General features: G+C 41.0%; 1 protein-coding gene and 1 long non-coding RNA gene across 4 annotated transcripts; both read left to right on the forward strand.

The window, feature by feature from the left end:
• Nucleotides 1–10,006: 10,006 nt before the first annotated feature.
• Nucleotides 10,007–14,536, forward strand: LOC140707297 (uncharacterized). The gene is made up of 2 exons (XR_012087239.2): nucleotides 10,007–10,129; nucleotides 13,949–14,536. It is a non-coding gene; the product is annotated as an uncharacterized LOC140707297 (long non-coding RNA).
• A 6,301-nt stretch (nucleotides 14,537–20,837) lies between these two features.
• CHST11 (carbohydrate sulfotransferase 11) lies at nucleotides 20,838–222,867 on the forward strand. Of its 3 annotated transcripts, none has more exons than XM_020804422.3 (3): nucleotides 20,838–21,196; nucleotides 107,282–107,367; nucleotides 221,715–222,867. In XM_020804422.3, the coding sequence occupies exons 1-3, from the start codon at nucleotides 21,079–21,081 to the stop codon at nucleotides 222,567–222,569; spliced, it is 1,059 nt and encodes a 352-aa protein (XP_020660081.2). In that variant the 5' UTR covers nucleotides 20,838–21,078; the 3' UTR covers nucleotides 222,570–222,867. The 3 variants fall into 3 exon arrangements, with proteins under 3 accessions (XP_020660081.2, XP_020660082.2, XP_020660080.3); XM_020804423.3 differs by having other exon boundaries at nucleotides 20,953–21,181; XM_020804421.3 differs by lacking the exon at nucleotides 20,838–21,196 and adding an exon at nucleotides 22,640–22,928.
• Nucleotides 222,868–243,793: the final 20,926 nt, after the last annotated feature.

Raw genomic sequence — 243,793 nt, forward strand, 5'->3', positions numbered from 1 at the left:
ACCCTACTCTAAGAGGCATGGGTGACAATCTTATTCTGTTTTGAGGTGGCATTTCTGGCGTCCCTGGGCCCCCCAAATAAAAAATAAAGTACGAACATGGCCTATACAAGGCATAGGGTAGGTTTTTCAGTTTTTTTAAAAGGGTCAACAAAAGTGGGGTTTGAAGTCATGGGGAATAGTCCTCCAATGTTCAGGACTGGGTCTGTATGACCCTCAGACTTCTGCAGTTTCTCTATCCTCTTGTAGGGAGAGGGGTGGGGTGAACATTCATTGCACCTGCTACACTCAGATTATTCAAATCAAGTCCTAAACTTAGCTGTGTGTTCAAAATCACCCTGTGTTGTTTGTGGGATCCAACTGCAAAATATGTTTCCGTGCGTATATATACAAAGAATTACTGTTAATATTGAGACTGACTTGTTTGCTCCAAATTAAGTCAACAATGCTATTTAGAATCTTTTATTATTATTATACCACATGTTTTTAACAGGGTATTATTATCTCTTTGGTTTTAATTGTTCACTACCTCCCCTTAACGGTACTGACGAATAAGAAAGTATGAGAGCTAATCAGGAAAAATAAGGGGAAAAGATGACAATCTAACAGATTTTTTAATATAGGCCCAGAACAGTTTTAGATGGAGATATATTTAAAGGATGCTTCCCAAAAACCCATTCCCTTCGGATGCGTTGGACTGCAACTTCCATAATCCTTCACCAGTTACAATGGTGGCTGAGAGTGATGGGAGCTGTAATCCAAAACACTGGGCTGGAGCCATGTTAGGGAAGGCTAAGTTAAAGAAAGAGAAAGTAAAAGGGATGTATGTGGATCTTATTAGTATTCCAAATATGAAAAAGAAAATATTATTATTCGTTGTGAAAAATTCTGTTCCTAGGCTGATAACTGTTGACAACTACATATCAAAAACTGGTGCTCTGATATGCTAATTATTATTCCACAGTTGAAACTAGGCTGCCCTTTGTGTTATAATTTTGACTGTAAAAATCCAGAGTGTGTGACATGTTGTCAGTCTGTATTTAATTGCTCAGTGGTTACGTTCTAGAATCATACGTTTTCCACCCAAAGAAAAATTTGCTTTGCAAATGCATCCAATAAGTGAGGCTCTGTGTTCTAGTATTTATTTAATTTTTAAAGCAGCATATATACATTTTCAGATGCAAGGGGCAGACAAGGGTGGAGAGGTAATTCCTTTCAGAATACTGAGTGCTCACCCTGCAGAAGAGGGAGAACTGTGTTTCAAGTCAAGGACACCCAGCCAAGAACACTATGATTGAAGCTGCCTTTCATAATTTTTTTCACTCCGTTTTTTAAAAGCAAGGCTTTAAATTAATTGGACCTTATAAAAGGCACATAGAACACACTTGGAGGTAGACCCTGTTCTTGGCATGCTGCAGATGCATATTTCAGAATATTGAGTGCCCACCCTGCAGAAGTGTGTGTGTGTGTGTGTGTGTGTGTGTGTGTGTGTGTGTGTGTGTGTGTGTGTAAAAGGATCACACTGGATGCTGCACATCCCTATTTTAAGCAAAGAAGTTGTTTGACATATTTTTTTTTTGTACCAAGCACAGTACTGTATTTGCATTTGTTCATTTTGAGTGCCAGACTTGGAGAATATGAAATCTTAATGCAGTAGGAACTGCACTTGAGTTACTTTTCTGCTGTATAGCTCCCAGAAGCTAAACAATGGTCTGAGTGGGTTTGTTGGTTGGATGATTCTGGAAGTTGTAGTCCAAAAAAGGAACTTTCCCTGAAATTTAGGAAAGAACCTGGAACAGTCATGTTCAAACACCATTAAAACTATCTAATCTGGCATTCTGTTTCTCACATGGCCAAGCTGATGCCACTGTGAAGGTACTAAGTTAGATCTGAATGCACAGATTCTGCCCTTCTGTTGTTCCTCAGCGACTGGTATTCAGACATCATAGCTAATAGTCCTTGATAGGTAAAGGTAAAGGTTCCCCTTGACAATTTTTGTCCAGTCATGTCCGACTCTAGGGGGCAGCACTCATCCCGCTCTTCAAGCCATAGAGCCAGCGTTTGTCCGAAGACAATCTTTCCATGGTCACATGGCCAGTGTGATTTAGACCCGGAACGCTGTTTACCTTCCCACCGAGATGGTACCTATTTATCTACTTGCATTTGCATGCTTTCGAACCGCTAGGTTGGCGGGAGCTGGGACAGGCGACGGGAGCTCACTCCGTCACGTGGATTCGATCTTACGACTGCTTGGTCTTCTGACCCTGCAGCACAGGCTTCTGTGGTTTAGCCCACAGCGCCACCACGTCCTTGTAGTCCTTGATAGACACATCCTCTATTAACTTGCCACATAAAAACCATACAAGTTGTATTATTGTGTGGCTATGATTGGACAACTCTAGACTAGATGGTTGGAAGGGCAGTGGTAAATAAGTCTGGAAGCTCATTGTGGCAGTCCATATGCTAGCCTGCTCCTGCAATATAAAATGACCAAAAAGGTAGGTAGGTCAATTTTTCCTTATCAACAAATGAGGAGTGGGTCTTTTATAGAGCTCATGGCTCTTAATTGCTTATTTAGGACCAAACAACTCTCAAACATTTTGCCTTGCAACAAAGATCACTTCCAATAATCTACATCTCCTGAGAAAATTCAGTTCTCTCCCAGCTGCTGTGATGACTGCAACTAAGCTGAAAGGAAACAAGAAAGCCGGGCCAGGTGGATGATGTTGTCATCTCTGCCAATCAAAGATCTGGGGAATTCAGCCCTCTGAACCCTGACTCCCCTACCTAATGGAAGATAGCAGAATGCAGGTTGTGATAGGACTTCAGTTCAGTTACATGACTTGTCTCTTAATTTTTTAACATGTATGAAGAAGGCTTGTTAAATCTACTTTAAAATAAAACAAAAATTACAAGCACAAGGAGCTCAGTGCAAATGGAAATGGGATGTGTGTGTGGTACAGTCAGCTCAATGCCTGGAAATGTTTTTTCTTCAACTACATCTCCCAGCCACTGGAAGTTGTAGTGTAACAATACAGCATTTCTAAGCACAGATCCTGATATGGTTTGCTGGCTCAATTACCTTGGATCCATCTAACCCAGGTGTTCTTGAACTAAAACTCCCAGAAGCTGTCACTACCAGCTGTGCTGGCTGGAGTTTCTGGGAGTTGCAGTCCAAGAACACCTGGGCTACCCAAGATTGGGAAGCACTGATCTAGACCAATATTGTCCCCTCTTGGGAGCAGTGGCAGGAACATCAGGAGCTTCCCTGCAGTTTCAGGCAGCACTGATCTTATTTCTGTGTAGAGCATAGGATTTACCTATGATATGGCAGGTGCACAAAAGCTAGGGTCTCTTCCCATTATAGCAGAGGTTGGCGTTCATCATCCTGGTGGTTTCTGTCCAAATAATAACCAGCTCCAATCCTGCTGAGCTTTCAAATGAGACTGTGGATGTATCCCTCTGAATGATATGGCGCCTCAAGACAGATTCAAGATTCTAGCATCTGCGCTTAGATGAGAAAATCTGGTTTGTGGCTGCCAAGAAAACCTTGCCAATCTAGTTTACGTCATTCTGAGATCTACCGACAGATGCTTATCTCCCTGATCTAGGAGTATTCATGGCAGGGTTAAGGTAAGTCAGGAGTGCTGCCCACCAGCAGCCCTTAGATCTCAATCCTGATGCGATGTTGTGATAGGTCTGCCAGGGTAAAATGTCTTTTTCCTAGCAAACTACACACAGGTTGAAACAAACAGCAGAAGAAGTCATAATCTAAGAGGCTGGATGGATATTGCATTTTGAAACACTGGGACTGGCCACATACTTGGATTTTCATCCCTGTAACACATATTCAACCTGCATATGTGTGAATCAACAGAAAATTACAAAGATGTCAAAGCTGCCAATGCACTTTTCATCATTGCTTCAAAACTTACACTCAGAGAAGGGTACAGTATATTTATACAGGCCTTAAAGAAATTACTTTTTGGATTTCAGCTCCTATAATTTCCTGGCTTGCAGAGGTATTCTTGGAGCTGTCATCCAAAACAATTACTCTCCCAAGGTCTGACTGCAGTGCAGAAAACCAGATAGTCTACATATTCACTTTGCTGAATAGAATGTTAATACTTGGTGATGACAAAGTCTGTTAAATCAACCTTCTTCAGGAAGGTAAAAACAAGTATCAGTAAAAACAAAGTCATGGATCTATTCTACATAGTGTGGGACTGATTACTACCATGGAGAACTAGCTTCAGATTGACATTTTGATTTATTTAAGTTCATATTCTGGGTCACATCCAGATGCAGAGCATGAAATGTGTGAGTTTCTGAAATAGAGATGAGCACAAACCAGTTCGTCCCAGTTTGTCTCAGTTCATAAAGCCATCGGTACAGGTGCTGCTGCTCCCCTCTCCCACCCCTTCTGGCTCAATTAGCCACTCACCAGGCCCAGTGTGGTATCTTACTATGCCTCCTCAACCTGTTTGTCCCAGCAACTGGGACAAACTGAGACGAACCAGTTTGTGCCCATCTCTAGTCTGAAACCATGAATCAAACCATTAGTCTGTCTAGACAAGGGCTGTCAGGTCTCAGGGCATTCGCTGGAGTCACAGACAAATTGCTAAAGTTCTCTAAATCTCCAGGTGAAGATCCAGGTGTGTTTCAGGTGGCTTTAAATTCTTGGATACCCATCTCTACTTAACTCCAGTTGGCACAGAGACGCACTAGCTCAGTGTGTAGAAGCTGGCACTTGCACCATGTGGGCACACTTAAAAAGAGAGGAAGGGACTAGGGAGACAGCTGGCGGATGCATGCAGTTGAGTCTAATGTGTCATTTGGAGTAAGGGAAGGAGTGGAGTGCCAGCACTGTGATTCATGAGCTTTCTTGTTGCACAAGCTCTGGCAGCAGTAGAGCTGGACCTGAAAGAGTTTCCATAATCCCCAATGGTGATGCAGTGCTAAGAAAAAAAATCCCCATGTCTTGTATGTAAGGCCATGTGGGATGCCAGCCCTGGCAAGAATGGCCACTTCTGGGCACAGTTCATTCTCTGCTCCACCCAAATTTCCCAATCCCAGTTCTGAGTTTCCGGAATACCTAGTGAGCTAGATTTTACCCAGATTCTGGGCTCATTTACTTTAATTCCCTTCAAGAGCATTTCCACACCAGAAGTACCTTCAAATCCTTCACTAGGACATCTCAATGGCCTGGATCCTGGTCTGAGACACTGGTCCTGATATGGTGCTGCTGGCCTGGTAATCCCGATCTGGATCAATATTGTCTTGTCTTGGCCCCCTTTAAGGATACTTTTCAGTTCTCTTGCCTGAGATCGAGACCAGAGAGCCCCAGGATCTCACCTGGAGCCTTCTGCTTGCAAAAACACGTGACCTTTTGTATATGAGCTCCTCTCCTCCACCTAATTATGTGCCACCATGTCAATTCTGACTTATGACAACCCTGTTCAGGGGTTTGGTGGCAAAGACAGCAATGTCACTGTGAGCTGCTTTGAAATTCATTATTTTTTCTTCCTGGTTTAAAATAGTTTGGATGCAGATTATTTGACAAATGTATTTCGATATATACAGCAGCAAGTCAGGAAGATGGTGCATAAAACAATTCCTAGCCAAGCCAAATGGGAGCCTATGTTTTTTGCTTGGAAAACCAAAAGACAAATATTTACTCCTTTATGATCTTCTCAAGCTTCTCCAGAAGAACAGAGACAGTTACTTGATGCCTAGCACTGGGCATCGGGAAGATAGATTTATTCATTTTTATGCCCTGCTTTATTTGACAGCACATTATGCAATTATGCTATTCCCTGTTTCCCTGTGCAATATAATCACTTACACAGTATTTATTTAGAAGACTCTCTGGTGGAGGGAATTAACAGGCATGGGAAAATACGTATTTGTGCAATTGCTTTGTCTCTTGTGGGGCAAGGACGAGCTAATGCCTATAGCTTCTTCATAATTGGTTTACAATGTCTGTGCATGGTTCCACATGTGGATATGCTGTGCTAAAAGCACTCAAGATAAAACAGGCATTGGAAGACAGCTGTGCTGCATTCCCAGTTGTTATCTTTTAGCACTAATGAGGTCAGGGAAGACCTCAGAAAAGTTACTTTTTGGACAGAACCGTCCTGCTGAATGCTAATAAGAAATTGTTGGTGGAGCTTTGTGTATAGGGGAAACAGCACAACACAGAGATGTCTTCACTTGTAGCCATTTATGAATATCCACTGGAACAGAGAGTGGTATCGGGCTTTAAAGAAGCATACACTTCAACCGAATGGGACCAGGATTATCTTAGTCTCGGAAAAGGTGAGGCTTTCTCAGTTTGTCCTTTAAGGTGGTGAGACATACCAGCAAAAATAATGTCTACAGAAGGATTACATAACTTTAGTGCTGACAATGAAGTAATCAAGATTGTTAAAGATTTACTATTGGCTCAATCATTAATCCAAATGGCAGCTGCAGCCAAGAAATCAGAAGTGGGTCCAGAGTTGGAATGGCAGCTATAGAAGAACTAGAAAAGATCCTGGAATATAAATGTGTGCAACAGAAGGCCAAGGCCAAGATCATCCATCATCTCGGTTTTCCTGTCTACTAATGCATGGACGTAAAAGCTGGACAACAAAAGAAGCTGTCAGAAGAAAGTCTGACTAACATGAAATGTGGTGCTGGAGGAAAGCTCTACAGATATGATGGATTGCCTGAATGACAAATAGGTGGGTTCTAGATCAAATCAAGCTAGATTTCTCACGTAGAAGTTAAAACATCTGCCAAAGGTCTCTACTGAATGTTGGCCTTGAAGAACAACAAAAAAATCCATGACACACAGACAATTCATCTGCTAAGCTGTCCAGTGCCCAATGGAGATGGTTACTGTGCTTGTTGTATGATTAAACAGACTTTGCTTTGAATTGCTCTCTATGTCCTTGCCATCTTCTTTTAACCTTTTATTCTTAATTTTTAAAATTTAAGTCTGAGACTGTGTGCAAAAAGTTTATTATGAGTAACACTGTTGTGCCAGAAGAACCAGAAGCTGTAGAGGGTGCATGCAGAAGAAAACTCTGGTATGCTAGAGCAAAACAAATGTTTTATAACCAAAAAGTTATGATTTACACATAAAAAGGAAGTACCAGCAAGGGTTGGACAATGACAATATGAATAAAAATGCCTCTTCAAACATTCACAACTCAGTGATGGCTGAGAATGTTACCTAATGCTGGCTGGATAGCTCAGTGGTTTAGGTATCTGGCTGCAGAGCGCCAGGCATTGGGAGTTCGATTCCCCACTGGGCCTTCTGTGAGTAGAGCCAGCCTAAGTGACCTTGGACAAGCTGCCCATTTCCAGGCCATCCTCAGAAGAAAGGAATAGTAAACCACTTCTGAGTATTCTTGACTTGGAAAGGTCGCCATGAGTCAGCATTGTCTTGCTGGCACATTATTATTATTATTATTATTATTATTATTATTATTATTATTATTATTATTATTATTATTATTATTATTATTCAGGCACAATCAATCAAAATTATAAAAACATTGACTGGTATTATATAACAGATACAAGTTTTAACCAAAAACCTAAGTATCTGTTAAATATTGTTGTTCCTAAAATAGCCATCTTCTGTAGCTCTCCTGTTTTTTCTGAGATCCGCAACTGCTTATAACACTCTGTGAAATTTCTTGCTATTGTTCCCAAAGCCCCCATGACTACGGGGGCCACTGAAGTGTGTTTCCTCCACAGGTGAGATGTTTCAATTGCCAAGTCTCTGTACAGTATTTTGTTTGATGATGATGGTGGAGTAGAGCATTCAAGCAGTAGCTGGTTGGAGTAACCTGTTATTTACTGATATAAATCACTCAGTTATTTACTGGTTATACACCAACCAGGAAAAAGCTGTTCTGTCAACTAATCAGTATGAATATGTGGAAAATGTTCAAAATTCCAGTTCAGCTCTGACTAGGCCCTGGCTTGCCAGATTCTGCGCTAGTGCCAGCCTGATATACCGAATTCCATCCCAGTTCCTTGTATTTTGACTAGACATGGACTATTCATATCCGTATCCCTGGGGATACAAACACAAATTGCGGCACCTGACCCATTCCCTCCCCCTAGAACCAGCCAGTCCGGTCACTGGTTGCTGCACAGTTCTGGGGTCCTTCATCATCTTCATGCCAATCTGGGAAGGAGCCCGGCTGTCGCTTCCCCACCTCCCCATGCAGCCGACCACTCATCAGCTGAGCAGGGAAACTCTCCATCCCATTTCCTTACCAGAGTGGTCAGCTGTGGAAGGAGGCAAGTGCTGGCTAGGCCTCTTCCCAGATTGGTGTGATGATGACAACGAAGGACCACAGCGCTGCACTGTGACCAGTGACTGGACCGGGCAACTCTGAGGTGAGGGAATGGGCCTCCGTGGCATCTGTGGTGCCATGAATCATATTTATATCCCCAAGCATACAAATACGAACAGCCCATGTTTAATTTTGATGTAAATACTTCTTGAAACAAATCATTGGCAACACCTGTTGTATCTCTAGACTAGACATTATTTTTGTTGATCCTTTCCTACTGAAGGCTGGACATTATTACTGTGATTCCTACCTTGAATGTGACAGCTCTGAACAACAATTATATTAAAGCCTTGCTAAATCTTTTGCATTAAAAAAATGGAAAAGAAAGAATAATGAAATCTTAAAAAGTGGTGGCTATAATAGCTCAAAGACAGTAACAGAACACTTGTGCTCTTTCAAAAGAGCTAGAGTATATCCATTTCCCCCTATTTTCTAAGGGGATTTTCTTATCTCAGTAAACTCTTACAATATCTAGAGTTAATGCTGAAGAGGAGTTGTAGGTTTGGGGAAAACAAGGACTTTGTTAAGATACTTGTTTGTATTTATAGCAGCCAGGGCCTTTTGACCTAGCCCTAGATAAATTATAACAAGGAGTAAAAGTATTCCAATCCTCTAATTCACATTTTTCCCCTGGGGAGATGGAGAATGTCTGAAAACAATAACACATAGCAACATGTTTGACTCACCTGCTAATCCAAATTTTGCAAGAGAAGACTCAAGCAAAGTTAGGTAATCTGTGCTCCTCCCAGATGTTATTGGACTCCAGTTCCCATCAGCCCTCACTCAATCTGGCTAAGGATGTGGAGGCTAGGAGAAACTGTTCATCAACGTCTGGTGAGCTGAAGACTTCCCCTTCTGTTTTAAATCTTTTATCTAGTTGTCTGCAGTCTTTGGGTCAAAGTAGATACTCTGGAGAATGCACATTCTCTATGATTAACATGGAGTTTCTCCAGCAATGAGATTTCCTCAGAAATACATCCATCACCAATCATACTTTCACATTAAGCCCTGGTTGGCTTTCCAATGACCAATCCCAAAACAAAGCAAATTAGATGCTAAATTTGTGAGAAAAAACATGTGCCATGGCAAAAAGAATCTTCCACCATTTGAGGCTGCATCTCATTTAGAAATATGCCAGGTACTACTGTATATTGTCTAGTCAGATCCTAAGGGCGAAATTATTTGTTACAGATAATTACAGCAGACATAAATTTAATTTATCATTCCAGATGCATGATTTAGGTAGATTTTTGTGTCTGAAAAGGCAGACTTTCAAATGAAGCCTGTGGTTCACTCCCAAACACCAGCCACAAAACAAAACCTTATTCCTAGGTGTAATTTGTCTTGTTCTGAAAGAAAAATTAATTTCCCTCATGATGGTGGCAGCAGGCCCAAAGTGGTCTGAGGGCCACAGAAATAAGCCATGGGCCAGATGCAACTAGTGAGCTTTGTGTTGTCCACCTCTGCTTTAGAGACAACCTCTTTATCTCTCATTTGTTGAAATCAGCAATTGTTCAAGAATTAATTGGTCCCTGTTATCAACAGTCAGTTGATCCTTGCTGGCAATCTGCAGGGATCTCTTAGCAGTCCAGATCATTTTCATGTGTTTATTTGCATTTTCTTCTCCATTTGCAGACTTCTCCTCAATTTCATCAGCAGGGTGTTTCCAATCCTGAGGTTTAGTTTGACTAAAACCAGGATTGATTCTGCGCCAAAGACCTTGCTAGCTCTTTCTATGACTCCTGTTGTCTTTGAATCCAGAAGATTAACAAAGGGTGAGGCAAACCATTCAGGTCTGAGATCTTTCATTTCCTTTCTTTAGACCAGTCTTGCATTTGAATTTCATTTTATTTTGTTTTCCAGGCATGCTCATAGGCACCTTTTGCCTCTGCTTTTATGACTTTGATTGTAAGTGTGCTCTGGAGCATGATCTTCCATCCCCATCTCCCCCAGTTAGAAATTTTACATTTATGGACAGCATTTCCCTTAATTTCCCCAGCTAGCATGTCCAGCTGCAGTCCAAAAGAAGAACTACGTATTCTTCAGTATATTTTATTGGATTCAGCTTTCTTTTGATGTCAGGCAAATTAACCGGGCAGCTACATTACAATTTATTGTGCATCTTGTCCACCTGTTGGGATGGTCTAGTTCAATCCAGTTAATGACAACTATAAACAGCATTGGTCCAAGTTATCTCAAAGACTGTGTCTCCCATTATGAACCTGCTCAGGTGTTAAGATCATCATGAAAGGCCTTTCTCTCAGTCCCACTGCCTTCACAAGTGTGTTTTTTAAGAGACACAGGAGAGGGATTTCCCTGTTGTTGCTTCCAGACTTTGGAACTCCCTCCCACAGGAAGTCAGAATAGACCCATCTCTGTTGTTCTTCCACAAGCAGGAAAGAACCATTCTCTTTAGGCAAGCTGACTCAGTAGGGTTTTTTTTTAATGGATTGTTATGCCTTACTGCTTTGAATGTGTTTTTAGTATTGCTTTTGTCTACCATTTCTCAGAGTGGTACTTGTCTGATCCTTTTTAGTATTTATTTATTTTAGTATTCACTTATTGTTCTTAGCTTTAAATATGGTATTTTAATGATGTAAGCAGCCTCGAATCCTTTTAAAGGAGAAAGGGGGATAAAATATTTTAAATAAATAAATAAATAAATAAATAAATAAATAAATAAATAAATAAATAAATAAATATGTACGTACTTACGTATGTATGTATCAAAAAAACATATACAGAATTACCTGCCTACACATATATGTAGGATGTATGTGTGTTTTTGTCTGTGTGTATATTTGCACATGCTCTGGAGAGGACACTTCTTGATACAGAGGATATTACCATAGTCTCTTGAGACTGAAGGATGCCGATGATGATGATGATGATGATGATGATGATGATGATGATGATGATGATGATGATGATGATGATGATGATATGTGCACAGACACACACACATTGTTTCTGAGTGCTCAGCGGTTCCCCATCTATCTGTCTGTCTGTCTAAGAGAGATACTGGACAATAAATTCAGTGCCCTAATCCGTGCAGTCAAACTGTCTATGATAAACACATTGTTACTGAGAGACCAGGATGGCTCCCCAAGTTATTGTGCATATTGCATGTAGGTTGCAGATCCTTCCATTAGGTGGCGCACTAAATGTATGGTATGCTGTTCAGTGTACCTGAACGCCGAACGGCTCTGGTTGCAAGCAAATGTTCAGTTACCTCAGAGGGAAAATAGTCTGTACTCAGGTGAATCTTCGTTGACTCCCTAGTTAGAAAATAAAGAGGTTCCAAACAACAACAATGGCAACAAACAAAGTATGCCTTGCAAGGACGAACATGCCGTTGTTTGTTTGTTTGTTTGTTTGTTTGTTTAATTTGTACCCCACCCATCTGGTCTTACGACCACTCTAGGTGGCTTCCAATACGACATAAACAGCAAATAAAAAAATGACACAAGAGTATATCATTATTGTTCTGTGCTGTCAAGTTGGAATCGACTTATAACGACCCTAATAAGGCTTTCAAGACAAGTGAGATGTTTAAGGAGTGGCTTTACCAGTTCCACAAACCCAATGAGCTTCTATGGCTGCGTGGGGATTTGCACCCTGTTCTCCAGAATCCTAGTCTGTCACTCTGTCCACCACACCAGACTGGATTACCATTCATACATTGCCATCAACTGGAAAAAGGAAAGGTGAAATCCCTCTCAGCTTGAGGGCCAGAGCTTAGATTTGGACAAGTTGTTGTTGCTGCTGCTGCTGTTTTGTACAGTACTGCAATTCCCAGAATCTCCAAGCTGAAGAACTGTAGTGCAAAATGTCAGTTTTCCAAATTCAACATAGACCATGAGTGCAAACCAGACAAAGCTTGTTGTGTTAAAAGTCACTGAAATAAACAAAATTACTGTGAAATCCTATACATGTCTACTCAGAAGTATGCCCCTGTCAAGTATATATCAGGTTGCTGCCTTTTTTTTCAGCAGGACATACATGCTAGCAACCAACAGTTCCAGTATCAAATAAAGGAAAAAGTATATTAAAAAAATAGGAGTATGAACCAACAGCTGCACAGTTATTTTATAGAACAATGTCAGCATACTGTAGATATCAGTCCAGCATGGGATCTGATCTACAAGATAAGTACACATTTGAGTGAACTGGAAAAGTAACACATTTTTATTTTGCCCCAGACTGAAGGATGCTCCAATAAGCAGTTGGTTTTTGTCCTCTTCCATTTGTTGTATTTTTGAATGCCTTATTGATATTGCATTTTGTCACATATTCTACAGCATCGATTCAGGGTCTGCCAATCTGCTTAATCCTTGTCTTATAAAATGATATATATCCTTGCTTAGATCTAATAACAGTAATTCACATCCATCTTCTTTATTGAATGGCCATTTGTGACACAAATCCTGTCACAGTAAACAAAACAAAAATGTAAATATAAACGTTAACTCTATGCTGGCCACACAGGTTATTCTTGTGAGATCTATATGTGAAGACAAATTGTTTGTACAATTTCTTTTTGCTATTAATAATCAATTTGCTAACCTGTGCCAGCCTGCCCCTTCAAGCTGGCTTCCTCTAAGCCCAGATTTTAGTGACAACTTTTTAGATTTCAGTGGTAATGGTGTGTTTCTGCTCAGGCATAAAAATATATAAATGTATAGCAATACATGTTAACTAAACTATATTTATACAATGAATCAAGCTAGACCATATTTATACAATGAAACAAGCTAATACATAACTGTTATAATGATGGCTATAGGCTCTGAAGATTATCCTCTGCTTCACAGCATCAAAGAAATGAAAACGTATATTAAAAAAAATAGATATAATGGGGAAATGGCCAGTCAAATGGAAGGAAAATGGTCAAACACCCCGACAACCGAATTGTTTGGAAGGCATCACAGCTCTGAGAACCGTCTTTTATAAACAGGCATGTCGGATACAGAGAATGCAGCAGTGGTGACAATAACAATAACAATTACCATCTACACTTCGTCCTAGAGCTATAGCCAGTGCCACAGTTTTGACCACCTGCTGGTGCATGGAACCTGTTATCTGCTTTCACTAGGAAGACAGGTGTGTGTGTGTGTGTGTGTGTGTGTGTGTGTGTGTGTGTGTGTGTGTGTGTGTGTGTGTGTGTGTGTGTGTGTGTGTGTGTTGTGAATTGTCAGATAACTTCTGACAGAAGGATAGCCATGAGCTGAGGAAAATATAAATAAACCACTGCATGATATTTTTAGACACCAGCTCTGAATTCCTCCCTGTGTGGGTCTCAGTACAAATTCCAAGACACATTGTAAGCATCAGAGGCACCCCTGAAGTGAAGTAGATGTGATAGGAAAGCTTCCCATTTGCTTAGGTGTGCCCACCTGCCGTTGCTAAATCCACAGAAAGAGAACCGGATATCAAGAATTTTTCTTCTTCTGGTCAGTATTTTAGCTTAAAAACATAAAATTTCCTGAAACCTGGGAACCATGTCTCCTGGTTTTAAAGATCCAGAGTAAATATATATGTTTCCTGTGATCAATCGAAGTGCTTCTGAAATAATGGTGTTTTCTGACTTTCAGAGATCATCAGGAGATCCGCAAAGCAGAAAGAATAATTTTCTAAGAGGAGAGATGCGTCTGGCAGAGACTTGAGAGAGGGTTGCCCACTGACAGCAGAGAATCCCTAGAGAATGGGTTCACGTCCAGATTGCCAGAGGACAAAACTGCAGTAGAGGGACGCTGATCTTTGCCTTGTCATACCAACACCCTCCTGGAGACCACAGAGACCAGCCAGGCACTCAGGCCCTATCCTGACCCAACAAAGGTGCTATAAGAGGAAGTGCCAAAGGGAACACCTGTGACAGAGGTCAAGTCCTTCGACTTGGGGGGGGGGACATGGGACCCACCCACCGCCGTGAATCCCAGCAATACATGCCCTCCCTAAAAAGGACTAACTGGTTGGAGTCAGTGAGAAAAACTATACTCCAGCCACAGAGTGTGGACAGCACTGGTCCAATTAGTGGAACTTGAGGGAAGATTGGACCGGGCAGGGGTGGTTTTAGTGAAGTTAACTCAGCCCTCCTGCAAGCTATTGGGACGGTTAGGCACCCAACCTTTCCTTGTACCCCATTGTCCTATTTTAATAAAGTCCAGTTCCAGTACTGAGAATCGTGACCTCATGGCTGAGGAAGGCCTCCCGGCACACAGACACAGACACAGACACAGACACAGACACAGACACACACACACACACACACACACACACACACACACACACACACACACACACACTGAGCAAGGGAGGCCATGGTTACCTTATTTCATGCAAATCTGAGGGCTTATCTCAGCATCCAGATGGAATTGGGCCTTCAGTTATGCTAGTGCTTATCAAATGTAAAAGAAATGAAAAGCCAAGGAACAAGTGTAAAATGCATTTCCCTCACAGCTGGGTCAATACAGAATATTTCCCACCCACCCCCATACATTTCAGTGAGAGAGGAAGGAGGAAGAGTTTTCCCTCTCAACTTGAAGCTAGTGCTTTGAAGTGATCTGAGTCCCTGGATGTCTTTGGCAGATTAACTACAAGGCCTGGGTGTTATCAACAGCCAGCGTGTGTGAATGTGCAACCTCCATTGATTTTATCTGAAGAGAAGATTGGTCCCCTGGAGTGCAAGCTGTTTACTTTCTCCCCTCTCTCCCCCTTCCTTTTTCTTCCATTCCTAGAAAGAGCTGCTGGATTATTTATTCATATAGAAATGTATTCAACACCTGCTGTTATCATTTTCACAGCTCAGTGTTTACATTGGAGTTGTAAATCATTGTATCTCAAAGGCACTGCCCTGTCAGGGAAAAGATCGACAGCCTGTTTACCCTCCTTAGCAAGATAACAAGGCCTGGCTCTTCCATCTTGTTCTGCTCCCTTGTCATGTTTTGTTCAAATGCAATCGATTTGGGAAGATGCTTTCCATCAGATCAGGTTTTTGTCTCCCCAGCCCTGTATTGCCAGCACATCCTGAAACGAGTGTGTGGTTTCCTTGTCTTCTACCATGACAATTGGTAGCAGGAAGGATCGGGCTCTCAGCTGAAGGCAGTATCATAGTACAGGCAACTGCAGGCTCCTTTAAACTGGAAACAACAGCAAATACCCAGTTGTTTAATTTTCTTCACATTAATGTTTTAATCTTGTACTTTTAGTGCTAGATGTGTTTGAGGGATCTTTTGACTTCCTGTGCCAAAATAGTTTGACTTGCTTGGGAAAATTTGTTATTTTGGACGATTATTCAACTCCCTCAGGCAGCAGGGTGGCTGTTTTGGGTGTGGGATTCTAGAAATTGTGGTCGGACCCCTCTCACCCTCTTCAAGATTTGTGGGCACCACAACCTGAGAGATAGGACTTGCTCCTCCCTCTCAGGCAGCAAAATATCTCAGGGTTGCTCTGTTTATGATGCAATATGATGATTTAATTTCATTCATAAGGACAGCTGAAAACCAGAATTTCCAGAGCCATCTTGCTGGTTATATAATTCACTACATTTATGAATAATGCTTTGCTATCCTTCTGGCTGGATGCAATGTGTGAAATGAGTCTGAAACTCATTACAGAAATATGGGTTTGTATGATCTCATGGGACCTTCATGTGATTCATCATTACTCTTCCTCTGCTTGAAATATCACCTAGTATGACTTAAAAGTGAAAAGCTCCATATTTTATTCAGCAGATGGGGTAAAGATGGGGAGGAAAGTTGCATATAATTGGGAGTGGAAAATGACTTTGGTACTTGCATTTCTGAATGCCTCTTTCCACCTTCAATGAAATATGACCTTTCATTGGGGGACAATGTCTTTCCATCCCATTCCTGGAAGACAGAACATAATAAAGATTATAAAGGAGTTTGTCAACGGAAGTGCTGTATGAATAATAAATAGTCTCCTTTTAAAAATGTAGTAATTAATGCATGGTAGCTTTTGCATTTAGGGGACGTGGTGGTGCTGCGGGCTAAACCGCAGAAGCCTGTGCTGCAAGGTCAGAAGACCAAGCAGTCATAAGATCGAATCCATGCGACGGAGTGAGTGCCCATTGCTTGTCCCAGCTCCCGCCAACCTAGCGGTTAGAAAGCATGCAAATGCAAGTAGATAAATAGGGACCACTTTGGTGGGAAGGTAACAGCGTTCCGTGTCTAAGTCGCACTGGCCACGTGACCGCGGAAGATTGTCTTCGGACAAACGCTGGCTCTATGGCTTGGAAACGGGGATGAGCACCGCCCCCTAGAGTCGAACACGACTGGACAAAAATTGTCAAGGGGAACCTTTACCTTTACCTTTAGCTTTTGCATTTGGAGGACAAAAGTAGACAGTGGCTGAAATCCAGCAGTAAGTTGCAACTAGAGTAAGCTCATTGAATCAGTAGAACTTACAGAGGAGTTGACTCACCAAGTCTCCACTGATTCAATGTGCCTACTATAGTTGCAACTTACAATTGAATTTCAACCACTATGTCAGAAACATAGCTTTGTCTAGAAAGAACAATCTGTGTCAGCTCTACTTCTTCAGAGCACAGAAAACTTACTTTTTAAGAGTACAAGTAAGGGTTTCACAGACAGGAGTATTTTGTGTGTGTGTGCGTGCGCACCTATGTAACCATCATGGCTGAGAATTACAGATCAAATATATAGCTTTGCCCAGCTCTGCTCTTCATTCCTTCTTCCTGGGAGCACCTATAGAATGCATTATATGACATAAGTGTTTCACTTGTCTTCCCACTCTCCTTTTCTTTTATCTTGTTCTTATGGTTATCATTGTTATTATTAACCTGCTCTTCATCTAGCTTTTCAGGGAAGTTGCAAAGGTTTTTTAAAAAAACAGTACAAATTAAAAACATACAAAATTCAGTATGAGTACCATAAAATAATATCAACTATCTGCCAACATAAAATAGATAAATGATCATTAAAGGGCTTGTGAGAACAGACATATATTTACCTAATGTTGAAATGACTGGTGGAGGTACAAAAGTGCCTCTTGGGGTGAGAATGTTCAAAATTGGGGTGCCAGCTATATTCCCTGATTTAAGCACCCCTTTTCCTCCATTGCTATATGAGGACCTGAGTTTATAGAGAGATAGTTCACTGGCTCCTGTTTCTGGGGAAATCTGCCATTTTGCTTCATTTGACAACCTCTTCCACCTACCGCTTCTGGCGGCAGTTTTGTATTGGCTATAACATCAAGTTCTGGACTGTGAGATGAGAAAAAACAATCTTTGGCTGGAAAAATATGGAAAAATGAAAGAGAGGTTCTGGGTTAATATGTCTTGATTGGAACAGCCTTTCCGCTTGAAGAAAGAATGAAGCCATGAAACGTCTTGCCGTAAGACTGAATTCAGTTAATTGCAAGCAGGTTAGAGAGCTGGCATAATTGCAACAGCATTCAAAGCAGCTGCCATCCCGTCTCCGACTTAGCCTTATTCCAACCAATGTAAAACTATAAAAGGTGTTCTAGACTGGCAAATGACAGTGGAAAAAATAGCAAAAAGAATACTGTGTGAATCTAAGGAGAGAAATGAACTATGTCAGAGGCTGGCAATTAATTTGCTCTAACCCCCGGACCGGTCTGTGTATCTGTGCATACGTCTTGAGTCATCTGGGCTCACACAAGATTTCATATTCTAATGAACTTTCCACATGGAAATATTAATAGACAAGCCTCTGCTCAAATGGGTGTGATGGAGCAATGTCACTCCCTCTCTTCCTTTCATTTTACAACCTTCAACTGCAACACTGTTTGATCCATAGTTATAAAGGCAGTACTCATAGGCATCCTTCAGTCTTGAGAGACCATGGTAACATGCTCTGTATCGAGGAGTGTCCTCTTCAGAGACTGAAGCCAGGGTAAAATAATATGGAGGATAGGCTGTTACCCAAGCAGCAGTCCCCCCTCTCCACGTTGCTGAAACAGTCCAATGGAAAGGCAAGAGCCAAGACAACTGGTTCCATCAACGTCGCAGGAGTTGGCAGAACGACACGAACTGCCTTCGGGACTCCAGCTCCGGATTTTGCTCTAGGTTAACTCCTGAAGCCTTTTCCATGAGTGGATATAGCCACAGGGCAGTGGAGGTTTGAAATCAGAGTTTTCCTTCTCCTAGATGGGCTGCCTTCCATGGCTGACGAGCCCCACCTACCCGGCCTGCTCTCTAATAGTGCAGAAGTATAAAGGCAGGACTACCCACTGTGGAAGTATGCATACTTCACCAGGTCAGTGCATTGCACCTACTGTGTGGAACAGGGTGAGGAGCAAAGGATCTCATTGCATCTGAACATCAAATGGTCTGGATTTTTTCCAAGGATCTGTCACAATAGCGTGGTATTAAGGAAATAGAATGTTCATGTTTCCTGTCTAACCATGAACATGTTGCATCTTGTACCTGCAGAGTCTAATCTCAAAATATTTGAAAGTAATTCTACCCGGAAAGGATTAACTTGTTACAATATGTGTCATCCCTTAGTGAGGGAAGAATTTATCAATCATCTGTACCAATAAAAACAGAAACCCTGATGAGGAAACTAATGGGTCATAGTGCAACCCTTTGCATGTCTGCTCACAAGTTAGTCCATTGAGGTAAATAAGGTTTTCAGCTCATTATGTGTAAAGCTGCAGCAACAGCAGCTTTCTGCTGATCTGATCTTCTTCATCACCATCCTGTGCAGTTTATATACCCATTCCTATAACAAGGGACTTGTTTAGGAAACAGGTTTGTCGAAGCTGTACTTATGAACTGAAGTCTAGCTTCCAAGATTAACCAATCGGCGCTGAGACTTTTGCAAACACTAGCTCAGGAAACGGCAGAAGTGGTGAGGTCAACAATCGGTCTCAAGCGTGTCTTAAAACATCATTGGTAGGGGTAAGAGTTCTTTGGTCTCAGTTTAGATTTTTATTCAGTAATGGTATGCATGACACATCTTTGTCTCCCAATGGATAGAAGCACTTTGTGTCCGCTCTTCTGATCAAAATTAGCCAAAGTCAATTTAAGTAAGCAATCTGAAAAAAAAAAAGAGGATGGGAAGGGGGGAGGAGGCAAAATAGTGTGACACTTTAAAGAGTAATCAATTTATGTCAGTGTGAACTTTAGTGAGCAGTGTTTGCTTGCTTTCTTGTTTTTCAATATTGTTGTTTAGTCGTTAAGCTCTTTGGGCTAGGCCCTCCTGTCTTCCACTGCCTCCCGGAGTTGGGTCAAATTCATGTTGTATGGAAGTGAGAGCTGGACCATAAAGAAAGCAGACCGCCGAAGAACTGATGCTTTTGAATTGTGGTGCTGGAGGAGGCTCTTGAGAGTCCCCTGGACTGCAAGGAGAAAAGACCTATCCATTCTGAAGGAAATCAACCCTGAGTGCTCCCTGGAAGGACAGATCCTGAAGCTGAGGCTCCAGTACTTTGGCCGTCTCATGAAAAGAGAAGACTCCTTGGAAAATACCTTGATTTTGGGAAAATGTGAAGGCAAGAGGAGAAGGGGACGACCGAGGATGAGATGGCTGGATAAAACAAAGCATATATTCTGCTTTATAATCATATGCCATCCCATTAACTTTGACTTCCATTCTCTTAGGTTATCTCCACTCAGCAGCACCCATTCCATCAGGTTACAAAGCAGAGGGAAAGAAGAGAAGCAAGACCATGGCCTCTGCTGAGACACAACCTGTCCTTGGCTTCCCCTTGATTGTCAACTAGTGATACCCATTCCAGCAGATATCTGAATGGTTTGCACTGAACTGGGCACATCAAAGCTGGAACTTTAAGAACCTTCTGTGTTAGTTTTTCCTTCTCCCTCCCCATTCCTTGTTCCTTGTGTGCCATGTCTTTTTCACAGTCTAAAAGAATTCATTTGTGGTATTATAAATCCCACAGTTCTCCAGCCAACCTGACGAGAGCCTCTCATCGGGGGAAACTGGGTGTTGTAGTCCTAAAAGGAACATTAACAAGCTTTGTTGGGTAGAACGAGTTGTAAGTCCTTAAGAGACCTTTTGCAACTAAAGAGCCGAGCAAAGCTGCGTCAAATAACAGAAACTTGGTGCTGGCTAACAAAACACGGAGATCTTGTTCCTTTCAGAAGCAGCCACCGCCGCCGGCTCCCTCTCCGCCGCCCCGCGCACGGGGTGCCGCAGCAAGTAACGGCACGTCGCAATCCGGCGAGTTTAGGACCGCGAAGGAAGCCGCGGAAAGTCCCCGGGGAAACAACTGGACGCCACCACTTTTTTCGTGGCGGCGGCGGAGGTCAGCGTTCCGACGCGGAGGCTCTCTTCGTCTTCCGCCTTCTGCGCAGACGCTGCCTGCCTTCTATCCCCCTGTGAGCGGCGAGTCGAGTGGTAGCTCCCAGGCTGGGTCTTTCTCCCAGCCGAATGAAATAGCTCGCGCGAGCTGCTGCTCGAGGTAGCCTCCAGAGCGGTTGCAAAGGGAGGCGGAGGAGTAGAAGGCGGCAGCAGCTGCCGCCGGCGAAGCGAGCTTCCCTCGGAGCTTGATTGCCGCCGCCGCCGCCGCCGTTACTGCTGCGCTGGCGCCGGTGCTCCCGTGCAGCGCAACTCTTCGGAAAGAGCCGCCGGCGGGGGTTGCTTCGTGCCCTGCCCGGGGAGGCACCCCCTTTCTCTCCGCCTTTCTGCCACTTGCTCTCCCACCCCCTCCTCCCCACCCCCGACTCTTTCTCCGTCCTCGCCGGGACAAAGCCATGAAGCCGGCGCTGCTGGAAGTAATGAGGATGAACCGGATCTGTCGGATGGTGCTGGTCACTTGCTTGGGATCCTTTGCCCTGGTGATCTTCTATTTCCAAAGTATGTTGCATCCAGGTAGGGCGGCTTTTCTCTCTTTCTCTCTCTGCCTCTGGAGCCTTTGGATTTGGCATCTCCGGACTTGGCGGCGGCCGCGATGATGATGATGATGATGCTTGTGGTGGAGGTGACGGGGTGGGGAAGGTGCGTGCGAAGTCGATGCGCGGAGGCCGGCTGAGGAAGCGAGCGATCGAGGCTGGGGTGGGTGGCGACCGGACCCTTGCGTCCCGACCGAGCGGGGCTTTTTTCTAGAGATCCAGGCGGGCGAGGAGGGCGCCTTGGGGGCAGAGACGGCGAACTTCCGAGAGCGAGGATGGGGTGGGGGGGAAGTAGCCAAGGATGCGGACCACCTGGGAATGTGATGTGGGGAAGAGAGGAGTATCGGGATGAAGGTGGCGTCTTAAGTGGGTGGAAGGGGGACCAAGCTCCCGCCAGGGTAGGTGATGCTGGACACGGGGGCGGAGGGCAGGCAGGAGAAATCCTTTTGGGGAGGGCGCGATCCTGACGGAGAGGATCGCGGGAAGAGATGGTCCCCTCTCTCCGTTCCCGCTTGGTCTCCTTTTCGCCGCCTTCGCCCCGCTGTCGTTGCCCATGTGCGTTGGAGGCGATCCCGGCTGCGCCGTTGCTCTTGCTGCAGCGGGGGTGGGGGGGGAGGCCAAGAGGCTCCGGAGAGCCATTCGCTTTCCTCCGGCGCCCGCTCTGGCCAGCGGGGCTCCCGCGCACCGTGGACGCCCCCCCTCCCCTCCCGCACGCCTTCTCCTCGGGGCAGGGAACGAGAGTTGGGAAAGGCGGCGGCGGCGGGGGGGGGGGATCGGGGGTGAGGAGCCCCACCCTCCTCCCCCTTGGTGGCTTACATCTCTGTGGAGCCTTGCCCGGAAAGGCAACGTTCACGTTCCCATCACAAGCGAGTCGGGAGCTGGAAAGCAGGACGCGCCCCCCCCCCCCCAGCTGAAGGGTTTGCAACTTAGTCTCATCCGCATGGAAAGCACGGGTTGGGTTCGGTGTTTCAGGTCGTGGATGCCGGTGGGCTACGCCCAAGGTTTGCCCCCGTTGGGGTAGACGCATAGGGACTTGCTAAACCCTAAGATCCATTAATTCAAGGGGTTTGCTTTAACAGGGACCAGGGGCTGGGCTCAACCCCCCCATGAAACGAACTGCCATCTCTCTTTCGGAAGTGCAGCGCATGGGGGAAATGATTGCATTCTCTACCTCCTGTATCTTGCATGGTTTCTGGTCTTTGCCGCTACTTTTTTTTTTAAAACTCTGCTTTATAATTAACCTAGAGCAACCCTCACTCGCAGCCGGGTTGTGGGAGCACACACCAAACGAGGACTAAAATCCTTTTGATTTAAGCATCCTGCCCACCCCAGACCTGGTGACCAGCTGTGGCAGATCAAGCTGTTTTCAGATGCACTTGAGGGACATTTAAGTATGTTTGATTTTAGATCCGGGTGTGGCGTGGCAGAAAATAAGAGAGAGAGAAGTTGTTTTGAAGGGGTGGGGTGGAGTATAGAGGACTGTTAGATTTGATGTAAGGTGCAGCCTGGGTTTCAGAAGGGGAAATCTTGAAGCAGCCGGACAGAGGGAGGTATGGGTGGGGAGGGGAGTACTTTGGAAGAGAATAGAGTAGACATTTTTAGAACAGAAAATGTTTATACCCGCCTGTTCCAGAAATGGTCCAGGTTTGTTAAAACCAAACGCCTGGAAAACCTGGACCTGCTGCAGGAGATAGTGAACAGCTGTCAGCCAGGTGAGTTAGTCTGGGGCTGAGCACTTAGAGATGCCAGTCAGAGGTTGCTAATTTTGCTCTGGTGTCTTGGCTTGGCTGGATCTCTGAGCCGCCTGGAGGGGGTGTGCAAGGCTGGGGTATGTCTTCCCTGTCTGAGAACTCTGGTGGATTTGTTGAAGATTGGTGGAATGGAGTAATACATCATATGCCAACCTTTTGGGGGGGGGGATCCTCTCACACTTATGGAGGGGTGGGCTTTGCCTGGGGCAGGCTTCAGAAAGTATCCTGCATGTGTTTCTCCACGCTGTCTCTTCTGCAATCCAGGCTGTGGTCCCCCCAAGTTTTGCCATGCCTTCTAGAATAAAAAAAAACCCTTGACAGCAATTGCCTACCCATCACTAAGAGATTATGAGCTGGAATTTGGTAAGATTGTGGTTATGTTAGCCTCCTGTAGCAAAGCCAGTAAAAGAATCTTGTGGCAACTTTAAGTCTCTCGGTTCTGCCTGGTTTAAGGTTTCATGGGTTGCAGCCCATCACTCCAGGTGCACCTGAAGGAGTGGGTTACAATTCCACGCAGGTGTGTGCCTGCTGAAAAGTGTAAGTCTTTAAAGTGCCTCCCACAAGACTCCTCATTGTTTGAGCTGAAACTTCTGATTATGTGTAGTTTTGGAGGGTGGGAGCCTGGGTCAGGGAGTGGAGAACAGTGTCCCTGAATTGCTTTTGAGGGCAAGCACAGCAGTTGGATTGCAGCATTTGGCAGTGATGTCATTCAGACTTGTCAGCTGGAAAACTAAAAACAAAGTCGGTGTCATGCATCTGAAGATCTAGGCTGCTAACCATAAAACTGAACTTTATGGTATTTTCCACCCAGAGTTAAGCCTGTATAATCCTGTTGCTTCCAAGGAGGCAGTGGGGCAGAAGGCTTAGATTGATGCCTAGATCTTTACTATGGAAAACAGTGGACTTATTAAAATTTTATTTTCATCTTCGTCTTTATGGGCTGTTGTCCAGTTCATGATTTATACAAAGGTCCCATTGCTTGCTTAAATGACTCCTGTGTATATTTACTTAAAAATCTTTAATATTCTACAGTATGTTAGTGTATGTTCACACTTTCCAGTACAGTACAGTACATGTATTTGCGGACTGGCTCTTTAGTCTATATTTCTCTTTGGCGTTTGAAAATGAAATTTTAAGAGAGAGAGAGAAAAAAAACAGCTCTTCTATATCCCAGTATTTTCTAGACTTCCTATGTATGTGTTATTTAGGTTTTTTTTTTCTTGACTGTGGATATGTGATGAATTTTGTTAAATCAGCAGTAACAAGAGAGGGTTGTGCAAAAAAAAATCTAACTTTTTCATTTGCTGCTTAAGAGTCGTTAGTCCTGTCTTCTCCCTCAGGGCACTACAAAGAGATTAATAGATTTTTGACACTTGCCAGCCATCTGTCTCACATAGCTGATCAAAAGCCATGTCAGTTTTGTCAGTGACTGTGTGGAATAAATAAACAGTATTTTTACAAGGATATGTCTCTTGCTTCTTGCATGTGAATCTAATCACTGGATGGAAGTGTTTGCAGAACTGCATTGGACAGCTCTATAGGTTCATTTTTTCTCCTAGAGGGAGCAGTTCTAGCTAGAAATAGTTCTCGTAATGCAGACCCTGTTAATGGAATGATCCCCTATGTAAGTGTTGATGCTCTGATTACATTGTTTAACTTGTCTGTGTGAGAAATGTGTGTTGATGTATTTGAAGTGGCAATTGCTTACAGTTATGTTGTTTTTGTTTAGACTTGTATATCAACCCATAGTACTAAAGCACCCTCTGGTCAATTTACAATATAATTGTGCAAAGAACACTTTGCCCCCTCAGTGAGCTGGGTAGTAATTTTATTAACCTCAGAAGGATGGAAGGCTGAGTCTGCCTTGAGCCGGCTGAATTTGTTGAGATCAAATCCAGGTCATGAGCAGAGGCTTGACTGCAGTACTGCAGTTTAATCTCTGCGCTCATTTTTAATAGATGTCTATCTTTGTTTTCCTTATCACTGAAGCTTATATTTATTTATTTATTTTTTATTTATTTGATTTATATGCCGCCCACTCTACCCAAAGGTCTCAGTGTATTGGTGGGCAATACACTGATAAACAATCCAGCTTGAACCGCTTGCCTTGACTTCGAAAGCCTTGTCAAACTCAGCAACCACACCAAATTAGTGCAACCACTCTTTTATGAAGTCTATAGATTTTTATAAAGTCTAGTGGCTGTTAGAGAGCTTGCAAGCCACGAATGAAACTAAGGCTTTAGTCCAAAATGTGACTGAGAAAGAAGCTCTATTGAAGACGGTGTACTTTAGTTGCAAGAAAGTGTGTGGAGGGCTGAACCTGGAATCTTTAGGATCAAAATGTAAACATATTTGGTCAGTATTTTCTTTCTAGTCCTAAAGTGGACACGTCTGCAAATCCCACTGAATCAGTGGATCACCTTTAGTTGGCATTAAATACAGTGCTAATAGAAAATAACTATAGTGAATCTGTGTGGATAATAAAAGCCTAACCCCAAGCTAAAATGAGCATCAGAACAAGTATAAGGTACGTACTCTCCTCCACCATATACATCAACTTAAATATGCTTCTTGGGGCAAGGACTGGTCTCTTTTGCTCACCTTAGTATGTGAGATACCATGTGTATTGACTCAATTATATAAACAATAATAATCTAGTCTCTGTTTGCACTCGCGTGCAATATTGTTCATAGTTTGTTTTGTAAATTGCTTCAACTGTGCAAAGAATATCCAGACCTGCTACTAGGACATCCTTAAGAATGTCTGGAAAACCCCTCTGTAATCAGGAAGATATGTCCATTGTACGTCAAACTGTATCAGGAGTTCCTCTAGATGCTTTAGGCTTCATCCTACAGAATCCCGTACCATTGGCCATGCTGGACAGGGCTGATGGGAATGGGAGTCCAAAATATTCAGGATGGCTCTTCTTGACCTATTCCATAGGAATGATACAAGAGATGGCTGTCATGCAGGAGACTGTAAACTGGTTAATGTACAAGCAGAGTAGCCAGGAAGGTTTTTCCAAACATGCTTTGAAACAAGAAGGAAATCCAGTAGATTTGGACAAAGACCTGAGAAAATTACTGAGTTGATGAAGCTGTTGCTAGGTAATTTGTGACTCTTGTCTGTTCCTTATAGCATTCTGTCTGATTGTGATAACAGCCTTTACCAGCTTGGTGGTTTGGAGATCTAACACACCACAGGATTACAAAAGCAACCATGATAGACCATACATTTGCCAGGAGGGTAATTGTGCCGAAAGCAAAATAGCCCACGGATGGCTTCCCTACTTCATTTCTCAACTCTTCTGTTGCCAGAACCGGCCTTTATTTCCAAACTGTGTGCGCTGCTGTCATTTGAAGATGGGCCTTGGTTGAAAGCATGGGATTTGTGTCCCTGCTGTGACAGGTTACCAGCCTTAAATCAAAACATTTTGGACTGCCCTGTTATGAGGATATATGTCAGCACTGAACCCTTTTGGATGTGAAGCAAACATATTTGCCTGGCGCTTGGATTTGTCAGAGGGCTTCTGAGGTATATTCTGACTGAAGAACTCAATGTTGCGTACTTAAAAATGACAGTGATGACTCAACTGCTGTATTTATCTTGCTTGTTTCCTGCTGGAAGTGTCATCACGGTGGCTTCATAAAATGCAGTACTAATTTGTGTACAAGCATATGTAAGTACAGGTATGTGAATATAGCATGTATATGAATATAGTATATATGTGTGTGTATATGTATAGCTATCAATAAATAGCTATTATAAATATGTACATGTCTAATTTTTAAAGGTGCCCATGGAAACCATATTTCTGACCTATTTTATATTAGCTTTTACTGCCTCCTTATTAGATTTTGTATAATCTCCCATCACCTGTCAGAATTCTTAGGCAGGTATTAAGCTTGGAAATAACTGGAAAAGGCACAGTCTCACCAAAATTAAGAGTGCTTAACCCCATCGATTTAACTGGGAGAGTTAAGCATCCGCTTAAATCTCTCTCCCATGGAGGTCAATGGGAGTCAAGTATTCTTAACTCTCACTGTGTTTTCCTGGTCTGTAATTTGTAGCAAATGTGCAGTGTTTAAATTCTGAAACTCCGTTTCTATTTTAGTTTCTCTAATGCAGCAAAACTTGGCAGCTGTGTCCAGTTTAACATATATTTCTCTTTTAAATACAGACCTCATGGGTTCTAAGGCAAGGACATGAGGGAGTTGTGAGCCTGGCCATGCTGAGGTGGAACTTTCTGTCCCCTCGTAATTGAGGTTGTCATCTCCTCAGTCAAGGTGTTGGCACTGATCAAGGTGTCACCTCGTCAAGTGTGCAGCTTTGCCTGGTCTAATTTAGAAAGAGGCAATAGAGGAAAAGGGCCAGAGGGGTGGTCTTTGAGTGATGTGGCTCAGTCAAGACTCATCTTTGCCCTCCCTGCCCCTTCCTCCGAGGAGGAGCCTTATGTAAAGGAGCGACATGTGGGTGGAAACTCTGCCTCCCATCTCCATTCTCAAGTGTAGGGCCATGTTACAAGAATACAGTGTGGAGAAGCTACTTTTGGGGACTACAAGTCCGGAGCATCCCCAGCTCAGTGAGATCATTAGCCATGCTAATGGAGAGTTCTAGAAATTTGTAGTCCAAACAAATGTAGATGCATTTGCAAACTCTGGTGTAGAAAAGCTCTTAAGCCTGCATTCCTGCACATATTTACTTGGGAATAAGCCCCACTGAATGCAGTGAGACTTTGGATAGCCATGGATTGTGCTGCAGTCGCATACCACATGTGCAGCCGCAACAGTGTGCTAGGTAATAATTTGCCTGCTGTACTAGAATAGGCGACACAACATGTCTCTCTTGATTGCGAGGAGCCCCAGCGGCAGGTTGGTGGTGGTCACTGAATAGAAAGCAAGGGATTTTAACTTGGAAAGGTTACTCTTTTGAAATACAGTGGGGTCTTGACTTAAGAATGGCTTGAGTTAAGAACATTTTGACTTAAGAACCACTCTCATAGGAAAATATTGACTTGACTTAAGTACTTAGATTTGAGTTAAGAACTGAAAAAAACCCACGCGGGAGGCAGGGAAAGTGCAAAATGTGAACTTTCAGTTAACTGTTGGCCAGTGAAAAGGGTGCCTGACTGCTTCCTCACTCCTCCCAGCGTTTAGAGAGTGGATTGGGAGACAGTCTTCGGACTGCCTGGTACTGTACTGCCTGGGCTGTATTTTCCCTGCCTTCCCTGAACCTTTCTTGACCTAAGAAAAAAAGAAACAAAATATCCCCCTCTAGTGGTCGAAGGCGGAATAGCAGCTTCCCATTAGTTTCTATGGACGGAAAAGAGCAGATACGGATCAAATGGTTTTCAATGCATTCCTATGGGAAATGCAGATTTGACCTGAGGACTTTTTGACTTGAGAACCGCCTTCCAATACAGATTAAGTTCTCAAGTCAAGACCCCACTGTACGGTCCTTAGAACACCTCAGCCAGGGAGGCCATTGCTGTCTGTGGTTCCTGGCAGTTGCAATCCAAAAAGAGTAACTTCTCTAAGCCCAGGATATGTGCATGTGCTGGATCTGGATTTAGTAATGCTTGGAACAGACAAATTGAAACCCATTGGGGGCATAGGTTGGTTAACTTATTACCAATTTGTAATTTCAGGGTTTCTCCTTGGAATCTGGATCCTTTTACTAAAGATCTGTGGTGAAGCCTGGATCTAACCTGATAGATACTGTATTTGGAAACCATGTCATGGTTGAAGGCTAGCATTATTAAGGTGTTAATAAGAACAAGGTACTAATTCTCTTGCCGCTTAATTACACTGGCCTTCCACTAAAACTTAAGAACTTGTTGGGAAATTATGCTATGAGCTGGTGGTGTTTTGCTGAGGCAGTTTCTCTAACCTTGCAGTCGGATGGTGGCAGCCCTCACTGGCATGCCTTCTCTTTTGTGTCATCTGTCAGTGTGGCAAAATGCTGTCTAATTTGCCCAATTAATTTTATAGCCTTTCACAGACCATCTGTGCTCAGAGATGTCAGTTCTCCTAAACCAATGCAAAGACAGTTTCCAGCCGTTGTTTAAATATTGCCATTCAGTGTTGAGGATTGCACCAGAACGGTGGTTCCCAACCTTGGGTAACCCAAGTGTTCTTGGACTGTAATTCCCAGAAGCTTTTTGCCACCAGCTGTGTTGGTCAGGGTCTCTGGGAGCTGCAGTCCAAGAACACCTGCATCACCCAAGGTTGGGAACCCCTGCACTAGACAATACAGTTAGCATGTCATTGGAAGCAGAACTCCTTAAGAAATAACAGATGTCTATTTATCCCAACACAGCCTTCCTCCATTTTCCATATTGTGAATTAGCTTGCTTTTGCTTTGTCGTCGTTCATTAGGAGGCGGAGGTGTTTGGTGCTTCTTGAGACTGATGGAGCAGAGGGCATGGCCAAAGTAAGTGGGGTCAAGATAGTCAGAGGAAGCGCTTAGGGGTTCTTTTGTCTCCCACTGTCATTACAATACTCCTTTTGGCAGGGGTTGGATTAGATAACCCCTCTGGTGGCACTTCAGCTTCCATACAGTGGACCCTCGACTTACAGACGGCTTGACTTACAGACTTTTCGAGTTACAGACTTCTCTGGCTGCAAAATTTAGATTCGACTTGCAGCCAGATAATCGACTTACAGACCAGAAAAAAACCAAAATGGAATAAAAATAGAATAAAAACCACTGGTTATGGGATTAATCAGTTTTCAGTGCATTGTAGGTCAATGGAGATTCGACTTACAGACTTTTCGACTTCCAGCCACCATTCCAATACGGATTAATTCCTTAAGTAGAGGGTCCACTGTAGTTCTAGGAGGCACAATATGAGTAAGACATGATCCCCACACAACAGTGTATCCATAAACACTGCTACCTTCCTTTCTGAAATTCCAGTCCTATGAAGGATCATTTTGAAAAGCATGTTTACAATCCTGAATAAGCAACAGTGGAGGGAGTGCTGATCAGTAGAAGGCATTAGAGAAGCCCGCATGAGTTCCAGCACGTTACACACCGAGGATTGTGAATAAATTATAGAAGAAATTATAGAAGGCCAATTTGGCCAATATGAAAATGAAGAAACATCATGGGGAGATCTCCATTTTATTGCCACTAAGAGGATTACATAAACTTTCAATATTTGTACACATAAAACCACAACAAGAAGAAAATAATCTTTCCCCGTTGGGACACATAGGTTTTCAGAAAGTGGGGGGGGGGCGACAACAGATCATATTTGCATTTTGTAAAAATTACTCTGCCTGGAAAATAACGTGGCTTACAACCGCTTGTGTAGTTTTACGGAACTGCATAGACTGAAATGGCTTTAAAGCAGGAGTGGGAGATTAGCGCCCTCTAGGTATTGTTGGCTTACAAGCCTATGTTCTAATATGATGCAATCAATGCTCAAGAGATTTGGACAGGCGCTTGGCCTGGGAGTTCCAGGTTTCTGTGAGCCATGAAACTCATTGGGTGGCCATGGGCCAGTCATTCTCTTCCAGCTAGCCTCACCTAGCTCTCATGGTTGTTTGGAGGATAAAGTATGAAGGAAGAGAGACATGTGTGCTACTTTCAGGAAAGGTGTAATAAAAATGGAATTCCTGTAATATGTAATAAATTCAGTTCTTTAAAAACTCTCCAGTTTATGAATGTGTGATATTGTTCTTCTGTACCCATGATTCAGAAAACCCGGATATGGCCCTTTATTGATGCACAACATTGCCAGCAGGAAAAGGGGTGCTGGGCAAGATTCCCTCTAAGCTGCGAGCATGTCTCTGCCTTTCTCCGCACAACTTTCTTCCTGTTCTGCACAGCAATTGTGTTCAACCCTTTTAGTTCTAGTTGCACAGGGATGAAGTTGTGTATGTGATAGGTGGAGCCCGCCCAGTGGGGCTGAAAATTAGAGGGTACCATTGATGTTGGGGTTTACATAGGAAAGAGCAGCCTGGATGTTAAACAACACCAAAGGTAGCAGTTAAGATACCCTCTTCTTCTCACTAACTACAATTCACAAAGTGACACTATGCAGCGGAAAATCCAAGAAGCTGACCCTTTCCCCCCATCAATTAACCACTTTTCACCCAAACACAAAGCAATTGTCAGGGCTGTTTTCCAACAAGTGCAGTGTAGAGTGTTGGAGACCCACTTAACTATGGAAACTCTTGTGTGCATGTGTGTGGGTAATGGTACAACCATACCTTAATATAGCTCCATCCCTTGAAAACCTTACCATAAATTGGAATTAATTTAACAGTATATAACAAACAAAATAAAGAATTCCTTACCAGTGTGTCGGCTCTGTGTTTAGTAGAGTTGGTGACAGCTGGAAAGCAATAGTTGCTGGCTCCTGATTTAAAAGAGCAGCCAGTCAGATGGAAATCATGTCACATATCAACATGTTGGGATAAGTAGACCTAGGAAAAAGTTTTAAAAGTTGTATATATTGCCTATTCAGGCAGCTTGGAAGATTTCTGTTTAAAAGCAGCAGAGGGGAAGGAAGAAGAAAGAGAAAGGAAGACTTGAGCATTCCAGGTTATAGAGAAGGCATCTGCTTGTGTATGGCCTTCATGGATGGAAGTCTGAACTAAGAAGGCAAATGGTGTCCATCTCTGGTAGGGATTTATGATGTCATGGTGGTAAGGTTGTTTCGGCCAAGGCTTGCTAGAAGTGGGAAAAACAATAAATTTTGATTGTTTTGAATTTTACCCAGGAGATTCCATCTCTATAACTTTCTAGTGAAAATCACCCTGACTGCTAGGCAATTGTTGTTGCTGCTATTGTCACTGTGTGCAGTCAAGTCACCTCCAATTTATGGCAACCTTCTGAATTAGCAATCTCCAAAATGTCCTGTCCCCAACTGCCCTGCTCAGCTCTTGCAAACTTAAGCCTGAGGAATCCTTTAAGGAGTTAGTCCATCTTGTATTTCGTTGTCCTCTTTTCTTCCTGCCTTTCTACTTTCCCAGCATTATTGCCTTTTTCACAGAATCCTGCCTACTTTTCATGGAGCAGGACACCCTCAGTTTCAACATTTTAAAACTTATTGCAATACTTAAAATATTAAAGGCAATTTTTATGTTTCCTTGTCAGAAAGTCTATAGAACCAAACTGGGCAGTATTGCATAGTAATTAGGAGAAAGAGTTCAGCCTAAGAGAATAAACTCTTGAGCCCCACATTTAGTTGATGGGCATTTAGTTAATATTGGGACCAAGGAGAAGTAGTAAAATTGCAAAACTTACGTTGTTTGTTTTTATAGTGACTTTTCAAAAGAGGGGAAAGCAAACTGAAAAAAGGAAATAAAAACATATCGGCTTTTCTTGATGATCCTGAAAGAGGCATTTCCTGGCTGGGCTTAGCCTCTCACCCCCCAGACTCCAGTTTCCTTCATGCATAGACACACACGAGCAATATAATGATGATGGAAAGAGGCGATTAAAAAAATTATAACAAAGAAATTTAACAAAATGCATAATGTTTATTTTTCCTGTTCTGCTTGCTTGAATCCTGCAGTTTTTCAGCTCTTTCCATTCTTGCCTTCCTTCTGTATTTGAGGTTCTGAAATTTCTTGCATTGTTTCTGCAGTCCTTCCCAAAGACGTCAAGCCATCCTGTGAATTCACAGATAGCTTCAGAATTCAGATCTTCTGTTCTAAGCTCCGTTTGCGAGCATGCTAGCTATCTTGAATACTCATTTGGGGAACCTTTTTTGGGCCAGGGACCAAAACCGGGCTGGGAAAAAGTCTTGTTGGCTTTGTTCCCACCGTACGCGACTCCAAAGCAAAGCACGCCTGTTCAGATGAAATTCTTCCCAGTCTGGACACTTTCCTGCCAAGCATCTAAAGCACTGTTCAGTGCTCAGGACTTAGGCTCGGCGCAATAACTATCAGGCATGCAAAGCACAGTTTAGTTCCATGGAACAGATTCCTGGGCTTTATGTACATTCTAAAGGCAATGTGTTATTTGCCATGTTTAATTAAGATTGAGCTGTCCACTCAACAAAGATAATACGTACTATTATTTATATACCGCTTCCAAGAGACTAGGACCTCATGTGCCTTATTCAGATGGTGGGCCCTTCAGATGTTTCAGGTCCTAATTTGCTGATGAGATATGTAGCAGCAACTCTGTAAAGCAAATTGGTTCCATACTGTAAATGAGGCAAAGGGCAAAAGAGGCCACTTTTACTATACTGTACCTGCTAGTGAAGGTTTTTGGAGCTGAAGGGTTTCTGAAAATGTTAGTCTTTTGGTACCTCATTCATATTCAAAACCAGGTTTGACTGCTAGCTGGTAATGTCAAAGTAGTCCAGAGGACTAGAGGAACATAACAAAAATAAGACTAATTCTGGTTAGGATGAATGGAGCTGTTTTTTTAGGTCACTGCTGATGTAATCAGCTTATTGTGCTCTTCTTCTTGCTGGTAAGACACTAATTTGCTTTTTTTGGAAAGAGTATAGGATACTGATTGGTTTGATTCCATGAAATCTAATCTTGCACTTATCTGCTTGCAGTCTGCGTTAGAGTGTAGTAAGGGACATGACTTTCATTTAAAAAGGCAAATTGCATGCAGTGATAGTTATCAGGTGATTAAGCTTAAGCTGTCCCAGCTTGCATCCTGTTGGAAGTGGCTTTTTTTTTTTTGGTGATAGAAGGCACTGTCTTTGATAGCTGAATTATGCAGTCCATTATGCACATTCCAGCCACTAGACTAGAATGATTAATTGTAGTAATTGCAGTGAGAAACGTGATTATGTTGTGCTGCATGGAGCAAAATTGCACCTCTGATCAACTGGATGTCTGCTAGTAGAGAATCTATTATTTGATTGGTTTGGAAGTATACTGTACTTTGAATCCCTGCGTTCCTCCTGAATGGTATCAGCATCTTTTAATCCTTCTAGTCCTCATGGACCAAGTGTCTGCATCTGTATACCCCTTTGTTTGTCTCTCCTTCCAGAAGCTTGGGATAGGAATGTCAACCGGGATGGGTATGTTGTGGCCCTCTAAATACGAGACTTCAACTCCCATAGGAGCTGCTGTTCAAGAGTGGGAGAGGGCCCCGGATGCCCTCCTCTAACCTGAAAGAAGGAAGGCTGGCCATCTCATCCCTGGATTCCACCACAGTGACTGCAACAGTGTTGGAGTAGAAGGCACAGCAGCCCATGGTGACCAGTAAGGATGACCCTTATTGACATACAAGCAGGCAAGCAGACAATCGAACACACATGCAGAAACATGCAGCTATGCATTCCCTCAGACCCTTCATCACCTCTACTCCATTCACTCTCACCATATTTCAGCTCTAAAGTGGAAAAATACAGTCAGACTTCACTTAGAAAGCTTCTGTGCCCAGCTTCCAAGCCGGACGGTTGTCTTACACACTTGTATTCATTCTGTCCTTTTCTCTCTCTACCCACCTCCGCAACACATACACACACAATGCTGTGAGGCTGAGAGTTCAGCAAGAATGCCACGAGGCAGGGCCCTGACCCTCTCTGTCTTAGCTTGAGGATATAAGCAGGAAGGGGCTGGCTGTTGGTAACCTAAACCAGAAGTAAGGCAACACTCTATTTGCTGTAGACTGCTAACGAAGCTCCAAATTTACCCCACAAATTATTCCCTCTGGAATGAAATCTCAAAATGATGTTATCTTAAAATATTAAATTTTGGAAGCAAAAAGGTTCTGTGACAATCTAAACTGGTCTGCTGTGACATGGGCAATAGCTTATTTTATCAGGTGCAGCCAAGAGTAGATTTTTGTATGAAATATCAATCGCCTTTGCTTACGAGCTGATTCACAAGATCATTCTTCTGTTTGTTGCACGTTTAAACAACAGAATATCCCATTTCCATGGTGTAGTGGTTCTGTTTTGAAAAGAGGCTCTCATTGTGAAAAGAGCTCCCACAGCCGAGTCCTATAGGACAGTCTGAAAATGAATGATAGCCACAGCGATCTCATATTAGCAAACCTCTTCTAGTAGTTTTTTTTCTCTCACTGGGAACAAGTCTTTGGTAAAGTTAATGGATCTTAATTGCTCATTCGGTACCGAGGTTCTCCAGAATGCTATGACTGTAGAAGGAATGACATATAATTATGTAGAGTTAATAGAGAAATTCATCCCACTGCCACCTGCTGTGGAGCTTGCAGCTAAGCTCAGAGGGGATAGAGAAGCTGGAAGGGAGTTGCTGATGGTATGAGATCCCCTTGATAATAAAAGTCCTATACACATCAGTCCTTTGAATCCTGGAGCCACTACACTCCCTCTTCTATTTGTAATATGAGTTGTCTAGAATATTTGCCACAAACCTTTTGGTGGACTTGTGCAGGCGTGTGCGAAAGCCTGCCTTTATTCCATTTTCCTGTAATAATCAGATTTGCATCTGAAGAAGTCGGTTGCAGTGCATGGAAACTTATGCCAAATTAAATACATCAGTTTTCAAGGTGTCGCAAAAGTCCCTGTTGTTTTTCCTGCATCAGACTTGCTGCAACTGTTTCTCTGGAAATGCCATTAAACACAGCAGTATTAAGAGTTTCTGCTCTTTGCCTTGCATGTAAAATGTAAAACATTGGAGCCTCGAGGTTGTGGAATCTATAAATAGCCTACAGAAGAACTGGACGAGATTTTGACCCAAGGTTTTTGATCCAACACTAATGTCTTGCAGAATTGTTAGGTGGAAAAGTGAGTTAAGGACTACAAAGGATATGTCACTCCAAGTGGTAAATGAGTAATAAAACCAAATCCAAAATCTGTAGATGGCTAGTGCCTTTATTAGGATCAACTTTAAATGGATAAAATATGCAGGCATTTGAGTTTTGAATTGGAGGTTCTTGATATTTTAGCAATTTCTATATTCTATTCTCTTCCTCCATCCAGCAGTTCCAGTTGTGAGATGGAGGTTTAAACATGTACATGGCAGCTTTATAATTTTGTTTAACATGCAGCAGCAGCAGCAGTAGTATCATGGCTGCTTTTTAATGTATATGAAGAAGTGAAAAATGTGAAGATGTCTGGGGGAGAGAAGGTCCTGAATTTCCATTAATAAAAGTTTTAATCACAGTGGGCAGTTGTGCATGACGATGGAAGAATCCATCATTCACCCATCCCATCCTCTGTATGAATGGTTTACTGTCAGTAAGCTGGCGTGGTTTAAATATGTACACTTGGGATCACAAATTCAAATGCAAGAAGAAACAGTTCAGCCCTTTCTTCACCGAGAAATGGGGGGGGGGATTGTTGGCTTATGTCCTTACGTTGAATATGTCCTTAAAAAGGTCGGGATGGGTTACTTAAGGATAAGTAAATAAATGGTCTGTACTTCTCTGCTAAAGAAAAATACCCCCCCCATCTGTGATTTGGGGTACTTTTATTAGTGCTCCCAAACCAAGGTCTCTGAGGTAATCTATCCATTTATTTTATCCATTTTTTCTTTGGCATTTAGTGGTGAAACAGCAAATAGGCCAGTAGCTGGTATCATCTTGCATAATTCTGCCTGTGTGGTGGGAGTGAGGTCTCTGGCCTTGGCAGATTGGTGCTAATGAAAAAAATTCCTTTTTCAGTTTTGGAGTGCAGTAACTTTTCATCGTTGCACATCAGCTGCATCCACCCCATAACTGAAAAAGGAACTGTTTGGGCCGAATTAATCTGCCATGCCTGGCGATGTCACTCCCATTGTGCAGCTAAGCTAGAGCTACACAACAGGATATTGGCCAATAGAGCCTGAAGTTACAGAATAATAATAGCAGGAGTTAGAGATGGGCACAAATTAGAAAAATGGTGATTCATTTTGATTCGTCAATCATGAATTTATGATTTTTTTTCCTGGTGAATCAACTTGTTGTTTATTTAAAACCCTATAAAATTGCCCTGAAAGTACCTAGAGACACCCAATTCACTGGGAAGGTTCCTCTGGCTCTCCACTACAAGCGCTGCATCTTTTGTGAAGTTTGGGTTTTGGTTGCCTGAGTTATACTCCCACAAGGACCCCCCCCCAGGATGTTCCCCCCAGTCACTTGGAGACACCAAAATCACAGCGAAGCTTCTTCTCACTCTCCTCTGCAATCCCTCCAAGTTTGGTGAAGATTGATTTTCAGACATCCAAGTTATACACCCACAAATTGCCCCCCCTCCGGCAAGTACCCTTTAGCAGCTGGTTTGGGGAAACCCAATCTTCACTAAACTTGGAGGGATTGTAGATAGTCAGTAGAAGCTTCTCTGTGCTTTTGGTCTCTCAAGGTGCCTGGGGGATACTTTCTTGGGGGGGGTGCTCTTTGTGGGTATATAACTCTGACACCCGGAACTCAATCTTTACACCGCCACTGACTTTTCATGGCTGAGTGAGACTTTGAACCCAGGCTTCTTCTTGTCCATCACGCTACCCACTACATGACACAAGGGCGTCTTTCTGCTGTCTAACTTTCTACTATACTACTTTTTAAAAGTGTGAGGCCTGTCTGGTTTCCACATTTCTACTCGAGACTGCTACATCCCCTTCACAGACATTCAGTTTGTGTTTTAGCCAAGGCTGTATCTATTGAATCAGACATTTTATATCTTATGCCATATATACAGTATACTTCAACCTGCTCTCTTAGGATTTACCCACATAAGTCAGGACAAGAGTTTTGATGGTCCTGCTTTCAGATTTTTGAGATGCCTTGAAATTCTCCTAGAAGAAGGACTGCTATATGAATGCAAAATATCATTTTTTCTAATTATTTTAGCGTATTGGAAACTGGCCTATCCTCAAATTATTTCTAAATCCCTGATGAAAATTTCACCACAACCATATGGAGGGGAGGGAGCAAGTGAGCAGGAACATCATTTTCTGAACATTTCTCTGTTTCAGATCAGAGAATCAGATTGTTGAAAGTGTATGTGGGGAATGGCTAGTCCAGCCTGTTTCAGATGGGTTGGACTACAACTCCCATCACCATAGTTGCAGAGCTGTACTTAAGGGTCCTGGATTTGGAGGTCCTGGGAACTCTTGGTGGTAGATCTTTGTAATATATCTTGCCAAACTGTTGGATTTGTCTGTCTGTTTACTTGTAGACAATTTCTTGTGTTTTACTACTGAATGTTTATGGTATTCTGTTTGGCATAAATGTTCACTTAATATGTTTGAAACTAGGGTTGCCATAAAAATGGGGTGGTGTCCAGTTGACGTTAACTACTTTTGAAAGTGCCGCATATTTTAATGGGAAGACGAAGGACCTAACTAAGGAACTGGAGCTGGCTTTCCCTCTCTTTTTTTTGCTCATACTCCTGGTTTTTTGGTACAGTCCACTGTTAGTTTCTAATCACTCTTGAATTGGGATGGATGAAAATGTTGTGGTCATTCATGCTGATTTGTCAGTAAGCTGAGGTAATTCCTCTGCCATGAGAGATTGAGAGAGAAAGAGAGAAGCCTTACACATATGGGCAAATATGTGGTCAATGAATTCTGTGTGATTAAGATTATTTTTGGCTGGTTCATCTGACAAGCTTTTACATAGAACAGGAGTGAGGACCCTTGCACTGTTCATAGGTCTTGGACTTTAGTGCCCAGAAACCAGGGATTGTGGAGTCATAATCCAAACCATGTGGAGGCCAAAAGTTCTTTCCCCCTGCCGTCTTACCTGTAAGTATAGGTGCTGTGCATGAGATTGGATGAACACATGGAGTCTAGGGGTGGTGTCAGTGTTCTTGACAAACATGTCCAGAATTCATATACTGACCACTAATTTGATGAACAATGATGTGGCAGTGAGCGGTAATAATAATGGTATCAGATGAAGATAAAAACAGTTTTTCGAACGCACAGTGGGGTCAGAAAGCACCCAGTTCCACTTCATTGCACCCTGAGACTGCCCTCTGCCTGTCAAAAGTAACACAGAGAAACAGAGTGGTGCCAAAATTAAGCTAATACATGTGCTCAAAGTATGAAGCACTGGGAGGAATGCTCTGTGCTACAGCGCTGTGTTGCTGGTCCCTCTTGTACTCTTTAAGAATTTTCGGAGCTGAAAGAAGAAACGTTCCTGCCTCCACTCTGTTATTTCAGAAAGAAGTGTGCTGTCTCTCTCAGAAATTTGGGAAGTGCTACTAGATGAGTAGTACTTTTCAAATGGAAGGCTAAGATTAATTTAAAAAATTTATAATGTGCCTTGCCACTTTTGGACAGAGGCTTGTTTGTGTGCAGAAACAGAAGTGCAGTTTGTGCTTCCTTTTTTTGCAACAGTTACTTGCTGTTTAATTCATTGAAGAAAGAAAAAGAAAACCTGACCCTCTGATGCTTCTGGAAATGTTACCACTCAGTGTAATTTTCCACTGACTTTTAAACTGGGGGAACACCCATTACTCCGTAATTGCAATTTCCATAAGGCAAAAATATGTAAGCTTCATTTTTTTATTATTGGTAAAAATGCTAGCTCTCATTAGTACAGATATTTTGTTTCATGCTAAAATATGAAACAAAGACCTTATAAATAGCAAGGAAGCTTTGTGCTGACATTAGAAATATTAACGCTAGACATTGTCATGATTTGGCACAAGCTTCCCCCCCGAAACAAAATTTCCGACAGCTTCAAAGATTTTTCTTTCTTTCTTTCTCTACATAGGAATGAGTTAGATTGTGTATTCTATCTGGAAGAACAAAAAGTCTTGACCTTCGCCAAGTGTAATTTCTTATTTCTTTGGATGGGACCCTATTTTCTGAATGCTCAACTGGTTTCCTTGACTCAGCTTAGCAGGGCGACAAAATGGTTTATCTCCTTGGGTGATGCATTTAAATGTTTTGAAGCGGTTCAGAGAAGTGGAAGAAATGGCAATTGGGTTGCATCTCCCAAAGTGTGCTTTGCAGCATGTTGAGGGCTTTTTCCATTCTTCTCCATGATGCTCTCTCTCTCTCTCTCTCTCTCTCTCTCTCCCTCTCTCTGCTTGCTTGCCTGCTGGCAAGGCTGGTTTGTTTTGTCCTTGCACAAATGTCATTCTCGCACAATCAGAGTTTTTCCCCAAGCCGGTGGGGTCTAAACTGTATGTATTATTTATCAGCTCCAAGGTAACTCGTATCTATGTTGAGAGGAAGAATCTATGGTGTTGGGAAAGAATGCAAAGTAGTTGAAAATTAGAATTGGTTTATTTTTGCAGGCATTTGCTTAAGGCTTGTATTTACCTTTTTGAGTAGTGATAAATGTTGTTTCTAATTTGAAACTAGATGCTAATTGGTTTTCCTGTGTCATAGGAAATTACAGTCCCCTGGCAGTATGTTTTCCACATTATGGCTGTAGGTGAAAAGTTGGCTTTTAGACATTGTTATCAAAATAAGGAAGAAAAACATTTCAACTGGAATTTAATTTAAGTTGGCTGTGGCTGAACCCCTCCGAAAAGGATGGGATTTAACTTGTAATCGTGACTTAATTTGTTGTATCAGATTTTTAAAGACTATTAAAGACTTCTGAATGACTTGATGGGACTGGAGTTGTGGTTTTGGTAACTACCCACACTGAAAGATGGTCCATCAGGCAAAAGGGATTCATACAGAGTCCACAACATCCATTTGAAAATCTTTTATTTATGAAAAATAATAATATCCTGCATTTCTTGTTCTTGATGTGTCTTCAAGCTAAGCTGACAGTAAGTGACAATGAATATATAATACAGTAACTTGTTTCGGAGGATCCATTAGGGCAGAGGTTGTCAACCCCTGTTCCACGGCCCACTGCCAGTCCGTGGCTTCAGTCCCACCGGGCCATGAAGACAGACCTCCCCCCTGCATGCATTCCCCTCCCCACAGCTGCTTTGTGCACACGTGTGTGTGCCAGCTCTGGTGTGAGTGTTCCCTCACCCCTTCACGCATGCACCCGTATGCGCAGAGCAGCTGTGGGGAGGGGAGTGCGTGCAGGGGGAGGTCTGTCTTCGTGGCCCGGTCGGGCCCTAATGGATCCTCTGAAACAAGTTATTATATTTTCATGAGGTAATCGTTAAGCGAGGCACCACTGTAACCCTCAGCTGTTCAGAGAGCATGATGTAGTAAAGAAAATATGGAGGAGCTGTTTAGTAAGGCAAATGTGCTTTAGAGTAGCTGTTTTTCCCCTTGGGAATCATATCTCTATTTCTTACAAAGTTTAAAAAGTACAGTAACCACAAAATAATCTTTCAGTTTTAACAAACAATTTTAACAATCATTATACACCAGACTTTGCACCTTGTGGAGAATCCTTCTTCCAAACCACCCAAAATGGCACCTTTGAATTGCTCCTTACAGCATCTCCCTCAGAAACGTATGAAGCAGATGTATGTCAGAGAGAGTATTGTTAGATTCAGAGCAATACTGTGGATTGGAGCTAAGAGGGGATTTCACTGTCTTCTTTGTGAAGCTTCTGCTTGATGATTTTAACTTATTTGTTGAGATTCAAAGGAGAACAGGTTCTCCTTAGCTGCTAATTGAGAATATAATGGCTATACTTCAAACATATTGGGCTACTGCGTTTAAAGAGTCCTGGTGTTTTGTTAATAATTGTTGTTTCCCATAACATCTTGGCTATAAAATATCTGACCAACAAGCCTGGCTAAATTTCATAGCATGGACAGAAAGTTGGGGGCTGACTGACTCCATCTCTAGCTGCATTTTTGCCCATGTTATTTGGCTTTTCAGTGGCAGCTTATTTCTCCCCCCCCCAAAAAAGTCAGAAGCCTGCCTGTGTGCTCCCCCTAATGTTATTTCTATATGTATTTATTTTGTTATTTGGGATGCCTGTAAATGCTCAAAAGGCCCTTTTGGTAAACCTTTTTCAATCTTGGCTTGTAGATTTCCACTCCTCTTCAGTGGCGCCGTCAGGGAGGACTTTGTGGCAACTATTGAGGGTTTTCTTCAGGAGAATTAACAGACAGCTGCTTGAATGCAGCAGAGTTGGCATCCAGGGCTTTCAAGTACTGTCTAAAGATAGGAACGTTTATGCGCAAGACCTTTAATTCCAAAGTCTAAAATTACACAAGTATATTGCTTCTCTCCATGCACTTTCTTTTTCTCTTCAGTTTTGTCACACTGTTCATGATATTATGATACGTATCTGCTTCCTGTTTGTTTTGGGACTCAAATGCCAAGGCTACATTAACAAATGGATGCTAGATCCAATTCTTTTGTGAGATTAACATTTGTTGCCCTTCTGACTTGCTGTGCACACAGTTTATCTCTTGTGAGCAGCCAAAACAAGGCTTCCTATAACAATGCTTTGTAAAAAGTTCTACTTGTTACTGAACTGAGATGTTCCTTCAAGAATGCAAGGATACCAGTTGTACATATTTGAAGCAGAGTGGTTGCCCCTCAGATTATGCAAGCTGTTTCTCACTAGTTTCTGGATTTTAATGAGAAATGATAAACATCCTTTCACATGAAATGATCAAAAATATACAAAATACTAAAAAAACCACAACCAAAATATTTAAAAAATTTCATATGGAATAGTTTACATTTGATGCACGAGTTGATCGTTAGCATTTCCTGCTTGGAATACTGTTAGTTAGAGATGGGCATGAATTAAAAAGGTGTACTCAAACTCATTCAAAGCATCACTAATTCATCAGTTGGTGTTCATACGAATCAATGGCCCTGATGAATACAAATCAATGACTTTTTAGTGCTTTTTGGTTTGTTGATTCATTGGGCAATAAAACAGTCCCCCAGGCACCTAAAGATACCAACATTGCAGAGAAACATCTTCTGACTCTCCTCTACAGGCCCTCCATGTTTGGTGACCATAGGGTGTTGTATGTCTGAGTTAGACACCCACAAAAGGGTCCTCCCAGAAAAGTTCTCCGCGGGCACCTGAAAAGCCAAAATTCCAGAGAAGTGTTGTTGTTTTTTAAATGAAGATTGGGTTTCCCCAACCCAGTTGATAACGGGCACTTTCCGGGGGGGGGGGGCACTTTTTGGTGTATAACTTGGATGTCTGAAATGCAGTCTTGTAGAGGAGAGTCATGGGAAGCGTCTCTTGATTTTGGTTCCTCCAGGTTGGTGGAGGGAAGTTTTGTGGATGTGTAACTCGGAGGTTCACCAAACTTCACCAAACTTCAGGGATTGTAGACGACAGTCAGAGGAAGCTTCTCTGTGAATCTGATGTTTCTAGGTGCTTGTGGGGGGCATTTTACAGGGTTTTAAAGTCAAAAAATGAATTGATGAATCAATCCATCAGGAAAAAAAAATCACAATTTCATGATTCGTCAACCTTGATGAATCACAAATCAAAATGAATCACCATATTTCTAATTCGTGCCTATCTATACTGTAAGTATATCTCAGTGCTTGGTAATTCAAACATATTCAGAGTAACCCTGTCCTTGTGCCAATATGGGTTGGAATTGCAGTCCCCTTTTCTGTCTGTCAGGATATTGTGGCCTGTGTAGATTCTGCTCTTAGGTTTTCTTCTTTATTTGGCCACTGAGCATCACCAGCAGGGTTTGGAGTCCGGTTTAGGCATGGATGCCATAAACAAATTAATACTGTCGTAATAAAGCATTATTTATTACAGATCACCTGCGGTATGTATAATGAAGTGGCTAAGCTGTGTTTTTTTAAGCCACCAAATGATATTGGGAAATTGAAAGTGGAAGGGAAATTTAAAGCTGTAAGGTCCACTTAGGTTTGATTCCAACAATTGCATATGCATATTGCATATCTTAGAAATGAATAAGAACGGAGCGATCCAAACCCCGCCCCCTAATTAAAACCCAGAAACCCCTAATGGGACCCAGAAAGGTGTGGGTTGGAACACTCTAGGAACAGGCATGTTCACTTATAGCAATTATGTTATGTTGTCTGATCACTGACAAAATGAGCGAACCAGTCTGATCCTGCAGCTGACCGAGCGGTGGGGTAAATGTCTGTCTGATTGCACTCTTAGTGAACTATAAACTAGTTATAGATTTGTAGCTGGAACTAAGTCCTTTTCAGGCTTGTCCCAGAACTGATATGGCTTTCAAAGGTGATTACATGGATTCATGGAGGGATAAGCCTGTCAAAAGCTGTTAGTAAAAAACATTTGCTGGGTAGTAACAAAGATGGTGTGCTGTGACCCTCAAATCCTTCTTGTGAGCTGTCTCCAGTGGTGTTTGTGGGAAGTGCCCTGAAGAAAATGTGTTTAGTTCACATGCAAGTTCTGTGCATCAGTGGAATATCTTAAAATAATTAGTGGCAGAGACGGAAGTAAAAAGGAAGACTAAATCTCACGAGGAAGAATGTTCCAGAATCCATAAACTGAAGCAATAACTTAAAGTGCTTTGCTGTTGCCATCCCTCATTTGTGGCCAAGGTACAAACGTTGAAGGAGGAGTTTATGTCCTTTGGTTTTCTCTCATCATTCCGTAGTGACGTGGCTTCAAAGCCAAATGGCAGTATTTAGCTATAAGTATATTTAGGGGAATTAAGAAGCATCCTGAAACATTTGAGAACATAATGCACAATTTTGTTCCCTTTGACAGGAAACAGAAATGTTACCAGGGTCCTGTGAATGATTTATCTGTTATGGTCTGAATGATTTGTGTAAGATGGCATTCACAGTAACACTTAGCGTACAACTTTTAGCTTCAATTATTTTAGTTACTGTCTTCCTCAGTAGTGCTATTTTACTATAAAATTAAGAACAAAGGAACACCATCATCTTCAAGGAATTAATCTCTTTCATTCCATCAGCTGGGAAGAGAAGCTGACTAATGAAGGGGTAATTTGTCATTACTCTCCTGATCAGGAAGCAATAAAACTGACTGGAACTTTGAGGAGGAAGCTTTTAATTAAAGTTGAAGGAAACCTTTCTGTGAATATTACAGAAAAAAAATGGCCATGAAGGAACGACGTTACTCAATTAAAAAAGATATTGGATTCTTTCTAGAATCATTGTTTTATTTCTAATTGTACCCAGTTACAGGGACGTTGTGCCTCAGGAACACTAAAAAACTTTTGCATGAACCCAACCACACTTTGAGACTGAAGGATAGAACATTGCCCTCCCTCATAGCAGAACTTCAGAAGATGCAAGAACGGCCTTTGGATAACAGAAGAAAAACTATCTATGAAAGTTTCTGGTCAATGCAAAGGATTTTTAAAAAATGTCTTGATTTTAGTTTCTCTGTCTCATAAATCTTGGTCTCATGAAAGTGGCACAAGGTCAGTTATGCAGCAGTACATAAATTGACTCTCCACTCTTATTGGCTGAAACCCAGCAGTGGAATTTCAGCTGGATAAGGCTGCTGCTGATGCCATCAGCCATAACAGTTTTTCATAAATTAACATTTCCCTATTCTCCCTCTCTGAACATTCCCAGGTTCCTTTGCGACCCTTTCATCCCGGATAAGCCTTTGAGGATCAGGGGAGTTTAATTTCCAGTAATTACTACCTCGGATAAAGGCATCTTTACCTCAGATAAAGTCATCTTGCTTGGTAATTAAAGATCCCCTCCAAATCCTGCTACTTCCAGTTGTTTCCCCAGGATGAAAGGGCCCACAAGGAATGTTGGGAACTTCAGGTGGTGTGTGGAAATATTTTGAATTGTGAAAAACCACCATAGCTGACGATATCATCAACTTTATGTGGAGTAGATTCCACTGCTGGATTTCACTTTTTGTGTTGAAAGAGTTTTAGGGGTTTAAAACTTTTGATGTTACAACCCTGTATCCACTTAAATGGGAATAATGGTTGTGGCTTTGGTGCAGAAGTGCAGAAAAGGCTATTCTCAACAGTACATTGCTTGTGCTTCCTTAGGGTTCCAAAGAGAACTAGGGTACAGTTGGCATAGTATGAATTCGCATCCATATTCAAATTCCCTGCTACTCGTACTTCTATATATCTCGACTTAAGGATTCTGTGAGTAAGTGGTCCAGCCAAATAATTTTTCCAAGCTCTGATCTGAACTGGTATACATTCCTTTCACATTGTGCCCAGAGGGAGCTTAGCAGAGAAATAGTTTTATCTGACACGATTTAGCTTCCTGATCTTTTAGGTTTTGGCACTTCTCTCTAACTGTAAATCTCACTCAAGGAATTTATGTGGTGTAACTTTATGGTGCTGGATTTCATTAACATTGTTAACACCTGCCCTGAGCATCCCCTTCTGAAATGCTCTTCTCAGAGTGGTAACTGGAAATTTAGGTGCTTCACTATCCTGTTGGTTAAGCTTGAGGAGAACAATAGTGAGCAATGGCTAGACCTGAGTAACTGGCATCCCCACCAGCCTTACTTGTTTTGTATCTCCTTTTGCTTAGGGAGAATATTTATTTATTTGATTTGTATCCTGCCCATCTGGTCTATGCAACCACTCTGAGAAGTGCTGTAAGCAATATACAGACCTGGCCTCACACCTTTTCAGCAGCAAATATCAAGGCGTGGCTTTGTGTCTTTCCAGTGAAAAATGTTTGCGCTCCCTGAATTTTGGTGCCCATGGTTAAAGCCCTGATCCTATAGCTAGGGTTCTGGTTATCCCATCCTCTTGGCATATCAAGCAGGGTGGGACCGTTGAGTTCTTATTTTCATTTCCCACAATCCCCTGGAATAACACCATGTCAGGGGCATTATGGGAAGATTAAAATGGAGTTTAGAACCAGTCACCTCCAGTGTCTGGAGTATTGTTCCTTTTTAAAACCTTCAAGCAAGCCTGGGACCAATGAAAGAATTAAAATAGAGAGGGATTACCAGAGGAACATTTTCCCCCAGAACCCCCTGAAATCTGAAGCTGGCCCTACAACAGCCATTTGTTGCATGGCTAATATTTCACCTTAACAGTGGGATTCTTCATGTGTCTGCTCAAAAGCAGTGGTCAGAGATTGGCCATGTTGGTTGAGATATCCTTGGAGCTGTAGTCTAAAATAACATTTTTTTTCCTGAGGGGTTACTAACATCAGAGTCAGTCCTAAGTAAGTGTATAGGATTGCAGCCTTAACCTCAATAAAAATAGAAAGGAATTTTAAAAAAAACCAGAACAGAACAGCATATTTAAGGCAGGGGAGAAAATTATGACCTCAAAGAAAAAAAAATACTCAAACTTGACAACTCATAAACCATATCATGAATGAATAACCTTGAACCACCCACATGTATTTCTAAAATCTTTAGAATTCACATCTGCCTGTCCCGTCTCCTGTTCACGTACCTGGCTGTGAATTGGGAGCTTTCTTCTTTTCCTCTGTTTATGGGCTTTTTTGGCAAGACTCTGGATGTACGACATTAGCCAGAAGTTGGATGGGCTCACTATTTCATTACTCTTTATGAAAGGAGAACATTGAGGAGGCTGTGTTTGCTGGTTCATGGCCTTGCAAGTGATCCAATTTCTGGTCAATGAAAGACATCTGTTGATTTGCCAGTTGGTGCTAGCTGGGATTGTTGCCCCAGTAGATGTCATTTTATAAATTATTATGCTGAGAAGATAACAAACATATTTCTGAAGGTGGATTGATATAAGCCAGTCTTTAAATCAAGATTTCAAATCAGCAAGTAAGGGAAGGAGGGTGATCAGTCAGTTTGCGGGTTTCCCACTGCTGCTACTTCGTATATTTTCTAACCACTGACATAAATCTAACAATGTGTCTTTCTGTCATCATCTTCGTAGAAAAGTCACATTTTTTGTCATTAGGGAACCCTCGTCCCACTTAAGGGTCACATTCCCATGGGGTTTAGCCCCTCAGAAGCTGTATGCCAGATGTAGAGTTGGCCCTGTTGTTAGGTAAAATGAGGTGGCTGCCTCTTGTAGCAGATTCTGTTTGTCATGGAAGACAGTGACTGATTAATTATTTGTGTTGCCTTAAAAAAAAACTTCTAGGCATGAAGAGATGTGCTTTTGTAGTTTTGCATCCTCACGTGCTAAAATAACTGAGCTGGCTTTAGGCAATTTGGCTACTATCTGGGAAGACAGGTAGACAATGTACTGTGTTACCTCAAGGAGCAAAATGGCTCAAACCTTTTTTAAATAAGGGCTTCACATGACCCTAGAGTAAGGGTGGGCCACTGTGGCCCCTCAGAAGTGGTTGGACTGCAATTCTCATAATCCCTCACCAATCCAAGAGGCACAGTGTGTCAGGGAGTGAGGTTCTACCCTGGCCTTTTCTGTGTTATGTTAGTTTTCTGTTTTCAGAGAATTTTTAATGTCAAAAACATGACTCCTTTCTTGAAACACTGAGGGATGCAGGATGTTCTACTTCCTCATTTTGTGAATCTTATTAAAAGCTGAGGAAAAAGGAAGATTACAGCCAGGTTGGTAAGCTGCAGAAATGAGACTAGTTGTGCTTAATGGACAAGTAAATAAAATCCTGGGATTACCTGAACCTTCCAAGAGAGTAGCTTTCAGATCAGAATAATTACGGAAACACTTCTTCCTTCCTTAAAGAAGTAGGAAAATGTCCTCTGAACACAAGATGCTGGGCCCTTGCTGTTTCATAACTGTTTTGATGCATTGTGAAGTTTCTTGTGGCATGAACTGTATGGCCGTAATGCTTGTATGTAAGGCCGTACAAAGTACAGTGGACCCTCAACTTACAGATGGCTCCACTTACAGACTTTTTGAGTTACAGATTTCTCTGGCCGCAAAATTTAGGTTTGACTTGCAGCCGGAGAATCGACCTACAGACCAGGGAAAAAACCAAAATGTAACACAAACGGCAGGTTACGGATTAATTAGTTTTCAATGCATTGTAGGTTAACGGAGCCTCGACCTACAGACTTATTGACCTGCAGCCACCGTTCCAATATGGATTAATTGCGTAAGTCGAGGGTCCACTGTACCCACAGCTATTTAGGAAGATTCCCCATCACAGGAGCTTTATAAGCATGTTTAGTGGCTATTGAGAAACATTTTCAGATCTTCATGCTAAACTTGCAACAGCCTGTGATAAACTGCAGCCAAGTAGATGCATGGGGATACTGGGTTTGTGCTGACACAGATCTTGTCCAAAGCTTATTGCACTTACTTTTTTTAGATTTTAGAAGACGTATGATACCCGGTGATTCTGGGAGCAGTAGTCCAACAAATAACTTCTCCAAGCTCTGCTAACCACTGTAATACACTGGTTCTGATTTATTCCAGAAAATCTGCCAGCATCCTCTTATCCAGTGATGTTACCCCATTTTGCTCTGAACTCTAGGACTGAATCACATCCTTGCCCTTAGAAATGCATATCCAACATGGGACTGTCCTCTGGAAAGTTCCAGAAACTACCAGCCTCTTTCAAGTCCCATAAGGAAAAAGAAGTTCCCTAAAGAATATAACTATACATCTTAAATGTTGACTAATTAGTGAATGAGTAAGATTTGTTTGTACATTTCAAGGAAAAGTAGCAGCTGTGCATGAATCATGTTTTCTTGGCACATACACTTGCCTAGGAAATGGTTTAAGAATTACCCAGATATGTGTACAAAGTTGGTCTTGTGTTACTCTCAGGCATAATCCAGGTGAAACAGAGTTGGAATCCCTTGAAACGTATGTAACTTTGATTCTTTGAACAATTCTGACTTACAGCAACCATTCTCAGAGTTTTCTAAGTACAGAGTACTGTGAAGTGGCTTGTCATTCCCTTCTTCTGGGAGCATCTTAAGTCTCTACAGCTTGCCCAAGGCCACATAGGCTGGCTCTTCTGGGATGCACAGGGGAAAACTGAGCTCCCAACCTATGGCTCTGCAGCCAAATACCTAACTCACTGAGCTATCCAGCCAGATTTTTTGTGTGTGTTCAAGATAACTATCTTTCTAATAGAGAAACCACCTTCCCCAATGGCTTTCTATGAAAATAGAGACAGATTGTCTTTACTTGCAGTAATTTTCTTGTTCTTTTCATCCAGACAGAATTCTTTTTATAATCAATACCTGATTTATTTAAGGCTTGTAGTGGAGTATTGACTGTTTTGGTAGTTGCCTAACTCCCTGCTTATTATGCGTCTGGGGTGGTCTTGCCAATTTTCCCATGCCCTCCTTCAGTTCTAATATTTTGAATTCTAGTTGTTCACTATTCAGGTCTTGGATTTTTTTTTAAACTCTTATCCCTGCACAGATCAGGTTGCAAGTTTATTTTCTGCCAATAAAAAGACTTAGAAATTATTTACTTTGGCGTGATCTAATTCAGATCCAGAATGTTTATAAGATGTATAGATCCTACAATATGTCTTTCTTTCTTTCTTTCTTTCTTTCTTTCTTTCTTTCTTTCTTTCTTTCTTTCTTTCTTTCTTTCTTTCTTTCTTTCTTTCTTTCTTTCTTTCTTTCTTTCTTTCTTTCTTTCTTTCTTTCTTTCTTTCTTTCTTTCTTCTTGATATATTACAGTTTTAAAAAATGAAAAACTAGCTCCGTACATCTTTAAGTTGTCTTCATTAATTTTGTGGTGATGTTCACAAAAGTTGCATGTCTACAAAAATCTCTGTTAGGCTTTACTGCTAGAGCATATCTGTTAAGCCTCTTCAGCAGGCTAATGATTTAAAAGGAAGGGAAAAAATGTTGCAACAAGCTCTTTTCCAATTTTACAAGTGTTTCCCTCTGTAGTAACCTGGAGGTGCATGGGAGGAGGGATAGGTCCTAGGATTAAGTAAAGGAAAATGCCCACCTTAGCCAGAAGTCATTAATTAATCAACCATCTGGTTAGATTGTTCATTGGTTAACTAACAAAATGGCTACTTAACTCTGTGTTTCTTGCCTGCCCTTAAGCCTGTGTCCTGCCAATGGAGGCTGCTTTCTGTGCATCTGATGAAGTAGGTTGCATGTCACAAAAGCTCATTATTAAACAGTTGGAAGTCAGAAATTCCTGATGATCTATTGCAAGGCATTAAGGGACTCCTGATTCAGTAGATCCTGATCTATATTTTGTACACTCCTGCAGTAGACAGTATTGATGGAGATGGACCTGTAGTTTCACTCAGTATAATGCAGTTTCCTATATATTTATGTATTCAGATCTGTTGCACAAAAACAACCTCTGATTTCTGCCCCACCTTTCTCCCTGTAAATGCCATGGGATTCAAAGAGCTGTACTGCAGAAATTCCTCTACACATGTCTCCTGTCTCTCGCAACCAATATCTAACAGCAGCTATTTCTGACTTGTCTCGAAAACTAAGGCTAGGGATGGAAATTGTGCAGAATGGTTAATCTGCCCTTTGCACATTTATCCCTTTTAAATTGGTTCTTTGCCCAGCGGGTAACTGAAGTGTGCAGATGCTGTGTAGCATCTTTGCTCGCAGTGCAGAAGGCATGAAAGATCATTTTGTAATGGACAATAGTAACAAGACTCAAGACACCAACTCATCTCTGTCATTCGACATGGCCTACTCTAGGGGCTGAAAGGTTTCCTGTTCTATTTCCCTTCAAAAAGACTGTGTTGTATGAATGAAAATACCTTTGATACTTCTCCAAATAATGTAAGAATGTATTCTCGAATGTAAGAATGTCTGTGTTTCTGTGGCACATACACATGTATCTATATTAAAAGATGTCACACTTTGTAGTTCAAGGAGATTGTTTGACCGCAGCTCTCATGTTGCTTTACTATTGGCTAATGGTAGTTTCAATCCAGCAACATCTGGAGGGTGACATGGTCCCTATCCTTGTTTGCACTTGGTTGAAACATGCTTCCTTATGAAAGGTACATATCAAGCTGTCAAGCCACCACTTCTCATTGAAGCATTTTAGACCTTTGTGGCTCTCTTTAACTATATGACATGGCTTACAAGGGGGCTTAGAAAAGTTGTGGGTAGATTATTAATTGTGGTATTTAGCCACAAATCATCTTCACTGCTTTTCCCATGAATATACTTATTCATTGTGACATTTAGATTGTGCCTTTCCTCCAGTGAGCTGGAGGGGCAGGGTTACATGAGGCTCCTTCTCTGAGGCTGATTCTCACAACAGTCCAGGTAGATCATATTGAAGAAGAATGATTGGCACAAGGTCATCTGGTGAATTTTAAGTTTCATTGTGGACAAGAACCTTCCTAATGCCTGCAGTGATCAGTGCACCCTCTCTGTTCAGTCTTCTCTGGTGAAATTAGCCTAGCACAACCAAGACTTTGCTCATTTAGCATGTGGTCCCAGGTGGCGGCAAAAGACAGTCTGGAAACAAAGAAGGCACTAAAACCAGGAGTTGAACCGATGTACAATATGCTGGATAGATCAATGGTTTAGGCATCTGCCTGTGGATTCAGAGATTGGGGGGTTTATTTTCACTGTGCCTTCTTGATAGGGACTGAACTCCATCTATATGATCCCTGTCAGCTCTGCAGTTCTAAGATGATGGTGATGATGATGCTATTCTCATACATACACCAGGCAAATTTTTTCTTTCTTTCTTTCTTTCTTTCTTTCTTTCTTTCTTTCTTTCTTTCTTTCTTTCTTTCTTTCTTTCTTTCTTTCTTTCTTTCTTTCTCTCTTTCTCTCTTTCTTTCTCTCTCTCTCTCTCTCTCTCTCTTTCTTTTCTTTTTCTTTCTTTCTCTCTTTTTCTTTCTTTTTCTTTCTCTCTTTCTCTCTTTCTCTCTTTCTTTCTTTCTTTCTTTCTTTCTTTCTTTCTTTCTTTCTTTCTTTCTCTTTCTTTCTCTCTTTCTCTCTCTCTCTCTTCCTTCCCCCTCTCTCCCTCCCTCCCACTATAAACTATCACATTCTTTTCCTTGAGAGGGGCGCTCATGACCATACCCATGCATCAGGGCAGAGTGGGAGAAGCTATTGATTATATTGGGTGCCAGAATTTTGGGTTATGGTTCTGCTCCCCCCCTTGTTGAGGAGCACAGAGCTTCAAGGGCAGGTCTCTGGCTTAGGATCTGGCAGCCGGTCAAGTCTCTATGAGAGAGTTGCTGGGTCTCAGGGTGCTGACTTTCCATCTCATGTCCCCAACAACTAATTTTTGAACCCATACTGTATCTGATGTTGGGTTTAATATATGGCCAGTTCAAGCCTCTGGAGGCAAAAATGTTGGAACTCAGACTGTCATACTGGATGCACTGGGGAAAAATAATGCTGAGAAACATTGAGGGTAGTAGGAAAAGGGAAAACCAAATATGAGATGGATTGACACTTTCAAGGAAGCCACAGGCTTGAGTTTACAAGAGCAGAGCAGAGCAGTTGAGGACAGAACATTTAGGAAATCCCTCATTCGTAGAGTTGCCATAAGTTGAAGATGACTTGACAATACATAATAGTAACATTGTGACTAATAGTCATTAATAGCCCCTTGCTCCCTAAATTTGTTCCATCCTTCTTCAAGACATCCAGGTTGGCTCCCATCACTATATAAAAACCAGAGAATTGCAGATTCCAATTCGTTGCCAGTAGAATAATTCACACCCAAAGCTTCCCTGAGAGACAGCTCTCCAACTCTGTTTAAAATCTCCAACAAAGGAGAGTCCATCATCTTTCCAAGACAGTCTGTGGTGTTGCACAGCTCTGGATGTCAGGAAGCTTGTCATAATATTGAACTGAAATCTCCTCATAATTTGAATCCATTGGTTTAGGTCTTGCGTTCGGGAGAGGCAGAAAACGAGCTTGCTACATCTTCCATCAGATAACCTTTTGGATATTTAGAGATCACAACTACATATCCTCTCAATCTTTTCTTTTCTAGACTAGGCATACCCAACTCCTTGAACAGTTCATAGAGCTTGTGGCCCACAATGTGACTATAACACTCTTCCAATTTAAGTATTTACATTATGATAGAAATGCATTATTTTATCTGTCCTGGATCTGCCACTCTTCACCTCTTTTCGATGTGGCCAGTTTCTAGTATTCTTCACATCCTTCCTAATTGTGTGCCCTACTGCAATATTTCCTCTTACTTGTCTCCTCCTCCCAAATGGAGGATACCTCAAACGTAGTATCCTTTCCTTATACAGACCTGGGCAAAGTGCGGCCAGAGGGCCACATATGGCCCACGAGCCACTCTTGTCCAGCCCACAGACAGTTTTGAACATCAAAACCATTTATAGCTTTTTGTCTGAAGTTGATCAATTGCTTATCTTTAACATACTGCAAAAAATCTCTTTAGTATTTGTGAAGATTAACAAGTTTAAAACAAAAACAACCATAACATGGAAAGGCACACCAGGCTCAAAACTACAAATTCATTTTATTTTTAAGTAAAGTTGGTTCAGCCCCTGAACATAGTTCAGATTTTTCATGTGCCCCCCCTATAGAAATTAATTGCCCACCCCTGCCTTATACAGTGATTGTTCCATCCTCTTCTCCTCCCCATTGCTCTGCAGAGGCCTTGGGTTTTGGGTGTTGACACAGCAGGCGAAATCCTCTTGCTTAGTGGTGTAAGCATAACAACATTACACCCACAGCCACAGCTACAATAGTACTAAGGTGGAAACATCTCCATGAAGCACATCTTACCAGTGCATTGAGCAGTGGTTGCAATGGATGTTGCACTACTGATTGCCCAATCGAATTGTGCAATTCCCTGTTGCAGAGCATCTTGAACTGGATTTTGCTCAATATGTGGACTAATGTGGAACTAGACTTTTGTGTAGCTGCTTTCCCATGAGCAATCTGCCATTCCCACCTCTTTTTTTTTTTGACATCCTTCAGCCTAACCTATGCAGAACACACACACATTTACATTGTTACCTCCAAGAGAAATTATAATATCTGGCCACATCAGTCCAAGACTGACAACTACAACACATGATACAAGCATGAAAAGTAAGACTCTACAAAGTGTGTGTGTGTGTGTGTGTGTGTGTGTGTGTGTGTGAGTGTGAGTGTGTGTGTGAGAGAGAGAGATTTGTGAGGGCATTTGTAGCTTCACTTGTTGCAATTAAAAATCAATGACACTACTTAAAGCAAAATAACATCTGTTATCTGAGTAGTTCTAAAGGCAGCGAACAGTTGGTCTGCTATTTGCCAGCTTTCCTGAAAGGCAATGTATAGGAATAACATATGGGGACCACCTTGCTTTGCATTTTCTTGGTATTTTGGTTCGTGAAAACAGATGCACTTCTCAGGGTTTCTCTGTTCCCCTTCTTATCCACCTGCCCTTATTCACTGTGAGTGGCATCTAAAGAGCAGCTTAATTAACATATAAATTAATAGAATTTCTTCATGCTTTTCTCTATGCTCTTGGCTTATTTGTATAGGATTGTTCCTCTTGGATGGAGATCCTCCATCTTCCCTCTCTGTCCCCAGAGGCTGCCTCCCTCATTATATTTAGTGCGAGTAGCTATGAGAGGGAGTCAAGAAAGCCCCTTAAGTTCTTCCTCAACAGAATATGTCACTGGAGACCAAGGCCAAGATCATCCACACTGTTGTATTCCTGATTGCTATGTATGGGCGTGAAAGCTGAACAATGAAGAAAGCTGACAGGAAAGAATTTATGGTGCTGGAGAAGGGCTTTGTGAATACCCTGGACTGCCAGAAAGACAAACAAGTGGGTCTTAAAGCAAATCAAGTCTGAACTTTCTCTGGAGACAAAAATGATGAAACTGAGGCTGCCTTACCTTGGGCACACCATGAGAAGGTAATATATTCTGGAAAAGACAGCAATTCTCGGGAAGGTTGAAAGTTGCAGGAAAAAAAGGAAGACCAAATACGAGATTGATTGACTTCCTAAAGGGAGCCACAGTCTTGAGGAGCTGAGCAGGAATAGGTCATTTTGAAGATTGCTTATTCATAGTCGCTACAGCTTGGAGGCAACCTGATGGTACATAACAACAACAGGACCAGCGGATACAGATCTTATAGCAATTAACTTCTTAGTAGATGCTTCTGCTTCTAATTTAGTTTCCCGTGGTGATGTAGGCCACTGGTTCTTAACCTTGGGTTACTCAGGAGTTTTGGACTGCAACTCCCAGAAGCCTTCACCACCAACTGTGCTGGCTGGGGTTTCTGGGAGTTGCAGTTCAAAAACATCCGAGTAACAAAGGTTAGGAACCACTGATGTAGGCCACTGAAAATTAGTCACAAAACAAAATTATTACCCAAAGCAAAAACAAACACATACACCAAAAAAAGAACAAGAACTAACAACAACAACAAAAGGATTTTGACACTCTTAAGGTTAACACACAAATGGTTCACAGTGACCTTTTGTGGATTACAGCCCACCTTTTTGGACACATGGAGTGCAATACGTGGCCCTTCAGTTTATACAAATACTGTACGTGATGTGTGGGGATAAGAGTGGTATATATTTTTGTCTTTTTTGTCTAAAAGACACTGACACAGCTATCTCTCTGAAAGCAAAGTAGGTGGTGGTGGTGGTGCTGGCGGCTGCTCCTCCTGCTTTCTTGTCCTACCAGAGGCTGGACTTCACTGTAGTTGTTTTGACTTCGGATGTGGCAATTCCAACCACTGATATTATGTTGTATCCAAGTTCCTTCTGCTAGTGAATTTTTTGCTCTTATTTTCCCATCTCTTTTATCGTGAATGATCATCAGCAACCATCTCATGTCACCAAAGTAATTTAGCTTTCTTGCATGTTATTTGTAACTTTATGGTTTCTTGATCTTTACCCTTTCTCCTTCTTCCTTGGTCACCGTCTTGATCTAAAGCACACTAACTTGCAGATTACAAGCGAGGAGAAAAGCTGTTGCTGTTAGACTGCTTCAAACGATCTGTTGTTTCCTATTGATTAACCATCAGCATTAACATCTTGGAATCTATGGTGGGTCAGCAAGGCCTTCTTGCGATTATTTTTCTGCAGTGAGGTGCTGTCATAAGCTAATCTTTATCCAAAGTTCAGTGTTCACTATTTCTTTTGAGCTGGGAGTAAATTTGTGGGAACATACCTGTGTATGAGAGACAGAGTGCTTGGTTTTATTTCCAGCAGGTAGCAGTAACAGAGGGAGCATGGCCCCTTTGTTCAATATTTTGTAAGTGAGAACTGCTTCTACATTCATGTCTTTGATTCCTTTCAAAAATGTTCTCAAGGCTTCTTGCATGGGTCATAGTTTGAGGCTCAAGGAACTGTGTGTTCGTTATGCGTTTTTGGTTGTGCTAGTGCTTCCATATGAATAAGCAGTGAAGATTGTTCTGCTTTGTCGTATCTCACGTAGGCATGGAAAGAGGAAGAGAATAGTGTTAAGTAGTTCACTTAACATATGTTTCAGACATGAATAGGATGTGTTTTGCCTTTGAATAACCTGTGTTTACCTCCCTTGGCAGGTTCTTCTCAGCTATTTGACTTGAAAATGAGGTTGATGGCATCAATTTTGGGACAGGGCACTGCCTGGTGCACCTGTCTATGTACAGTACTTGAAAAGTAGCATGCATTTAGGATCTTGGGGTAGAGCTTGCACATCTGTGCTTTTAAATACAGGGCATAGTTATTTTCCAGTATCCAGTCATGAAAGTATGCTATAGGCAAGATATGCAGATGAGGAAAATCACATGCTAAAACAAACAAATGCCTTTTATCCTTCAGGGGAGCACCTCAGAAAGAAAGAAAAGAAAAAGAAAAAGAAATCACTCCTAACCCTAGAAATAAGAAATGTCTTAGTCCTGCAGTATTCAAGGAACAGGTTGTGAGATAATAACTGAATGCAGAATAGCCTTGTTGGGTGCTTACAGATTACATGCTTGTCAGTCAGAAAGCAGGGCAGATCTGAAGAAAGCTCTGCTATTTCATACTGTGACTTTATTTCCCCAATTAATCTCTCTTTGTGTGCTTTTAATTGTGGAAGAAACGGCTGTAACTTCCACAGGATGAAAGGACAAGCTTGACAACAACAACAAAAAAAATCAATTTAATCTGTGGAACTGCCTTTGCTAAACTGTTAACTCTTTTTTGTTGGTTTGTTCTGCTTCCTCTGTACTGTTCTATTCACACAGTTTTTTTCAAAATTCTCTGGTATCTCTGAAGATTTCAACCCATTTTTGTTGTTGTTCATATAGTAAATGTTGTACAATGCTTGGATCTTAGGGTTCACGAACATGAACTGTTTGTTTAAATAATTAATTGCACATTTTCCTTCCAGGGAGTGATTCTTTCAAAGTGTATTTCCACCAACCACGAATTCCTGTGCCTGAGCAATCAAAGTTGCAAATGAGGACATGTGTTTACTTCCTAGTAACCAATCACGAAACAGAAGCAGGCTAATTTGCAACATGCAGAACTGAGGAAAGCTTGTGCTAGGATAAATTGATGTCAGTTACTTAAGGGAGCTCTGTTTTTGATGGCACTTAACTGTACCATTTCATTTAACCCATATGTTCCTATATTCTTCATCTGTGGGGTGATCAGCTTGTGCATAGCCTATTTACATGAGGAATCCATCTTGAAGAATGGATGCCTCTTTTAATGTCCCCCAAACATGTCAGTGCTAGACACAGTGACTTGTATTGTGGTTTGTTGGAGTTGGGGAGGGTTTTGTTTGTTTGTTTGTTTTTCCTTGGTGGGCCATTGAGAAGCTAATGGGATGATGTTTCATGTTTTAATGCAGGTAGGAAGAGTGAACAGCCTGAGGAACATGATTGCATAAACTTTAAAAAAAATGGGTTGGATCCAGCCTAAACTAATTTAGTCAATCTTTTATTTAGGTATGTTTAAAGGAATGGGCCAGCTGCTTATATAAATTGGGCCATGACTCTGAGCTCAGTCGGGCTTTCTTCCTGAGTAAACATTTATAAGATTGCACTATTATTCTGAGTCCGATCCAATATATGTAAAAACAATTTATTATGTAATATGGTGCAGTGTTATCAACAGACCCTTTTAAGATCAGAGATGTTTGCTTTTAGACATGCATGCCTACCTACTACATGGTATTTGAGAAAAACCTACCCGTATAGTTCCATTCCTTCACTGATCATTTTAATCAGGAGGTTAAATCCCTGATTTTAGAAAGGCTATTGTTCGATGATCATGGTTGGCCTTAGTTTTAATGTTCCACTCTTATTGTGAAAAGATTATTAGATTTTATGGTGTTGATTGGTTTGGGTGCTGCCATTTTGTCATGTTGGTTTCATTATTGTAAGTGTTTGCTTTTTTTAATATACAGCTCCTTAGATACTTTTGATAGAAAGGTAACTAAAATATATGGTCAGTGTGAAGACCCAGTTGTGATCAGTTGGTTAGAAATCTTTGTGATGGTAAGAATTAATAACCAGAATCCTGTTCCTTTATGCAAACATTTAAGGGTAATTCTGAAAAGCCTTCCCCGTCAGATTCTCATTTGCACACCCAAAGTCACATTGGTTGTGTATAAGTCACGTGACTGCTTGCACACTCCTTCGTATTAAGGAGAATGGAAAGAAACACTGTGTGATTGCTCTTTGGTCCATGGTTTTTCTTGAGTTGGATGTTTTGGTCTTTGTGCCCCAAAATATCATTATGGCTGTAGCTATTATGATTTTTCCTAGATAGTTCTACTCATGGAAATCTTTCATGTATTTGGCTGAGAATCTTGTTAAAGACAAATATAACTGTGCTGATTTGCGAGGGGGGAAAAACCTGCAGCTAAGCCATACCTTTTCATGGACCGACAAAAATGCCACAGAAGTGTGCAAGCTTTCGAGTTCTTCAGTTGAACTGTCCAGGAGAACACTGAAGCTTGCTCACATTGATGTCATGTTGATACGACAAAGGTATTGCCTACTGAATTTCAACAGTTTCCTAAATTTCCAACTTTGAAATGTCTTTTATTTCCCTTTCCATTCAGTTGTTTGACTTTTCTCACTTTCAGGGTCAGCAAGTCAGATAAAGATGATATAATTCAGTTGAACCCCATGAGGAAGCTGTAATAAACACATGGAAGAAGATTGTGATATCAAAAGCACTTGGATACTCTAATAGAGCATAAAAAGAAATGTGTGTTCAATAATAAATGGAGGGGGAGGAATGGGAACACACATCTCACAATTGATTGATTGATTGATTGATTGATTGATTGATTGATTTGATTTGATTTGATTTGATTTGATTTGATTTATATCCCACCCATCAGGTATATTTATACCACTCTGGCCGGCTAACAACAACATATATACATTAATCGATAAACATCAGCTATTAACAAAACATACCAAAAAATAATGAATGATAGGTAAAGAAGGGAGAAAAATTAAATTAAATTAAATGAATTTTGTTTCCATCTGTGGACAAAGTTTAGATTATCGCATGGGTAAGCAGGCAAACACTGGCTGGATAGCTCAGTGAGTTAGCTGTCTGGCTGTCGAGCCAGAGGTTGGGAGTTCAATTCCTCACCGTGCCTCCTGCAACAAGAGCCAGCCTACGTGGCCTTGGGCAAGCTGTACAGTCCCATGACGCTGCAGGAAGAAGGGAATGGTAAATCACTTCTGAGCGCTGTCTACCTAGAAAGCCCTGAAAAGGATTGTCGTAAGTCCAAATTTACTTGACGGCACACAACTAAGAAGGCAAAACACCCTAATAATTAAACCAGCATATTGTGTGTGAGAAACAAAATTCTGTAGGCAGTTCTGGCTGAAGTCTTATAGTTGTTAAACTGAGAGTAGAGTTAAGGTATCGGATTCAATGGGACGTAGTGCTGAATGGTCGGGAGAACACACTGTCAAGCATAATTTTTTTGCAACTTCAGAAGATGTTCTGTAATTTGGACCCCATGTAGGCTACTTGGTTTTGGAATTGCCAGTAAACTGTCTGCAGCATCCCATACATGAAGCAAAGCACAGTTGAATCCTTGTGTGGTAGGAAACTATAATTTCACTCACGCCAGACCTATACATCCACAAATCCTTGGGACCAAGTGCTTACATGGGTCAGTTAAGGCTATACAGAGACTAATGTTCTAGATATCCAGGGGGCCTCTTTTGTATCTGTGCAAGAAAACATATACATTCATTCAGAATCGATAAGAAACTACTGTGAGCTCTCTTTTCATGTGTTTGCTGATGAGAACGAGGAAGAAGTATAACTATGAGAGCACAATTGAGAGAGTAAAGTAGACTTAAGGAAATGTTAATATAATTTTTAAAAAAACTTGTAAAAGGCTAACTCCATGCACATCCGCTTTTAGATTATTCTTTTCCCTTTGCTTATAGTTAGTGAGAAACCCAGCTTATGGCTAGTTAGTGAATCATTAAACAGGAAACTGTTAAGATAAACTATAAAAAAATACAGTTGCACAGAAGTTTGGATTTGGTCCTAAACCTGTGTTTCTGCTCTAGGAATGTTTTCCGTATAGCAGTTATACATTTCTTTTGACCAGCCCTTGAGACGTCAGAAGGTGTGTCTGAGCCGAATGTTGGCAGAGCAGAGCCAGAGCTGGAAAAGGGACAATCCAGAACCAAAGGTGCATGAAACGTGTATAGTTTTCTCCTCTCTTTTGCACCCCATGCCTTTTCTACTGTGGATATACCTAAACAATAGGAAGTGCATGCACATATACGAAACTGAAACATCTGGTATTCCATCTTTTATGGAAAGTTCCTATATGTTCTTATTTTGCATGGGTGGGTGAGTGGGCGTGACTTCCTGGATTCTTTCCAAATCCAGCTTCAAAAACAAATCCTTTCAAAAACAGCAAGGAGAAGACAGTCACGGAAATTTCAAAAGCATGGAAAAGCCATTCTTTGAAAATGCAGTTAGTACCATTCCCCCTGGCAGATTAAGTCAATTTTAGTTTGGAGCGCCAATTAATATTTATGGAGCACTGTGTTGGCAGACTCACCTCCAAGGGTTGGCAGATGCAGCGTGTAAACCCATTTTGATTAGAACTTTACTAACTTTGTAAATGTCATATATACACTGGTACTATACATGTTAACAATGCTTCTCAAGGAACGAAATTTACCAATAGGCTTCTTACTTGTATAGCATTTGTCAGTCCTGGCATTGGCTTTCACAGTAAACAATCCTAATTAGGGTCCTGCAAAGATTTATGTGGTTGTAGATCTGGCCCTGGTTCGGAATAATGTACAAAGCATTTCCATGATGCTGTATGACTAGAAGATGGACACTAACTGATGGATACTTTCCATGGTGTTTGCAAGAGAGATGAGTAGATGGCCTTCTCTCAGCCTCTATATTCCTAACACTAGAGTTATTTTGTTTTTGTTTCTGCATTTTTTAAGAAGCTTGGGTTGTGGAAGGGGTAAATAGGAATAAGTACCAGGCAACACGGCCGTCAAAAATGAACCTATACAATCCCAGATATTGCGATTGTACAGGGTGCTGTGGCCTAGTGCTTAGCTCATGACTATTAAACAGCAACAACCAGTCTGGAGACAAAGATTTTGGTTGTGTATATCTTATTGTTTATTAAGATAGTGGAGGCACCTTAGAGGATGATGCACAGAAGGCCAGGAATATCAATTTGCATGTAGATCTAGAAAATGCAAATCATAGAAACATTTGGGCTGTCTCTGCCTGTTACCGTCCTCACTCAAATCACTTGCCACAATGCTGTATTGCAGCATTTGGTGTGTGAATGTGTTAAGCAGTTTGGGAGGGAGAAACCACCTGCCTCAGTTCTGACTAGTTAAGAAATGGAGAATTGGATCATTAGAGTGAGATTAGTTGAAGAGACTCAACAGTGGCTCAACAGTTGTTCAGCTCAGTACTTGGATTTTTTATTTTAAACAAGAGTTGGCTGGTCATACTACCTTGGGGAATTCTGGGAGTTGTAGACTATAAGGTAGCTTTTCTAATGGATAGTTAAGGAGCCTCATGGCACAGTGGTTAAACTGCAGTACTTCATTTGAGACTCTGTTCACAGACCAATGGGCTCAGGTAGCTGGCTCAAAGTTGGCTCAACCTTCCAAGGTCAGTAATTTGAGTACCCAGCTTGCTGGAGGAAGGGGGGCAACATATAGCCTGCATAATTAAATTGTAAACCACCCAGAGAATGCTTTAAATGCATTTTCCCATTCACCCTTAGATTATTGAACATTATGAGAAGCCTCTTTTCTTCCCAATAGTTTTATGCAATTCAATGAGACCCTATGGAAAGCTGATTCTTATGCCAGGAGGTGATGAGCCACGATGTTATCCTGGACAAGATTGACCGCTCTACCATGTTAAGTCCTTCTGCCTTCATTGTAGTAGAAGGGTTCTGCAAAAATGCTTGCAGAGAGCCTCCCAAGTGTTCAAACATACACGTACAGTATACACCCAGACATGTTCAGAACTTCAAAAAGTTATTAGCAGGAACTCCCAGGAGGCATCGTCGCCCCGTGGGTGAGACATTCCTGCTGCTGTCATTGCAAAAACAACTTTCCCAAGCGTTGACTGATTCACATGTGATTATTTTCCTTGGTAATTATGGTCTATTAGTTTCCCTCTGTCTCTGGTACCTCCTGACCATCTGGATTCTTCAGTCACTACACATTTTCAAAAGCTGAAATATACGCTGCGGATAATTAACTCTGTATCATCAAGTCTGTTCCAGCATATGGTGACTTTCTAGGGTTTTCTAGGTATCAGGTATTCAGAAGTAGGTTGCCAGGCTTTCCTTCTGATGGCACTGTGGGACTCTGCAGCTTGTCCATGACCATGCAGACCATAGAACTCCATCAGCCATATAAGCCCTGGGAGATCTCAGATGGTCCCTCTCCAAGGAGGCACAATAAGGATTCATGCTACTGGTCCCAAGCTCAGGATTATATTGATACTGTGCAATGTTGCATTTGAATTAACGTATTCTCTACTTTCGTGAGGAATGAACCTTTTATATCGTATGGTACTAATAACACACCAAGAGAAGGAAATTTCATATAATATTTCCACAGCTGGGACATTCAAATTCCCTTCAGTGGGTATTGTCAGTGTGAAAATAATGTCTTAATTTGTTACTATTGTGGGCAGAATGTAACAGAGCTGCAAGTAAAGACTTTGGTTTAGCTCTGTCTGTCACTTTTGATTGTGTGAGTGTGTGTCAGTTCAGACACCCCTAACCAAAATCTGGAGCTCATACTCTAGGCTGGCCTTCAAACTGTCCAGGCTTTGGAGATACTTCTCCATCTTCATTTTCTGCCTGTTTAGAATCTCTTGTTGAAATTATTATTATGAATGTCCAAAAGAATAACTCAGACACATTCAACCAGTTAATGTAAACCATGGTTTGCAAAAACACCTCAATCCATGGTTTCAGATTCTGATTTGTCCACCATAAAGCATAGTTTGCCAGTTCAGACCTGATATAAAATTATGGTTAAGGAAGCTTAGCTATAATGATAAGTGAGCTAAGATCTCTCTCTCTCTCTCTCTCTCTCTCTCTCTCTGTATGTTCATATTTGTATGTATCCCCTAAGCTGCAAGTCTGTAATTTTTGTTTCGCTGGCCTCTTCAGCATTATTTTTACAGTCTACAGATCCAGGTGTTAAAAATAGGACTACTGATTTTACATTTAGGTACCTAAATAAGCAATCTTAGTTTCAGCATTTCTGTTGATCATCACTCAGCTCTTGCTTAACCATAGCCATCCCAACGTATTGGGGAAAAAAATTCTTTTGTCACCGTACATCAGAGAACATCCTTTTCAAAATACACTTACCGGATGATTTTTTACTTCAAAGGATTGTTTCTTCCCCGCAGCTGTCTAGAAAATAATGGTCTTGTTTCTAAGATCAACTCCAAAGTATCCTGCAGTTTGGTTTGGTTTTAGAGGCATATTTGATCTAACAACCTTGTTAAAAGAACATTGTGAAGAAAGGATTTCTAAAATACAAGGGTGCAGTCTCAGCACAGCGGTTGGTAGACGTGTTGCTGATCTGATATTGAATCAAAATGAACATGTTTCGTAGGAAATGAGTCCACCTCTTCTCACTGTCTCTTTCTGTGCTTTCCTCTCTCTCACCTCACCCCCATTGCTAGTCTTCTCTCTGCAACCCATTGCCTCTTTCTGTATCTCTGCCACCCCTTCCAACCCTTCACGGATGTAAAAAGATCTTTGTTGGTTCAGAGAAAGAATTACCAAGTGAGCTGCCAATTACTTATTTTTCGGGATGCAAATCTTTGCTCATTTCATTCTCTCACACTAGATTGGAAATTTTAAAAGTTTTCTCTCCAGGGAGTGAATTTATGAGGATTTTTGTGGATTTTCTCCATTGTAGAACTTCTGTAGAAAATATTCAGAAGCATTTCTTTTAAAAATGCAAGCTTGAATCTTTGTGCAAGGGGGGGGACCTGTCACCTTGCTCCTCTGTGGCTTCATAACATGATCACTGACTCTGAACATGACACATATGGAGAACTGAACCTCATCTGTCTTCCTGACCCCATGTTTTCAGAACAGGGGCATTGTCTTTATTTTTGCAAAGTATTGTGCAACCAAAATTAAGTGCGGAAGATAATATATAGTAGCTATATATTCGTGTATGTGTGTGCGTGTGTGGGTGCGTGTCTGCGTGTGTGTGTGTTTGTGTACAGAATGTTTCTGGAGAAATAGGATTTCTTCTGGAAATTGCAGTTTTAGGGATAGAATTCTGGGATTCCTTTCTATTGAATGGAAAAGATACCCGAAAGCCAGTTCATCACGGCTGGAATACCCTAACCTCCTGTCAAAAAAAGAGAGATTTTTCCAAGCTCTGAATCTGATACAGAAATTTGTATAAAATATGGCACTGTGCCATTCTACAGTTTTTTTCTCTTGTTGAGTTAACACTTGGTAGTAGATGTGTTGACTTTAGAGGACATAATTATATGAGAAATAATATTTAAGTGTTCAGTATGTGGGAACAGTGTAAGATTACGCTTGTTTTCAAAACATGGGCATTGTCTTTATGTCCGCAAAGTAATACACTGCTTTTATGGTGCTATATAAATAAGGACAGCCAAGACTTCCATCCTGAGATAATGAGTTTGTTTCCTGTGGTAATAAATTGGGTAACTGTCACTGGGGGAAAAGAGAAATGTTTTGTGTCGCCTCGTAATGCTTCATAAATTCTCTCCTGAGTGAAAAATTAATTGTCCCTGTCTGATTGAATATAGGTAGTATAGCTGAAATACGCCATTATCACCCTATAGGAGTGCATATTTGGAAACAAACACTGCTCAGTGTTTTGCTTTCCTTCTGCCCAAGAAATTCAGCTGTGGAGATTAAACAACTCATTTTGGAAGGAGAGAAGTTGACATAGAAAACCAACCTAATGCTGAGAGATCCACAGGTTTCCATGAAACGTCTGAGAGAGAAAGCAACAAGATTAGTCTGTATAATGGACATAATAGAGGCTTAGTTCTTATAAACAAAAAATAAGACGCAAACCTGAGTCTGGGCAGTGCCAGTGCAGGTGAAGTTCTTAGGTTGGGCACCTAGGCACCTACGTTTGCTGCTTACTTGGAATGTAAAAGCAAAAGGGGTATACTTGTCAATTATCCAGCAGGCCAAAAATATGCATGGTGGTGGTTTTCATTCAGTCTTCTTGGGTCATGTGCTATATTTCTGTTTTAAAATGGCTTCTATAATTGCCTGGCTACACTAATATAAAAAAAATCCAGCAACGACCTATATATAAGGACAAATATCTCTTATTGTGAATATTTGATGTCTTCATGAGAAAGTTCATGGCAGTGACACTCATAATTCTGTACATACCATTTTGGTTGATGCCCACAATGTTCTTTGTAGAGCATAACAGTTTTTGTTTGTTTGTGTTTTGATGGTTTGAATTTAGCTCTGTGTTTCATTACTGAATTCTACTTTGTATTCTTAGCAGATATAAGCAGCTGTCTGATCTGTCTTGGTGTCAGAGGGCCATACATTAGGCTTGGAACACTTGCCGAAGGGATTTCCCACTGCTGCTAGTTGAGATCATGCAGCTGGAGATAAGTTAATGAAACATAGGGGAGATTTCCAAGAAATAAAATGTTCCTTACTTATTTAAATGATGGCTCTGCAGGTATATTGGAGGTTGGGTAGCTTACGTTAATCAGAGTAATTCTGATGCAACCTTTCTTTTTATCAGAGATTTTAGTGTTTGGTGACTATTGAAGTTTCATCTTATTATACCAAATTGATCTCTCACTTGATGTAATGCCCACATGTTTAGTGTGTCATACAAATAACAAAATCGTTTGACCAGATAGGCGGGATATTAAATAAATAAATAAATAAATAAATAAATAAATAAATAAATAAATAAATAAATAAATAAATAAATAAATAAATAAAATAAAATAAAATAAAATAAAATAAAATAAACAGGAGTGCTGTATAATGGCTCTTCAGGATTTTTTTAAAATTTCAAATGGCTTAATAATATTTTTAAAAAACTGAGATGGTTCCAGCTACAGATATATCTTGTCTTCAGACAAATCAAGCCTGAACTATCTAACATTTCAAAAATGTTGAAACTGAGGCTGTCCTACTTTGGCCACATCATGAGAAGAGAAGATGCTCTGGAAAAGACAATCATGCTGGGAAAGGTGAAAGGCCACAGGAAAAGGGGAAGACCAAATATGAAATAGTCTGACTCCCTAAAGAACCTACTGGCTTGAGTCTGCAATTGCTGAGCAGCTTGGCTAAGAACATGACATTTTTGAGAGTGCTCATTTATACTGTCGCCATGAGTCGGAGGTGACTTGACAGCACATAATGACAACAGCGGATAAATATGGAGAAACAAACCTAATGAGGACTACTTGTACACTTCTAGGCAAACTGTGGGGCAGAGCAAATAATATTATGGTCATGGACTGAGAGTGGGCAGAAGTGTCACCAAAAGAGCACGGTTAAAAAAGAAAGAAGAAGAAGAAATTAAAGTGTGCTGGTTGTTGTGGGGTTTTTGGGTTCTTTGGCTGTGTTCTGAAGGTTGTTCTTCCTGACGTTTCGCCAGTCTCCATGGCCGACATCTTCAGAGGACTGGAGTAGGAACTCTGACTATGCTCTGAGTTCCTACTCCAGTCCTCTGAAGATGCCGGCCACAGAGACTGGCAAAACATTAGGAAGAACAACCTTCAGAACACAGCCAAAGAGCCCGAAAAACCCACAACAACCATCAGATCCCGGCTGTGAAAGCCTTTGAGAATACATTAAAGTGTGCTGCTTATAAACCATCCCATAGCACTTAAAGCATTCTCTGGGCAGTTTACGATTTAATTATAAAGACTACACATTGTCCTCTCCCCAGCAACCTAGGCACTCAATTTACCTACCTCATAAGGATGGAAGGCTGAGTGAACCTCAGGCTGTCTATCTGGGACTGCACCTGGGTCATGAACAGAGAAAATTCAGGACCCAAGTGAAGCACAGATTCCTTTTGAAATATGGAGAGGTATAATATATAACATGTATTTTATAGTTGTAAGATGCTATCATTTTAGATCTGGAACACTGAGTCAATTGAATCGTACCTATAATTATAAGCTTTAGAGTGCTGTAAAGTTACAGATCTGGTAACATTAGACCATCTTACAGCTATAATATACAGAGCACTGTATATGATAATATAATTTTACACACTCAGAAGATACAGCTTGTCCTTGGAACATTATCTTTATTGGCTTCACAAAGCTTTCCCAAGTGCTTGTATCTTGTCAGGGGAGCTGCATGGCTTGGGGTTGAGTTTAAATGAAAAGATAAAAATATGGTTTGGATTTAAAGGAATAGTACATTGCAAAAAACGAGGAAGCCTTGTTCCTTCCATGCGGGGAAAAAAAAGAACATTGTTATGGGTCATTACTGCCAAAGGGGATTAGATATCTTTAAACTTGTTAATCTGAACATTTTTGCAGCCTACTGAGCCTTCAATTTGCCCTATGTGAATCATGCTGTAGTATTAATGAGATTACTAGTTATGAAAGTAATCAAGGTGTTAATTGGCAGATGAAGTGATTCACTGGATGTCAGTTAAAATCCAATAGAAAAGGTTGATTTTTGATTACATGAAAGGGAGTTTAGATTCTCCCACATGAATCTGTGCATTGAAATAAGAACCTCAGGAGAAGAACTCTGTCATGAGTGTGCTGAAGGTAGATCAGGACCTAAAGGGTAATTTGGAGGAATTCTTTATCAGTAGGAGCAAAAAAACTATTCTACACTGTGAAACAGCATGCTGGAGCTTTGGCTGATTCCCTGGTAAAATCTCTCTTTTGAGATCTATACATACCGCATCTGAAGGTCAAACTGTATGTTAAGACAGGAATGTGTCTTTCCTTCCAATTAAGCCAACCCATTTTCCCTTTCACAACAGGCGTTCCTCAGAGAGACTTGCCTCAGTAAGCAGACTTGTAAATAAAAGTGAGGAAAACATGTGCTATGACACAGAGAGGTGTTTCATGACTTAAGAGAGCAGCTTTTCCTTAAAAAGCTCTATACATTTTACTTAACTTGGCTCTGAATTAACCAAGGTTGTAACTACAGGGAAATAGTACTGGATTTGCTGCAGAAGTAAAACAGGTGCATTAATTTTTTTTAAAATTCATCATATGACACACAAACCAATTCAAATCAGCCTAGCAAAGCAAAGTTTTCCCCCCTGCCATGGGGGCCTTCTATTTTTTTTCAAGCTGGAGTGATTTGAATGGTGTTTTCCTCATCCGATCAGTTACTTTGGTCTCCAAAAAGAGGGGAGGAGTGATTGGATTCTGGTGGCATACTATAAAAATAGAGATGAAAATGGATGTGAAATAGAAAAAGTTTCGACAAACTACAGTACACTACTATGTTTCTGTGGTACACGTGTATATGTGTATTTGCACATTATGGGGAACTTTGGCAAACTGTCTCTTTTCTAGAATGCCATGCAACAGCTTAAGCATCCTACTGTTTTTTTTTTAACAAAGAATCATGAAAGGAGAGCTGGGGATCATCAGAGGGTGAGATCAAAGGGAGAGGGGCTGTGGGCTATGGAGCAGATCAAACCACATTGGATGGAGAGTCCAGTGTGGACACTGACACTGAAACAATCCACGTTCTCTGTGTGATCTCCTAATCTGAACAGAAGTGGAAAATAGGCTGCAAATCAAGCTAAGGCAAAGCAGAATTATTCTGATTTAGCTTGCCAATATAGTTGCAGCCTAACTGTTCTTGCAAACACTAAAATAGTGAAAGACATTTTCTCCAGTTATGTTGAACCCGTGGACCTGGGAATTAGTTAATTTTTAGTTATCCCTTCGGATTGAGAAGAATGGGGTTTCCTGCTTATTTGTTAATTAATTATATACAGTATATATGCTGCTTTTCTCCCAGTTATGGAATCCAAGGTGACTCACAAATGTGTCCACCGAAATCTGTAATCTCTGTCTCAGGGACAAATCAAGCAATTTTGTTTCCAGAAAGGAGGTAAGATGGTGCCTCTCACTTTTTACTTATACAAAAATGGATAAGGCTAGCAGTTGAATTCTGAGTTTAGGGGAGAATTTAGTACAGAGACCATGTTGGTTAGCATTTAGAGTCCAAAAAAGTAACTTTTTCCAGGTTCCGATTATTTGTACAACACAGAGAAAGCAATAACATTCTTCACATCCTCCATTGAGGCCAACAGGCCAACAAAGGGCAGAGTCCAAGGCACAAACAGGACTTTCAGCTCTCCACCCTTTCTGAGCGGCTTCTCCACTTTCCCTCATGATAGGGCTGGCCCTGCTCTACTTATTTTGTGTGAGTTGAAAGTCAGTTTGTCTTCTCTCAGAAAGCAATTTCTGAAGAGCTTTGTTGCAAATTTCCCTGTTTACAGTCCATTACCCCAGTAGAGTTTTTTCATCAGTCCTTTCCTCATGGAGTTAATAATGAAGCCATTTGAGCTGTTAGCTGTCTGTTCTTTGGACTTTCTCTTATATATATTTTTGAAACTGCATTATCGGTAGGAGTAAATGCCAGAGAATTGATTGTAATTAGCTGATGTCTGTTTTTTCTGATGGTCTGGCGGGTCATAGATGTGCTAAGATCTAATTTGATGTTCCCACTGAAGGCAGATTGAGAGGTTCACTTTAGTTAGGAATTGTAGGTGCTGTGGAGTATAGATGACACTGTAGGATGTTCACATATCCACTTACTGTATTCTTCTTTATCCTGGACACCTATATTCAAAGTCCTTATGGCTCTTTTCATTTGTTCTGCAGCATTTGAAACAGAGTTGTTTGAAAGCATCTTCTCAAGCCTGTGGATCACTTCTGTGCAAAACTTTGAAAAAATAGTTTTTTGAACATCAGCTCCCAGAATGCCCTAGCCATAATAATTTTTAGTGGGATTATAGATGATTTAACCTCAAAAAGTAGCTTTTATAAATTATCCTTCTGTGTTTAACGTCTGATATGGAAATGGCAAGCAACAGTGCACCATTTCAGTTTATGGACATCTAGCTAAGAATGTGTCTGTCAGATTCCACTTTTCCTGTCATGGCTCCATCTTATGGAATCCTGGGATCTGTAGTTTCATGAAATACTTAGGATTCTTTGTTAGAGGTCTTTACTGCCCTCCTCCCAAGTACAACAAAGAATTTGAAGCAAATAACCAAATCGCAAATCCCAGGATCCTTAGGCTGGAGCCATGATAGTTAAAGGGGCATTAAATAGCTGTGGTCATGTCATTTAGATATACATTTAGGTTAGAAGTGGCCACATGTAATCCACAGGCATCCAAGCAGCTACGGTCGCTTCTGCAGGTATTTCCCCTTTTCCCTCCTGTATTGTGCATATCTCTGATTACTGATCAGAGATAAGAACTACCATTTCCTTGGTCTGTGGTGAAGAAAGACATCCTGATGGTTATCTCTGATCAGTGAACATGGCAAGAGGGGATTTAGAGACATGTAATGTTTAAATATTGTATTCTGCTCTTCTAAACAGCAGGGCATTTAAACTTTAAATACATAACTTCTGGGTAAACATACATAACATTGAACTGTACTTAGTGTGTCTGAAACCTCTTGCTTTGAGATGTGCTTCTCAGTAGATATGCCTAGAATATATCTACATTTAAAGAAGGGTATTCATAGATTTGAGAGTGTATGAGTGTCGGTAGAGGAGACCAGGGCAAACACTCCCTTCCCAGATTCCAAGTTTGTTTATTAATTTATTGTACACAAACAGATGTATTGTATTGTTGTGGCACATGCTATGTGTGTGACTTAAATTTAACATATCACTATGCCGCTTTTGCCCCCTGATCCCAGAAAAATCCCTGCAGACATCCTTGAGAGCACATATGAGGAAGAATGGCCACTGTACTTTATCTTAGGCTAAAGGCAAAACAAAGAATTACCAGGATGAGGGAGGTTCTGGAAATCGAGTCCAGTGTGGAACAACTGGCGAATGGGGTGTGCTTAGCCTAGAAAAGAGAACATTAAGGGGAGATGTTCCCTTTATCATTCAGAACGTGTCCTCTTTTTCTGAAGGGGCCCTCTATACTTTGTGTGTGCATGTTGCCCTAGAAAAATGAAACAAAATCTACAGACGTTCCTTTGAGTTGTCCAGCGATTTCTGCAGGTGTTCATGTGAAGTGGAAGCATGAGAACTGCCATCGAACCTATGTTTTCTAGTTCTTTGTAGACATTTGTGTGACCTTCAGTGCACGGACATTAATGCACGTAGCAGTGGTGGTTGTCCTCTGCTGCTGGTTCTTTGGAAGTGGCCCCTCTCTTTTGGCCGAACAAGAAATTAAAGCAGAACCACTGCATTGTAGCTGGTAGAACAGAAATGGTTTGCTGCGGGACTTCTGGGGCTGACCTAAGACATTTGCTGTTGGAGGCAAAGAATAAGATGGCAGCCCTTTCACTTCTGTGAGCCAAGGCTAGCTGGAATTACAGCTGAAGTCTTTTCTTTTTTTTAAGCACTGGCAATGGAAAGGATCCCCCATACTACCTGGAAGGAGCAGGTTGCCTTACACAATAAAAGAAAAGCCACATGGCACATAACTTTCTCTTCCAACATCTAGCTGCTGCTGCTGCTTAAAATCTCCTAGCAGGGCAACTGCACCACTATGCCTAATGGTAGGGCCATCCCTGGGGACTGGCTCCAAGTAGAATCTACACTTAAACCAGTGTTATAACCAAGGACCTCTTCTTATCTTGGTGTGAGCAACTTTGGGCCCTCGCCCATGGTCACTTCCAATTTTGAAGGAAGACTCTTATAGGCCTAAATAAGGCATGGGTCTCCAAAGCAGCCCCAAATGTGGCATTTTATTTAAAAGGGGTGGTGGTGGTAATAGAGCTATATGTTGCATGCAGACCACATTTTTGCTCAACCCTAATTTATGCATTTTCGAGGGAAAACCACTTAATCAATCAGAACTGTGCAGCAGGAAAGCTTGTCTAATCAGGGATGCCTTGTGATTTGTAGTCTTACCAAACTGCTATGAAATATGTGTTTTGAAAATGCTTGCTAGTATAGTAAATGTTTGGATGATTTGAGCGCATGCTAAATATATCATCTGGAAGCGGATTTGTCAGCGAGGAAATGAGTGAAGTTAGAGGATGTGATGAAGAATCTAATTCATCTTGCAGCTGGAGAAGGTTAGGCCAAGGAATAATATATGAACCTGTCCCAAAGTGAAAGCCAGTGTGATGCTAGGATTTTTGTGAATGAAGCACAAGCCTTTTGAAAGAGGGCCCTGGAAAAATGTTTGGAGACTGGTTTGGGTGCCACTCAGCAACCTTGTTCAGAGCTGTCACATCTAATGTCAGAATATGTATTATTTATTTAATTAATGTATATCCTCCCTTTTCTCCCTTGCTTGTTTTTTTAAAAAAACATGCAAGTTAAAAGGCTTAATAGATTACAGAACAATATTAAATGGATAATCCCATTAAAATATTAAATTAGTGCAATTTTAAAATAGCAGAAAGAATAGAATTGATGATGTACGGCCACTGGTAGGAAAGGAACAAGAAGATGCACTGACTTGTGGGGGAGGGGGGAAACAGTGATTCTCTTGTTCAGTGATTGCTTTTCCCTCTAGAATGAAGAAAGTTATATATATAAAAAAGCATTTTTCAAACTTTCAGGAATGAGCCTGAGGTTAGTTAGAGAGGAGGGATGGGTAAAAACAAAATCTGTTGGTTGATCCCCAGGTAATTGTCTCTAGCTCAGAGTTTCTGAGGTCTAGTGATGTACCCTAGCTGTTACATGCTGCCACGTTGCTCCCAACATGTGACAATCTGAATTGAGTTTTTTAAGGCCTCTTGATTTTGAATTTATCTACCGCAGTGGTTCTTAACGTGGGCGATAATGCCCCCCAGGGGGCGATTTCATTTTTCAGGGGGGCAGTAGAACGAAAAGGGGCGGTGTGGTGGCGCTGGAGCAGAAGGGGGCGGTAGGGGGGCGCCGGAGCAAGCCAAACCTGTGAAGATGGCTGCAGCCTTTTTACAATGTGCATGAGTATATATTTTCCTCCAATCTTAATTTAGTTTCAGAGTTTTTGTCTTGAAATTTTTAGTTCCTGCATTGCGATTTGTTTTTATGCCCTTTTTATATTTCTTTTTGCGTCTTAAAATTTGCTTGCAACTAAATCATTAAGGGCATTTCATTTTCTTGGAATTGAATTTTTTTTCCCAGGGGTCATTGGATTTAAGTGTAATAAATAAATAAATAAATAAATAAATAAATAAATAAATAAATAAATAAATAAATACATACATACATACATACATACATACATAAACAAACAAACAAACAAACAAACAAACAAACAAATAAATAAATAAATAAATAAATAAATAAATAAATAAATAAATAAATAAATAAATAAATAAATAAATAAATAAATAAATAAGATATAATCACCATGGCAAGGGGGGGGGCGATGATAACTTCCTCAATGGCTCAAGGGGGTGTTTCTTTCAAAAAGGTTAAGAACCACTGATCTACCACACCACATTGGCTCTCCCAGTTTACTCTTAGAAACAACAGTAACAAAAACCTTTTGTCCCCTAAATCAGGCTATTGAAACTAAGAAAGCTTGGCAGGGGAGAGGAGAGAATGGCAGGAGATTTTTGTACGAAAGGATTTGGTGTATGTGAGCTGTATTCCTGATACCAAGAATAAATTCAAAAGCTGAAGAAGTATTCAGAGACAGTCCTTATTCTACAGTTCAGTGTCCACCTTCCTGAGCTACATTTTTTTTTTATTTGGCTCTAGTTGGTGGGATTTAGAGTTCTAGTGAGAAGCAAAGTTGATCCTGCAGGCCTAAAAAATTGTCCATGACTTGAGCTTGAGGAGGATTCTGAAAGTGTGGAGATTTTTGTGGCTTTGAAAGTACAGAAATGACAGGGATAGGCAATGCTGACAGTGACTACAAACCAGGTCAGTTTAGCTGGGCCTAATGTTTGTAGCTCCTAGTGATCAGTGTGAATCAGCCTTCTTCAACTTGTCACCCTCCAGATATGTTAGACTACAGCTCAGATCAGTCCCAGCCATTAATACTTGCGTTAGCTGGGAATGATGGGAGTTGTAGTCTGATGTATCTGGAGGATGTCCTCTTGGAAAAGCTGTTGCAAACGGAGCTGTTAGAAAATGATTCAGATTGGTTTGTAATGGGGGCTTAGATTATAGTGTATGAATAAACCCTTATTCATGATGTACTCTTACTGTAGGCAAAAGGTAGCAAAGACTGATCCATGTATGCCAGCGTGTACAAGCCGTTCTGTTCTGCTTAATATAATATTGTTCAGGAAATCAAGTTTTTTTCATGTTCAAATATTTGCCCCTATAAAGTGTTACACATAGTTCTCTGAAACGGTTAAGAGACTTTTATGGGAAATAGATGGCACCCAATATTTCGTATGATTTTTCAGTACTTTGAGGATTTTATAATATAATCAAGAGGAATTGTTGGGAATTAACCTTTTTTTTAGTAGCAACTGTATTTATCAAAAAGATGTGTATTGTCAGCATAATGATACAGCAGTGTTGAGAATATTTTAAAACATTATCAAGCAATCTGTTTAATTCTTCTGAACCTTTAAGAAATGTTGGTTCTGTTTTAACAGCCAGTTTTATTATTGCAGATTTATTTATTACCGTTAATTTAAGAGCATGGTAAGGTTATCCTTACCACCATAAAAGCAGCCGTAAAACCATCTCATGAAATGTCATGAGGTTTTAATGCCTGCAAGGGCTTTCTCATTCAAGAGAAAGGCAGAAGACTTGCCTAGTTTTCAGTGTGATAATTTATCCCAGATTTTTTTACCTGAACACAATGTGACTAAAAAATCTACAGAGATACACACACACCGCATGGGGTAGGGCGCTTGTGTAGAGGAGCAAACCTTCAGGGGAAAATGTGTGTTAAGTGGGGCAAAATTGCTTCCAAACATGGTTCCTGGTACCAGCAGTTGAAAGATATTACACCGTGAATTTTCTGTGAATTGCTATAGTTAATATATCATTTGTCGTCATTGTCTTCACTTCAACTTTTATCCCAACTATCTCTCTTCCTTCTGAGATCCTGGGACACCTGTATGTTCAGGTTAAGAATTCACATGTTAAGATCACAAATATCTAAAGTCACAAATTACAGCTATCTAAAACCACATGTCTAATATGACAATATAACTCTTCAGAATTACAATTGCCTAACATCATAGATTGCTGTGGATTTTCTATGATGGTTCAAAAAAAAAGAGGGAAGAATTGGATGGAAAACACTGACAGATTAAATCCTACTCTGTTCTATCTTCCCTCTTTCCTAGCAGGGGAAACTTTAGTGTCTTCTTTAACTGCATGGTGAGGCTAGATTTTATTTTTCCTCAGTTGATCTGTAATGATTTTTCACAAGCTTTGTCTAGAAAGAAAGACAGACTCATGCTTGTTGATTATGTAGCGGTGTTCTGTTTGCAATGGCTTTGATGATCATTGCTGAATGTATTGCATTTGGGCTCCACCAGAGGTCATATTGGGATGTAACCACATGGGAGGATGTCTTGGGTCAATGGTCCCCAAGCCTTGGATCCCCAGATGTTCTTGGACCACAACTCCCAGAAATCCTGGCCAGCACAGCCGGTGGTGAAGTCTTCTGGGAGTTTCAGACCTAAGGTTTGGAACCACTGTCCTGGGTTGATGTTAACTTCTCTCTCTGCTACATCATGGCACCTAAACATGTTTGTTATTCACGTACAACTGTTCAATTTTCCTGGGAAGATGAGTTTCAAGTGTCCACTTGTCACCCAGCCCCTTCTCTGCTATTGCCACTGCCCTCTATCCTTCCCCCTTTCACTGCCCTGCTGGCAGTGGTCATGGCAGAAAATTAATCTTCCAGTGCTTCATCAAATACAGTGGTGCCTCGCTTAACGAGTGCACCGTTTAACGAAAAATCCGTATAGCGATCCCTTTTTGGGGATCGCTATACGGATCAGCCCCAATCGCCGCACTCGCGTTGCGACGATTGGGGCTCCGGCGGCCATTTTGGAGCCGCCGAACAGCTGATCGGCGGCTCCAAAATGGCCGCCGCATGACCCGAAATGGCCCCTTATCAGCGTTTTCGCGCCCTCCCCTTGCTTACGGAGGTCGCGAAAACGCTGCGGGGGGGCATTTCGGGCCATTAAAATGGCCGCGGATGGCCCGAAATGCCCCCCCGCAGCGTTTTCGCGACCTCCGTAAGCAAGGGGAGGGCGCGAAAACGCTGATAGGGGCCATTTCGGGTCATCTGGCGGCCATTTTGGAGCCGCCGATCAGCTGATCGGCGGCTCCAAAATGGCCGCGGGACGCGAAAACATCGCTGGAGGGGTAAGTTTGCACACTTATTGGAACGCATTAAACTAAGTTTAATGCGTTCCAATAGGTTTTACTTACCCGCACAGCGATGTTTTCGTATAGCGAAGGTTAATCCGGAACGGATTAACCTCGCTATACGGGGCACCACTGTATAAATGTTGTGTATGCAAATAGACACAGCGCATACAAAGGTCTTGTCCATTTAGCCTATAACTAGGCTATCCTGTCCTTCTTTTTAATTTTTTTAAAGAAGTATATTAAATAGAGCTGAAATGGCAACACATGGCAAGCATTTGAATCAGGACTACATCAGTTAAGCACTAGATCACTAGGCAATTTGTAAAATTACAGTTTACAAATTGCATTTGGGTTGTAGTCTTTACCAGTGCAAGTGGAAGGCAGGCAACAAGAGTAAGGTTCTTGCTCACACTGTGTCTCACTCTGCACATAACCCATAATGCCATCTGAACATGTCCAGAAGGATCGAAACAGGAAATTACACAGGCCAAAAGCAAAATAATGTAATACAAATGGAAAGGCTACAAAGAACCTCCAAGAATCCCTGCCAGATGAACCAAATATTCTGCATACACCGAAAGATTTAAGCTTCTCATGATTTAGTGCTGACATGTTATAGTTGACAGAATAAATACAGTATAGAAAGGACCAATTAGGAACATGGCACAAGCAGGGGGTGCAAATTCCCGTCTAGTTGCTTCCTCAAGGGGTATGGCTGTCAGCTTTTTGAAAATATCTCAACTATAAAACCATTGGTGTCTTGAAACCAGAAATTCCTCTGGGAAACCTTCTAAATGTCCCTGTGGCTTCTTTCTCTGAGGAGCAGACATGGCTTGGGTGTGTTGTGAAATGACCCAGCTATGCGGATGAAAGGTGATGATGTGAATCTCCAAAAGAATGGATATGCACTCCTAGCAAGCTGCCAGATTTATGCTCTGATTCAGATCCTACAGGATCAGGCATCACTCGTTCATTTTAAATATTATTCCTGTGTCCCACTGAGAAGGAACTAGGATAATGACAAATCCTATCAATTATCAGCATTGGGTTAAATGGTCAAATGTTGAGAAATTGGTGAAACTGAAACACTTTGCTTAAATTGGGCAAAGTCTACCTCAGAAGTGTTCTCCTTTAAAAACTACCCATGGCTTTGTTCGCTGGATGCAATTGGATTAAACATTAATTGTAGCTTTGGAACACAATGGCTTTGAATTCTTGGCTATATGTCTGTGTGCATGTAGGGATCGTGCATGAATCCTTTGTTGCCTTTTCTTAGATGGTTTAACTGTGGCCAGCTCAGTACCCATCAAGTTGCATTTGTCTATTTTCCTACTTTGAGAACCAAAGGTGATGTTTTGTTCTGTTGTATCTGGTTTGGCACAGCTGGCTTGGTAGCTAATTGGGTACCACTTGTTCTTTCTGGTGCTCTCTTGCGGCATTAACCACTGACGGATGTAGAAAAACTGGTCACTTCTCATACGTGGCTTATGTAGCTGGTCTAGTCCCCAGCTCCTAAGGGATCAGTAAAAGCCTTGCCTTTCGCCTCCAAAAACTGATATTAGGAAGCCGATGACCTTTTTGCATCCGCAAAGTTCTGATTGTCTCCCTTTCTGCACAACATTAGCTACTCTGGACCTTTTGAGTTTTTTGAGCTAGTTCATGGTGCTTTTTCTGCCCCGTCTCCTGCTAGTCCCCTTTTCATCAGTATGTTGAGCTTGGTCGCCTTGAGGTTGCTTTGCCCTCATGTTGTGAAATTCCAAAATAATGAAAGCAGGTCCTATTCCTGTGGTGTGTATTCCTCTGTGAATTGTTAGCTTTGTTCCTCTATGATCCAGACAGTCTCGAAAGCATTCAGTCTCTTTTTAATCTCTCTGCTTGCTGAGCAGAGTGCTAACTCTATCTTTTTTTTAAAAAGTGCTATCTCCAGTGGTATTTATTCTCTCGGCTGCTTAACTTTCTTCACCTACCTGAGGAAACGCTTGCTAGTGTTTTATACACCAGAATGCGTTCTCTGTAATTAGTCTGTTTCATCTTTTCTCTTTTCATTTTCTCTTGATTTCCTCTTACCTTCTTTATTCATATCAGAGTATTACACTATTTAAAATTGTGAGCATACTGTATATGAAATGTAGGTAAAATTAAAAACAAAATGTTGAGATAATTAGAGTATTTTTGACCAGAAGCAGGCTTTAGTCTTTAATACTTCAATATTTCCTGTTATGCTCTAGGACAGTGGTTGGGAAAACCAGATGTTCTTGGACTTCAGTTCCCAGAAGCCTTCACTACCGGCTGTGCTGGTTGGGGTTTCTAAAAGTTGAAGTCCAAGAACACCTCAGCTACGCCAGGTTGGGAAACACTGCTTTAGGTCATATTTGAACAGCCCTGTTTGAGAAACCCCATAACTGCGAATAGTTTTGAGACAGCACAGGCAGAGTCTGGAAAGAAGTAGTTATTGTAATATAATTCCCTGTAACTGATTATGTTTAAAGAACAGTTTCAAACATTTTTAAAGATATTTTGACAAATATTTTCAGATCTTATGCCCTCCTCTGGTCAGTCCAGACTGGCAAGGGTTGTGGTTTTGTCTTTTTATATTTACAAGGTGCAGTATCAGAACTAGCCACTAGAGGGAATCAGAGAGCATTTGAAAATATTTTTCTGGCCTATTTGTAAAAACAATGCAATGTGCTAACAACATGAAGCACAAAGAAATACATGTGCAGTCTGAGTGATGATAATGACAATTTGAGAAACAATAAGTAACATGGTGAATTCTGACATGAGCAATATTTAAAGACAGTTATTCCTCTCTGGTTTTTTTTTAATCTTTCCTTCCTTTTCCAACAGGGTTGTTTATTGTTGGCTTTTTGTTTTAGACATTCCTACTTTGTACGAACCCTTTGTCTAGTTCTAGAACAAAATAGTTATAATTTATATATCCAATGTGCCTTTGGACCATGGAAGTGTGTTTATAGCACAGTAACAAATTACAGCTTTCTGAGAAGTCTTTGTTGTGATTGGCCGTGTCAGTTTCGGGCAATGATTCAGCACTGTCTGATAGAACTCCCGAAACACAGAATGGGAAGGCATCTCATAGGCCATCAGGTCAATCTGTCTACAAGTACAGGAAATCTCCTGCTGCCATGTCCATCATAGGGGATTGTCCAGTCTCTGCTAATCAAAGTGGACCTTCCACAGCAGTCCGTACCATTGTTAAACAGCTCGTATCAACAGCAGATTCTTTTTAAAAGTTTAGTCAGGACTCCCTTTGAAAACAGGTTGATCTGGAGCAAGAAAGAACACATTTGCTTCTTTATCCGTGAGACATCTCTGTTTCAAGATGGCCCATGTATTGTCTCTTAATTGTCTTAGTATAATCTTGTGGTGTCAGATATGTTGCAACTTCCACCATCACCAGCAAACATAGCTTCTCACTGATGGGAATTATAGGTCAACTAGAACAGAGGAAATTACTTCTGAAAAGTGATTAGTTACATTCAAACCCCCACGTAATTAGTTGCAGTTACAGATTTCTGAAAATAACTGTTGGCTTCCCAGAGGTTTCTCAGAAGTAGCTGAAAGTAGTTACTTTTAATTACCTTTAAAAATTAATCTCAATGCTAGATGTGGCTGGTCTGAGATATAAAGCACTCACCATCTCCCACCTACAACAGAATATGAAAACAGAATATTGGGCAGCACACAAACCATGTGATATTCCTTGTCCACCTTTCAGTGAAGCCACACTGCTTACTTTAAATAGAAAAGTAAGAGAGGCCAAAAGCAATGAGGTTATCCCTTATCAAGTTAGAGTTATAGTGCAACATATTATGTGAAGTAACTTATATTTACAATTAGATTTACATTAATTTAATGTAATTCAACTCACACCTTAATTATGGCAAAAAAGAATTAATTGCAAGTAACTGGTTAATTTGTAATTAGCAGCTGTGAGGACTGATATGCAGCCAAGGTTGATTGGGTAGAAGGGGACCCATCAGAATTAAAGGAGATGAATACAAAGCTCAGGGCATCATTCCTGTTCTTTCTCTGTCAGTGTCTGGAATACAGAACCTTTACTGATTTCCACTGCTCTGCAGGAATGCAAGGCAAGTCCGTTAGAGAAGGAATCTAGATTTATAAGTGAAAAACAGCCAAGCAAATAACTGATGTCTTTTGTTTACCTGCTCTTCTCATCAAAAGAGTTTAAACACATATTTTTAAAAAATGCACAGCAATGCACAGGTTGATTTAAATTTGTAGACCCCGGCTTTATGCAGGGGCTGGTGGATTATGTGGTCTGTGGTCCATTGAAGTGATTAGTCCAACTTCTGCCTTGGGAATTCGCATTAAGGGGGAGTTGCAGAGAGTGGAGCAAACATAGTGAGAGGAATGTTGGATCAGACCAAAAGGCCCATCAGTCCCAACATTTGGTCTTTACAATGCCCATTCAGCTGCCTGTGGGGAACCAGGAGCCATGGTGTTGCATTCTCCCTCTCATGTTGTTGTTGTTGTTTAGTTGTTAAGTCATGTCCAACTCTTCGTGACCCCATGGACAAGAGCACGCCAGGCCCTCCTGTCTTCCATTGCCTCCCAGATTTTGGTCAAATTCATGTTGGTAGCTTCAATGACACTGTCCAACCATCTTGTCCTCCATTGTCCCCTTCTCTTGCCTTCACACTTTCCTAACATCAGGGTCTTTTCATGAGATGGCCTATTGGAGCCTCGGCTTCAGGATCTGTCCTTCCAGTGAGCACTCAGGGTTGATTTCCTTCAGAATGAATAGGTTTGTTCTCCTTGCAGTCCAGGGGACTCTCAAGAGTCTCCTCCAGCACCACAATTCAAAAGCATCAATTCTTTGGCTGTCAGCCTTCTTTATGGTCCAGCTCTCACTTCCATACATCGCTACTGGAAAAACCATTGTTTTGATTATGCGGACCTTTGTCGGCAAGGTGAGATCTTTGCTTTTTAAGATGCTGCCTAAGTTTGTCATCTTGCTTTCCTCCCAAGAAGCAGGTGTCTTTTAATTTCGTGGCTGCTGTTCCCATCTGCAGTGATCATGGAGCCCAAGAAAGTAAAGTTTGTCCCTCCCTCTCATGCTCCCTGACAACTGCTATAAAGAGGCATATGTGATATGGAGTATACTGTGTGAGTATATGAAGCATGATGCATGTTCATTCAGCTTCTGGGGGAAAACGTGACTGTTTAGATGCTAAATCTTTAAAGATCTTGGCTTTACAGTTGGATTCCCTCAGAGGATGACTAGCAGCAAGAATACAGCACAATACACAGCTTAGTCCCCTCCACTAGCATCCTTGCTTTTTGTCCTCTATGAGAAATGTATGGCACAAGCTGTAGCCTTCACTCTTTGCTATCTATGGCAATTGTGAGTTGGCAGTTTGTCTGGTATTATTTAGCAGTTACCCGTAGGAAGGATGTGTGCTTTAAATGGAGTGAACAAACACCAGCCAACAAAAAAGGAAACTTCAGAGCACAGGATTTCTCCGTGGATGAAAATAGGAGGCGGTTTGCTTTAGGATAATAAGCAAAGCATTATAAGGAGAGGATTTTCCTTCCCCTCCTGTCCTTGCCAAGTGGGCGGGAGCGGGTAGCAGGAGAGCCGTTTTCTCCCATTCAGGAGGAAATTGCTGCCAGATTGCCCTTCATCCTTCATACCAAGACGCTGAGCAAGGGGAGAGGATGCTGGGAGTTCTCTTGTGACGTTCCGAGTGAAGAATTTGGTAGGGCAAAGTGGAAAAGCTTCGGTATGGCTTGGTTTCCGAAGCATGCCCTGCACTTTGTCGCCAGCACCAAATCACAGTGGCTGCTGCTTCAGAGTACCTGATCCCTCTCTTTCCAATGCATGGAGAAAGAATTGTCTGTACCTGGGGGAAATAATTAATGGGAGGGCCTGTGGTGTTACTCTGTGAAAGAAAGAAAAAAAGAATGAAGAATTCTGTGACTTCTTAAAGATGAATGGGTTTTATTATGGCATAGACTTTTATGAACCGTAGCCCACTTCATTGGATGTGTGGGAGGTCTGGCATTTATATAGAGGTGTGCTGTTCAAGGATCAGTGACTTGGGTCCAAAGATAAATTCATTTAATATAAGGAAGTTCACGGAGAAGAAATTGTGTGGTTTTTTTTGTTTGTTTTTTGATCCTACAGGGAGGCTATTCAGGGATCTGCAGGAGGAAGGAGGGAAGAGGAGTGTTCTTAAGTTACCTCACCTTTGGATCCACAGCAGGATTGCTGTGGGTCCTAATTTACAGACAATCGTCAAGGGATCCTTTGTTTGCAAGGCTGTCTAGTCCAGGTCCCTTGTTCTGTTTGCCTGTTCGCATGAGGCTTTTCCGCTGAGAAGTCGTGTTTTTCAGTTATGCTGCATACTGTTAATATGTTATTAAAGAAGCTGTTCCGAAACTGTTATGAGTCTGTCAAGCACAGAATTTTTCCAAGTAAAAATGTTCAAGGAATTTTAACTTATTTTTCGACATGTTCTACAGTAGATATTCTTAAAGTTTTTTCCCCCCATGACTAAGGGAATATTATTTCAACTGCTGGTACACACACGTTTATATACATATACCAAAGGAGATTCTATTTGTGATCTTTGTGACTTTTTTATACTCAATCCACTGTGTGTGTAAACTCTCAGAAATTTCAAAACCAGGAGGGGGCACTGAAAGGAATTTTTTGTTTGCTTTTCTTAATTGGAATAGAGTGATCCTACTCACTCACTCACTCACTCACTCACTCACTCACTCACTCTCTCTCTCTCTCTCTCTCTCTCTCTCTCTCTCTCTCTCTCTCACACACACACACACACACACACACACACACACACACACACACACACACACACACACACACACACACACACACACACACACAGAGAGAGAGAGAGAGAGAGAGAGAGAGAGAGAGTAGAAGTCTTTGAAAGGGACCAGGCAGGTGTGGTGGGGCGCTCTGAGGACAAGCTGCTTTGCTTCAGCAAAGGTGTCAAATTGGCAGATTTTAGAAGTAGAAGATCAAGAACAACCTGAGCCTGAAAGGTGTTATTGCTTCAAGCATTTTGAAACAAGCAGCTTTATCCAGCTACCTGTCTAAGAGGATCCAGCACCAAGCCTAGGTGATTGCCTTACGTTTACTGGTGCAGCCCTCACAATGGCAGGCTACAGATCCCTAGAGCTTCTAAGATACAGGAGCAGACGTTTTGTGCTTATATGTGTTTTCTGTACCTGTGAAATGCCATTTGGAGTTCAGTGCTGGAATCTGGTTGGCAGAGCTGCACAGCCATAAAGCATCATCATCATCATCATCATCATCATCATCATCATCATCATCATCATCATCATCATCATCATCATCATCATCTTAGAACTGCAGAGTTGGAAGAGACCTATGGATCATCATGTCCAACCCCTGTCAAAAAGACACAGTGGGGAACCGAAGTCCTAACATCTGGTTCCATAGCCAGATACGTAAACTGCTGGTGATGCCAACATCAGCTGTGTACATTAATCTTTGATTTAAAGTTTCTCATTCCTCCCCCAAAAAGTTCTGAGGCTCCCTAGGGATCCCTTTGATCTGGGAATCCTTAGGAAAGTAGGGGAGGTGCCATTAATATGCATTTTAAAAGAATCACTGCTTGTGGTCTTGATCTTACCAGCAGCCATTTTCTGATATAAAAGGATCCCCCACCGTCTTGAGACTTCTAAAGTCCTCTCCAGCTCACAAGAAATCCCTAGGAAACCTTGGAGGGAGTGGGGAGATAAGAAGCTTCGAATTAAATCAAATCGGCTACCTGCAGCTGATGACATCATCATTTACAACTGCAGAAGTGTGCAACAGGATTTCAGCCACTAGATCACTTTTTGAAGCCCACTCAGTATGGTTGTACAGTGGATCCATGACTGGTAATAGAAAGTAATGCAAAAGTTGAGGTGAGATGTCACATTTATCTTTAGTAAGGTTACTGCAATGTGTTTGAAGTGAGGCTGGCCCTTTGGAGAGGGCATCTGTGGTGAAATGCACTGGTCAGAATGCTTTTGGGTGTCTGTTCCTATTACAACAATCCTACAGTTATCTGCAACAACTTCATACTCATTTCTGGGTCCAGTTTGAGTTTGGGGTTGTTATATATACACTAGAATCCTACTGGAGATTTATAGTTCCATGGGGAAACCCGTATATTTCTGAGTGGCAAATTGCCATGCTTTAACATGATGCTGGTTGTTTTCCTGGGTGTGTCATCAATCTGATGCCTGCCTAGGAATACAACCAGCATCTTGTTAATGAGCAATTTGTGCCAAAATTTATGCAGTCTCCCTTAGGCAAGTGTAAATCTCCTATAGGATTCTGCCCATAAAGGTCTAAATGGCTTGAGACTAAGCAATAGCATTTGTAACATTGTGTCATACTGTTAATACAGTTAAACATTACATTTTTTAAAAATAGTCAATCTGATTCATTTTTGAACCTAAGTCTCCTGAGTTCTAATCTGATATCTGTTACCATAGTGCCTCTCTCCTTGGAATTATATATTTTAAAATAATTTCTTTTGCATTATTTGTATGCAGACTAAAACACGCACAAGAAAGAAGCCTTTGAGATGTTGGTTTATCACAGGATGCCAACAATTTCCTGGATTGAGAGGCAAACCAGTGTAGCCAAGATATCATAAAACATATAAGATACTTAAAATGAGAACAGTTTTAGTTTCATAATGAGAAATGAAAAGTACAGATGATTACAGATGATTGTTCAAGGTGAAATAAATAGGAAAGGCAGGAAGGAGATAGGACTTAGTTGCTGAAGAACCAGAGGGGACTAGTTTGGATACGACACATTACTTTATAGAGCTAGGATCTGGTTTTTGGACACTTGACACTATAGCAGGAACATGTGTATTTCATGTGTGTAGTACCTCTAGAGTAGAGTGATTCTTCACCCTAAATTTAAATGAGTTACAGAAAAGGGAGGGAACACAATGAGGCCCTCTCAAAGCAGCGATTTCTCTTTTTTGATTACGACTATATAGTGTTTTGAATACTACTCATAAATGTGTATTATCAACCCGTCTATCCATCAATGTAGGGGATAAAGAATACCCAGTCTGCAGCAGGTTTGCATTTTGCATTTGTGTAAAGTAGCACAGGTTGACAAATTCCATAGTAAGGACTTCCTACTCCCCACTTGAGAAATTTTCAGGATGGAAGCTGAGCTGTGTGTTCTTCCAACAAGCTACAGCCTCCCCCAACTAAATTTTTTTCAGACAACTTTTAGCATGTAGGCAACACACCCTATAGAAATATATGATCATATGGTGAAACTCATTCCTCATTTCTAACCCAACATATAGTAAATCCATGTGGTATAATGTGGCAGAGAATTTTTTTCACATGGATACTTTTCTTGTAGGGCAAGTCTTTCAGCCTTTATGCCCGCTGTGCAGCAGCGTTGGACAATCATGACCAATGCCATATATGCAGAATAGGAATGAATCATAAGGAACAGCGAATGAATGCATCTTTGGGAAAATGTCTCGTTTGAAGGCTGGCTGCCTTCCAGCCAACTCATAATTGCTTTGCCAGGAGAAATTGCTACAAAGACAGGCACAGCTAGAGAAAAGGAAGAATGTCCCCAAGAAAAATACAGAAGTTGATGATGTAACGGGGATTTGATCCATAGCTGACCGCTGTTCTCAAGAGTCACCTTCAAGCAACTGACTGTGCCTCTCCACCCCTACCCCCTCTGGCAGATGATTTACGGCATGACAGGTAGCTCACCGAATGACTGGAATGAGATGGTTTGTCTTATCCTAGCAGAAGCATATCTATTTTTTGTATCCATGCTCACGAGAGAGCAAAATAAGGCTGACTGAGCGCTGTACGTTTAACAAATGCTTTGTCAGGCTACAGCAGTTCCGGTATTAAAAATTTATTTTCACCAAGGCTGAAGCTGATTTTTTTTTTAAAAAAAGAGAAGGAAATAAGTGATTTATGGGCTGGGAATTGCTCCATGCTCCCTACAGCGGAACATTTTCCTTGAGTACATCAAGTACTACGTGTGAAAATAAGCGATTGGTGCTTCCTAAGAGCCAGGGCTCATCCTCCCAGGAAAAGAGTCAAACTTCCTGGAAAAGAGGCAAATTCATGTGGCAGAAATCCATGGGATGTCAGATAGCGCGTATGCGTGCCTGCCTGTGCACCCACCCACACCCATATGTCAGTGCCCTGAGGAACCTTAGCTCAGGAAACAGGCGGTATCTTTGCTTGGAACAACCATTTCTCTAGCACATGACATTGGGAGGGCACTGTCACCACACTGAAGCATCTTGTTGCTGTGTGGAAGCAAAGTGACCAGTCCAGTTCTCACGAACAGAGCATTGACAGGCTCTCCAAAAAGCCAAGCAATTATTTGTGGAGAAACAAACTAGTCTGTGGCTCTCCAGAGCCAAATAGGCCCCCAGTGGTTTACTCTGTGGGGTCCTCTGAACAAGGCATTTGGGGCAAGCTGCTCACAGAGATTGTCTGTGCTGTGTCTGCCCAGGTGGTCTCCCTGCCCACAGTGCCTTACTTTGAGGAGGCACCTGGAGCAAGGCATTGGGGCTGAAGTGAGCCATGGAGGGAAGAGGTGGAGGAGAGGATGGAGGAAGTTGAGGTTGGGGAGCTCTGCATTAGAGGAAAAGCCAGGGAAGGGAGGAGAGAACAGGAGTAAGGGATTGGTGCTGGGGGCCACTATGTATTTTGTCTGCCCATGGTCTAGAGTAGCAAGGTAAGGGGATTACATATTTTATTACTGCTAGCCAAGATCAATTGAAGGGAATTCTTATCCGGTTTGGGAAGGGACAAAACCATTTGCATGAAAACATGACATATTTGAAGTGGAAACTCTTTTTCAGTACACACTGGGGTTGCCACTTCTGTCTAGAGATGGTCTTCTCTTGAAATCCAAAAGATGGTGCTTCAAAACTTCCTGTCTCCTGCCTTCGTCATTTCTTTTCTTCATTTCCACCACCAGCATCACCACTAGAACATTCCTGTACACAGCACACCAGGATAGAGAATGGGTGGGTAGAAGATACCAATGGGGGAACTTTCTTCTTGTGTTGAAGAGCCTTTAAAGGGATGACTCAAATGTACAAACCTTATTTATGTCTGAGGAAGTGGGCTTGTCCACAAAAGTTCACATTAACATGTAGCAGTTAGTCTTTAAGGTGCTACAATGTTTTTCAGTCTTTTTTTTAATTTTGTTTTTGCCTTATTTATGGATTACACCAAAGCAAAGCCAAAGATTGCTTACCTTTGTAGATGGATCAGGGAGAAGGAATTCTGTTTTTCAAATAGACTGGAATCTCAGTCCAGTTTTGTTACTGCTTTGCAGTTAAGATATCTGGAAGTACACCAAACTGAATTGGAAAATCTGACAGCAGGTAGCTGTTGGAATACAGGCAGGCAGATAGGTAGGTGGTCTGAATCAGGCCAAAGGTAAGATCCAGAGGAGCACAGTGAAATCAGAAGGGCTAAAGTCAGTCCCAGGAAATGTGGTCTCTCTCAAATACGCTAAATTAGCATAACACAATTCTATTGGTCTTTGTTTTGCTTTTTCTCACAGAGGTGATGAAGATGCTTCCCCTCTTGCATCAGGCAGCAGGAAAACTTTGGCTGGCATTCACTGCAGTGGCTGTAAGGGAAATGTGGAGCATGTTTTCTCTGTGATTTAATCATGATACAGCAAGTGTATTTAAAGAGGGTGGAACTGACCCTCAGGCTATAAATAAAGCAATTGTTCTTGCTTGTACTTTGCCTTCTAATTAACATGTTATACAAGGACCTTTCAAGCTCCTCTTTTACCTTCACCTACATGTCTCTGTGTCTTTTCCTCCAATTTGGAAACCGCTTAAAACATGAGTCAGCCATAAAATTATGCACTGTCATGAGTTTCTTTATAGATAAGCTATGTTTGTGATCCAGGACATGCTTCCTTCAAAGGGCAGGCAGAGAGGGAATATCACTGTTAACCATATGTTAGAGCAAAATATGGTGATGTGTCATTTTAAACATTCCCCTCATTCACCATCGAATCAAAAGACATACTGTATAGCGTACGAGCACACTCTCTCTTCCTGTCTTCCTTCCATTATTCAGTTCCACAGTGCTACATGCCATTTTTTGCCCAAGTACAATTATTTTTTTTAAAATTAAAGTGCATTTTCTAAGGTCACAGCAGCTGTATGGAAACAGTTCAAGTAGTCATTTGGAGTGGTTGCTCCTGGTGAGTGTTGTTGTTATTGTTTAGTCGTTAAGTCGTGTCCGACTCTTCATGACCCCATGGACCAGAGCACACCAGGCCCTCCTGTCTTCCACTGCCTCCTGGAGTTGGGTCAAATTCAATGACACTGTCCAAACATCTCATCCTCTGTTGTCCCCTTCTCCTCTCGCCTTCACTCTTTCCCAACATCAGGGTCTTTGCCAGGGAGTCTTCTCTTCTCATGAGATGGCCAAAATATTGATTGGAGCCTCAGCTTCAGGATCAGTCCTTCCAGTGAGCACTCAAGGTTGATTTCCTTCAAAATGGATAGGTTTGTTCTCCTTGCAGTCCAGGGGATTCTCAAGGGTCTCCTCCAGCACCACAATTCAAAAACATCAATTCTTCGGCAGTCAGCTTTCTTTATGGTCCATCTCTCACTTCCATATATCACTACTGGAAAAACCATAGCTTTAACTGTGAGTGTTGAGAAACAGGCAAAGACAGCTGGTCTCTTAGGACAGTGGTTCTCGACGTTGGGTCCCCAGATGTTCGTGGACTACAACTCCCAGAAATCCTGGTCAGCAACCTAATGATGAAGGTTTTGTGAGTTTTAGAACAAGAACATCTGAGGATGGATAGTATCTTAGGAGATGCGATGCCATAACTTCGCACATGTAAGACAGGCAATAGGACTGATATGAATTGATGGCTGAGAGAGGATCCAAAAAACAGTCTTCCACCAAAAGTGGTGGAATAATCCTCACCAATACTCTCTTTGATGCTCTTGTCTTACATTTTTAACAAACTTCCTTATTTCTAAAGAAAAAAGAATGATACAGCTTTCTGTAACAGTTCCTGAAAAGCAAAAGGATATGTCGTCCATTTCTTACCTTCTCATTCCAATACGTACTAAATATTGCCAATTGTTCATAAGATTTATCTGTCCCTTGCAAAAAATTTCTTTGCATCCTCTGATATGTCAGTTTTATTAACAAGACCTTGATTCAGATTTTGTTAAACCAGTCATTCACAAAAGAGGGCTTTTCCCCACTGCTAGTTTGTTGATATAGCCATCTTAGTAGCAAGAAGTACATGTGAGGCCAGTATAGTATCTGATTCACTAACAAGTCCTTTTATACATTTTTGTTTTTTGTTTTTTTATAGTAGTGGTTGTGATGGTAATGATATTGATGGTATTTATAATAGCTATGATAATGTATTAGAAGGAGTAATCTTCACTTTGATGATAATGTCTGGAGAGATGAATCTCAAGATGTAATAGAACCGAGTAGGAAGGGACCCCATCCTCCTTCTTGTTCTAGAAACTAAAGCATGATTAAAGCATCCAGAATCCAATTTCTGTAAAACAAAACAAAGCAAAAACTCTCCCATAAGGAGACAGCTCACCATATACCATACAACCCATTCCACTGCTGAATAACTCTGTCTTCTTACCATGTTTCATTAGACTCTCCTTTCTTGCAGTTTGGTCATATCTGAATGCAGAAATTACCTGGGGAAGAACCTTTAGAAAAGATTTTTTTTCACCAGGATCTTTACTTATAGATTAATTTGTTTATTTTACTTATTATTTAGGTTTTTTATATCGTGCATTTTCCTTGAGTGAGCTCAAGGTGGCTAATATGGTTCTCCTGCTCCAATTCACTTCCATGGTCACCCTGCATAAGCTAGGTCAGGATAGCAGGGAGTGGCTTGCCCAGTTTGTTTCATGGCTTGTTGGAAGTTGAATCTCACAGTGGCTCTACAGGACAATTCTATATTTGGAGTCTTTAAAAAGAGATGATTTGTTGGAGCTAATTTTCAAAAACCTCATAGACACAGTATACCTTTCTACAAGAGAAGGAGAGCAGAATAATGGGCAAAGGGCCTTCACGATACCTGTGTGGGGGAATAAATGTGCATCTCAGTGCCAATTAGGGTGTGAGAGCGGCTGCCTCCAGGCAGGTAAGCAGAAAACCTAGTACAGACATATGGTGCTCTGTTTTTCCGGAATCGCAATGGTAATATAAATGGTGAAAAATCAGAGCTCTCCCTTTCTCTGGGAGTGTTCCCTAACTTAATTACTAGTCATCAAAGCTCCTTGAAATTTTTTAAAGGAAGGTGTTAGATGAGTAGACAGGACTGTTAATGCTGTTTGTAAACCCACTGATGTTTTGCTAATGAGATTCTCTTTCATGTATTAGAAGGTGGATGAGATGATGGTGATTGTGCTGCTCAGAATGCTAATCAGTTGGACTGGAAAGGTGTCTGTCGAAGTAAATATGATGAGACAACAAACTCTGAGATCATTTGCATCTCATTCGAGAAGAGCACTTCTCCTAAGCTGTGACCTCTCAGGCTCCAGTATTTATGAATGGTCCATGCAGGCGTGTGCATACATATTTTGGCAGAAGGTTTTGTTGTAGCCAATAGAGGTGTAGCCCTTGCTTTGTGTAGCGGTTCCAGGCTCTCAGGTTCCATCTTACTGACATTTAGGATTCTGCTGCAGGCGATGCAAAAGATCTCTCGAGAGTTGCCTCGGAGCTTGGAGAAGTTACAGTACCTTGTGGGGCTACAGGTCCACAAAAGCCCAGTCAGCACGGTCCTGCCGGTGACATTTTAGAAGTTGCAATCAAATTATCCTTGGAGTTGCGGCAGAGTCTGAGCAGTCCATGTTGGGCTAGATAGCTGAATAATCTGATCTAATAAAAACCAGCTTCCTAAGAGATTAGACTCTTCCAACCTAGCAGCCGAGTGTCCTCCTATTGGTAGCAAAGCCAAGGCAAGTCTTTGGCAATTAAGCTGGTTTTCAGTAAAAACAGCTTTTAATTTACCTGATTATTGGTTTTATTGGCTTGTTTTCCTTTGGGGTGTGCTTTTAATTCCTTTTGAAATAGTCTCATGTTTTATTTAATCCGTGTAATGTTTCCAATTGTGCTTCTTCTGTTATATTTTATTATCAAAGTATTTCATTACATTGCTAATTACACGTGGTGTCCCATTATTGTGGGAAGAAAAATGGGGGTACTAATTTAATTAAGAGAGAGAATGCAGGGGGGCAAAGATTCAGGGAAGTCCGGGGACTCCTCTCCAAGCTTTCCAGCCTTGTCTGGCCATTGTCTGCATTTGGAACCACCTGCCCTTTTTGAGTTACTTTCTCAGGTATCTTCTTAAAAACACACCACAAAATGGCTATCAACCCATTTCATCCTGTCCTTATCTTCCTGCTTGGGCATGCCCAGAGGTTGGAACTGTCCCCTTTCTTTTTTCTTTTTGCAGAAGAACAACTTGAATCCATCTGCCAAGATGTTCAGTGGTGTACTGTTGGAGGATTCTGAGATTTGTAGTGCCCAAAGTAGCAGTTCTAAGGCCTGAACATCATAAGTGGAGCAACTTGTTGCACTATGCATCAGCAGGAGTATTCCATGCTTAGCCACCCATATTTGTCCATTTTACAGTACAGTGATGCCTCGCATTACGGCGTTAATTCGTTCCAGCGAAATCGCTGTAGAACGAAAACGCCATAATGCAAAAATAAAAAGCCAATTGAAACGCATTGGAAACCCCTTCAATGCGTTCCAATGGGCTGGAAACTCACCGTCCAGCAAAGATCCTCCATAGGGCAGCCATTTTCGGTGGCTGTCTTGTGAGGAATCCATCCCTAAACACAGCAGGGAGCCATTTTATTTACCCGGTGGCCATTTTGAAACCGCCGATCAGCTGGAGGAAAATCGTCGTTTTGCAAAGAATCGGTTCCCGAAGCAGGGAACCAATCATCACAAAGTGAAAAACCCCCATTCATACCATCGTTTTGCGATCGCAAAAAGATTGTCATAATGCGATTTCATCGTAATGCAGGGCAATCATAAAGCGGGGCACCACTGTATTGCTTTCCCTTTGTCCATTTCTGACCTTGAGTCTCTCTGGCCTTCTAAACCACCCCATTGGTTTTTAGCCTTAGATAGTAGATGTGCCTTGTCTGGCCTTCCCAACTGCTTATCTCAGCATCATCCTGGCAAGGTCTTTCTCTCCTTCTCTCTCTCTCTGTCTCTTCCTAGTGATCTTCCCAGGGCTCTCAAAAGAAGAAGGAAATCAATTTCAAGGAGGTTTTTGGCTGCATGCCGTCCTGAGTCTACAATTTTCTTACTATGGATGGCTGCCCAAGCCAATGGGAGGAACAGGGACTTGGAGGTGCATTTTTCATGTGCCTGACCTTGTTGAAGACCAAATTAAGTGCTGGGTTTTGTTCCCTCCTTCCATGACGCTGAGCCAAGAACTGAGCTGCATACTGGCTAGTTTTTATAATGGTACATAATATGCAGACCGTCTTGGGACTTCTATTCCCTACTGGTTGGAGGGGGTGGGGTCTGGCAATTGCAAACACCCCCCCCTTAAAAATGTCTTCCAGTTTTGAAGCCATGATGCTGTGAAGAGGTTGTCAGCAAACAGACCCCATTGTATGTGGGGGAAGCATTGGAAAAGGCAGTCACTGGGATTCTAAGCGGACTTAAGAAATGCAACATCTGCTAACCCTCATCCCATTCCTAACTTTCTGCTGCTCTTCAGTACATTGGAATTCCCATGGGTTTGCTAACATTCGACCACATGGTATTTAGAGGTGATTTGGGACATTCCCCCCCAAAGTGCCTGTGGTCCACAGGTGATCTGATTGCAGGTGGAAACCTGCGTAGCATATATGTGGGGGCTGGCAATTGTTTTTCAGCATCTCAGGCACACATTTTTCTCAGACTTATTCTAATAGGAAATCCTTGTGACCTCTGTGTCAAAAGATTTGCTTCTTCACAAACAAATGGTCTATTTCCATATAGGTGGTGGCCATAGCATGCAGATGACTTTGCAAATATAACCACTTTCAGCACAAGGTCTATCAAAATTAAATGTTCTCCTTGTATACCAAAGCCCACTAACACTATGTTGTACATTGAAATCTCAAGTATGTGCAGGAGACTCATGGCATAGCGGTTAAACTGCAGTACTGTAGTTGAGCCTCTGCTCCCAACATGAGTTCAATCACAATGGATACAGGTAGCCAGCTTGTGGTTGACTCAGCCTTCCATTCTCTGAAAGCCAGTAAAAGGGGGACAATCTATAACCTACACAATTAAATTGTAAACTGCCCAGAGAATGTTCGCAGTGCTATGGGGCAGCACATTTTGCTTTGTTTGTTTGTTTGTTTTTTGTGACAGCTAGTATGGTGTAGTGGTTACAGTGCTGGAGAAGAATTTAAGGGATTTTGGTTCAGCTCTTCCCTGAGGTATGACACTTGACTGGGTGATTCTGTCCAGTCACTCATTTATAACATGAGCTATCACATTCAGTTTTTTTTTTAATTGTGAAGGCAAAATTGGGCGGAAAAGAGCCCTGTGTAGACTTTAACCTCATGGGAGGGAAGGCAGGATGTAAATGTAACACATGAATAAAATGTAACAAGTGAGGTTCCTTCTGCATTTACCATAAGATTAATGAGAACCGGGTGGGTGGGTAGAAAGGCAGAAGCAGTATGTCTCTGTGGTCTTTGACATACACCACTGGTGTACTTGATTTTAAGAGTCTTTGAGTATGAATTTTTCAATTATTTAATAAAATGTACTGGATCAAGTAAGGATAACAGACAGCTTTTGCTGGCTGAGCATCATTTTCTTGAACTCCTTCAGATGAACTCTTCATTATTATTCTGTTTTTTTTCTACTAAGACTCCTACTGAAGATTTACTCCAATAAATTTGCTAATCTAAGATTTATGTAAGCTTCTTTGTTATATTTTACTACCCACTGCTTTGACTGTAATTATATAGAGTATAGCTATTCTTTCTGATATCTTAAGAGGTGAATTGAATGGAATGCATAATTTGCCCTTTTATCCAACTAATTTCATATAAAAAAGAGACCACTTTTATTCTAGGATCATATAAAGATTGCCCCCTATCAATGTGTAGGCTGTAAATTTTATTGGAGTCAACTGATAGAGTCGTTAAGTAATTTTTAGTGAATTGCTTGGAGAAGACACATTAATTAATTTGGTTTGTTGGAAGGTTGTTTATGCCCTCAGAAAGGATGCTTGTCTGGCAACCAACTTGGACTCCAGATTACACAATGATTATTAGCTGATTAGACACTTCTAAGATATTTACAGTATTCAGTTATACCAGTTTGATACTTTAATTGCTATTTAATTGAGTGCTCCAACATTGGAGGCATTCAAGAAAAAAATTAGATAATCACCTGGCAGATATTCTTTTATTGTATTCCTGTGTTGAGCAGGGGGTTGGACTTGATGGCCTTGTAGGCCCCTAGCAACGTCACTTTTCCATGATTCTGTGATTCTCCAACTGTATGGAGTGATGGGATTTGTAGTTTGGAGAATGTCTATATTTTCTGTCCTACAGCAAAAAATTCTGAGTACAGTGGTGCCCCGCTAGACGCTTACCCTGCATGACGTCGAAATCGCTTGACGATGACATTTTTGCAATCGGTATTGAGGTATCTCCCCCACTGAGGTATTTCCCTCATTGGAATATATTGACTGGTTTTCAGTGCATTGCAATGGGGATTCCCCACTTTACAGCGATTTTGAGGCACCACTGTACCTCATCAAAACTACACATTGCAAGGTTTGATAAGACGGGGCCATGGCAATTACAGTGGTATTAAGCACCAATATTTAACCATGGTCAAAGTGGCACCCCAATTATCTGAATGTTTGTGGGCCTGTATGCTTCCTCCTATGAACTAACATGTGTCCCTGATGTGCTGAAGAGGGAAAGGAAAAAGTGTCATGCTACTTCCCATATTCAGAATCTTTTTGATTAGGTGGCAAGGTCTCCAAATATTTGCTTTGTGAATGGGTGTATGATGGTTTTCTAGTTATGGTCCTTTTCCTGTTGATCTGCATTCTAACTTGAGCCAGGAAAACAGGGCCTTTCTTTCATCTGTCCCTGTTGCTTCTCCTGCCAAGATGCTCTTATAATCCCCTTTGACGTAACAAACAGTTGTTCTAAAATTGGTCAGTATACGGCTTAATGTTTGATTTCCCTGTGGAATGGCTTGAGGTTCTGCTAAGGAAGTTAATGAGTGGCTTGTATATCTCCCTTCCCATTTCCATGCAGGAGCACACAGGTTTCGTTGTTTGCTCATGATCCAAGTGACACACACACACCAAGCTGATATAGGATCTGTGAGATCCCAGGGTTAAGATGATTTTTTTTCTTTCCAGACCTTAAGTGACAAGAAAAGATACAGCTAATTCTTTGGCTCAGTTTCCTGGATTTGAATACCCTCTGCCAGCATTCATCCCATTACGGGGGAATGATTGGGTGGGCTATGCATTGCAAAAAGAACAGACCTATAGGTTTGATGTTTCTTTGCTTTTTGTTTTTATTTTTTCCTGGTGGAAAAGGCATGTTTTCCTTGATCAACTGTTGTTTCTTCAGCTTTGCCATAAGAAACATTTTTGCAGCTTATACCAGCTGGGAACCAAGTGCTCTCCAGAGATGGACTATCGCTCCCATCATCCCTGGACTGCATGGGCAGATTACAGTCCCACACATCTAGCTTGCATACACAAAACAATCCAGACCGCTCCCTCCTTATAAGACATTTTAAAAAAACATTTGTAGGTTGAGAGTCATCATCATAGGCATCCTTCAGTCTCGAAAGACTATGGTAGCTCTGTATGGAGGACTTGGAACAGCGTCTAGTGTTTTGACGCTGTACACGAAGCTGGAGTGTCCTCTCCAGGGCACAAAGCCTGGGTAAAATAATCTGGAGGATAGGCTGTTACCCAACCAGCAAATCCCCCCTCTCCACGTCAATGAAATAGTCCAATGGAAAGGAAAGAGCCAATAAAACTAGTTCCAGCGACGTCGCAGGAGTTGCCAGAATGACACGAACTGCCTCCGGGACTCCAGCTCAGGATTTTGCCTCTAGGTTAACTCCTGAAGCCTTTTCCATCAGTGGATATAGCCACAAGGCAGTGGAGGTTTGAAATCAGAGTTTTCCTTCTCTTAGATCATCCTCCATGCCGTGAGGGAACAGGCCGGGCAGGTGGGACTCGTTCAGCCCTGGAAGTGTAGTCAATAATAACCAGAATATGTGTATGCCCTCCTGCAGAACGTATCAAGGGGCCTACGATGTCTATGCCTACCCGCTGAAAGGGGTGGTCCACTAAAGGCATTGGAATTAGCTCAGCTCCCGGTCTCGGTTTCACTTTTTTTTTTTTTTTGGCATTCAGGGCACGTGGCACAGTGCGGGCTTTTGAAAAATCCACCACTGACCATTTCCCCTTTCCTGCCCACCTGATTTCTAAGAAGTCCCGGTGCTTTGCTGCTGCTTTTGTTTCAGTTTCTGTTTTTAGCTGAATCATGACTTGCTTTCTTATTTTGGGTACACATCTGTTGAAAGAGAGTGAAGTGCAGCAACTCTATACTGTAGAGTGCAGCTGCAGCCAACCACATTTTGCATTCTAACCACATGTTGGAATTGATGTGTTTAAAATTATAGGTCACAAAGGCAGGTCTTCTCTTTAAAACCCTCCTTGCCTTTCTTTCCCTGAATTAGCTCCATGTGTTGCGTTTCAATTGCCGTTTAGCAGGGCCATTAAATATATTTAAATAAAATAAAAAGAAATAAAGACTTATTACAGCAAAGGACCGACAGCCCATCCAGTTTAGGGTACTGGCATGGGAAACCTGAAGAAGTGGGTGAAATCCAAGGGATTCAGCCATTTTCTTAAAAAAAAAGTGCCTTATAACTCAAAGTCTTCTTGTTTAACCTTTCATATTGTAAGCCTGTCAGTAGCACCCCTCCCTTTTAAAAAATTTCTGTGCAGCGCCCTACTGTTGTAGGCAATTTATCGCTAGGCCATTTATCAATAACATCAGGCCATTAAAATGAATACAACCCTCCGGCTAGGAATTGTATTCTGCCACAGTAACCTCCCTATTTATGGAGGCCCAGAATGCATGTGCTGGACTTAATTCTCAAGTCCAGTCTCAAAGATTTGTGTTTAGGAATCACTGACCAGCTACATCCGCCAATCTTCCAAATGGTAGGCTGTGTTGGAAGGAGCAACTTTGATGGGCCTAGGGGACAAACGTTTGCCTCCTATTCCTGACATGGGCCTCACTTTGCTTAGAAATGACCAAGAATTGTTCCAAAATGCAAAACAGCTCTTTTCTGGAGGTGGCTGGTGCCCCCCTCAGTGTCCTTCTGCCAACAGGCAAAGTTATTTTATTTTATTTTATTGCATTGCTGTGCCCCTTTCTGTGGGAAGTGTTTGAACAGGCCTTTAGCCATTGATCAGGAGAATGGATTTGTGTGTGTTTTAATATTGCAATTTATTGTCTGTGTGTGTTTGTGTCTGAGCTGTACCTATTTTCTGAATGTATGTTGTAAGCCTCCTTAGGTCCCACAAAGAAGAAACGTGGGACAAGGAAATGAAGCCACATTATCTTCTCACACGATTCATTAGCCTGCTATTTGGAGGGATTGGACAGGCACTGAGGGTGGAATTTTTTAATGAAACGTTTTATTTATTTTGTGTCTGGAAAGTATTAATGATGGTAATATATTATTAAATGTCTTCCTAGCAGGTTTCATTTTTTTGTTTTTATTTAAGAAGTCCTCAAATAATTGTAATTGCTTTTGAAAGAACCTCATTTATTGAAAAACTAAAACTGTTCTTCATATTGCAGTTTTTCTACAGGTGATTTTCTTGGCTTGCTTCTGCTATGTTAAATATATTTTTTTAGTCTTTTTGAGGGGCAAGGGGAGAGCTTTTCAATTAGTTATACTTCCCTGTAATGCAAAACGGCATCCATCAGCGTTCTGAAGCAACTGCACAACTGGTCAATTGAAACTCACTAGACAGATATTTAATAATAAATTCCTAGATGCATACTTTCCAGACAGAGAATAAACATAATGTGGAAGAAAAAACACACACCACAGAGCCTACAAAGCAGTAGGGCTAAAGAATCGTGTGGGAAGATGATGTTCCTTTGTGGGTGAAAGATGGTGAGGATGCAAACCTTGAGCAAAGAAGGGACACTCATAAGAGATTCTGTCAGTGCCAAATATTGAAAATAAGTTGTTACCTATAACTATTACATTAGAGTTGTAGCTTAATTTTATGTATGTATGTATGTATGTATGTATGTATGTATGTATGTATGTATGTATGTATGTATGTATGTATGTATGTATGTATGTTATTTTATTTATTTATTTATTTATTTATTTATTTATTTATTTATTTATTTATTTATTTATTTATTTATACCCTGCCCATGTAGACCAAAATCTACTCTGAGCAGCTAACAATAATAGATCAAATAAAAACAATATAATAAAATAAAAAAACAACAGTAATAATATAGTTCGAGATGGGAAAAATAATTAGGTGATGACAGGAAGGAAAGCCTGCCTAAATAGCCAGGTCTTAAGTTTGCTCTTAAAAACACCCAGCGAGGGAGCCAGACAGATTTCTGGGGGCAGACTGTTCCAAAGGCAAGGGGCCACTGCTGAGAAGGCCCAGTTTCTTGTTCTTTCTCTCCAGGCCTCCCTCGATGTTAGGCCTCTCAGCCGCCCTTCCTGGCTAGAAGGAGTGATTCTGGTAGATCTAGGTGGGAGAAGGCGTTCCACTAGATATCGAGGTCCTAAACCGTTTAGGGCTTTATATGTCATCATTAACACTTTGAAATAAATGCGGAAATGAACAGGCAGCCAATGCAAGGCAGCCAAAGTGGAGAAAATATGCTGATATTTTCTCACCCCAGTGAGAAGTCTGGCCACTGCATTCTGCACCATTTGAAGCTTTCACATCAATCTCAAAGATAGCCCCACATAGAGCGTGTTACAGTAGTCTAATCTCAAGATTACAAACGCATGGACTAGAGTGGTGAGCACCCCAACATCAAGATAGGGACGCAGCTGGGCCAGAGACGGAAATAGGCGGAGTGGACCACTGATGCTACCTCAGTTTCCATTGTGAGTGCCGGATCTAGATGGACCCCCAAGCTGCGATCCTCAGTCTTCGTGGTGAGCGCCACTCCCCCAAAAGTGAGGGAGTTTCCCAGTCCACCAATGGAGGGGCCACCCACCCTCAGGACCTCATCTTGTCTGGGTTCAGCCTCAGTCCATTCTCCTGCATCCATTGCAGTACAGCCTCCAGGCAGTGCTTGAAGGGATGGAACGGCACCCACTGTGGTTGGAGAAAAGGGTATGTAGCGCTGGGTGTCATCAGCATTAATGAGTAATTTCTTTTTGTGATGTAACTGTAACATTTCAGTTACTTTTTATAGTTACAGAGATGTAGCCTCAGTAAATGGGGTATAAAATACCATTTGATTCATATGTTGGCTGTTGCAGTGTCTTGTGTTCTCTTGTGTAAACAAACAAACAAAAAAGGATAACACTCCTGATCTGTTTTCTCCTCAAAACAGGATAGAAAGGGGGATTTGCGGGGCAAATGCAATCAGCAAATTAATTATGTACATCAGTTTTAAGCAATGAGATATTAGAGAATTATGTCCCTGTTCTGTATTGTCACTATAACGGAAATTAAATATTAATATTTTATTTTGGAAGGTACAAGGAGCAGCATAGTTAATTTAAGCAAATTCTCATCATTTGCTTACATTTATAGGACAAGCACAGAGTAATGAGGACAATATAAACAATGCAAATAAAATGTTACTGAGGAGAGTGAAAAGCCAGTTGTTAGAAAATGCAATTTTTAAAGGCCAGACTGTGGTTTCTTCTCGGCCTTCTGCTGATAAAAGCAGCAGGGCTGAGTTTTACGCAGGGCTCTTTCCATTGTATCTTTCTGTTGTCTGATATGTAAAACTCTGCTTCAAATGTGCCTGTCCCCTTGATATTCTCATACGGTGGAAAACTACAGCGTCCTTTCTTGTATTTTGGAGCTTGGAGGACTTGTTAGCTAAATCTTGCCCTATAGGAGAGGTGTTGAGGCTTGCATGCCAGTCCTGAGTGCATGAGCCCACTCCAGCTCCTACACATCATTGTAAATATGTTCATGCAGGTCAGCAAAGGTGGGTTTTATTTTTCATCCTCCTTTCTCAGTCCTGATTCAGCAGAGATCTTGTCTTTCACTGGTGGTTGAGTGGAGAGAGGAACTTTTCTCTGCTTGGCACTGGAAGAATAGCTTTTGCTTTTTCAACATTGAAAACAGGGATATGAGACTTACATTGAGTCAACTCTTGAGTCCATGAAGCCCAGTATTTGGAAGTTGTTCTTCACAGGTTCAAGCTGCATCCTTTCCTAGGCCTGTTTGGAGATCCTTGGTAATCTGCCCAAATGCTAACTAGCCCTGATCCAAAATTAGTCAGAACCAGTGTGCACAGTGTGTTTTGGTGAAAGGGGCATTTCTCATTGCCAAGGAAGGAAGAATATCAACTATATCACAAACGGCACCAGAGCGCAGACAGAGTTCTGACTCTTGTCCTCTGAAGATGCTGGCCACAGAGACTGGCGAAACCTTAGGAAGAAAAACCTTCGGAATATGGCTGAACAGCCCAGAAAACCCACAACAACCATTGGAGGAAGAATTCTTACCTCCAATTAGCAATTCCTGCTTGGAGATCAAAGCTTTTCTGAGTTTAGGGAGAGGGATCTGGAAAAGAAGCTGGCAGACCAGATAGGCCCTCACCCAAGTAACAGACATTCCACATGCCTACTCTTTGGTATATGTGTGCATCTATGGGTCCCGGCCTCAACAGCAATCAACCCTGCTCTACTTTTTTGGATTTAAAATTATCTCCCTTGAATGGAGTTGGAAAGATGAGCAGGCATTCCTATACAATGGCAAAGTATGGAGTGATGGTAGAGTTTGGGCAGATGGTATGATGGTATGATATCATAGTGGTTAGAAGCTTCTAAGGGACAGTTTGGAGAGGCACAAGTTCAAATTTGCATCAGACCTTAAGCTGAGGAATGGGGGGGAGCCGGAATCTTTAATTACTGACAATCACTGCTGCTGGGATGGCTTTACTTCGGACACGACTAAATGACTAAACAACAGCAGTAATTAAGGACCTTCCTCCACCATTCTAGGTTCTTAGTGATGAAACAGATTACAAAAGAGCCATGGAACTTTGCAACAGAAGTAGGAAATGTTTTCTTTCCAAAATATTTCTCCTACTGATGACATTACGTGGCATAACTGACAAGAATTGTATTTCAGCCAATTGTTTTTTACTTTGATACCTATCTAGTAGATACCACACGAAGATAATACTAGCAAGTCAAAAGAGGGTGTCAGTCTTTATAATAGAAGTCCTAGCAATACATTGCAGCAGTGTATTGGATTCTCAGTGCGGAACAGTGGATAGAATGATGGACTAGGATGCTGGAGAACAGGGTTCAAATCCCCACTTAGCCATGGAAACTTACTGGGGAATTGGAACTGGTAAAATCACTGTTTAAGTATCTCACTTACCTTGAAAGCCCTATTTGGGTTGCTATAAGTCGATTCTGACTTGACAGGAAAGAACATACACACAGTAATAAGTAGGCTTCTTCCCAGTGGATAAAAGGAGTAAGAACCCACTATTCTATTGTAACAAAACCACTGTAAAGCCTTTATCTGAAAAAAGAGAGCAAATTTTAAACAATATTATGCTATATAACGTGTAGACAGGTTCCTGTATAAAAAATGTTGCAGTTGCTAAGGTGTGCATTTCTTGGTATCCAAGCATCCGGCCTTGTCTGATGCACAAATAGCATGTTCGTCACTATATTTGCTCAATGTGAAACATTTTCCCATATTGTCAGAGGGGCTTTTTCCACTGAGTGAGAAATGTGAATTGGCATGTGGGTGACCATTTAGCAGGGCTGGAGGGTGCTAAATTATAGAATAACAAGGAAAAGAATTAATATTTCTCCTCAGATCAGGTCTTAGGGAATAAAAGCTTTGTGTTACAGAAAGAAGTTAATCAAAAGCGAATGCTCTTGGCAGGTTCAGGCTCTGTTGAAGTTCCCATACACTTTCCGATGTACTGGGGGGGCAGGGGGGGGCACAGAAGTGAGTCTAACTCTTTTATGCTGCTGACACTTTCATTTATTTTTTAAATTTGTCTACCTTATTTAGAAAGCTTGGAAAACATGGAAGTATAAACAGGCAAATAATAATCTAAAAAGTGCAACTGCCAGAAGCTGCCTATATGTTAATTTCAAAACATGATCAGGTCTCTCTATATATGTCCCTGTCGTCAATGTCTTCATACCTTCAAATGTTGAAAGAATTATGAGATGCTCTATTCACTGAGTGATGGAGAGTGAACATTCATCTTCCTTGTGTTCATGTTATCAGCCTTTAAGCCACCACAAGGACTCAGAGAACCGATTTCCTCTAACCAGAAGTAAACTTGCAGATGAAGGCAATTTAAATGAAATAATCATTACATACCATTTAGGGTGGTTCTTTCCAGAGTTTCGTAGGTATAGACTATTCAGAATCCTTTCTTCTTTGGGAATGGGGCACTTCTGGGGCCATGTAGCTTTTCCAAGGCCACATAGGTTGTCTCTTCCCTCACGAGTCACAGGAGGGAATTGAACTCCGACCAGTCACTTTCATTCACTGATCTGTTCAGCCAGCTAACAACTCAAAGATCGTTCCAAAGCAAAAATTAGCTAAACAGTGACTTCTCCCCTAAAGGAAACTGCCAGTGAGCACAGCCAAATCATAAGAATCAGTTACTTATCTTTCGGAAAAGAAAGAAATTCCCAGAGCAACATACTATGAAACAGTGAATTAAAGCAATGTATGTTAAAAACTAAACATGCAAAGTGGGTGGATTCTAGGTACTTAATTGGCTTCTTCATGAAGGCAGTTTAGAATGAGGACAGTGTTTGGTGATACGTTAGCAGCAAATTTTGTCTCTTTTCATGATGCTGCCTGAAATACTTCCATCAAAACTCACCAGTTTTTACTTGTATGTTTCCAGCTACTATAGCCTATATGAAGTATATGTTGCCCTAAACACCAAATTGTGAGTGGTAATATGGTATCAGTGGGCATGGTTCACTGGCTGTTTAGCTGAGAATATTTTCATTTTGTCTCTCCAAAGGTTGAGGATTTAATAGAAACATGAGGAACGTGTGGCCCTCCAGGCAGTAGAGGGTGGTAATTCTAATTTTGTCAAGGTGTTCTATCCACATCAAAATTCAGTGTAGAGTTTACGAGAGCTGTCCAGGGTGCTGAATAGCACACTCTAAAATAGATCCATCATTTTGGATTGCTCCTTCAAAGTGCAGATTAAAATCTGGAGCAGATTTTCAAGTCACTAGTCTCCGCTGACTCCAGGTCTTGTTGAACTACCTCACCCATCATTCTGCATCATTTTCTATGCTAGCCAATGCAAATGGAATTTGCAGTCCAGAAATATTTCATAGGTAACATGTTCCCCTCACTTGATTTAATGATTGCTATGTAACATGTGGTTTATAGAATTTTAAATAATTGGTCTGTTGAACTAAAAATTCTCAGACACTAATTAGAATCACAGTCAACAGTTATCTGTCCAATAGATTAAATGGTGAAGAAAAATCAGAACATTGAGTGGGATTGTTTGCTGTAGACATTCAAGATACCACCAAGCTAGGTTGTCTTTCTTTGCTTAGAGGGGAAAGCAGCATGTTCTTTCAGTAGATAATTAACCTTTTTAATGTTTCAGTTTACATTCAGAAAGCGACATTTATTTTTGTTTCAGAAGAAAACAAGGGAACATCCTATCTCACTTCTCCAGAGTTGTTTTGCAATTTTCATACAGATTTTTAATGTGATAAGCATTAAATATGACCTAGTTTAAATGGAATGTTGCTCAGTTTGTAAGCAGAATTCAGAGTGCTGGTTCTAACCTTTAAAGCTCTTAAACAGCTTGGGGTCTGATTCCCCCCCCCCGTCCCGAATATCCAGCTGTTACAATTGTAATCAGGGCCAACCCAAGATATTTTGCTGCCTAAGGCAGAAAAATAAATGTTTCATCTGTCAATAAAAATGCAAAGTACTAAAGGCCTGGCTAGTTATTTTGGCATCTGAAGCAAAAAATACATCCTATACCCACCCTGGCAGGAATGCTACAATAATGACACATTAAGTAATGAAAACTTTCCTGTCCTAGGGATGGCCTTACTGTTAAGCAAAACGAGGTAGCTGATAACATGGCTGTTCACATGGGATGGAGGGCAACAGTGAAGTGCTGGAGAGCAAACCTGTTAATGTTTTGTGCCCCCTTAAGGTTGTGTTTTGTGGAACTTCACTCTGTGCCTAATAAATTGGACCAGTAGTAATTGATGTTAGATGAGTGGTAACTAGTGTGATGGTTGCTCCAATGTTACATCTCAAAGGTGTTGAGCTTGGCAAAGTTACCTTTTGGGGAGGACACAAGGAGTCCCAGAAACCTCCAATCAGTGTCCCTCCTGGCCATGTTGACTGGTCATGCTGGGTGGGATTGCAGGAGTAGCTATTTTTAAAAAGTAACTCTTCCAATGTCTGCAAATCATCTTCTCAGGAAGGCATGTTTGCCACCAAATCTGATGCTGTCTTGGTTTGAAGCAGTAGTTCCCAAGCTTGGTTCCCAAAATTTTCTTGGACTACAGCTTCCAGAAATCCTGGCCAGAATAGCTAGTGGTGAAGGCTTCTGGGAGTTTTTGTCCAATAACAACTGAGGACTGAAAGTTAGGAACCACTGGTTTAAAGACCAGATCTTGTTTCTTATGCAGGACATCTATCTCATCATTCAGTGCCTGCAGGAGAACAACCTGCAGAACTGAACATCCCTGTCCTCCATATCTACATGTAAATCTACATACTACACTGAACCACTAAGGTCAACTTCTGCTTGCTCTTATCTGCAGAAGGAGAAGGTGTGCAATAACCCATGGCCCCTGAGATATCCTCATGACATTGGCTAACTCAACACATTTCGTTACTATGATCAGCACAAAACTTCTTTAGTCACTCAAGGTGCTACTCAAAAGAACTCCACATTTTGGAATATGGAGGTAGAATATCCTATATAGTGGCAAAAATACAGTAAGTAGCATCAATAACTAAGAATTTGTTTAGAATTTCCTGAATGACACACAAGATCTGCTATCTGCTCTTAATGATGGGGCTAGGCCAGGATTAGTTTTGCACAAGTAAGAGTTCTAAGCTCATAAAATTCAATTTGTGCTGGTTTTAAGGCAAAGAAAGGTACAAAACCAGCTGTTGTTGTATTTGATATGTCATTTAGTTTTCATGCCATGGTATGTGTGTGCAACTAGTAACATGTATAAGTGGGTTTTAGCAACATATGTATAAATAGTATAGTAATGCTGAGTTTTGGTTGACTGAACCTCATCCTTTCTTATTTCACATTTGATGTTTCTTTTCTCAAGTCAAGTATATATTTCTGGAATCCAGTGTTATTTTATAAATATATATATATATATATTTAATAGTTTGAGGCTTTGAGAATACTTTAGTATTTTGACTTCACTCATTTCCCGTTTTATTTCTTCTCAGTAATACGTAGAAATCCATTTGGGATGGACATCTGTTGCCGGAAGGGATCAAGAAGCCCGTTGCAGGAACTCTACAATCCAACCCAGGTGAGCTTCTCAGTGCTACAATCACAAGCCAACACACATCTCTCAAATGTGTTGCTCCAACATTTTTCTGGATGCATTTTTTTTATTTCATAAAGAAGTGCATTTAAACAACAAAAAAAGCTGTCTGATTTCTTTTCTAAATGTTGTTACTTCCCTGGGAGCTTTTGTGGGTAGGGAAGAGAATAGTGTGCACGCACGCACGCATACACACACACACACAATTGTCTTAACTTTCAGTGAAATGTTTCTTTCAAGATATTATTTGGAAGGAACTGCTGTTAGCTGAAATGTTGCAGATATGTATAATTGCAAAGGTATGTAATAGCAATAATGACCAACTAAAACACGAGGTTGGAAAGATTACAATTTTTTGTAGCTGATCAGACTCTGAATTATAGCTCTGATTTTAGTTGGTTTCTATTATAATTCAAGTTCCAGTTTAGCATGTATATTCTTCTTTATATATGTTCTTAAACACCACTTCCTGTAGCACAGCCAGTGATGAGGCATGATGGGAGATTTAGTTCCTCAACATCTAGAAGACCAAAGGTTCCGCCACGTCTGGGTTAGACTGAAGCACCTGGGGAAAAATATGCATCATGAGAAATGTATAGAAATGGTTCAGCTTATTAGTTAGTTGGTTTTCGTTTGTTTTGGTGGTGATCCTCAATTAGCTTTAATTAGCTTGTCACAGCTATCATGTGACTAGTGGTACTTTGACCAATGTTAAATTTACCACTTCTCACCTTTTGCTTGCATTGTTGGCAAATAATAAAATTGAGACTCGGTACTGATTTGTGAGGATATAATGGCTAACATCCCATTGCTTAGTATCATAAATCACATTAGAGCAGGTGGATTTGGTGAGTAAGTTACTTTGTAAGTTCCATTGATCTGAATGAGCCTACTGTAGTTGCAACTTGTTGACTCATCAAGTCACCACTAGTTTCATAGGTCTACTCTAGTGTGATTTATTGTGCTAAGCAACAGGATGTCAGCCCCTGTTTGATAATCAAGTGCAGGTCATGATTGTTTATGTATCTGAGTCCTCCTAGGTGTGTCTGATGAGGAAATGCTAGAGAGCCTTTTTTGTTTCTGTTCCCATTTATGGAACTCCTAGTTAGGCTAATCTAGCCCTCTCTTTGCTGTCCTCCAGTCAGCAGGCAAAGGTGTTTCTCCTCAGAAATAATGTGTTAGAATTAACACAACTAATGGCAAAAGGGGAATTTCCTCAAACAGCAGAGCTTCCAATAGTTTTATGCTAGAGACGTTCAGTTAGGAGTGACCATTTTGGTCTTTATAGAGCAAAGGTTCTTAATCTTAGATCTCTTTATGGTCTTGGACAATAATTCACAGAAGCCCTAAGAAATACCATAAGCTAGACATTTATGAATTATCATCCAAATGTATTTATGGCATCATGATCAGAGTATTCTGTACTAATTTAGTTTTGGAAGAAAGGCATAATTCCCTTTCCCTTGCATGGATACATGTTCTTTGGTGGAGGGCTGAGGAGGTCAGTTAATGTTTCCATTAATATTTTAATAATGTTAATTTTTACGAGTTAAATGTTTTCCATTCATGCTCTGTTTCTGTTTGGATAGGACTTTAGCAAATGATTAGCTAGTGATGAAGGGTCTTTTTATGTTGAGTAAACTCTCTCTCTCTCTCTCTCTCTCTCTCTCTCTCTGTGTGTGTGTGTGTGTGTGTGTGTGTGTGTGTGTGTGTGTTGTGTGAGAGTGTATGTGTGAATGTGTCTATGTGACTCTGTTTTTTTGTTTGGTTATAAATTGATAGCTTATTTAATAGTGTTTTTTAATATTGTAATGTATTATGATTTTTAACTTTCTTTTTTTTTAAATTGAGTTGTATGCTCTCTCAGGCCCTGCAAGCGTGAAATGCAAGACATAAATAAAATAATATAAAATAAAACTTTTATTTTAAGTATAAAGAAGCAACCAAAACACAAGTCCTTTGAATGATTTTACCTCAATGTGTGAAACCATATATTTTCATTACATTCTGAAATATTTATGTCTGAATCCCTTTTTCATGGATTCCAGAAAGTTTCTATATTTAGGCATAAATCTCTTAGCTGGCAAGCTCTGGACAGAGTGGGACTTCCTGTTAGCGATGGAGAGGAAGTACTACTGCCATTGAGAGCCAACTGTTAAATATATATATTAAAGTTTAACAGCTGCCTGTTGTATACTTATTCCATAATGAATAACCTTTTCTGAAATGTGGCCAGCTATTAAGGAAAGTAACTCATAATAAATCTTGCTCATTAGATTTAACAGGTAACTAAATGATTCAAATCTTACTTCATTATGGAAATAATCACTTGTGAAATTTGTCTCCTCAGCGCCCCCCCTCCGGGCCCGGCAATCGGTGTGGTTAACATTTTTTGAGTGGACTTGTGACAGCTAAGAGATGCGTGTTAGCCATGATGTGAGAATGTCAAAACTCTAGTTGTTCAATCATACCTTTGTAACACATTCCAATATTCATGTTAACTGGCCAAATGAGTCACTATTTTCCTTGACTCTGAGGAAATTAAGAGAAGCTTCCTCAAGAATGGCATGAGTGTGCTGGGGCCTATATTGCTAAGTGGAAACTGTGCATAAAACTCTGGACAGGGAAACAACGGAGCTTGCCAAAAGGAGAAATAGTGAAATCTCAAAGCACCTTTAGGAGATGACTGGTGAGGAAAGCAAGCTCATACTCCCCTGACATATTATCTCTGGGCTTTGCTGGGAAACATTCAATACCTGCTTGCTACTTTTCTGTTTTGGTTGCCAAAAGTCACTGAAGTAAGATAAGAACATGCAAAAGCATCAGAGAGGCCTTAATTCCAGCATCTTTTCAGGCTAGTGAGCATAACTATGTCCTGTCCTTCTCTCTGTGTGAACTCAGCTCACTGCTATATAGTCTTCTCCGTCTCCTACTCCTTTTTTTCCTTTCTAGGTATGTCTTGACCAAGTATTATGCATTTAAATTCCTTCGGCATCCTCTTCTTTGAGGGAGCCAAGTAGGATCAATGTTTGAATAAAGCCAGAGTTTCTCACAGCCACTGTTGAGCGAAGCAGATGACATTTTTCACACATAAAGAATTTCCATCAGTACACAGGCATCTTCTGTTCATACTGCATTAAAGGAAGGCCTAGAGATGGGGAGTGGGTGGAAAAGGAAAAGAGAGAGAGAGAGAGACTCAACCAAACATTCAGCTGCCTTTTTGGACAGCATAGGAATGGCATGGCACAGCAGCATGCCTGTAGACGCTGTACTATTGACATTCACAGCCCATTTCAGAGGAGTGAAAATAGCATGGAAACATTGGGCAGGGAGAGGTGAACTGAGGTAATCGCAGGCCATCTTCTTGAATGTCCCTGTTGTTGCCTCTTAAATCAATGGTTTAGTCTCAATAGTCTAGACTTGTAAAGAAGGCAGACAACATAGCAGCAGTAATGCTTTGTTGTGAAGTGGCTAGATCTAGGCATTTTGCTGCTTAGGCAAAGGACAAGATGGCTCTCCTCCTCTGTTTTACCTGTAGGTGCCAACTGAGGTAGCAGCTGAAACACTGCTGGTAGGACGGGACATCATATTCCACCTCACCTGAAGGAACCACATGAGCTTCAGGGAAGTAAAAAAAGAACAGCTTTAGGGGAATCAAGAGAAACAATAGGGACATTTCAAAGAAGTAACTATGTTGGCAAAGGAAAAGGAATCAAAATGCAAATATAGTGTGGCACTTTAAAGCTTATTTTGTTTTATTTTGGTGTGTGCTTTAGTGGTTCCAAACCCTCAGACACAATGAGTGCAAATACTGTGTACTTTATAGTAATGGAGATAGGTATAAATAGAAATAACATCATATTTGGATCTCTGCGTCTGAGGAAGTTGGTTTAGATCCACAAAAGCTTGCACTAAAATAAACTCTTAAAAGAAACATCTCTGTGCCCATGTCTCTGTCATCTGAGGTAATCATCACACTCAGCCCATCAGAAGGACCAGCTTTGTTAAATGGTGTGTACTGTGTAGTGCTGGGCAGAGACACACATCAGGGCTACTGAGCAGATCTCAGATCTTAGCACTTAGCAGGCTTTTCGCTAAATTCACTCCTCCTCTCTACCTCTGCCTCCTGCTTTTCACAGTCTGTAGCTGAGAGGATGAAATGAAGAACCTTCAGGAATGGGATGTAGAGCTTGAGAGACATCAGCATATTGAACCTGCTTGGGTGACTTCTCCCATTCTTGTGATCTCAGATTGCATTGCGATGCTAGCTTTGGTGAAGCCAAAGAGATACATTTAAGAGTTGGAGAACATCAAGCACATTAAATATCATATATGTGTGTGTGTGTGTTGTGGGTGGAGCGAGAGGAATAGCTGTTATATAAATAAGCTTTGTTAAGAACTGCGTCTTTAATTCATGAAAGATATTTGGGGAGTCTCTCATTTCTAAAGCCCAGTTTATATAGCTGACACGGGATCAAAGGCAATCACTGTCTTCCTATCTGTTCATTTGCTATTCCATCTCTACTGTTTTCATTAATAATGTCTAGTGTTTGGCTGAGTATCACAGCATGGAAAAATTGATTTCCTTGGACTGCAACTCCCACAATGCTCCAGGAAGTACATGGCCTGTGGCTATGCTAGCTGGAGGATTCTGGGAATTTTAGTCCAAAGAACTAACAGTGCCACATAGTGGTGCCTCGCTTAACGATGTTAATTGGTTCCATTAAAAAATCGTTATGTGAAAACATCGTTAAGTGAAACACCATTTCCCATAGGAATGCATTGAAAACTGGTTAATCCGTTCCAATTGGAACAGATTAATGCTTGTAATCATTAGCCACCCCCTGAAACCTATGCAAACTTAATTTGGTGTTGTGAGTCGTCGTTAATTTTTGGTGATTTTTTTCTCTCTCATTGAAAAGCATTGGACCGTCCATCCAATGCTTTTCAATGAGAGAGAGAAAAAATCACCAAAAATTAACGAAGACTCAGAACAACACCAAATTAAGTTTGCATAGGTTTCAGGAGGTGGGCTAATGATTGCAATCATTTAAAACAGGCTTCAAACAGTTTAAGATACTTTTACAGGAGCGAAAAGGGAGATCGGAAAGAGCTTTAAAAGGGATACGGAGATCAAAGAGCCCTTTCCGATCTCCCTTTTCGCTCCTGTAAAAGTGTCTTAAACTGTTTGAAGCCTGTTTTAAATGCTTGCAATCGTTAGCCCACCTCCTGAAACCTATGCAAACTTAATTTGGTGTTGTTCTGAGTCTTCGTTAATTTTTGGTGATTTTTTCTTTTTCCCTCATTGAACTCTATTGAACTGTCCGTCCAATGCATTTCAGTGAGAGAGAAAACAAAAAACCAAATTAAGTTTGCATAGGGTTCAGGAGGTGGGCTAACGATTGCAACCATTTAAAACATGTTCCAAACATTGTAAGACACTTAAAAATGAGCGAAAACGGAAGAGCTTCAAAAGCACTGAAGCCGGCTTCAGTGCTTTTGAAGTCCTTTCCGATGTCTGTTTTCGCTCATTTTTAAGTGTCTTACAATGTTTGGAACCTGTTTTAAATGCTTGCAATCGTTATGCAACCTTAATTTGGTGTTGTTCTGAGTTGTCGTTAATTTTTGGTGATTTTTTGTTTTCTCCATTGAAAGCCTTTGAACGGACCATTCAAAGGCTTTCAATGGAGAATTTAAAAAATCACCAAAAATTAACGACGACTCAGAACAACACCAAATTAAGTTTGCATAGGGTTCAGGAGGTGGGCTAACGATTGCAGCCATTTAAAACATGTTCCAAACATTGTAAGACACCTAAAAATGAGTGAAAAAGGGACATCGTTAAGTGAAATTCCCCCATAGAGAACATCGTTAAACGATGGGGGAAATTCCTCAAAGAAACCCATCGCTGTGTGAATTCATCGTTGTATGAAGCAATTGTTGTGCGAGGCACCACTGTACTTCTCAATGTGGTCTGTTTTGTTCTACAATGTTGTCTGTTTGGTTGTACAACTTAAACAATATAGCCTACCTCCTGACATGCTGTATTTAGAAGTGTGTTTTTAAAAATGTTTATATAGACAACACATGTCCTTGCTTCCCACTGTATATGGGAAAACTTACTAAGCACTCTGAAAATGTAAGCAACATTAAGGCAAGACTCATATGCTGTCGTGGACAGTAGAAAGCTTCATGTATGTAAGAGTTAAAAGAGAAGTGAAGATGAAATGGATGAAAGAGACCAAACCTCTGTTTTTTTCTTGTTGTTTGTATTTTCGGACCATGGAATTTAAATAGGCAGACCTGTGTTTGCGAAGTGTATTTTTAGCCAAGTGACACAGTGCCACATCTTGTAATTTGTGTGGCCTTGTAGGGACACTCTGGTCTAAAAATAAGTTAATTACTGACCAGGCCGCAGAACGCAAGTCAACTAAGGTTCAAAATTTGCCAACAACATATTTAAGGCTTGAGTGCATCTGTGGGTGTCACTGATCCTTTCAATCCAGTTGAAAACAAAACCAAATCAAAAGCAATTAGCAATGAGATTTGGCCGTGGAATGGGAAAGCAAATTACTACCCTTCCTCAAGGAAAGGTCTTGATCCTGTTATTGTATGCAAGAAACATCCTAACCGGATATTAAGGGCACTTCCTTTGAATATTAATTTTTAAAGTCTATTTTAAGTTCATTGGGGTTTTGAAATGATTTTTTTTTTAAAAGGAACCTAGGATTCTCTTTTAACTTGTTCAGTTCCACCAACTGAGGGGGTGGCAAATCTTTACATTCTATGTGAATTGAATGTAATGTATATATTTGTCAAATACTATATCAGGACACATAGAAGCAGACACAAGAGCATACCTGTTTATTACTTACACGTATAACCTGCTTTTACATCAGTGGGCTCACTGGTGTGTGCATATCTCCATTTCTGCCCAATTTATCCTCCCAACACACCTAAGAGCTATGCTGAGCAGAAAAAGAGAGGAGAGCGTGAATATCAGCTTAGGAGAGGCCCTGTTCATGGGTGAGCAAGAATTTTGTAAAAATCAGGGTTCTTGCTTACATGAAGACTCTCTGCATGTAATTATCCATGGTTCCTCTTGCTAGGCACTCTTCTGCCTGTGTTGAAGAAACTGAGCAATAAGTTGAAGAAACTGAGCAATAACACCTGAACTGGGTGAGAGGTGTTAGAGAACAGACAGAGAGTGTAACATGCTCCTGCCAATCTCTGAAACTGAGAATCAGAACCAGGAACTGTCTAAACAGAATACAAGACAAGGGACATGTAATCAGTTCATGCACATTTATCTATACCTCACTCTGGGATTTGAATCACTGCCACGGTTCACACTGAAATGTTGAATTATCTCGGAAAGATGTGTTTCAAGTGCCCACATGTCATATAGTCTCTCTTCAGCCTCACCTTTTTCTGTCATTATCTCCAGCCTCTTCACTGGCCTTCAAATTACGTATTTTTTAATGTTTAGCAAATGAATGGGCAAGACATGTAACGGTAAGCATTTTCATTAGTGCTGAAAATACAGTATTAAAAATGCCATTCAGGAATTAAATTGCAGTTGTAATCCTTACCAGTACAAGCAGAAGGCAGGCAAACAGAGTAGGGTTCATTCCCACACCATTTGTACATCAGTTTAGTTCAGGATTCCTGGTTTACAAACCACAAGAAGCATAAGAGAAGAAAAATGCAAAAGCTGTACTATCTTTATGAAGCTACTTTTATTCTTGAAATGGCACAAGAATCTGTAAAATTTGTATGGATGAAATGCAAGATAGTGCACACAGCTAGCTTGCTCTCTCTTGTTTCTGTACGCCAGTGAGCAAACCTGAAAAGGAAGAACATTGGGTTATGTATGAAGCTGAGATCACGCTTCATTGTGCCAAAAGAAGCCAGGACCTGAAGTCAGCTTTGAACCAGGATTTGATGTTTGCCCACAATCCTGTCTTGTTGAAATGTAATAAACTATCATGCTAAATTTATATATAATATGGAATTCTGTCCTTCCTGGGTTTTGTTTGTTTGCTGTTTTTGCTTGTTTGCTTGTTTGTTACATTGGCTTGCATGAAGTAGGACCTCCTTCCATATGAGCCTACCCGGCAGTTAAGATCTAGCCAGGGGGCCCTATTGAAAGAGCTGTCCCTCAAAGAGGTAAGAGGAATGACTTGTAGACAAAGGTCCTTTTTGGCAGCTGCCCCCAGACTATGGAATGCCCTCCCGACTGAAATTCATCTGGCACCGACATTGATGACATTTCAGCGCCAGGTCAAAACCTTCCTGTTCCAGAAGGCTTTTAATTGAAATAACATCAACTGTGGGTCCTGATGGCAATTTTAATTGTATTTTAATCATTTTATCTTTTATTGTATTTCAGTTGAATTTTAATTGTTGTAAGCTGCCCAGAGACCTTTGGGTAGAGCGGGTGGCATATAAACAAACAAACAAACAAACAAAAACAAATAAATAGTTTGTATTGACCAAGGATTCCTTACTTTAAGGGACATTTGAATGCAGCGGATGATGCTCATTGTTTCCATACTCATTCCACTTTTTTAAACCTCTTCCTTTTGGTATACCCTTGAGGAGGGCGTGTCTTGCCTAAAGGCCAATGAGATTACCACTCCCAGGAAGAACAATGGCATCTTCCTTTTTCCATATATTACCAATAGGATGCAAGAATGAAGCTTGGTCACGGCTCTTCTCTTGGGCAGCACAATGGGGAATTCCTGACCCAGGTACTCCAGCCCACCAATCTATCCAGCTGGTGAAATGGAATAACATGAAAAGTAATAGAATGTAGATTAGATTCCATTCACTTACCACTGTTAACTTTCTCTTGAGCCGTTTGGTCACTCTCTGATGCTCTGCAGTGATGATGATCATGATTGCTATTAATGAGTGTTTAATCAGAACATTTAGTAGGGCCACACTGGATCTGAGCAAAGGGCCATGTAGTCTACCATTTTATTCTCACTGAGACCAACCACCTTCTCACAAAAACCAATAGGCAAGACATGAAGGCAGCAGCACCCTTTTGCTTGTGCTTCTTAGCAGCTGACATATAGAGGCATACTGTGTCTGATACAGGAGGTGATATATAGGTGTTATGATGAACAGCAATCATGAGTAATAAGAGCTGTTGCCCACAGTCATATATATATACTGGATGGAGCAGCTTCTGTACTCTTGTGAATAATAAATGTGTGATAACTTGCTTTTAAAAAGTGTAGACTCTTCTCATCCTATTGATTAAAGTGAAATTGCCACTTGTTACCAAATGAAAAACCAAGAAACAAGCCATAGTCTTTCCTCTGTACCCATCTCTAAAGCCTGATGGAATTACCAGCTGTAAACATAGGCAACTTAATCAGTATGGTAGAAGGCATTGATTGCTCATGTGCTCATCAAGCGCATCATCTGCTCATCAAGCACAGGGTAACAGAACAGAGAGTTAATAGAAACAGTCTAATATACAACATCAACCCCTAGTTATTTCTTCCTGCTTCAGAGGCAATCTGTAAAATTGTAGCAGTTTGTCTAATTACTGCCTGTCAGAGCAGCAGGAGTCCAACAGGAGAGGAATTAATTGATATTACTCTAAGGGGTTTTCCCAGACAATGTTTTTATTGTGCAGTAAATGCACAGTTGCTGAGTTGTGGGGAACCCAGATGTCTTTTCTGTGTTAGAAATGGTACCTACTGAGCAGAATATTGTATGCAATGTCAGCCACATCTCTCCATCAAGCGTATCTGCCACACTGAGATGGTGCCCATGAATTTGCATGCTGAAGGGCCAGAGTATGGAAAGTTAGTTTCTAAAAGTAATTTGACATAACTTGGGATTACAGTTCCTGAAGAGCCTCACTCTGCAAGTGCAACAAAGAAGGAATTCAACTTTTCTGTAGCTGTTACGGTGTTATAGTTTCTCTTTATCTCCTGGTTGGAGGGCCCCCTTCAAGGTTTTTAGAGCGATGTCGCAAATGCATCTAGTTAAAAATAGATTTGATGAAATTAAATGGAAAGAATCCAAATTGCCGTTGACTCGTGGTGGCAAGTGGACACTTCTCGTAAGCCAAACACTTTCAGGCATCCCATTCACTCCCACAACGAGCCGCCATCTGCTCCTCATTGCAAGGAATCCAGGCCATTAGATTATCAATACTGCTAATACAGTGCTTTAAAAATCCCTTTCTCCCTATAGGGAACAACAAGGCCCCTCATGCACCTTCAGTGCATTGTTGCCTATAATGCATACCAGTCTGAAATGAGGGGATGGGGTTTTGAGCCTCAATCCTGTGTTGAAACGTTACCTTCGTCACAGCACAAAAACATTTGTTATTTTATGCATGAAATGGGATACAGTATTCCTTTTTGCTCAAGAAAGCAGCTGTGTTAGTCTGTTGCCACAAAACCAACAGAGTCTTGTGCACCTTCAGGACTAACAATCTTGTTTTGACATAAAATTTCATCACTAGTATCCCACTTGTTAGAGGTATTGTTTTCCTTCACAGGTTTTGAAATAATATAGTGTGTTTTCGGCTATATATACTAAGGTAAGGTAAAGTAGTCCGATATGTTTGATCTATAAATGTCAGCATTAAAGACCAGCTGCTCCTTGGTCAAAATGCATTGAATAATGTAATAATTATAATTGTCATGTGTTGATTCTAACTTGCAATGACCTTTCTCTGTTTTCAGCGTTCATGTTTGAAGTGCCTCTGCTTCCGTGGCCAACATGGACACAAGAGGGAGGTAGCAACAAGACTGGGGAAAATCTTCCCTTTTCAGAAGTACTCACTCTCCCCCCCCTTTAGGAAGAAAAACAAAATACTATACAGATCAGCCTAGTCAAGTCTTGGCATGCTCAGTAGCTATGTAATGCTGAGTGGCTGTTAGAGAAGAGGAAAATAAGGAAAATAAGGGAACAGAGAAGGTGGAATACTAAGCAGCTCAGCTCTGCAACAATTTGTTGCAACTTCCACTTGTTGTTATTTTTCAGTCTTCCCGTAAACATAAAATGCTCCTGTGGACAGTTATCTGGGGATCAGTAAAAGGAAGTAATTATGAGTTCAATTAGAGGATGAAGGGTAAAATATAGAGGCCACCATGGGGAATTGACAGCAGTTGCCGTGAAACCAGGGTAGACTTACAGAATTGGACGAAGCTTTCTTGCCTCTTTGGTCCTCAGCCTTTGCCATAAATCTGCCTTCCTTGTGAAACACCACTTTGTGGTTTCCATTGAGATGGAAGTATATATACATTTCCTGTCATGTTTCGAGAACAAAGCCTTGATGCCAGTTGGAGGGGAAGGAGGGTAGATTGCCAGAGCAGCTGCACGGTGGTAGATTTGGGTTCGTTTGACTACATTAAAGATTCATAATCAGCAGAGCAGCTGGAGAGAAGAAATGTTGCATCAAAAGAGTATGTTGGGATTGAAAGTCTTTGGAGCATCTCCAAAGTGTAGCATCTTACTGCACTATCAGTGAAAGCATGGTCCCCACAGTGAAGCTGACATGTTCCCTTAACTTCCCCTTACAGCTACTGATCCCAATGCCTTGAGTATTGCTTTTAAGAGATACGAATTATTGATGGGCTAAGTCACTCCTTGTTATTGTTTAATGTTATTTTATGTAGACTTCAGTGGCAGACAGTTCCATCATAAACATATTGAAGAGTCAAACACCAGCGTATATAAATGGTCCTTTGTCAGTTTAGTACATAGATAAACAAACCTGGGAGAGGATTCAAGCTGTGAACATTAACAATGGTTGTTGTAAGTTTTCCAGGCTCTTTGGCCATGTTCTGAAGGTTTTTCTTCCTAACGTTTCGCCAGTCTCTGTGGCCGGCATCTTCAGAGGACAGGAGTCAAAACTCTGTTCTCAATGCTTCACTCTTTTCAATAGTCTAAATGTCTGTCTGTCAAATACTTAATCACAATCTTCTATACAGAATTAAAAAACAAAGCATTCAGACCATTCAGGTTTGAACATGGTACACATGTTCAATTGATCAATTTTACTTTTGTCAGAGAGCCATATACTTTGCATCTAATGTTTTACATCTTTCATATTGGCCAAAATCCTATTGCTCGATGTAATAATTTGCACTAGAGTAGTCCCATGGAATCAGTGAGAATTTAGTGAGTCAGCTCTTCTGAAAGTTCCTTTGATTTAATGGGCCTACTCTAGTGGTCATTTGCTACACTAAAGGTGTAACTACACTGGAAATCTGAAGCAGAATGGTTCGACTTTGTTGAGATTTGATTTGCAACCTGCATTATGTCTGTGAAGATTCTCAGTCATTCAGATGTGGTTATCTGGAAGTTGAGTCATGGCACCCCTGTTGAGTAAGAACACCCAGAAGCCACTGGTAATGGTGCGTCTAAAAAATTCTGTAAATAAATAAATAATAAATAAATAAGGCCATACATGTACATATTGAAAATCCCTCACTCATCAGTGGCAGATCCCATGGGTATAATCTGTCTTCTATTTATCATGTTGCCCTTACATCCATCCCCAGAAAGATTAGAACCACACACACCAGAAAAAATACTGTTAACGACCGTTAACAACCCATGACAATGGGTGGAGAAGGACTGCAGAAGTGGGATTATCCCTCAACCCCAGTCCTTTGTCCTTCTAATGAGCCTATTCAGACCAGGAGGAAGTGAAACCAACCTGGAGGATATGTCAGGGATCTCCTACTAACTCTCCTCAGACCGAAGAACCTACTTGGCTGAGTAGCGAAAAGTTTCAACCTAACAAGGAAGAAGTCCAGTTGCCATGACTCAACTTCCAGGTAACCTGCATTATGACCATTACATCTGAAATTGTGATCAGTGTTAATCTGTGAACTATGGATTGATTGGCAAGTTTATTGTTCATACTGGATGTGATGCAAACTGCATTCCAGCTCACAGCTTCTTTTCTTTCCTTCCTTCTTCTGTTTCCACCTCTGCTGATCCTTTTTTATTTAAAGTACTGGTTCTTAACCTTGGGTTACTCAGGAGTTTTGGACTGCAACTCCCAGAAGCCTTCACCACCGGCTGTCCTGACTGGGGTTTCTGGGAGTTGCAGTTCAAAAGCATCCAAGTAACAAAGGTTAAGAACCATTGATTTAAAGCTTTAGCCTAAAACTCCCAGAAATCCTGGCCGGCACAGGTAGTGGCAAAGTCTTCTGGGAGTTTTAGTCCAAGAACATCTGGGAACACAAAATTGAGAACCAGTGTTCTAGAAGGCGAATGGTGGCAATGAGCTTCTGGGGAAAGCAATATTGGCAGTGGCCATTGCTCTTTCTTTTCCTTTGGCAGAGATATTCATTGACTCAAAACTGTTAGTTTTAGCCCTGTCCCTGGTTTGTGCCTCTAACAAGAGTATGCCTCCCTTTCTTAACTGTTATCAGGTGGTGCCCTCCCCCCCCCCAATTGTGTGCCTCTCCCTGTATTTAATGATCTCCAGGTTTCCTTTATTCACATTGCCTGGTCAGCTTTCCTTTGGCCAACTTCAGTAGGATGTAATACGTCACGGCTTTAAAGAAAAGAAACGGCAAGCCTTGCTCAGTGTAAATGATCTTGAAACAAAATACATGAGCCAAAAGAATGGAACTTTAATCTGCTTCAATGAATAATTGATTCTTACTCTTCCTAGTGTTATCGGTGTAATTAAATCTGTGTACTGAGGCATCTCTCCTTGGGATATTGAATGGTATAGCTCAGATATTTCCATCTACCATTTAAGGTTTAGCTATCTTCATTTGCGATAAAATGCATGTGATGAGTTGAACTGCCTGAATCATTATGCATTCTTCAGGCAAAATTCAAACGTAACTCATGGAATACTTGCCCTCTTCTTGCAGTGATCAGAATGGGCTACCATAGTGGACAGAAATAAGATTCAGAAGACCTGGGTTCAAATCCTCACTCAGCCTTGGGAACTCCATGGAGCATGGCACTGATAAAACTAGTGCTTGAGCACCTCACATACCTAGAAAACACAGTAAGGGTTGCCATCAGGCAGAATTGTGTTGGTAACACATAGGAACCACATTCCATATATTATATAACAATGTATATTCTGGATATCACTGTCTTGCTTTAATGCAGGCTTGCAGTGAAGCCTCCAATTGTGCTCAACTACAGATTCCCTCCATCATCATCATCACTACCACCATAGGAATTGTAAGGCAGTGTAGCTGGACGATGCCTACTTGTGGAAGACTATGTCGTGTCCAATATGGAGTACAGTTTCATAATTATGCCAGTATTCAAGCAAAAATAAATAAAGGCCTGTGGCGTCTCCAAGGGATTAATGACTGCCTTATAAATTGTTCGGTACCATTAACCCAGGGAAGTCATTTATCCCCAGAATACAGTCTGTGACTCTGTTGTCATGACTGCTATTTTAATAGGGGTTTTATAGAATCATATACTAATTGAGTTGGAAGGGGACTGTAAGGCCATTGAGTCCAACCCCCCCCCCCCCCGCTCGGTGCAGGAATCCCAATCAAAGTAGTGGGCCCTCTACTTACGAACGGCCCTAGTTAAGAACGTTTCAAGTTACGAACCCAATCTCATAGAAAACAGCAGGCCCTACTTACAAACATTGTCCAAGTTATGAACCCGATCCATAGAAACAGTGGGCCCTACTTATGAACCTGTGGTTCGAGTTACAAACAAAAAAAAATGGTGAGGGAGGCGGGGAAAGAGCGAAATTTGAACTTTCAGTTAACCGTTGGCTAATAGTCTTCTCTGTGAGTCTCTGTCGTACTACATAGCAAAAAGAAAATTTTAGCAGAAATTCAAAACTCTGCAACAGTTTAGGTAAAGGTTCCCCTTGACATTTAGTCCAGTCGTGTCCGACTCTAGGGGGCAGTGCTCATCCCCGTTTTCAAGCCATAGAGCCATTGTTTGTCCGAAGACAGTTTCCATGGTCACGTGGCCAGTGTGACTAGACATGGAACACCATTACCTTCTCACTGAGGTGGTATCTATTTATCTACTCACATTTGCATGCTTTCAAACTGCTAGGTTGGCAGGAGCAGGGGCAAGCGACGGGAGCTCACTCTGTCACATGGATTCCATCTTACGACTGCTGGTCTTTTGACCTTGCAGCACAGAGGCTTCTGTGGAGTAACCCGCAGTGCCACCACGCCCCATCTGCAACAGTTCAGGCCCATTGAAAAGGCAGGAGTAAGAAAACTAGACTTGAGAGAGAAACAGTGGGTGCAGAAACACAGGCTCATTCTGCTGTCTGGAGCAGGGCAGACTGTGCTGCACAGTGTTGTCATTTGTGGAACTACTTATTGCACAAGTCCTGCTGGCAATGTGGCAGGCCCTGCAATGCTCCTCATAGGCTGATAATGAAGGGAACATGTGTCTTATGCCTTGAATACTTCCCATTTGAATTGCTGCAGTGTGCTCTACATGGGGCTGCCTTTGCAGATGGTTCAGAATAAACTTCAATGGGTGCAAAATGTGACAGGGCCTGTCACATTCAACGGGTGCAAAATCCTACAGCCAGACTGTTGACTGGGGCTGTGATTGTGTGACACCTCCCTTCTTACAACATTTCATTGGCTGCTAGTCCATTTCCTGGCCTTCTTCAAAGTGTTGGTTGTTACCTTTAAAGCTCTTTACAGCTTAGGTCTAAGATTTTGTCTCCCTGTACGAGTCTCCATGTGTATTAAGATCCTTCGGAGTGCCTTCTCTCGGTCCCACCACTCTCACAAGCACACGTGAAGAGGACCCGAGAGAGTGCTTTTTCTATGGCTGCTACTACATTATAGACCCCCCCTCCCTTGAGATGTTGAGTTGGCCCCTTCCCTCCTGCCAACAGCTGAAAATGTACCTCTTTAAGGAGGCTTTTGGGAAGTCAGGAGGCAACTGAGATGAGCAGGTATTTTTAAAACTTTTTTAAAAAATTATTTTTTAAAAATTATACCTCTAAAGTAACATTCTAAATATGTTTGATTTTAAATCTTACTGGATATGTTTTAATTAATTGTTGGTTTTAAATTTTTTTGTATTCTGCCTTGTGTCTCCACTGAGTGAGAAAGGCAGGATAGAATAAAATAAGTGTACAGTTGGTAAGGCCACACAAGATGCAAGCTCCAACAGGAATAGTAGTGACAGCTGCAGCTGCTGGGCACATTTGGCTATCTGCCCAGCCCCCAAAAAACGGGGTCCCTGGTTTGCCATATGAATTGGGCTTATTTAGCCAGGTTCCATTCATGCCTGTTTCCACAATCTCCTGGCCCAGAAGCAGTTCTAGACATCCTCTCAGCCCATGCCTCTTCTGCCTCATGACCTTACATGGCCCATCTTCTGGTCTCAAATTTTTGCCTTGACATATTCAGGGAATGGAACAGTGCTAAACCAGCAACCCTATGCCAGGGATACAGCCCTGACAGGGGAATGCGATAGGACTGGATTTTATGTATCAAGTGCGGTGTTGGACTTAATACCAGAGATGGAGACTTGAGTTGTGGGACTCACTGTCAAGTTGGACTGGTGACTCAACTTGAACTTGACTTGTGACTCGGAACTTATTCACCCTCCCTTTTTCCTGGGGGGAAACCCTTTTTTTAATATAGGGACTTGGGACTTGGACTTGGGGCTTGGGACTCAGGACTTGGTGCCAAAGACTTGTACTCATACTGGGACTTGGTACTAAGGACTTGGACTTGGGACTCGGACTCAAAGACTTGCTTTGCCATGCCGTACTGTTTCTATAAATCCTTGTGGGATTTGGGGTATTATTCCTCAGAATATTTGGGCTGTGGATGAATTATGCTTTGACTCAGAGCACTGGTTACGTGAAAATAGTATGCCTGGAAGCACCCTAGGGTTACCAAGTATAGGAAGCACACAAGAGATGTGGGTGCAGAGATACGAAGGGTCAAGGAAGAAATGCTGCGATAGGAATAGCCTTCTTTGCAATGGTTTCTGCTGCCTACGTTTGTTCATTTCTGGAGTGACATCTGGAAACACTGTAGCCTCCTCACATTTTACAATCCTGCTCTTTGTTTTTCTTTTAATTGACAGCAAATACTGAGACTATAAATAGCTGTTTGCTTACTTCCAGACTTCAGAAAATCTGCTGTGTATGGAATGATGATGTAACACTAGCCAAAGTTATTCCAAGTAAGATGAAGTGCATCAACAGAAGGGCTTGTCTTGCCTGAAAAGTTTCTTACAGTCATCACCAAGAGAACGAATAGGGCAGGAAATGTGTTGAATGCCCTCCACCCATGATTCTGACTGTCTCTCTGTCTGTGTCCTGTGGTATGAATAAGTCAGACACTCCTCAAGATGAGTGGTCATCTCTGTTAGAAATTATCAAAACCTCCAGACAGTTAAAATAATATATGGCAGCTTGCAACAATAAACGTTTTGAAAGCATTGGCAGATTCTCCTGCTCTGAAAGCGACATAGATTTGCTTCAGGGACTGGGGAGTAACAGGATGCAGTATCTGCAAATATTCATGTCAGTATGGTATGATAGAGAGTACAAGAAAATGTTTTCTGTATTATAAGAGCAAGCAAGCACTGCACTCTAGAGAGGAATGAGAGATTAAAAGGGGCTAGTGTGACGCCTTGTGGTGCAGTGGTTAAACTGCAGTATAGCAGTTGAGACTCTACTCAGGACATACTCATACTTCAATCCCAGGCTCCATTAGCTGGCTCGAAGTTAAAAAAACCCTTCCATCCTTCTGAGATTGGCAAACTTGCTGGTGTGTGTGTGTGTGTGAACAATTCTGCAATGTTTTGGGGGGTCCTCCAACACCATTTGCCTCCACATCTCAATTTTTTTTTTAAAAAAAATGAAAAGTTAAAATTGGCCAGTAGAGAGTGCAAGGGGACTTTTCCAATATTCCCATGTTTGCTTTTAAAACCATGATAGTGTTGTCGTGAGAGTGATGGGCATGTGTGGTCCTTGGCTTCTGGAGATATAGTGCGGCTTAGATGTTCAAATTTGGAGTGCTCTGATAGGTCTCCATGGGCTGGCATGCTTATAGACATAGTTTTTGAAACTGGAACTCCAACTGGCACGGAGTACCTTTCCAAAGCTGCAAATCTTCCTGGACAAGGGATGACATGGTAAACTGTAGGCTAGACAGCAGCCATGCATTCTGTGCAAGTTGCCTTTGATGATTGAAAACTACAGATAGTACAGGTATTAAATTACTCCTTTGGGTCTGTTCCTTACTTGAACAGCTAAACTGATTCCTTATCAGTTGTAAATCACACCCTCAAAACACCCGTGTAGCTGCTTTATCAGGGCAAGGAACACAGCTGCACCTTAGGCTCAGCTGGTTATCCCCACCCAGTGCTTTATCAGAGGTCAAGGATCAAGGTCTCCAACCGTGTTCTCTTCCTACCGTGTGTGCATGTTTGGCCCCGTGCTTGCGAGGGAGGTGCAGGAAGCCACAACAACTAGTACCCACATTTCTGGGGGAAAGGTGTGTTTTGATGCTCCTTCTCTGAGTTGTAGAGGAAATAAATAGGGCCAGACAGTGTCTGACTGAATAGCAACCTCTCTCAATCTCTTTCTCTCTCTTTCTCTCTCATTCTCATGAGTGCTTGCCTGCCTGCTTGTCTATGCATATGTGAATGTCCACTTTTTTGCCCCAACTCTGCCCACCCTTGGCTGCTGTTTCTTGCACTGTGCACTGAAATCATTTTCCAATGCCCTCTTCTTGGGGGTTCCTGGGTGATGATGACTTGAGATCCTGTGGCTTAGCTGTCTTTAGCAATTCCTTTTGCTCCTTTTCACATCTAAGTATCAACATTCGTGGCACCAGCAAAACTATACTAATAAAATTCAGCAGTGGCACAAAGCTAGTATTTTTACTTTTATACAGTACTTGATCCAGGGAAGGAGAAACTGTCCTGTGGGTTCTACTAGGCTTTGTGTTGTGGGCGGATGCCCTGGCATCTTCCTGCAACGCAGCGAGCCAGCACAGTTGCCATTAGATTTCATTGGCAAAGTGCGATAGTGATGAGAACCTCAGCAGTGCTGAAGTTGGGTTGATAGTACAAACCTCTGTTGTGATTCTACAAATCTGCACATTTCTTCCCTAACTGCAGAAAATTTTTCACATGTTTTCACAGAACTGCAAATTCCGCGTAGAGTAAAAAGGTCAGACTTTCCAGTATAATCGTATCCAGATTCATATGATTCGTATCCAGTCAAAATAGATACGAATGTCAAGGAAGTCCTGGGGTTTTGGATACAGATTCAATACATATCATCAAATCATTTTTTGCACTAACACCCCTTCCCTCAGATATTCTCACAGTTCTTTGAGTGGAGGCAGAGTACAGTGGTGCCTCGCTAGATGACGATAATCTGTTCCACTGAAATCGCTGTTTTGCGAAATCATCATCTAGCGAAAAGCATTTTCCCATTGGAATGCATTGAAACCTGTTTAATGCGTTCCAATGGGGAAGAATCGTTGTTGTCTAGCGAAGAGCGGCAAGCCACTTTGCGAACCACCGGTCAGCTGTTTAAATAGCTGTTTTGTGAAGCTTAGGTCCCCAAAACACCCATTTTGCGAGCACGGAGGGAGCTGTCAAAATCGTCTAGCGAAAATTGGTTTGCGAAGCAGGGACCAAACATTGTCCAGCAAAATTCCCCCGTAGGAATCACTGTTTTGCGAATCGCTATAGCAATCGCAAAAAGTCAATGTCTAGCGAAAAAACTGTCATGCGGGGTAACTATCTAGCGAGGCACCACTGTATATTTGGGAGACCCACAGGCCCACTGAATCACGTTGAGCCATTCCTCCTGGCGCATGGCAGCAGACAGTATAAAGTCTGGACAGCTGGCTAGTGAAGCAGTCCTGCTCTGACCTTGGAAAGTACATCGCTCTGAAAGGAGAATGGCTGTCTCCACTTAAGCTGAAGTGGCCAATCATTTATTCAGTGGGTACCAAGTGCCAGGTCATTAATCGAGATGAACTAAAATGACGCTAATGAGCATGTAATGGGACTCTTCGTACAGCATTTTCTAATTAATTTATGCTGTGCCATTTGAAGGGGGACAAGGCTACTTTTAGTATACCCTCTGGTATGCTATGAAACAAAACAAAACGAAAAAGAGGGGGTGAGATGACGTTTATTTAAAAAGCCTATACTGTAGAAGCCTTTCCTGGCAACTCCTCTTATACCCAGCCAACATGACAGGGCTGTTATTTACACATCTGAAAAGGTCCCAAGTTGAAGAAAGCTGATCCAAAGGATAGTGACAGTAATCATGCACCGTCAAGTCAATTCTTGTTGGTATATCTAATTGTACAACCCAGTATGTCTATATCTATAAACTGTATGTGTGTTAATGTGTTTGCAATGGGAAGGACTGAAATGTCATATGTGAATAGTGAAACATTTTGACCAATCAAAAATGTGTCTGGCATCAGACAAACAGATATATCAAGTAGGTTCCAGTTGGTAGATTCTCTGATAGGGTCCAGTATGTGATAGTGTTCAGATAGGGACAGATTGGGCTAAATGGATAATAGTATTAGTATGTGAAAGATAGTTTTAGCTGAAGAGCAGGGTAAAAATCTGGTGAAGGTAAAGGTAGGTAAATATATCACTTAATTGTAAGAATCCTAAGTGATCCCAAACAAGACAATCCTGAGTTTGGTTCACACAAAACATGAGCTAACATAAATATTCATTCTTTCTGTGCTCCAATCATAGTCAGCACTGGTTTTTGTTTTTTGGTGTTTTTTTAAGAAAAAGGAAAAAGGGGGACTATTTTCTGTCTAATTTTTATAAGTGAGTGGTCCCTGTTGATTCATAGGTCTGTCCTGTGAAATAAGGGAGTTTGGCAATAATTTGAAGCTGAGAGCCTCTTTTTTTCCCAACTAGGCTATTTTATCATACAAGCAAGTGCAACAGTTTCTGCATCTTTTAGGTAATATTTATAATTTTATAGTTCCATTGTTTTATCTTCCCTCCCTGCTTCTGTATTTCTAACTTTGCAGTCTCAGTGCTTTATTTCTACTCTACCCCAAGAGGTTTTGAATACAGTTTCCAAGCTGAGGAAATTTAAAAAGCAGGGTGAAAAGAGTCATAGTGAGATTTTTGGTGCTCATTCGATGAACTGTGCAACTACATCAGACACATACGCTGTTCTGTTTTAGATTTTCAAATATTTTCTTCTGTCTTTCTTCCATTCATTTTTCACAGGGGTCTTCATACTCTCTTCAGGTTCTCTCCAAAAAGTCTTTTGTTGCTGGCGGCAGAACGCCAGATGCTCTCTGTCCAGGTCTGGGCGCAGAGTACCCAAGGCCAGGGAAGTTATTTTGGCACTGGAGTTAAAGCGCCTTTCCCCCTTTTGCCCTTAAAAATACTGCAGTAACATTGTAGTTCTGACTCAGAGATGTGTGGACTCTACAGGAGGGGTGGCAGAAATCCTCTTAAGCTGGCAGAGCCGAGTCTTCTTCTGCTGGCTCATTTCAGCAGTCCGTCGGCAGAGGAAACTGCCAGCAAAAGAACTCTGTCACCTAAGAGCTGCCGGCTGAAGAGCATAAACGGGGCAGAGTAAAGGGGAAAACCAGGTTATACCAGATCCAAACACCCTCCAGGCCACGGGCATAGACACTATGGCAAAGCAAATTTAGTCTAAGGTACAACATCCCTAACCTGGGAGGGATTTCAAGCCGTACTGCTTCAGGTAGCTTCATGTTGGTTCAGCTGCTCTTTGAACATCTCAGTGAATTAAGACTGTGCAGTAGTAATAAATTAATTGTTTCCAGATCCAAATCTTTTCCAGCCCTGGTACATAGACGCTACGGTGAAGCACATTTAGTCTAAGGTATGAGTAAGTGCTACGTAATTTCCAGCATCCCTAAATTGAGATGTATTTGAATCGGCACCAATTCAGGTAGCTTCATGTTGGCTCAGCTGCAGCTTTGACATCTCAGCTAATGAGGTTTGTGCAAGAGTATTTTTATTTATTTTTATTTATTTATTTATTTATTTATTTATTTATTTATTTATTTATTTATTTATTTATTTATTTATACCCCGCCTATCTGGTCAATTGCAACCACTCTGGGCAGCTTACAACACAAATACAGTGGGGTCTTGACTTGAGAACTTAATCCGTATTGGAAGGCGGTTCTCAAGTCAAAAAGTCTGTAAGTCAAGTCTCCATTGACCTACAGTGCATTGAAAACCGATTAATCCCGTAACAGGCCATTTTTGTTCCATTTTGGTTTTTTTCTGGTCTGTAAGTCAATTCTCAGGCTGCAAGTCAAACCTAAATTTTGCGGCCAGAGAAGTCTGTAACTCAAAAAGCCTGTAAGTCAAGCCGTCTGTAAGTCAAGGGTCCACTGTACAAAAACAGATATATATAAAAAAGTAGTTTTACACAATTAGAAAAATTCTACAAGATGGAAAGAAAAACAGAATAAATCATAATAGAGAAGAGGGGGAAGAAAATCAGGAATTAACTGGGGGGGGGGAGGAGGCCTGCCTAAACATCCATGTTTGCAGTTGGTTTTTAAAAATACCCAGCGAGGGAGCTGTGCAAATCTCCGGAGGCAGATTGTTCCAGAGGCGAGGAGCCACCGCCGAGAAGGCCCAGTTTCTTGTTTTTTTCTTTCCGGGCCTCCCTTGGCATCAGGCTCCTCAGCCTCACCTCCTGACTCTCACGAGTGACACGGGTAGAACTGGGTGGGAAAAATGCAGCAACAAATAAACAAATCTAGCTGATCTTTGCCACACCCACTGGCTTACTGTCAAAACAACCACCCAGATTCTTCTAAAATTATTGTGCTGTTGTTTTTCTGCTTTCTAGGAATAAAACGGCCATTTTGTTTCTGATGCTGTTGGAAGTTACTGCTGTTGTATTAGTCACCATTTTAAACTCCTAAATTTGAGGAGACTAGAGTAAAACCACGTCTCCTAAATCACTTCAAACTGAACTTACAGGGATGAGTTACTTGCCCATTATGTGTAGGAGCAGAAAACAATTATATATATATATTTTAAAAAATGCATATCAAACTGACAAAGTGGGAGAAAAATTGGTGGTTGTAGCAGCTGGTGCTATAAATAAGGTTTATAGTTATGTTTTTAAACTGAATGTCAGGACAGCTCAGATCATTTTCTGACTTTCTTCGTCTTACAGAGATCAGACTAAATATGCAGCAGGTGGTGTGTTGCAGCCAGCTTCTTGCACATTTTTTTTTTTAAAATTGACCTCTCTCTTGATGCGATGATTGCTTGTAGGGCAACTAGTAATTACAGTTCTTTCAAAAGCCTGTGTGCATATTAACAGATTAGAAGGCCTGGGGATAGGATCGTATATTATTAGTTGAACAAATACTACAGAACTTTTGTGAGCAGTTGTTTTGCAGTATATGTGTATTATATTATTTAAGTACAGTACTAGGCACATCATTTTTGGTGGTGTCTTTGCAAAATGATCCCTCTATGTGCTCTGTATGCATATTACACTTCCAGTATAATTCTTTGATCCCATTTTATCCTTAAATTGTGTATATTAAAGTGTAACCGAGATTATCTGGACTTGGGTTTATTCAGAAGGAGAGTGAAAAAGAAATACATTGGGTTCTTATTTCCATACCAAAATATCCAAATTTTTATCTTCTAAAATTTCCAGTGGAATGAGGAAAGACATCTCACCTCAGAAATCCACAAATTCCCAAAGTCTGTGATGTGTTTTGGTGAAGAAGGAACACTCACAAAACTATGCATACATTTGAAATGTGCTCAACTAAAAATGGATATATTTGAAAAATATGCACAAGGGTGTTTTAGAGCTGGGGTGGTATCCTATGGTCTCCCTGAACATCCCTCAAAACTATGCAATTTTAGTGACAACTTGGAAAAACCTCATTTGAATCAAACACTTTGCTTCTTGGACAGGCTTGTTGGAGTTTCCTGCAAAAATTCAGTGACATATGGGTAAGCCCATTGAAAGCAAGCAAATGCTTGCTTGAAACGGCTTGTGGCAGTTTGCTTCTGAATTTCAGCAGAAATTCATTGTAATCCATTTAAAGCAATTGAAAACTAGCTTCAAATGTTTTCTCTCTGTTGGCACTGAATTTCAGTGGCATGAGGCTTGTGGTACACAGCGTGGCCGGAAAAGGAAGGTAAAGTTCATTCATAGATCCATTAAGGTTCTCCGCTCAGCTCATTTAGCAGAGGGAGATGCTAAAAGCACTTACGTTAGGAAATATGTGTACGAAAATGTGTTAGGACAAATGCACACTAAAAAGGACCTTAATTCAGTGTGGGGAAAGACAAAGTATTGCAACCTGGTACAGAAGTGGGACAGTATGGGAATAATAATCTTAGAACTGAAGAACTGATGGGGACCCTCTGGATCATTGAGTCCAGCCCGTGTTAAGGAGGCACAATGAGGAACTGAACTCCCAATCTCTCTCTGCACACCCAGATACCTAAACCACTGAGCTATCCAACTGTTCTGTTGGTGGGATTTTAAGAAATGCAATGAAAAAATGGAAGTGGCATATTTTCACAACCATGTTCAGAAGTCATTTCAATGTATCTGTGTTGGACTCACAGTACTTGATTAATTTTATAGGGGTAGATTCAGTTTTAAAAATAATGTACAGATCCATTGACTTCCATGCTTCCTTGACATTCTGGAAACAATTCTCCAATCAGAAGGCACTCCAGAACATGCTTTTAAATGTGTGTTTAAGGGGGTGGGGGTGGGGATACATTTCAATATAGTTGAATATACATGCATTGCCTACATTGTGATATGCATAGTGAAGTGTAGATATTTCAGATGATTACATGTCATTGTCAGAATACCTTTGAGGAAACGTAGAGCAAATGTTCGTGAGACCAAAGAATTGGGGGCATGACGAGTCATTCAGAGGACATCCCACTCGTGGAGGGATTCACTGCTTTATCTATCGCACTGGTTCTTAACCTTTGTTACTCAGATGTTTTTGGACTGCAACTCCCAGAAACCTTCACCATCTGCTCTACTGGCTGGGGTTTCTGGGAGTTGTAGTTCAAAAACACCTGAGTAACAAAGGTTAAGAACCACTGATCTATCGCACATGGTTATTCTGAACATGATTCTGGCCCAGGGGAATTAAAACAAATTGCAGATTAGCATTAGAAATGAGAAAGAAGTAAGAGTGAAAGTTAGACAGTCTGGTTCACCCATCCGTCAATATTTCCTGAAGGTTCAGATCTAGGAAGAGTCATAGTATTCCCACTGTGGTTTCCTACTAACATATAATTTGATATGAACCGCAGACTCCTATGCCACTTTCCCGCTCTCGTCTTGTGCATCTATGATTTAAAAATCTCATCACCCATCAATTAGTTGAAACCGACGGCTTTCCTCCTGAATACATATGAAATTAGTGTTTCAATGTATTCTAAAAAAAAAGCAGCATGCATAAGCATGTGTCTGCACGGAGCAAGGGATGTAACTGTGATTTCACATTAAAGGTGGTGACATGAAAGCCTCCTTCAAGGAATACTGAGCTGTGCATAAGTGGCTGGGACTTCTCCAACCTCAGCATTCAACAAGCAGTTGCCACAAGTCAATGCCAAAAGGGACAAGCAGAGGCAGGAGAGTCTTGTATTGTGTATATATATATTTATACTACCATATAATTCTTGTGTATATATTCTTGTATATATATATATATACAAGAATCTCCTGCCTCCTACTTGTCCCTTTTGGCACTGATGAAACTATATATATCCTGGGCCCATAGTTTAATCATTGTAGCTCCTGCCCTCCCACCCACCATATGTCCACTTTCTTGTGTCCAGCCTGACTGGCTTGCAGTAAGATATGTGACTCAAAATAGCTGAAACAATTCCAACAATTTAATAATCCCTGCTTTTCTACTGATAAAAGTTTATATATGCTGCAATCTGTTACCATTCACGTGATGAGATCTGAAATGGATGAGATGCTTAATTCAGCCCTGAAAATCTGAATTTGAGATGGGAAGAATCAATCCACCGAAGGGACTTACTTAAAATAAGGGTTTTAGCTTTTTATAGCTATGAAAAGATTTAGAATATAGTTTGATTGGTATATATCCATCATGCAACAAGAGGTGGAATCTAAATGAAAGAAAACTCCTTCCTTCCTTCCTTCCTTCCTTCCTTCCTTCCTTCCTTCCTTCCTTCCTTCCTTCCTTCCTTCCTTCCTTCCTTCCTTTGTGATCTGCATGACAGATATTGGCCATTGCAATACTACCATATGTATAGAAAGTTGTATAGGAACTACTTTCATGTTATGTGATGAGCCTCTACAGCCATCCATTACACATAAAGAAACAAACTGGATGGGCAACTGAATCTTCACCATTAATGGAAGGGTAGAATTCTCCGCCACATCTCAAGGTGTCTGGCTAGTTTAGGAGGTGCCTGACTGGCTGTGAGGCCCTTCAAGAGAGGGGTTGTCAAAGATATTAAGGAAAAACAGCTGGGAGACTGTTGTTGTTGCTTCCCAGCATCTGCCATCTGAGACAGTTGCCTAATATAAGGGCTGGCCCAATGGCTACATTCTACATGCAAATGATGTAGCTCTCTGAATTGGGCCAAGCATATGAGGAATCCTGTGACTGGCTCTGCTCCTGTTGGTGTGTCCTTGACATTAAAAACACACCGCAGGGAAAGAGCTTGTTGTCTGTTTTGGTTCCTCACTTCTGTGACGTCAAGAGGCTTTTAGAATGTACCCTTTGGGGAAGTATTTTCTTGGGTATCCATCACAGTTCTTTTGGAATACCATAGTGATAGTGCTTTGGCAGGCCAGCAATGCCATCGAACTTCTTTGTGGTATGGTAGTAATAGTGGGTTTATTTCCATTTCCATTTATTGATTTGGCAACATCCTGATAGGATTTGAACCTAGAGGTCCCTTATTCTCAGTTGTCTCACTGTTTTAGTTGTTCTGAGTTGTTTATAATATTTAGTTCAAGCTTGGTTTTTTTTTTTATTGTGCTGTGCTCTAATGCTTTCTGTCCACTTGATGGACTCATCTGACATTTGCCCTTCCCAAGCGTGTGATTTATTTGTGATTACTTTGCTGCCTTTTTCTTCTTGCCTCGTTGTGTGCCATCCATTTTTGTATTGCCCTGTTGGGACAAGACATTACACTCCTCACTTCCGCAAATCAACTGTTCAGTGAAATAACATTATAGATCTTTCATGTCTTGCAGCGAGAGACATGAAGTTGCCGAGCTGGATATTGACCACAGTCAATCTGTGAGATGATGCATTGCAATGAAAAATTGACAACTCAATCAGGTATGACAGAAATGTCAGCAACCTTATATTTCTCAGTATTGGTCTGGCAGTGAAACAGTGTTTGTCTTGAAACTTGCTGGCTTCTGTCATGAAATGCATAATTAAAGAATTAGAATAGTTGTAGCATAGCAGCCCATATCTTCATAGAGTTGAAAAGCCATATTGCCTGCCCCATCACCTTTTAGAAACCACAACTTTTCACTTATTATGTCAAAGTTTGGCTTCATGTAAAATCCACATATTAGGCAAATTAGGTTGCACACATTTGGAGGAATGGGTTATGGCGACCCTCGTCTTAGAGGTTTTAGGATAAAAGGAAATCAGAGCTTTAGTCTGAATAGTCAGTGCAAATGGGCCGGTTTCTCATCCTCAGCTTCTGAAAACAACCCAGCAATGAACAACAATATTTATGAAAAACACCCAATCAATTTTATTTTTGTCATTTAAGTCTGGATCAATGTACATCTGACAAAAGCAGCCCCAGATAAACACAGGACTAATGTATGACTAAAACTCTGAGACACTTTCAATGAAAACAAGCAGTTTGTTGGTACTGTATTTCTTTCATATGTGTGACAGTTCCTTTTGGATACCATCATAACGATTGTAGTCCTGTGATCTGTTTTTAGAACTGTGTGGATAAAATTCCCCTTTGGAAAGACTTGTAAAAGATGCAGAAGTCACACAAGAGGAGTGAGAAATCTGCTCACTGATTGAGGGGTCTGGATAAGGAAATCTACTGTGAAAAACTCAAAGTAAATTACAGAGGTTGAACTCTGAGCGCTTACTTAGATAAACTGTGAAAAGAGGTAAAGTACATCCTTTTCCTGAGTCTTTCACCAATGAACTTCACTGGATGACCCAATTATGAAAGGGGAAGAAAAGTCTTCTCTCAGATAATTCCCACCACCACCATGTGTAATTTTATACAACTTCATCATATTTTGCCTTGTTATGTGTTGCCAAGTCACTTCCAACATAGGGCAACTCTGGTAGACTTTTCAAAGAATGTGAGATGTTCAGGGAGGGGTTTATTATAGCCACACACACCTATCTGCTTGAGTTTCCATGGTCAAGCAAGGACTAAAACCCAGGTCTCTTGCATCCCACTAGTCCACTCTAGCCATTATACAATATTGGTTCTCTGTTTCCCCCTTACTAACTTTTTTTAGACTAAATTTACACACATTATAACCTAAGGCAGTTGTTGTTTCCACTTCTCTTTGTTGTGCGGTGCAGTGCACAAGAGCCCCATGTGGTTAAACTGCAGTCCTGCAGTCAAGCCTCTGCTCATGCTCAGAGATCGATTCCAACAGATCCAGGTAGCCAGTTCAAGGTTGATTCAGCTTTCTATCCTTCCAAAGTGGGTAAAATTAATACCTGGCTCATTGGGAGGGTGGGGCAAGTTGTTGTTTGTATAATTATGTCGTAAACCTGACAGAAACAACTACAACAATGTTGTAAAGCTGCCAAAAATAACAAGAACGACAGTATGAGGAGACACAAAGTACAATTATGGCCCTGGGGCTCCAGCGAGGCAAACATGGGAGCCGTGAAGGTGATTGCTTACATGAAATGAGAGCCAGTCTGGCCTTCCTGTTAGGCAGAGTGAGGTGGTGCTTGATGTGAAGTGCCATGAAAAGGCAGCAACTAATTGTTTATTTAATTTAATGATGTTTTTAATTGATGGAATCTTGGTTTATGTCTTAGTTGCATGCCTGACTGTACAACGCAGAGGTGTCCCGTCACCTCATTAATTGGCTGTGGATAGACTGCAAATTCCACAGACCGCACACAAAGACCAGTAGGGTTCTGGCCAATATTCCTGTAAATGTACTGTCAGGAAGACAGCGAAGGTGGTACTGTGATACAGTACTGCACCATGTCAGGCTCAGGTTTACACCTACCTGGCTTCTTAAAAGAGGGAGAAGGTCAGTTCTTTCCTTTGTTTTTAGCCTCATTCTACTTTGTTTGTGTGACACAGAAGCAGGAGAGAAGAAGAGGAAGAATGAAGGCATGTATGTGAGTGAATAAGTCAATTCTCCACTTTGAAACCAGCTGCAGAGGAAAGTAGCAGTAGGAGGCAAAGACATTTTAAATTCAAAGTCCAGTTTCTGTTCTTCAGTTGAGTTATGGAATGATTGAATGGAGTAGGAGGGAGACAGTATCTAATCAAATGCCTGCCTGCCTCTGTCTGTATGTCTGTCTGTGAATGCCTATTTTTGCCTCCATTTCTTTCTATCACCCCAGGCTGTACCCACTATTGGTTCTTCTGCCTTCGACTCACCCAACTATAATGTACACCAGCTGTCATGGCAGGGAACAATTGCAATATATCACTGCCTTTCCAATTTCTGCATCAGGTGTTAAACATAACTTGGGTGGCCTTAAACACTGTGCCCCGTGAGTGGTGGGATATCACGTGTTTCTAAGGCCGCAAAAAAATCTTGAAATGGCTTTGGATTGGAGACATGACACAGTAGCTAGGAGAGTTAGTGATCCCATATGAATGGCTCTTTTGACTCAACCAGCAAGCGGTTCTCTGAGATTAACCAGAAGAAGAACTAATTCTGCCAGTAGAGGCTTTCACCCAGTTCTAACCCTCCACAGCCGTGCATCTCTGACTTAAGAATGCACGCAAAACCCTAAGATGTAAAGACCAATTCATGCAGTGCAACCATTTCCTGAATGACTTAGTCCGAAACATTTTTGGAAATAAGGAGGGTGAAAATTAAAATTCTGATTTGGTGAACACTACCATGTGGTTTCACTCCTAATTTAGCAAAGAATAGTTTGTTTTTAGAAAATCAGCCAGTGAGACTGATGTACGGGTTGGTGCTTCAGAGAGAGTGAAGGCAGTAGCAGATGCTCCGCTTAAAATTCCATTCATGTGGGCAAAAGGATAGGCAGGTGTATATGTGGTTACCCATTTCAAGTGACTGGTTCCCCCCCCCCCAAAATATTCTAGAAAAAAAATTATGTTGCATGGGAACCATTCCAAACACATGCTCAGTCTTGCATGGAAACAGCAATAATTTATAGCAGGCAGTTTGAAGTCTTAACCCTGGCTTTAAGGAACATAACAATGAGAGGGAGATGGCAGCTCAACAGTTTAGTACAGTCTTACCAGACTGAACAGCCTCTGGGTGTTTTAAACTACAGCTCCCATCATTCCTAGTTGGTAAGAAGTGTGGTCTAACATATCTGGAGACTGCCATGTTCAAGGGAAAGGATCAGGATGGAAAGATTACAGTTATGGCTGAAGTGAACTGAGGATCTGCCTACTGCATACAGACACCTTCTTTTGACACTTTTTAGAGGAGTTTGCCAGATAGCTCAGTATTTTAGATATCTGACTGCAGAGCCAGAGGTTGAGAGTTCAATTCTCCACAGTGCCTCCTGTGAGTAGAGCCAGCCTCTGTGGCCTTGGGCAAGCTGCACAGTCCCAGGGCATCCCCAGAAGAAGGGAATGGCAAACCACTCCTGAGTACACTACCAAGAAGACCCTGAAAAGGGTTGCCATAAGTCAGAATTGACTAGGCGGCACATGATGATGATGATGATGATGATGAAGAAGAAGAAGAAGAAGAAGAAGAAGAAGAAGAAGAAGAAGAAGTGAGTGAAGATGTTTGCTTGTCATCTGTGGACGAAACAGAAGAAACAGAAAGGCAAACTTTTCCACCTATAGTTGCAAACACTCTGAAATTGGGAGGGAGGGAATCTCAGGCATGGGTGTGTTTCTTTCCCCTGACAATATGGGGAAAATTTCCCTCTAAATTGACTTTGTTCTCTTCTCTGGGGTGACGTAACTAAATCCCTCCATAAACGCATTTTCAAGTAATTATACAACGCTAGTGGTTTCAATTTAACAGACTGCCTGCTGTATTACAGTCTTAACGTCATATTTAATCTGGCCCCCATCAAGCATCCGAGGGTTAAGGAAAGTCCCTGATTCAGACAACACCTTCCTGATGGTTTTGTGCTAAATGACAGTCTGTGAGCAGTACATACAGATGTCATGGCTCCTGTGTGTGTGTTTTTATTTTTTGCTATACATCTTGAAACAGACTAACATGGTCACTTTGTTGAAAACTCCAGTAAGGTTATGGGTTACAGGCCAAGGATGTTTAAAATTGATGTTGCCTGTAAGATTTGCCTGTGTGAGTTGCAAAGCCTGTCCACCATTGCAGCTCTTTGTGAACCCATCTCTAATAAGGTTTTGAAGGATGCTCACTGTAAGGGGATTACCCTTTGTTCTTGATGGAGAATATGCATAATTGCTTGGCTGTGCATACATGGTGATAAAAAGCTTTCTAAAACTCCTATTCATTGCAGTGAAATGAGGAATGAGGAAGGGGTGTGTTTGCTGTAACTGGACAAGGCAAATTGGGTAATTTCTCCAAAAATACCGGAGAAATCTGAGCATGGCAAGTAAGATATAAATCTGAAGCATGGTTCATGTATATGCATGAGGCACTGAACACAAAACAGACAATGGTGAACAAAATTAAAAACTATAAATAAAGCTGGAAATTAAAATTCCTAATAGCATGGAGACAAAAAGCAATCAGCATAGGTAACCAGGAGTGCCAACTATTAATGATAGCACATCAGGCAAGGAAAGAGGGAAATGCAAAAAAGAAACAAAGGAGTCTGAGCTTGATTTTACTGGTGGCAGTTTAGAAGTGTAATCATCAGGAAGAATTATGCCCTATACAATTTTGAGTTTTCTCACTCATGTCATATGGGGAACATTGGTGAATGCATTATTTTTCATTCTTATAATAGCTATAATTTATTAAAGTGCCATGCAAATGGCGACTTTTCCTTTTCCTTGATGTAAGGAACATCTAAAAGGGCTTCCCTAACCTTGGCATGCTCCATATGTGTGAGGCTACAATCGTGCTGGTTGGGGAGGATGGGGGTTGTAGTCCGATCCTTATGGTAAACACCATGTTGGAAAAGAATGCTCTAGAAAGACTGACTCCGTGCAGGATTATTGTCATGTTGCACATTTTTCAATCTCTGCCCTTGATTGAGTCCAGGAATGGGGGAAATTCAAACTATGTTGACTCTGCATCAGGTTTTAGCCTTTCTTTCAAGTAATCAGGAAACACTGTCAAGAGGTATTTTATTGGTCTGTTAGATCCACATAAACACTAACCATTCTAGCTTGTGCCACTGAACTGAATTAATTTTGTGTGGGCAAAATTTTTGATGCTTGTAGGTACTTTTGTACTTTTAAATTGTATTCCTGTAGTGATCAGAGTGGGTACAGAGTTGGTACAGTCTGTGTGCCATAGGGCTTAGCAGAAGGACATGAAATCCACAGTTGAGGAAAGACTCTCACTATCAGTCATTCAGTGGTCAAAAGATGTTATTGTTTATCTGTACATGAATGTATGATCTAGCACAGCTAATTTCAGTTAGACTTGGAGGAGAGGGCATATAACTAGCTTATATTAATGAATATGCCTAACCTATGACTATATCCATTGTGCCCCTTTCCCCTAAGCTCTCAGCCCTGCTGCAGCCTCCCAGGCTCTGAAGCCTACCGATATTGGTGTCTTTATCAGAGACAAAGTTTGCTTCCACATGTGCATTTTGCTTGGTGTTGGTGGAAAGCACCCGTCTCTTCGCATTCCAAACCACAGGTCTAAACTGTTGCCTTTAATTATTTCCTAGAAACATTCAGTTGCTTCTCATACTGTGGATTGGCTATTACCAACAATACAAAGGATTTCTCTTCCCCCCACCCCCCCGTTGTACAAAGTGCAAGTGAAGACTTCTTTGCAGAAGAAACAAGTGCTGGGCAAAGCATTAACATTAAGTAGAAGATTATCCTCATTCTAGAACTGCAGAGCTGGAAGGGACCTTATAGATCATTAAGTCCAACCCCTCATCAAGGAGGCACAGTGGGGAATCAGAATTCCCAACCTCTGCTCCGCAGTCAGGTACCTAAATCACTGAACTATCCAGAGAATAAAGGGAAAGCAAAGAGGAACAATTTGTGGGATGCTCAGATAACTGCTTCCAACCTGCACATCCATTGTAGAACAGGACAGCACCCACTACTGCCCCCAGACCTAACGTGGTAAACTCTGTTTCCTGACAACCATGCAAGAGGTGCAGTTTTTAAAGGTGAGCCTCCATATGTGTAGTTGCATGCACATAGGCTTTCCTTTGCATTTTGCTGCTGAATGTCTGAGTATAAGGGGTAGCGTCCATAAGTGACATCCCACTTTATCCTTCACGTGTTGTGTATGCACAGGAGATTGTTGAAGTGGCTTTCATAGAACAAGCAGGGCTGGCCCTGCCATTAAGCAGAGTAAGGCAGTCACCTGAGGCAATGGAAGCTAGCAGGAGAGGGTGCTGGGGAAATGTATTATGCTTATTCAGCATGCTTTGCATCTGATGTTCTCAGATGGGGGGCATTGCTCTGTCACCACAGCTGACAAAAACCCTACTTTCAGTCCAACTAGCTTTGTATGTGAAAGGGACAGGGGCGCCATTTTCTTCTTTGCCTCAGACAGCAGCAGAGCATCATAGACCAACCAAAGATCAGAAGAGTAAATGCCACCAATAGGTTTCAGCCAAACATATTGAGAGCCCAGAAAATCAGGTTTCGGCACCACAGCTCTGAGAAGCTCCCCAGCCTGCATGGCCTGTTGACTGAGTCACTCAAATCCATATACTCCTGGTTTATTCCAAGGTAGGAAACAACACAAGTGTCCTTTCCATTTCTGCCACAATTAGACGCTTGGATAAAGTGGGACTCTGTAGGAATTTGTTCTTTTCCCCATAACCCTTTGTCTTTGTCCTTGCTGAATTGCCTTTCATTTTCATGTCTCCCATTTTCTAGTTTCCTAAGACAAATTTCATTTTTTTAAAAATTCTGCCATATAATCCCTCAGGTTTACATTAGCTGTAATTGAACAAGTGTAATGTCCTCTCCTTTCTTCGGTTTATTAATAGAAATCTTGAGGAGCACGACCTCTGCATAACACTGCTGGGCATCTCTTTCTAATTTAGAATCAAATTATGATTCCCAATTACCCTTTGAATCTGCTTTCTTAACCTTTTGACAGTATTTTCTGACATGGGTAGGGTATAGATCGGCATTGCCACAATTCAAAAAGTTGTACACAGGGTCCAGAGACGCACTAGTTTTAAGGTCAGGTGGGATTTAGGGTGCTTTTTAAAAAGGATGTAAAGCCCCCCACCAATAAAGTGAATTTTTATAGGCCCATGCAAAACCAGGGCAAGAAGTATTCCTCAGGGAGACTGTTTTTAGTGTCTTGCAGCAGTGAAGCTACCAGGACACGCCCCAGTGAAACATGGGTCTCGTTTTGCTAGATCATTGGGTGTAGTGACCTGTGCCATGGAAAGATGTCTTCCCTCTGCCACTGCCTGGCCACTCAGCAGGACAAACAAAGCAGATGGCTTTGTTTACCTCTGCAGATAGTGGGAATATGCACACAAAATGTCTGGGAGCTTTCAGATCAGGAATAGTTGTATGTATGACAGTTTAATGTTCTCTTACCTAACCATGGGGTCTCCAGTTATATGAGTCTATCCCTCCTATCCTCACCACTAAACCTCAGTAGCTTTTCCACTAAAGTTTGAATTCAGGAATTTTCCAGTTTCTTGAATAGAGCGTGGTTCTGTTTGGCACAGCTCTTCAGTTTAGGAGCTCTTCCAGACAGAACTCAGTCACACATATTTCCCAGGGATATTTACATGAGAAACATTAATCCCATAACAGAGAGCCACTAATATGGGTTCTGAGTTACATCTTGACAAAGGATTTACAAATCATTTATCATTAGAAGAAAGACTTGCTTAACTTCTGAAAGCATCTCAATGCACAGCAGGAACTTTTGTCACCTCACATAATTTGCAGATTAGACTCCTTTGAGGTCTAGTTTCTCAAGTAAAAAAATTCTGCCCATCACATGAGTTGTCTTCAGACATTGTAGAGCACAGTTTCTTCAGTAACCTTGGAGTGGGGTGGCTCACTCTGCTTCCATCAGACTTTGGGGTTTTTTCCCACATTAGATGAAGAATCTGAAGATGAAAGGTTCTTGCTTCGGTTTAGGATGTAGCTGTGTAGTGCAGGTACACTTAAGTCTCCCTGTGTTCAGTGGGGTTTGTCGTTTGTAAGTACGTTCAAGACTGTAACTTAATCCTAGTGGTAGCAGCAGCGGGGAGCAAACTAAACTCTAATCTGATACTGTTAACATGCACATATGGTATATTAACGGGGTTTGTGCGTCACTTCTATTTCCACAAGGAATGGACAGAGATGCCTCAATATGCGGGCATTTAATAAAAATTGTAAGTCACATCTGTGACACAGATTAACAACTTTATTAGTAGGCTAGTGGGTATGTTTTAACAGTTTAATCTTCTCCGTAGCCCTACCACTAGCACTGCCGAGAAGGGAGATTTGCTGATTATACTACAAGAAGGCAAATAAAAAGGTAGTTAATGTGGCTGTAATAAAATGTAATCATTTATAATGTCTGCTGCTAATAGAATAAAACCATTCTCTCCACTGGGCTGCTCCTTTGTTAGGACCGCAGATATGTTTGACTAGTACCTTTCTTATTAGGCACTAGGGGTAAAAGATGCTGATTTAAGGGTGGCATTGGTGGCACTGCAGGTTAAACCACAGAAGCCTCTGTGCTGCAAGGTCAGAAGACCAGCAGTCGTAAAATTGAATCTACTCAATGGAGTGAGCTCCCGTCGCTTGTCCCAGCTCCTGCCAACCTAGCAGTTCGAAAACATGTAAAAATGCGAGTAGATAAATAGGTACCACCACGGTGGGAAGGTAACGGTGTTCCATGTGCGCTGGCCACATGACCACGGAAACTGTCTACAGATAAACACTGGCTCTATGGCTTGGAGACGGGGATGAGCACCACGCTCTAGAGTCGGACACGACTGGACTAAATGTCAAGGGGAACCTTTACCTTGCCCTAGTGGTATTCTGTTTTCTCACAAGATAAAAATAATTTCTCAGCTGGGACCAATGAGGGTTAGTATTCCAACTTCTCCAGTTCCTCTGTATATCAATCCTTCACTCCCAAAGATAAAGTAAAAGGCCTATGCTCAGTGCCTACCAACTGGAACCTATAAAGCTACATTATGCAGAAACAGGCCATTAGTCATTATTGCTCAGTATTGTCAAATATGACTGTCTGCAGCTCTCTAGGGAGAGGTGTGATTTTTTAAAATGCATTTAAATGCCATTTTTCCTCCAGCTCAAGGCTTCCTCCTCCCTTATCTTCAAAACCAACCCTATGAGGTAGATAAGGCTGAGGGAGGGAGGGAGGGAGGCTCAAGGTCAATAGGTGAATTTCATGGCTCTGTGGGACTATATCATGTCCCAGTCTTAGTCCAGTAATCTAACCAGTATAGCACACTGGATTCTGAGATCCTTCCTGGAGGTGTCAGGGGCTGAAACTGGGAGCTTCTGTACACCAACTGTGTGTTCTTCCACTGAGTTTCAGCTCTTCCTCGTTTGAAAGACTTGGGTTACACTAGCTGGGGTGATTCTTAGAGTTTTCTCTAGAAAGTAACTTTCCCAAGATCTGTTTATTCTTTTGGTGTCAGCCCAAAGTTTGATAATATATCTGAATATCCTAATTCTCAAGCTACCTTTTAAAAAGTGTTTAGAAACATCCCATACTTTAAGCTTGGCAACAAGTAATCTTTGTAAAAGTAAAGTAACTGTTACTCCCTTGAAATGGCTTCATCCCAGTTTCACAGCTCCATTCTCAGACTTTGAAAAAGGGAAAACATTTTGAATTTTTTAAATGGAAACAGGGAAACAGACAGTTTTAGGGGGAGTATGGCATTCCTCTGTATATTTTATTTCCTTCAGTACCTCAGAAGTAATGAGAAGGCAATGATGCTACTATGTTTTTATGTAGCATCCTTGTCAGGGGAATTGTGTGACAAAATGATGGCTGCCGCAGGCCTTTTCTCTCCAGAGTCTCTTGGGAATGCTGCTAAATGATAGCATAGTATTATTTTTCCAGGACCCACAGGAAGGAAAATGGCAACTGGAAACTGCACTGAGGATCATCACTTAACACTTAATGTTACCCTCCATTCTAGCCCATTTTTCTTCAGAGAGAATGTTGAGCTCAGCCTTTTCAATATTCCACTAGCTTACCGTAAACCAGCTTCATTCAGTTTATTATGAAAGTAAGACACTTTTCCTCCAGTATATAGCCAAACAATATGGTAAACTACGCTGTGTTAGGCTGAGACTACAGATGGGGGTATTCGTATTTGTACATGAATGCGAATATTCCCACACAGCTGGAGTTAACAAGGTTAACCGTCCACTTATGCATCTGCCTCTGGTGCCAGCCGCACTCTTCCTTCCAATCGCTCTGGAGCACCCAGTCGGCTAGAGCAGTGGTTCTTAACGTGGGCGATAATGCCCCCCAGGGGGCGATTTCATTTTTCAGGGGGGCAGTAGAACGAAAAGGGGCGGCGTGGGGGCACTGGAGCAGAAGGGGGGCGGTAGGGGGGCGCTGGAGCAAGCCAAACCTGTGAAGATGGCTGCAGCCTTTTTACAGTGTGCATGAATATATATTTTCCTCCAATCTTAATTTAGTTTCAGAGTTTTTGTCTTGAAATTTTTAGTTCCTGCATTGCGGTTTGTTTTTATGCCCTTTTTGCATCTTAAAATTCGCTTGCAACTAAATCATTAAATGTTACTTTTTGGAGGCATTTCATTTTCTTGGAATTGAATTTTTTTCCAGGGGTCATTCGATTTAAGTGTAATAAATAAACAAACAAACAAACAAACAAACAAACAAATAAGCAAGCTATCATCACCATGGCGAGGGGGGGCAATGATAACTTCCTTAATGGCTCAAGGGGGCGTTTCTTTCAAAAAGGTTAAGAACCACTGGGCTAGACAATCCTGGCAGAAGGAGGGAGGATGAGTCTCCCTGCAGGGTTGATGAGTGGTTAGCTGATCGGGTGCTCCGGAGTGATTGGAAGAAAGAATGGGACCGCCACTGTCAGACACGTGAGTGGACAGTCCGGCTCCAGGTTTGCCAAACTCTTGTGAATTTCTTTTCAAATTCAACTTCTGAGGAGCAAAAGTGAAATCTCAAGGGCTCAGCATAGAAGGTGTCTTTGTTTCTCTCTTAGGCTCTTGTAGAGCCCTAGCGAAAGAGCTTCTTGTAGAGAAACGTGGCTTATAAAATGATTTTGTGCTATTCTTTCACCGTAACTATTTTTGTGAATATTTCACCAGGGACAGTTCAGCAAGCAAAGAAAGGTGAGAGCTTTACACAGAAAGAAGGAGTTACATTTTGACTGCTGCCTTCTTTTTCTTGATTCTAAGTTACAGAATTTACCTGCCCTCGTCCAGCTCTCATAAATCATTCATCTGATGGCATTTAAAAACAATAACAAGAAGCTCACCAATAATGTTTAGCAGAGTATTGACTGCATATCTAAATGTATAGTATAGTTAATGGATGGAGAACCATTAATTCTCAAACTATATTGAATTACCATAATCCTGCATCATGCTCCCTCAGACTTTGTGAGCAACCCAGGTTTACAAATAGCTGTAAGAAAGAACAAAATGTATAATGTTTAACTTTTGGTGTGTCTTATCTTGTAATAGAAGAGAGGTTTGACGGGAACAGAGTGATGAGAGTAGGAGGTATGCTTGTGAATGTGTTTGTGTGTGTGTGTGCGTTCATAAGAAAGAAAAAGAGAAAATGGGGAACCTAGAATAGATTTTGTTTTTTAGAGGGAAAGGAGGCATTCTGGGTTCAATCCTGAGCATGTAAGGATGCCATTTCTGAAGAGCATTCCACTGTAATGTAGCCCCCAATGAAGGAAAAAAATGGAGATCCTAAAATGTTGTTAACAAAGAAAAGGTCAGGGAGAGATACAACTGTTGTGAGGAGGGATTAGAGAGAAGAGCGGATAAATGTAAAAAAGGACTGATTTATCCATCTGCACATATGTTTTGGTTCTGGCACCACCCCTCCCATAGCATTTAGGTTCTATAAGGTGTCCTATGAGGGCATGAAACCTCTAGGCCAGGGAAAAAAGCATACAACCCCACCCCAATGAATGCCTGGATCTTTACCTAGTGGGGCAATAATTACAGAATAGTTTATTCGATGGGAAGGAATATGTGCTTTACATATGCTTGTAGAAACATCTCACATTTTCTGGCATTGAGCCCTGGCGATGGAACATTTGTTGTTGTTGTTGTTGTTGTTGTTGTTGTTGTTGTTGTTGTTGTTGTTGTTGTTGTTGTTGTTTTTCTATTATTATTATTATTATTATTATTATTATTATTATTATTATTATTATTATTATTATTATTATTATTATTATTATTATTATTTTTATTTTTATTTTTATTTTTATTTTTATTTTTATTTTATTTTATTTTATTTTATTTATATCCCACCTATCTGGTCGTGTCAGGACCACTCTAGGCGGCTAACAACATTAAAAGATAATACAAAAAATATACGTATAAAGACAATTTTACATAAGAGAAATACTGAACAGAATGGGAAAACTGAAGGAGAGGGGGGGAAAAAGGGCGTCAGGAATTATCTGATGGGAAGGCCTGCCTAAACGTCCATGTTTTAAATTGATTCTTAAAGATACCCAGCGAGGAAGCCACGCGAATCTCAGGAGGTAAGTTGTTCCAGAGGCAAGGAGCCACCGCCGAGAAGGCCCAATTTCTTGTCTTCTCCTTCCGGGCCTCCCTCGGCGTTAGGCTCCTCAGCCTCACCTCCTGGCTAGCACAAGTGACACGGGTAGATCTTGGCGGGAGAAGGTGTTCCGCCAAGTATCGAGGTCCTAAACCGTTTAGGGCTTTATATGTGAGCATCAACACTTTGAAGTCGATGCGGAATCGGATGGGCAGCCAATGCAATGTGGCCAGAGTGGGTGAGATATGTTGGTATTTTCTCACTCCACTGAGTAATCTGACCGCTGCATTCTGCACCACCTGCAGTTTCCGCAGCAGCCTCAAAGGTAGCCCCACGTAGAGCGCATTACAGTAGTCTAATCTTGAGATTACGAGCGCATGCACCAAGGTGGTGAGCACCCCAACATCAAGGTAGGACCGCAGCTGGGCTATCCGCCTAAGATGAAAAAAGGCGGTACGGACCACAGACGCCACCTGGGATTCCATAGTGAGCGCTGGGTCCAGATGCTCTGAGCCTGAATGCTAGAATTCAGCCATTCTCAATGGAGGTCATATGGCCCCCTGGGGCCCCTGACACCCTTGAAGGGGGCCACAGACTAAAAAAATGTGAGAAGGGGAATCTCCGTTTATCTGTTTGTGTTGTATCCTTGTCTGACAGGGGCCCCGGAATCTGAGAAAAGTTCCTAAAAGGGCTGTGGCCGAAAAAAGAATAACCCTCATTACATGTGTGTGCCTTTAGAAGCAGAGATTCCCAGACACAAACATTAGAAGTGTCACGATTCCCATGTGGCCCCTGATTGTTTCACCAAACTAGGAGCTCATGCTACGTGCCCCCCAGCTGCCACCAGTTGATTACATCCACATATTGTTAATAATCAAGGTCCAGGACATATGTCATTTTAAAAGAACCAAATAGAAATTGTTTATTGTTACAGATGTAGATAATTCAAGCAATGTTGTTAACTCTTAACAAACATCCTCCTTCATCCCCTCTCAACCACCACTTTCCTGCCCAGACTCTCAAAACCACACCAAAATCTTGAACTTCTTCTGACTAACTCGCTATCTAACTCCCCCTCCTCCTGCTGAGTCCCTTATGTCTCATGACTCCGCCCCTCCAGCACTCCCATTGGTCTATGCAGATATCATATGAATATTCATGACCTGGGTGGACACCACAAGAAGCTCTCAGACTATAACTCCCAGAAGCTCTGAGTACTGGCTGCACTAAGTAGGGCTTCTGGGAGTTGTAATCCAAGAGCGCCTGAGGCCCCAGGTATGGAGAGAATGTGGCATGGAAGAAAAAGAATACAGTATGCCACACATGCTGCATGGGAGCAGGATGAGAGCTGGCCTGAGCAGGTTGGGGTAGAAGCCCAAACCCAAGTTTGAAGGATTAGAAGTGGGGGCTGAATTAGGTAGACCATATTGTAATGCATAGTATTTATTTTGTTCATTAAATTTATGTATTGCCAAACTGGCAAAAGGCTTCAGTGTGGTTCGGTATCATTATACTGTAATCCAAAAGGGGCAACAGTACCTCAAAAAAATAGGAACACAGTTCTGTTCTTAAGCTTACTACAATATTTAGGTGCTCAAAAGTCAAAATGTATGTTAAATTTTCTCGTGACTCATTAGAACAAAAGGGCACGAGCGATGCTACTCAGCTGCTTAGAGGAAATTAGATTTGAAAAAAGATATACAGTAGTTGTGCATCAATGAACAAGCAAAATGTATGTGAACAACTGCAAAAGTCTGAGCTCTTAATATGTGTACAGTGGTGCCCCGCACAGCGAGGTTAATCCGTTCCGGATTAACCTTCGCTGTGGGAAACATCGCACTACGGAACACAAAAAGGCATTGGAATGCATTAAACAGCGTTTAATGCGTTCCAATGCCATAGAATACTCACCGTTGTGCAATGTTTCCCAGGGGCCGGCAGCCATTCTCGTGCCCTCCCCTCGCACAATGAGGGTGCCAAAATGGCTGCCATCAGCTGTCCGGCAGGTCCAAAATGGCCGCCAGAACAGCCAAAAGGGGCGGGGGCGCAGCGTTTTCGCGCCCTTGGTAAGCAAGGGGAGCGCGCGAAAACGCTGCCAGAAGCCCCGAAATGGTTGGGCGCAGCCATTTCGGGGCTTCCGCAGCGTTTTCGCGCGCTCCCCTTGCTTACCAAGGGCGCAAAAACGCTGCGCCCTGACCCCTTTCGGCTGTTCCGGCGGCCATTTTGGACCCGCCGGACAGCTGATCGGCGGGTTGCAAAGCGAAGGTCGGTAAGCGAGCAGCTTACCGACCTTCGCTCTGTGAATTACCGCCTATACGGGCACTGTTTTGCGATCGCAAATGCGATCGCAAAAACGGCCTCGTAGAGCGAATTCATCGCTCTACGAGGCGCCCGTTGTGCAAGGCACCACTGTATTTCCTTTTCATCGGAAGGACAGTGTGTACATAAACTAATGTGAATCTATACATTTTTTATAACAAGGCATCAAGGAGAAATCATACAAACATAAGTTAAGGAGATGGGACAAAAGTTAGTGTAAATAAATACAACACAACTACAAATTTTGGAGGTGTTCTTACCTCTAGATTAGACTAGGATAAACCAATATCCTTCAGTTGAGTTCCCATATTTGCACATAAGCATGAAACATACACATTTGGCAGCATGAAGCGGTGTATGCGTACAGTATATGCATGTGTGCATTTTTCTGCAACCTTCAGTGAACCACATTTTTAAAGCTATTTGTAGAAAATGAAATCTGAAAACCTTATGTAAAATCTGATTAATCCCACCAGCTCCAGCTATTTAAGATGAATTGAGAAATCTGTATCCCACAGGAGTCATGGATAGCCTGTCTATTGAATCTTAACAGTGGTGAATCTCTTCTGAACTACCTTTCATGTTGTTCAGAACTTCCTTTTTGAACTTTTAATTGCCTTCTGCTGTATGGGCACAGTTATGATACCAGAATAAAAAGTGCCGGTTTTGATCTGTCTATTTTCTAAATGTCAACACTTAATTCTGTGTAAATTGGGTGCAGTTTTCCCATTCCTGCTTTGTAGATTAAGATTACCATCCTGGAGGGGGGTGGAAGCAAAGCAAAAGGCTAGTTTTAGCCTAAAGTTACTACAAAGGATTTATGAAAAATACAAGGGCTGCATACTTCACAATGATCTTAGGGTTTTTACTTTCTGAATAAGAAATCTCAGTCAGTCCTGTCTCTCTAACCAGTGTACTGCTGCGTGATACCTATTTTAAGACCCTCTGTGACTATCAGCCAAATTGGATGCATAAAAACTCTGTACTGTATAGCAATATATTCTCGAAGGCTTTATGGTGGTTGTCGGTTTTTCGGGCTCTTTGGCTGTGTTCTGAAGGTTGTTCTTCCTAATGTTTCGCCAGTCTCTGTGGCCAGCATCTTCAGAGGACAGGAGTCAGAACTTTGACTGTGCTGTGGTGCAGTTTGTTTGGATAGTTGAATATTTATAGCTGTGGGATCAGTTTTTGTCCTTTTCAGGAGATGGGTGATCAGCATGTTTTTTGTTGTGGGTGTATTGTTGTGATAAGAGGGAGTGATTATCTGTCACTGTGATTGATGAGTGTCGTTAGGTGGTCTTTTGTGTGCAGTGATCACTAGTCCTTGTAGCTGGGTAGAGTTCATTGACCTTTTGCAGGCTGTATTTTTCAGTGCTGGGAGCCAGGATTTGTTGAATTTTAAACTTTCTTCTTTTTTGTTGAAGCTCTGCTGGTGTTTGTGGATTTCAGTGGCTTCCCTGTGCAGTCTAACATAATGATTGCTGCTGTTGTCCAAGTACTTCAGTATTTTGAAACAGAATTTCATGTCCAGCTTGTTTTAGGGCGTGTTCAGCTACTGCTGATTTTTCCGGTTGTTTTAATCTGCAGTGCCTCTCATGTTCTTTGATTCTGGTGTGAATGCTGCTTTTGTGGTCCCGATATATACCTAGCCACAACTGCAAGTTATCTGATATACTCCTGCAGTGGTGAGGGGGTCCCTTTTGTCCTTTGCTGACTGTAACATTTATTGTATTTTTGTGGTGGGCTTGAATACTGTTTGTTGATTGTGTTTTTTCAAAAGTTTCCTCATGCAGTCCATGACCCCTTTGATGTATGGCAGAAATACTTTATTTGTGGGTGGCTGTTTTTCCTCGTCAGTTTGGTGTTGTTTTCTTGGTTTGATGGCTCTTGTGATTTCATTTTTGGAGTAGCCATTTGCCTGTAGGGCCCAATTCAGATGGTTGAGTTTGGTGCTGAGAAACTGAGCTTCACAGTTCCAATTTGCACGGTCTACCAGTGTTTTGATTATGCCTCTTTTTTGCTGTGGGTGGTGGTTAGAGTTTTTGTGTAGGTACCGGTCTGTGTGGATGCGTTTTCTATAGAACTTGTGTCCCAATAGGAGGTCAGTTTTATGTATGACCATGACATCTAAAAAAGGGAGTTGGCCCTCTATTTCTTTTTCCATGGTGAATTGTATATTTAGGTGGATGCTGTTGAGATGGTTTAGAAATTCTTCCACTTTTATTTTTCCACCGTGGTTCCAAATTGCGAAGGTGTCATCCACATATCGGAACTCATCCAGCAGATCTTTCCAGAAGACATCAAGGCCCTTTTCCAACACTGCCTAACGACCAGGTATTTTCAGTGGGATAATGAGTTCTATGAACAGACAAATGGAGTGGCCATGGGGAGGCCCCTCAGCCCAGTTATAGCAAACTTCAACATGTAACATTTTGAAAAACAGGCCCTGTCTTCAGCAACCACAGTCTAGTTCCAATATGTGGATGACACCTTCACAATTTGGAACCACAGTGAAGAAAAACTGGAAGAATGAGGGCCAGCTTTAAACTGTCATGACTCTGTCTGGCAGAACTCAGGGATTTGTGGTTTGGTGAGAAACTTAGAATTCTTAGCTACAACATTCCAGTGGCACTCTGTTGAACCTAGAGCAGAGGTTTCTAGGTAACATGTCTGTGTATTATGTACCCTCAAGTCACATCTTACGTTTGCCAATTGAACAAGGTTTTAAAGATATGTGAGATATTCAAGGAATGGTTTTACCATTCCATGTCTGAGGAATATTTCAATTCATTTTTCCTCACTCCTAGTCCATTACTCTATCCAATACAACTCTCTGGCTATCCTAAGTAGCTTGCCAAACTACAAATTAGAGGATCACATAAGATGGGGCTAAGGCAGTTTAAATGGTATCAAACTGCTGCTGGATAGCTCAATGGTTTAGGTCTCTGGCTGCACAGCCAGAGGTTGGAAGTTTGATTTCCAACTACGCCTCCTTGACAAGGGCTTGAGTCGATGATCCATAGGGTCCCTTCCAACTCTCCAGTTCTAAGTTGATGAAGAAACTGATATAATTGTGTAGTTTAGTTACACTTTATGTCATACTGAGCACACTGAAACTTGCTTCTGAGTAGACATGATCTGGATTGTTCTGATTTTCTGCTGCAATATGAATTATTATTCATATCATCACTTCTTTGTCATAAACTGCATTGCCTCATGTAATCTGATATCTGCAACTCCTACAATTGAGCCTGTTAATCTCCATTCAGTCTAAACTACTGTATACAAATAAATTTTCAGGACTATATCTACCTGGACAGACAGACAGACAGACAGACAGACAGACAGACAGACAGACAGACAGACAGACGTGCTCTGTATGGAGGTCTTGGAACAGCGTCTAGTTTGGCTGAGAAGGCCAATTCGAGAGTGACAATCTCTTCCACATTGAAGACAAATACAATCTGCCCCCTGTCCAGCTCCCTGGTTTTGCTTGTTTCGGGACTGCCTCTTTGTCTCGGCCTGCTGTACAAGTGTCTCTTCAAATTGGGGGAGGCCATGATGCACCACCTGCCTATAAATGAACTTTTCAGTACAAGTAAATGGAGGAAAGTGTGTGCTTTTATTATTACCTCCTAAGAGAGCACATCTTCAGAAATGTCATGTTGACTATTTCCATTCAAGCTCTTGTTAGCCAAGGCAGCAGGACCTCTCTTAAACCCACCGGAACAAAAATAAAAGCCACAAACAGCACAGCCAAGCTGGACTGCTGTGTTGTTATTCTTTCAAATGTCAACAATTTACTGTTTTCCTTCCGCCATACATTTGTTGCAAAAAACAGCAGTTCATACCCTTGGTATATTTTTAACCACATCTGCGGGAAATACTTTGTTGTTGAATGCTTCAGCCTTCCTGGAACAAGATTTATCAGGAAGATGACAGACCAACACAATGTGGAAAACCTTGAGTAAACTGCATCTTCGATGTCTCCTTGTCTTTCTCTCCCTGTTCCCGCGCCTTTGCTAATTTAAGGAAATCATGGGATGTATACAGTTTGAGGACATATCAGATTTCACATAGATCTTGTGACTGCCAAACAATATAAGGTCAGCCTCCATTCTCATTTATATTCCTGGCCCAAGACCCTTTATCACCTAAATCTGGGGACTAAGATTGCACATTCCCCCCTCCTCCATTTTATGCATAAAAGTGAACTAAGCAGGCAGTTTCACTGGTGGTGAGCCTCCTCCAGTGTATCTGAAAGGAGCAAACCAGTTGAGGCATACAGTGCCACGCTGTGTAGCACACAGAACTCTGGACCTCAAGAGAAAGGTCCCAGAAAGATTGGATGGAGAGACTTCACTGCTCCTCCCAGCATCTGACTGAGATTGTTGCTTCCCTCTGCCTAAAGGAAGAGCTGTATTCATTTGTGAAATCCAATGAGATAAATGCTAAGTGTGTTTATCTCTTTGTTTTGTTCGTGTGACATTTTTGCCCTATCTTTCCTACCAAGAACTCAGATCTAGGTCATGAACGAGCAAAATTGTGGCTCCAGTGCTACTACTGATGTGGGCATTCGTGCTGGTGTAGGAACACCTATTGGTGAATGTTTTTGGGAGTTTTAGTCTCAGAATATTTGGAGACTCAAGGTTAGGAACCATTGCCATAGGCTCTTGGTTGTGTTAGCTAAAGCTTCTGTATGTTCTAGTTTGGGTGCATTTATGGGGTGAAGGTTGGGCCACCAATACCAAGTATAAATCTGTTTTTTGAAAGGGAATTATAGCTGCTTCTCTTTTTAAGGAGAAGTCTAGAGGACATACCAAAACAAACATTTTTAATAAATAGAACTCTTGTTTGGATTTTTTTTAAAAAGTATTACATAGGCTTTTCTTGTTGTTTGCTTTTCTTGTTGTTTGCTCCAGGACGTAACAAATTAAACATAAACTTGTTGACCGGAATCATTTTGGTGTTTATATAAAGTTTGCCTAACTTGCTGCAGCCAGCTGACAAAGTGCTGGGGCATATACCTGTTGCACAGTCATGCATATGACCAAGACATGCCCCAGCACCTTCATCAGTTAGCCACAGTCAGCTTCAGATGGTTACACAAGCTTTACAGAAACATCAGTAGGATTCTGGGCATTAATTCTAATATATTGTTTCCAAGCTCTGATGAAATAGCCTACAATCCAGGGTAGCACACACGGTGGGGAACCTGTTAGTGCCATGTGATACCTTGATTTTGTTGTAACAAATGGACACTGCTCACCCTTTAGAAAGTACAGTAAATGGTGGTGAGCTAAATATAAGTCTTCAGCTCACCATCTTTGACGCAGACTCACTTCTTCTGTCTCTTTCATTCCCATGAGTGAAAACTGAGCTACTATGCCACTTCATGGACAGCGTCTTCTCTTTCACCTGGTTTACATTTCTGGTTTCTCTTTCATTGTTTATTTGAAGAAGTAAACCTTTCCGGAAAGGAGAGAAAATACATACAGGAGGTGCAGTGATTTAGAACTTATGCATTGTTAAAGAGGCTTTTAGCTAATTTTTCCCAGTGTGAATGATGAGACTGACTGGGGATGTAAAGAACATTTTAAAAAGTGAAAGCAAAGAGAGTCACTTGTGTGAGCTTTCCTATGTTCCCAACAGTTGACTTGTTTTAGACATTTAACTGTGAAAGAAGTTGTGGATCTATTTGATATTAAGATCCTGGCTTGGGTAACCAGTGCAGTGTCAGAGGACAATAACCTGTGCAATATTAAATGAGTTTTAACCCACTACTGAGACTTAACAGGGTGTGATGTTTGTTAGCATGTGAGGTTCAATAGATATTAAATTTTACCACCTCTTAAATTAAGGATAACTGTCTCCAAAGTTTAGATCTTTACAAAAGGAGACAACTAAATAGAATTTCAACTGCACACTGTTAATCAGAGCACGGTGTAACTCAACAAGCCTATTATATTTCAGCAGCTGTTTTAGACTCCCCCCCCCACCTTGGCATTCATTCCTCTTAGATGTTTTTGGAGGGTTCTTACTGCACTGTACAAGACGTGAGCAAAAGAACCTTGTTGAATAAGCTATCTATAGCTGTTTAGGCTTGGCGTGATGAGGGTGAAAAAAAATGTTTAGCATCCAAGTGAGCACAGAGTAGAATAAGAACATTCATTCTTCTCCCCTTGAGTGTTTTAGTGTCTAAGCTGGGAAGGTAGTGGCATGGGGGCAGATGGGGAACAAAGTCAACAGTGTTCCTTGACACTAAACTACCTTTTTTGGGTAGTTTTCCATCGTAGCAGAAATAGGAGGGTTTAAGGTTCTTTTCCAGAAATAATTAAAGTGTGAGGCTGAAGAAAATAAGCAATGGCTGTCACACTGATATTGTGATGTGATCTTTCTTGACTGACAAACGAGCGAAACAGTGAGAACTACAGCCAAGAATAGCTGCTTTTCTGGACTGTGACTCTCAGATCGCCGTAGCAATGCTGCTTGGGCATTGGTGTGTATGTGTGTTGTCATCAAAAGAAGGAACTCTATCACACAATGGTAGGAGCACCTGGCCACACAAGACTGGGGTTTGGTGTGCTTTATCTTCAGTATAAATTGCCTTCCACTTGACAGATTTACACCTACCTTTCTGATGTAATCTTCTTTGACTATTGAGTGAGGCTTTGCAAGTTGTATTGGGCTCCTAGTGTTTTCCTGGCAAACCAACCAGCTGATTTAAAACACTGATCTCTGTCAGTTTCAGGGATGAAAAATGCTGCTCACGTTGCTGAGTTCTCTCTTGCGCAGCCTGCAAGGTCTTGTTAGAAAATGGAGTGTTTTCATTTTCCTCTTTAACAAAATAAGATTCTGACGGGGAACCAAAAAATGAGGGGTGTTTCTCTGGTCCATATCAGTTTCATATGCATACATTGTCAAATCTCCTCCATCCTGCTTCCATAATAATTGCAATTAAAACAAAAGCAAGAAATCCATATATTAACAAAATACTTGAAAACTTACTATGAATGTATCTTCCAGGAAATATACACTTCAATACATATATATCAAACTTGACATTTTTAAATGTGCTTTGGTATATTTTAAAGCTGAGTATTTAAAACAGAATTATATCCTATACCATCCATTAATCTGGGAGGATCAGTCTGCTTGCATAGCCTATGAAAACATTTTTTTAAAAAATCTGGCATTTTTTTCAGTTAATTTCCTGACTTCTAGCATTATCCGTTATATGTAGTTTTAATTTAATTTTTTTGGACGATTTTATTATTTTAAGCTACTAGTTTTAGGTATTTGATTTCATTGTATATTGCTTTGATATTATTGAAATTGAAAGTGGTATAGAAAAGCTCTAAAATAAAAACAAAAAATACAAAAAATAAAATAAATTAAAAAAATAAAAACAAAAACAAAGAGCACGGAGTGCTGTCCTCTGAAGATGCCGGCCACAGAGACTGGTGAAACGTTAGAAAGAACAACCTTCAGAACACGGCCAAAGAGCTCGAAAAACCCACAACAGCCAAAAACAAATACGTGCACACCTCTATCAGTGGGGCTTCAGAAGGAGGTGGTCCACACATATCTTCTGCTTGCCCGCTAGATAACTTGGGGGCCCTGTTTCTTGGTAATATTAGCACTCCCTCCATTTGGCACAGGTGAGCGCTTTGCTGAATGGATGCTCTTGATGAGCCTTCTGATGCCGCAAACAGCGTAGCTTGGCCGTTGTGCTGTTAGGAAAACACACTGCAGTGGTTTCTTCTATTTTAGGTATATCAATGAAGTCTAACAGAACACTTTTTGAGCAAGAGAGGAAACTACCTGGCCATGTAACAGCAAACAAGGGGAAGGAAATTTCCATGGATTCACTGGCTCATGTTTTTTTCCTTTTAAAAAAACAGCAATTCTGCAAATAATAGCAATTTTAGTAGTGTTAAAAATTGCTGCAGCAGGAACCTCCTCTTGGCTGGTTATTCAGTTTTATTTAAGGCAATATCCTTCCCAAGCCTGGGAAGATAAAGGTGGGCAGAAGCTAAACCTCTTTGGACTGCTAGTTGTTTCACTGTAGCAAAACTCCTCTTCAGCCCTAAACTCCAGTGCATGGCATGAAGGAAGGTTTGGGCAACAAGGAGTTGATCTTTATGTTGAAGGAGAACTCTGAGCTCCATTCAGTTCTGTCACTCAAACCCACTTCCTGAACACATGATTCTTCTAACTTTTTTGCACCAGGATTTGACTGGTGAATATCATGTGATCTAGACAGAAGTGAGCATGTTTGTATTTACTGTCCTGGAAATTCTTAGCGTTGTAGTCCAAAATGGCCCTATTTCCACACATTTCCTATTTCGTAAAGGTGTCCTGTTCTCACACGACCCATGCATGCAGGTGTTGGAAGGCCATCTACACCTTTATAATATCCTCATCCAGCCTCACTGATCTATCCATGTTGGCCCCAAGCTTTGGACAAGACCTCCATAGTAAGAATCTCCTTCACCCACTCTTTCTGCTCCCTTACAAGCACTGTGAACAATGGCTTTAACCACTGCTGATTGCCCTCATCAGCTCTACTTGCATGCCAAGTAGACAGCCAGGCAGAGACATCCACCATTGCCCCTTTTCTTTCTTGTTTGCTCATTCTCTCTGGGAGAGAACAGGAAATGGGTGAAGAAACAGGTTGCGGTGCTGAAGAGAGAAAGAACAGGTCTTGTTGATGGTCTCCCTGATGATGATGATGATGATGATGATGATGATGATGATGATGATGATGATGATGATGATGATGATGATGATGATGATGATGATGATGTTGTTGTTGTTGTTGTTGTTGTTGTCAGGTTCTGGATCATGACAAACCTTCACCAACACTACTACAAGCTATTCCCTATATTAGTTATATGCAAGGCCTGCCCATAAACTGTGGCAAAGCAAGGGAACCCATCTAGTGAGCAAAGTTCTGTGAATGGGCACAGCAGCTACTTGGGGTGGAACCATTGCCTTCTATTTATTTTCGTCTGTGTTCCACTCCAGCCAAAAATGATACTGTGAATTTCACAGTAAATCTAAAAGAAGAAGTAAAGGTGCAGCAACACAAAGGGAGTATTAACTTATACTTTGAAGCAGAGTCTCTTCCATCTGTTGTTCTATTGTTCCCCACTGGCTTTGCTGGCTGGGGATGATGGGAGCTATAGTTCAATAAATCTAGAGGGCCACAGGATGGAGAAGGCTGTTGGGACGGCTCTGTCCCTCCATAATGTGGCCAATAACACACTGTCAGAAAGAAAGAAAGAAAGAAAGAAAGAAAGAAAGAAAGAAAGAAAGAAAGAAAGAAAGAAGAGACCCCTGTGATCTCCATACCTGCATAGTTTTCCACCCAGGTTCCATTTGTGGCCATTTTCACATCTCCTCCTCTGCCTCCTGGAGCAAATCAAGCCTCCACTTTCTTTGGAGGCAAAATGACAAAACTGAGGCTGTCCTACTTTGGGCACATCGTGAGAAAGCAAAATTTACTAAAACAGACAATAATGCTGGGTAAAGTTGAAGGGAGCAGGAAAAGAAGAAGACCATATATGTGATGCATTGACTCCATAAAGGAAGCCACAGCCTTGCACTACAGCAGGGCTATTGAGAACAGGACATTTTAGAAATCACTTTTTCACAGGGTCACCATAAGTCAGAGACAACTTGATGACATTTAACAAAAACAACAACATCTGCCTCCTTCTTTATAAACTATTCTCAGAATGGACAGTCCTTCAAAGGGTAGAGAACTATCTTGTGTAAATCACGACACGTAGGTTTTCTAGAACAGGTTCTATATTTGAGGGCCACGATCCAGAACAATAAGTTTCTGCTCTAAGGAAACCTGTCCATAATGTAGATAGATACCCAACACACATGCTCTGGGATGCACCTGGTTAGGGAATACTGGGAGTTGTAATCTCCTCCGTCAAGAAAACACTTTCTCATCCTCTGGTCTTGCAAATGTTTTTCTGTTCTGCTGCCCCAGCAAGAGGCTAGTCCTGATGAAGTCAGGGTCTGAGAATGTCACACTTTTCAGGAAGGCAGTGTTCATTTCTGTATTATCTTTTGCTTAATTTTCCACATGAATGCATGGCAGCTACTGCAGGCTAATGTATTCTGAATGTGCAGGAACTGGGGATTAGATCATATCGGCCTGCAGAGCTAGTCTTAATTTTTTTTTACCTTCAGTCACTTTGCTGAAACATTGTTCCTACCACATATTGCCTTCAGCAATAATTGGTGTACTGATTCCTTCCGTAATCTGAAGGGAAAGGGTTTAAACTTTTCCCATGTATTCTCTATTTGTGCTGCTGTACCACTTCTGAGTACTCTCTGCGTCTGTTTTAATGGGAAGCATTTGCCAGTCATTGAATAATATCGTAAATCGTCAGAAGGGGTGAAAAGGAATCTAAATTTAAATCTCAGTCTGTTGCCCTCCATCTTCGTAGTGTGTTCCTTTTACTCTGAACCATCTATGAAAAAAAATGGTTAGAATTATTATTTTTTTATTTTTGCACAGGATAGTACCTGTTGGAAACTCTGAAAGCTCTTTTCACATTTTTGCTCCTCAGTGTTTATTTAATTTCAGGAGAGCTTGCTAAATGTATGCCACAAGTTGGGTTTATTGCTCCTTCCCTCTTTAATTGCTGCACTAATTTTTTTAAAAACAGCTTCTTATTTTTATATTTAAGGGTCCCCAGGTGCAGCGATTTATTGGTTCTGGGGAATGATTGATAAATGATTTGAGTTAAAAAGAAAAACAGGGGCCATTGTGCAAAACACAAACGGTGCCGGAACGGCTACACAGGAGCCACGAGCCTATTTAATGTGATGCTTATTGTACAGCTGCTCCTGGCCACAGTCAAAGGAGCCACAAATGCCAACTGTTTGAAGGGGGAGGATTTTTTTCCCCGTCTCTCCCTAAAAATTAACAATAAAAGACTTCAGCTGCTCAGACAGCCAGGTTTCCATTTCATTATCTGATACAGAGGGCATAAGATCAAAATACGAGGACCATGCATTTATTCAGTGCATGCTAAGAACTCTAGTTCAAATACCAAGGATTATTCGTGTGACACAATAAATTTTGCTGGACACCCATTGCTGGACAGTAGCAAGATACTGAAAGGCAGACTTAAGTATCCCTCCTCTACATCCTCTAAAGTCGCCTGTTGCCTTCAGCTTCAGGGGAAGATGCTGTCCCTTCACACAGATTTGAGTGCCAAGCTGAATGTTCACCTGGGTCTCCTGTCAGGGGCAGCTGCCTCACTTTGCTTAATGGTAGGGCCAACCCTGCTGCAAGTAGAACACTGTGCAATGGGGAACCCAGTAAAATGGGAGAACCTCCTTTACAGTGTAACAATACACTTTTAAAGTTATATTTATTGGGGATTCGTTGAAATAGGGACGTGACGTGGTTCAAGTAGTGGTGCGTGCACTGTTGTTGGTGTTGAGATGATGATGAGGTTGATGGAAGGAGAATGTGCTTTGTACCACAGACTTAGAGCTTCTGGGGAGGGGGGCTGCAAAGTTAGTCTTTTAGTTAATTCTAAGAAACAGGGACGTGGTGGCGCTGCGGGCTAAACCGCAGAAGCCTGTGCTGCAGGGTCAGAAGACAAGCAGTCGTAAGATCGAATCCATGCGACGGAGTGAGCGCCCGTCACTTGTCCCAGCTCCCGCCAACCTAGCGGTTTGAAAACATGTAAATGCGAGTAGATCAATAGGGACCACCTCGGTGGGAAGGTAACAGTGTTCTGTGTCTAAGTCGCACTGGCCACGTGACCACGGAAGATTGTCGTTGGACAAAAATGCTGGTTCTATGGCTTGGAAACGGGGATGAGCACCGCCCCCTAGAGTCGAACACGACTGGACAAAAATTGTCAAGGGGAACCTTTACCTTTACCTAAGAAACAAGGGGGGCATGTGTAACTGTAAGGACAACTAACTACTGTTTGGGGGTGTTGACTTATAATTTAAACTAGTTATTTTGAAAAAGAAGCAACTTTTTGAACCCTGGGACCTTCCATTGCCCACCAATCATAGGGTTTAATTTTGCACTTTATGCCTTCCAATTTTTGAAGAGAACTCTTAGGCCCTGGGAAAAACTCTCTGAGTAATGAAAGTTCTAGCAATGTCCCATGGAATTCTGGGTCTGACTCCAAAAAATACCTGGGGGGAAAAACTCCCTGCACCCATGCGGTCAAGTTCAAGTGCTAGGAAATGGCTGGGGATGACTGTGGTCCTCTCCTGACATAGTATCCCATGGGAAGTGTAGATTGACAACCACAAGAAAGCAGCAGGACTGTTCCTTACCATTCACACCCACAATAGTCTTTGTGCTGGTCCAGCTTTATTAGCCTTATTGGCTAATTTATTTAAAACCTGAACTTTGATCTGTGTGTTCTGTCAGATGGCTGAGGCATTCAGTTATCTGATAGTTCTGCTATTTGTGTCAAAAGCTTTTATGTTTTTTAAAGGAGGAACATAGACCATTCTTTTTTAAAAAAAATCTGAACACAACAATTGCACTCATAAAGAAAGACTCAAATCACAAGTATGGTCTGCAATAAAATGTTGCAGTATGGAGGGCTCACATTTACTTTTCCAGGCAATCAATTCTGCCCTTGTCCTATATGGTAGTTCCATTTGATTCTCCTCCCAGTCAGACTTCTGCAACCAATGAACCCTCACAAGCTTGCATTGGGCTCTTTTGTGATTTTCCCCCAGCTCCTGCTTAGGGTATTTTTCTAAAGAATTTTTTTTGTACCTCTGCATATTTGGAGATCCCCCGAGGCTACTAATCGCTCAGTTTTGTGGATGGGTGGTGCCACTTTGGCTGTGTAAGCGACAGCACTAATACTCAAACATCACAAATAGAAGGGGATGATAAATGGGTCCTATGAATCAGACTGGATCTTAGGCAGAAAGGGAAAGAATTCATAGCAGGAAATGTTACAAGCCTTCCTTTGGTATTGTATGTCTATTAGTTGCTTGTTTGTTTTCTCATGCTGAGTTGTGCAGTTTGAAGTATATTCTTCCAGGCTTAGCTGACAGAGCCACATCCTTACAGATGTTTATTTTATCCAAGGTATTTTATGCAGAGGAACACTCAGTAGCTAAATGGCTTTCTTTGTAGCTGGGGTGATGATGTGCTATACAGAAATGTGTTGGTTTCAGTTTTGCTTTTTAAAAATCACTTAGGACCTGTAATATGCCTGTCAGGTTTCTGTTGATTCAAGAGAAAAATAGATTGATGACTGTAACCTGCCCAAAAACTTTAAGCCCAAGTCTGTTTGGTCCAAAAGTCTGACTTATGGATGTGGCCCCCTTACGTGATGCTTTGGCTGGAAGTGTAAGGAACTATAAGCGAAAAGTAAGAGTGACCGCAGAATTGTGAGCTGGGGGTTGCAAATAAGTGACCTGATAAACATTGCCAGTAGAAATGTGAGCTGTCCTGAATTGCAAGCAACTGTTCCATAGGGTTTACTGCTCCTCTATCAATATTTATAGACTTTCAGCCTTATTTGCCCTTTCTGGCTAAAGGGATTCAAACAATGTATACCAAGTTGAAACAAAACCAATACATCCATGGAAGATTATCAGTACAGTAAAAATACTCAAGTAATACCTTATGTTGATGAATTCTGAGAGACTGTGGAAGACGTTTTGGTGGGTCTTAGAGTCATAGAATCGATGAACCATAAGGCCATCAAGTCCAGCCCCCTGCTCAATGTAGGAATCCAAATCAAAGCATATCTGGCAAGTGGTTGTCTAAGTTTCTCTTTAATGCCTCCAGTGTTAGAGCACTCACTGGTATTATATCAGGGGTTTGAAGATTATTTATGCATTTCCTTCTAATTATAAGTGGCGCCTCGACTTACGACTGTCCCGGCTTACAACCATTTCGAGTTACGACCAGGTCCGGCCGCAAAATTTTGCTTGTACCTATACTTGTGACCGGAGCTTCGAGTTACAAGCAGAAAAAAAGTCAGGGAAAAAGGCGGGTAATTCAAATTGCTAACCGCTGGTGGCAAAGAGGCTGCTTCTTTGTAGCTCTTTCGCCCCAGCGGTTAGAGTGTGTGCGATTGGAGGAGGCTTTGGACTGCCTGATAAGGGGCTGCTTTCTCCTTTTTAAAAACTGACTGTACTGGGTGGGTTTTGCAACGTGTGCCTTTTTGTTTTTGTTTTTTTGGTGATATTTTCCTTCGGCCAGAATGGATTAATTGTATTTCAGTGCATTCCTATGGGAAATGGTGATTCGATTTACGACCATTTCGAGTTACTACGACCCATCTTCTGGAACTGATTAAATTTGCAAGTCGAGGCATCACTGTATAAGAATATTTTGATGCTTTTTATGCTTTTCATTTTAAAAGTACAGTACTAGAGAGGTTTATCATTAAAACAGATATACAACTGGATCAATAGGTAAAATTATAAAACGGCTGGAATCCTGCAGTTACATAGTGTACATTTTAGAAGCAAATTGGCTTAAGTTAAGAAACCCTTGTAGATCTTGTCTGTTGCACACGAAATCATGCAGCTCAGTACACAATAGATAGTGTCTATAGAGATTTCTCAGGGTAGAGCAGTTTACATGAAATTACATCATTTACATTATCTATACAATAGGATTTCAGCCCATAAAAACAATAAACTCTGCTAAAAGCATTTCAGTAAAAATCAGGGATACCCAGGGATAATGTTAGCAATCAGGAAAACTCTTGGGAAAAGCAAGCATAGTAGAAACACTCAGTGATCTCAGTAGAGGATATGTATGGTGTCTTTATGCAAGGTTTGCCTCTGCACTGCAATAATCAGTTCAGCCTCACTTAATTGATTAAAGTATCATCCATATATTGATGACATCTCACTCCAGATTGCTTAATGACCATTATGATGGATTTGTATAGATTTTAAAATAACTGGAAAAGTTGTGCCCTGCATTGTCTGTAACAGCAATTGACGAAGAAACAGAGATACAGTTTTTCCTGTGCCCATGTTTATTTCTACATTATGGAATGAAACTACTGCCAAACGAGGCAAAATATTCCATGATGGATCCACCTAAAATATTTGTATTTTGCTCTTCCACCTCTGTATTAGAAGAGTCCCATCCTCACCCCAGCTCCTTGTTTTAATGTTGTTGTTTTCTGACATTTCAATCTCTCTCTCTCTCTCTCTCTCTCTCTCTCTCTCTCTCTCTCACTCACTCACTCACACACACACACACACACACACACACACGCACTCACACTCACACACACACACAAACGTATAGCTACACATTTATTTAAGTGTGTGTTATGTGCTATCAACTTGCTTCCAATTTATGGCAGTCATTATAGTGTTTTTGAGGTGTGAGATGTTCGAGAGCAGTGCTTCCCAACCTTGGGGATCACAGGTGTTCTTAGGCTGCAACTCCCAGAAATCCTGGCCAGTACAGCTGATGGTGAAGGCTTCTGGGAATTGCAGTCCAAGAACACTTGGGTTACATATTGGGAACCACTGTTCCAGCCCATTACAACAGCAGGTTTCCATGGCTAAGGGAGGATTTGAAGTCAGATCTCCTGCATCCTAATAAAGCACGTTGTCTGCTATATTATTGCCCCAGAAACCTTGTGGTTTGTTCAGATGCAACTTTGCAAACCTAAGCCATGCGGCCATGTTTTTTTCAAACCATACCTGTTCATTTTTTTCTAATAATACTACCATGAACATTGACATTTGCTAACTGAAGCCTGTAGAGTCTGAGATGCAACTCTTAGATTCTTTGCAATTCCTCAGAGCATTGCACAGTCTGGCCTTGGGGTGAATTTGCTTGGACATCTACTCCTGGGAAGAGCGGCAACTGCCTTGAATGTTCTCCACTTGTGAATAATCTTCCTCACCCTAGAGTGATGAGCTTTAAATTGTTTTGAAATTGCCTTATCACTCTTCCCAGATGGATGGGCAGCAACAATTGCTTCTCTACAATCATTGCTGGCGTGTTTCCTCCTCAGTATTGTGTTAACACACACCTAAATGCTCCAGACCAAAAAACAGCTTTTTAGAGGTGGTCACCCTGATAATCCATTCATTGCTCAAGGGCATTTGGTTAGCAGCACCTGGCTGCTACTTAGCCTCTTAATTCCTATGGAAGCAGTAAGGGTGTAGTTAGTTTTTTACACATGGCTTCTTTGTTTGGGTTTTATTTTTGTTAAATAAATCATGACAGCGTGTAATATGTCATGTGTTATTATTCATCTGAAGTTGTATTTACCTGATTTTCAGACCTGCTAAGGACCAGATGGTTTTTATTACGTCCTGATACGTAAAACCATAGAATTCAAAGAGGGTGTACTTTCTTGTTCACATGACTGCATATGTAGATGCTGTGTTTTGGCAGATGTGATACTTATCAACTTTTCAGCCTCCTTTCTGAAGGCACTGGTAACAGTAAATTGGAATAAAGAAAGGACTGTAATGAAGAGGAAATGGGCTGTTAAGAGCTCCGTTCAAATTTTTCATTATGGAAGGTGGCAGGAGAAAAAAACCCGAATCCTTCCAAACTTTAAACTTTTCTGGCAAGCAAAAAATCATTAAGCCTCTGAGCTTTTGTTCCAAGAGGGGGGGGGGAGGGTTGAATGAGGAGAAATAGAAATATCTTCGATGAAACAGGAAGACATAAAGGCATAATTTTGTTAATCTCACACAAACATATCCATTGTACATAAAGCCTGACTTTATGCTTCAGTGGTACTAGCACATTTTAAGGGTGTTTCTTTTACATTCTCTGGTGATAAAACACTAAAACTTCTTTGTTTTATTGAAGCATCTGCTTTCTTTGAAACAATCATGAAAGTTTCTGTCAATGGAAAAATTAATGCCGGAAATTTTGAATTATTCCAGTATCTGTTTCTGATTTTTACAGTTTACCTAGTTGCTGAATTACAAAGCTGTCATAGCTACAGGTCCTGCAGTATCACAGGCAAGCAATATGAAGAGGACAGCATGTTGGTCTCGCCATGCTTTCTAATGGAAAATTTTAATTTTTCTAGGCTCTGGGTTTGCTGGGTCCAAAAGAGGCCATGACTGACATTTGCCCTCAGAAGAAAAACATTTCAGCGTTCCGACTCTCAGGGACTTGAATGCAACTTAAATGTTGTGTTTACATAATGGCAATGCTGAGCTTCATGCCAGTTACACACTCCAAACTTGTTACTCTAATCAAATCACAAAAAACTTCCTCACAAAAAAAAAATCAGGAAAGAGAAAGACTCATTGGTACCACGACATGGACGTGCACCATTAAAAATAATTAAATGTTTGTAATTAATTTCATATCTCAATAAGAAAGGTATAAGCTCATTGATATTACAGTTATACCATGGCAAGAGATAACTGCACTTTGTTTCTGTTATCATTGTGGTTTTTATAATTACTTTTTAAAGTAACGGGATCTCAGTAAACAGTGAGGGAGGAATATTATATAATTCAAGCATAGCTTCATTGTGTCTTGTATTCTCTTGTGGGTGTTGAGTTGATAATGAGGTAGACAAGGAGACAGTTTGTTTTGAAGCACAGAGGAATGGCTTGTAACATTCAGATGAAGTTTTATTAAAAGTACTGTAACCAAAAGTAACTTTGTAAGTTATTTTAGACACTGGAAAATTACTCCCGAATTTGTAATTAAAAGGTTGACTCCCTACTGGGGGTGGAGGATGGTGGTGTTAAAACTATAATTACTTTTTTAATGTCTCTTCCCAAACTCTGATCAAGACTTGACATTACATATGGAGACACCCTAAGATAAGAAATTGTACCAGTTTTACATCTGGCCAACTGCAAGTTACCAAGGGTAACCATTATGTATGCTAACTTGCTTCTTTTAGCTTGGAGCAAATAGTAGTGATCTTTAGCAAATGCCAGAATGAAATAAAGACAGGCATTAGTATGTGTGCTTGTGTTAACCTTCTGCTTCCAGAAGCCCAGCTGAAATATTAGTGTACATTACAAATGAAAGTGAGTGACGGGTTCTATGCTTTGTCACCATTTTGCATGCATGGGTAGGTTTGGCTTGGGTGGCTGTTTTCTGTTCCAGGAACCCTCTCTTCAGGGATGCAACACAACATGTGTGTAATAATCCAGTATTTTGGCAAACTACCAAAGCCACATGCTTCTACCATGGTGCCTGGATCTTTGCCATCATACTCTTTTTTTAAAAAAAAGCACACACAGACATATTGTTCTTTATTAATGTACTGGGACTTTTTATTTTTTTATTTATTTTTAATTTTTTGGTTGCTTGTACCAGCATGAATCTTCCTTTTTGGTTGGGAAAAATGTAGTTCTCCCTGATCTTTTTTACAGCGAAGTTAGGGAATTGCTTTGGGATATTTCCAAATCCAGCTTTGTAGCATTGTAAATGAGCCCAATTGTGTCCTAATAATAAACACATTATATTGATGCTTGAAAAACCGTGATAACTGAAGTCTGTATGTAAAATCTATCTATTATGAAAATCTTTGCTTCTAATCTCCTTCATGGATTGCTGCCTTGTCGTGGCGAAGGGGCTTGAGTAACTCAGAGAAGGTATGGGCTATGCCGTGCAGGGACACCCAAGACGGACAGGACATAGTGGAGAGTTCCGACTAAACGCAATCCACCTGGAGTAGGAAATGGCAAGCCACTCCAGTATCTTTGCCAAGAACGCCCCATGATCAGAAACAAAAGGCTAAAAGATATGACGCTGGAAGATGGGCCCCTCAGGTCGGAAGGCGTCCAACATGCTACTGGGGAAGAGTGGAGGACAAGTACAAGTAGCTCCAGAGCTAATGAAGTGGTTGGGCCAAAGCCGAAAGGACGCTCAGCTGTGGACGTGCCTGGAAGTGAAAGGAAAGTCCAATGCTGTAAAGAAAAATACTGCATAGGAACCTGGAATGTAAGATCTATGAACCTTGGGAAGCTGGAGGTGGTCAGACAGGAGATGGCAAGAATAAACATTGACATCCTGGGCATCAGTGAACTAAAATGGACAGGAATGGGCGAATTCAGCTCAGATGATTATCATATCTACTACTGTGGGCAAGAATCCCGTAGAAGGAATGGAGTAGCCCTCATAGTCAACAAAAGAGTGGGAAAAGCTGTAATGGGATACAATCTCAAAAATGATAGAATGATGTCAATACGAATCCAAGGCAGACCATTCAACATCACAATAATCCAAGTTTATGCACCAACCAGCATTGCTGAGGAGACTGAAACTGAACAATTCTATGAAGATTTACAACACCTTCTAGAACTGACACCAAAGAAAGATGTTCTTCTCATTCTAGGGGACTGGAATGCTAAAGTAGGGAGCCAAGAGATAAAAGGAACAACAGGGAAGTTTGGCCTTGGAGTTCAGAACGAAGCAGGACAAAGGCTAATAGAGTTTTGTCAAGAGAATAAGCTGGTCATCACAAACACTCTTTTCCAACAACACAAGAGGCGACTCTATACATGGAAATCACCAGATGGGCAATATCGAAATCAGATTGATTATATTCTCTGCAGCCAAAGATGGAGAAGCTCTATACAGTCAGCAAAAACAAGACCTGGAGCTGACTGCGGCTCTGATCATCAGCTTCTCATAGCAAAATTCAAGCTTAGACTGAAGAGAGTAGGAAAAACCACTGGGCCACTCAGGTATAATCTAAACCAAATCCCTTATAAATACACAGTGGAAGTAAAGAACAGATTTAAGGAACTAGATTTGGTGGACAGAATGCCTGAAGAACTTTGGATAGAGGCTCGTAACATTGTCCAGGAGGCAGCAACGAAAACCATCCCAAAGAAAAGGAAATGCAAGAAAGCAAAGTGGCTGTCCAACGAGGCCTTAGAAATAGCAGAGAGGAGAAGGGAAGCAAAATGCAAGGGAGATAGGGAAAGTTACAGAAACTTGAATGCAGACTTCCAAAGAATAGCAAGGAGAGACAAGAGGGCCTTCTTAAATGAACAATGCAAAGAAATAGAGGAAGATAACAGAAAAGGAAAGACCAGAGATCTGTTCAGGAAAATTGGACATATTAGAGGAACATTTTGCGCAAAGATGAACATGATAAAAGACAAAAATGGGAGGGACCTAACAGAAGCAGAAGACGTCAAGAAGAGGTGGCAAGAATACACAGAGGAATTATATCAGAAAGATTTGGATATCCCGGACAACCCAGACAATGTAGTTGCTGACCTTGAGCCAGACATCCTGGAGAGCGAAGTCAAGTGGGCCTTAGAAAGCCTGGCTAACAACAAGGCCAGTGGAGGTGATGGCATTCCAATTGAACTATTTAAAATCTTGAAAGATGATGCTGTTAAGGTGCTACATTCAATATGCCAGCAAGTTTGGAAAACTCAACAGTGGCCAGAGGATTGGAAAAGATCAGTCTACATCCCAATCCCAAAGAAAGGCAGTGCCAAAGAATGCTCCAACTACCGCACAGTTGCACTCATTTCACACGCTAGCAAGGTTATGCTCAAAATCCTCCAAGGTAGGCTTCAGCAGTATGTGGACCGAGAACTCCCAGAAGTACAAGCTGGATTCCGAAGAGGCAGAGGAACTCGAGACCAAATTGCTAACTTGCGCTGGATTATGGAGAAAGCCAGAGAGTTCCAGAAAAATATCTACTTCTGCTTCATTGACTATGCGAAAGCCTTTGACTGTGTGGACCACAGCAAACTATGGCAAGTTCTTAAAGAAATGGGAGTGCCTGACCACTTTATCTGTCTCCTGAGAAACCTATATGTGGGACAGGAAGCAACAGTCAGAACTGGTCATGGAACAACTGAGTGGTTCAAAATTGGGAAAGGAGTACGGCAAGGCTGTATACTGTCCCCCAGCTTATTTAACTTGTATGCAGAATACATCATGCGGAAGGCTGGACTGGAAGAGGCCCAAGCCGGAATTAAGATTGCCGGAAGAAATATCAACAACCTCCGATATGCAGATGATACCACTCTGATGGCAGAAAGTGAGGAGGAATTGAAGAACCTTGTAATGAGAGTGAAAGAGGAGAGTGCAAAAAACGGTCTGAAACTCAACATCAAAAAAACTAAGATCATGGCCACTGGTCCCATCACCTCCTGGGAAATAGAAGGGGAAGATATGGAGGCAGTGTCAAATTTTATTTTCCTGGGCTCCATGATCACTGCAGATGGAGACAGCAGTCCCGAAATTAAAAGACACCTTCTTCTTGGGAGGAAAGCGATGACAAATCTTGACAGCATCTTGAAAAGCAGAGACATCACCTTGCCAACAAAAGTCCGAATAGTCAAAGCTATGGTTTTTCCTGTCGTGATGTATGGAAGTGAGAGCTGGACCATAAAGAAAGCAGACCGCCGACGAATTGATGCCTTTGAATTATGGTGCTGGAGGAGGCTCTTGAGAATCCCCTGGACTGCAAGGAGAACAAACCTATCAGTTCTAAAGGAAATCAACCCTGAGTGCTCACTGGAAGGACAGATCCTGAAGCTGAGGCTCCAGTACTTTGGCCATCTCATGAGAAGAAAAGAGTCCTTGGAAAAAACCCTGATGTTAGGAAGGTGTGACGGCAAGAGGAGAAGGGGACGACCGAGGATGAGATGGCTGGACAGTGTCTGCGAAGCAACCAACATGAACCTGACACAACTCCGGGAGGCAGTAGAAGACAGGAGGGCCTGGCGTGCTCTGGTCCATGGGGTCACGAAGAGTCTGACACGACTAAACGACTAAACACATTGCTTCTAATCCAAGAGAGTTCTGGTTGTACTTAATCAGAAAAGCAAAGCATTCTGTGCAGTTTAAGGTCACCTTTTCCTTTACATGCTTTATGAATGAGCTGTTTATCGATCTAAGGATTGTGTCCCTGCAAGTGTTGCTGAATCAAGAGGGATTATTTCTAGGTAACCCCATTAGATTTAGATTGTTCAGTCTTTCTCTCCTATTGTTTACAGATTTTTCTCCTAGAAGATAAGACAGAAGCATTACAGCTGCCTTGACAATCTGCTTTTATATGTTATTAAAATATTGTTTACAATTTTTCACCCTAAATTTTACTGTTGCAGATTTTTGGAGGCAGGTTTCCTCATTCCCCTGTTTGTAATATGACTTCAGGATTTATAATGATCATAAATTTCTTGATGGAGGGATATGTCATAGCATTCCTGAAAGCTTCGGAAGCATGCAGCGCATGGATATAACACAACCTGCTCAGACTACAGCCAAGAGCATGGCAAGCTGCCAGATTTTCTTTGGCAAGCTTATTGAGGTATTAAAGAGCAAAGTTGCCAAGCTTGGGAAATGAGACATGGAGCATCACCAGATGACAACTAGAAACTGTTTTACTAGCACCATAATGGAGCTGGCTCTGCTTGGTAAGTGCTGAGGAAACTCCACAAGACTTTTTAAATCCAAACTCCAAAGCCAAGCAAAAACATTTTGGCAGAAATTCTGTTGCTTACCATAGTAAACAGAATTAAAGTAGGCCCATTGAACCAAAGGGGATTTGGCAAATTGACTCCTCTATAAATTCTGTAGTAAGTTATACCAATTTGAATCTATAGAACTTATCAAAGAGTTGCTTCACCAAATCCCCATTGATTCAGCAAGCCTACTAGTGTGATTTACTATGCTAAGCAACAGGATTCAAGCCTTTGTTGCCTGAAGCAATGAATAAAATGACACCTTCTCCCTTTCCACACAGAGAAGAGAATTACATTGGCGGCCAAATTTTAGTCCTGCACTGATGAAGAGATACTGTTCTTCCTTGTACCTAGGGGAGCAGACTAGCTTTGAGGGTGCAAGATAACCCTGGGGCTCAAAAGTGAGGAGAGACCAACGAGTTCAGAAAGAAACAGGAAACAGGCTGCAACAGCTGCTCCCACTACTCCGCTTCCAAAGCGTCTGCCAGATGTGGTGGCCATTGTCCTGCTTTATCTATTTCCCTGTCCCTCAGCTTACTTGCCTAAGTAATGCTTTGCCCAACTCTATAATTGCTCTCCCCCCCCCCATCCCTCAACTTACTTGCCGAACTAATGGTAGGGCTGGCCTTACCTAGCTCTATAACTCTATAATAAATTACAAACTCCATATTGAGGTGGCAAATTTATAGGCCAATTAAAAAAAATATATGCACAGACATGAAAATACTCAAGCTTTCTGGAATATTTTCCTTTCATCTGGGGAGATGTTAAAAAGAAGCAGAGGGTTGTGTGACTGGAAGTGTGTGGGAAGGCTGATCCTAAGTCCTCCTCATTTGCACTTTGTCTAAGGTATGATGGAAGAGAGATGGAGTAGACAAAGGAGTAGGTCTCTTGCGGTGATGCAGTGGTGCTAGGTTTCAGCCAGGAGAGCCACAGACACATTGAGGGGTGTGAAGTTATAAAAAATAAAATCCTTCATTTTAGGCAATACAAGTCTTCTTTGGAGCACTCTGTGGTCTGAGCACTCAGGCTTCTTAGTTTGGTGGTAACAACCTACTAGGTGTTTGTTAGGTTGCCTGTGATGGAGTGGTGGATTAGGTGGAGTCCATATAGCCAAATTATGTAGTTTTGCTCAGTGATGTCCAGCTGTGGCAGTATAAACTCCTTTTATGGGTCCCTGCAGCTAGATGGCTAAATTAAGCATCCAGACAGTCACAAACAACGGCAACAGTAAGTAGCCACATTGATACAAAAATAATTTCTAAATTTCATATTGAAGTGATGCCTCTTGGGGTCTTTTTGGCTGGGCCTGTAAAGGTGTCATCTCAATACGGCGTATGGAACACAAGTACTGAAAGTGGTCTCCAGCAGTGCAGCAAAGTTACTCATTTAATAACGGAGAGCAAGCAACCTTGAGTTGTGGGGCTTTGTTAGAGACCCACTTCTCACATTACTTTGAGAAAGCACCACTGCAAGGTCTGAGATGAACTAACTGACTGACTTGGGTAAGAGGAAGGCGTGATATTTTCTTATCCTTGTAGCGCTGCTTATGCCAATTTAGGTATAATTTTGTCACATACAACATGCAGACAGGCCTTTCTTTGTAGAATCCTAGGTTTGCAAAGGAGGGTGAAAAAGACATTCCTTTTAAAACCGGTGCAAGCAGGGGGTACGCAGTTTGATGGAGGGTCTTTATAATTGCTGAAGGTCCGGTAATCCCAGCGCTTTGCTGGAGGCTAGAGAGGGATCATGTAGCAATTTAGAAGGAAGGTAACAGGCATATTTTTAGAGTAGGGGCATAATTTCATGAAGGAAGCTGTTTCTCAAAGGGTAGGTTGTGTGTTGGAAAGGGAGGGGAAAGTAGCAGGTTGTCTCCACAGCGATTCCCTTCAGTCCTCAGGTTTTTCTGTAATTGGCTACTGGTCAATTAGATGGATTAGCTGATCTGGCAGCACATATTTGAGGATTTGTTTCCTTTCCTCTGCCCTGCCGTGCTTCAACAAACTTTCTTCTGAGAAATGCCTTTTTAATCACAATTTGTTTAGCCTTGGACCTTGGACAGGTTTAGGATTTCACAGCCCTTCAAGACTGTAATGAAAAGCGATGAAAAGGGGGGAGTTTTCAGTCATTCCCTATAGTTGTGTCTAACTCTTCTAGAAAGACGTAACTTAAAATTTCACAAGGCTTTCACTTGGTATTTAACAGATTGGATTTACTCGGAGGTTTGCCATTCAGGAGGCAAGACTGTGTCACAAAGCTAGACAAAGTGGAATGTCGTTGGCACACTCTGTATTCAGCCATGGGCTCTGTCAAAGGCAGGATGGGTTTACGCCATCTCACAAGCTTTTCTCCCATACTTTTGCACCATCCAAATCTTCTGGATTGGAATTCATCTGGGGGTAAAAGATTTTGCCATTCACTCTTCAAAAGGAGGTCAGGTGCAAAGTGCAAGAGTGCAACTACACTGGAAAATACTTCATATTTTGCTCCAGAATTGGCACTGTGAATTTAAAGTATTTTTCAATGATCATACGATGTGAAGGTCAATGTGAATCAACCTGTCCTTTTTCCTTACCATCCAGACATCTCCCTCCCCCGCCCCCCGCTGCTGAGGCTTCAACTTTTTTTTTCCTAACCATAATGATTTGAATGATGTTAGAGATCATTTGGTTCATTCTACAAAAGAACCAGGTAATATGACTGAGTGGTTTTCTGGTGACGTAAGTTAGAGTGTGGTATTTTGGGACTGTAGGGACACCCACCCATGTGATCTTTCCCTCTAGTCACCCCAAAGTATTTTTGTTTGTTATTTAAAACAAATTGTTGGCTCTTAAATAAATGAATGAATGAATGAATGAATGAATGAATGAATGAATGAATGAATAAATAAATAAATAAATAAATAAATAAATAAATAAATAAATAAATAAATAAAAACAATCCCAACAAATTCCAGCAGGGAGTTCCACGGTATGTGTGTTTGTACATGTATGCGTAACTTTGGAAAACCATCCCTTTTTCCTTTAAAAATCTCGGCAGCTTGACAACAGACCATAAAAGGAATGCCAGGGAGCAGCAGGAGGGGCGTATCAATGGAAGAGGGCAGTGGGTGTGGATCAAACCATATTGGATCGAGGACATTGGCTCCGAAACAACCTGAGGTCTTCACATGGCCCCCGCAAACCGAATGCAGTCACAAAAGAGACTGAATCAAACCAATGCAAAGCCACAGATAGCCTTTTCATTGGTGTTCCGACCAGTCTTGTGCATAATCAGATGTGTGGGCTGGTAATTCTGTATGAGATCATTCATCAGGGAGCAGAATTTTTGTGCGGTAAAATTTGGATTTGGGTATGTACTCCATTTATGCCATAGACTCAATGTGTGATGTGTGTTATCATCAGTTGGCCTCTGTAAAATAGGAAGAATACCGAGTAATTCACATCATTGTTTTGTGTCCAAACTACAGTGACAGTTGTGAGGCATGTGGAGATGAAAATGCAGTAGAAATGAATTGTAGCAACATAAACGTCCTGAGAGCTAGAATGATGCTGCTGAATTCCACAATATCTTCTTACATTTTTATAGGTTGATAAGTATGTGAAAATGAAAGATTGGAACTGTTCCATATTTAATCACAGTCTCTTATAGCTTTAGTGCCTTAGAATATACTCTCCTTCTGGAATTCTAGAATAGTTTTTTTAACAGCCGCTTAATTTGTTCCACTTACTGTAATATTTCATAGCTAACTTCCTGAAGCGTAAATTTTACACACATGCAAATAAAACCATGAAAATTTAGTAGTCACCCCAGGAAGAGCTGTACTAATGTTTTGCTTTTGCTACAGCATTATGGGCTAGAGAGTACCGCCAAAATGTCTATTTTTAACATGCCCTTTTACAATGCTATTAAAGGGAGGATTATTTTTGTTTAAATTATGTGAGGTGAATTAATGTTACATTTTATAAGTGCTTCTCTTACTGCTTCAGTAATATACCTTGTCATATCTGATTCACTGTCAGCTGAAGTCAGAGCTGGGAAGTGATTCCTTAAAACTATCATATTGCTATTAAATTCGTTATGATTTTTTTGGACCAAAAATGGCCCTGCCATTCACACTTGTTGAAAAACAGCCTCGACAATTGCTTTTTGTTTGGGTAAGAAGTGGTTAACTGATGAATAAAAGGAATCCGCTTCTTTGATTTTCCATTTTTGGTATCACTTCGTAAATAGCAGTAAGCAAAAGAGGGTCTCCTGTAGGCCGTCTTGACTGCTCCCATCGGTGTTGTCAACATTCAGGCTGCCCTTTGTTATGTAAAGTTCAGCATTCTTTTTTCCTATTGGCAACGCGGGCACAATATTGTGCAGCAGTATGGAGCCATTTCCTGGCTTTTTGAATCATGGATACAGAACATTTTACGTAGATTGTTAACTGTTTTAACTGAGGCTTCTAGGTGTTCCTAAGGTTAAACTGTCTCTTGTAAACCTAGATTTGGGGAGGGAAGAGCCTTTTTCCTGTTTGGGAGGGAGAGCAGGAGTACCAAATACACTCTATGGAAAATGCATTATAAACTAATATTTAAACGAATTGATTAATAATACCAATTTTAAAAGTTAAAAATGTTTCACTGTAGAACATAACACCAACAGGCTAGTTTTCCCATTTCTAATATTTAGCTGTAACCAACTAATGTTTACACCTAGTGTCCCAAACCCTATCTCAATTTCGCCCTGTGGATTTCATCTGTGGATAGGGACAAACCCAACGACTCTTTTCTGAAGTAAATTCTGGAGTTTGGAGTGGCATTTTGGGTGAAAAAAAATAATGGAGGGGACTGTGCTTGACTCTTTACCATCAGATAGCACTCCACCTCATCCTTCCAAACCTACATTTCTTCTTCCTACTAACTTAAAGCTAGTGAGGATCTGTTTGTGACAGAGGAAACATGGGCGGGGAAAGGGTTCCATCAACTCCTCTTGCTGCTTCTCCACTCCAAATTCCCCTACTAATCTGCATATTTGCCTGGGAGATTTCATATTCTATAAGGATTTGCTATGTCATTTAATCAATTCAGTCTCTGCTTTGCTGAATGCAACATGTTAACTGCTTGTCGAGGAATCAAGAGATGCTTAGCAGTATTTTAATAAACCCATTGTCTTTCTTGGCTTTTGATCATTGATAGAAGCATCCTTAAAGTTTATTTTCCTGCTCTGCCTGTCTTCTTTTTTATTTTGAGAACTCTGAAATCTGCCACAAGGTTCCTGTTTAAATTAAAATCCTCAAAGAAGAAACTGTCAAAACCGAACATAGAATCTGTATATCAATGAGCCAAGGGAATTCATGACACTTACCAATTATGAAAGCAGTGACAACATGTGGTGGTATTATTATTATTATTATTATTATTATTATTATTATTATTATTATTATTATTATTATTATTATTATTATTATTATTATTAAGGGATGGTTGAAGGAAAGATCCATAGTATCAATATACTGATGCCCAGTCTACACCAACACAAAGAACTGAAATAGAACAAACAAACAAACAAGCCCCATTGACCCATGTGAATGGGGTTTGCTTGTTCATTTGTTCATTTTTAATATTCTGCTTTGGAAAGACATAACAGGTAAAGCAGTGACAAAGAACTTACAAACTTTCATGTGCACTTTTCCCCTGCTTCAAGTCTTTCCTTACCCTGTGAGATAAATGAAAAGAGTGGAGAAAGAGAGAGCAAGAGGTGGGTTAAATGCTCTTTTTCCAATAGAGATTGTATGTTTTTTTTAAATGCATTTCAAAGTAAATGAGAAAAGAAGCTGAAGTTATATGGCTTTGAATATTCCAAAGGCCACAGAAGTTAAGGTTTGGTCCTCAAGCAACAAGGCCTTGATAAAAGAGTAGGAAAAATGGAAAGTGAGAAGAGGGAAAAGAGGAAAAGAAGGGCCTACTCGGTTGGTTGGCTTTTGAACCCATGTTTAAGGAGAAGAGGATGGTGGTACTAAGATGGAGGAAGTAGAGAAAGGAGGGATGAACCGACGGAGAGGCTAGGGGCAGACATGATCACCCGATATCTGTGGAATGGGAATACCTACACAGGGATGCTGATATGGTCTTTGTAGGCACTGTTTTGCTGCCAGACATTTTCATGGAATCATAAACTAATGGTTTTAGAAGGGAGCTATAAGATCATTGAATCCAAACATCTATTCAGTGCAGGAATCCAAATCAAAACAGATCTGACAGACGGTTGCCTAATTTTCTTTTGAATGCCTCCATATCGGAGCGCTCACCACCTGCTGAGATCGTTGGTTCCATTGTTGTACTGCTCTCAGAATTAGGAAATGTTCTTTGACATTTAAACAAAGTCTGGCTTTCTGTAACTGTAGTCTTAATGGATGCATATTTGGGATGATTGAGAACACATCCTGCCCTCCTCTGTATAACATTTTTTCAAGTATCTGAAGGATTATTCCCAGAAGTTGAAGTCAATATTTTCAGTAGTTAAAAATTACAGGAGCTTTCACACAAAATATTTAGAAGCTGTTGGGCACCAAAAAAAATCTATTTTTTTTTTTAAAAATCCAGCAAGTTTGAATTTGCTTGCAAAAAGGCAGTTATATGCTTCTAACTCAAAACTTTTCTCTTTTGACATGACCAATTTGTTATGTGTTTTCAAGTCAGAACCAATTTATAGTGATGTTAATAAAATTTTCAAGATAAACAAGATATTTAAGTGTTTTTGCCACTGATACCCCCTGCAGTAAGTTTCCATGGCCAAGCAGAAATTCAAACCCATTTGTTCTGAGTCCTGCTCTGCCACTCTATCTAGGAGTATGGCCAATTTGAATTTAGGAGTATGGCCACTTTGCACATTCCTAAATTTAGGAATTTTAGAGAAAGTCATAGCATAAAAGTGTTGAATTTAACAAACTGGAATTTCAATATTATTGCCTTTCAAAATAGCTAAAAAGAATACAAGGTTAATGTTTACAGTGTACCTTTTTTCTCTGTGCCTAGGTGTATATATAGCAGTTAAGGTATGATTTTATGTGTCTGTTGAAGTGGAATCTAGTCCTTACAAGCGCCTGCCACAATAAATTTCATTAATGTTTAAGGGACCACATAACCCTTGTTGATTTTGTCTTGGAACTGAGTTTCACAGATCCTCTTTATTCCCAGTTCTTTCCAATTGCATTCCCACAGAGGGTAGGAAGGGGGATTTATGGATGGGTTATTTGGAGTTACTGGTGGAATTACCTGGAAACTCTCCAGCTACAGGAAACTCTGTGGCGTTTCCTTGGCTATCTAACACTGTGGGGGTTCCAAAGTGAAGAACATGCTGGAAAAGGACATATTCTGCTAAACCCTAATGAAAGCTTTTGCACATAAACAAATGCACCATCCCAACAGGAAGGATTTAGCCTGCCTTTGCTTTTGTTTACAGAGAGCATTTTAGCACTCATGAAAGGAAGCTTTGGGGAGCAGGGTATTAGAGCAAGACCCAAGATTGACAAGCTCTGTGCAAATTTCCTTTCCTTTCTCAGACTCTTTACCAAAGGACCGTCAGGTTTTTCCTTGAAATATTACTCCAGTTCCAAAAGTAAGACTCTCCTGGGCAAAACCTTGGTGTTCCAGATATTTCTCCTCACAGCTCCCAACCCTTGTTTTATGAATAAAGCATAAAGGCATGCACTGGAGTTGCCAGCAGCCCCTAATCACAGCATTTTGTTCAAATACACCCTGAAGAATGAAGTGTTGTGCTCAGGGAGAGTTGGGTTTTAATAACAATGCATGTCTTTAACTGAAGGAGTAAAAAGTGTGCCCATGTGTGTTCTGTGCCGTCAAGTAAAAACTGACTTATATCAACCCAAATAGGGCTTTCAAGGTAGGTGAGGTATTTTAAAGAGTGGTTTTGCCAGTTCTACTTCTCCAGTGAGTTTCCATGGCCAAGTGGGGATTTGAACCCTGTTCTCTAGGGTTCTAGTCCATCACTCTATCCACTGCACCACACTGGGAAAGCAAACCAGGGAATAGAATGAATTTCCTTTAGAGAATGGTGCAGGCCTGAAAATACAAAAGGTTATTCTGTGACCTATTGGTTACGATAGTTGAGGGGCATGTGGTGGAAGTTCGGCTGTCAACTAGTATTTCATTTTGAATACTTTGGATTAAAACATATTTATTGGATGGGGGAAAGTTTATGTATGTGTGTCTGCGTTTTTCTGTGTGACTGTGTGTAAGTATTCTCAGAAGGCAAGATATATCAATGCACCTTTTAGCAGTGTCAGGACAATAAGGTACAGCAGCAATTGATCAATCTTCTGCTGGTAAGTTGATATTTCCACAAGGATTTGACCATCCATCTTTTCTATTTCATAAAGCAGGTTTATTGTGAATTGTAACAAAAAGTTATTCAATTAGCAGTAAATTTGAAGACTGTAATCCATTCAGAGGTCAGTGCTGAAAACTAACTAGTAGGAATATAATCTTCTTTTCTTGAAGCTAAACATGCCCAGTTCTTTCCATTTTTCCTCACAGAGTTTGTTGCCCTATTTTGAAATTGTTCCAGTTTGCCAGCATCCTTCTTAAAGTGTGCAGTGTCCAGAACTTGACATAGTATTTATTTATTTATTTATTTATTTATTTATTTATTTATTTATTTATTTATTTATTTATTTATTTATACCCCGCCTATCTGGCCCACCGGACCACTCTAGGCGGCTCAATATGAGTACAAAAATAGTACTCAATATGAGGCCTAATAGTGCCAAATAGCGGGGAATTAGTACTTCACAGTCTTTGGAGATTATGCTTCTGTTAATACAGCCTAAAACAGTGTTAGACTTTTTTGCAGCCACATCACACTGCTGGCTTATATTCAGCTTGTGATCAACAATTCCAACAATATGTTGCAGTAGTTCCTTTGCTTGAAGGTGCTTCCTTTTGTTGGTATGAGAGGACCGGGATCAAAAATATCTCCCAGTTTGTGGGCTTAGAATGATCAGTGCCTAGAGGGAAGATCTGCCCAGAGCAGCAGAAGAATGGTGTTATTTTGTGAAAAGTTTGAACTTTAATATGTGATTTTAGGGAGTCACAGGAGAATGGAGGGCAGCTTAAGCAAAAAAAAAGGGGGGGGAGAGAGACATGACTCCAGGCCCAAAAGCAGGCTGAAGCTGTGGACAATAATATTATTCAGTAACCTGAATAGGAGATTGTTTCCCTCATTTATACAGGTCAGTGCCCCTCAGTAACACTTTTCAGGGCATGACAGAATGAATGATATTTGGTCAGGTAGTTTTTAAAGCCTGACCTTTCATGGCATGGTTAAGGTTTTGTAACAAGCTCCTCTATTGCAGGAGAAATATTATGATTTGAGGCTTGAGGTGTGCCAGAATATCTACTGTGTGGTCCCTTTAGCACATACCTTCAAGTAATCTATGTGAACTTAATAAGACCTGAAGTATATTTTCTCCTACACGTTCATCTTCCTTTTATATCGTCCTAGTTCCAAACTAGAGTGATGGGGCATGTTACCAATGTTTTGCAGGGGAAGGATTTCTATGACATTTCACATTTTCTCTGCAACCTACATTTGAACCCATAAGCAAGTTCAAACATGTTTATGAGCAATCTGGGCTTTTGCCCAGAGAAAATGTGAAATGTCATAGAAACCCTCCCCCTATTTATCAGAGTATTTCCTACGAAACTGTTTTTTTCCTTGAATTGTATACATTATGTTTAATGTGTGGTTTCCCTTCATATTTATCCATCTTTGAGGCATCATGTGACCCTTTGTTATTTTTCGTTCAAATTAGAATCTTATCTAACTCAGCAGTGTTGCAGGCAAACTAACAAAAGGATGGCATAGTATCACAACTGTCTCCATTTACCCTAGTTTCATATACAAGTATATATATTATTTTTTCGCAACTCATCTATCTCTAGTGTGTGAATGTAGCAGCAGCAGCAGCATCTTAGAATCCTACTTTTTAGAACACTGGCCCCTTAAGCCATATCTCCAAGCCGATGAATGATCTCATCCCACCTCTAGCTTCTGGCCTTGTAGCATTAGTGCTCAGCCACTAGGTCAAGTCACATCCTTGTGCTCTCTCACTCAGTTTTTTTTTTAACCTGAGGTGACAATTCTGTGGTCCTCCAGATACTGTTGAACTTCAACTCCCATCAGCCCCAGCCATAGCCAATAATAAGCAGTAGCAATATCTGGAGGACCATAATGGGGCCCTCTTCCCTGGTCTGCATGGACCGTGCAGGAGTCTCTCCTGGCCCGACTTCAGCCCTACTGGGGACCTTTTTCATGTGTCCTTATTGGGGGGGAGGGTGTTGTCTGTTTCATTTTATTTTTATTACTAGCAAATCTGTTAAAGGTAACTAAGACCAGTTGCTTCCGATTTTCTAAAACATAAAAGATACATTTTGAAGTTAACAACCTGAAAGATTAAGTCTGAAATAATAAACGCAACACTATGAAGTTTACCCCTAAACAAAAGAACAACCCCAGTAAATTAAATCCCAAGAGATAATTGCTTTGTCGAATATAATGTAATCTAAAGATAGTACTTAAAAAAAAAAAAAAAAAACGAGAGAGAGAAAGAGGACAGAGCACCATTATAGTGTTGCTACAGTGATGCTAAAACCAGGTGCTTGTTGATTCTTGGCACTCTGTGGAATTGCCCTTCTGTATTCTGTGGGGACAAATCAATTTTTATCATTTCAGTTTTTTGTAATCCTCTTACCCCTGCTTTTGCTTTTTTCCTCTCATTTCCTGTATCCCTCCTCACTTTTCTGCCACAGGGAGGACAAATAGAGCTGCAAGACTGTAAAGTGAATTGATCACTTCTTTGCTGTTAACTCCTATCTACAAGACATTCGTTTTGCTACCATTTTCTCAGGCTATTTTAAGTCTGAGAGCTGCGAGGCTTTGGCTGGAAGAAGGCTGATAGATAATAGCAAGGGAGACCTCTCGAGACCTTCACCAATGTTTCCTACAGCGAAATCACCTTCAGAATGCATTGGTCAAATTGCAACAATTTTATTTCAGCTTTCAACTTCACGGAGTTGAGAGCTGCTCGCCACCCCACTCCACCCCCCCTCCAAAAAAGGAGAAATGTTTGTCTGGAAGTATGTGATAAATCAAAGCATAGGAGATGTCCATTTTAAGTGATTGGCCCTATATTGTAAATATGCTTTGCAGATATCTGCGGGGGGGTGGTGGTTACGGTTGCCAGGAGTTAAGGCACGCCAAGTTGCTGGTCTCCTCCCCTCTGCCAAATGACATCAGAACCCATTGTCTCACCACAAAGGTGTTAGATTTAAGAGGAAAGACGGGGAAGCCACATGATCCATCTCACTCTGTCTCATGAGTGCATGTACGTACTGTTTTGAAACTACTGTATGCCTATGTCCTGTGATGTCACAAGGAACCAAGAAGGATAGGACTCTTCTAGGACTCCAACTCCCAGAATCCTCCAAGAATTCCCCAGACAGAAACTGGGGATTTCCAGCCCACAGAACCATACCTTCAGACACCTATAGTTCACTCACGTGTAGCCAGGCCAAGTCCAAGGTTGTATCACATTCTAAACTTCATTTCTGGCTGCAGTGCTTCCTGTACATGACAGTTCTTCAGGAGGCATGCTCTATATAGCTACAGATCAGCAACACTACCAGACCCAGGAGGAACTGCAGCAGCTTCTTCCCAGAAAGCATTGCAGCAGGAAATGAGATGTAGAATGCTATACAGACTTTGAGGACTAGGCCCAGCTACAGGTGAGTAAAATGATGGCATATGGTTAGGACTCACTTCCTTTAAAATTACAAGGGCCTCCTCTTGTTCTCATCAGTTTTGGGCCCAAGAATCTTAGGGGATGGGAACCTACACATGTGCCGTTTTGCTACAGGTTTAAGAGAGGAAGAAGCTGGGAAATGTTTATTAGGTTTCCAACCCTCCTACTATGTTACCTCTACCTGTTTTGTCATTCCATTAACAATTATTTGTTTATTGTGAGATTTCTGAACTGGTACTTAAAGCCCCCACAAAGTGCTGTGAATATCTTCAGTTTAGTTTTGACAGCTCTGTACCACTGTGTAATACCATTCTCCCTGGACTCAAGAAATGGTGTTTGAAGACTGGTGTACGTAAGTTCCCCATCAGTTCTCTTGCCACTTACAGATCATTCACACTCTCCCCCCCCCCCCCGGTAGGCATATGATGCCCCTTGAATCGACCTTGAGTCATCTGTCTCCAGTGCTTTTAGGACGTAGCTTAATGTGTGTGCATGTGTTTTAATGTAACAGCAAAAAAGCAAGCATGTTAATGCTTTTGGCAACCAACCAGTTGCTTGCTGTTTATTTAACTTAAGAGAAGGGAAGTTAACACTGTGAAACAGTCTGTTCCTAATCCTGCTGACATCATGAGTGAATTCCTAGGAGCCCTAGCAAGATCTTCCAGATGTCACTCGATGTCATACAATGTCATGTTATGCCAATGTTTCAGAAGGATTGAAAAAAAGTAAGAACAAAAGAATTGCTGTGCTGAACCAGGCCAAGTGCCATGTAGTTCATCATTTGTTTTTGACAGTGCATTCCCTTGGAAGATCAGAAACATAAAGGGTCTGGTTATCTCCTGCCTGCAGTCAGCATCTTGCAGTTTGAGATGATAGTCATTCTATAGATGGAGGTCTATATACCTATTATGTTTGATAGCACTGATTCTACATTAGTTGAGTTCTCTTTTTGAAATAGCAATTAGGCTGAAATGGCAATTATTACATATTGTGGTAGTGAATTCCATAAGTTAATGAAATCTAGTGTGAAGACCTTCTTTTTGTAAGTCCATGGCTCATGCTATTCCTGGTAGGTTCAGTACCGGTGTGGATGAACCATCTGTGGTTTAGGCAACCAAAAAAAGTTTTCCTCTCTTATCAAACTACAGTTTCATTCTCAGTTTGGGTCTAGTACAAGATCTTTTGCTACCTCAGGTAGAGCAACAAATGGCACCCAGCTCCTGAAATCACAGTGTCCAGTATCCAAATTTGTGTTTTTTTCCCCTTCCACCTGAATCCAATCACTAATGGTAGGATCAGACTTGTCTGAACGTCAACCTCTTAAAGTCAACATACAAAGCTTGTGAATAGTTTCAACAATGATTTGTTCAAGTTATAATTCCCACCAGCTCCCAGCTAGTTAATTAGCAATTCAGTTTTTTAAGAGCAGTGCTTTTTCTATTTCTTAAATGCACAGGCAGCTTGTGATCAGAGGGTCCAAAACACCATCTCCTCCTATCTGCCTCTGTTGTATCAGTTCAACACCCACAACAGAGCACAATGCAACAGCACAAGGTAGCACCTGAATCTTGTGATAGACCACCTTCACCATTTAATGAGTCTGCGCCTTCATAATGATATAAATAACTGATACTTTATAGTTATCCCACAACAGAAATGGCATTATCCTTGTTACAGTAGGGTAACATAATGCTATATGTTCTTCATTGGGGAAGAGAATCAACTAATGGTTTGCAAATAGTTGCTTCCATGCTCTGGATGATACATAGACCTTTAAAGCATGTCTAATTTGGGGGTTGCCTTCCTTGTAACATAGAAGTTCAGCAAGTTACAAGCAACATATTACACAATGTGATTTTGTTCTGAAAAGGGGAGGGTTTGGGCAGAGTTTAGGCAAAGGTAAAAAGAGGGAAAATACATATCCTTAAACTTAGCATCAGTTTATAACTGGATATAGAGTCCTTGTCTTTCATTCCTTCATGTTGGTTTTGGACGAGAGCCATTTCGAGTGCAACAAGTCAGCCCCTATATGCTTATCCAAGCTTTCTAAGAAGATCCTCTGTTTGAAACACAAGTCCTTTGGCTCTCAAGCCTTGAGAAGTGATGGGCTTTGACATACTGCCATTTCTCAGGATAGCTCTGGATTATAGAAAGAGTTATTTAAGGCTGTGATGGACAATCTGCGAGACACATGTAAGAGCAATGAGAACCGGCTTTTGTAGAGGTAGCCAAAATTTTGCCTTCCAGTTTGCCACGCTCATGAGGGGAGGTTGAAGCTACAGGCACAGCCCTGATAGGATGTGATGGCTCAGAGCTTGGAAAAATTGGCGCTTTTTTTGTAAGGGGCAGCTGTGTTAGTTTTTACAGAATCTCTAACAAGTTTTATGCAAACTTTTCTTCAGATACTTGAAGAATTGAGCTAAAGTCTGCAAGAGCTTATGCAACATAAACTTTGTTAATTTATAGGATGCTACAAACCTTGACAGCATCCTAAAAAGCAGAGACATCACCTTGCCAACAAAAGTCCGCATAGTCAAAGCTATGGTTTTCCCTGTAGTGATGTATGGAAGAGAGAGATGGACCATAAAGAAAGCAGACCGCCGAAGAATTGATGCTTTTGAATTGTGGTGCTGGAGGAGGCTTTTGAGAGTCCCCTGGACTGCAAGGAGAACAAACCTATCAATTCTAATGGAAATCAACCCTGAGTGCTCACTGGAAGGACAGATCCTGAAGCTGAGGCTCCAGTACTTTGGCCATCTCATGAGAAGAGAAGATTCCTTGGAAAAGACTTTGATGTTAGGAAAGTGTGAAAGCAAGAGGAGAAGGGGATGACAGAGGACAAGATGGTTGGACAGTGCTGCGAAGCTACCAGAATGAATTTGACCCAACTCCAAGAGGCAGTGGAAGACAGGAGGGCCTAGCATGCTTTGGTCCATGGGGTCACGAAGAGTCAGACACGACTAAACGATGACGACAGGACTGTTGGTTGTTATTACTTATCTGGATTTCTATCTTTAGCATCGCCCTTGCCAGCAGTGCCCTCTGAAAAAGCCCATGGGGGCTGCATTCCACCCACCCACCCCATACATAGTTACAGAGTTAACTATATGCATCAATGTATCTTAGTAAAATAAATACTGTAGGGGTTAAAAGTGATAATCTTTTCTGGAAGTGCCTAAACTTAACCGTTGCAGTGGAAAAACTTTAAAATATGGTAATCGTCATCTCAGAACCTCAGGGCTGGAAGGGAATTGAACTCCTAACTCAGCTAAACCACTGAGCTAGCCAGCAACATCTTCTTGTGAGTAACATGACTTGGTAACAAGATCATAGCTTCTCTTAGGATAATGAGCCAGCTATGTTATTATGTGCAGATCCTGTTTCTTTTTCTTTTTTCTTTAACTTATCACTAGTGTGTCCCCTTACCTTTCTTTCCCGACTGCTTTCAGGTTTTTGCAAAAATACTCTCAAAATGCTAAAACCCAACATTGTCATAGTCAGAATGTGGCCAATATCCTATTTATTAGTTAAACCAGTATAAATACAATTGCATACATTGCAACCATAAATAGTTCTTAGTTGCCACTTGTATCCCTTGTTGGGCAACAGTCAAGCAATTTATAGATGCTGATTAATGAATAAAACTAATAAAAAATCAATTGGAGCTTAATTTGGAGAATGTAGTAAAAATTGTATATATTCCATGAATCAACAAACTTGACATGCAGAACATCTTCCTTTGACAGGAAATACTAGTTCAGAGCTTGAATTACATGGTTCTAGTCCTGCTGATGCACTGAAAACTGGAGTGTTAATGAGCAGTGCTTGCAATGTTTTAAGCTGACCATCAGGAAGAAGGCTTTCATGCATAACATCAAGAGAGGTGTCAGTGAGAATATGCCTGTAGTGAACCAGGAGATAGTTTAGGAAACTAAACAAAGAAAACTGAGTACTATTTTTGTTGTCAGTTTATAAAAGCCCCTCATTTAATTAAATAGATACGGTCTGGGATAATATTGTTAAAAGACTATGTTGATAACATATGGAATGGTCATATGTTTAGGCTAATGGAAGTCAAAGATTCTCAAGAAGGGTATCCAGTATGGTCTCCAGTCAACCCTGACCTGGATAAGCATGTTCAAAATGATTAGCAATTTTGCATTTCCAGTGCAGCTCTCTCTGAATCTAAACATGGAGAAGTTGGCCTTATTTATTTTATTTCACTGAGCCATGTCAAGGACCAGGGGAAAATATGGTTTGGGACGGATGGAAACGTGTCTAAATCAGTCTTCAAAAAAGTGCATGGCAAACAACTCTCAACTGACTTGGTCATGTTTCGGTGGCAGACTTAACATCTGGAGTGATTACATATGCAGGGTCAATTGCCTTGAGGGAAAGAATCCACACTTCTCTGTGGCAGATTTGACCAAAAGGTGGATGTCATCCATGCCCTAAGTTTCTGTTACACAGTCAAGGTTTCAGATGTACCATCCTTTTTGTCACCCTTTTTACCACCTTCATTGCCATCTGTTTTAATTTATCCTGTTGGCTATGCATTATTATTTTTTGTCATGTTTTAATATTGCTGTTTATATTGTTAGCCACCCAGAGTGGCCTGGTTGCCAGATGGTGTGGGGTACAAACCAAACTAACCAACTAACCAACTAACCAAATAACCAACCAACCAACCAACCAACCAACTAACTAACTAACTAACTAACTAACTAACTAACTAACTAACTAACTAACTAACTAACTAACTAACTAACTAACTAACTAACTAACTAACTAACTAACTAACTAACTAACTAACTAACTAACTAACTAACTAACTAACTAACTAACTAACTAACTAACTAACTAACTAACTAGTTCCGTATTCACAAATTATTTTGTTCAGAGAGCAGTGTCAGCCAGGCAAGCGATCTGATCCCTATGGACCTTCCATCCTATGCATTTGGAAAAGTTACTTTTTCTCTACAACAGTGGCCATGCTGGCTGGAGGACTCCGGGAATTGTAACCCAAAGAGGACTTTTCCCAAACTCTGGCCAAATGGCAGACCCTGGAGTTTTGCTGTCAGTCAGAATAGACAAGAAGGCTGGGCAACTAGTCTGGTCTGGGACAAGAAAGTGTCTTATGGGTAAAAACTGGAACTGGGAAAAACAATTGATGCTTAAACTGAAGCCTTACTCCAGTCACATTCACACTGCAGACAGAATAACAGTAGCATAACAGGCCTGGGCTGGGACATGGAAGATCCAAGTTCCAATCCCCAGTAAGCCATGAAAATGTACTAGGGAGACTTGGGCCAGTCACCCTCTCTTAGCCTGATTTACCTTACTGGATTATTGTAAAGATAAAGTAGGGTGGATGGGAGCCACAAAACCCCTTTGAGCTTACTGGCAGGAAGGCAAGAAAGAAATGTAATAAACATATTGACAACATTCTGCTTATTCTTTAGCTAAGCCCTTTGCTAGTAGCTCTTATTGTGGAGTTCTGCAAATGACACCCTCTATGTCTTGCACCAAGTTAAAAAAATTACAGTAATCAAGGCATTCAACAACTGAAGATGGACACTATTTTAGTCCCACTTAAGTGCTAAGTGGCCCATTAAATGGTTGCCGCTCTCCCCCAACAACAACCGGTTTCATTCAGGATCGGTTTGGGCTGCACTTAGTTGGGAGAAGGAACACACTGGAGAGCTTGTTGGTGTTAATATTCTATTAAAATTTTTAAAGACTTTGGCCTTCGGTATGAACTCCAGGCATGCTGTGTCTTACACAGAGTCGCATGGACCCCAAAAATAGTCACTGTGGTCAAAATTCATTTAAATGGTCTTTTTGGAGCCACCTTGGCCTCCCATTATAGCTCTTGTAGCAAAATAACCTCTTGTGTGTGCCCGATTGTCCCATATGCTTGTGCAGAACATTTTTGTATTCACCGCAGTATAGTACTCAAAATGTGTCAGAGGAAAGATTCTTTATGATGGGTAAAAGTAGTTTCTAAGATACATATCTAGCCCCAGGAAGACTGTGTAGGAAGCGACAGCTTTCCAAAAACCTTCACTGTAATTTTCCCTTAAAAATGGCAACATCTCATTCTGCAGCACTTCCTTAGTAACAGTGAAAATGATGCTGCCCACTATCAAGCTTAAATTTTTAAAGTTACAGCTATCTTAGGAATTGGCTTTTGCCTAAAGCTAGAATAATACATAGAAATTCCAGGTGTTCTTTTGTCCCAGTGATAGAGGGTTCTGTACTTTCTTCAAAGTAGTGATTCCACCCATTGCACTCCAGCTATTCAGTTTCAAACATATAATGTGCTGTGCTGATATGGAATTTTCCGTACAGACTTGTCACCAGAAGTGGGGTTTCAGGGTCACCAAATGGAAAGGATTTATGCAAAGCACTGAGCCCATGCAGTGAAATAGTTATAACCAAAGTGACAAGAGCAAGCTACATCCCACAGCCAGATTAAAGAAGTCTTCTCCAAGCAGATAGTTAGAATTCGGACACAGAGCATAGAAGGTGTCTGTCACCCAAGTGTTGATGGTATCTGTAAGATGTTTAAAACTAACATTTTTCATATGTTTTATTTTAATTCTAAAATGTAGCACATGTTTATGTTTGAGGAGTTGGGAGGCCATTTTTGTATTTATTTTTTAAGGTTTCAAAAATTGAAGGTTTGACTCGAGAAGGAAGTAGGAGATCATCCCAAAATTTCAGGCATCCACTCTTGCTTGATCCACTCTTGAGCATCCTAAGCTTAAACCATTTCCAGTTAGTAACACATTCTAGTCTGTTGTAGTAAAAACAACAAGGATAGACGGCTTAAAGATTAATGTTTTCTTTGACCAAAGCTTTTTTGGGGCTACAGCTTACTTCTTGAATCTGATGAAACAGAAAGTTGTCCCAAATAAAATGTGTTGATCTTTTAGGTGCCACACAAGACCCTTGGCTTTACTCATAAAACAATGAGCAGTGTTCCTGCCAATATATGACATGAGTTTAAAAGCAACAAGTAATGCTTGATGTGCGTTTTTTTTTTTTAAGTAATAGTATTTAAAGATCTGTGCTAGCAAGAGTGTTCCAATACTCCCCCTCACCCAGTAGCCTGAAATGTGGAAGAAAAGGAAGAGTAGGAGGAAGAACATGACGGCAGAGTGGGAAAGAGGGAGAAAGCAGTAGCATAAAGTGTGTGAGAGAGTGAGTGTGTGTGTGAAGGAGAGGGAGAAGTAGTCATTTCATCCACTTATGCATTCCTGCCCATTGCTGGCATGCAGTCTGTGGAAGACTGTACTGTATCTGAGAGAATTCAGCCTTGTGCAGAAAAAAATGGTTGCTGACACCTAGGCTAGAGTGTTGGATCACGTTCAACAGAATCTAGTTTCTAATCCTGATACAATCCTAAAGCTTCCTTGGGCCAGCTTCTATCTCTCAACGTAATGCCTTCATGGAATCCTTGTAGGGATGAAATGGGATAAGAGAACCATGCATTGTGGCCTCTTGAAGGAGCAGCAGAATAATAACATAATAATACAAATTAAGATACCAACCTCCTTGAATTTTTTTTTAGATGCAGGAAAACTGTTACTGGTGTAAATTCTAAAGGATCTTCTTTTTTCCAAGGGTTTATGTCCACCGTGTTAAGTCAAAGGCCTCTGGAAGTTCACAAATATATCAGAAGGGCAGTCACTATTTCTCTTTCTTTGTCCCCCAGTACTGGAGGCATTTGTCTCCTCCTAAAGTTATTTATTTATTTATTTATTTATTTATTTATTTATTTATTTATTTATTCATTCATTCATTCATTCATTCATTTATTCATTTATTCATTCATTCATTCATTCATTCATTCATTCATTTATTTATTTATTTATTTATTTATTTATTTATTTATTTATTTATTTATTTATTTATTTATTTATGAATGACAGAAATGGAGAACCTGTGGCCATTCCTCTGTTACTCCTGACTGTTGACCATGCTAGCCAATAGGAACTAGAGTCCTTCTGAGGCTAAAATGTGTGCTAGAACTCAGTTATCCTTCAGTGTTTGTATTTCTCAGAATTTTTCTATACCAAAATGCACCCAAAAACTTATGTTTTAAACTAACATGCTTACAAAATGGATATTCCAGGTCAAAATACATGAATAGGGTGGCACCAGCACATAAACAAATACATGCAAAACTTAACACAGATCGCAAACAGAGCGTTTATTCCAACCCCTTCCCTTACAGAACTTACAATCTGGAAAGTACCTTCTAGGAGAGATTAGCTCAGTGATGTTTCCACCTGGTTAGAAGAGAAGGGGGCAATGAAGCATTCAGACGAGGACAGAATGAGGCAGAGTGGAGCGCTTTTGCACAGCTTGTGCTCTGTCAGCAAGTGTTATGTCACTGTCACCGACTGATAAAGTTCCACTAGAAAGGTTTGTGACAGCTTTGAAACTAAAACAAGGACTGAAGGGCAGCACATGGGGAGGAGGAGATGTGTGGGTGATTATATCATGTGTAGAACCCTCGGGCTGTGCAGTTAGACATCAAGTAGTGATTTTCACTTGCTTCTCATGGATGGCTCCTCCGGCCTCGGTAACAGGATGGGAGGGAGTACATGACACATCCCTTGCAAGTATGTGAGAGAGCAAGCTAATACTGGTGTGAAAACTTTCCAGCAGCCAGATTGGCAAAGTCATGTACAAGATGAGGTTTCGCTGGTAAATAGTGGAATGAGAAAGCCTCTCCCTAATGACTGAGCTGAGAGGAATTAAAAGAATTAAGGACTTGGAAACGTTACTTTTTTGGTCTGCGAATCACACAATCCCTCAGCCAGTGTGCTCTGTGTCTTACGGTCCGATTGCATGTGATCTTGAAGTGGGGGAGGGGTTCATGGACTAGGATCCTTTCCAAGTACTGGAAGCATCCTTTGCTGTCACGTCAAGGTTTAAGTTGTGGTAGGAACTCTAGTAGCTAATAGGTAAGAACAAGTATCATGAAATACGTAAACAGTTATGTAACATTTATAAAAAAATGTATAGCTATTGAAAAATCAAGAATGAATTTTTAAAAAAGTTTTTTTTAAAAAATCAGAGAGCCCCATGAGAAGCAAAACATGCAAAGCATCCTGGAATAAAGTGCACTTGTGTTCAGGTTTCAAGCCCCTATCTCAAAAAGGAGATCTTTGCCTGCCACCTAGATCACTGGTTCTTAACCTTGGGTTACTCAAGAGTTTTGGACTGCCACTCCCAGAAGCCTTCACCACCAACTGTGCTGGCTGGGGTTTCTGGGAGTTGCAGTTCAAAAGCATCCGAGTAACAAAGGTTAAGAACCTAGGACCTAGATGACAGTAGGGAGGGACTACCTGGCCTCCCGAATGGAGTGCATTTCACAACGTGCGAGCAGCCACAGAAAAGGTCCTGTCTTGTGTCTTCACCAGAGACCTTTTGGCCCAAACAGCTTAAGGCTTTATAGGTTATATCCAGCACTTTGAGCTAAGGTATTTGTTTTTGTAGCCAGAACAGACACCTCAAGGAACAGCACAACAATTCCTGTTGTGGTTCACAGTCTTGAATGCCTTTCTTTGGTAGAAAATTGTGATGTAACTGATCTGGTAAATATAGGAACATGCATCCGTTTCATGATAGACTATAAGCTCGGTTGAGAAGCTTTCACTGAAAGCTGCAACAGGTATAGAACTTCAAGATACACAAGAGGAAAGGTGTAGTAGTCCTGATTACCTCTCCTCTTGTGTAGTCATCCTGATGACCTCTCTTTCCAATGTTCTCCCTCTCTCAAACATATACACACTATTAATTTCACATTAAAATGTTGGTTGTTACTAAAGGTTCTTTTATTATTTATTGTTTGTTACATTTATATCCTACTATTCCTCCAGTGATTTTGAATGTAGCATTCCAAGCGCTTGTCTTCCCCAGTTTATGCTCAGGCTGAGAGGGTGTGATGGGCCCAAGGTCACCTAGTGAGTTCTATGGTCACACAGGAATTTAAAGCTCAGATCTAGCAAGCCAGAATCCATCGTTCTGACCACTGCTCCACACTAGTTGTATAGAATCATGTTTAGTTTGGCCCTAACAGCAACTAGCTTGGAACTTAGTTGTAATGTTTTTTCTAGTGTCTGGAGCTTGAAAACTACCAGGAACTGTCACTTTATTTTGCCGTTGATAACCACCACCTAACTGCAGAGGTCATTTTCTCTCAAATGGCCTCATGAAAATTGCTAACCAATTGCCGGAGCAAGTGATTTGCACTGCCAAAGGCTGAAATGGCTCCGTGAGCAGCATAATCAGCAAAGTCCAACCAGGTTCATACTGTTTATGACCAGACTTTTCAGGTTCCCATGCACTTTGTTGAGAAATATGCTAACAAGGATAGATAAGTACAGATTGTGTAGTATTTTGGAAAATGGAAGCCAAACCTAGTTGATATAAAAGAAGCAAAAAGATCTTTGCTGTGTTATCTCTAAATGGATAGTGCAAAGGTTAAGGACTAAAAGCAAAGCAGGAGTAACTGACATTATCTCTTTTTCAGTTTATATCATCATTGAGTCTTTTTGGCTCTAAGGAGTTACAAAAGAAACACCGACGTTTCCTGTTTTTAAAAAGTTGAGCTGGAAGCTTTCGGTCTAGATAAATTAATCCTTTACAATGTAAGCACAGGGAATAATGCCACATTTCCTGTCTAACGTGACCTAACCTCCGAGTTTTCTTTTCCTGAGAGCTTCATTATTGCTACTATTTATTCATATACTTAATTGCTAAATATTCATTCAGCAGATTGAGGCCTTGACTGCAGAGATATTTGGTTTAGCTCAAAGACTTCATAATTAGTGTTTCAAAATGCAAAGGGGTGGAGGAAGAAATGTACAGAAACTCTTTCCATGCTGAGGGGTTAAGTGACTTGCTGAGCTGCGTGAATGTCAGCATTTGGTGAAGTGAATGAAAAGGATGAATTGCTGTGTGTCAATTTCATTGTTATGGCAACAGAGCAATTACAGAATTGGTGTTGTATCTACCTAGTTCTTAGGGATGTGGTGGCGCTGTGGGCTAAACCGCAGAAGCCTGTGCTGCAGGGTCAGAAGACCAAGCAGTCGTAAGATCGAATCCACATGAAGGAGTGAGCTCCCGTCGCTTGTCCCAGCTCCCGCCAACCTAGCGGTTCAAAAGCATGCAAATGCAAGTAGATAAATAGGGACAACTATTTGGGAAGGTAACAGAATTCCGTGTCTAAGTCGCATTGGCCATGTGACCACGGAAGATTGTCTTCGGACAAAACGCTGGCTCTATGGCTTGGAAACGGGGATGAGCACCGCCCCCTAGAGTCGAACACGACTGGACAAAAATTGTCAAGGGGAACCTTTACCTTTACCTACCTAGTTTTTACTTACAAGACTTACAAGTTGTACAGTGGCAGTGAAGCCAACCATTCTGGAACCATAGGGAAAGCTCTTTTACTACTTTGGATAGGCAGTCGGACATAGATTCGATGTACCCCCTTTCTTTCTTGTTTTGCTTCCAGTTGGGCAGGTAATACAGATACATATGTCTGAAAGAAAGAAGAATGCTTTGTCTCCATCAAAGTTGGCAACTGCTACCTCTGTCTGAGAACCAAAAAGCATTTTCCCATTATTTCATTTTCCCTGGACTTCATTTATAGTATTTTCTCAGCTGATTCTTGGGTGAGGCAACACATCTTCTAGCCCATCGGCCACCCAAATAGGCAGCCCATGGCCACAGATTGCACAGGAAGCGTCGCACAGCAAACAACAAGAAAACACACACACACCATCTAATTGTTTTGAAAGATATCAGTGGTGCCATGTTGGGATTTCTGGGCCCTCCCATTAGACAAAGTGAAGCAGTCACCTGGTTTGATAGAACCGGAGTTGTGGACATTTGATGTTATTATGTGCCATCAAGTCATCTCTAACTTATGGCAACCTTTTAACTAGTGACCTCCAAAATGTCCTGTCCTCCATAGCCCTGCTCAAGTCCTGAAAGCTCAAGGCTGTTCATAGCCACTCTTTTTCTCCTGGTGCCAATGTGTCTGTGTGTGCATGTGTGTGTGTTCTGTACCATCAAGTCAGAACTGATTTATAGTGACCTAATAGGACTTTCAACATAAATTAGGTATTTAAGGAGTGGTGTCGCCAGTTCTACTCCCCCAGCGAGTTTCCATCACCAAGTGGGGATTCAAACCTTGTTCTCCAGAGACCTACTCTGTCCATTAATGGTGTGGTGTAATAGATAGAGGAATGCCAGTGTGGTGTAGTAGATAGAGTGCCAACAGTACCATGCAAATACTGTAAAGATAATTGGGGTGGGGGAGATTGCCTTCCCTTGGACCACTGAATAAAGAATCCCCATGCAAGGAATAGCTAGAAGTAACAATTCTGGAAAATTAAGTATACTCAGGTACCAGTCCATAAAATCTGGATAAAACATGCCATCTGTCTGGTGATCCACACAGGCTGTTTTCCTTACCTCTCCTTGCAGATGAGTGGGCTGAAGTAGCATCTCAGATAATCGGTGGAGAATAACTCAACACGTCAATGCTCCATTGGATGTTCTGCCAGGAACAACCCAAATGTTCTTCTGTTATTTCAAAGAATTCTTCTTCCAATGTGGCTGCTACATATGTGGAAAAGATGGGCATCACTGGAGAGAACTTGGATGGTGTTGTTGATGAGTGTTTTTGATTGTGATAGGCAATATGACATAAAGAACTAGTTCCCACTTCTGCTTGGCTAGTAGTAACTAGTATTTTAAGTGTTCTGGGGGAAAAGGTATTGCTTTCAGTGACGAGCTGGGCTCTCGGAAGTCATTGTGTTAATGCAGGAAAGCCCTTCTTATGTAAACACAAGAAACAAGAAGACAGAATTCAGGAACCCTCATGGGCAGATTAATTATGCCTTCCAACAATAAAAGGTCTAATTTGTAAAAGTTTGTGGGCCTTGTTATATATAGTTATATTGAGCAGAATTTTTGCATTAGGGCCAGGAACAGCTCTGTGGCTTGAGTTGTTTGTGAAGTCTTAAGGGAAGGGGATACTGCTAGCATTGTGCTAATTAATCCTAATTGCATTGCTTAGTTGGATAGTGACATTTCATTAAATGTTTCATGACATCAGGGGTCTTAGACTCTGTTTAGGATATGTGAAATCTGTGCATAGATCTATGACGGAGAGAAGGCAATAAAGGACATGAGGGGTGGGGATCTTGTTTTTAATAAGACATTACAAAATGGCCACCAACCACAACACATTTCCTCAGACTAGATTGCTTAGTGAATGATTCTAGTTTCAGCTCGAGGAAAATTGCAAACAATTTAATTTCTTAGAGCACTTACACAAAATGTTTTGAGCTTCTTTTCTTTTGCAGTCTCTGTACAACCCCCTTGTCTGTCCTTAGCTGCCAAGTTTTTAAAAGCCTCCATAAAACCCGAACATTATTGATCCATCTGAATTCTGACAGGTTTATACATCCTTCTGCGTTTGTGTGTTTGCAGAGTGTTTAGGTATTTTATGATTGTGTTTTATGCTGAGATTGGAGGGGAGCCTTCTTCCTACCAAGCTAGCTTCTGCTAGTCATCTGCAGCAATAATTTCTTCTTTCCTGGAAGCTGGAGAGGACCAAATGCCACCAGAAGACAGCCCAGCAGTAGATGTTGGTCAGTCTGATGCCAAAGGAGTGGTGAATCTACTGTCCAAGGTGCTGAACCTATTTGGGAGATGGATTTTAGTAACTTGGATAGCTTATGCAAAGCTTAGTCAGAAACCAGGAGTAGAGGCTACACAGGTTGTCTTATCGCATGGAGGAAAGGATTGATGACCATCTTATAAAGCAATAAAGCCAAGAACAGAAAAGGGATGAGAAACTCCAGCCCAGTATCTAGAAGAAAGAAATAATCTTGTCCCATTTTGCTTATTGAAAAAACATAATCTTCCTTAGACAGATATTTGGAGTCTCTTTCTATGATTTATAAAAGATCTTAGCACAAATATTCCTTCACATATCCTTAAGCAGTGGAAGAATCTGGAATAGCACCTTTGAGGAAGTTCTTAACAAATGGGTAGGAACATGTGGGAGAAGTAGGCTTTCAGGCTTGCTAAGTCCACAGTAGATAGGATTTTAGTGGTCATTGCCTGGACTATGAGTTGAACCCAGATACCATCTGAGAGCCAACAGGGTTGTTCTAGAACGGCTGGCCTGTTCTGTTTGACCCAACCCTGTCAATAACCTGGTGACTGTATTTGGTTGCCAATTGAAGGTGTTTTCCACCTGCAGTCAAATACAGTATGTATCCAACAAACTTGTCTGCTGTGTGTGAGAATTGGGTTATTGGTCTTGTGAAAGAAAAAGAGCTCAGACTTTCCAGGATCTGTAGACAGTGGGCAACTGTGACTATCAAGGCATTTGGGTCCTCCAACTTCCATCAGTCTTGTCTACACAGCCAGTGGATAATAACAGTCATAGTCCAAAAGCATCTGAAAGGCCACTGTTCCTGATCTCTTGTGTGCAGGAAGAAACCTCATATCTTAGCTCTAAGGGACTCCTGCTATTTATTTCCACAAGTGAATTTCCACAAGATTATGGACTGGGGTTTTGCATCTTCTCCACTCTGTTGTTTAACAGTGTTTAGAAAAGAAATTACTTAGAAGAGAACTAGATCCTTGCTAAAACTACCTTTATATGTGTCATCTACCCTTATATGTTTGTATTATCTCTTCCTTTGCCCTTGTTTGCCTCTAATAAATTTTAATTTACTGGAATATTCCTCCCTGTCTCTCAATGGCTCATGTTTTTCTTAGGCTTTTCAGCTTTCCTTTGTGTCTTTCCCACTGCTTGTGCCAGATGTTGCTCTGTGCCTTTGGAAGCTGACACATTGGCTCTGGGATGCTCCTGTGATATCTGATGCTGTTTTTCTGTACTATATCTTTCAGCCTTTCAGTGATCCTTGTCTTTCATTTTATCATGCCCAGCCTTCCTTGAAGGTCCTTTGTTCACTTGCTGGTATAGAGACCACTCTTGAGGCTTCATTATTAGCTAAGCTAGCCTTTTAATGTTGGTTCCATGCATCAATGAGTTCTTTTTTTTTTTTAAGGAGAAGAAAGAACAAACATATGTTCAAGTGTCAGAATGCAGTGTAGGACACTCACTTTCTGGGAACTACTCTCTCTCTCTCTCTCTCTCTCTCTCTCTCTCTCTCTTTTTTTTTTTTTTTACATTTCCCTATAACTGAAGACTTGCCACTTCAATTCAGAGCCATCTTTAATGCATAAGGTGCATAAGATGTTTTGTACTGTAATATTCTGTTCTTGGCTGAGATGTCTCTCTTTAGTTTAAGTGCATGTTTAAACATGCCGTGGAGCAACTGGCTGATGTTGCAGCAGCAATGAGTGCTAAAGAAATTCTGAAATTATAATTTAGGGAAGCCAAATAAGTAAAATGCCTCACTGAACCACTACAAGCTCAGTACATTTTATCACTCAGGACAAATATAATGTCGAGATTAAAGGAAGTAAAGGTGCCATTCTGTTTTGTTTTAGTTAGACCTCATTCGGAGAATTGTGTCCAGTTCTGGGCACCACAGTTTAAGGAAGAGATAGAGAAGCCGGAATGTGTTCTGAAGAGGGCAACCAAGATATTTAAAGGACAAGATGGCAAGCCTTATGTGGAGGTGTAAGAAACTGGGCATATTTAGCTTGTAGAAGACATGATTGAGAGGTGCCATGGTAGCTCTCTTTGAATATGTGAAGGGCTATCACATGCCAGATTTTACATACTTGTTTTCTGCTTCCATTGTTGAAAGCTGGACTAATGAATTCTACTTACAAGAAGGGAAGTGCTGATGAACACTGGGAAGAACTTCCCAACATGTAGAGCTGTTCGGCAGTGGACTGGACCACCTCCTAAGGGCGTGGAATTCTAAGTAGAGATTGGATAACCATCTATTGTAGTAGCTGGAGATTTCTGCCATTTTATGATTCTGTGATGCATCCTAAGGCAAAAATGCCCCTCCCAATTCAAGCTGCATAGCACCTAGTGCCACGTACGTTATTTAGGCAATTAGTTGGAAAAGTCACCAAAACAGCTCTGCTCATCCTCTGTCAGTAAACATGCCACAACAGTAAATCAAATCTAACTGTTGTATTCTTTCATTGCATCCAGATTCTAAGGAAGATGACTCACTGCCTACAGACAGGATGTGACTTCTTTGATCTGTTGTTGGGTTACTTTTTGTCCAGATGTATGTATGTATGTATGTATGTATGTATGTATGTATGTATGTATGTATGTATGTATGTATGTATGTATGTATGTATGTATGTATGTATGTATGTATGTATGTATGTATGTATGTATGTATGTATGTATGTATGTATGTATAAAATATTTTTACTCAAGGTGACTTACATCATTAAAAGACAGCATTAAAGCTAACAAGGGTGAACATTTAAATACTAAAAAGGATCAAATGCCATACAAAAAACATAAGTAATACCAAAACACATTTAATGCAGTAAGGTTCAAAAAATCAATTAAAAAAAAATCCACTTGGCAGCCAGTCACTAAGGGTAAGCTTGTCTGAAGGGAAAGTTATTTGCCTGTTTGCAGAAGGACAGTAAAGATGGGGCCAGACTGTGATGGTAGAAAATTTTTAAAAAATCAGAAATGTTCAATTTTCTAATCCTCAAGCTCATGGTCGTTCACTCCATCAATCTTTAATTTTCAAAATGTGGCTTAGAGTTTCCACATGGAGGTAACATTTATTGAACTGTTGCAACATGATTATATCTGCTGTTGTAATAGAAACTATATGCAAATTACATTGTTTCACATGGACAGAGAATATCCAAATTAATTAGAGCTCACTAGTTCTAGGGAAAAAAAAGTAGAACTGGCTGAACGTGTTGTCAAATTCTGCATTAACAAAAAGAAGTGTATATAATAAATAAGTGGAAAGACTGCTGTGTACCTTGTGGGCTAATATGTCCAGTTCATGCCACTGCATTTTAAGAATGCTGCAGACAAATTGGAGAAGAATAGAAGGAATGATACCTTTAAGATGAAGTGCAATTCTTTGGAGAAAATGTAATTTATAACAATATCTATTCATGCATTTATTTTATATCCATCTTTTCTCCCAAGAGTTGGATTCACATGGCTTAAAACATAATTTAAAAGGCAGATACAGCTACCCCCTCAGAAAGTTATAATATTAAAACATAGCTGAATAGATTACCATAGTAAAACAACCGTATTCAATGTGATAGGAAAGCACATTGGGGGAGGGGTGGACAACTCCCTCCCATTAAAAGATCTTTGCTCAGCGGCTAGTCAGTTACTAGAAGCTGAATCAACTATACATTTCTTTGCTTGCTTGACCACAACATGGGGTTTAGGCCCCCTCACTTCCCTTGAAATCAGAGCAACGACAAAGAAAACTTTTTCACACGCCCTCTTCAAGCATATCTGTGAAAGGGAGGGACTGAAGGAAGGGCCTTCCTTGGAGATCCTAAACTCTTCAAAGCACATGTGTGGAAATATGGTCCTAGATGCAAGTCATATCGGGGTCTGTATTTCATAACTGGCTCTTAATTGATCCCGGAAAGAGACTTGTAGGCAGTGAAGCTGTTACAAGAAACTTATGCAGATCTAGACAGCTGTTTGACTGCAATATTTAGGACTTGATGAAGTATCTAAGCAACATGTCGGGGATATGTTCTGCTCAAATAAGTTGGTAGCAAGTAGGAATGAGTTGTTCTTCCAGTTTTACTGATTCCTATATTTTCTTTTTTAAAAAAAAACAAAACTGAAGTAGATCTATTGTTTGGAAATGTTGGTAGGTTCTTCACAAAAATGAACCAGCCAATATTATCAGGCATCCACAATGGCCGAATTCTGTCGTACACATTTCTTTAATGTAAAGAGGACTATATTGTACCATCCTGCCATGTAGCTGTTAAAAATGAAAAGCTGGGCATGGTTTTAAAAAAGGGGGCAACACCAATTTCACACAATAAGCCTGGTTGATTCCAAGGTACAATTTTTATATCTGTGTTCAAACCCCTCTCCTTGAATGAGTGAATCAATCCAGTTCATTGTCTTCTACATGGGATGTTTATCAAGGAAACTGTCAATTTTGAAAAGATCTTTTTAAAAATGAACCAAACAAAATCTATTTGTCTATCCCTAATAATATAAGCAGTGTTACACTGCTGATTTCATCTAGCCCTGAGGTGATCTGTCTGTTTATTACAGCTTGGCTCACATCATCCTAGAGATGATTTCTAAGTGATCAAATCTTAGAGGAAATTGAACACTGTTGAGTAATAAAGCTCTGTTCTGTAGTAGTCAGTACTGGTGGGATGATGTTTTTGTATATTGAGGTGTATAGCAGTGAAAACCCAAGACAGTGCCCTGCCCTGAAATGCTGGCTAGGCAGGCTTCTTGATTTGATTCTGTACGGAAGTTATACTCTGTTCTCAAATACCCACCAAGGGGCAGCTGTTTGTATGGGCGAAAATGTCCATAGGAATTTAAATAGTTAATCCTTCATGCCTCAGTCAGCCATTAGAACACTATGTTTCCGCAATTAATCCTAATTCTTCTTTAGGTATGTTAGAGCACAGTTGTGTAACACTTGTCTCTCTTCCGGTTGTATTTTTCCAGAGCTATAACACAGCAGTTTTTGCAGTAACTGTTCATTGAGGGCCAGAACTTGGGAACAGTTAGTTAAAAATTAATTTGTTATCACTAATTCAAGCTTTAAAAATTAACAACGATCTTGAGAGTTCTTCTATTAATTGTTAAATGACAACAATGTTAACTGAGTAATGATGTTTCATATTATTTTATTATGTTACTTTGGGAGGTAATGTGGGTGGCTTTGGTCATTTTTGATCATTTTAAAGAGTGCTTTAAAAATGTATAAGCAATGCTGACTACTACTATAACATGTTCAATAAACTGTATAGTTTTTATTTCAAATAATTAACCTGAACAAGTCAATTTTCTGTTTAGCACTCTGGGTAATTTTCCAACTACTGTGATCAGTGCTTAGGATGTTGACTCCCTCCGCAGCCCCTGGAATTCTGCTTACTTTCACTGTACTTAACAATCTACACATCAAAATAAGCAACCATGACACTTACTTGTCTGGAAATTAAATCAAGATAAGACAGAGATCCTATTGTTGGGAGGATTATTGGACAGTTAGAGGGATACTTACCAGGCCTCAGTGGAGTTACATTCCCCCTGAAGGATTGGGTTTGCAGCCTGGGGTTACTCTTGGACCCAATCCTCTCTATGGAGGGTCAAAGGTCTGTTATGGCCAAGAGGACCTTCTATCAGCTTCAGTTGATTGCCCAATTTGCTCTCCTAGCTGGATAGAAAAAGCATAGCAACGGTGTTTCATGTGTTGGCAATCTCCAAAATAGATTTCTATCATGCTCTCTATGTAGGGTGATCCTTGAAGGTCAGTATGGAAACTTCAGCAGGTCCAAAATGTGGCCAGACTGATTACAGGAACCAGCAGATTTGAACATGTGTATTCCTGATCTTGCCACACTTTCATTGGCTCCCTGTGAGTTTCTGTGCTCAATTTAAGGAAACCAATACAGCCCCTAATGGTTTGGGACCTCAATATTTGGCAGAATTTCTCTCCCCCCCAAAAATCTACCCATCCCACATGCTCCTTGCAGTCCTTGATGTTAAGAATTGTGGCACCTAGGAAGCTCAACAAAGCCAACATCAGAAACCAAGCTTTCTTGGTTGCGGCCCTTTTCCTCTGGAATATGCTTCCTCCAGAGGTTCACCAGGCACCATCCCTCTCTGTTTTTAAGATGTTAATTAAAACTGAATTATACATATCTGCCTTCTGCTACTGTAAATTTGTCCTGAGATTTTCAAATGAGATTTAATTTGTGTATTTGTATTTATTTAGTTTCATCTAGTGACAGGATTGATCGTCCTTTATTGTATTTTTTTAAAATTTGTTACATAGTGTGTGTTATATTTTTATTGCATACTGTAAATTGCCTAGAGTGGCAACACTTAATGAGGCAGTATAGAAATGGAAATGTACACACACACACACACACACACACACACACACACACACACACACACACACACACACACACACACACACACACACACACACACACACACACGCATGCATGCATGCAAAAAAATGATTTTTTGAACCTTACTGCATTAAATGTGTTTTGGTATTATTTATGTTTTTTGTATGGCATTTGATCCTTTTTAGTATTTAAATGTTCACCCTTGTTAGCTTTAGTGCTGTCTTTTAATGGCGTAAGTCACCTTGAGTAAAAATATTTTATACATACATACATACATACATACATACATACATACATACATACATACATACATACATACATACATACATACATACATACATACATACTTTTATCTTGTCTGCCAAGAGATTTGTATTTCTTCCACACAGAAGACACAAGTCCACTGAATTGTTTATAACCATAGATATTTGTTGTACTGAGCTGGCGCGTTGGCTGCAGATATGGGTGTTCCTGGATAAATAAGATGGTTAAAATGTGAATGGTCACTAGCCCCTCCCTCTGCCCTTCAACTTGCCTGAATAGTGTCCTAGATCTGGATCTGTTGTTGAGCTCCATTTCCTATCAAGGCTAGCCCGTCTGGTCCCTGGTGGGACATGATAAGAGGAGAAATTTCTTAACATCTGGTCTAGATGAGGATTTCAAAATGAAATTAAACAGATGTGCAACGGTATGGCTCTTTACAAACATTGATTTGAGTGACATGAACATGTGGGGTTGTGATGGTAGAGTGACATAGTGTCAGCACTAGTCTACCAAGATTTTCAATCTTGCAAAGAGATCCCTAATTCCTGCTTGTAAGCTCCCTTCTGAGATTTAAATGAATTTACTGGTTCTGGCAGAGTTTGAAAATGTTACTTTGTTTTGCTCTGGATTGGGGAGGGGGCAGTCTCTGCATTCGCATTCTGGCTTCTAGAGGAAATCTCTGTAATGTGCCATAGGGTGAAAATATTTAAAGGACTGCTGAAAAAGTAAGGTGATCACCTCAGGCAACAGACCCTGGGGTCAAGGATGGCTGCCTCAGGCAAGAAATACTGTTGGCAGCATCAAAGGGCACCCACCCCAATTCCTTGTGATCCCCTCCCTACTTCCTCTGTTAGACGGTGCCCCGACCAGTACAGTAGTATACAAACCACCGAGGACACGCAGAAGACACCTAGGCAACTCAGGCAGCATAATATCTTGGACTGAACTTGTTGACAAATTCAGTCCAATAACTTCTCCTGTTTTAGACAAGTTTTGGAAGGCACATAACTGATATCTGCTTGTTTCTCCTGCCATGCTTTCTCCCTGGGAAGTTGATCATAGAGAAGGTGATTCTACCATCATGTAAGAAGAGGAGTTAATTGTGCCTCTTATGATACAGCTCCAGAGAAAAGGGTTAATACAGAGTGAGAAAACTGCATCTCAGTGTTCTTCACTTGAACTTGGAGTCTGCTGGCTCTCTTTCCAAATGTTCAGCTGAGCATGGCAGGAATTCTTTGCTCCCAGCAAAGGGACAATCCAGCCAGCCATTTACATCCCACTCAGGCCTCCCCACCCCCCACTCCTGCCTCTCAATTGCAGATTCAGGCAAGAGAAGAGAAATGATTAAAACCTAAACAGGAACAGATGTTTTGTATCAGGTTTAAAGCCAGACTGCAGTAGCTACACTATCTTAATCCTCCAAGTAGGATGTGTGCTGTAGGGCAAATTTTTATTATTTGTGTTTAAGTTTTCGATGTTATTCTTCCTCCCCCTGTTATTTTCCCGTTCTCTCTCTCTCTCTCTCTCTCTTTCTTAACTTGAAACCTCAGAGGGAAGTAAAATTATGTGAAGAAGTTCATGCTGACCCTGGGGGGAGAATTCAGCAGGAGCTTAAAAGGAAAGCAAAACTATGGCTCATGTACATGGAAATTAGTTTGCTGTTATAAATCCTTGTTGAGCATTTTTGTTCACATGCAAAATGTTCTTGGACTTTGGTATGGCCAGAATGTGTCCAGAAGCCTGTGGCTTTGTGGGAACACAGTTGTGCAACTTTGAGATGTCTGAGGATTGCACATGCCCACTTCAGACCATGGGGGGTTGCACCTGAATCTTGACCACCCCAAAAACATTTATCTTTTTGAAAGCCTCTGTAGAAAGAAGGAGGAGCACGAGGAGGAGGAGGAGAGAGAGAGAGAGAGAGAAAGAGAAGCACTGTCACAACCTAGAAGGAAGTAGGGGCCCAAAATATGACCAAAAATCCCTCCCTCCCTCCCTCCGTCCGTCCGTCCGTCCGTCCGTCCGTCCGTCCGTCCATCTTTATTTGTATACCACTACACTAGTGCAAAACCTTCTTCTGGGCAGTTTATAACAAAATAATAAAACACAGTAACAATGGAATTGTCAGGGACATGGTGGCACTGCGGGGTAAACCGCAGAAGCCTCTGTGCTGCATGGTCAGAAGACCAGCAATCGTAAGATCGAATCTGCACGACGGAGTGCGCTCCCGTCACTTGTCCCAGCTCCTGCCAACCTAGCAGTTCGAAAGCATGTAAATGCGAGTAGATAAATAGGTGCGAAGGTAACGGTGTTCCATGTCTAGTCGCGCTGGCCATGTGACCACGAAATCTGTCTTTGGACTTGGAAATGTGGATGAGCACCACGCCCTAGAGTCAGACATGACTGGACTAAATGTCAAGGGGAACCTTTACCTAACAATGAAATTACAACAAAATCAATCAATGAATAAAATCAGACGCAACAAGAGGCATAACAAGTCCCCACAAACAAAAGATGACTTCCTGGTCAACCTAAATATGGGTATGTGTGGATGGTGAAAATCCTTATTAGTTCTGGGGAACACATTTGGGCTCCAAAAGCTGCCGTATGTGGTCCCTGAGTCACATTTTGCCCACCACTGACATAATGTAGGAAGAGCTATTCCAGATGAAACCCAAGGCCCATTTAATCCAATATTCCTGTCCCCACAATAGCCTTGTGGCAACAGATCTTGGAGGGGAGTTGTATAGAAGGGAAACCCACACAAGCTGGACAGAAGTACAGTTGCAGAAGTCCTGCTTAGGTTCCCCAGCAGCTGTTCTACAAAGGCATGCTAGCTTTGGCATCGCAGAGAATACACCTATATTCTGACTAGTAGCCACTGATAGCCCTGTCCATGGACTGCTTGTCCAGTCCCTTTTTCAAAGCCACGCATATTGGCAGCCATCACCATCTCCACACCATGTAAAGAAGTGTATTTTATCTGACATGAATCTCCCACGAGTCACAAATGCACTGGATGATCTAGGGCAGTGGTCCCCAGCCTTGGGTCACCCAGGTGTTCTTGGACCACAATTCCCAGAAACCTTCACCACCAGCTGTGCTAGCTGGGGTTTCTGGGAGTTTCATTCTAAGAACACCTGGGTTACCCAAGATTGGGTTCTACCTGTACAGTATGTGAGAAAATGAAAACATCTCCTCTAGGCTATAGAGAAAGGCTACAACCTTCTAGGCTGTGGCTTTTCCAGGAGAATCCCTCCAGAAGGCCTTAGTCATTTTGCCTACCCTCTTTTGTTTGTTTTCCAGGTCTGAAATTTCCAGTTTGAGATAACATGATAAGAAGTATCCCCACTATTCCAGATATATAGACATAATGCTTTATTTTGAATTTCTTTGCCTCTGGTAAATCAGTTGTGATAACTCTAGAGTAGAATATATGACTGCAGCACAACTGCCTCTTTAAATATGATAGCCCCACTTTGAGCTAGTTACCCTCTCTTTCAAGTAGGGGTGAACTCACACAGCTGCCATGTCCTCCACCATCTTTTATCTTTTAGGCCTTCCCTGCATTAAGTTACCTGCAGAGCATCATTCACTGCTGGGAATTATGGGGTTTGCATCCAAGCTTTGAGCTTTTTTCACTGCCACTGTCTAAGACCTAGTGGATTTTTTATTCTCTCTTTCTCTCTCCCCCCCTCCTTTTTTCTTGTTTGCTAGTATTCTCTCTTTTTGTAATCATTTTGGAGGTTTTTAGTCATCATATAGAATGCTTGAAAAGTCCCCTTTATATTGAGGGTGGTCACAGTCACTCTGTTACTTACTGTACAGGTAGTTTGAAATCTAGGCAGTCACACAACAGCATCAGTATATGCCAGAATGTTCAAGAAACTACTCGGCTTATGTTCATAATACATCAACGACAACAGCATACATTTCAAACCATAAGGCAGGGGAAAGCCACTGGAGGAGCTTGCAGTCTGGAGCAGGGAAATGGTTTTCTGGGCAAGGGTGAGGGTAGGCATCGTATTTCTCCCCTGCTGCTTCTCTGCTCTAATTCTCTCCCTGCCTTTTTTTAAAAGGATAATTTGTAATTTGCCCTGAGTGGCCAGCAGTTCCTCTAGATATTAGCCTGCCATCTGCAGAGGAGGCTACATGAAATGGAGGACCATAGTCTTGAAGCTTTCTCTTTGCATAGCTACTAAAGGTACAGGAGCCCTGTCTTCCGTTGTAGACTGTGATTGTCGCTACCTGGCTAGGTCACACAATACTTGACATTTGCCTACTTGGCCCTTGAGAATCCCAGAAGTCTAGTTTTGTTTTTAATATTTAATGTTCGAGAAAAGTTGGTTTGTAGCAAGACTACCATAGATTCAGTGTAAAATAAACCACTTAAATGACAACCACAACAATAATAATTGGAAGATGAAAAATATTTCCCCAATGTTGTCACCAGAAAAGACTCAAACACCTGTTTACAAAGATCAGAAAAGCTGGTGGCACTTCAGTGCAAAGTAATCCTAATCAGCTTCATCAAAATTGTAAAGAGCGGTATTAAAGAGTGCCTGAAAATGGTTGCAATTCAAGAGTGATTTGAAATTTTAACGTTTCATTTCAACATATGTCATTTTCAGCCAAGTTAGAGTATGGGGTGAGGTGGAGTAACACTTTAATTATGAGAAACTGCACTGACAGTTGTTGTTGTTTTTTAAAAATGGAAAACCTTGTGCATGAATACAAGCAAATGTCTCTAATCAGAAGATCGCTGACTGTCCATTTTCCCCTTTCATGCCTTTTGAAAGATGGCTTCCTGAGAGCTGAAGGCTCATACATTACCTATTATGCACACATGGCTTTCATTGTACTTTTCGGTTTCATATTATCTGCACAGAGAGTTGAATGGAGAAAATGAGCACCTTCTTACGACGAGAAACAAAGCAATGTGAGAAAGGTAGAAATAAAGATGAAAATACAGAATGGAAACCTGTTCCAGATCTATGTACAGTAATTATAGGCAAGCTGAACAATTTCCGAAGTAATGGGTTTTGGAGGTCAAAAAAGTTGAAAAGGAATACAGGGGAGGTTTCAATATCAGGATCTTAATATTCCCTGTATAGATAAGGCAGCTGCAGATACTATTGTTTCATGTTGTGTGTGAGGTGCTATCAAGCCCCATCTGACTTGCAGCCACCTTAATAGGATTTTCAAGATAAGTGAGATATTTAAGGAGTGGTTTATCCATTGCCACTCCCACCCATGAATTTCCATGGCTGTGCGGGGATTTGAACCCATGTTTCGTGAGTCCTAGTCCGTTACCCTCCTGCTGCACCACATGGGGTACCATTACTGTTTCATACCAAAATGCAGTTATGTCTACGAGGGTTAAATAAGAAAATAACACAGGCAAAACATCTTCAGGAGAAGCAATCATTTACTGTTGCACCGACACAAAGACACAACCGAAAGGGCCTTCTTGGTGGCTGCTCCTAGTTTCTGGGACTCTCTGGTGAAGGAGGCTAGGCTTGTTCCTACTCTGTTGTTTTTCTGCCACAATGTAAATTCATTGTTCCTGCTTGGCTCTTTCTGCTATTGTTGTGTCATTAATTTATTTATTCCATTGTTATTTTTTAATCAATATTTTGTTTTAAATCTCAATTTGAGTACTGTTGGCTGCCTTAAACAGCTTCTAGTGCTAAGGTAGCCTATAAAAAAATAAAGCTGATTAAAATAAAATAAACCAGCACTACTTTCCTGTTTTTCTTCTCACTCCATAAATGTGACTGAAGGCTCAGAGGCATTTATTTTCCCCCTCTGTTTTAGTCCTCATTGTTCTTACACAAGCTTAAGAAGGTGACAGGAGCTCACTGCTCTGAAACCACAATGTTTTGCAATAGTTCAGGAAGAAATAGAACGTTTTAAAAGACTGGACGTCTTGTGTATTCATCACCCACAGTGAGAGCCAGGTTTCGCAACTGAACGGACAGAGGAGCATCCCATGGGGCTGGACGCTGGTTAAACCTTCAAGTCTTCCCCGTGGTATAACTTCATTCTTTCTCCTGTGCTTGCTGCTCACTGCCATCTGAGGAGAATTAACAAAATGCCTTGCATCCAAGTGCCTGAGATAAGAAGTAGCTGAATGTTTCATTGGCCTTTCACTCAAATAATGGAGATAGAAGTAGTCACATGCAAGGCTGGCATGCTCATGGTTTGTTCAGTGGTGAAGCGGAGAAGAACGCATTCTGAATGCTATGGAAAAAGAAGGTCTGTGCTTTCCAAAGCTAGCCATGCAATGCCTAGGTAAGCTACGCATTTGCCTGAAGCCAAAATGAATGGGAGTGCTAACTTAAGCTTGGTGGCTTGCAGCTGATGTTATTATCTACAGTGAGCTAATGCAACTAGACAAAGAAGAGGGAAGGAATGGTCACTGTCTTTAACCTATCTCTCCTCCCTCCCTGCTCCTTGGCAAGTGTTTTGCTGCTAACTACAAAGACGAACCTCCTACAAAATTAATTTATTTTCATTGGCTAAATTGAAAGTATGTTTCTGCTTGAATTATGTTTGTTAAAATGGGTAGATAACAGCTTTAACTTGAGACAACAGTACTCTGTAGTATAAGTGCAACTGCCCATCACGGATCGCTGCCTTGTCATGGCGAAGGGGCTTGAGTAATTCAGAGAAACTATGGGCTATGCCGTGCGGGGACACCCAAGACAGACAGGTCACAGTGGAGAGTTCTGACTAAATGGATTCCACCAGGAGCAGGAACTGGTAAGCCACGGAAGTATCTTTGCCAAGAAAACTCCATGGACAGAAACAAAAGGCTAAAAGATATGACTCTAGAAGATGAGCTCCTCAAAACTCAAGCTTAAACTAAAGAAAGTAGGAAAAACCACTGGGCTAGTCGGGTATAATCTAAACCAAATCCCTTATGAATACACAGTGGAAGTGAAGAACAGAGTTAAGGAACTAGATTTGATGGACAGAGTGCCTGAAGAACTGTGGATGGAGGCTCGTAACATTGTATAGGAGGTAGCAACAAAAACCATCCCAAAGAAAAGGAAATGCTAGAAAGCATAGTGGCTGTCCAACAAGGCCTTAGAAATAGCAGAGAAGAGAAGGGAAACCAAATGCAAGGGAGATAGGGAAAGTTACAGAAAATTGAGTGCAGACTTCCAAAGAATAGCAAGGAGAGATAAGAGGGTCTTCTTAAACAGTGCAAAGAAATACAGGGAAATAATAGAAAGGGGAAAACCAGAGATCTGTTCAAGAAAATTGGAGATATTAAAGGAACATTTTGTGCAAAGATTGACATGATAAAGGACAAAAATGGGAGGGAGCTCACAGAAGCAGAAGAGATCAAGAAGAGGTGGCAAGAATACACAGAGGAATTATACCAGAAAGATTTGGATGTCCTGGACAACCCAGAGAGTGTGGTTGCTGACCTTGAGCTAGACATCCTGGAGAGCGAAGTCAAGTGGGCCTTAGAAAGCATGGCGAACAACAAGGCCAGTGGAGGTGATGGCATTCCAGTTGAACTATTTAAAATCTTAAAAGATGGTGCTGTTAAGGTGCTATACTACATATGACAGCAAGTTTGGAAAACTCAGCAGTGGCCAGAGGATTGGAAAAGATCAGTCTACATCCCAATCCCAAAGAAGGACAGTGCCAAAGAGTGCTCCAACTACCGTACAATTGCACTCATTTCACACACTAGCAAGGTTATGCTCAAAATCCTCCAAGGTAGGCTTCAGCAGTATGTGGACCGAGAACTCCCAGAACTACAAGCTGGATTCTGAAGGGGCAGAGGAACTAGAGACCAAATTGCACTAGATTATGGAGAAAGCCAGAGAATTCCAGAAAAACATCTACTTCTGCTTCATTGACCACACAAAAGCCTTTGACTGTGTGGACCACAGCAAACTATGGCAAGTTCTTAAAGAAATGGGAGTGCCTGACCACCATATCTATCTCCTGAGAAATATATACGTGGGACAGGAAGCAACAGTTAGAACTGGATATGGAACAACTGATTGGTTCAAAATTGGGAAAGGAGTATGACAAGGCTGTATATTGTCTCCCTGCTTATTTCTATGCATCATGTGAAAGGCAGGACTGGATGAATCCCAAGCCAGAATTAAGATTGCAGGAAAAAATATCAACAACCTCCGATATGCAGATGATACCACTCTGATGGCAGAAATTGAGGCGCAATTAAAGAAACTCTTAATGAGGGTGAAAGAGGAGAGCGCTAAAAATGGTCTGAAGCTCATAATTTAAAAAAACCCAAGACCATGGCCACTGGTCCCATCACCTCCTGGCAAATAGAAGGAGAAGATATGGACGCAATGACAGATTTTACTTTCTTGGACTCCATGATCACTGCAGATGGTGACAGCTGTCACGAAATTAAAAGACGCCTGCTTCTTGGGAGGAAAGCGATGACAACCCTAGATAGCATCTTCAGAAGCAGAGACAGCACCTTGCCGACAAAAGTCTGCATAGTCAAAGCTATGTTTTTTCCTGTCGTGATGTATGGAAGTGAGAGCTGGACCATAAAGAAGTCTGACAACCAAAGAATTGATGCTTTTGAATTGTGGTGCTGGAGGAGACTCTTGAGAGTCCCTTGGACTGCAAAGAAAACAAACCTATCCATTTTGAAGGAAATCAACCCTGAATGTTCACTGGAAGGACAGATCCTGAAGCTGAGGCTCCAGTACTTTGGCCATCTCATGAGAAGAGAAGTCTGTCTGGAAAAGATGCTGATGTTGGGAAAGTGTGAAGGCAAGAGGAGAAGGGGACGACAGAGGATGAGATGGTTGGACAGTGTCATCAAAGCGACCAAACTCCGGGAGGCAGTGGAAGACAGGAGGGCTTGGCGTGCTCTGGTCCATGGGGTCACGAAGAGTCAGACATGTCTTAAAGACTAAACAAACAATAAGTGCCACTGTTGTAAACATCACGAGTACCACCTACCAAATGTGCTGAGGAGTGCCTGAAAGTGCATTTCATCTGTACTACTAATTACCTAAGCCTGGTCCTGGTCTTCCCCCTAAAACATAACTGGGGAACCTTTGGCCTTCCAGAGGTTGTTGCACTCTAGTTTCCATCAGTCCCTGCTAAAATGGCTAGTAATGAAAGATGATGGGACTGTTGGTCTTTCAACATCTGCTTGTCCACCAACATCTGGAAGGTCACAGATTGCACTGCTCTGTGCTGTTCTAAGATAGGATTCTGACAAAGAGAAAAACCAACCAAGTTGGGTGAATACAGAAGTCAGTGCCAGGTGTATTGGCAGTTCCCTAACACCTCTGATTTGGTGTAAATAAATTACTGATGAAAGACAAAGAAGATTAGAACACAGCATCCTATTTGTCAAAAGGAGCCCAGGGGATCCATCTTGTTCACAAACCCTTTCCAGTAGACTTTTTCCTCTTCCCTTCCCATTGCTACTGTGTCTCCTTCGCTGATCTCTTTGGACAGTTTCTTATTTTACTTTGGATGGGTATATCACAGCCCAGTAGTGCTAGATTCCCTGGAAGATTATAGATTGAGCAGGGCAGGCTTCTTGTCATGAAATAGGGGGTGGGGTGTGTTGTCTTCTTCATTCCATGACCTGTCCATGGTTTTAAAAAGCATGGTAAACAGTAACTCTATATACAGTAATTGGGTTGGCCTTTTAGATTGCAGCTGTATGAACCCCTTTATCTGTTCCACAATATATTCTCTCATAGTAATGGCAAGATTGTGTTGAGATCTACATGTTGAGGAGGCTGAAATGATGGATATTTGCTGGTAGATACCTGTCAGAAGACAGCTTGGAGCTGTTTCCTTGCTTTCCCAGTTGGAAGTCTTTATGCACCAGGTGAGACAGGAAATCTGACAAGTGTGCAGAAGCAACAAGAAATGGAGCTGGCATCTTCAGGCAGATTAACGGAGTGAAACAATTAGGACCTGGCAAGGGTTCAGAATTGATGAAAGGGTTATAATGCAAGGCAGACAGTGACTGTCTGCAACTGGAAAGGGAATAATGAGCAAATGCAAATGGGATGGGGGGGTGAGCAAGAAGCTTTCTGAAGAGAATGAACACTTAAAAGAGATGCAGCAACAGCTCCATGAAAGGATTTCTCTTCCATTCAAAGAAAGGGCTGAGGTGCGGCCATCTCTTGCAGTTAATATAGATATAGGGTATGTGCACAGGATGTATCTTTCCGAAGGGCCTTTAAGGCACAATTTCATTTGACATTAAGTGTGTTGTCTATAGCATTGTGTCAAGGTTTTGTGCACCCTGCGTTGTCAAGGAGTGAACTGAAAAAGATGTTCTGATTCAAGGCCACAGTGCGCAGGAGGATGTTTTAGCCTAGCAAGCTGTCTTTCCCAGACTCAGACTCTGGGTCCATTTTGTCAAGTATTCTTGACACTGACCGTCCGTTACTTTCCAGGATTTTCACGCAAGTGTTTCACCAGCACTGTCTGAAGTTGCCAGGGATTGAAACCTGGAAGCTTTTGCATGTAAATGGTATCCTTTTCATGCAGTGGCTTTGCTCCGTGTCCTTGTGAATCAGAGGTCTCAGTCAGGGACTCTTTTTTTTAGATCCCCAAACCAGCTTGTTTTAGCAACTTTAGCACTGGTGCAGCCTTTGATGACTCTGAGGATGATGCTGATGTCATTTTAACATGAAAAAGCAATACGCTGCTTTGTCTTTATCTCATTGTGTCATTGGTGCTGGTATATTGCAAGATATATATCATTCTACCCACATTGGGTTAATATCCTTAAAGACCTCACCTGTCCCTTATAATCAGTTAGGCTCTATAAAGCTTTGTCTCTCTCCCTCACCGACTTACCTTCGATGGTGCTGAGAGACTGTGTGTGCTTGCCTAAATTTGTGGGTGTTGCGTGAGCTGCCGCCACCTTTAAGTCACTTTACTGTTTGGTATGTTTTGTAATGTATTTTAGTATCTTTCTTGTTTTCTTAGGATGTCCCATTTACCCTTTTTCCTAAGAGAACTAGATAAAGATTATTAATTATATTTTGTCTCAGTGTCTCGAAGCCCTTTTTTCCCAACAGCTTTCAGGGACTTATGGGTTGTCCTGGAAATGTGCTGAGCAGTGGCAGAGGGCCGTAGCTTTTGTGGATGCGCTGACTCTCTGGAGAAGTATAACACTGATGAAGTCTGCTCATTCATTAATCAAATGTGTCGGCATTATTGCCCTAATGTTTTAATCTAAAAGTGTTTGCTTGCCAGTAATATTTTAAATAATGTTTTTTGATGATGACCAGTGTTAAACGTAAGATTTAAGGCTAGCTTTTCCTTTTCCTTTTTTCTAAATGTGAGAATCACTGTGTACAGCAGTGAGGAATATGTAAAAAGCAAATATGCAGCAGCTGCTCTTTCTAGCCAGCCAGCCTGCCTATTTGCTGTTATTAAGCCTGTGAATAAAGAGCATCCTAGGTCAATTACCTCCAATGTGCATTAGTGAATGGCAGTTACAAATGGGAATAGAAAGATCAAATGGGGATTGAAAAGACCTTGGTCCATTGATCAATGTTAATTTGAAACCCCTGGTAAAAATACATCTTTCAGAGGGACGCTGCAGAGTACAGAAGGCAGATAAGGCAGGGTAGATGTTACATATGAATGCTGAGAGCAGCCGCTTTGAAGGACATCCCAGCCAGACAAAGACAAAGAAAGGAATCAACTAGCCTTCTTTTCAAATATGGAGAAGAAATGAATGAGCACTTGCAGATTTCTTGAACATTTTCATCATTGTGGCAGACCTCCAAAAATAACTACTTTTTTACACAGTGTTGCAGCACAGAGAGGAAGAAAAGACCAAAAGCTACAGAGAATTTCTGATCTCACCTTTTGTTGTCTGAAATAGTTGAAGGATAATTTTAGAAGAAGTAGCCGTATTAGTCTGTATAAGCATATCAGGCAAAAGCAGATAATTGTCACACATTACACATCCAGAGTCCATGTTGTCCTGGCAAGGAAAGAAATGTGGGAAATCTCTCTCTCTCTCTCTCTCTCTCTCTCTATCCTGCCTTTAGTTTCACAGTCTTCTTGTTCCTTGGAGGCTTATGTAAATATCAAATACTTTGTGACTCCTTAAAATACAATGTGAAAGGCAAAAGATTTACATGATCTGAGGAGAAATGGGATTAAAGATACGATGTGATGTCTCTCCGTTTATTAAATCAGGAAGAATTTGATGATTCATCAGGTACCTCTATCCTTTTGAGTCATAGGGAGGAGTCCTTGCTTTGAGAACACAGTCCTTGCTTCATTTAATTAGAACAGCCCATTTTTACTAATACAGGTGTCCAGACACTGGACTTCCTCTTGATTGAAAGTGTGCTCTGAAACTAGAAGACACAGAACTTACTAGGCAGAGTGAAGCAATTACCTAAGATATAAGATGGTGGAAGATGGTTCAAAGGCATTAACAGGAGACCTGTATTGCCCTAAGTTAGCCTGCTTCATTTAAGTGTGTCAGAGAATTCTGACCCATCACCAATCTTGAAGAAAGATTCAACTACTAGCCCGCTTGGCTTTTATACATGGAATCGTTAAAGCTCCACCTTTGTCTTGTGAAATACTTTGGACAACATCTGAAAGGTTGAAATTACAGAGGTAGCATCAAAATATCACCTACAGAGAAATTTAAAGTGAATTTGGGGGGAATTCCTAAGGAATTCTGAATTATGAAGGGTTTTGAACACAGTAGCAAAGTTGCTCAAAAATGGAGTCAATGGTGGTGGCCATGCCCGGCCCCAGCTTTGTCATTTCTGTGTGAGAAAATTTTAAAGCTGCTTCTACAAAGAAAACTATCTCACTATGCAATTTCACAGTCCTTCATATCCCTCAGTGGTTTTCAAGAAATCACTTTGTAACAGGAAGTGAGTTAGAACAAAGTGACCCCAAGCTTGTTTGTAAGGGTCCTTTCTTACTTTATATTTGAGTAAGGTATGCCACCAAACTGAAGAGGGCAGGACCTAATCGTTTCTCACCACAAGAAGTCTTTGTAGCCTTCTAGATGTTGCTGAACTGCAGTTATCATTGTCCCAGCAGTCTAGCCAATGGTACAAGATGGTGGAAGTAGTAGTTCATCAACATCTGAAGAACAAAGTTGCCTTACATAACCAATTTATAGAACCTTCTTCCAACAGCTGAGGTAATTTAGGGACCTTCCACCTTTTAGTAAGTTACATGTATCGGGAACTGTTCAGCTTTCAGCAGAACTGGCCTCTCTCAAGTATTTTGACTGCCTAAGTTTGTTGGCAAATTTAAATAAACGTTTTCTTGATTTTAAGATATTTTAAAATGTTACCTTTTCTTTTTATTTTGGTACATGTTTGTGACACTAGAGAGGATTCAAATGGTAGAAGGATGACTTGAGAGAGAGGGAGAGAGCAGGCAACTCAGCCTTTAGACAGAGTGAGACATTTGCCTCAGGAAGCAAACGCTGAGAGACAGCAGGAAGGTGCTGGTGGAGAAAGCAGTATGTTCCTTGCCGTGCTTGTGCTCCTAAGATAGTCTGATGTCTTCACATATGGTCGATGCTCAAGGAAATTTGAACTGATAGTTTAGTCAGTGTTTGTGCTTGGAACAGAAGCAGGCCACCATTTTGTACTCTATCTCAGGGAGCAGAATGTCTTCGGTGAACCCTAGGTATTCCTCTGTGTATGTGTGCATTCTTGTGTCTGTATGATAAGTTTAATAGACCAGAATCTCTGACTTCCTCAGAGACTTTGGACTATTAAACCAGCTTTCAGCAAGTGTCTAGGTGGCTATTTGCACCAAAACTGTGTTGAACCAGGTGATTCTGTGATTTTGTTGTGTTTTTAGAAGGTTTTATCAGTCCCCTATTGGCATCAGCTTGTAGGACCTGGCCACATTAATGAGCCCCTTCCAATTTAGGTCAGCCAAAGCATGTCTCCCTGCTGTGAATATGTATTTCTTTGCTAGCTGAATCCTGTTCTGTTGCTTCTTGAGTCCATCAGTCATCACCTGCTCCTTTTTTCAAACTTAAGAAACGACATTCATGAACTGTATCACATCTAGAGAAAGGTGAACAGGCTAGCAAAGGGAATGGAAACAAAATTCTGTAGGGAACGTTTTAAAAAATAAAACAACGTTCATATTTCCCGAATAAGCATTTTAAGCAGTGACCTGGTAGCTGTCTTTCAAGATGTTAAAACCTGTCATGCAGGAAAGGGTTCAGCATGATTGGCAGGACTAGCAACAATGGCTGAAATCCATTTGCAACTAAGATGCAACTAGGGTCAGCCAATTGAATCTGGGGCGATTTTCGGAATCAGCTCCTGCATATGGCCAGTTGATTCAATGGGCCTATTCTACTTACAACTTACTATGCTAAGTGAAGGATTTCAGCCAATAAATGGGAACTGCAGGAATGGAGGTGTCAGGTGGGCACTAGGAAAAACTTCCTCCTGCTTAGAGCTGTTTGACAGTGAGACAGACTGCCTCAGGGGGTGGTAGACTGTCTATCAGTGGACATAATTAACCAGAAGCCAGCTCACCATCTGTCATAGCTGCTGTAGATACATCCTGTGTTATAGATCCTGCACTGAGTAACGGGTGGTCTAGATGGTCTCCTAAGATCTACTTCTTGATAATGTAGAAAAACCATAATTTTTATAAGTTTATAATAAGGGGGAAGTCAGGGAAGAGAGTCACATTTTTTTTCTTTTTCACACAGAATGCCAATAAACCTTGAAGCATTCAGATAACTCTCTTCAATTATCTTTTGACGATGAATTTTTCCTTGTTGTCCCCCCCCCTTAATGGAGCATCTGATTTGTATTCAGCATACAGCCGATGACTTAAAATTTAAAAAATACATTAAATTAATTTACTTTTTGCACTTTATCCCGAATGTCTAGAATAAGAGCTGTGTGATTACAAGTTTATTGACTTAAATGTCAGAAATTTTGTTAGCCTCTGCTTCCCCTGCAGGCTGTAGAAATAACAAGGCATATTTTGCCTTTAAGCAGCAACATTCAGTGGTCAATGCCAGCATGAGTTGAACCTTATCAGTTCCACATATCAAGGCAATCTCCAGACTCTTTATTCCTGGCCTTCCCTTGGCCTAGAACAGGGTGGGCAAGGTGTGGCCCTACAGATATTTTTAGAGCACCGCTCCCATCATTCCACACTGTGACAGTGCTGCCTAAGACTGAAGGGAGTTGTGTTCCAATGTGATCTGAAGGACAGTCCTCTCTCCAGCCTGTGTTAGATGTCCTCCTGTGGAGATGCATGAAATCTTGTTAAAAAGCCTTTTGATTAACCAACACTTGAATTCCATAGTAAAGGATCAACACAAACTAGGATCCCTTCTCAGCTGAGTTTGATAAGTTTAAGGCAACTAAGAGCAGACAGAGGTGTATTCCTAAGGCCTAAACTCTGGCCCTACCATTAGACAGAGTGAGGCAGCCATATTTAGCAGCTGAGTTTGAGTGTTTTAAAAAGGTAGCACTTTTGCTCTTATTGTAGTTTTACTGGCATGAAAAGAAAGGGGGAACCTTCCGTAATGATGGGGCCACTGCCAAGAAGTCAAGACCATAAAATGGACTGATTGTCTAGTAGTCATTGTTATGTCGTGGGACAGAATTTGTTATATGTTGTGCCGCTAGAATAGGGTGGAAAGCAGAGGATGGGGAAGCACTTGAATGAGCTGTGCTTCTACTAGTTCTGTAAAAGAAGGCACTTCCACAAAATTGTCCTGTGAAATCCCTAAGAAATGGGTCCACTGTTATGTGCCATGAAGTCGCTTCTGACTAGACAAGATACAGAAGATGTTCCAGGAATGGTTCAGCATTGCCAGCCTCTGGGATTCGAACCCAGGTCTCCTGAGTCCTATTCCAACATTGTTACTGCACTACATTGGTTCTCCTAAGAAATGTGTAATAAACATATGCATCTAGCAATAAATGGTAGCAATAGAAGTAAGGATTTTATTGTATGTTATGTGACCCAAAACTGCCTGTTCAAAGGTTGCATGCCCGTGACCTCTTATTGATTCAGGTGGCATCAAAAGCCGGTGAGTCAAGAGCTAAAAATCCCTTCAAGGCAGCACTTTGGAGTGCCTTCCTTCCTTTGAGAATAGCGGAAAATGTCCACACATTTTATTTCCCTTGCCAAGGTCATCGCCAATAAGGAAGACACGACAATTAATCCTAGAGCGAGACAGACATCAGCAGCAAGAGCACATACTGTGTTCATTTGCGACGCCTTTTGAAACTTGTGCTCTCCTGCTGTGTCTCAGCAGCGAAGGTCAGCCTGAGTTCTGTGCTTCCTTAGAAATGAGCTTGACAGTGGGAGCAGGGAGATGCTTCCTCTATATACAACTAAGAGGGTTAATGGTCTTTCAGACAAGGTTTGTTGAAAATAAATGGAGTTCCAGGATATCAACGTAGTGTTGTAAAATGGTTTACTAGAATAAGTACAGGTAAGATACTTCTGCTAACATCTGATCCCTTTGACCTTAGAGATTGTGACAACTGTTTCTGCAGATGAGCCTGTGCCTATGAGAACAGCCTTGACTATGATAGCTGAAAATAAAACCTCCAGGCTCAGAGGCAAGATACCTGTGATTATGGGATTCTGGGGCAAATATCAGGGTTGGTTCTCTCTATTCATGAGCTGTTTGTGAGCTTTTTCAAAAGCAACTGGTTTGCCTTTTTTTTGGAATGCTGGACAACAATGACTTTTGGACTCATTCAAGAAGGCAGTTCTTATACACAGAATGTCTCAACGCTTGTTAATCCCTCCTGATTCACATTACTGTTGTTATTGTTGTTTTGACTTCTATACTGCCTCATAGTGCTAGAGTGCTCTCTGGACAGTTTACAACATAATTATCCAAGCAACAACTTTGCTTTGTTGGTACTCCTCTTACCAACATCAGAATGATGGAAGGCTGAGTGAGCCTTGAGTTGGCTACCTGAACCCATTGGGATCAAACTCAGATCATGAGCAGAGGCTTGACAGTAATACTACAGTTTAACAAAGAGTAGCAAATGTCTTCTCTGCAGGGCTGTTACTGGGCCAGTTTGGAGATCTAGATTTCTGCTTATCCCTGAGCAGGTAAAAACATTTTGGAGAGCACTCATTTATAGGGTTGTCTATGAGTTGGAGGTGAATTGACGGCACATAACACTCATTTCCCAGTAAAATGAAATGTGCACTTTTGAAGTAATGTTTCCATTCCACAATGCTAGAGAATAGTTATGAGTTTATAATACAGTAGATGTGTGTAGAGAACTAGAAAAAGTATTAAGGTTCTGTCTTGTCAGAGTTTCTAAGCTATCCTGAGTTATCCACGTTTATGCTTTGTTTACACAGTTGGAACTATCCAGCACGGCAGTCCTTCATCAGATTCGGAGGGATCAAGTCACAGATACGTGCCGAGCCAATAGCATGTCTAGCAGAAAGCGTCGTGTGCTGACCCCCAATGACCTCAAACATTTGGTGGTTGATGAAGATCACGAATTAATATATTGCTATGTTCCCAAAGTGGCTTGTACCAACTGGAAGAGAGTAATGATGGTACTGACTGGGAGGGGTAAATACAGTGACCCCATGGAGATACCAGCTAATGAAGCCCACATCTCGTCAAACCTGAAGACCCTCAACCAGTACAGCATTCCAGAAATCAACCACCGCTTGAAAAACTACATGAAGTTCCTATTTGTCCGTGAACCTTTTGAGAGACTGGTGTCAGCCTATAGAAACAAGTTCACCCAGAAATACAACACTTCTTTTCACAAGAGATATGGTACCAAAATTGTGAAACGCCAAAGGAAGAATGCAACCCAGGAGGCACTGCACAAAGGGGATGATGTGAAATTTGAAGAGTTTGTGGCTTATCTCATAGACCCCCATACCCAAAGGGAGGAGCCATTCAATGAACACTGGCAAACTGTCTACTCTCTGTGCCATCCTTGCCACATCCATTATGACCTCATAGGGAAATATGAGACACTCGAAGAGGATTCTAACTATGTCCTTCAACTTGCAGGTGTCGGGAATTATCTCAAGTTCCCCACCTATGCAAAGTCCACAAGAACTACTGATGAAATGACCACAGAGTTCTTCCAGAACATCAGCTCGGAGCACCAAACACAGCTGTATGAAGTCTACAAACTTGATTTTTTAATGTTCAATTACTCAGTCCCGAGCTACCTGAAATTGGAATGAGGTGTGAAGAGCCAGAGAGAGATTTAAAAAAAAAATGGAAAGGAAAAGAAACCTGATTTATTTAAGATTTTTGTCACAATTACTTATGAAGAAGGGGTTATTTTGTAAGTTAATATTTTCTTTTTTTGAATGATGCTGCGAGCAGCATAGTTGGAAATGTATTATTTAAATTGTTGGTAAGAAAAGACAACTCTGTTTGCAGGGTAAGAAAATTGCAGTGACTAGTTAAGGCTACACTGTTTGGAGAAAAAAATGTTCTTACTGTCCTAATGAATTTCTTTTTTGCATTTTTCATCAACCCTAGCCTTTATGTTATTTATGCTTATTTAAGAACACAATAGATTCTTCATTAGAAGCTAAAATATGACACTGTGTGGACAAAAAAAAAGTTTCCTGTGCTCTCCTTCTTAGAGTTTGCCTTTGTTCTGGATGTCCATTCATGGTGGAATGTCTCACAAGTGCTGAATATGCACATATAAGTGAAAGTACTGACACAGCGCTGGGTGGCTCTAAACAGGAATGTATTTTTATCATGATTCTCTGACACAGTCTTCTGCTGATGATCATGTGCAAACCCAAGCCTAGAATGTATGCATTGGGGGTCAAGGGGCAGGATCCCTTTGGGGCATCATGTTTGTGCAATCCTCAACTGCACAAGCAAATTTTATCTTTTTGGTGGTTATGGGAGAAGGCGTCCTATACTCTCTTGTGTAAGCAGTTCCCTCTTCTTCAGCCATAGCTCCACCCCCAAAGCTAAAATGGCTACTGATTGGCCCAAGGAGAATCGGAGACTTCCAGTTGGCTTCGTTGAAGCTAAACCAGCCCAATCCTAGATTTTCCATTGACATAGTCCAATAAGTACATTGGCAGAAATTTCTGCTCCACCAGCATTGTGTAGGATTCTAGCCAAAGTCACTTAAAAACTTCACCCATATGTAAATTCAGAATTCCCGAGAAAGGGAAGAAGGAAAATACATAGATGGGACTGCCTGGTTCAAGCCCCTCCTCCCTCAAATGAGCTAGCTCCATCCAAGATAGGGTCTCCAAAGCGTGAAAGCCACCTTCAAATAGGAAACCACGATGAACAGAGTATACCCAGTGAAATGAACATATTTACGGCCTTCTGACCTCTTCTGATGGCCTTGTCTTATCATGATCCATCAGAGAATGACACTGGGAGCCAACAGGCAGTCATGGGTTGGCCAAACAGACTTGTTGACCCTCATGTTGCTGAGAGCTTTATTTGTTTTTTCCTGGGGGGACCTGGGATATATGGTGCTTCACAACCTCTTTGTCCCCTTCCTTGGTTCTGAGCAAGAGAAATCAAACTATACAAAGACAGGGTTCCTCTGATTTGTATGATTGGCTTTGGCATCTTTGTCCAGCCCAGCAAGTCCTTCAAAGATGGTGACTAACAATGGGATGCCCCGGGGAAAGAATGCATCCCTGCTTGAAAACCTCAGGACATCCTTGAGATTTGCTCTTTGCTCTGGTGCAAAGAGCAGTTTGTAGCTGGGAATTGCTTTCCTGCGAGGCAACAGGAAAATGAACAACCATATTCTGAGCTGTAGAGAATTCTAAACAAGCCCATTGGCAAGAGGTGATGATATCAAATGAAGGCAGAACCTCTTGTTTAGGTGGGTCCCTGTTCCCTGGAAAAGCACCACAAAATATAATACCCTGCAATGAAGCAATTTCATCCCAAATAATATGTGTTTTCCTCACTGGTACAAATCACTTTGGAAAGAAACATATTATTGTATTGTTATCTTTTCAGACTGGGAAAGGAAGAGCTAATGTTCTCTGTCTGTCTGTCTGTCTGTCTGTCTGTCTGTCTGTCTGTCTGTCTCTCTCTCTCTCTCTCTCACACACACACACACACACACACACACACACACACACACACACACACACACACACACACACACACACACACACACACACACACACACACACACACACACACACACACACCACTCTGTGGTGGAAAGAAATGTGAATGTAACTTGTTGGGACAAACATCTTTAAAAATTTGCCAACATGTTGTTCACAAAAAATTATCTTTGTATTGAGAGTTCCTTCATTTGACATCTCAATGAATGGATAGGCTGCCATTATACATGGTGGCAGCAGTGCTAATATTTCAGACCACAGTGTTTACTTTAATAATGAGTAAGACTGGGTCCAAAGTCTGCTAATTTAAAATGTGCCCCTAATTAATTGGGCAACAGATTTTGGAAGGCTTCTTAATAATTTTAAATGAAGATACTTGGGTCAACTGTAGGGAGCAATCGTAGGATAGAAGTTTTCTCTCAAATAGAAGTTTTCTAGGGGTCAAACTACATCCTTCATTAAAGAGACAATCCTGCAGCTACAAGTGCCTCTTTCTTTTTATGCTAAAACAAGCATGTGCCACTCTGATTGGCATCAGGACCATCATGAGGGAGGAGTTTGAACTTACTCACCAACGTGTTTTTTATCTAAAGGGGGAGTCACATGGGCATTCAAGAGAGAAAAATCCCCAATCCCCACTGGTTTTGTTGCTGTTAAATTCTCACAACCTGGCTGAGATTATTTTTAAAGATGAAAACTAGAGAAACATGAAATTTTAAATTGTTCTTAATCTAACTTTAACTTAAAAGTAAGTCTTACTTTAAAAGAAAGCACAGCTCTTTAGCTGCACACCTTGGTATAGCATGCAATTTGACCCAGAGATTCTGCCTGTTTGAAAGAACATGCATCTCTCAGAGTGATGTGGTTTTAGTAATGGAGTTACCAAATAGTCTGCTTTTTAGATGATGATGTGCAGAATTTGGAAGTGTGACTTGTTTAGACCACTGGTTCTTAACCTTTGTTACTCAGATGTTTTTGGACTGCAACTCCCAGAAGCCTTCACCATCAGCTCTGCTGGCTGGGGTTTCTGGGAGTTGCAGTTCAAAAACACCTGAGTAACAAAGGTTAAGAACCACTGGTTTAGACCATAGCTCCCACACTTCTCCAGCCAGTTGTTGTCGGTAGTGGCCTGGGGGACTGGGGCAGTTATAGTCCTCCAAGTTCTGGTAAATGTCCCTTGCTCCACTTACTTCAGAAGACAATAAACTGCTTGTATTGTGCTGGGGGGTCCCTTCTCCTCTGTTGAGCTTTGCTTTTCTGCCCCAGTGTCCTGACCTGACAACAGCATTGCTGGAGAACGTTTGGAGAATGTGTTTGTCTTCAGAACAGTTGTTATATTCATACTCAAATACATGCATATTTAATGGACTGTTAAGTTAAAATAATATGGTTCATGAGGTAATCTAAACTTAATTGAGCAATAACCCTCATGTTGTTGTTATTATCATATCATGCAGGCCGACATGTTGAAAGTGATTAGTGGGTTTGAGTTTCCAGTTAAGGACCCTGGGCCTGAACATGGAGAAGTCTTTTTCCACCCAGTAAGCTGCACTGAGGATCAGAATAGCAGATAAACAGAAAATATAAATAGACTTCAGAAATCTGCACAGCAACCAACTCTAATTTCGTTAAGATATGCTTTGGTGGTAGACTTAACATCTGTGGCAAATACACATAAGGCATCAATTACCATAGGAAGGAGTGTCGAGATTTCTCTGCAGAATTGTCTTAATTTGTGGGCTGACCCTTTCTCTGCAATTTATGTTATCCCATCTTGGGTTTGAAATCAGTCCTACTTTCACAGGTGGCTTTATTCAGAGAGGAGCACTGTCCAGATGAACCATTTGAAATGGCTAAAGTTACATTCTGTGTCCTCTGATCAGTTAATTGTATGGACTACAGCTCCCAGAATCCCTGGACTGGCCAACATAGTGATTCTGAAAATTTTAATTCACCGCCCCCAAATTCAAAGTCGAAGCGAACATGTCCCAAAACCCTCTGCACAGTCAGTGAAGCCTTTAGTAGGATGTCCCATGAGTGTAGTTCCTCGGTCAAAAACAGTGTCACATCTAGCTGACATCATGGCCAAAAGGAACATTCAGTACTAAAACAGTGTGTTCGGTGACAGCCTGACTGCAAAAATTGGCCAAATCTTCTGTATTGAAAGCCAAAGTTCTAGAACGTGTATATTTATGGCTGTGCTTCTCACAGCCAACACAGACAAAATCTTGATGTGATATTCTTCATTAAAGTGCTCACAACTGTTCACACCTGTTCTCTCTCCAAAAAAATCTACAACAAGATTACAAGAGGCAGGCGAGTACTTTCAGCATTCCAAGCAACCGCATGGGGCAATATAATTTTAAAGAAGGGTAAGGACTAATGTTCCCTCTAATCTCCAAGGATAACAGCTACCATGCATTCTGGAGAAGTTAAATTGGTGATATACCTTGCAATGTAATAGGCTGTTGTATTCTGATGTTCAGTTCAAGTTGCTCAATTAAATTACACGTGGGCCACACTTTTATTTAGGGCCAACTGTAATTCTACAGGAGTGTACAATAGTTTCTCCAGACCTCTTCATTAGGACGAGAAGCTAAAACACAGTGAGAAGGCTGACAAAAAGGTCTAGAGAACTTTAAAGTTTCTACACTACTGTGAGCTTGTGTAGTTGCTATGCACCATCAGGTCACTTCCAAATTGTGGCCGCTCTTACAAGGTTCTCAAGTTGTCTGAGATGTTCACGGTTTGTCACTTTCACACACATGTACACACCAATGAGTTTCCATGATTAAGAAAGACTTGAACTCAGGTCTGCCACATCGTAGTCTAATACTCAATTCACCACATCACACTGACACTCACTGTGGACTTCTAATAAAGTTATAGGTTAGCTACAGATTTTGGGTTTTATTTTTTTCTCATGGTTCAACATAGCTACCTTTGTTTTTGTATTTGCTGTGGAATTCTATTTAATTATCAAAAGGCTATGCCTCCAACTGTATCTACCAAGTAGCCCAGGACTCCAGGGCATGGTCCATTTGTTGTTATAGTCCCCTCAGGACACAAAAGTACAGTGGGGTCTTGACTTAAGAACGGCTTGAGTTAAGAACATTTTGACTTAAGAACCACTCTCATAGGAAAATATTGACTTGACTTAAGTACTTAGATTTGAGTTAAGAACTGAAAAAAAAACCATGTGGGAGGCAGGGAAAGTGCAAAATTTGAACTTTCAGTTAACTGTTGGCCAGTGAAAAGGGTGCCTGTCTGCTTCCTCACTCCTCCCAGCGTTTAGAGAGTGGATTGGGAGACAGTCTTCGGACTGCCTGGTACTGTACTGCCTGGACTGTATTCTCCCTGCCTTCCCTGAACCTTTCTTGACCTAAGAAAAAAAGAAAAAATATCCCCCTCTAGTGGTCAAAGGCGGAATAGCAGCTTCCCATTAGTTTCTATGGACGGAAAAGAGCAGATACGGATCAAATGGTTTTCAATGCATTCCTATGGGAAATGCAGATTTGACTTGAGAACATTTTGACTTGAGAACCACCTTCCAATACGGATTAAGTTCTCAAGTCAAGACCCCACTGTATTTCAGGTCAACTCCAATGTTTGCTATTTTTGAAGAGAACTTTCAAAAACAGATTGTAGTAATACAGGGGGTGTTGATGCTAGTCTCCATTTTTTTGGGGGGGTCATTCTTTTCTGGTTGCCACTGTTAGTGATATAGACTAGCTTGAATCCTGTTTGAGCCCAATATGAACCACCTTTCAGATAGTGCATGTGCGCTTGGCCTGCTCAAGATTAAGATGCCCATAGGTTACTCCTCATTGTTGTTGCTGTTTGCCCCCTTTGAGAGGGTGAGAATTGGCAAAGACAGTGCCAAACAGAAGAAACAGGCACAGCATGGCCTTTTTAAAATTTATTTTTATTTATTTAATTTTTTGAGAATGGGCTTCTATTTCAGCATCTCTCATTACCCCCAGCACAGTCTATGGGTCTATGCATAGTCACATGCATGCTGTGTTTGAATCCAAGTTTGATTTAACGATGATAGTGCCAGAATACGTTCTTGTTCAACAGGTGACCCTCAGACAAAAGACTGAGCAGAAACAAATTCACTTGGTTACTTGGTCTTGCTCCTGACGGTGAGATGAGTTTCCATTTAAACTGAAGGAGCCATTTCTAAATTAGCATCTACATGTATAAGTTATCACATGCAAATCTGCCTCACATTCATCCACATTTTTGCTCCTGCACAAATGACCATTCTCAAGAGACTGTCAGCAGGGTGTGGGTTGTGTAATGTTGACCTTGAATTTCATGTTCAGAAAAAAAAAACAAATTAAGGCATGCCCAAAATAGCGCTGCAGACTCATGCCCAAGTTGCCATGAGATATGAAACAGCCAAGTTATAAAACAACAACAACACACACAAACACGTTTAAATTTAAAAGTCGCAGTTTAAACATTGTGCAGGCAAATTCAAAAAAGTAAAAGATTAACATACTGGTCATAAACATTTTTATTTTGTGCAGCACAAGCAGATAGTTCTGCAAGCAAGCCTACCTGTGTGGCTGGCTGGTCATCATGCTCCTCCACTCCCTGGGTCATAGAAGTTGTCACGTAACAGGGGAGAAGCAAAGGGGGGGGGACACTGCATGACGGCCTTTACAGACATATTTTTTCCAAACAGGATACTGGTCACTGTTAACTGATTTAAAGTTAACCTTTTCTGCAGGAACTATGTTACTTCTAAGTGCTGATTTCAACATTATCTGGAAGGAGCCTTTCTTCGGCACTGCCTCTTTAGCACTTTAAAATCATGGATGACTTTGGGAATACGGAATACCAGCTGAACATTTCAGGCACTAAAACGTAAGAACATAAAGCTCTGGTGACTCAGACGACAGATTTTGCTCATCCAGCACTCTGTTTCCAACAGTGGCTAGTGAGAACCCTGTAGATAGAACATCTTCAAACAGGTCAATAACTTGATCCCATGATTGTTCCTCACATGGCCCATAAGAGTAACTTCAGAAAGACATATATCCAGCAAGACTAGGAGCCATGAGCAGCCCTCTTCTCCATAATCTTCTTTCATTCCCACCCATGTTGTCAGCAATCCAAGCTGCCAGCTACTGACATAGACTGTGGTAACAAATGGCAAAATTTCACTCTGTGCTTCTTAAGGTACTTCTTTTTGTTTGTCCTGAAACATTTTCATAACGAGTTGTTTTCCCAGGGGATTGTTACTTCCTATTTATGACCCAGCCTGTTAAAACCTGTTTATTAATGAGGGTTTCTTTAATTCCCCCCCCAAAAAATCACATTAATAATGTATTTAAGCATTAAATTTTACAGAAGAATATAAGTCCTCTGGTAAGGAAAGTCCCTAGTAGCAGTTGTTCTGTGTACTTTGTTTGTCTAAGATGGCAAATTGTGATAGAATGAGTAGCTTATTGCCTAGAAATTGTTTTAAGCTGATAAGTATGAATAAGTTATTCAGTATAAATGAGGAGGAAAATATTGTATTCTGGCATAGCAGCCTTGGCAAGTTCAAAGAGCAAGCACTGCAAACTTCCAAGTTATGACAGTTTATCCTTATTTTGTTTGTTTTTCTTAGGGGATGAGTGCTATTTATGATGCAATACACTGATTTTTATCTATAAAGCTGTTTCAGTGGAGGGGAGGAGAATATACCACAGGAAGAATAAATTGAATTTTTTTTCTTTATAGTTCTCATCTGTCTTATTTACTGTGACTGGAAAGGGGAATAGAATTCCATTTCTGAGCAAGAGGGTGTTAATCAAACCCTTTTCACTTGTCAGTGGAGCGCTAGATTGTTACTAGAACGGGGTGGAGGAGGGAGGAATAGATGGTTTGAATGAAAGGTTGGTTTTTGTTCTTTAAACAATGCTGTATTATCTGAGGACTTGAGGGGGCTCCCTTCCCCTAAAATACTTGTTTACCACTTTAAATTGCCCGAATCCAATCTAGCAAGTTCTATGGGGTGGGTGGAGCAATAGGTAGCATACATTTAACCCTATAAGCTGCTGAAACTAGCAGTGTATGAAATGGGGGAAATTTCATTCAGTTTAGAAGTTGATAAAAATTTCTTCAATTCGCATGTCCCAAAATCATTGTGCAAACTAAAATATAGTGTTTTTTTTTTAAATTTGGTACTTGCCCTTCTCTATATTTTGCAGTGCAGTTCTCTGGATCAAAAATGCATATGTTCAGAGAAAGTGCACATGAACATACTGTATATGTATATTGGGGAAATGTGCACAAAGTAAATCTTGAAGAAAAAATATAGGCAGCTGTATTATGTGGGGGAAACTACTTAAAAATGCAATGATGGGACAAAGGCTGAAATCTAGTAGTAAATCACAACTAAAGTAGGCCTGTCAAATCAGTGGTACTTACAGAGAGGTTGACACACCAAATCCCCACTGATTCAATGGGCCTGCTCTAGTTGTGACTTACTGCTGGATTTCAACCAAAGTGAGTACAAAGATATGTTGGGCATAAGTATATACAAAATCAATCCTTACAAATTTATTTGCAGGGCTTTAAAAATAATTAGTCACAGATACAGCAATAAGATGGAAGTAATTAATTGCAAAAATAAGAAATGAAGGGCTTGTCCAGATGGAGTATTTTTGTAGTTTTATGCACTAATGATGATGATGTCCTTCCTGTCATCTATTTGGTGCAAGACTGAAGCCAGTATCAACTGTGATAAAGTATGACAAAACATCCTCTTTTTCCCATCCTTTACAAAACCACCTCCAGGAGAAGAGATTTTCTCCACACAGCCACCCTCTTTCTATCCACAGAAAAGTTCAGACAGCAGAATCTCTCTGTTCAAATTAGCACTATGCCACTAAATTCCACTCTTAAACTAAAAACAACCACAAAAACCCAGCAAACCCTGTAAGGAAAGACTGGAAGAATTGGACATGTTTACCCTTGAGAAAAGGAGAGTGGGGGGAGATAGGATATCACTTTTCAAATACTTGAAAATTCGTGATACAGATGAGAGGCAGGATCTGTTCTTAATCATCCACAAGTACATTTGTGAAGGCAACAGATTTCCAAGGTGGGTTATCATAAGATGTTCACTGCCATCTGAACCTTTCAATTTAATTCTAATCTGCCTAAGCAAAGGAGAGAGAGCGCCAGGAGACAATATTGTTTTAAAGGGTTGTAAGGGATTTCTTCAATGGTTTTATCATGACTTTTTTTAAAAGGGGTCTCATCCCTTTTTTAAGGGGACACTGATTTCTTAGGACAGAAGAGAAGTGGGGCAGTGTGGATGGAAACTATGGTAAGATCAGGGCTTAAGCAGCATTACATGGTACCAGCCAGCACAAAGGGGGGAGAAATTAATGCTCCATCTGAATAAGCCTGGAGAAACTAAAAGTGACTGTTTGTATGTCTGTTTGTGTACATGTGCATGTGTGCATGCATGCAGGGACATGCGTACATAAGTATGCTGGAGCATGTGCATACAAATTCAAATACGCATACAGACCAGCATGTAATCCTATTCTACTGCGGAATGTGCTCTGACTCAAATGCTGATGTATGTGTCTTCAGCTGCACAGGTCAAGAGACAGAATATTTGGTCAAGTGGAGAAGAGGATTGTTGCTGCTCAAGAGCTCTGTCTCTTCATCGTCTCTAATCACTATTAAGTGTGAACACTCACTGCGCCAGTTCTTTCACTTGTTTTCGCTTGCTGACTCCTTTTTTAAAAAAAACAGGAGAGGAATAAAACTGAGTCAGAACCCAGGGAGTGAGCTAACAAAGGGAGCTAACCAGAATTTGATGTGAGAGAGCTAGTAAGGAAAGGTAGTAAGAAAAGAGTCCACTGGAGAAAGAGACAAAAGAAAAGGGGACACCAAAGAGACAAAGACAGAAAGTAATACATTTTTGGAATTTCTCAGCATTCTGCAAGGCAGACAAGAAGAAAGGAAAGGGCATCATAGGCAAGCAGAAGAAAATTAAAAGGCAACAGGGATTATGGAAAGAAGAGACATTTCAGTGGTGGAAGAACTGGAGCCCACATATAAGAGTAAAAGAAAAGCTGAAGAGTACATAGAGCACTTGAGCAGCAGCAGTCAAGGGATGCTCTGGTGATGGAAGAACAGCAAGGCAAAGCGTGCGGGGGGGGGGGGGAATTAGGAGAGAATAAACATAAAGGAGGAAGCACCAGAGGAAAGAGTCACTGTTTGGACCCAAAGAAGGAGATTACGCTCTTCACCAGTGCAACTGCAAAACTACGTTCAGATTCTTGAAGAAGAGTCTGGCAGACAGAATGCAGAGGAAGACATACGGGAGACTCTGCAAGAGGACATGGGAGAGGCCGAAGCCAAGCCAAGCAGAGTTACGGAACCCACACCCTACAAAAAGAAGAAAAGAGCAGTTGTAGTAGTAGGCTCCCTGCTGTGTGGGATTGAAACTGAAATATGCCAGGAAAATCCATGGGCCCACCAGGTATGCTGTCTCCCTGGGGGATGGATCAGGGATGTGATGGAAAGATTGCCATTACTCATAAAAACCTATGGATGCATATCCCTTTCTTCTTGTTTATGTGGGGGGGGGAACACAAGAGGAGCTACAAGAAAATCACATCAGACTTTGCAGCTATGGGAAGGAAACTCAAAGATTTGGATTTGGGGGTCATTGGGCTGTGCTTCCTGGAAGACGGTCTGCTGGCAAGTGATGGATTGCACCTCCCAAGAATGTGTTTAGCAACAGCATGAAGAACTTCATCAGGTGGTCTTTAAAGTGAACTGGAAGGGGGAGGGAGACACAAGCTCAGATATAAAGATAAATAAAGGCTTATGTACAATAAGATGAGCATACCATGCAGCTCTAATGGGGCACCATTATAATCTTCATAAAAATGTATGAAGGAAAGCAGGTCATAAATCATACAATCTCTGGTGTGTATATACAAATCCCAGGTATATGGGAAATAAAAAGAAGAACTTGAAGTCTTAATTCAAGAGGGTAAATATGACAAGATAGGGATAACTAAAACTTGGATGGAATTACTCCAGTGACTGAAGTACAGCACTTGAAAGATATAAAATGTTCAAAACAACTGAAAGAATAGAAAGGAAAGTAGAGTTGCAGGATATGTCGAAAATGCGTATTCCTGCACAAAAATACAGGAGGATGAGCTCACTAGTCACATTGCATTAATATAATGGTGGCAAAAAACAAAAGGAATATGATAGCTGGAGTTGGCCACCCAATTAAGAAGATACAGAGGAAAGTTCTAAAAAACAATTTGCAAGCATATCAAAGAGACACAATGTAGTAGTAACGGGAGATTTCAATTACAGTATCCTGATATCTGTTGGGAGGCAAACTCTGCCAAATATGGCCTTTCCAAGAAATTCCTGGCTTGTGTGGCTGATCATTTTCTCCTACAAAAAATGGAGGAAGAAACTAGAGGATTGCCCATCTTAGATTTGATTCTAACCAATAGAGATGACTTGATAGAAGAAGTGGCAGCAAGAGGAACTCTGGGGGAAAGTGACTGAGTTCTGGATTTCAAGGGAAACAAAGTCAGAGTGTAGCTGCACATGTGTGCTCAATTTCAGGAAAGCCAATTTTAATAGACTCAGAATTATGATAAGTAAGGTGCCATGGCAGGAGATCCTAACAGGAAAAAGTGTCCAAGATGGGGTGAGAGTTTCTTTAAAAGGGAATTCTAAATGCAGAACTACAAACAATTCCAACAAGAAAAGAAGATGGAACATGGAGTGAGGAGGATTAACGTGGCTTCACAAAAAAACCTCAGAGAGATCTGAAAAATAAAAAAGGACACATATAGGAAGTGGAAGTTGCAAGATGGTGTTAGGAAGGCTAAATGTGAGAATGAGCAGAGGTTAGCAATAAAACAGCATTTTTCAGGTATCTGCGTAGCAAAAGACAGAGAAAATAAGTAGTGGCTCGGCCACTCAATGGGGATGGGAAAATGATAACAGATGGGAAATTCTGTAGAGCACTATTTTCTCTCTATCCAGCACTGGTTAAGTCTCATCTTGAGTGTATAACTGGACACTGAACTTTAAGGAGGATGCTGACAAACTGTAATGAGGTTCAGGGGACTGGAAACCAAGCCCTATAAGAAAAGACTGAAAGAACTTGGCATGTTTAGCCTTGAGAAAAGAAGACCGAGGGAAAAATATCACTTTTCAAATACTTGAAATTGTTATACTGATGAGAGTTAGGATCTGCTCTTGGTGATCCCAGAGTGCCGGACACATAATAATGGGCTCAAAATTATAAAAAGCCAGATTTTGGTTGAATATCATGGGAAATCTTCTACCTTTTAGAACAGTACAACAGTGGAACCAAATACCTCACGTAGTGGTTAGCACTCCAATGTGGAGGCATTCAAGAAAAAAAAATAGACAAACATTTTTCAGATCTACTTTGATTTGGATTCTTGCTTTGAGCAGAGGATTGAACTCAATGGCCTTTTATATGATTCTGAGAGTCAGAAAAGGTCCTCATGTGATTATTACATTTACATTTATCCCCCAGTGTTGTGAGGCTGCACCATGGCAAAGTTAATTTGCACTGTGCAAGGCTATATTTAAAACATGGGTCAGATGAACCTGCCCTACATCTGGGCAGGTTCAATATAAGCACAATCTTTCACCTGCAAGGTTATTGTTTCATTTGCACCCATATGAGTTATTCTGATTCAATATATTTTTCTGAGGAAAAATACATAAGAAAGTCTTGTAAAAACTCAACAATGCTTCATTCAAAGCAGACTCAAAGACTTACAAGGAATCCCATTCAGGAACAAGAAGTTTAGAATGCAATCAATCAAACCTACATATCAGAATTAGGAGCAAGTCCCACTGACCTGAGTGAGATTCCCAAATAAATGTGCTGATTAATCCGAAACATGAATTAGTAAAACAAAATTCAGCAGGAACGCTTTTTCATAAAACCATTTCTCTTCATGAAATTTCATGAAATTTTGATTGCATCACTGTTACTTGCTCACTCTGCTATAAAATGCCATGCTTTGCATGAGAACTGAGATTCTATGAGGACCTCAACTTACCCATGCTCAATTTTCTTCTTCTAGCTTGCTCTCCAGTGATCTCCCTTGCTTTCCCATTGGGTTTTCATTTAACTATTCAGTCCTGTCTCAGGTGCTCCAGGTGATAGCAATGTGGCAAAAACAGCAGCAGAGAAGGAACAAAGAGGTAGGATGCCACAGACAGTATAAAATTGGCCATATTTTGTTTTCTTTCCCCCCTGAATAATCTGTTTCCAGAGCTCATGACCAACATGCACATTCAGAGACAAATTGCTTGTTTTCTTGACAACATACCTGTCATTTAACTTGACAGCATCTACAAGGCAGTTCATAAAATGACACAAAATAAATTCACAGGGTGCTAATATTCAACATGGTTGCTCTAGATTACCACAAGGCCATGAAAGGAATCAGTTGAAGTAAAGTTCCTGTAACTTCCCATGAAAGACCATTGAAAGAAATATAATATACTCATAATCTTCAGGTTATCTCATTCATTCTGAGAGTCACATAATTTATTTTGCAGTTATTGGCTGCATGGAAGGAGAGGGGACAGAAAAGATTTGTGAGTTTGAGAATTATCACTTGAAGCCACTTGCTTTCCTACCTTGTATCTCACAAGACATTTTGTTTTCATTATGATGATAGAAATCTACTGCAAGCATCTCACACAGACTGTGCCCTTTTCACTCTCTCTCTTTCTCCCCCCCCCTTGCCCACCCCTTCAGTTGTATTGTCAATTACTTAATTTTACAAAGACATAGACACAGGATGGACTTTTTCCTCTTGTGTCCTTCAACAAATGTACACGCAAGGTTATGAATGTTGAAGCGTCTGTGTTTGTAATGTTTTACCAATGCTGTATAGCTTTCAATTTGTGTGTTATGTGTGCTTTCTTAAGAACAGGTGAGTTTTCATTTTTGTTCTCAATGTGTGGGTGATGGCTTTCATTTGAATGGTGTGAAAATATTGTAGGGATGGGGGTCATGAGGGCTTAGGATACCGGAGTAAACTTAAATTACTCTTTGCTACAAGCAAGTAATATACTCAGTGGATGAGGGAAACATGAGGAAGACAGAACAGTAAGGTTGATGAGGATGGTGGAAGTGTAGAAGTCCTCCTTTCCTCCAATCCTAACAATCTTCAAATATTATTAGACCGAACTCTGATCAACCCCAGTCAGCATGGATATAGGTCAGGGATGATGGAAACTGTAGTCCAAAAACATCTAGAGGGATGCACAGTGCAATCCAATGTGTCTATACTAAGAGAGGTGAGTCTTGAATTCAGTAAGACACTCTCCCACCTAGAGTGGTCTTGTTGACCAGATGGGTGGGGTACAAATCAAATCAAATCAAATCAAATCAAATCAAATCAAATCAAATAGATAAATAAATAAATAAATAAATAAATAAATAAATACTGTGCACAGGATTGCAACCTTGAACAAACTGCTTCTATAAGAAGATAGTCAAAGCTAGTAGGATTTTTTTTTACTCCCAGTAATCTCTATTGCATTTTTGTTAATTATTGTCTTTATTCCACCCTCTTGGGTCATCTAGAAAAGTTAGACATGATTCAAGCAACGTAAAGCTCTTTTAAGTCTCATGCATTCCAATAAAAGCGTTTTTATTAAGAACGTGTTTTGTACTTACTGAAATGTAAAGGACCAATCCTATGATTGTTTACTAAAACTAAGTTCCCATGAATTCAGTGTAATTTCCTCTCGTTCCTATATATATTACTTCAGCCTAAGCAGGAAACACACAGAGAATTATAAAATCAAGATAATTTAATACATTATTTCAGTATATTATGCTTTAAATCGCTAATCGTTTTTAGTGCAATATATTTATTTTGCTTGAACCAGACGCAACACGTATGCTTATTCTGCAGGATCTTGAGGTGGAGGGTTGACCTTTCTTATAAGTGTCGGGGGTTGTTATTGCTTACAAACTAAGTTCCAAAAAAAAAGAGAGCCATAACAACTTTTTCAAAAATAGCAGCTTTCCCAGCATTCTGGATGGACTTTCTGGAAGTTGGCATCTGAAACATCAGGAAGGCTCAAATTTCCTTGTCCCTGCTCTAATTATATGCAGGCAGAGTCTTGTTGAGGCAGCCTTACAAATAGATCCACAAAACAAATACAGACAAAGGAACATTGGATTAACTTGTTTCTCCAAACATACCTAAGCAAGTCCTTGAGCTTACTGATAAGGTGCCATTTTGTAGAGAGAGGGAACTTAGAAAAGTCTAGCACGTTGTGGAGAGGCAGCTCTTGCTTGTCACAGCAGGTGTGAGATGTGTTCCCACTGGAGACAGGTGTCTAGACTCCATTTCCCTGTCTACTTAGAGCTGTGGGCAGGCAAGAAGTGGCATCAGCAGCAGGGTGTATCAGACTTGGTTGCTTCTCAATGAGTGTCCGCCCAGGTTACTTGTGTGTGAGAGATGGATTATAATAAAGATGTATTTGTTATTTGTAATAAGGGATCCAAACACCTCAAAGTGTCTCCATATCGAAATGGCTACACAAACCTATATTGTGCCTCTTCGCGAGAAAAACAAAATCACCCAAATAACAACGAATAACAACGAATGCTTTGTAAAATGTTATTATTCAAGTGTCGTGGGCATTTATAGGGCACTGTATCTAATATCATTACCAACGAGTACACCAAGCCCTGTGTGTATTTTGGGTACTCACTTGGCTATAAAATGAAATATATCAATTCCAAAGAGTTCACAATGCTATATTATAAGGAACATCTAATTTACAGCATTAAGTGCTGGTCTTGTGCTTTCTGTATGTCTCCCTGCTCCACAGGCTAAAGAAGAATGGCATCCACAAAAGGACGATTTTTTGACTCACATGACCAAATTGTATGCTACAAATTACCTGTTATTACAGCTGAAATCATGTTAGTTCTTTAGACACATGATTATCCATGTCTGAGAAATCTGAGTTTTAAGCCAAATAATGCTTAGTTCCCAAACAAAACAAGCTAATTTGCAACACAGAAGAGGTGAGAAGAGATTGTTATTATAATTATACATTTTCTGCCATTGAAAGATCCTCCTTCCTAATGACAAATTATTTACTGATGAGTGTGATAGAGCACAATTGCTAGGAGTGTACTTTTGAGTATCTCTTATATGTTTGTCCACAGTCACCACTGGCAATGCATAAGAATGTAATCTTTCTTTTGCCAACATACGTATATACGCAGAGCTCCTTCACATCACTGGAGTTTGCAATCAACCAGGATCACTTTTCACACATAGGTACTCCATGCAACACAATACTGTGCATGTAGGACTAACACACTGTCTCCCACATGAGAAGGCACTTTGAACCTACAAACCATGCTCCCCATTCCTTTCCACTTGGCCTCTTTCCTGCATGATTGCCCAATGCCATTTATGAACTCACAGCATTATCATGGAACCTAGGAAGTACGACAAAGAAATATTAGGAAGCAACTGGAGACATTCCACATCCCCCTTTGCATCATGGGTAGTCTAGCACTGTGTGCAGCTCCAAGACTTCTCCATTTTATTATGAAAGGGGGGGGAAAGGATGCGTGGGGGGGGGAATAGGGGAAACAGGAGAGCACCAAAAGAAATTTTCCTTAATGGCCATGCTCAGAACTAAAATGCTATGAGTTTCAGCCCATGGATAAACATATGGAGATACTGTATAGCATTTCCTGCAAACATTTCAAAAGGATTTTATCAAATGTTATCCATTGACGCAGGTGTGTAAAGCAATGAACAGGTGGAGAGCACCTACAATCCAATGACTCTTGGCCTTTCAAGGTGAACTGGAAAAAGGTGCACTATTTTCAGCAACAAAATGTGATGTCCTTTGTTACAGAGTGTCGTTTTCTTACATGCATGAACCATACAAAACATGTATGTATAATTTAAGATCTCTATGGGTGTGGCTTTTTATTTAACCTATTTGTATGCAGTGGAAAGCTTGTAGGAAATGTCTCTCTCCGTATCTGAATATAATGTCAATTACAAAATATATATAGATTACAGCATTGCCAACACAAATGTTAACTGCTCACAAATTGTTCCTTTATGTAAATAGAAAAAAAAAGCCATTCAAGCCTGACTATTTTTCTAAGTAACTTCAATTAAATTGAAGAAAACAAATTAAAGGTCATTGTGTTTTTACTGGGCAGAAGGTTTTCCTTTTCAAAAGAAAAGTGGTTGAAATGAAAGAGTAGGGCAGGTCAAGAAAGAGACTCTGAACTGCTATAATTGTTTTTATTTTGTATATGTTGTATGCCAACAAGTTGAAACCAACTTACAGCAACCGTAATAAGGCTTTCAAGGTAAGTGAGGTATCAAAAGAGCAATTTTACCAGTTCCGAGTTTCCATGGCCAAGCGGGAATTCGAATCCAAGTCTTCTGAGTCCTAGTCCAACCATCTGTCCACTACATCATACTAAGTATCCCAAAATAGTTTTTAAAAAAATAGAAAAACCTTTTACTATCTGTGAATAAAGTGGTCAGCTGTGAAAAGGAGATATTTCTGTTCCCTTCAAAATGTATTGTGTTGAAAAATATGAAGGGTGAACATGACAAGCACAAATTTTAAATGCATATTTCAAATAATGGATCATTATTAAACATCCCTGATTGACAGCAAGTACACTTACACTTGAACCAATCCCTTTTCTTGGGAGTGGGGTCTCTTTGACCTAATGAGTAAGGAAGGGAATTAAGAAAGGAGAATGTTGAATTAACACAGAAAGAAAGGAAAGACCAAAATAAGGAGTGTAGTAGTAGTAGTGCAGTGGGACCTTGACTTACGAACATCCCTACCTACGAACATTTCGACTTACAAACCACTCGGTTCACAAAATTTTGTTTCAACTTGTGAATAGATCTTTGACTTACAAACGAAAAAAACTGTTCTGTTTAAAAGGCGTTCCCTCCCCCTTCTTCCTTTCCTACCCTTTTTTTGAGTTAAGCTCATCTTAGGTCAAAAGAAGAAAAAAGAAAAAATATCCCCCTACTGGTAGAGTATGGATTAACCGGCTTTGCATTAATTCCTATGGGAACTAATGCCTCTATTTGCGAACGGCGCCTCTAGATAAGAATGAAAAACAGCCAGATCGGATTAAATGGTTTTCAGTGCATTCCTATGGGGAATTTTGCTTTGACTTACAAACTTTTTGATATACAAACACCGTTCCAATACGGATTAAGTTCTTAAAACAAGGTTCCACTGTAGTTCTGTACCATCAAATTGCTTCGATCTGAAGGTAACTCTATGAAGTAGTGCCCTCCAAAAGATCCTAAACATTGTTACTTAAGCATTGCAAACTCAAGGGCATGGCTTTCTTTATTGATCCATCTCATATTTGGTTTTCATCTTTTTCTGCTATTATCAACTTTTCCTGCCATTATTGTCTTCTCCAATAAATCTTCTCGTGATGTTAGGCTTAGAAGCTCACATTAAAATATAACAGGTAGTATATTCGCGAAGGCTTTCATGGCCGGGATCTAATGGTTGTTGTGGGGTTTTTGGGCTCTTTGGCCGTCTTCTGAAAAGTCGACGTTGTTCTTCCTAACGTTTCGACAGTCTCTGTGGCCAGCATCTTCAGAGTGCTGTCCTCTGAAGATGCTGGCCACAGAGACTGGCAAAACGTTAGGAAGAACAATCTTCAGAACACGGCCAAAGAGCCTGAAAAACCCACAACCACCATAACAGGTGGTCTTTAAGGTGCCAAAACCTTTCTATTTATTTTTAATTTTTCTTTTGTTATGGACTGATATGCTTACAGAGACTAACATGACTATCTCTTCTAAAAGCCTTAATTAGCCACTTTTGCTTCTAGAGAGAGTTCCTGCTTGGTTTTATCTAGCACTTACTTATTTGCCCTTCTAGCATTCCATGGAAGAGAAGAGGAGCAGTAGCAGTACTGGTGGAACAGTAGAGAAGATAAATACCACTGAGGTGAAGGAGACAAATGCATTTCGAACCCAAGCAAAGTTAATACAGGCTGGATGAATGGCTATGAAAAATTTGGGTGTGGAGACTGAAGATAGGGGACACTGGGGTGAGGATGTGACTCATGGTTTTTTGACCCAGGTGAAATTGAATACATTTCCTGGAAGTTCATAATAATAAAGGCAATCTCTTTTGAAACATGGTCCGAGCAATCATATCAGTGTCCTTATGGCTGCACTGGAGGAGGACAGGAGGGATAGCATACAAATATGAGGCTCATCTAGGCTAATCCCTATCACAATAAACCATGATCTGCAACTAACATTGTTTCTTTCACCACAGTATTTACTGAATTGTGTACATATATATGTTCTTCTCATATATGTTTTAATTTTCATGTAATAAGCTCTCTCTCTCTCACACACACACACACACAAACATACAAGAAAATACAAATTTTAATCCTATTTATTCAAAACACAAGGTAACTAAGATATCTAGCTTGGAATAGAGATTCCTATGCCAATAATAGGACAGGCTTTCAGACTGACATTTAAATTGCCCTGGTAAACCACACACTTCTTTCTCCATCCATATTTCATATCTATATAGGAAAAATGAGACCTTCTAAAAGGCTGAATGATAGCAGCACTCTGTTCATATTTATCTTGATGAGTGAAAATGGTAATTTATAAATGTTCCTGCCATGCCTGAGTTATTGCAACATTTGTCTTCTATCAAACAGACCTGCCTAACAACCTAGCCATCTTATATTAAATGTACATTATTACTTTGGTATAAAAACATTATTAGAACGAATGCAGTAAGCTTTTATGTGCAATTTGTATCACAGGAGGAGATTTTAAAAATAAAATTCAGCTCTGCACTATGGAAAAAAAAAGTAGTGAGAACAACTTTGCTGATCTGTTTTCCCCCCAGAAAATGAAAGCTTAACAGCTTTTAAGGTGAAAATCAAATGTAATTCTGACATAGAGAACCATAAAAGCAGCATATTATACTTATCAGTCATTTTTAAGTTTTCTTGGCTTTGAACTTTATGCTAACGCCTAATCATGGCTTGCCTTTAGCCAAGAGTATTGTTGACTCCTGGCCCCCTCCCAACAGCTGCTAACTTCACAGGACCACCTGGGGAGATTGTGAGGCCTGCAGCAGGTGTGATATCGAGGGTGTGTTGCTGCCCCCTGGAAAGATCCATGCACGTGTGCCCAGACATAGAGACATATTTGAAAATTACTGTATGTGTGGCCTGAATGTGAGAATTCTCACCTGCAGTTCCTCTGCAGCCAGACATCAAGCAGACGGCTAGATAATTGCTATTTGTGCTTCATGTTTATTTTAAGTTTATTTGTTTCATGGGAACAGAGGGATATATGGACTGGTTTCTGCTCTTGACCATTTCCTCCAAATGTCAAAGCCCTGCTAGCAGATCATTCTACTTCTTTGGTGCTCAGGCTCCCAGGTCTGCCCCTGGCCTTCTTCACTACACATGCTGTAAGAATTCCTCCCTTCAGGTCTGGCCTCGCAGCACTCCTACACCCTTTCCTATTGTGTAATGGTATTTGAAACACTTAAAACACTCAATAACACTACCTCACTTGAAATATGTTCTATTGATTTTAACCTAGCATGAGTGACATCAAACTGGAAACTGAGAAAGATACGTAATTACCTTGAATTAAGAACAATTGCATAGTTGGTATCCAAACAATCCATAACATCTTTGGAGGGTGTTGGGGAGATTGCAAACACTTGCTTTTTGCCACATCTTTGCTCAGTTTCCCCCTCAGTTCTGTGCCTCAGAGGATCACCCAGCTCAATGACTACATATAGCTGTGTACTCCATAATGGAACCAAGAGAATGACTGAGAGAAAAACAAGAATTGTCTAGCCTGACCAGTCTCTCAAGAAATGCCTCTTTCATGTAGGCTTATTTTTTCACTAAATTTTGATCACAAAGATTAATATTCACATATTTTAAAGATGTACTATCTTCTCTTACTTCTAATGCTGTTGGAACAAAATACAGTACTTAATACTCTCCATGATACTTTTTGGCTGAAATCCTGTTACTTAGTGTAACAAGTTGCACTAGAGTAGGCCCATTGAAACGATGGGTGTTTGGTAAATCAACTCTTATAAATTCAGTTGATTCAAATGGGCCTACTCCAGTTGTAGTTTCTTATACTAAAATAAGTTGCAGTTAGACTAGGCTCATTTGTATCAATGGAATTTATGGAGGAGTTGACTCAAAATAACCACAC

Source organism: Pogona vitticeps, chromosome 5 (genome assembly GCF_051106095.1).
Source record: "Pogona vitticeps strain Pit_001003342236 chromosome 5, PviZW2.1, whole genome shotgun sequence".
In the NCBI taxonomy this organism is placed as follows: Eukaryota; Metazoa; Chordata; class Lepidosauria; order Squamata; family Agamidae; genus Pogona; species Pogona vitticeps.

Coding starts and splice junctions, on each gene's coding strand:
- CHST11 (XM_020804421.3), top strand. CDS start 22,769: ATGGGTGGGGAGGGGAGTACTTTGGAAGAGAATAGAGTAGACATTTTT. Junction 22,929..107,281: donor AGTGAACAGCTGTCAGCCAG/GTGAGTTAGTCT, acceptor ATTTCTTCTCAG/TAATACGTAGAAATCCATTT. Junction 107,368..221,714: donor AACTCTACAATCCAACCCAG/GTGAGCTTCTCA, acceptor TTGTTTACACAG/TTGGAACTATCCAGCACGGC.